At 44.4% G+C, this 288,358-nt stretch overlaps 3 protein-coding genes and 1 pseudogene across 19 annotated transcripts; 3 read left to right on the top strand and 1 right to left on the bottom strand.

The window, feature by feature from the left end:
• Nucleotides 1-62,875: 62,875 nt before the first annotated feature.
• On the bottom strand, nucleotides 62,876-225,969 carry LOC133342581 (macrophage mannose receptor 1-like). Of its 17 annotated transcripts, none has more exons than XM_061551785.1 (16): nucleotides 225,965-225,969; nucleotides 86,195-86,302; nucleotides 83,457-83,855; nucleotides 82,388-82,616; nucleotides 81,403-81,608; nucleotides 79,388-79,579; nucleotides 77,895-78,061; nucleotides 77,627-77,704; nucleotides 75,895-76,084; nucleotides 75,515-75,672; nucleotides 73,576-73,688; nucleotides 70,921-71,045; nucleotides 69,250-69,462; nucleotides 68,031-68,141; nucleotides 64,249-64,326; nucleotides 62,876-63,063 (listed from the first exon to the last, which is right to left on the bottom strand). In XM_061551785.1, exons 2-16 carry the CDS (start codon nucleotides 86,265-86,267, stop codon nucleotides 62,930-62,932), a joined length of 2,466 nt encoding a protein of 821 aa, XP_061407769.1. In that variant the 5' UTR covers nucleotides 86,268-86,302; nucleotides 225,965-225,969; the 3' UTR covers nucleotides 62,876-62,929. The 17 variants fall into 17 exon arrangements, 13 of the variants coding, with proteins under 13 accessions (XP_061407769.1, XP_061407767.1, XP_061407768.1 ...); XM_061551783.1 differs by lacking the exon at nucleotides 225,965-225,969 and adding an exon at nucleotides 86,621-86,759 and having other exon boundaries at nucleotides 86,195-86,336; XM_061551784.1 differs by lacking the exon at nucleotides 225,965-225,969 and adding an exon at nucleotides 86,671-86,739 and having other exon boundaries at nucleotides 86,195-86,336.
• LAMTOR5 (late endosomal/lysosomal adaptor, MAPK and MTOR activator 5) lies at nucleotides 87,782-93,676 on the top strand. The gene is made up of 4 exons (XM_061551780.1): nucleotides 87,782-87,946; nucleotides 88,856-88,917; nucleotides 90,144-90,261; nucleotides 91,663-93,676. The coding sequence occupies exons 1-4, from the start codon at nucleotides 87,912-87,914 to the stop codon at nucleotides 91,721-91,723; spliced, it is 276 nt and encodes a 91-aa protein (XP_061407764.1). The 5' UTR covers nucleotides 87,782-87,911; the 3' UTR covers nucleotides 91,724-93,676.
• On the top strand, nucleotides 103,640-124,913 carry LOC133342494 (monocarboxylate transporter 5-like; annotated as a pseudogene).
• On the top strand, nucleotides 155,607-224,269 carry LOC133342579 (MAP kinase-activated protein kinase 2-like). Its single transcript, XM_061551781.1, is given in 11 exon segments — nucleotides 155,607-156,851; nucleotides 207,891-208,030; nucleotides 210,801-210,826; nucleotides 210,829-210,864; nucleotides 211,775-211,854; nucleotides 212,715-212,841; nucleotides 213,916-213,991; nucleotides 214,592-214,716; nucleotides 215,040-215,125; nucleotides 216,382-216,462; nucleotides 218,409-224,269. Coding segments are annotated over 11 exon segments (1,506 nt in total). The 5' UTR covers nucleotides 155,607-156,263; the 3' UTR covers nucleotides 218,550-224,269.
• Nucleotides 225,970-288,358: the final 62,389 nt, after the last annotated feature.

The following is a 288,358-nucleotide window of genomic DNA, read 5'->3' on the forward strand; positions in this document are numbered from 1 at the left end:
AACGTTTTCATTTGTTTTTGGTGTGAAACAACATTTTGCTGCAATTGTAATAAAGCATTCTGTTGTTTTTATTTAATTTGCAAGTGAAAGCATCATAAGTATATTTTGTTGCTTAGTGCTGTGATTTTTCTATTTCCTGTCATGGTCATTGCCCTCCATCTATTAATTTGTCACAAATTGCCATTCATGGAAAATACTGTTATTTTACATTAGGTTATTGGCAGCTAATGTAACTAATTATGAATGCAACTAAAATTAATTTGTTCCGATAATTATTCCATGATATTGGGGGTGTATGCAATTCTGTGTGTGCATGTGCACGCTCATTAATTTCACATTTAGTATTTAAAAAAAAGTGGAACAGTTTGTGTTACTTGACACTGACACACGAATGCAAAAGTTGGTCCTAAAAGAGTTAACAACATAAATGAAATGGTTTTTTCTCGCAAATGCCTGGAGGTGAAATGATCTAATTTCACGGTCTGCCAAGATAGGAAATGTCCAGTGTAAAGGCCACCTCCCATTGCAAGGTCACATGCACACCTCGGGGGTTTGGCACACACGCACACACGCACACACGCACACACGCACAGCCATACACGGACTCACGCGTACACCCAAACCCACACACACGGGCGGTAGCGGCGGCGCAATGATGAGCGCACTGGGTTACGAACCCGGTGACCCGACTTTGGCTAACGTCAGTGGTGAGCGATACCTGAACCGGTTCTGCATGCCCTACAGTACGGCGAAGTATGGTGAAATAGCACGATTGGCATGGTGTGCAAGAGACCTTTTTTGAGCAGTGAATTCGCAAAGGACTATAAATTACCGTTGTTATTATGCAACACCCACACGCACGGCAAAACTGAACACAACAAACAAAGAGCCCCCGTATAGCCTTAACAGACCATTGGGGCAAGTGTTGTTAGCTAGCACCTATGAAGGCCGACACAGCACACGGGGAGTGGATGGCCAGCACCACGGCTGACCGCCCTTATCTCCCGAGCGACGATGTTTACTACACACCGCACCAGGTGCTCAATTGAGGCGGAGTCGACCTAGGGGAGGACCCAGGACCGATTCAAATAACAGTCAGTGGGTGTTGGCCAAAGCGGGAATACGAACCGGGGGTCGCCGGGTTCATAGCGCAGCACACTAACCGCTACACTACCGAGCAGATGTGTATGACTTAGCAACACAGCTATATTTCGATTTAAAGTTTCCGTGACTGCAGGGATCCATCTTCTTGGTTCTTTCGGTAAAGTCACGTAGAAGGGAAGTAATAAAATAATAAAAATTAAACATCATAAAATAATTCTCACGACGTTTCGGCCACAACGCAAGCAGCCGTCCTCAGGTGAAAACCAGGTCTGTCGAGGCGACAGCGTCTGTTATTACTTCCCTTCTACGTGACTTTACCGAAAGAACCAAGAAGATGAACACAGCTATAATCACACACACACACGCAGCACTGCACACTCCAAACCTAAGCTGTAACCGTGTTTGCAACGCGAAGCAGTAAAATATATTTTTTTTATTCATGAGTAAATGCTTCATTTGAAGGTGGACAATTCATCTCTCTTCCGAGCGAGCGGAGTGTGGCAAGGGGAGGCTGTGAGGCCGCAGAAATAAACCAGCGATTGTCACCTGGCCACGTGCCAGTCATTTACAAATAGCACGAGGTCAGTCGTAGCTCAAAATGTATAGGTGCGATGCAGCTTCATGAATTAATAAATATCGTGCTGACGCTTTCCTGAAAATGCTTTACAAATATGGAACTTCTGGCTGCTTAATGCATACATATTATCTTGGCCAGAGGACCGCACGGAGAAAGCTCACAGTTGCAAGGGTCATAAGTTCAAATCCTGGTCAGGGAGTGAGTAATTCCATCATCGTCATCATCATTGCCCTGGGATTTACAAGCCTAGCAACTAATTTGTGACCTCCGTGGTTATCATTTGGACAAACGGAGGCGTGCCTTCTGAGCGGGAGGTTTCCATGATTGGCCTCTCGGCAGATATTTGAGACGAGCACTCCTACTATAAATGCTTATTTTTGCATGACCAGCACTTAATTTTTTTCTTTATCCCAGTAAAAGGTGCACTGTGCAATGGCGCAGGAGTTAGCGCACCGTGCCTTAAACCTGGTGACCGGAATTGGATTCCTGGTGGCAGCTGATAATCAGCGGCGAGTGATATTTTAATAAGTACCGAGATCCCCATTCACCAGCTGGGGTTGACCGCCATTGTGGTGAGAGGATGGTGAATAAGAGAGGCCATCACTCACACAGCAGTGGCTTGAAAAAAAAGTGGTGAATTATTTATAATAATAATAAGTATTAATGCACGATATTGCACTATCCGGTAAGTACATAAAATGCTGATTCGTGATTTCATTTACTTATATATTTCATGAATCTGTTACAATGGGAATGATATTATGTTGGTGACTAATAACAATACAGAATGAATGTAATACAGTATATTTATGTTATGGTTGTCATAAACCTGTTAAATGCAACACAATTTTCGTACTTTTTTTTACTGCACATTTTCCTGTTTTAAATATAATATAACGGACCATTAATATAGTGCTAGATTGATTGCTTAACTGAAATGCCAATTCAGGATATGCTCTTTCATGAAAATAATAATGGATTCATTTCTATAATAAAATTAGCTCTGCATTAATTATCTAAAAATTAAAATGCTTAGCCAATGGCTGCTCATTAATTGGTTCCCAATCTGTAAAGGCGTTCATTTATACTCGTTACTGTCGAACCTTTTTAAAATATTTATGTTTTAAGAGGTATTCTTATAATATACCTCGATCAATATCCAGATGTCCCTTTACAATAGCTGTATTAATGCTCAATTAGTCGTCTCTCCAATTCGCACCCTCAATAAAAAAAAACATTAATCACGTGGCATTAGCGGTATATATTTCCTACAGATCCATTGACATTATTTATTTTAACATGGCTCTAACCATGCAGAATTCACAACTTAGTGACAGCGATGCATTATACACGAACTCGTCATGTGAACAAAACCCTAAAGCACATTAACCAAAATTGATGTTAAATTATATATGTGCTTTAATGTGATGTGTTGTGCTGGTTACAGTGGGCCACACATTACAAAATGATCGAAGTGGCCCACGTTCAATAACTGGATATATCATGTAATTGGTATCTAAATCTGCTGGTCTGGGCCCCCTTTAAGTTGGTTCAGCGTAAAATGAATGCCTGGTGCAGTGTGTGAATGTTATCGTGGAGAAGACAAAGGCAAATGTGGCACGGTACAATGCACACCACCCACTGGTGTGGTGTCGTGTTAGCCTTAATAGGCGCTCACTAATAGCACTTGTCCCTGCAGTTAATAGAGACCAGTGGGGATGCTTTTACCTGTGGTTACATGTGCAATTGTTGTGCGTGCATGTCCAAGTGTGTGTGTGTATGGCCAACACCAGTGACGATTATCTGAAGCGGTCCCGGGCCTCCCCTAGGTCGACTCAGCCTCAAATGAGTACCTGGTACGGTGTGTAAACATTGCCACTAGGGAGACAAAGGCGGTTGGGCGTGGTGCTGGCCACCCACCCCCTCGTGTGCCGTTCCGGCCTTCATAGGTGCTCGCTAACAGCACTTGCCCTAACAGTCTGCTCCAGGCTATATGGGGATCTTTGTCTTTGTTTTGTGTATGGGGGGGGGGGGGTAGCGGTTAGCGCGCTAAGCGACGAACTTGACGATCCGGTTTCGATACACGCTCAGGGCGAACACCAGTGACGATTATCTGAACCGATCCTGGGCATCCTCCAGGTCGATTCAGCCTCAAATGAGTATCTGGGACGGTGTGTAGTAAACTTCGCCACTGGGGAGACAAAGGCGGCCAGGCGTGGTGCTGGCCATCCACCCTCTCGCGTGCCGTGCCAGCCTTCAAAGGTGATCGCTAACAGTACCTGCCCCAACACTCTGTTACAGGCTATACGGAGGTGTTTGTTGTTGTTTGTGTGTGTTTGCATTCATGAGTTGCTGCACTTGTGTTGTATTACAGAGCAATAGGCACCAGACAGCTAGTGTCAACCAATGTATACGTGCCATTGAGGGTGTGCAGTGAAATGTGTTCGAGGAAACCTGCCCCATGGCGCTAGTTTAAGAATCGAGGGGACAGTGGACCCACGATGAGCCCATGTCATGCCATCTCAAAGGGCAACAAAAGCTTGTGAAATATGACAAAAATGCCAGAAAGTTTGGAAAGACTGTGTTATTAATTATAATCAGCATGCCTCCCTGTGGCCCTATTTGGCATCTTTTTGCGTCTTGATGTTCTCGTCTCAAAACTTTTATTTTGTTTATCCATCATTTTTCATTGGAAAATCACACCGCATGCCTACATACATACATACACACACGCATACGCACGTCTTCACTTTGTTGCAAAGGTGGAGGACTAGAACTTGCCTGCTAGGTTTTATCTGCTCAGCTGAAAGAAAGTGAATATAGTTATAATTGACCCACAGACTAATTATGCAAAGTTCAATCTGTCGAGCTTAGTTGATGACAATTACAACGTGTATCACTTAATCCGTGATGCATTTTGCAAAATGGATATTTTAATTAAATTCATGTTATTGTGGGTATGCCCGATGCGTAAATTTATTATAAATTTCCGTCAGTAGTAGGTTAACATTGATGATGTTAGATGACGTGATATTATGGTGGTGGTGATAATGGTAGACGTGTATTCTCTGTGACCCATGTCTCACTGATACGAATAGAGGTATACCAGGGACTTCGACGCGTTCCACAGGACCACCACGGTGGAGACGGGAGCGATGAGATCAGTTCACATGCACAAGTGAGGTGGATGGTAGCAGCACTGAACTCTGAAGGATAGCTATGGCACGGGGAGGCTTTCATCCAGCAGCGGATAGACATTGGCTGTTGATGATGTTCATAAAACAGCAGGTGCCCTCAACCAAGAATACGTGAGTTCAAATCTGGACCAAGTCACTTCAGCCCACCACCATCACCATCATGAGTCATCTTTACTGCTACCATCATCATCGTCATTATTCAGGGTCAGTAAAATGAGCACCACGTGGTGAAACTGCGCCACTTGGTGGAGGACAGGAGCGGTTGTCAATTGGCGATACTGGTCCCTGCCATAGCAATATGCAATTGCCACCACTGGTTCTGTGCCACCGGTAAAGACGAGCACTCTCATTTGAACATTGAGACACAAAGGAGCAGATTCCGGCTGAACGCGATGGAGAAGTTGCCACGCTCTTGCCAAACATCGGATGAAATATGGTCTTTACCGTATTCTTTGGTTCTTTCGGTAAAGTCACGTAGATAGGTCAAAGAAAATAACAAAAATATTTTCTTTGAACCGATCTGGGTGACTTTACCGAAAGACCCAAATAATATGAATATTCCTGCAGTCACGAAAGCTTTAAGTCAAGAGGACCTTCACCAATACAGGAATCGGACCTGTAGACTTTGAATGTAAAGCATAAGCATCTTCTTTATTTTAGCCGTATTTGTTATATTTAAGTTTAATGTCAATGTCTCTCCCGTTGCTTAAAACAAAATGGTGCGGTGCTCATTTCTGTCCGTGTGCCTGAGCGAGTGTTGTAGATTCCTCATTCCCAAGGCATGGAGCAGTCTTTGTCACGGGATGCCCACCGTGACACGATGAGCTACGGATCACACGATGAGCTCAGTTCACTCACAAGAGATGATGACCGATAGTCAATAATAATCATGGTTATAATGGGAGTGGCGGCCAAGGAATGGGACGCGTCCGAGATGGCGACCAACCGAGGTGATGGGACAAAGGGAAGAGCGTGGGCGAAGGTGCTCGCTTGATTGCCGCATTGCATCGCAGGATCTGTGCATGCGCGTTGCACTTCTTTCGCACCGTACGTAGCCAACCGTGGTAATCGGAGGTGCGGGTAAAGAACAACGAAGCAAATACACGCAAAAAAAGCAGTTCTGAAGAAATTCGTTTTCGATGTAGATTTAAGAGTGCATCGCTCCATCGGCTTCCTAATAATGCGGGCAGCTTGGGGAGGCCATCATCCAGCAACGGAATGACGATGGCTGCTGATGCGTAATAGCTATATTCGTTTCAATTGCTTAGACATTCATTTGATTCGTGGCTTCTCTTTGAAATTACATTTATTATTACAGAACCACCATTCATGTCATGGCAAGCAAATTGAAGAATAAAAAAAAACATTCAATTGTGATTTGAATCTTTGGGACTGCAGAATTTGCAGAAGCGTCTCACTCCACCATGCCCTACTGCGTTTTACCAACTCACAATTCACATTTAAATTCTGACTTCATCCAATCAATGACACATTCTCGTGGTCTGAAACTAATCCAGCTAGATGCAACTTTGACTTATAATCAGGAGAACATGAGTTTGAATCTTAGTTTTGGGTTAATTTATTCCATCACTAGAATGTCCTGTGTTGACTGTGATGTCAGATCGTGGTGTCTGCATACATCATAGCGCACGTCACGCTATGATGTCACAGAGTCCGGTACCATATATTATTAATACGTCAAAGGACAATTTATCCTTAACTCCTTTTGAATATGAAATGGCAATTGTAACGATAACCTAAGAAATAATTTAAAGACAGATTCACCCTTTTGGTTGGACAAACATGGAATGTTTTATGGATGTCAGGATTTCTTAGCATTTCAAACGAATCACGCAAAAGTTGAATCGTTGTTCATTTTCGACATTTGTATTCACATTGAGCATTGACGAGCAAAGTCGACTGAATGTTACATCTTGCTTTGGGAAAAACTAGCAGAGGAGCTGTATTCATTTCGAATAACCTACAAATGTAATGCCCTATTTTTATTTCTGGCATGTTTCATAACATTCACTCTACTTGCCCATGCAGGGGCCTCGCAGACACAGACAAGAGAAACAATTGCAGCCTGCGCTTGAAAATAAGGACCAATCATTCTGCCTCCAAATTACCATTCTGGCATGAAATTATGGATGAGAAAGTAGTTTTAGAAGCGTTAAAAATGTGTATTTCTTAACTCTAGCCTCATATCTCTGCTTACATTTTCTCTCCAGAGCCATGAATCGTCAAATCGACACTTTGAAAGCATCTCTCGTCCACAACAACAGCCTTTATTCATGCTTCCATTGCTTCTCGCCTTAAATAATGCAACTCGCTCCTCTGTAAGCTCCATACATTCCGCAACATCAATGCATGAGCGTATCGAGAATGCTTATCGATGGGATCATCACAGTGGACTAATTAGCGAATGACGACGCTTCTGAAGTCCCTTCACTGCCCTTCACGCTCAGCCCGTGCATCACCACCACCGTCTCGTTTCACGAGATTACTTCAAGGTCACCAGTGAGCAGGTGGCTCAGGAGGCTCGCCGTGCAAAGTCGGAGTGACGTATGGAAGTGCCACGTTCCTATGACAGGGACCGATATCTCTATACGGGCAGCAACGTCTCCCCCCCCCCCCAACCCCACCCCCCATCTCAGCATCTCCCCTTGCTCTCCGCACCTCCTCTTTCCCCATCTCACCCTCACCTCCTCCTCCATCTCGTCTCTCTGTCCACCCCGCCCCAACTCTACACCATCCTTCCCTACTCTCTTCCCTTCCTCCATTCTCTTGAGAATGAAGGCATCTATCACGCTCTGTTTGAAATCAAATCGAATATAACAATGATTACTTAACATGTTTCAACAATGGACAGACAAGCTGTGTGGTTAAGCTAAATATTAATCAACTCATCTGTATATTAAATGGCAACGAATGTTCAGGTCCCACAGATTCCTGCAGTCACGAAAGCTTCAAATCAAGACGGTACTTATTTTTTTTATCAACCCCAGAGCGATGATGGGCTGAGGCGACCCATGCGATTTGAACTCATCCTCGTAAGTTGAGTGTTCTATTCTGTATAGTTGTGAAAAATATAACGGGCTTAAGAGAGTTGGCTTATGTCAAACAATGGAACGTGCATAGCATTCTGATCTCTTCTAATCAAATTCAAATGTTATATTTTATGCTTTACGTGTTATATATATTAAGCAGTTGGGGTGGGGTGGAAATGCATCACTATCCACGTCACCAGCTATGTGCCAACTAAGCTATCTCCTAAAACAAATACGGCTCACCATTGGGCGAATAGTCTCACCGTTTAATGTAGTCACGTGCAATATACTATCTATTTCTTAAAACATATCTTAGCTGTGTCTAGACGCATGTTTATCGTGAACATCAACTAGCTGCTTGCACTCTGAAATAAAATGAGTCAACTGCAAATTCTTTGATATTCATATCAACAAATATAAATGAATAGCACACTCTGAAGCGTATCTATTTTGTATTCTGAGCATAATTAATAGATCCTTGTGGCCTTTAATCAAGGCCAGTGAGCCCTGCCCACGTAATTCAACGCAAGCAAAGCGAGTAACAAGCGTCCCGTCCCGAGAAATGGAATTATCCGAATGTATATATATAGAAACAAATACTAATTCACAGTACTCAGTGAGTTGAATATAAAAAGGATGTGCATGTATATTATTCAATCTGAAATTATGTATATTGGACAGCAGGTTGAATAGCGCCGTTTATATTTTGGAAACATATTCCTTCTAAACTTTATATTCATATGTAAACATGAGACATTTTTTTTTTTGCTGGCAGCCTTCCTGCCTGGATTCCTGCCTGGATGGCGTGTGGAATTTCATGCCACGGGAGTGACATCACATTGCATGATGACGTCAAGTGACGTCACCCCCCCCCCCCCACACCGAGCCTTCCACCCGTGCATATTTAGTTTAGCATGTTGTAGGCTTTCGCGATCAATATCATACATAATAGAGGTTTTTTGGGTTAGACCACACTTCTGCGCTCTTGCGCTATGGGGGGGGGGGGGGGATTACTTTACTGAGGCAACGTACATTATGCATTATGCGAGCCCTTTGAACAAGATTGTCATTAATCAGAGTAACATCCCAATCTCTGACAGCCTAAAATCGGTACTAGGTAAAGGGTTGAATTTCGCAGTCACCCCGAAACATATCCCAGTGGATGATATAATCTCCCAGGTCGACGTAGCCCTCAAAGGCTTGGGACACATCCCGACAGACGTTGCTAGAGCTGAAATTGACACCATCCTTAAAAATGCTAAAAAAAATTTTGTAACATTAGCAAAGACGAGCGCTCTTAACTCGCAAAATTGAAAAGAGGGATGACATAGTCATCCTCTTGGCCGACAAGGGCAATGCCACTGTCATCATGGATAAAACCACATACAACAACAAAATCCAGGACCTTCTTAATGATGGCAGCTACACCAAATCAACAAAGATCCTACTAACAGCCTGACTACATAAACCAACAATATCATTACCTTTTCGACTTCTCTTATCAAACCAGCCAAGCGGCTCTCCCTAAAACCTTCGGCTGCCAGACCACCCAGATTCTATGGTCTTCCTAAGATCCATAAAGAAGGCACTCCACTTCGACCCATTGTTTCCACTATCAACTCACCTACCTACAAGTTGGCCCGTTTTCTGTCTGATACCTTGCTTCCATTCACTGGCAAGACTACCTCAGCAGTATATAACTCAGCTCACTTGGTCTCTCTTATCAAGGGCATTTCACTGTCCCCAGATGATCTTCTCGTCAGCTTTGATGTGGTTTCTCTGTTCACCAAGGTTCCAGTGCCTGCCACCTTAGCAATAATTGGAGATTTAGTCCAACATGGACTGAATCCTGATGTTTCGACTCTGGTTAGGCACTACCTCACCAACACGTACTTCACCTGGAATGGTACTTTCTACAAACAAAATGAAGGTACCCCCATGGGTTCCCCTTTATCACCAGTGACAGCGAATTTTTTCATGGAGAAATGTAAAACAGATGCCATCCAGACATCCACCCTACGTCCTTCCCTGTGGAAGAGATATGTGGATGACACTTTCGTCATTTGGCCACATGGCCTGCCAGCATTGAACCAATTTCTCAACCACATTAATTCCATACACCCATCCATCAAATTCACCATGGAAGTGTAGAAGGATGGTAAGCTACCGTTCCTTGATGTTTTGTTTGAGAAGAAACCTGATGGCTCTTTGGGAAACTCTGTCTACAAGAAAGCCACCCACACAGACTTCTATCTGAAACCTGATTCCCACCACCATCCGGCACAGAAGAATTCCCTCATCAAAACACTAGTATTGCCAGTATTAGATAGTTTTGCACAGACCTTCAAAATTATCAAAATCGATTGAGTGTCATTGTTGGCACGCGTGTGCTGCCACTGCTGACAGTTGTATATGGGATAATTTAATCTTTATCTGATGTTCTTTTAGTCTCGTGCTGATCATTCGTCATGTTTGCCCAACATAACATTTATCACACGTGCAGTTGATCATGTATACACCTGTTTATTGCTTCGGTAATACATCTTTTGTACCAGATATTAATTTATGTATTTTATGTACCATGCCAAATCTGACTAGGATGTTTTTTTTTTCAAACATCTGGTTAGTTTATCAGTTACTCCCGCAATTTACGGTATTTTGATCGTTTTAATTACTTGGGCAATTTCAATGCTCGTGTTATTTGATTTGGTTTTGGCATTCAATGCCCAGTTGATTTGTGCATCATTGTAACCGTTCATTTGCAGCGCTTCTTTGACATGTTGAATTTCCCTTCTCAGACTGTCACCATCTGACACTTTCTTAGCTCGACGAATGAGCGTCTTGATAAGAGCAGATTTCTGCCTAGGGTGAGGGTGTGACTGCATTCAAATAGGCGTCATTATGCGTTTGCTTTCGGTAAAAACTGTGTTATCTTCCCATTTCGACCTCGTCCGAGCAGAATATCCAGTTAACGACACATTTATATATTTACGCGATCTAACCCAAAAAAAACCTCTATTATGCGTGCATATTTAGACAAAGTTTTGCTGTCTGTCTGGAGGGAGAGAGAGATAGGTACGGATGAATGGTTACGTCGAAAGGACGTGCATGCTGCTATATGCTTTAAAAAAAAACTGTATGCCAAACACCACGTTAGAGCAGAGCCTGAGACAATCGCACCCCACGTGGAGTGCGGCTTCGTGGAACTATGGAGAGTGGGCCACGTGTGGAGGCATTCATCCAGCAGTGGATAGAAATACGGCTGCTGATAGCGATGAGGAATGCATGCATGCCCTGCTTGGTATATATTTTTAAGAGTATATTATTTGACTGCAGTGGTGTAATGGTTGTCACACTGAACTTGCAATAAAGACGTTGCAAGGTTCTAATCTCCTAAATCGGCAGTTGAAACAATTGTAAGGTCTTACATTTCCCCAACTCTGTCCACCCAGCAGCATGCACGGTACACCACAATCAATCGGCGGGTTACATGGGGTGGGGTAAAGTGTAGGTCCTCCCACCTCTTCCAAGAGGAGACCAACATGCCCAACAAAAGGGGCTCTTCTGCTAGCAGTGGCATGCACCGCAATTGCAGGGCTGAAGCTTTAACCTTTACCATTAATAATGTGTCTTATTTGTCTATTTGCCTATCTGATAGGCACATAAATTGTGTGCAGACCTCACTGTTTAACAAGGGTCTAATGCACGTCCACGCTTTGTAAACATAACAGCGTGCTGACAGCACACAGAATGTTGTTCTATACCTACATGGCTGGCTATGTGTTTCGTGAGACAGATGCATTATGTGTGAATGGCAAATGTCTTGACAGTTGTGGAGATTCGCGAAAGGCATTAGTGGGGCTGCAAATACATTTACTCGGCAGATGCATTTACCGGTAATGACTCATGCTCTCACCATCACGTTCTTAAAGCGCTGCCAGGGTAATTTTACGCCTTTCTGGAATCCATTTGATTGTGCATTGACTGAAAATTATGTGAAAACCCAACACTTAGAATAATGCATGGCTGCGAGATTAGAATACGTTGCAGAAAATGTTCAGAGAAATTACTTATCGCTTTATTATCCACCATTCCTAACGTAGTCAAAGTGATGTGTCCGCATTTGTGTTTGGGATATATTTAATATATTTTCGTTACCAACCGTCATGAAATGCAGTTATCATTACCGTTCTTATTTCCACGTCTGTAATATTCTTCCGTAAGACAAAAATCGTTGAATGTAAATGATTTTCTTTCAAATTTTTTAACAGCTGGCATACATTACGAACACGCCTGCTAAAGCTGTATTCAATTCTGGAATTGCATGTAAGGATGTGAATGAGAGTGGAAGTAAAATTTTTACTAATTGAAATATAAAAAGTAAGTGCTTTCAAATCACTGTTTTTTATGTCCATGAGCATTACGATTGTAAAATTATTATGTTGCATTTTCAGCGAGTTAATGTTTTATTGTGCGAAATAGACAGACTGAGGTTGTCATGGTTACAACTTACCCTCATTTCATCTTGCAGATATTCTACATTTTCACGTAATCAATTGCCTTCCAGCAAGACCGTTGCATTTTTGCAGGTGACTGAGTAGCTCAGATCCTGGGTTCGAATCAACGTTTCAAACACCGGCGATAGAAATTTAATCTCCAGGTTTCGTGAGTTGATGGTCTCAGCTCAGTGTCGAATAACTGCACATAAATAAAAAAAAAACACCATCACGTTAAATCCGTGTATGCACTTAATTTCATCTAAATTTCATCTCTGAAATAAAAGTAATTATATTGATTTGAATGTCATTTGACGAGCTCTCACTGGCAAAGCGGGCGAGGACGTATTGCCTCCTTCCGTTATGAACAAGACGGGATTTCGGCACCTCCCATTCGCACGGTTGGCAACGTATGGTGTGGTAGAAGTTCAAAGTATATCAGAATTATGTATTATTTATTAATTAATTCTATACTTTGCCTGCATCATCCCTTGAGATGGAAATTTCATTTGCAAGGGTGTCCAGAAGTAGCACTGTGATATTCGCTGATGTGAGCTGTCCTCTGACACGGGAGATTCTACCGCTCTCTGAAAGTGACAAACAGATTCTCTGTCACGTGACATGGACCCTGGTCGCATAAAATTGAGGATTTTAGTTTTTTTTTTCATAGTCTATTTTTTCATAAATAATATGAAGGTTATATCGTGCAATCTAATAATATTTTTTTTAGCAATTTGCAAAGGTTGTTCGATACATTAAACTACCTTTGTAAAAATGTAATATATTCGGTAATGATTTAAACAAACAAGGAAACACACAAGTAGACACCGTCTAATTATGGTTTATGAGAATATAATATTGAAGTTTAGCATTTAGCATACAGTTTACTCGAAAAAACTAGTTTTAGTAATAATGCCACAAATGACCTTGCCGAGAATTCAACATTCTCGTCACACTTTCTTTAAAACAATGTTTCTCTGAAATGGTTGTTCAGAATATCATAAAAACTAAATCTAAGTTATATGTTAATGTCCAGGCCTCCATTGCATTAAAATGCATTGTACTCATTTTCCAGACTCTTCATTTTTCACAGCGGGGGCAATCTTATGACGTGTTAAATGGATCGTCTCATCTCCACAATGGTGCAGTAAACGTCCGTGCTTGTTAAAGTGGGTTTGTGCATTGACAATTAATTGGACAGATAGAGACGAATAATACAATTGAACGGATTTGGAGTATTGCCATGAGTAGGCTGGCAACTTATCCAGTTTACATTTGTCGAAAGTTTAAATTCCTACCTGAACTGGCTGGCAATTTTCCTGAAGACGACCGCTTGTGTTGCGATCGAAACGTCGATATTTTTCGTTATTTTTTCTGTCTACGTGGCTTTACCGAAAGACCCAAAAATATGGCTGGCAATAAGCTCATCAATGATCCTCTCGATGAATGGTCTTGAGATTCACCGAGGCTTTTCTTGGTCACGGTGACATAGTCAACGCACTGGATGGAAATGTGGAATTCCCGCTGCTGTTTCAGGGCCACCAATGGCAAGTGAGCACCGCCTCGTTGTTTGTCTTTAAACGGGGAGGCACTTTGGCTGTACCTTGACTTTCATGCTAATAGAAATTGCTGCTGTGCACATGCACAGACCGGTGTGATTAACCACGTACTAATGCAATGTGCACACCGTGTCAGAAGGTCGGGGGTTGGAATTTGACCCATGACCTCCAGTGTGCTCCATTTGTAACAAGTAATTTACCTTTACACGGAAGCTTCCCTGGGTCTTGTCACTTTAATGCGATGCATCGGGTGGGTGTGATGCCTATTCCACACGTGATGGTAAGTGCAGACGTGCAAATTAAACGTTAGGTTTCGGTTTGTTTGTGTTGTCTGGATGTTACTTTTGTTATCGAATAGACTATGTTTTCATCAAATAAACGATACACCAAACTATGTTTTATTTGACCAGCTAAGGCCCACTGAGCTCTGCAGTTATTTATTTCAGAAGCGACCAGGCCACAAATGATAGCTCAACGAAGTGGGCTAATCATGTGGAAATGTCTAGCAGCCAAATACTTTAACCGCGTGATGTTGCTTCTGAATGTGGAGGGAAAATATATACACGCAGGCCCCAAATTTACAATCGGTGTCAGGGTTATGGATCGAACCACCTGGACACCGGCACGCCACGATGGGGGTGGGGGGATGGGGGATGTTGGGGGTGGGTGGGCGTTGCTTAGAAACGGGTACTTCCTCTTGTACTCATTACGAATCACAAGCTGAAAGTAACAGGCATTTAGCTGCCCAAGGCACTGATACTTCACTCTCAGTCACCACTGACTTGAAACAATGTTTCATTGGGGCGACAAAACCCTGGACAAATAAAAGCAAAACTGCTAATGCCAGAATTCCACAAAGGCGTTCAAGCAAACTCGACATGAATCTGGCCTTTTTCACTTCGAATTTGAACAAATACCCAAAACTATCAAGAAGATATTTTAAAATACATTTTGTCAAAATTGTTAATCGAGGATACAAATATAAACTAATATATACAGTTGTAGCTTTTGAATGTGAGACAAAAAAAATCGCTGTCATCTTCAAGAGGCATCCTTGTGTGACGGCCTTCATAAGTGGCCACGAACAACGCCAAGGATACATTGGGCATCTTAATCTTGTGCAGGCTTAGCTTTTTTTCCTAAAAAAGAATTACATATTTTAAATGACTTCCACCACTTAACTTTTTTTTCAATCTATTGATAACCATAACATGTGTTTAATCATTCTCAACAGAATGCTCGTGACCATAGCTGTTGGTGGCATTTTGTGTGGGCTTCATTGCTGCTGGCAATTTATTCGAAAAAGAACGCGTATAAGGTCTGCTATGCTTGCAAAGATACAACTCAATTTGTGAAAATGCCTTTGACGCACAACAACAATTCTACATTGCATGTTGTAGTCATTGTTGTTGTTGTCGTTTTGCTTACATGGATAAGTTATGTTGTGATAAAAAAAATCACCCATAACACACCGAGTCTGTTTTCATGTTTTGTTGTTGTTGTTGAGAATCCCAGCGTTATCCAGAAATTCCACAAAAGCAATTCCGTCTGAGTTTCTATCCACCAAGATTTAAAGCAGGTTCTCAAGTGCAGAGAGCTGACGGCTTCAGCCCAGTCACCAATCATTACACAAAATCAATCAGATGAGATATATATACTTTTTTGAGGTCAGGGCTAAAGGACTAAAATACATTTTCCAGGTGCATGATGGTGCTCTCTCGCGTCCTACTGTTAAGCATGAGGTGTCTTATTCTTGGTTCTTTCGGTAAAGTCACGTAGAAGGGAAACAATAAAATAAAAAATATATAAAACAATAAAATTATCGCGACGTTTCGACTGCAACACAAGCAACCATCATCAGGTTTTTCACACCAACCAAGAATATGAATCCCTGCAGTCACGAAAGCTTTAAATCAAAATTCATGAGATGTCTGTTGAAGTTGGAGGACGCCGGTTTGATCTCCTGCCACGTCAGTTAAACAATTAGCACGTTTCGTGAATCTTCCCGCACCACCTCTGTCCACCCAGAAGTATAATTGTGTACGCCACAGTTCATCGAACGGCAGGCCGCGTGTGATGGAGCAAAGTATGGGTACTTCCAGTTCTTCGGAGAGTTCTGGCCCTCGTTGAAGAGTAGGCCAAACTACCTTATAAAGAAGGGTCTCCGAAGCACCTTCTAGTGGCATTAGCAAGGAATTGCAGGGCTGCACCTTTGCCTTCTATGGCAATACCTTCCTGAACCATTACCCAATTAAACTAAAAGGCTTCCAGGAGGACAGATCCTCGTCTCGTCGGGACATGACTGCAATGGAACAGTTCACATTTAATTGGTGAAGTTATACAACAACAAAAACAACACAATGCACAACGTTGCGATGAACACAATTTTCAAAGAGATTTTTTTTTACGTTTCTTTCCACTTCAAGGGATTCCCTGCAACTTTCTCCTCCCTCCGCCTCCACGCATCGACGCCGCCGGTGCCTGAGAGACCGCGTGGAGCGCAGAGACAGCTGTGGTCATGGCTGTTTGAGCTGCGGGATGATGAGGGACGTGGGGCAAGTGGGCCACGGCCACCAAGCAAGAGGCTCGTGAGATCGAATAAGCGTCGGAGCAGAATGACGTCCAATTCATTCCTCTCTCCATGGGTCGGATTTGAACCCACGGACCACCCAAACCTCCCCCCGAGATGGCTTAAACAATGCACTGGGAGGGGTGGGGGGAGGTTGACAACCCTGAGCCACCCGGCCATGAAGCGATCCTTTTTGTCATTTGTGAGGTCGTCTCAGGGCATTAAAGGCATTTTGGAAAGTACAAAGCCTTTGAATTAATGCGCCTACGACGTACTGTAGCGATGAAAGGGAGGCAAATTTCTGATGAAGGTGCTCCTCCCGTCTCGCCTTTCCATCAATTGCTGTGTTGTCCTTCCTTTAATAACTTTGCGAGCGCCCGTTGGGAGTTATCATCTTTTTAATAAAGGAACACCAAATGGAAATTTCACCACCGGCTAGGAAATACACAGGGCTGAAAATAATTTACCACTGTCATCATACATATTGCATTCTGACTGAGAAACGCGTATCAAGATAACGTTTCAGACAAAGGCCTTTATTCAGAGCAGAGTCACGGAGTCAGGTTGACAATTGGAATTCAACTTCTGTAGCTGCTTGCCAACTTTGCACAATTGCCAAAGCATTCCACCTGCCATTAAAGTGTGTTTTAAAGCGCATGTGGCATAATTCGCAAAAATGAAACATGTAGTGCCTGTGACACGGCTCGCATTGTAGCCTACAGTTGAACATTGGAAAATACATCTACGTAAACAGAAGCTTCGCTTGTCTGTGAGTTCGTTTCCCCCAGTCACGACATTTATTTGAGCATTTTGTTGTTGTTGTACGGAGACACGAGCTCATTATGGCTGGAAGGAACTGATGACACATGCGAGTGATGATGAGCTACATGTGATCTTTGACCGTTCGCCTATTTTTTGAGTTGATAGTATTCAACCATTTTGTGATGTAAAGACAAATCGAGGTATCACATGAGAGACGAATGGCACCTTGTGATTGGCACAATTTAAATTTCAACATGAATTGTTCATTGCACAGCACTAACCTCCATTCATCCATTATTATTTTTCACCTTAAGATATATTTTATTTCAATCTGCTTATAAATAACTAAGTTTGATCAAGTCTGATCTATGCCATCATATAAACTGTGTCCAGGGCACGAAGGGCATTTTGAAGCACAGAGACTTGACAAGTCAGACTGAAGGCATACGGTAACATTACGAGGCATAAGGGCACACGGCAGGGCATAAGAGCACTCACATCATCACGGTGTGTGTGCATTCACACCGTGCCATGAGAGTAAATGTCACGTGGTCCTCGTGTTTGAGGCCACCGGCGGTACAAATAAGACTCAGAGCATGACCTTAAGCCCACTCACCCGCTGAAGCATGTGATCCTCTTTTAATTTTGTATGTCCTTTCTCTTTTCTAAATTTGACATATAAGACCCTCGGCTGTGATGTGCTGGCTCCGATTGAACCTACACCTGTAAGACGCAACTGTTTGCAATGGCTCTTACAAAACACTCACGCACTCTGCCACTGTATTGATGCCAGTGGGAGGATGAACGGAGGTTAGTGCTGTGCAAAGGCCATTTAATGTTGAATTTGAAAGCATTCTCAGAATCACCACGCCGAATACAATTGCACGAGGATTTCATCATTGCACCATACTGCGAAATCATTGCTATTTTGTTAATCTATAGGCTGGCATATTCAGTTATGGTTATTCGCTGCAGTGCATTTGCCGAAGTAGTACTAAAGAGAGCTGTGATACCTAGTATTGCCTGGGTCTATAGATTAATATATCGTACTTTAGTCACTCAAGGACTGAATGCTGCTATGTAATGTATGGATGACATTACTTATTAGTGGGGATTGAGCAGTGTGCAAATGGTTACCGCATGTTGCTCTGAGCGCATTGGACTGAGTTAAATTCCCAGCCAAGGCCAACATCAAGGTCAGTGATCTCTGAACGTGACATTCCCCGCCTGCCTTCAGCAACCCGCATTAACCAGCGTGGTGAAGTATGGTCAAACAACCGACTCATTGTGTAGAGGCCTACATCGAAGACTGGATTGTAAAAGGTCAGTAAATATGTTGTTTTATTATGATTCACGTAAGTGATACTATAGGCAGTCTACACACGCACACGCAGTCCATGCAGCTTCCCAGGAGAACTGGGCTGCTTGGTCTATTCAATTACCAATACATCCACTGGCATGCCTCATCTGGGACTGCACAAACCCGAGGCAGCTGTTGTAGCCTCAAGAAGATGCAGCCAAAACGCCACACCGATGTATCCGTATCCCCCAAAATCGCGCGAGTGACTAATTGACCAAGTTCCCTTTTGTGCCAAGCAGGACTCAGTTGAAAGACGGCAACGGCGCAGAGCTGCTCACATGCGGTGTAGCATCGCAGTCGGTCTAGCATCATCTCCTGCCTTCTGCTGGCTCCGAGATGGCCTCCGTACTGAACACACTGTCCCTGCCCTTTGATCGGCTGTGACATAAGTTGTCACACGCGGGGTGCATCGCGTTCGCCCGACACCACATGGGGGTAGGCGACGCGGTGTATTGTCGGTCCGTTGTTGGACCGACAATCATAACAACAACAAAAAACGGGCCATAGATTGTGATTATATTGCATCACCATCAGCTGCTGTCGTTGTTGTCACTACTCTAGGCGGTCCGGACGCGGTAAATGTCAGCTTTGTATTAAATATAAAAACTCCCCTCCGGTGTTTACTTGCAAAACAATGAAGGAAGAGCCACGATGCCCTTTGGCGCAGTCCACCCAGCCTGTCTTATGCAATGGAATAGCTCTAAGAGCTGCAACGCAGGAATATAGAGCAGTCAGAGTTTTATTATTATTATAGTGGCATTGGAATAAAAAGAGTCAGAGTGCGTCTCTGGTCAAATGACTACGGAGCAGTGCCCCGTAGTCATGGGTAAAGCTGAGCCAGTGGTGGTAATTCCACATTCCTATGGAGGTAATGATTGCCTCGTTGTCATCTTCACAGTGGCTGTTGGCTAGCCATCAAACAAGGACGGTCACCGCATCACGCGCTTTCAGATGCGCTTCTGCGGCCGTCTGGAACGCTCTTCCTTCTGATACGAGGACGCCACTGGAGCTGTGCACTTTTCAATTATCTAAATTGAAAGCTCATTTCTTTCAAACAGTTTTTCGTGCTTAGTTGGCTACGTAAGGTACTAAAATACATTCCTGCAGAGGGAGCTGGTCGGAACGTTGGGTTGCTCGGTCAATGGCCAGGGTTAACGGCGGTGTGGTGTATCCCGCAAATATGGCCGACTGTGAGGGCGGGCACAAGCCGGCGTGAGTAGGTTAAACGTTGAGTTTTATAAGGGCACCACGGGGTGACCAGCCCCTCCCTGCCCAGCCCCACCCCTCCCACCCCCCACCCAGCCCCTACATTTGTAGCTACTTTTGCTTCTAGGATAATCCAGCACCGAGCAGAGCAGCACCCAGGTGGGCACCGACTACAAATCATGGCACCACAGTGAATCATTGCGTTGCCGGTAATGCCGATGCGAAATTCTATCTCCTTCAGAACCGCTGTCCTCCACGCACTGACCTCGAAAGAAAATGCTGGTGAACCGCAAAATAAACGAGATGTGTGGGAGGGGGGGGCAGCTTAGACCCGTGCCAATGTGACCGACTTGAAGCTGAGAAACGGCCACACGTGTGAGTACGGGCAGCCTAGGAAAACACTCGAACGCTGCCCGACTGCACCACCCCTCGTCAATATCCCTGTTCACGCGAGCCGCTCATCGAACTCAGGAGGCAGCAACAGGTTATTGGCTGCGGTTATGAAGCGACAAGCGATGATGACGACCATGAGATGACATTATTTGTCCACAATAATGGTTATCGCACCGTCAATTGAAACCAATGGCAAGGTTCATAAATCCCCCCCCCCCCCGTGGTGGGGTAGAGTGTGGGTGGGGTAGAGCGTGGTGGAGTAAAGTGTGGTGGGGTAAAGAGTGGCGGGGTAGAGAGTGATGGGGTAGAATGTGTTGGGGTAGAGTGTGTTGGGGTAGAGTGTGGTGGGGTAGAGTGTGTTGGGGTAGAGTGTGTTGGGGTAGAGTGTGGTGGGGTAGAGTGTGTTGGGGTAGAGTGTGTTGGGGTAGAGTGTGGTGGGGTAGAGTGTGGTGGGGTAGAGTGTGTTGGGGTAGAGTGTGGTGGGGTAGAGTGTGGGTACATCGCAAAGAGCCCCTCGAGAGGGGCCTTCTCTAGCGCTCCGCCTGGTGAAGGCCTCTTCACCAGGAGTGGTATCGGCGAACAATTGCAGGGCCGTACCGTTAACTTTCTTACCTCGAGGCAAGTTGAAAGTATTTTTTTTATTTTACACATCTGCACGTGCCACTGCTCGTTGCGTGTTTTATCGCTGCAATTCGTTTTCATATTTAAAGACGGTTTATTTATGCATGCACGTGGAACTGTGAATTATGCACACGTTTGGAAATTGCATGTTATGAACGACCCACTTTTGTGGAATTCATAATTACACATTACTGTATAGAAAAACATGATTTGTGTGCTCACGTCAATTACAACAAATCGTTTGCATTTTGCTTCCCAAAGTGAAAAGCATGTTTCTTCATTCGTTTTAATAACGCAATCGGATAATGTCAGCGTGTAGTAATAAAAACTGACATGTTGAAAAGTTGTGAAATAGATCGCATCACTTATAACCGTGTCTCTATTGTTTACTTTATTTACATATATATAATTTGGAATGTTATGCTTTTTAATGCTTTCTTGATTAATGCATCCTACAAACTTTAGTTATCATCATATAGTTGAATTAATTTCATATTGCGTAATTGCATTGCTTAGCACAGTGTTTGTGTTTCTTTTTAAAAAGTAAAACATGATGGCTCTTTGTCTATCTACTGCTGGATTAAGCCATTCCCATCCTGCGTCGCTCATGGTTGTTTTTTGACCATGCTTCACCACACTGGTCACTATAAAGCTCATTGTCACAGATGTCCAGTAGGGGCGGGTCAGAGCGTTGTAACAAAAAACAACATATACAGAAACACAACAGGAGTGCAAAGTATAGGAAATGCAATAAAATAAAATAAATAAACTATTTTTAGTTTACCAGGTAAAGCCCACTGAGTCATTAGCGTCTGATTACAGTGTGTGCTAACCACTGTGCCATTACTATACTCTTAATGTATCAATTAAGTCTGGTAAATCGTCTTAAATACAGAACGTATCTTATCCCTGCTGATGTCGGGGACCAGTATTGTGGAACCTTACATCCATCGGGTTATTCACAATTTCACTACATTTATTGGCAGGAAAGAAAGACGGGTAATCATATATATAATTGGAAGAATACCGGCCCTGATTAAAGAAGATGTCATGGAACCCATGATTCCCATGAAATATAGGAGCCGCGGGAAATAGGCTAAGTCGCGGGTAATGGATAAGAGGAGCTCCCCCGTCGTTGCATTGGCGTCGTGCCATCACCAACATGCGCTCAAATACATTGATGCAATAATGTGATTGCGAGTGTTGGTTGCATGCATCCACGCATCTTTAGTCGTCCCTAACGGTCCTGCAATGCCACAATCCGTCTCGCTCCTGCACGTGCGTTGACCTCGCGACCCCATCTCAGCAGTAGGGGATCCTCTAGAGCAGGATCCCTCCTCTGGTCGCCACTGCTCTCACTGCCTCGTCCATCAGCTACCAGCCTCGTCCATCAGCTACCAGCCTCGTGCATCAGCTACCAGCCTCGTGCATCAGCTACCAACCTCGTGCATCAGCTACCAACCTCGTGCATCAGCTACCAGCCTCGTGCATCAGCTACCAGCTTCGTGCATCAGCTACCAGCCTCGTGCATCAGCTTCCAGCCTCGTGCATCAGCTACCAGTCTCGTGCATCAGCTACCAGCCTCGTCCATCAGCTACCAGCCTCGTCCATCAGCTACCAGCCTCGTCCATCAGCTACCAGCCTCGTGCATCAGCTACCAGCCTCGTGCATCAGCTACCAGCCTCGTGCATCAGCTACCACAGCCTCGTGCATCAGCTACCAGCCTCGTCCATCAGCTACCAGCCTCGTCCATCAGCTACCAGCCTCGTCCATCAGCTACCAGCCTCGTGCATCAGCTACCAGCCTCGTCCATCAGCTACCAGCCTCGTCCATCAGCTACCAGTCTCGTGCATCAGCTACCAGCCTCGTCCATCAGCTACCAGCCTCGTCCATCAGCTACCAGCCTCGTCCATCAGCTACCACAGCCTCGTGCATCAGCTACCAGCCTCGTCCATCAGCTACCAGCCTCGTGCATCAGCTACCAGCCTCGTGCATCAGCTACCAGCCTCGTCCATCAGCTACCAGCCTCGTGCATCAGCTACCAGCCTCGTACATCAGCTACCAGCCTCGTGCATCAGCTACCAGCCTCGTGCATCAGCTACCAGCATCGTGCATCAGCTACCAGCATCGTGCATGAGCTACCAGCCTCGTGCATCAGCTACCAGTCTCGTCCATCAGCTACCAGTCTCGTCCTACAGCTACCAGCCTCGTCCATCAGCTACCATCAGCAATCACAGTCTTATCCATCAGCTATCATCAGCTATAATCCCCGCTTACCACGTATCCTTCCCAAGACCATTTCCTTTTCTTAAGCTAAAACGATGTCCACAATCGGCATTTGTGTCTCTGATCCGTCTGTTGTTCTTCTACTTATCAGTGTAATTCCCAGCATGCATCTACCATTGGTTCTTTGCATACTTTTCAGTTTGAAATGTTGGTTTTATCACGTTAAAACAAATCCAAAATCACTATATTCTGATCGTGTTTGCCTCCGTATTTAATACTTTATATCCATATCATAAGATGATAATATTATAATTTCAAACTCTTACATCCGGCAGCACACCTCCCTGTTTCAGAGAATACCCTAATAACATAATGTGATGTCACAAAACTACTTTTGAATGGACTGAGACCATTAATTAGCCAACCCTAGAATATCAGAGGTCCCACATAATTGGTTTACATGAGAATTAAGAAGATAGCTAACCACCTCTAAATATATATGTATATTTGTATTTTTTAAACCATGGGGTGACCAGCCCCTCCCCACCCAGCCCCACCCCTCCCACCCCCACCCAGCCCCACCCTCCCCACCCAGCCCCTCCCCACCCTCCCCTCCCCACCCAGCCCCTCCCCACCCAGCCCCTCCCTCCCCACCCAGCCCCTCCCTGCACGACGGATACAATAATCCCCTGTGGGCTGGTGTAATCAGGAGGTTCCTACTAGTATAATCAAGCTGGATATGCAGTCTCCACGTCACCAGTTTGTTCTTATAAGGTCCCTAAAAGCCCCCCCCCCCGTCCACACCGCAATATAAATGAGCACAACATAGTCGATCAGAACCTTGCGCGTGGTGGTGAAGACCTTGGGTACCTAGCCTGGCACTAGCACACCGTGGTGACGTCACTGCCAATCAGTTGTGGATGGCAGCGGGTGTTGTAGCCCCCCCCCCCCCCCCACCTCCTCTAAGATGTCTGGACAGCGTGGAAGAGTAGACCAAAATACCCCACGGGGGGGCTGTCTAGGGCTGCCTCTCGTGTCGTCCCTTCTGCCAGCAGTGGCACGAGCGAGGAGTTTACGGGCTGCAGCTTTATCTTTTAGCTCGAACGTGCCAGGCATGATGATCTTGCCTGTGGCGATCTGTACTGACATTTAGTTGAGCTTTAATGCACGGGTGCTTTTACATAACTGTGTTGAAAAAGCCGCGGTGCCACATGTGATGGCTTCATCGCTGGCGCGGAGCTGTTCCTGCGGTGCCAGCAATGAAGTGGTTTTGACAGCTCACTCGAGCCATTGCTTACATCTGGAGTGTGAATGCACATAGAAATGCGTGGAAACATTCTTGGCCAAGGTTACCAGGTAGATCAAGTGAATTATTCCACTTAACTAGCAATGCTGATGTCCTGAGTTTGAATCTGGGCAGCCACCCAAATTTAGACTCGGCTCTCCAGCGTAATGAGTTGATGATCTCAGCTTATTAACTGGTAATTGAACATATTTTTTTTGGTTTAATTTTAAATCTAATTTGGTATATTCCACCCCTGGCGATTGAAAGTTGAGTGTGAGTGCCACGTGAAGAGCACTGCTGGGCATTTAAAATGTGTCCAGCAAAGGGACTCCATGAAATCTGAAGTTGTGTGACTCAACGTGATGCAGTACTCACTGTGAGACCTCCAAATGGAAATGTATCAATCTCATGTCATGTTTTTTTTCATTTGCCACTCCAACATTATATGTTGGCTCAGTGGCAGAGTGACTCGTAATCAGAAGGTTGCAAGTTCAAAGCCCTCTGGGGTCAATGCAAAACATCAACAGTGGTTGTCCTATGGATAGACTCACCCCCACCATAATAATGTGGAATTTACACCACTTGCTCAGGGCAGTAAACAGAAGATGAGCACTGCCTCAGTGTGCTCGATTGTGCAGTAAGTCACTTTGATTCTACACTACCAGCACAAACTGGCGGCCTTTAAAGAAAACTGGAAAATTAAATGCCATGCCAGTGCAGCCACATAAACATTTGTAGGCATACGATGTTTTGTTGCTCTGAATGCACATGCGCATTTATGTTATGTGTGCCTCTGCATATACCAAATTAATACACATTTGCATTCTTTTATGGCTTCTACAAATTCAACCAAATGAAAACTGTTTCAAAATTAAAGTAAAGTTGTCGTTGGAACTGCAATGGAATTAAACAGAATAATCCAGTAATTGACAAATATTGTGATGCGATAGCTAATTAAGAAACCATCTGTATCACCATCAACGTTTTTTTTAATGAAACGTACAACAATGATGGGTTCCGCGTTGAGACTTGAAGCAATTATTATTATTAAACGGTGAAGGTTCAGCCCTGCAATCGCTTGCGAACACCACTGATGGTGGAAGGGGACTCCGCTGGAGAGCTCTGGAAGGGATATGTTGGCCTACTCCTCCACAATGCCCTTGAAAGGAGTCGGAGTACACACACTTTACCACACCACACGCGAGTTACTTTGGTTTGTACCATGTGTACTGAGTGGACAGAGATGGGGGGGATTAAAAAAAATTATCTTGCCAATTATGATTGCGTTACTTTTAAAAATTAATCAATGAAGCCAAAGTTAAAATTAAAATGTCTCCACATTCAAAAGCGCATTGGGGCAGCGCTCTTCTGCATCGCCTGTACTGAGTCATTGCTCGAAATTCCACATTCCCAATACGGGGGCTAGTCTGTCCGTAGGAAAAAGCCATGATGACTCCTACACAATGGTATGTATTCTATTGACCCGAATGGAAATATAGAGTTGAGACTCCCTCTGACTAGCCCGTCTGATTATTAGTCTAGCGCTCTTACCATAGCACCATCTGGCTGCATAAAACTAGACTAAACTAAATAATATATGCAGCGCCATATTTTTCAATATAGTAACATCTGTCAAAATAATGCTTACGCAGTTTGTGTGGTAAGCATGCGGATGCAATGCAGCTCATTAAAATTAATTTTAATTTAATTTACACAACGGTTTTGTTTGTTGTGATTGAGTTCGCAACAACAAAAAATGCAATTGCCTCATAAATTATGGTAATGCATCACATATATGTTTACATTACAGAATTGAATTATGGGCCAAGTGTGGGCAAAGAAAGAGAAGCGAGATTCATAACCATTCTTAAGATAGCAAACACGAATTAATGAGCTCAATAAATAAATATTTCCAGCCAACGTGCAGGCCAGAGATAATGGCATGAATGGTCCGCTAGGGTGGTGCTTGCACGCGTCCGTCTGTGGTGGTTACCTCTGAAGCCGCAATTTGTATTCCACCATGAACTGTGCAGCCAACACGAAGACAGATACATTTGCCGGGATTTTTGGCGAATAAAACTGTAATTCTTGGTCTCTCAGCGTGATTAAGATTACAATTGTAACAAAAAACATCCACTATTTGACCTGATGAGTGTTGATTCAGATTTACTGAGGGCGGGTCACGTGTTGGTGATTGATTTTATTATTATTTTCTCTCTCTCTCATGCCTGTAGCCATTAATTGTCCAATTTCTGCCACATTACCAGATGCTGCCTCAGCGCCAGTCTTGTACCCACGAGGTCTGTGGCTTGGCCTCAAGGCTGGCTCCAGGACATCCTGCTCAGGACATCGCCCTTGACCTCGACCTCGACACGAGGGTGAGTTGGTGCTTCGAGCCGGCCGCACGTCATTGCCCGATGCTGGTTTGTGCGTCGTCACGTGGTCCGCTCTGCACGCGTCAGTCAGCACCCTGGACACCGTTGCAAACGAGATGTTCCATCTGGAGGGATTTTCCGCACATGAATAATATATCAATGAAGGAAATAAATTCATATGTTCTTAGTCGTAACTGTTGATACATTTCTAATTAATGAATGGCTGAAATTTTTTATTTCCTACAGGTACACCTAATGCTAAACATGACCCTTACCGCTCAATACTTTCCTCACAGTGTGAGTGTAGCCCTAATCCCCTATAGATCCCACAGAGCCATATAGACCCCTATAGACCCACAGACTTCATACACACCCCTTATATCCTCACATACCCCAAGAGACCCCACAGACCACATACACACCCCTCAAATATACCCAGGCCCCTGTGCATCCCACAGACCCCATACACACCCCTCATATCCCTACAGGCCCCCACGGATCCTACAGACCCAATATATACCCTTATAGTCCCACAGACCCCATACACACCCCTCATATCCCTACAGGCCCCCACAGATCCTACAGACCCAATATACACCCCTTATAGTCCCACAGACCCCGTACAGACCAATGGGGAATGAAACTCGTCAGGCTCATCCAGGAAAGGGCCCTCTTGGTCCATGACGTCACTCCTCTTGATCAATTGGCACCACGACTCATGATCTGTGGAGAATGGACGATTAATTCAAAGGAAGCGTGCCGAGTTTATAGTATAGCCGACTGAAGAAGGCATCACAGGACCATTTTTGAGATCCATTGATCTCTGACCACACTCAGGGCCCTGCTGTAAAGAAATGTTTCTTCTGTGGAAAAGATGGCAAACCTTGCTTGTTGCCAATAACTAAGGCCCACTGGCCTTTGTTCCGGGATTCTGTTTCCATATCTCACAGCAATTACAGATGAAAGTACCTCATAGTTAAGTAACGCATCTTTGACATTACAATAAAGCACATTGATGTGTACAGTTAGTAATGTTTGACATTTTTGGGGCAACTTAACGAGTGACGTGAGAATACGATGACCCAGTACTTTGAACAATGTAACCGGCTCTTTAATGTCCACGTTGCAGAATTTGGGCGTGTTTTAGTAGTTGGTAGAAATTCGCACTTGGCTGTAGGAAGTATTGTTGTTGTTGTTGTTGATAATGAGTAAAGGGGGAAGTGTTCTGTAAACGCAAGAAGAGCCACCGATGTAAAAGCATCGATGACCTTCATCTTGCACCGCCCTTGGTGTGATTTAGACAGAGACCTTTGCCCTGACGTGTCATCTATCAGTGCGCCGGTCATTTGTGCTGATGTGGGTTAAATGAAAGACGGTGTGCTGTGGATGAAAGTCAACGTGTCTCGGTGCCCTTACGAACAGTGTCTCCCTGCCTCACCAAGTCTCAGGACTCGTTTTGAAGAGTGTTCTGCTACGAGTAAATTGGACATTATTTTCACACAAAAAGTTTTATTTTGATATGGAAGGAAACCAGAGTGTCGGGACAAGATCTCAAACCTAACCAAAGATAAGACTGAACTCTGGACAGATAACGTAAACAATCTACCAATGTCCATTTGCTAAAGAGCAAATACACATTTTGCTAAATAGTAATGGTGGTGCTGGCCCTTCGGGAGCCAAAAGTGGAAATCTTTGTTTGGTCACCTCTCGCAAAGAGTGGGCCCTTTCCATTGATAAACCAGCAAGATGGCACAAGAGATAGAGACGAGATGACGTGATACATAGATGTAATCATAATAATTCAAATTTATAATCAGCATTCCATCCTAGAATGCTGATCCGCAATGCATGACAATCAGGAAACACAAACAGAACCAGGGGCAACCGACCAAACGAGACAGGGAATGCCACTTTAAAGAGATGGCGAGGTCGGGGAAGAGCGATACACCATGAAGGTAGATGTCGTGAAACGAGAGAGGTGTAGACAAGAGTTAAAATGAAGTGTTATAGTGGAATAGAGCTGAGAATAAGAGAGATAGATGATAGAGATGAATCCGCCTCATATATAAATTATATCAATTGCACTTGATAATATACTCAGTTCACCCGTATTAATTTCATGAATCCAGGGACCTTTGAGTTGCTAGGACCCCTCAGCCATTGCTTACTTTGCTTATGCGCAGTGTTTACCCTGCTTGTTAAGCACTGTTGACTATTAACGCGCCGAAGCGTTGTGAAAGTACTTACACATACAAACTGTGTTGTACGTGAAAGTAGTTTCTTTTTCAATGGAGCAATGGTGCAGCGCTCACCTTTCTTGGTGGCCCTAAGCCAGTGGTAGAAAATCTACGTCATCATCGGACTCTGACTCTTCATTGAGACTGGAGGAATCCGATGAGCTATGAGGCTCTTTTTTACAGGACAAACACTAATCACAACACACAAATGGGCACTTGTTTGAATAGCCTCAGAAGAACGATGGACTGAGTCCATCCACATCAGGGATTTGAACTAGAATTATTCCCATTTCAAATCACAGGAAAACAAAAATCAAATATTTGTGAACAAAAAAAGTTGCTAAGCTATAAAAGATAGCAATCACAGAGCGCGAACCAAATACACAGACGCTAATTGCCGATTTATGAAAAAAAACATACCAGAAAATTACCCAAATTAGGAGTATCTGCAGCGATGTTGTCCCCCTACTGTGAAATTCTTAGCAGGATCCTCCTGAAAAGAATCTTGAGACTCGGACATTCCTGAGTACGTCAAAATGTCTTCCATGAATCGACGCCGGGCTTTTAATATCCAGTGAAGCTGTACGCACACTGTGTGCGCTCACTTACGCATCATCGCCTTGCTATGAATGCACATGCTTAGGTAATGCAAATGCCACTGCGTCTTGTTCGTTGATAATTGAATCAATTTTTGTACGCACTTCTATAATTAAAACCTATTGCTTGCTTGCGGTAGCCAGATCGATAAGCATGGTGGGTGTTGTCTTGCAAATTTTGATAATGCCCTCTGCTGGGCTTCAGACTTGGTTTAAGATTATTATCAGCTATATATTCGTAGTTGCGAACAATACATTCGAAGGGAACCTAGTCTGCTGTTGCCAGCTCCATCAAGACGTACAGTATGATATTATTTCCCGTATACTTTAGAGCCATTCGTTGTATTTGTAGGATTTTCTTCGCAAAAAAAATACACGTATAAGTCATAATTACTATTGTGGTGCAACAGAAATGTTTGTTTGTTTAAATGTTTTGGTAAAAAAAAAAATCGGTTCTTTGTTTGGCAAGGTGGGTTGCTTTGCCAGAACCAAGCAGGAAAGAAAATGGCCTGCACCCAAGAAAATAATTGGAATCCTCCATGTACAGTTGTCACTTTGAAACGCCTGTTGGCTACGTGACAAACCCAAGAAGGCATACAATAATAGTGTCTTATCATTTCATGTTTCGCTGGACATTTGGCAATGACGGGATGGGGGAGGGGGGTGGCACACAATTTTGTAAAGTGCAGAACAGATGGTAACCCTGGCTTGGCATGATGAGCCTAGTGATGTGAGCGCGTGGAGGAGTAAACTGTGCACAGAGCTTCTTCCATGGCGTGTGGGTCTTGTGTCAGTGGGTGCCAGGATTTGGTGGGGAGCGGTGAGGACACCGCGTACAAACCCGGTCACCAAAGTTCGATTCCCGCTCACAGCCAACACCAGTGACGATTATCTGAACCGCTCCTGGGCTTCCCGTAGTTCGACTCAGCCTCAAATTAGTACCTGGTGCGGTGCGTAAACATCGCCACTAGGGAGACAAAGGCGGTCGGGCATGGTGTTCGCCACGCACCCCCCTTGTGTGCCATGCCGGCCTTCATAGGTGCTCACTAACATCAGTTTCCCCAGTCTGTTCAGGCTATACAGAAAGGGGGGTCTTTGTGTGCTGGGGTTTGACCCACAGGCACGAACTGCTCAGCGTGGTTTTTATTCTCCCCAGTGACCCACTTTACACCCCTTACATACACCCCTTGTTGCTGTTGTCATGTGACGCTCGCTAGCAGAAGAACCTTAACACAGTGAGGTCCAACACTCTCACCTGAGCAGATGCTGTACAATCATTATAGGATGGAACTAAAAAAATCCACGGTACAGGTAAAGGTGCAGCCCTGCAATTGCTTGCAAATGCAACTGCTGGCAGAAGTGCATCCTGCACGGTTGGCTACGTACGGTGCGAAAGAAGTTCAGCTTTTAACAGCCCCCTCTGGATGGTGTTTGGCTTACTCATCTATGCGGCCAAGTTGTCTATGAAGGGGTGGGATAACCGACACCCCACCACAAAGACCTGCTGATCGACTAAGTGTGGCCTACTCGTTTGTGCTGCTGGTTGGACAGAGGTGTTGATATTTCATGAACTTGGCCAATGCTTCAGCTGCTGCACTGGTGTGGCACAGTGTCTTAATAATGATTATAGATAATAATATCCCCCTCCAACACCCCAATTTGAATTACTTTAAAATAATAATTTGGGTATAATTTATTCTCGGACATTTTTTCACCTTTAGCTGCCTATCAGCAGTTTCATTCATAGTACATTTTTTCATCTCGCAATGTATCCTCCAGAAATCCACGTACCCTTATTAAATGTCTTATTTGCGTTTGTTCCCCGACCTATGAGTTCTTCTTTATCTCTCTCGCTTAAAGTCGATGCGAGTTTAGCCAGTACCAATTTGCCTCACACTTATGGCCATGATCTTGCTGAGATCACAGTTGTGGTTATCGTTACATAAATCCATAATAAAAGTTTTTTGGTTAGATCGCATAAATATAAATGTGTCATTAACCCAGAATTGCGTGAATTGTACAATTTGTAAAATGGCCAGAATTGTTAAAGTTGAGCAAATCGCCTGATGAAGGTGGTTGTAATCACCAACGAAACATCGTGCTCAAATTATAAATGCTGTGGATTTACTCTCCATCACACCGATGTGCTGAAGTAGTAGCTAATTCGCATGTTTTGCTCACATAACAAACAATTAGACTTCTCCACAAATCTGGCTGTCGCCTGATGAAGCTAGTTGTAATTACTGGCGAAACGTCGTACTCAGATTGTAAATGTTGTGGCTTGGCTCTCCAACACACTGGTGCGCTGTACTCGTGACGAATTGGCCACGTTCCGTTAACATGACAGCCCTTACTAGTTGGCTGTGTCGGGTGGTGGCGGGTTTTAGCGACACATTTCTACTTACGCCATCATAATCAAAAAATATGTATTATTAATATTGGTCGCGAAAACCTACGTGTTAAATAAGTGAATCAAATATTCGAGTTCGGAAGTGCTCTACGTTTTCCCACGACCACACGCACAGAGAGCTCTTGGAGACAGCATTGGGCCATGGCAAAAACCGTTCATTCGTTCACCAACAGGGCTTGCAAAGTGACCACACCAGGTGAGGACTCAGCCCTCAATCTCTCGTCATGGGGGTCTTTTTTTTAAATGGCCGCCAATATTCTAGCTCGTGCAGACGACTTCTCAGCACTTTGCGCCTCGCCCGTCTCCCCCACTGATGTCCTCTTCCTCCCCCTCCCACATTGACTGATTCTACTGACTCTATTGTATGTAGAGGGGGGGGGGGTCCACTTTCTATAACTTTTTGATTCAAGCCTTCTGAAATTCTCTTATAATTTTAGTTGACGGAAAAACAGACAAACGGAGTGCACGGCTTTTATAATAAAAACAAATATTCAAAGATGCAACAAACAGCCGATGCCCAAACCCAATTAGCTAAATCATGTTGACATACCATTTAAGGCCGAGGGTTTACCGTGTGCAGGATCAACTAGGCCCAACAATGTGCCCAATGAACTAGGCTGGGGCTGAGGCTTGGCCACGTGCATGATCAACTAGGCCTGAGTTAAGGCTCAACCGTTAGCGCAGTCAACTAAGTCCCAAAGCACATTCACACATTTATATAACCGAATGACAGTACTTTTTTTTTTATTAACTAAGCCCCAAAGCACATTCACACATTTATATAACCGAATGACAGCACTTTTTTTTTACTATCGGCCACGGAACACAATTTTAAACTGAAACTATTAGTGAAGAACCAGGAATTTAGGAAAGTTATGAACCTGCAACTTGATCACACCTATATCTAACTGTCGGAACATGGGACATTTGATGGGAAGACTATAGAATTATCAGGATAGCTGCCTCGAAAACGGGACAATCCTGGGAAAAAAGACAGGTAAAAACCCAAATTCTCCACACTTTTATATATACTATTCAGCCTTTGTCAGTTTTACTTGTCAGTGTCCATGTTTCTGATTTGGATATCAAACCAGTTAATGCACCAGTTTCATTTCTTAACACTGTCTGTTGGACTTCAGGCATAAAACTTCCCGTTATGATCATTTTCAATTGCTGTTGCAAAATGTATTTTAAAAAGTTTGCTGCAATGTGGTTTGTTTTACATGTATTTAATTGCATTTCCTACTTTTTTTCAGTTTTAACTGTGCAAAAATCCCCAAAATATGTTGTGAAATGATGGTCTTACGTAATAGCCATTATCCATGAACATTACATCTCAAGGCCTTACGCTAATGGTGCAGTTTGTATACTATCATTAAATGGGCAGATGGCACTAAGCCCTTTCAAAACTATATTTTCTGAGTCCTTGGTGAATGCAGATCCATAAACACGACTGGCAAATGGAAGTATTTACACACTTTCATTTCAGAAAAAAAAACTGTGCGAATCAGCCACTTAAAGTAACCTCCGATTTTCTCCAAAAAATATCCGAAGCTGAGATGCTTCAGATATATTTACTGAATGTGGTACAGGCTTGTAATTGCTTCTTCACTTCACTGCTGGCAGGAGCACCCATTACTGAGCACTCTCAAGGGCCTCTATTCTCTTCTTGGTCTGAGGCCACGAGAGAGCTTCGGGAGAGGGTTTGTGTGGTTTTGCTATTACTCCGGCGAAGCAGCTCAGACTACAGTGGGTAACTGCACGGTGCATAGTTTGGGTTGCGTGGTCACAGTCGCACTGCGGCCACGTCTTTACTTTTCCAATTGCGAAGGAGATGTGCACAACAGCCTATTTGATGTTCTTATGCAGTTGCAGGTACACCAGTGGCTTTGAGAAGTGTCAAAGCCAGTTCCTGTGCGATGTTTGAGGCGTTGAATGAGGTGTTTATTCTGGACGTCTACGTTGTTCTACCCCGTGCAGCGGACATTGGTGGGCGAGTCGCGCGACTTTATACGTTTCAGAATAATAAATTACATTTATTTGTAAGGCGCCTTCCACTGATGTCTCAAGGCGCCTTGTAAGATTAAGGTTAAGGAAAAGCCTTTAGAGAAGGAGAGCTAAATAGAATAAACGGACTTCAGAAAAAGTGTTTTTTAGACGCGACTTAAAAGTATTCACATTACGAATTTCCAACGGTAGGGAATTCCACAACCGAAATACACACAGAAAATGCCCACTTACCGCAGGGACGCAGCTAGGATTGAATGATGATGACTTTGGCTTCCTTCCATCCTCTTTGGGTGTTCGCCTGTCCTGTGTGTGATGGTGAAGAGGTTTGCAAGCCATTGTCGTAAATAGAGTCCAAGGTCCTTTAGTAACTCAGAACAAGAGTTCATCGTATCCTAGTGCCTTGTTGGACTTTTTGGATTGCTTCCACTTCAGCGACAGTGTATGTTAAGCTTCTTTCGCACCGTACGTAGTCAACCGTGTATGGTGTTGTTAGATCTGTTGCTTGCGGTAGTTGACTCAAGCTGACGGTGCGTTGTTTGGTGAGCATGTCGCTTGGTGCCTTAGCACAAGACAGCATGTGGAAAGCCACAGAATATAGTTCTTGGCATTCCTTCAATACTTTTTGGTCCACTCGAAGACCTGATCCAATTGTTTTCTGGCCATTAAAATCGCCTTTAATTCAGTGTTTAGTATTGCCGATCATATCTGGATTCGAACGACGTCCATTTCTCATCGATGATGGTATTAGTTGCGTTTAAGGTGACACGAAAACTCGATAAAGGTGGGGCACGAGAAGACTCCGTCTCCCACCCAAGAACTCCTCTGGAGGGTGTTTGGCATATCTTTCCATCCGGACCAGAGGTGTTGGAAGAGGTGGGAGTATAAATACATCGATACCCCGTATAGCCTTGACAAACTGTTGGGGCAAGTGCTGTTAGCGAACACCTATGAAAGCTGGCAAACGAGGGGGAGGGTGGCCAGCACCACGCCCAGCCGCCTTTGTCTCCCCAGTGGCAATGTTTTTTGCACGCCGTACCAGGTACTCATTTGAGGCTGAATCAGCCTAGGGGAGGCCCAGGACCGGTTCAGATAATTGTCACTGGTGTTGGCCATGAACGGAAAGGAACTCAGGTCACCGGGTTCGTAGCGCGGCACGCTACCCGCTACACTACCCTGTACTACACCACACGTGACTTGCCGATCAGCTAGCTGTGCTCTCTCCATACTGCTGGGTGGAGAGAGGACGAAGGGGTTTAAGAAACGCACCGATTGTTTCAACTACCGCAAAGGGAGATCCAACTGGCGACCTCTGGATTCAAGTCCAGCCTGGTAACCATTACACCACGGGACCGTCCAATAATAATAATAACACGTGATGCATCTACGCCTTTTATGTGGAATATGTTCAAAATTTACACAATGCCAATATTGTATTGAATATGTATCAAAGAAATAATAATTGCACCCAACAATACAGGTGTTCCTTGGGAACGTGATAATTAATATCAATTGTTTAGACTTCCATCTAATTATAGACACTTCATGGTTTGTTGAACGAACATCCACATGCACACGATATTGAACCATTCATAACCAAGTCTCAATGTAAGCATTGGCTCGGCTATACATTGTTTTCATGCATGTGAATCCTTTCGCCAGCCCTCCATCACGTGCCCAGACAAGGTGTCAAAATGTCAAAGGCAATATAACAAGCCTGCTGTTATATCCCTTTGCTCATTGAGTTAATTACCACGATGTTCCCTGCCACCTGCTGACTTTCCAAATCCATTACACCATTTCCCTACAGCTTCCTAAGCAAAGGGTTGATGTTTCAAAATGACAAGAGGGACGTTTTATTTTTTGCTTTACCCCAAGATTGATTATTTTGTTACTTCATAAATCATCCATTATTTAGATCTATCCATGTGACACTGTGGTCTCCAGAACACTGGACTCAATAATTGGAAAGTTGTGATGAGTTCCAATTCCACTTGGGGGTTTAACTCGGCCTAGAATTCCTCTATGGACAATAAAATAAGTAAGACTATTTTAGGAAGCTGATAACGGCCCTTTTATATTGCGATGTGAATATGGAATGTCCACCTTAAGCTCAGCAACCTCAATAGATGAGCACTGTCTCATTGTTCATTTGAACATGAAGAAATTTTGAGCTTTAATTTGAAGTGCTGTAATAATTTAAAGAAGCTCAAATACGTGTTACCTTAATAATCACTTCTATTAGCACGGTTGGCTACGTACGATGTGAAATAAATTCAACATACATGTACATTTGCTTCTTAGGAAATTAACACAGGTAGATTTTGAACTCACCTGTACAAAGGTGCCTCATCCTTTATTATGTATGGAATTATCTCCCTGGACCGTGGTTTCTTACAACATAAAAAACCTAACTCATGAATGTTATCCAAGCTTCCCAAAACAGACCCTCTTGAGATTGTATTTTGAGACTCATTAAATCATTATTGAATAAATTAATAATATACAAAGTTATTGTTTGGGAAGGCTGCCACGGTATAACCGTCAACAAACTGGGCATGCAATCCAGAAGTCACCAGTTGAGTTCGATCTCCTGCCAAGTCAACAATGGTGCAAGTTTTCTCAAATCCCCCCACCTCTGTCGACCGAGCAATAGAAATTGGTACCTAGTTAGTCGATCGGTAGGTTGCATGGCGCCGTGGTGGTGAGATGTTTTCTCTCTCGTCTGGAGGTCGTGGGTTCGATCCCGACCCTGACGCATGTATATTCAGAGTCTGCATATCTCTCTGTCTCCCCGTGGTCGCGTGGATTTTCTCTGGGTCCTCCGGTTTTCCCCTCCACATTTAGAATCAACACGCGTTCAGAGTATTTGGCTCCTATACATTTCCACGCGATAAGCCATTTTCGTTGAGCTATCATTTGTAGCCAGGTCGCCACATAGCTCAGTGAGCCTTACCTGGTCAAATAAAAATAGTTAATAGTTTCAATTTAGTTAGTAGACCAAATACCCCATACAGTAGGTGAGCATTGTCGAGCTCACTGGAGTGAACGGCCTTCTTACCAACAGTGGCTGGAGTCATGCTTCGTGGAGCTGCACCTTTTTACCCTTTGACCTTTTCTAAGCTGCTGTGAATTTGCTTTCCAACACACCGGTGTGTTGTACTAGCAACGAATTGGCCTGTTCTGTTTACATGACATAACTTACTAATTGGCTGTGGCGAATGGTGGCGAGTTTAATGGCACATTTATATTTACGCGATCTAACCCAAAAAACCCTCTTATTGATAATATTGGTCGCGACAGCCTACGTGTTAAAGCAAGCATTATACAATCACCTATTCGGGCTTTCGGAACCCCTTTGTGAGAACAACGGTTCACGGGCAAGATTCAAAGCAAAGCGCTCCTGGAGGCGCAATTCACGTGTTCAGCAATTGTTTTGTGAAAACAATCAATTATCTTCGTCACCCACATTGATGCGAATAACCAAGGCAATGTGCTCTGTCCATTGTGTCATTTACACTGCTCCTTGATCAGTTCCCACATCTAGTTCTGCAAGGTGCAGCCCTGCAATTTCTTAGGGCCTTTCCTAGGGGTTGCTCTTAGAGAGGCCCTGTAACGAATATTGCCCGACTTATTTATGCTGGCCGGATGCCTTGGAATGGGTAGGGAGTAGCCACACTTCACTCCACCGCAATGCGACTGTGGTGTGACTCATTTATACTGCTGAGTGGACACAGGCGGGCGGATTGAATAATTTACAAAAACGTGCTAATTGTTTCAACCACATGCCGGGAGATCGAATCGAACCGGCGACCTGTTTATTGCAAGTCCAGCGCGCTCACCAGTACACCGTGGCAATTCTTGTAACTCGTCAATTCTTGTAACTCGTCAATTCTTGTAACTCGTCAATTCTATGCTTGCACAGGAGCGAAATGCCAGTGTCGAGGTCTGCTCGCCAAGAGAGGCCTTCAGGAGGGAATTTGCGTCGCTTTGCAATTCATCCGTTGAAGGAGTGGTTTACGATACGGTCCGAATTGTCACGAATGACAGATGTCACTTCCCTCGTGCACGCGTGGAAGAGCCCGATTCCTCATTTCTATCCTACCCCAGATTGTCCTAAGAGTTTAAATATAATCACAAACTCATCAACAATGCATCAACTAGCTTGCAGCAAGAAGCACATTTTACTGCTTGGTAAGTATTTATTTTAAATTGTTCGTAATCAAAGCGAGGCAATTAAAATTAGTTTAAGGAAGACAAACAAACGTTAGATAACATCGCCGATTATTGACTTCCATCTCGTGCACTTCTTTGTACATTGGGACCTCATCCGTAGATGATCCTTAAGTATTGGAAGAACCATTTATTATGTTGGCAGATTCCCCAGAAGCATTATTTTTAGGGTTTTACATGATGCTTGCGTTTAAAGTATTTGGTCGCGAGACATTTCCACGTGAAAAGCGACTTCATTGAACGATCAATTCTGGCCAGGTCGCTTCTGACAAAGAGCTACATTAGCTCAGTGGGCCTTACCTGGTCAAATAAAAAAAAATAGTGGAATAGAGTTACATTGCAACATTAGCCCCCTACTGAAAAAAACTTGGTAGGAACCTCCTTTATTCTCTTAGGCTCTTTACTGGGTAAACAAAAGTAATATATACAATATAAACATTCTTCCAGTGTCTGTGTATACGTACCACTTCGAACAAGCCTTCTACAAATCCACATTCCTCAAGCTCCAGGCAAAAATTTGGTATCGATCAATAATCAATTACACGACTTCCTTACCCAGTTTACAGGAGCGGAATGAAAACGCGCGCTCAATGTGGACGACAACGTTTACAACTCCGATTATCCTAAAGGTCGCACGCGCACCGCGACAAAACGAAATGTTCCCACTGCCGGTTGGCGGCAGCGGTGTGAGGTGGTGAGCGGTGAGTGTCTGGTGACGGTGTCACGTGGTTAGTATCTGGTGAAGATGTCACGTGGTGAGCGGTGAGTGTCTGGTGAAGATGTCACGTGGTGAGTGTCTGGTGAAGATGTCACGTGGTGAGCGGTGAGTGTCTGGTGAAGATGTCACGTGGTGAGTGTCTGGTGAAGATGTCACGTGGTGAGCGGTGAGTGTCTGGTGAAGATGTCACGTGGTGAGTGTCTGGTGAAGGTGTCACGTGGTGAGTGTCAGGTGACGTGTCACGTGGTGAGTGTCTGGTGACGGTGTCACGTGGTGAGCGGTGAGTGTCTGGTGAAGATGTCACGTGGTGAGTGTCTGGTGAAGATGTCACGTGGTGAGTGTCTGGTGAAGATGTCACGTGGTGAGTGTCTGGTGAAGATGTCACGTGGTGAGTGTCTGGTGACGATGTCACGTGGTGAGTGTCTGGTGACGGTGTCACGTGGTCAGTGTCTGGTGAAGATGTCACGTGGTGAGTGTCTGGTGACGTGTCACGTGGTGAGTGTCTGGTGACGGTGTCACGTGGTCAGTGTCTGGTGAAGATGTCACGTGGTGAGCATCTGGTGAAGATGTCACGTGGTGAGTGTCTGGTGACAGTGTCACGTGGTGAGTGTCTGGTGACGGTGTCACGTGGTGAGTGTCTGGTGACGATATCACGTGGTGAGTGTCTGGTGAAGATGTCACGTGGTGAGTGTCTGGTGACGTGTCACGTGGTGAGTGTCTGGTGACGATGTCACGTGGTGAGTGTCTGGTAAAGATGTCACGTGGTGAGTGTCTGGTGAAGATGTCACGTGGTGAGTGTCTGGTGAAGATGTCACGTGGTGAGTGTCTGGTGAAGATGTCACGTGGTGAGTATCTGGTGAAGATGTCACGTGGTGAGTGTCTGGTGACGGTGTCACGTGGTGAGTGTCTGGTGAAGATGTCACGTGGTGAGTGTCTGGTGAAGTTGTCACGTGGTGAGTGTCTGGTGACAGTGTCACGTGGTGAGTGTCTGGTGAAGATGTCACGTGGTGAGTGTCTGGTGAAGATGTCACGTGGTGAGTGTCTGGTGAAGATGTCACGTGGTGAGTGTCTGGTGACGGTGTCACGTGGTGAGTGTCTGGTGACGGTGTCACGTGGTGAGTGTCTGGTGAAGATGTCACGTGGTGAGTGTCTGGTGAAGTTGTCACGTGGTGAGTGTCTGGTGAAGATGTCACGTGGTGAGTGTCTGGTGACGTTGTCACGTGGTGAGTGTCTGGTGACGGTGTCACGTGGTGAGTGTCTGGTGACGGTGTCACGTGGTGAGCAGTGAGAGTTGGTGGAGGAAGCAGCAAGGGGGAGAGGAGCTGAGAGAAGGTGACTGAGCTAACGAGGAAGATAACCCCATCTGTAGGATGGGCTGCCCTCCAGTAATTGACCAAAATGAAAACTGCCACGCTGGGAGAACGAATCGAAGCATCGAATTTTTGATGTGAAGTCCGGTATGCTGGCTACGACACCAGGGCAACATCCTGAGAGGGCAGTGAGTGAGGTGAGGGAGGGCAGTGAGCAGAGCGGTGCAGCTGTGGCTCGTGGGGTGACATTAACCCTATGAACCCTGAACGCTGCACGGCCACTGTATTTGTCAGTTTACTACTTTAAAAAAAAACACTATTTGAAAGTTCTTCTTAGTTCTTTCGGTAAAGTCACGTAGAAGGGAAATAATAAAATAATATAAATAAAACATAATAAAATACAATTCTCACGACGTTTCGGCCACAACGCAAGCTGTCGGAAAGGAGATGAATCCCTGCAGTCACGAAAGCTTTAAATCGAAAAATATTTGAAAGTTATTAATCAGTTTCACGTTCCATTTCAGCCAAATAGCGAATTAATGAAGTGGTTGTGGTTGACATTCAGACAAAAAAGTAAATGCGTGCTATTCTGTGCACCCCAAGTTATATTGCATTTGCTTTGATTTGTGATATTATACCCCCCCCCCCAACTGTATAGGTTCAAAGAGAATATCCTCCCAGCATAACGGACAGGGGTAGACAATGATCAGTCTGTTAGATTTTTATTTCCAGCACTCGGCTGACCTTATGGGAAAAAAGTGTCCTTCGGGAATAGTTCAAGCAACAAGTGAATTGTGTGCATTTCCTCAATCGATAAATCACCTCCCTGGGAGTCGGATCCATATCTGTGTCACTGCCAGAATGTATTGCAATTGACACGGAGATTACTGCAAGCCCAATTACAAACCACTGTACGATCCGTTATAACATTACTTCTTATTCAATACAAGTGAATGTAAAATGTCGATTGCTTCATAAGCAGCCACCATCATTTCAAATTGTTATTGCAAAGTCATGTATTTTATAGAGCTGACGAGTGTACAACACGTAGTGGTATACACTGGACACGTGTTCTTTGTGTGTAAGGATGTATGTATGTTGAACTTCTTTTGCACCGTATGGGATAATTGGAGGTGCGGGAGAATGACAGCAAAAGTAAACACAAACATCAGTTCTAAAGAAATGAGTTTTGAATCTCGAAAACAATATGACACACAGCCCTTTGGAAATCCATTGCTTGATGAAGGCTTCAAGCATGCCGTGTTGATGATGAGAGTAGTCTGAGCGTGCTGAGCCATGCTAGTCAGCGTGGGTTGGCTTAGCACTCAGATAGAACTTATCACTGATGTTAGCCGTGGTCATGAATCAAATTCAGGTCGCCTGGATCTTTGCACAGTGAACTAACCACTGCGTCGTCGCTCTCAAAATGTACATTTGCGGTATATGGATATTTATATTCGAGCTTTGTATGAGATAGGCGGGCGGTTAGGTGGATAGACAAGTTGGCAGACATATAGGTTGTCAGGTAGGCAAATAGGTTGGTTGGATAGATATATTATTATGGAGGCAAACATTCAGGTCGGTAGGAAGGTATGGATTCTGGTAGACAGATAATTAATGTAGCTTGGTATCCTTTACGGGGACTCCTCCACTTACGAATATTCGACTTACGAAATTTCAGAGATACAAACAAACCTATCGTATGTCCAGTGGCCTGTTCGGACCGAGAGTCGTAAGTTCAACCGCCACGCAATGGATGGCGATGGTGGCATCTGCGTCTGCAGAACATGAAGAACCAGTGACATCTACATCTACAGGAGATTATACAACTTTTAAAGCCATTCTCCGTATTTAGTGTACACGCCGCACAATCGACAGGAGTAAAGTTGGACTTACGAACAAATCGACTTACGAACAGACCTATGAAACCTAATTCGTGCATAAGTAGAGGAATCCCTGTAATTGAATCAGGTAAACGTCCATGTAGACAACGCATCTGTTTTGCAAGGGAGTTATGATCTTTAGTTCTGAGGCTAAAATCGCACGATGGCCACGGCATTTAAGGGAGGTTGAGAATGGGAGTGAGTTGTTTCTGTATGCGGGTCACGCGCACAACTGAAATGCCTCCAGCGCATATCCATTATTGAGTTCTTGCTACAAGTATATGATTGTTGTACACAGCGTCACCATCCAGAGATGGCCCGTATAACGTGGGTCACAAGCCTCATTTTTAACCCCAGGTTAAAATTCGACATCGCTGCTTATTACATTTTCCAACATCTCCCCTCCACCCCCACCTCCCTCATCAATGCCTAGGTGAAGGCAATCCTTTCTAATACTGTATAATGCAATGCTTTTGACAGCTAATTATATTTTTTTCTTAAAAATTGCACCAAAGCCTTTCCATCAATTTCACTAGAATTGAAGCAGTTTCTCTTATTGACACGCTCAAGATTGTGCATGCATACGGAAAGGGGAATAACTTGACTTGTAATAACACCGGTGATTATGCATGGGGAAGTCAAATGCCAAGGTGTGGCATTTACCTTCGGACATTAGACGCACTGTACACTCTGCCATTATAATGTGAAAAGGAAATTGCCTATTATTACCCTGCTGTTTCCACAGATTAAATTGCTGCTCGAAAAAACATTTAATTTGCAGCCGTACGTTTGTGTGGCTTTACAATTCATATCCGCACGTCGTTGTTATTTTTTTCTCCCCACCAACAAAAAATATGATTGAATCAATGATTCCTTTTTTGCGCGCCGCTTAAATGCAAAAAGCAATTTCCTCCTCCCGATAGGCCATCATGGTTGCAAGAATGCTCTCCTAATGCAGGAGTGTAAAGTGCCACTACAGCAGTTGCATCTGAATTTGAGCCCCGTGCAACGGGTTGCTTGGGAACTGCCATGCTGAGTGGTTCACACAATGAGTTTGAATCTCAGATAATTTAAATGAATCATTAGCCTTGGTGTAAAAGTCCAGAAACATCCTGGGCTATCCTTAATTCTGCTCAGCATAAAATGGGACTCTAAACAGCTTCTGATTCATTTTGTTTATTCAGTATATCGAATATATATGCACAGTCATCATCATCACCATCTATAGAGTTCACTGCACATTCTGTCATGTGTTTGCACTTTCCACCGTCTTGTGCCAATATGCTCAAGATGTGCACATCTTCCTGGCACCAGATATGCACAGTACAATGTCGCATATCTGACTCTGGGAATTGAGGTATGAGCAGATACGTGTTATTATCTGTATGAAATTACAGCGATGCAGTGTGCACTGTTATGTCACTGCACGAGAACAAAGCTCAAGTGGCTTCATGCAGGGGAACATGCTTGACTGAAAAAATATATAACCTTCTTGGTTCTTTCGGTAAAATCACGTAGAATGGAAATAATAAAAAAATATATATATAAAACATAATAAAATAATTCTCACGACGTTTCGGCCACAACGCAAGCAGCCGTCCTCAGGTGGAGAACATGTCTGTCGAGAAGACAGAGTCTGAATGACACACCCCAGACTCTGTCTTCTCGACAGACCTGTTCTCGTCTTGATTAATGTGATTATTAGGACACAAAATTTACAATACACTGCTGAGAGCATTGGGGTTGTTTCGCTATACTTCACCATTCTGGTCAGTGTGTGTTGGTGGAGGGGTGGGAGCCAGTATCTCTCGTCGTTAATGGGAATCGAACTGAGGTCAGTTCATAGCACAGTGCGGACACCACTCTGTCACTGCACCGCCAAATATTATTAGCAAGCATTAAATACAACGCTGAATACAGTCACTTGATGTAAACTGCTGGATCACTGAAAGTAAATATTGTAGCTCACGCAGTGTGGACACAACTGCCGTGAAAGGCTACATACATTTTTGTCAAAAACACGGCAATTATAATTGGAACCCACTGACCACTCAAGCAACTGCTACTTCTGCATGGTGGACCCGTCCAAACGTCGGACTGGCAATAATCCATCTGCTATCACGTATCCGGACCTTCCTTCATCCATCGCCCCGGTGCCACACTGCCATGAGCTCCCCGTACCCACTCCTCCGGAGAGAGAGCAGCCGTCTTTAGAAGAGAGCAGCAAGTCAGAGAGCGAGGAAGACGTTACAGATCCAGATGACAATTTCAGAGGTGGAGCTGAGGAGAGAAACCCATACTACCCCAACAAAAAGACCTCAAAGACTTGATCAAAGATCTTGGTTTCACCAAGTCCAATGCCGAGATTTTGACGTCTAGGCTCAAGTAGTGGTTACTTGTTGAATAAAAGTGTGCAAATTGCAGATCAGAGGAAGCGTCACCAACCTTTTTGCAGCTTCTTCACCCGTCAAGATGGGCTCTGCTTCTGCAACAATGTGATCAGTCTGTTCGAGTAAATCAGAATCGCCTGTATCCAGAATGAGTGGCGCCTCTTTATTGATAGCTCATCCAGGAGTTTCAAAGCCGTGCTGCTCCATAATGGTAACAAGTACCCGTCTTTTCCCCTGGCTCACTCGGTGCACTTCAAAGAGGATTACAACAGCATCAAGACCTTGGACGCCTTGAAGTATGATGAATACGGCTGGGAGGTCATGCGAGACTTCAACATGGTGGCATTCCTGATGGGTCTCCTAGTCGGTTTTACCAAGTTTCCCTGCTATCTTTGCCTTTTGGGACAGCAGGGACACCAAGGCGCACTACCACAGGCGGGACTGGCCACAGCGGACCGAGTTCTCTGTGGGGAGGAACAACGTCAAGTAGGAGCCACTGGTGGACCCCCGGAAGGTGCTGATGCCACCACTGCATATCAAATTTGGCCTTATGAAACAATTTGTCAGAGCTGTAGATAAGGAGTCGGCAGCCTTCAAGTACCTTCAAGACTTCTTCCCTAAGCTGTCTGGGGCAGAGGTCAAAGCCGGTGTCTTCGTCGGACCACAGATAAAGAAAATCCCCGAGTGCAATGAATTCCTCAAGAAGCTCACTAGTAAGGAGAAAGCATCTTGGAACATCTTTGTCGCAGTGGTTTGTGGCTTCCTTGGCTGTTTGAGACTCTGGTGAAGAACTACGACACAATGGACTGTATGATGTCCTTGAAAGTCCAAATCCTTGATGCTCATCTTGATAAATTCAAGAAGGACATGGGAGTGTACTCGGAGGAGCAAGGCGAGCGCTTCCATCAGGATATACTGGACTTTGAACGCCGCTACCAAGGACAGTATAACGAGAGGATGATGGGAGACGACAATTGGGGGCTGATTCATGAAAATGATTTACAGTATAATTGTAAATCTCGAAAAATTTCTAAATCATGTTTGTGTCACTTTAGTATAAATACATGTTACTTTTGATTCATATGTTGTTTTTTCTGATTTTGTGTGAACGAAAAGACAAATTCGCCCGTTTTCTCATTGAAAATAGGTCAATTTCAAAATATCACTGTTCGGGTCACAAAAGTAAAGTTTGTGGGGAATAATAGCCATTTTCTTTACTTTTTAGGCATAAGCAATTACGAAATAACACTTACTACCCAGGAACAAAAATTGTGTTGCATCGTGTTAACGGAGCTGTAACAATTCACAACCCCCAAGTCCCCTCTGCTTCCCAGCGATTCCATTAATTATCGTGATGCAGTGGCACCCAATGTGCACATTTCCATTGATAGCTTGAGTGTGTGTTTTAATTTAAAAAACTTTTAGTAGTTTCGTTGCTGTGTCATGTTTATGGTTTATGTAATGCACAGCAAAAAGTAAATTAGAATTCTGTACAGAGTTTCTGTAATGGAATGCATCTGCTCCCAACAGAAGCTCACGTTTAAACAACTATTTTATACATATATGGATAACATAGACAGTCATAGTAACTACAGTGTAGGTTTTCATGGTTTTGCTGTATAACAATTAATAAGGTTAAAGCTTGACTTAAAGCTTTCGTGACTGCAGGAATTCACACTCGTTTGGTCTTTCGGTAAAGTCACGTAGATAGAAAAATAATAATAAAAATCACGACGTTTCGATCGCCACACAAGCAATCGTTTTCAGGTGAATAAATACAGCAAGAAAACTGCTGAGGTGATATTTTTCCTGCCTCGGCAGTTCTGCTGCTGTATGTTTTCACCTGAAGACGATTTCTTGTGTTGCGATCGAAACATCGTGATTTTTAAATAATTTTTCTATCTACGTGACTTTACGGAAAGACTCAAAGGGTGATTAATAAGGTTATTACACAAACCTAAGCGGCCAATCAACTAGAGACCAACTACTAAATTAGACACCAACTCCTCAATTAGGTTCACGTGCACGACTGTGCCATTGGCGTCTTGGCATCCACTCACGGACCCGGATCAGGAAGCGCTTTCACGCGAGCTCCGAGTTCCTGATAATTGGTTTTTTACCCTTCTATCTGGCAACAAAACTGACACCTTTTTACAAGGAGTCATGTTTGCATAGACCGCAATACCTGCCTTTTGGCGTCATCTGGTCCAACCCATGTGAGACTAGGCTCTAAGGAAAGCTGTCTCGGGTGTGGACCAATCAACTTCAAGGACAGTGCACATTATCAGAGTTATGTCTTTTGTTTGTATTATAACTGCAGGTATTGCAGTCTATGCAAACATGACTCCTTGTAAAAAGGTGTCAGTTTTGTTGCCAGATAGAAGGGTAAAAAACCAATTATCATATTTTTACTGGCAAATGAGGTTCCCATACTCCGAGTTCCTGCTAACAGCCTGATGGTGCTGGGTGTCATCTCCAGCGAAACCTCGTCGTGAGACCGCTCTCTAACACCAACACCTGTTGTGGTGCTGCTGAAGCAGTGATACATCTGGCTAACGTTTGAGTCAGGGGCCGTCCATAAATGACGTCACGCACCTAGGGGGAGGGCGGTCAGACATTTGTGACGATGTGTGACGAGGAGGGGGGGTTTGAGAATTGTGACGTCACATCAAAATGCGCAACTTTAAATAAATATAGACAACACGTTCTACTTAATTAAACAGACTTTTTAATAAATGTTTTCTCCTACAGCATCAGAGTGCAGCGCCACATTAAATACGCACTACAATGACAATAGTTAAAAGCGATTTGAAGCATGTTTTATTTATTTATTTGGGGGGGGGGGGGCAGAGCTTTGTGACGTCATATTTGAGGGGGGTCTGACTTTTTGTGACGCCGTGTGACGAGTGGGGGGGGGGGTAAAACAATCGTCCAAAATCGCGTGACGTCATTTATGGACGGCTCCTCACGTGATGCTTGTAATTAATTGTCTGCGTCGGTTTACAACGCATTCTTACTCGGCCTAACCCAGAAGAAACCAATTATGAATCATAATGTTGGTCGTGAAAGCCTACGTATAAAATTACGAGGCAAATATTTTAAAGCCCACGGGTTAAATTATCATAATTGTTTTCTTTTGAACAGTATCGTTTCCAGGCATTGAAATTTGTCTTAATAAAATGTATTTTTGCATCCATTATTTTTTCTAGTTCATAAAAATGGCAATGATAGCTACTGCCAATTATTCCCCGCAGTTCTTATGAAATTCATTGTTTGACTTTCGTCTGCATAATTGAGTGTTTTATGGTTTGCAATGCCACTCCACTCTACTCGTGTCTCATCTATCAGATAATAGAGGCAACATGTCAGAAGCTTTCATCCTGAAAGTGATTCATCTGTGGGACATTTAAAAAGCCACTTTTGTTGCCTCTTGCCAATCCACACGAGATGGCACATGGTGTAGAGATTTAATAATATTTCTGCACCTCTTTTGCATGTGTCATTATAGTAATTGCCAATTGCTCCTGGATTCCTGGAACAGCCTTGAAAATTCAGCAAAGTGCTGTTGCCGGATCACAAATTGAAGCACACGTCTCGGGTTAATGTACAAAGCACCCTCTTATCACGGATGCATGTTTGACATTGCCTGCCAGAGCCTGGTTTAAATAACTCCTTGCTGATGCTGAGATGGGGTAATTGTTTTGTTGTTGCTTCCTTGCTTGCTTGGTGCAGTGTTGACAGTGATCGGTGCTACTTTTCTGAACATTCTGATTTCTTATTGAGCACACCATGCTTTCCTTTTTCCGAGCAGGTCAAACTGTAGCTCAACTCAAACGAGCATGGATCTGTGATCATCTACTTCAGTGTTCTTCACAAATTATCAGAGGGGGGGGGGGGGGGGGTTGAGAGGGCACTTTCGCCGATAAAATATCATCAGTGTTAGTGCCACCACCCATTTGAAAACATTGGGTTCGTGACAGAAACACGTTGATGATGGGGGTGTTTTCATCACGTTGTGTATTTTCAGGGGCCGCACGCCAGGGTCCCACTAAAGGCCACCAACGAGGCCGCCAGTGCCCCCGAAGAGCACGGGTCTACATTGATGGCTACAATAGTGGAAATACCACCAGGGTTCTTCGAGAGGCTATGGAGGGACTGACTCCCACCATGACAATGTGGAAATCCCACCACTGGCTCAGGGCCACCAAGAGAGATGGGCAACACTCTCTTGATTGTTTAATCCACGAAACACGTTGTTGCTGATGTTGTTGTTGCTTGACTGTTACTGCCAGTATTCTACTAAAGCGGTTAATTTGAGACTATGGCACAACATTTAAACAAATGCACAGAAACGTTGATCACAGGGTGCCCAAAGTCAATCGCACAACTGGAAAAAGACGTTAAGTATCGGTTTTATTTGTCCCCTTGTTTGTAAAGATTTCTGAAGGTCGCGCGTAGTCATATTGTTTAAATTTTCACACAGTGTGCCACGATATTACACAGGAATCTGATTAGGGTTTCAATTGCACTGCAAAGAAGCATTCGGAAATGCCATGCACTGGCACACAACATCCTCTACATAACATTCATAGATAACATTTTCTAAGCGCCCATAACAGCTTAGTGGAAATTAAATGACTTGGCATGTAATTAAATGTCAGTCTACGACAATCCTTTTAATTTTGCAAAACTTCTCTTGGTGCAATGTTGATAATAAATCTCGCTAAACTAATTATATGACCTTTTTGTATTTTATACTCAATACTGCTTATAAAAATAAAATTAGCCCAGAATATCACCTTTCTTTCCAATTCTACAGCATATGGGCCCTAGCTGGCTTCAACGAGAGCTGTTATTGATTTAGATAACAATGCTATCTCAATCTTGACTTAAAGCTTTCGTGACTGCAGGTATTCATATTCTTTGGGTATTTCGGTAAAGCCATGTAGATAGAAAAATTATACAATTATCACGACGTTTCGATCGCAACACAAGCAATCGTCATCAGCTGATTAAATATAGCAGGAGAGCTGCTGAGGCAGGATGTTATAAAGGTTTGAGATGAGTGTAGCCCAAGGGTCATAAGCGAAGTGGGCGGGGCTAGAGATGAAATTTGCATTACTACGAATTCCTGCAGTCACGAAAGCTTTAAGTCAAGATTTTGTTATTTTCTTTGAACCTATCTACATGACTTTACCGAAAGACCCAAGAATATGGATTCATTTTAAGCGAGAAGACAACACCCCAGCAATAGTGGAATATGCCGTGGGAAGGCGAATAAATGGCAACTCCCTGGAGTGATTGGATTATCACGAATTGGATGTTGTTAATTTGCCTGGAAATCAAAATAGGAATCTCGATCCGTGCAGAACAGTAACAAATGTAAGAGTCACGTACTCACACATTTTTCGCACCTTACGTAGACAGCCATGTTAATCGAAAGTGGGAAAGGACAACACACTATACGCAAAAATCAGTTCTAAAGAAATACGTTTTCAGTCGAGATTTTAAGTGCATAGCTCCAGTGGCTTCCTAATATCGGAAGGAAGAGCGTTCCAGACGGCCGCAGAAGCGCATCTGAAAGTGTGCGATGGAGTGACCCTCTTTGTTCGATGGCTAGCCAGACGCCGCTGCGAGGATGCGTGATGGTTTATGCTCCTTGATGAGATCTGCAAGGTATTGTGGCTCATGTATGGCAAGCACGTTGTGTGTAATGAGTACGACCTCACAATGTATTCGATCATCAATCGGAAGCCAATGCAGCTCAGCGAGCACTGGACGGACATGTTCTGTAATTTATCTGTCCCTCTGTCTGTCTCGCCATGGTGTCGAGACTTTGACCACCTCACCTGGTATACAGGAGCCCGTGGGTTCCATCCAGACCCTGACGCCTGCTGCTGCTGTCTATTTTGGAGTTTGCATCCACACGTGTGGATTTTTCTCTGGGTCCTCCGGTTTCTCCTTCCACATTTAAAAACATGCGTTTAGAGTATTCGGTCGCTATACATTTCCGCATGATAAGCCACTTCAATGAGCGATCGATTTCGGCCAGGTCGCTTCTGAAAAAGAGCTCTGGAGCTCAGTGGGCCTTACCTGGCAAAATAAAAAAGAATCGTCTTTTTTTTGTTCAAATTGTTTATGTACTCGAGGACATATCTGCATATTTATGTAATGTACCTTTACGCTTCTAAGTTGCGTTAGTCTCTGAGCCAGTCATGGGCTTTCTCAAACCAACGCTGCACCGCACACACTCAATGCCACCCATTTGCAGCAGCAGCAACAACAGCAACAATAACAACAACAAGGCACGTGCTTCCCCCAGTGCTCAGTTGCTTCGCCGGCACAGCCAAAAGGACCGAGACCACCACACATTATCAGCAGCGATCACAGACGGCAAATGAGACTGACAAGCTCACAGGATGACCCGGGGCAGCTTGGGAAAGCTTTTTTTTGCCGTCAATAACGGAGATGAGATCGGCGTCAAGAGAAAGTTCCCCCACCCACCCACCCACCGTGTGCCTCTCGCACCGAACCCCAACGCACTTCTGATTGATGACTAGCAAGCGGTGACCACACGGGCGTACGGTGGAAGGCGAATGTCAGAAATCGTCACGGTTGCCAATACCCAAAAGCTCGGAGTGAGTGATGCAGCAAAGGAGACGGTGGAAGTGATACGCTCTTTTTAAATTGGGTCAGATGCCAATTTATTTATTAATGAATCTCTGCCCATTTGCTGTCGCTATCAATAGCGCGCAGCTGTGAAGTGTGGCATGGTAGTGCGCCGTGCCAAGATGTCAATGTATTTCTTTGGCTTTTTTATTTAATTTATTTCTTGGGTCCGCGTGGAAAATTGTTTTTGCCGTCCGGCGGGTGATTGATGGTCAGAGGGGTTAAACTTGAGCCGTGCTGCTCAACACGGAGCAGTGTTCACCGGATGGAGGGAATAAATAAGTGAACGAGGAAAAAGAATAATAAATAAAAGTGCAAGATCGGGCGCCGTCTCGGTGCCATGAGCACTTGTCAGGTGACTGCTCAGGAACCCTGGGACTGCCTTCATCTCTTCTGGGACTACTCGCCGTTCCCGTCGGCTCTTTCCCTCCTAGAGGGTGGTGCCGCGAATCGAACTCACACATTCACGGAGGAGTACATTCTTCAGGGTGCTGTGTTTTAAAAGAAGAGCGTGCTAATTCGAAATGATGAAAGAGGACATTCTGCTGCGTCGGGATGTTTGCGGTTGCGCTGTGTAGCCCTCCCGTGCGTGTTCTGGTTGTACCGCATATTGGGCAGCTCCCAGCACATGGAGCAAAACGTCGGACATCATGCTGAACAACAACCCGCGGTACAAATGTGGGCAATAACCGCCACCCAGCGATGATAAGTCTTTGGCACCTCGGATTAGCACGGCTGCGTACGGTGCGAAAGAAGTTCGATGTGCGTACATCTTAATTTGAACATGATCTATGACATCACAAACAAAATGAGTGGCTCATGTGAGGTCTGCTGGCATCTTGGGAGGGCATGGGAGTCTGTGGGTTGGGGAAAGCAGGGAGGGCGCGAGAGGAGGTGTGGAAGAGGTGGTCATGTGCAGTTTATAATATTTATAATTAGCAGGTAAGCATCATTGAGGCTTTTCTTTATTTTTTATTGTTTTTTTACGAGTGGCGCATGGCCCCATCGGTGGCCAGTGACAAGCCACCACTGGGAAGATCCTTCCATTCGGTGTCACTTGGGTTCATATTTCAATTGCTCACAAGCAGCCTGTCCTACTCAAATGAACCGTATCACCAAGTTTAAAGTCTATTTGCTTTGTTCATAAAAAAACAACATTTGGAAGCATCAATCACAGCATAAATGGGGAGAGAGGAAATAGTTCAAATACCCATGGCATCAAACTTGGCTTTGAAACAGTCACATTTATTGTTTGGGATATATAAGTAATATAAAGTCGTTCGTGTTGGTTATTGTATTGAACACATAAATATCCCTTTTGACACCAAGAGAGATTTAACCAAAATCCACGTACGTTCGACGAACGAAATGGAAAATAAAAACGCTCTCGTATCAATGTCAGGGGACAGAATACCCAAGCGCCTTTTTGAGAGTAATGTCCTAGTCCTCTGCATCAAGATCCCAAAGCAATAACATACACGGGACCCCACAGTTGGCATGAAATGGTAACACAAACACTTCCATTTGATGTTCCCTCTCTAGATGTTTCGGTAGTGAACTGTAGTTTGCCTCAATCCCAGCTGGACTTCAGTGTTCCAAAGCACGCAGGAAAAATCCAGGGAACGGAACGCATAATTATCAAGCTTGACAAAACGTATCCTCTACGTATAATATACAAGCCTCATTATACCGACACTGGCAAACATATATGCGCGCCGTAATATTTATAACAGCGATGTTAGTGTGTTGCAGTACGATTGCCTGGAAAATTTGAGAGCAGAATACAAATACATTTCCTGCACATGAATGGATTTGTTCTCTATGGACAAGAGCCATTGCTTCCAGCAAGCTATACTTTACGATATAGATAACATTCTGTTCTATTTCATGTAACAGCGTGGCACTAATTATAATTATAATCTATTTATGGGTATTCGCTTATACTTTGACCGAGCGATGATAACTTTAGAGTGGCCGACTTTCCATGCCGGCGAGGGTTTTACTCAGCTCCCCGTCCTTTGGGTGTTCATAAAATGTCAACAGTGGTTGTCCTATGGATTCATGGAATTTCACCATGGCTGCGGGCAACAAATGGACGTCGTAGTAATAATATATTAATTTATACAGAGTCGTTCATGCGAATTGCATGTCAACGCTGTAGAATTTGTACCGAGCACAGATTGTGCACAGAGACGCCGGGAGATCACTGGCAAGCAGCCAGAACTGGAACCAACAATTTCCCAAGCTACGTGGTCCTAATATTTGGGGATGTTTGGTCAACCCCCATTAATGTGTGTGTTCATACGCGTGCGTCGAAAACTTGAGAGCCCGGAGAAAACCTACACGCGCAAGGGGGCTAACACGACACTAAACTCCCCGGCCAGATGGAAATCAATCGACTTGCTGTACTGTCGTACCCTGGACAGCCAGAAGCAGTGCTGGATTACAGGCGTGCGCCACCAGCGGCCAGCGCATGCCGAGTTATTTCCCCAAGATATTCTCAATGAGTCTTGCAAAACGTAAGACTCATAATAAACTGACATTGCAAAAGGCTTGATCAACAACATTAATAACTGTTTGGCATGTGGGAGCAGCCAGAGAAAACCCACGTGTATGAGTGGGGAACTATCAGCGCTGCCACCCCCTGGCAGCCCCACTGCCGCATGCCGACTGAACCTGGCAGGCCCTGGTGGTCACTCATCCGAGCACGAACCAAGCCCGAACCTACTTAGTTTTCGAGATCGGGCATTTTGAGGGTGATTTGGATGTAGAAAAGTTCCTCCCTATTACACGGGGAGACACGTTCAGCTTGTTGGGTGATAAGGGCACTAGCAGCAATATACTGTGTGTACTTCTTATAGGGTACTGTGAACTTCATGTATTACTCGGTTAATAGTCTCAGCTTTTATTGCTCCACGCCAGCCATGCTGTATCTACAGCTCGACGAAGGGCATCCCCATGCTGTTGCATCTGTACGTACGTACGTGTGTTGTGTATGGTGTATGTACGTACGTGTGTTCAACTTCCTTTGCACCGTACGTAGCCAACCACGCTAATCGGAGGCGCGGGGGAAGGACAACAAACTAAACGCAAAAAAGAGGTTCGAAAAAAATTAGTGTTCAATGTAAATTTTAAAGTGATTTCAAAGTGCATCTCTCATGGTCACATAATGCCGCAATGTCGCTCCGGCATACGAGCTGATCTCATCGTTCCATCTCCTCGATGGTCTGCCCCTTGGACGCGTCTTCTCCTTTGGCTGCCATTCCGTCGCCCGGCTTGCCCATCGGCCTTCGAGTGATGGCACCAGCTCAAGCCAAGGTGGCGAGACCTTAACTACCTCGTCTGGTATACGGGAGGTCGTGGGTTCGATCCCGACCCTGATGCTTGTATATGTGGAGTTTGCGTGTCTCTCTCTCCCGACGGACGCGTGGGTTTTTCTCTGAGTCCTCCGGTTTTTCTCTCCACGTTTAGAAACATGCGGTTATAGTATAAATTTCCACATGATCAGGCACTTCGTTAAGCTATCATTTGTGGCCAGGTCGTTTCTGAAAAATAGCTACATAGCTCAGTGGGCCTTACCTATATAATAAAATATCTAATTCGTTTTATTTTCAAACTTCACAAACAAAACAGCCGTCGCGAGTGGAGACGGTAATATCCATGATTTAGAACACAGTGACCAACTTGGAGGTCTCATGCTGGTGGGTGTTCTTGCCTCTCGCACTCGGTGTTTAGCGACTGAACGCCTCGAGGTCTCTCAAGCGCATTCCCCGCAGTGTGCGCCTCCCTCAAGAGAGGACGCCAGTGTCGGATTGCGGGAACAATCCGCTTCATGGCAGCGTGCGGGACACGTTGCATCGCGCTCGGCAAACTCTGCTGAATCACCTACCGGGCGTTGTACGTGATGAACTCTTTAGGAGGTTCAAATATTGCGTTGTCTTTTCCGAGGCTTTGCCGATCCATTGCAGCCAAGCACATTATAAAGCCACACGATGGATTTTGACATTCAACGGTGCTGTCTGACTCACGCTGGCATTATTAAGAATGTACAGCATGTATTATACCCTGGAGCATTCAGTCATTATTTCCTGTGCGTGTGTAGTGGTGGTGGTGTTGATATATTGAGAGCCCATCAGCTAAAAATTAATATATTTTCGGGCCTCCCCCCCTTCTTTCGTGTGCGTAGAAGCGAAGGTTCAGTGGTGACGAACCTGGGCACCCACGAGTTCAATTCTCGGTCATGTGGCAGGTGGTTCCTCACACTGTCCTGGGACTCCCCTAGCTTGATTCAGCCTCGTATGAGTATCCGGTGCATTGTGTAAATATCGGCACTGGGAAGACAAAAGTTGGTCAGGCATAATACTGCCTATACAGCATCCCCTTCGTGTGCCATTCCAGCCTTAATAAATGCTTGCCAAGGGCACTTTCCCCGAACGGTCTGTATGGCTATAATGATGGGAGTTTGTGAGTGTGGAAGTCATTGGTATTGCAGTTAATGCACTGCACTATTATGCAAATCACCTGGGTTCAATTCACAGCCATGCATAGTGGTATCTAAGCATGTCTTGTGTCTCGTATTAACATTTGGCACATGTGCATGAATCAGTGCCACGCTAGTCTTAATAGATTGTTGCTAACAATCCCTACCTCTACAGCCTATAATGCCAAAGAGGGGATCTTGTGTTTTGTATGTGGAGGAGGCTCGTGAAGGACGCTACTGGGCAGATGAAAGATGCTCACAACAATGAGCAGCGCGCCGGGCAGTTAAAACATGTCCAGTTGGCAATACCACAGGTGGTGGATCTGCCAGTGACCTTGTACCAGCCGAGCATTCAGCAGTTCACGTGGCCTCAAAGGGCACATTGCCTTGTACAAGTTCTGTGGTGATGTCACTACCACTTAATGGTAATTGTGCCACTGTGGATTTAAAGCTTTCGTGACTGCAGGGATTCATCTTCTTGGTTCTTTCGGTAAAGTCACGTAGAAGGGAAGTAATAAAATAATAAAAATAAAACATAATAAAATAATTCTCACGACGTTTCGGCCACAACGCAAGCAGCCGTCCTTACCGAAAGAACCAAGAAGATGTGCCACTGTGGTTGTGTTAAAAAAAACAACTTTGTACAATCAACAGGAAAATAACTTTTTTTGTTTGGTTAATCCATCATTAAATTATGTATTGACTGTTCGCTTAAAAGTGAATTACCTGACAGATATATATTTTTTAAAGGTAATTTTTTGCAGCAATAAATGGTCTTGTGACAGATTTTAAATTGGGTTACTATAGGAAAACTAGATTTGGGGGGGAGGGCAGTTTTTGTCTACAAATACATCTCAATTTTGCTGTCGGAGACATTTTACATGAAACATTATATTCTGTAGTTGGAGGCCAACCAATGGAGCTGGTTTATAAAAAGTGTTTTCTCCCCTTGACCAAATACATATTCTCAATCATAGTCTACAAAATACTCTACGAATGAATATCAATTACATTTTTCTGCTTTTTGTAGTCTATGAAAGGCATTTTAATCAATGGACTCCATCTAATTGTCCAAGCTGTTAAAAAAAACCGAGGCCTAAACAAATATATATCAATTATCAAAACTATTTACATATATATGGGACAACTGTAGCAAGATTGTATGAAGTAAAACGATGTAAAGAAAAAGAGACGTCAGCCAGGGAGACATGTTCTCATCAATGCCGTTCACAAATGACGATACCATTCATCTTCTGGAAATTGTATTGGAGGAGTATACCGCTGAATTATTAACTATCTCGCGTGCAATGGCAATGAACTGGAGGCAATAAATGAAGAAAGAATACAAAGAGAAGTTACATTAAAATTTGAGCAAAACAAAAGACATGTGGCCGTACATCAAATTTGTTAAACAAATGAAATACGGTCATTGTTGGAGGGATACAACTGGAAAGCTCGTGAGTAATTATATCTGGGAGTGGGGTGAAATTAAAAATAACAGAGTTGATCAAGAGCAGAATGGGAGTGTTTTTTTAAGACACTGGGCGAAGACACCGGAGCTGGCCCAGGACACGCTGAGAATGCCCCAGGAAGAGCCAGAGTCTGTGTATAGTAGTGTAGTGTATAGTGTAGTAGTATATAGTAGTGTATAGTGTAGTGTAGTAGTGTATAGTGTAGCTGTGTATAGTAGTGTTGTGTATAGTGTAGTAGTGTGTAGTAGTGTATAGCGTAGTGTAGTAGTGTGTAGTGTAGTAGTACATAGTAGTTTATAGTGTAGCTGTGTATAGTCGTGTATAGTGTAGTGTATAGTAGTGCATAGTGTATAGTACTGGTAGGAACCTCCTTGTTACACCAGCCCGCAGGGGATTATTGTGTCCGTCGTGCATCCAAAAATGGGAGGGGTGGGGCTGGGTGGAGAGGGGAGGGTGGGGAGGGGCTGGGTGGGGAGGGTGGGGAGGTGCTGGGTGGGGAGGGGAGGGTGGGGAGGGTGGGGCTGGGTGGGGGGTGGGAGGGGTGGGGTTGGGTGGAGAGGGGAGGGTGGGGAGGGGCTGGGTGGGGAGGGTGGGGAGGTGCTGGGTGGGGAGGGGAGGGTGGGGAGGGTGGGGTGGGGCTGGGTGGGAAGGGGCTGGTCACCCCGTGGTGCCCTTATAAAACTCAACGTTTAACCTACTCACGCCGGCTTGTGCCCGTCCTCACAGTCGGGCATATTTGCGGAATACACCACGCCGCCGTTGACCCTGGCCATTGACCGAGCAACCCGACGTTCCTACCAGCTCCCTCCGCAGGAATGTGGTAATATAGTACTGGAGTCTGTGGCCGGGGAAAGGGAGGTGTGGACCACCACTCCTCAACACGCTGCCGCCGGGACCCTCGCCAGGACAAGCGGAATAACGAACGGATGTGATCATGCAAATCCACGCACAGTCTAACGCAGCGGATTATGCCGATGATGGTGTCACGACGCCTCGTCCATCGCCTCCAGTCCAACGGCACACGTGTTAACAGAGGTGCGACTTTTCCACTCAATTATTTTATTTTTCCGGTTTAGTCGAGTGATCTAATCCAATAGTCAAGTCATTCATTCGTTAATTGGATATCTCGGCTCTAATTTTGGCCCCCGACAGCAGAGCTTAACTGAACACCAAAGATAAATTAAGCACAAGTGTATGATGGCTTTTTTTGTGCAGTTCACGGTGATTTGGCTGAGGCCATCAACTTCACTCCATTTAAAGAAGCCGGGTTTAATCACGGGTGGCTGTCTGAACGCATTCCGGAGTCTCAGCAATGGTGGCTCAGTGGCTTGACAGAGAGATTAAGAGACCCCCCCCCCTTAGAGAAAGACCACTCAGTAATGGGGATTGAACGTGGGCTTTCAGCTGTGTTTGGCTCGGTGTTCCGACACAGCCATTCTGAGCCACCCATCCAAATCGTGTGTTGTGGTGTGTCTGACAAGTTTGACGTTTTCCCCCTTTTTTAATTAGTTCTACCTGCTTCTCTGAGAATGAAAACAAACAAAAGTACATTTCTGTGTCGGTTTGCTGCCTTTAATTGACCTCACGTTGTCTTTCACACGTCAAATTGAAGGGGCTTATCTGGCCACGGAGCACCGGGTCTCGGCGTCTCCCTCTGCATTGTTTTGAATTCACAGGTTTTTTTGGGGGGGGGCAGGGGGGGGCTGGCCACCGTTACAGTGCGTAATGAAATCTGCCTGCTGACAGGGTGCGTGGGAGACGGGATACTTGGGCGGTCGGCAAAGATGTATGCCGCGTTGAGTCAAAGCTAATTTAGACCGCGCTTGGTCGAACGTTATGCCTCTGCGCAAAACAAGGCGAGACGGAGTGGAATGGTGAAACGCTGCGGTTAGAAACATGGGGGGGGGGGGGGAAATGTTCTGCCAGTATCAGAAAGAAAGGTCCCATGTTGTAGCTGCTCACCAGCTGATCACCCCGAGCTCTCAGTGCCCTGATGCGTGCATCGTCATTGTACTTCTCGTCTTTCGGCGTTCTCTGCTCTAAGACTGTTTGAGACGAGGCCCTAAAGACAATGACATATATTGTCAGAGCATGTTTGTTTGCAAGTTCACAAGTACGGCGTGCGGTTAATGCAGATTTGGATTCCTTGCAGAATGTTTCTATTTGGCGTTTGAACATCTTAAACACCCGTTTCATTGCCAGAAAGGGTAACGCCTATTCTTATTTTGATTTCCAGCCGCCGTAAAAAATTAGGGAACGTGTGTTGTTTAAAAATTACTCGGTCTATCGGAATTGCAAAGTATTCAAGAACAGATGTCGGGTCCATTTTAACGTGCACGCGTTTCCCTACACACAAAAACGTGACCGCGAATTTGATATATACCTTGACATGTAATCCACAGTACTTTACGTTACTACATACGGTGTATCGAATTTCTATAGCCGTAGAAATTTGAACAAAACATGTTTTAGTAACGGTGCCCAATCACTGCATTGTTAAATATCGTTCGAAAAACATTGTAATCAGTAGCATACGTGCCATGCGATTGATTTATTTTACGTAAATCAAGCTTACAGGGATATAAATGCACGTTCACTATTCTAACGTATATAAACTTTATGTGACAGTATTTCATTCGATATGGAGTATGTGTTATGGAGTATCTTTAATTCCTTTCACCACGATCATACAAGGCAGGTATCCTAAACAAGCTTACGACTGCCCCCTTATGGAAAGTACTGCGCTCTGTAATAATCAATATAGAATTAAACTAACTAGCCTTTGGAGTAAATTGTAATATGTTTTTTTTGTAAATTGCACTAGGAAAATACAGTAACACGCTGGAACATTAATATCGATTAACATTAACGATGCCCACAAAAGCCAGCCAGCAAGGGGTGGAACGTGACCGACAGAACGTAAATCAGAGAGATGGAGCAGTAAAGATCGGCTCGTGTGTGCATCACGTGCGAGGCGAGAGTTTAACACGTAGACTTGGCGACCAATATTATCTATAATAAAGGGATTTTTTGTCGGGGGGGGGCGGGCGGGATAAGTCGCGTAAATAAAACAGGAAGACTTCTTCACAATTCTGGCAAATCGCCTGATGGGGCTGGTTGTAATCACCAGCGAAACGTTGCTGCACTCAAATCGTAAATGTTGTGGGTTTACTCTCCATCACACCGATGTGCTGTACTAGTAACGACTTGGCATGTTCTGTTTACGTGACAAACCTTACTAATTGGCTGTGTCGGGTGGTGGTGCATTAACGACACATTTATATCTTCTTGGTTCTTTCGGAAAAGTCACGTAGAATGGAAATAATAAAATAATAAAAATAAAACATAACATTCAGACGCTGTCTCCCCGACAGACCTGGTCTTCACCTGAGGACGGCTGCTTGCGTTGTGGCCGAAACGTCGTGAGAATGATCTTATTTTGTTTTATTTTTATTATTTTGTTATTTCCATTCTACGTGACTTTACCGAAAGAACCAAGAAGATGAATCCCTGCAGTCACGAAAGCTTTAAATCGAGACACAATCATATTTACGAGCTCTACCCAAACAAAAACCTTTAAGGTGCCAGGTGGATCTTGTGCGCGTGCCAGGCACGGTGCAGAACCGCGGCTTAAGGCTCCTTCGCCAGCAGTGGATTGATCATGGCTGATTAGGAGTTTCATCACCAGCGTCTAATATGTAAAAATTAACCAATGCTGTCATGGCATTTGCCACGTGGTTAGAATTGCCGTACATGTTTTTGTTACAATCAGATTGTAACACAAACATTTTCAGCAATTACCCTGTCACAGCCAGACTGTGACAGGGTAATCATTTGCATATAGATTCTGATTTACTAGATAAACTGGATCATCAGAATCAGAATAGTTATTTGTACTGGAGGAATCCGATGAGCTATGAACCTCTTTTTCAAAGATGTCCAGTAGGGGCAGGTAAGAACGTCACAACAAACAGTACAAAAACATGATTGCATTCTTTGGGTCTATATATATATTTAAGGTGTTTATATTTGCGAGCCCAGATTTATACCATTCTGTGTGCTTCGTGCGTCTTAATGTCATAATCATTACCATCGGAAACGCCGTTATGAGCCTCGCACTTTCTTACCTCGATTGTTATCGAGTATCACTACGTCTGTAGTCTTGCTGTGCTAATCTGTCCACTGAAAGACGTTTCCCAAAACTTGCGATCTCACCTTTCCATGGCACAAATTTGCTATACTGTATATGAATACGGAAGGATGTAATTCCAAATGTTTACGTTTCTGAGGCGACAGACATTTTTAATTTCATTATCAAATGTTCCTGCAATAATAAAACCATAATATATGATTAAAAGGAACACATGCGCGCACACACACACATCATGCATCATATGTAAACCATCACAAACCATTCTTATTTATAGAGTACGTACTCTCTGGTTTTTCGGTAAAGTCACGTAGATAGAAAAAATAATTAATAAAATAGAACACGATGTTTCGCTCGCAACACAAGCGTCCGTCGTGTTTTCTTTTATTTTATGTTTTTTTCTATCTACGTGACTTTACTGAAAGACCCAAAGAATATTAATTCCTGCAGTCACAAAAGCTTTAAGTCAAGGTTTCACATAATTGTAGTGCAAAGAACAAGAAAGGTAAAAAAAATCACCCACACACACACAAATGACATTGCTGCATCAAGAATAATGTTTATATCGTGAACTGACGATTAAATTCACGTGCACCGCCTCCATATGTAGCATTCTGGCTTAAATGTCACATTTTTTTCGGGTAAAGAAATACAACGCAAAAGCACACGTGTGACCGGTAAGGAAAATACAAAACAAGGGACGGCAACATTCTGTCTACAATATTTACACAAATAACAAAAAAAAGCCTTTCCTTACTCAAACAAGTGTGGGGTCGTGGAAATCTCCATTTGGTGGATCTAAGCCAGTTGTGTAAATACTACGATCCCATGGCAGGGGGCATTATGTCCAGAAGACAGCGCCTTTATAATTGAGTTCATACGTACAGAAACGCAACAAAATCCGTCCATTTCTCAATTAACTTCTGGATGAAGACCCCCCCCCCCCCCCCCCAAGCTGTCAGTTATGGGGGATTGTGTTGGCCCATACTTCGCCATGCTGGCCAGTGCGCATTGGTGAAGGGAGGCTGAGGATCATTCCTCGGAAATCAAAATCAGGTTTGCAACTTCGTAGCCAAGTGCGCTCACCACTATGCCACAGCTCCCCAATGAGTACTGCACTGCCGTATAAATATCACGGTAAATATGAATGTCGTGAAACAAGGGTTCAGATTTAAAAGTGACCAACCCAATGACGAACGACGCGAGCATAACGGAACTGGTGCAGGGTGGATAACATTACAGCAGGCGAGGCTGGAGCATTGTCAGAAGATTTGAAGCTTTCGTGACTGCAAGGATTCATATTCTTAGGTTTTTTCGGTAAAGTCACGTAGGTAAAAAATAAAAATTAATAAAAGTAAAATAAAAATATAATTTTTATTTTATTTTACTTTTATTAATTTTAATTAAAATTAATAAAAGTAAAATAAAAATATAAATATATAAATAAAAGTAAAATAAAAATATAAATTTAATTTTTATTTTATTTTACTTTTATTAATTTTAATTAAAATTAATATTTTATTTTACTTTTATTAATTTTAATTTTTTACCTACGTGACTTTACCGAAAAAAACCTAAGAACATTGTCAGAAGGTCAAGGTGCACGGACGTCCACAAAGATGCTGGAGTTTTCGTTGCGGTGTGATCCGTTTTTGGAGACATGGAATTTGCTGGTCACAATTCTGTGCCAAATGAGCCGCATCAGAGGTGTGCTCTTCATGCCAGCATCTGAAACGTCACGTTGCACGGCAGGTATTAGCTAGGATTACGTCAATATACCAGGCGAGGTAGTTAATATCTCGCCACTGCAGTGAGATGTGGACTACCTCTCCCAGCACAACCGACCCACCAGTCTTTCCTGCAAGTTACTCCATTTCGGCGTTGCTCCACTATACCCAAGACATATGAATTATTAATGTTATGCATTGTAACGAATCACCGTCCAGCGATTTGATGAATTGTCGGAATTTAGCTTTCCAATTATATAAATAAACAATATTTTTCTCATTTTCATGCCTGTGTTAATATTTTATCTGCCTCATTTATAGTTTTTACGATAGTTAGTCCAAACGTAATATGCTTATAATTTGCATACATTATAAATAATTCATTCGTACAATCACAATTTAATTTATTGTAATTTGAATATATAATAACTCCATTATTCCTGTGCAGGTTTCAGTGCATTTTTCGAGAGCTTAATTTATAAACTAATGTGTCAATGTATGCCTAATCATTGCGTGCCTAACATTTGTGCTCCGTGTATCCATCAAGCATCATGTAGGCGGAACGGCGCTGCAGTGATTTTCCCACTTGAGCTCTGAACCCGGCGCCCTGAGTTTGATTCCCAGCCACGACTACCGTCAGTGGCAAGTGACATCTGAACTGGTCCTGGGTGCCCCCCATTCACCCGAGTGATGGAAGTTATTGCCAAACAACTCCCACGACCGACAACCGCACGGACAGCTGTCCTCATCCGGAAGTGGATTAAACACATTCCTGCGGTGGGAGCTGGTAGGAACGTTGGGTTGCTCGGTCAATGGCCAGGGTCAACGGCGGCGTGGTGTATTCCGCAATTGCCCGACTGTGAGGGCGGGCACAAGCCGGCGTGAGTAGGTTAAACGTTGAGTTTTATAAGGGCACCACAGGGTGACCAGCCCCTCCCCACCCAGCCCCACCCAGCCCCATCCTCCCAACCCAGCCCCTCCCCACCCTCCCCACCCAGCCCCTCTCTGCACGACGGACGGACACAATAATCCCCTGTGGACTGGTGTAACCAGGAGGTTCCTACCAGTACAAAGGCACGTCAAGTATTGTAAATGTATTGAGCGTAACGTATTTAATATATTCACTCCGATTAAATCGCATTACGCTCACGCTACTATAATTGTGAATCATTCAAAGCGTGCTCACCATTGCAGACAGGTCTACAGTTGCCGCAAGTGGCTAATGTACATCCACGCGTGCATTCTTTAGCAGTCCTGCCACAAACTGCAAATAATAAAAGGTTGTAAATAAAACGACATGTTCATTCTTGTACGGGACTTCATGGTTAAGTAACACGTGCCGCATGTAGCTAGTGTTACAATAGAGAGCATCACTCTGTCAATTTTCTTGGGCTGCCGCAATATGAAAATGGTACATTAACAGTTCAACGTTCTAAACCTGAGTAGCCGTTCCTCTTTGTTATTTATGTATATTGTTCATATATATTGTTAATGTATATTGTTTATGTATTTATATTATGTAAATTGTTAATGTATATTATTTATATATATATATATTTGCTCATGCGTAGAATTCATGTGTATTATTTATGTATATTATTTATACACAGTTCACGTATATAATCTATATATATAAAATCGTTCATGTCTGTCTGTCTGTGTGTGTGTGTGTGTGGACTTTGGCCCATACGCACTTTCATTGGACGGCGGTTGCCCCTGGCAATGGCTAGCCACGCCTTCGCCGCTTTCATTGGACCTGGCAACGGCTAGCCACGCCTTCGCCAAGGGCTGCAGTTTCATTGGACGGCGGTTGCCCCTGCCAACGGCTAGCCACGCCTTCGCCACTTTCATAAGCTCCGTATTTAATTAAATAATAGCCAATACACAGTATTGTTGGAGCGCTAGGGGGGGGGGGAAGGAACGCCACCCGTACCCTGCCTCTTCCAAGCCGACAATTTTAGGCGAGGCCGCAGGCTTTGCACGCTACTAGGCCTCGACACCCACCACGCCACTCTGAGGTAAATTCATCAAAGTTTTTCCTACTCTTCACTACACCCCCACCACAATGTGTGCTATTAATATTACTTTTAAACCCAACGCGCCAACAATCGATTACTTTAATGTTCACTGTACAAATACTCATTAAGCTGGGTGAGCGTACTGCCAGTCTATCATGTACACTGTAGCCTGCTTATTAAGCTCGGTGAGCGTACTGCCACTCTATCATGTACACTCTAGCCTGCTTATGAAGCTGAGTGCGTGTACTGGCAGTCTATAATGTGGACTCTTGCCTGGTTATTATAATCGATTCTTTATATGTTCTTTGTACAAACAGTCATTAAGCTGCTTGAGCGACCCCAGTTCGATTCCAACTCACGCCCACCACCGCTGACGATTATTTGAAACGGACCTGGCCCTCCCCTAGGTCCACTCAGCCTCAAAAGCGTAACTGCTGTCGTGTGTGAACATCGTCACTGGGGAGACAAAGGCGGCGGGGCATCGTGGATCCAAGTCCCGGGCGAAGCCGGGTCATGTGTATGTGTGTTTGTGTTTATGTTTATGTCTGTGTGTCTCTATGTATGTGTGTATGTATGTGTATGTATGTGTTTGTGTGTATGTGTGTGTGTATGTATGTGGGTTTTTTTTATGTCTTTATGTGTATGTCTGCGTGTCTCTATGTATGTGTGTATGTACGTGTGTGCCTGTGTTTGTGTGTATGTATGTGTGTGTCTATGTATGTGTGTGTCTATGTATGTGTGTGTATGTGTGTGTATGTATGTGTGTTATGTGTCTGTCTGTGTCTGCATGTATGCGTGTGTGTATTGTGTATGTGTTTGTGTGCATGTATGTGTGTGTTTGTGTGTATGTGTATGTCTGTGTGTATGTGTTTGTGTGTATGTGTGTGTATGTGTTTGTATGTGTTTGTGTGTTTACGCTCGCATTACACAAATGTGTTGCTGGTCTAAGGCGTTCCTCGCACAGCATTGCCGCTTTATTATTTCAGTCGTTTACTGCCTTACGCACCCTGAAAGTCGTGTGTGTCTGCAGCAAGCGCGTGTATGTGTACCTATGGACGCGCGCGCGTGTGTTGTGTAGGGGGAACGGTAGTGTAGTGCTTAGCGTGCTGTCTGTGTGTGTGTGTGTCTGTCTGTGTCTGTCTGTGTGTGTCTGCGTGTGTCTGTGTGTGTGTCTGTGTGTGTGCGTGTGTGGTGTGTGGGGAGCGGTAGTGTAGTGCTTAGCGTGCTGTCTGTGTGTCTGTGTGTGTGTGTGTCTGTCTGTGTCTGTCTGTGTGTGTCTGCGTGTGTCTGTGTGTGTGTCTGTGCGTGTGTGGTGTGTGAGGAGCGGTGGGTGTAGTGCTTAACGCTACGCTGCGCTACCAACCCGGCGAACCCAGTTCCATTCCCGCTCACGGCCACCACCGGTGACGATTATTTGAACCTCCCCTAGGTCCACTCAGCCTCAAACGAGTAACTGGTGTGGCGTATTAACATCGACACTTGGGAGACAAAGGCGGCTGGGCGTGGTAGATCCAAGTCCCGGGCGAAGCCGGGTCATGTGTATGTGTTTATGTGTATGTCTGTGTGTCTGTATGCATGTGTGTATGTATGTGTGTGTATGTGTTTGTGTGTATGTCTGTGTGTGTATGTATGTCGGTTTTGCCGCCGTGGTGGATCCAAGTCCCGGGCGAAGCCGGGTCATGTGTATGTGTTTATGTGTATGTCTGTGTGTCTGTATGCATGTGTGTATGTTGGTGTGTGCATGTGTTTGTGTGTATGTATGTGTGTGTGTATGTATGTGGGTTTTTTTGTATGTGTTTATGTGTATGTCTGCGTGCCTGTATGTATGTGTGTATGTACGTCTGTGGATGTGTTTGTGTGTATGTATGTGTGTGTCTATGTATGTGTGTGTATGTGTTTCTGTGTTTGTATGTGTGTGTATGTATGTGTGTTATGTGTCTGTCTGTGTGTCTGCATGTATGTGTGTGTGTATTGTGTATGTGTTTGTGTGTGTTTGTGTGTTTACGCTCGCATTACACAAATGTATAATGCGGGTCTAAGGCGTTCCTTACACAGCATTGCCGCTTTATTATTTCAGTCGTTTACTGCCGTATGCACCCTGAAAGTCGTGTGTCTGCAGCAAGCGCGTGTATGTGTACCTATGGACGCGCGCGCGTGTGTTGTGTAGGGGGAACGGTAGTGTAGTGCTTAGCGTGCTGCCTGTGTCTGTGTGTGTGTGTCTGTGTGTGTGTGTCTGTGTGTGTGTCTGTGTGTGTGTCTGTGTGTGTGCGTGTGTGGTGTGTGGGGAGCGGTAGTGTAGTGGTTAGCGTGCTGTCTGTGTGTGTGTTTCTGTCTGTGTGTGTCTGCGTGTGTCTGTGTGTGTGTCTGTGTGTGTGTCTGTGCGTGTGTGGTGTGTGAGGAGCGGTGGGTGTAGTGCTTAACGCTACGCTGCGCTACCAACCCGGCAAACCCAGTTCGATTCCCGCTCACGGCCACCACCGGTGACGATTATTTGAACCTCCCCTAGGTCGACTCTGCCTCAAACGAGTAACTTAACTACTGTAGCGTATTAACATCGCCACTGGGGAGACAAAGGCGGCCGGCCGTGGTAGATACAAGTCCCGGGCGAAGCCGGGTAGTACAGCTAGTGTACGTATATTGTTGTGAATTATTTACGTATATTGTTCATGTATATTATTAATGTATATTATGTATCCGTAAAACTTTTCCGGATAAACATATGGCGCATTGTAAGATTTATAGAGCGTGTAAATATGTATAAAGTCGTATGGCGGCCTTATGTTGCGGAAACTTTAGCTGAATAACTTTTTAAGACATTTACATTCGTAGAGGACAAAATTGGGAAGTAAACAACGTGAAATACAAAGTTAAGGGAAAACGCTCAACTCGTAAAATTGTGCGTAGTATCGTAAAAAATGATTGTGGAAATGTGGCCATGTAGGGTACTTACTCTTCAGCCCAGGCGATATGAAGTAAGGCAAACACTCGCACACGATGATGGGTCTCTCTACAGGCGGCTGTCCGGAGTCACACAAAAATCCACTTAAGCCCATTTTGCAATCTGCAGAAGAGGACACGAAATCTGTTTACCTGCTCACCATCTCGCATGCGTTTGTATTGTTTGTTGTTGCAACATTCTTACTGTCCATTGTGTTGCATTTTCCTTACCGTTCCCATGTGCTTGGACTTCTTTACAATTTTTTTTTACATTTGGAGATGGTGAATTTAATTGTCAGTTCACCATATAAACATTATTCTTGATGCAGCAATTTCATTTGTATGTTGTTGGGTGATTTTGTTTTACCTTTCTTGTACTTGCACTACAAACATGTTTTTGTATTGTTTGTTTTTGTAACTTTCTTACCCGCCCGACTGGAAATCTGTGAAAAGGAGCTTTATAGCTCATCTGATTCCTCGAGTATAAATACTTATTCTGATTAATGGTGGCCAAGTAAAATTGTCACCACCCAAAAGTGAACCTCCACCGACGCTGCATAAATACTGCCCAATGGTGCTTTGAGCACGGGGACGTCTTGACAAGGCGCTTGACATTTGGCACATTCTGGGACGACGTGATGAATAGTAGACGATGCACAAAAATTATCTAAAATTACCACGTGACTTCTCAGGACTCGTTTGGGGAAATTGGGAGGGGGGAAGTAGAGTGCTGTCCCGTGATTGGTGCCGTTTGCATTCCCAACGGTCACAATGTGCCAGTCAAAGGGGGCATTTAATTGTTATCTGCCTGCAACCGATGTTTGAAAAAGGTAGCTATACACTTGTAGACAAACCTTGGATGCTGTGTTTCAGACAGTCCATGATTTCAGGTTATCAATAATTCAAAAGAACAAATTGTTTCCAGAAACTCACTGAACTGAATTGCCTCTAATGAACTCTAATTATGAAAGAGACGAGCCATTACTAAGTCACTCTCTTCATAGTTCATCTCAGTCCAATGCCTTAACAGTCCGTGTCGTACATCCCAATGAAGGGAGCCAGTGCTCCACATGATGACAACTGTGAGTTTTCTAACAAAGCGGCACCCGTTTTATTAACTCTGTTGGAGGGACAGTGGACCCGAGTCAAATCCTGACTGGATTCGAACTTGCGACCCTTCCATTCACGATCCTCCCAATGACGCATGGAAGGCAAGTCGACGCACTACTCACGCGCTTTGACGTACAGCGTCGATTTAGAGTTGGCTCCAATGACGCTGCTCGTGTCTGTCAAGCAGTATTTTCTGGGCAGTGCCACGACGCCAGTGCAATGTGCAAGTCGGAGGCAAGTTTCCATGGCGTTTAACAAGGAGTCGGCAGCAGAGCACTTGGCCGCCTCGTTTGCACTTAATCCTTTCAATTTCTTCATCTCGAACAGCGACGTTGCTTTGGTGATCAAGAATGGACACGCATCAAATTCGTTGAATAGGCGGCACATGGTACAAGTGGTCAATATGCATGTGGAGGTGCGTTTGAGTTGTGCTTTCAAGTCAATAAGATGTTTTTAAAGGACGGTCGTTACCCATTATTGATACTAGACTATGATAATATTTTACGTTGCCATTGAGTCTGTGCATTGCTTCACTAATTTTATATTTAGAGTAACTGATTGTTGGGAGAAGTAGCAGTAGTAGTTTGTTATTTATTTTGTATTTATTTTAATTAAATTTTTTACCTACGTGACTTTACCGAAAGAACTAAGAGTATGAATCATTGCAGTCACGAAAGCTTCAAATCTATAATTACTTTGTTATTCTCGTGTTTTTAAGTATTATTTTTACCAGTGCCAGTTTTGAGCCAAACATATTTTACATGTTTAGTTTGTAAAAAAAATAGTAACCTCTTTCATTTCTGATAAATGTGACTACCTCATTTCCTGAGTTCAAACAATGCAACGTATTCATCTTACAGCATTCATTCGTTTTTATATAAATAGCACACAATTGTACAATTTAGCCAACACCAATCCACTACAACCAAATTTGCAACACGATTGATTTAACAATCAAAGTGTGATATATCCACTGAGCTACATTTCATGAAGATGGATTTGCAGCCTCTGCAGGTGCAAGATGTGTTATCACCGAGGAGGGATGCATGCAAATGTGTTCAGGTTTTCTTGTACAGCAGCCATCTATCGTACTAAGATCCACTCTCTGGTGTCGCTGCACATTGCTGTAATCCGGAAAGTTAAGAGATGGAGTTGGCGATCATAATGTTTGGTGCACGCACATGGAGGCCTACAGGGAAGCAAGCTGTTGAACTATTTGAGCAGTTTCGTGAGTCTTATCCACCCACGGGTGTGGGTTTCCTCTGGGTAGTCCCGGTTTCTCAAATAATCAAAATGCTCATTAAGGAAGTGACAAAACATCTCCAGCAGGTCCCTATTGAAAATTAGCCTTGAGATTCAATTGAGACTTTCCTGTGTAATTGTTTTAAATTAATCTAATAACACTCGCTAATACTTTTAAGTGCTTTTGTGAACAAACTGGATTTGAATTTGCATGTCTTGTTAGACAAACACACACATAAGCATTTTTCGATTTAAAGCTTTCGTGACTGCCGGGGTTCATCTTCTTGGTTCTTTCGGTAAAGTCACGTAGAAGGGAAGTAACAAAATAATAAAAATAAAACATAATTAAATAATTCTCACGACAGGCGACAGTGTCGCCTTGACAGACCTGGTTTTCACCTGAGGACGGCTGCTTGCGTTGTGGCCGAAACGTCGTGAGAATTATTTTATGTTTTATTTTTATTATTTTATTACTTCCCTTCTACGTGACTTTACCGAAAGAACCAAGAAGACACACATAAGCAGTTTCATTATCTCTGCAGCCAACGTACATCGAGTGGTTTTACAAATGTAACCCTTGCTCTTTGCACACTCGTCGTCCTTCCAGAAGTCGCTTCTCGAGGAAAGGTAAACACAGTCAAGCAGTCCTCCCTTTGATCCGTCATCATTCAAGACGCTGGGGAAAACAGGGCAATGGACAAGACAAAACAGTAGGAACGCCCACACTATTTTTGTTTTACTTCATCAGGTAAGACCCGCTGAGCTATATATTGCCAGCCACCTACAGGCCCGACTCAAGTCATCACATGCTGCTGTACACACATGCATTGATGCACTGCACAGCACATCAGGACCTTCACAGAACCACACTTTACTCCCTTGCTGCACAAGGATATAATTAAAAGAGTGATCCATTCCTAATGTGCCACATATAGATATTTTTAAAGAAACGACCTGGCCACAAATTATAGGTCAACAGAAGTGGCTTATCAGGTGGACAGTTATAGGAGCCAAATATTCTAGACGCGTGTTGGTTCTAGATGCGGAGGGAAAAACCGGAGGACCCGCAGAAAAATCCACGCGACCACGGGGAGAACATGCAGCAGGCGTCACAGCGTCGGGATTGAAACCACAACCTCCTGTATAGCAGGCGAGGTAGTTAACATCTCGGACACCGCAGCACCCCAACATCTTCGATATGTCTCAACATCTTCTTTAAAGGCCTTATTAAGTGCACAATTGCTTTTAACCTAAGGTTAAAGTCCTCATAGTTCCGGAAAGAGGTCCACTGTTCGTTGTATAGTGGCACATGTCTGTAGTACAGCACTTTGGCGGAGACAGTTGGTGCATCTGTGGTGCCACAGCGACGGGGCCGCTCTGCCGAGCCAGGGAGCCGCCCGGCTTCCCCCACCGCACTGCCCCCCATCACCCCCCCCACATAAGCACACACCCGCACGCATTCCCCCCCCCCCCCCCCCCATAGAGCTGGAAGGGAAGGTTACCTGATCGACCGGTTTTTATCCGAGAGACCCTTATCGGGATTAATTCTCACGGTTTCCGGCGATCAGGGAATTGGATGACCTCCCCCGTGCTACGTTGCGCCGCGGCGCTGCGACCGGCCTTAATATGGTGTGGTCGCGGCGTGGGGCATTCGGCCACCGCGGTTGAGGCGCATTTCCCCCCACACACGCGAGTATCGACGGGGCAGGCAGAGGGAATAAGCATTGTGATGGAGGAGCTTCATTAGAAAACACGCAGGCACCATTATTAGGGGAGTTAAAGGAGAAGGCTATTAGCATGAATAACCTGGAGAGCGGGGTCACGCGGGCAGCCGTGCACAAATTCCCACGGCGCGCCTTTGTGATGGACACCGCCGCATGAACCTCGATGACGGGGGCCTGCGTGAGAAAAGGATTGATTGGAATTTGCGCCGTGCAGGTCGCTCATTGATTAGCAGAACAAAGGCACCGCGGAGCTGCCTGGCCCGGGCGAGGGGGGCGCGTGCCATTGTTTGGAGTTCACGCCGCGCGGACAAAGGATTAATTAGCATAGCGAAGGCGCACGATGCGTGGGAAGGGGGTAGGGGTCCGGGAATCAGGATAAATGGGGAGCGCAAAGGGGAAATCGCTCTCTTACTCCAGCGCCAGGCGACCAGACGCAGCTCGAGCCAGCGACCCGGACGTCCGTGCGACGCACCGAGGCACGCGGTTAACACAAGGATCAGCGGACCGCCGTGGACACTTAACAGTGAGTAAGAAGGTGAATTAGAATCATAGCCGATAAATAGGGAATAGGTGCCGGTTTAGTGGAATAGGCCAGCCTCGTCGACTCACTGATTCAACATTAGTTACCAGGTAATAAATCATTAATAGCGAAGCGTGGTCTCGCGTGATCTTGTCGTGCAGGGTGAGCGTGTGTACGCAGTGGTTCTGTAGTGCTGCGGCTCGCCTCGGGGGAGCGCTGCGCAGAGCGGTGCGAGAGTGGGTGTCGCGTGTGTTCACTCCGTGTGTGACACAGGTGCACGATCATAACGCGAGTAGTCAGTGTGGAGTTGGAGTGTACGGCGCGGTGTGTGTGTGCGTGCATACGTTCGTTACGTGTCGGATACGGATGCGCATTGGTAACGTGCCGCACAGGGCTATACTGCGAGCACGGCGTTTGATCGACGATGATGTGCGCACGTATGCTCTCAGCGTGGGAGCGCGGCGCGAGGCTGTAACCGTAAGGGCGTCGCGTTCGAATGCCGGCGAAACCGTAGCGGGTAATAGGGAGGTGGGGTAACGTAAACGGAATAGGGGATGAAGGCGGGAGGGACCCCGGGGGCCGACGGCCCCCACACATCACTCAAATTCCCAAAATCTGCGAGACTGTTTGGGGGCCAGGAGATGGCAGTAGAGCAAATTGATGAAAATAGCCCGTGCAGAGCTTTGAGTGTTATCCATCGTATGCATGGGTTTTCTCCAAATACTATGGCTTTCTCCAACACACAAAACACTAATGAATAGAATTGACAAAACATCCATTGCCGAAACATAAACCTTAGTGAGGCTTTCCAGGGTAAATACTTTCCACTGAAGCCCTTACACACGTGCAAAGCTTACTATCACTGCATGTTCAACCATCTTTCAATCTCAAAATTCCTTTAGAAAAACACAATTGATGGAATATTAATTGAAATGGCGTTTCTTGCGTAGAGTTCCAATTACCTACGCACTGCGGGGTTCAGGGCGGCTCCGTCGTGCCACACAAACACTGACTCTTTCTTTGTGTCCGTGAGGCCGATCCAGTACTCTCCATTGGCAACGAGGTCCAACCATAGCTTGGGACATCAGACAAGGCAGCAGAGAGAGGGTGAGTTGTCCACAGCAAGCAATTGCCCTTGTACATTAATGTCACATTAATGTAACATTAGTGTTACATTCGTGTTACATTAATACAACACGAATAATAATTTTGTATGCTGCATATGAGGCACGTATTGGAATGTCTAGGAAATGAGAATATTTGGCTGCTATACAATTACAAGTGATGAGCCACTTCGTTGAGCTATCGTTTGTGGCCAGGTCGCTTCTGAAAAAGAGCTATACAGCTCAGTGGGCCTTACCTGGTAAAATAAAAAGAGTTTAGTTTGATTAGGTTAAATATTCTGTACGTCTATCCGTCGAAGGACACTTAACATATTTTTGTTTGTTAACCTATGACACCCCTAAATCATCAGCAGCCATGATCTGTCCACTGCTGGCTGAAGCCATCCACCAGCCGTTGGCATCTCTCACAATCCTTCAATGCAACAATCTATCTGTTTGCAAACTGCAAATACAAGATTGATAACCGACATTTTCACGGTATTCATATTTTGTTGAATTAGGCCCATGCATTGATCTAAACAAATGTGTGTCGTTCAGACCCTCAATCTTCCGACAGAGCTATGTGATTACGAGTACATACAAGCTTTTAACGTTCAAATTATTGCTGTTTCAGCTCACCAGTGAGTTGAAGGACACCACACCACACAACTAAATGCAGCAATTTTATACGTTTCTGCATTTCGTGGAAACTTCATCAAACATCATCAGGACAGGACATCAGAATAACAATCCAGGAAGTCAGAAGTGCAGTGTTACCTTACCCGACTCATTAAATAGGTGTCACGACCTCACAGGGACAACCAATTAGATTTAAACTAGCTATTAAAGAATACAAGCGCATGTATACAAATAATCGATAACCTGAGCCAATTAAGCCACAAACTTGGAGTAACCTTAAACCCCTAGTTGGTACACTTAGCTCTGATAGCTCTGCTATGTGTACATTAGCATACGATGTAGACATTTCACATTCCCGTGGTAGATGCCAGTCACTCAAAAGGACAAGCACTCTTGACTTCCCTTCAAGTGATACCCGTTTAATTTCTGATCACCAACCATGATTTCAATCTGCACACTTGATTTCGAGTCAAGCCTTGCCATGGCACTGACCGTTCAAATCCGGGGTGTTGTCCAATTACTCATCGCGTTTGTTTTTAAAAGTGGCCGTGAAACCAAAGTAACTGGCAAAGAGGAACACAAAAGTACGACATTCAAAACCACATGGTCTATCTTACGTTCATATCTTATACCGCACTTAATACTCTCACACCAGAGGGTCGGCAACCAAAGTAACAAGCAAAGCCATTTGTTTCGAATTTGGTATAAAAGAAACTCAAGAGCCGCAATGCAGTTCTTAAAGAGCCGCGCGTGCGGCTCTGGAACCGACCCGTCTTCTTCAAGTTCAAGTTCATGTATTAGGTGCAGCCCTGTGAGCCATTCGGCTCTTGAATTGGGTGCAACCGCAACAAACAAGAAACAAAAACATGAACAAAAAACATCTTAAAGTGAATATGTGACTAAGTGCAAACAGAAAATCCAAGAAAAGACAGCAAAATATTGCAGAAAAATATCACCGTACACCAACGCTGTGTGCAATAATCACAGTGGGATGCAAGTCAAACAACCAACAACAACCACAAAACAACTTAGATTAAGGCCATCAGTCTAACTCTGTACTACAACAAACAAAAATGGCCAAACCAATACACTTTTCGAAATCACCAAAATAAAGCCATGAAAGCAATGAAACGAACCCTCGAAACACAGGTCAGCTGACCTTCTCGTCAACGCTGTGTACGGTCAGCAGAGACGCGTTTCGGAATGCCTGGCAAGCTTTGTGCGCTTCGCTCCATGACATGGGGTGGGAATGCTGCAGGAGGTACCAAGTTTCATTCCAGAACTTCCATCCTGCCATCCCGGGGTTTCTGCTCGTGTCTGGATCGTGTTAAATGACAGCAAGGCACACACACACACATGACAAAGACGGTCACTGCATCGCACGCTTTCAGATGCACTTCTGTGGCTATCTGGAACGCTCTTCCGATATTAGTAAAAAGTCCTGACATGAGGGAAATATTCGCTGGATATAGGACCATTATTAGGATTAAAGAAATCCAGTAGTTTGCAAATATGCATGTTTCCAAGAAGCTGAATTACCTTCAATCTCTTTAAAGATTTCTGCTTCTGCACAATTTATTAACTTAGCTTCTTTCGAAGGACCTTTGTAACCGACACAATTTCCACCGTCCACCGTTAGAAGCTTTCCCTTGGGACTCAGAACAAAGGATCCATAGCTCATTGGAAAACAGTCTTCGTCGAGTTGCAATCCCGTAAAGGCTGCTTCCAGCTGAGATAGAAAAAATAAAACTCGTGTTAGAGACCCAAGAGAACATGTTACATCATCAATATGCACGTAAATCTGCCATTTTATTTTTTGTTTAATAATAAACACATAGTCCCTTATCAAATACAATGAATTACCCCTGCAAAAAAACATGATTTTATGCAAAACAATATTTATAACTGTAGGAATATTTACGAGAAAAATAGTCTGTATACAAAACCGCACGCTGTAGGTATCTAACTTATTACCTATGTAGAGGTTTTTTGAGAGACGTACCTCATTATTAATTGATTGCAATTTCAAACAACACAGCCCAACGGCTTTGTCATTCAACAAATATGCACCTATAAGCCCCGATAGGCCGGCTCTGCCAAGCTGAGCAAAGCCCTCTTGCTCGTGCTAGTGGCTGATCGCCAGCGCTCATTGGTAGAGCGTAGGGCGATTCAAGCTGATTGGCTAAGGAAAAATTGTAGAACGAGAGCCCGCCAAGATGAGATAAATTCTACAACGTTATTGCGTATGGCGACGACAATAAGTTCGGAAGACACATGGCAATGTCGAGGTCTGCTAGCCATAAAGGAGAGCAGACTACAGTGGATTACGATATGGTCTACAGTTCGGGTTGCATAGTAACAGTCGCACTGTGGCTTGTCTTTAGTTTTCCATTCATGAGGGAAATGTGCGCATCGGCCAGTTGATGTTCTCATGCGGTTGACGGTTACACCGATGTCTTCGAGGAAAGTCAAAGGCAGGAGGTGCGTGCAATGTCTGGGTCTCGAATGAGGCGTTAATTCTGGACGTCAGCGTTGTTCTACTTTGTTCTCCAGCGTTCCTCCAGATCTGCGTGAGAGTCTCTGACGGTGACGGCACGGACCCAGAAGGAGGATTGGGACTCGAGTTGGCAGCCAGGTGAATGAGGAAGCTATCGAGGAGCGTTAGTCAGGGGGCAATGAAGAGGATTGGCTTCAGGGTTGGGGGCAGGTAGAAAGTTCGAGGGGGCTCTAGAAGGTTGGGGGAAAAGATAGAGGAGGGGAAGCCGAGTGGACGTCGGGGATTCGTAGACATTGCCCTACCAGTGTGCATCGTGAGTTACCTGGCTGATGTTGTGAAGTGACTCATGCACCAGCTATGGCTGCAGAGTTTGGTAGTACATGTGGTTTACGTCGTTTATTGTGAAAATTCGGTCACAGTTCCTATGACCACTGTTTCATCGCTTTTATGGCTTTATTTTGGTGATTTTCGATAAGTTTTTTGGTTTGGCCATGTTTGTTTGTTGTACTACAGAGTTAGACTGATGGCCTTGATCTAAGTTGGCTTGTGGTTGTTGTTGTTGTTTGACTTGCATCCCACTGGGATTTTTGCACATTTTTGTGTACGGTGCTTTTTCTGCAATATTTTACTGTCTTTTCTTGGATTTTCTGCTTGCACTCAGTCACATATTCACTTTAATGTTTTTTGCTTGTTGCGGTTGTACCCGATTCAAGAGCCGAATGGCTCACAGGGCTATACCTAATACATTCACTTGAACTTGAAATAAGCCCTTACCCTTAATTGATCACCGTATTGAGGGCAGACACCGTAGTTCCTACAGGCATCTTCTGTAGGAGCCTGCCACCTGTAGGCCTATGAGGCAGCCGGCAGGAACACAGAAAGTAAGTTACTCAGCCATCTGTATAAAGATCCACTCATACATGTGGAATTAATAAAATATCCAAAATTACAAATATCCTAAACAACTGTCTTGGGACATCGTAAGGCTTTCCTGAGTGAACAAAAATATTGATATAAGTGAGTGTTGTTCTGTATTGACTACCATTAGGCACTTGTTTTTTTGTATATTCCGCATTCTAAAAGAATTTGTGAATTCCCACTCTGTGGCGTTTACGTCACACCGTGATTTTTTCCAAAGTAAAACATTATCATTCGCACACAAGTATAAGTTTTTGCTGGTTGATAGAACAGTAATGTATTCATAGGAATCTGCAAAAAAAATCAGACAATTGTAACGTGAATAATTCATTCATTATCTATGTAACGCACACATTCTACCAGTTTGCATTTTTCTGCAAACTAAAATTCTATTCACACGTTTCTTTCACAATTCATGAGGGTAGGCCACTAGGTAGATGAAAATGATGTTCAAAATTCCACGTTTGAATCATGACCAGTAAATGGATTATAAAAAATGAATGTGAAATTTTACAAATGGGCCAAGGTCTTTGTTACAAAAGGGTTAATGCACGTCAGGTTTTCATATTGCTAAAAAAATATATATTTAAAACATATATACCCCCTTCACATTCATTCATGTTCTGAAATACAGTATGTGTATATTGAACTTCTTTCTTTCGCAGTGTATGTAGCCAACTATGCTAACATTCCATTTAAATGGAAATGTACATGTTACAAATACTGATGCGAGAGTTATTCCAAAGCAGTCTTAACTATCTTTACAAGGGCCCTCGGTTTCCTTGAACTTGGCAATTTATCTTTGTCGTTTGCAATATCCTACACAGCCTTGCCGTGAATCACATAACGTCTTTGAATCAATTACTGAACTTGAATCAACTATTAAACATCTCCCACTCCTGCTTCCTCCATTACAAAGATGCTGTCTTTCCCTTCCGGCCTTCCATCTCTTCTCATACCCTGGGGGCTGTGACTTCCCAACTACCTCTCCCATTGTCCGAGCTCCTGCTGTTTGTGGCTGTGCATTTAACGCCGTCCCTATCGTGTAACAACACGTGCCAAAGCCCTTCGTGTGAATTGATTTTGCCTTGGCGCTGATGACTTGATTTATAATAAAGCGTATGGGCCAAGTGTTGAACTTTTCATACTTAAATCACCATTGGGTGGTCATTTCCATTGGTAGGCTTGAGCCTATGGCAGGTCAAAGGACTACTTCCCACAGTACAATTTATTTTGTTAAGCCAGGCAGGCTCGATTAGAATTTTCGACCTTAGAAATACTGCGCATGAGACACCCACTGCCGAAAAATGTTCAGTCTTCCAAATTACCAATCGGACTTGGATGGCACTGCACATTAAGTATTCCTGATTTTGTAATCGTATATTTTTAAATCAATTCACATCTGACCTCCCTGAAAATGAGTGAATAATCCGTGTATGCACTTTTATATTGACACATGCTATAGTGCAATCATTGTAAATGCTGTAGCATATATATATATTTTTTAAGGTGTTTATATTTGCGAGCCCAGATTTATACCATTCTGTGTGCTTCGTGCGCCTTAATGTCATAATTATTACCATCGGAAACGCCGTTATGAGCCTCGCACTTTCTTACCTCGATTGTTATCGAGTAGCACTACGTCTGTAGTCTTGCTGTGCTTATCTGTCCACTGAAAGACGTTTCCCAAAACTCGCGATCTCACCTTTCCATGGCACAAATTTGCTATGTATGAATACGGAAGGATGTAATTCCAAATGTTTACGTTTCTGAGGAGACCGACATTCTTAATTTCATTATCAAATGGTCCTGCAATAATAACACCATAATATATGATTAAAAGGAACACATGCGCGCACACACACACATCATGCATTATATGTAAAACATCACAAACCATTCTTATTTATAGAGTACATACTCTCTGGTTCTTTCGGTAAAGTCACGTAGATAGAAAAAATAATCAATTAAAAGAAAACACGATGTTTCGGTCGCAACACAAGCGTCCGTCGTGTTTTCTTTCATTTTATTATTTTTTCTACCTACGACTTTACCGAAAGAACCAGAGTGTAGATTCCTGTAGTCACGAACACTTGAAATCAAGATTATAGAATACATGTTAGGACATTTGCCACTTCAGGCAGTCGTTTGAAGGGGTTTCGGTAGTATGTTTCCTGTCTCTGATCAGCAATATAGTAGCATGCTGCTGGTTGAATGGACAATAAAGAGACTCGGATATAATCTGCCAGAGTAGGTCACTGTATGCAAATGCCGTGACCAACGTTTAAGAAAAGACTGTCCTGAGAGAGTGAAAAAAACCAAGGAATCGCGAATTGCTTCCTTAAGGATACAAAGTGTCTGCACTGATAGATGAGAGAGTCGCCTTGGGTCACAGGAGAAACAATAAACGGCGGTATTACGTGCAATGAATAATGCATGGTTATAAAGTTGATTCGCTACTGATTTATGCATCAGTTTCTTTAGCACATTCAACTATTCGTTTACCCAGGGACACCCGTGTAAACAGGGTCTATTGACCCACTTTCAGGACAGTTCTGCTCGGGATGTTTGGCCAAATAAATCGTGATTATTTGTGTCTTTAAAGGGGAAACACCCTATTAGTATATTTTGGTACTGACAAAGGAGGTCCCATGATGTAGCTGCTCACCCCGAGCTCTCAGTACTCTGGTAGTGCGTTGTCTTTGAACTGTGCGCCTTTTGGCGTCATCTGGTCGAACACCATATGAGACTAGGCTCTAAAGAAAGCTGTCTCTGGTGTGGAACAATCAGTTTCAAAGACAATGCATACATTATCAGAGTTTTGTTTGCATTTGACTGCAAGTATTGTGGTTAATGTAAGCATGATTCCTTGCAAAAGGTGTCAGTTTTGTTGCCAGAAAAAAGGGGAAACCCCCTATTAGAGTCTAGATTTGAAGCTTTCGTGACTGCAAGGATTCATATTCTTAGGTTTTTTCGGTAAAGTCACATAGGTAAAACATTAAAGTTAGTAAAATTTTATTATATTATTTTATTTTACTTTTACTAATTTTAATGTTTTACCTACGTGACTTTACCGAAAAAACTTAAGAATATGACCCCTATTAGAGTATTTGTGTCTGTTGAGGGATAACGGGATATCTGGGATGGAATTAACAAAAACATTATTTTCAGCCATTTGTCACTGAACTTTTGGTTGAAGGTCTCCCCATGCCACGTCAGCCATGGAGGTTGCTTGGCCATTCTTAAATGATGAGTAGAGGTTGTAGGGAAGCTCATGAACAGTTCATAAATCACTCATTAATGATATCAGCCGATGTGAATCGAACTCAGACGATCAGGTATACAAAATCAAGTCGTCAGGGTTAAAAGCAGACTGCAACAATCACTGTGCCACTGCTCCCCTATTGCCTGGATATAAGTCCATAAATATTGAGGATATAACACTCCAGAACATATTGCACGTGACGTTTTTAATTTCCGTGGTTGTGGCACAGATCTGTAAGGCAGTCCTCTGGAGGCAAGAATTGGCCGATCACATACGATTTGTGAAACTAAAAAAAAAAACTATCAACATTCAATCTCACCCAAAAATTATTATTGGAAGCACCAGGCTACTCAACTACAGGCCTCACCGTTAAAGTTATCTGGCAGCTGCCAAATAATAACAGTTCCCTCCGGCGGGATGGTGACTGGGCCATGGACATTGGTGCTTACAGAGTCCACGAACCATCCATTGATGTATATTTCACACAAACTCGTTGTGCTACTCACAGTCAGCATCACCGAATGCCAGGTGGTTAATGGTAAATCGAGCCAGTTGTTGGAGTAGAACACTTTCCTGAGTGAAACACACACACATACGGGTTAATATTGTTGCATAGGCCGGGTTGTGCTATGATTAGGGTTTTACTCAGTTGGAAGGTAGCCAGTTCAAATCCTGCTTTAGCTCGATACAATGATTACCACGTTGCGGAGTGCCAGCAGCAACTGTACTCAGCAGTAAATTGCCCCTGCCGTGGAAATGTAGAATTTCCACCATGGGTGCAGGGTTATCAATGAAGATAAATATTTCCCTATTGTTATTCTTAGGTTTTTTCGGTAAAGTCACGTAGGTCAAAAAACATGACACGCAAATTCGTGAAGCGTTCCATATTTTTGTGATTTTTATTTTTATTTTATTTTACTTTTTAATGTTTTTTGACCTACATGACTTTACCGAAAAAACCTAAGAATATGAATCATTGCAGTCACGAAAGCTTCAAATCTAGAATTTCCCTATTGCTTGTTTGAGCAGAGAGACACTTTGAGCAGACTATACACGTTAAGACTATTTTTCACGAGGGTCCTGCATTAGGTCAGTATCCGTTAGCAAGTGTTTTGGATGTGGAAGGAAACCAGATTACCCGGAGAAACCTTCGCACATACGAGGTGATGACACTCAGCACTATCATTTCCTTGATTTAACTCAGAGGAGATGGCAGCATTTAGGTACACTTGTTTAAAAAAACAATAGTGAACTAATAACCAATCTTTTTATTTTAAATGTTTAACTTTTTCTTGTTGGCATAATACTGCTAAACCAAATGACAACTAATGAATAACAAGTTTATAACATACCCCATAACACTGAACTCAATTCCCCGTGCGAGGAGTACAACGGATAGTAGTGCATCTCCTTGTATTGTGTAGTAGCATAGAATGCACATGGCGGATGTCTTCTCAGAATAATTAATCCAAAAATTAATTGAGAAATCCTTAAGGCTTTTTGAAATGGCTTTCTCATATTTCAGGAGACTTTTCTTAGGTGGTAGGGTGGTGAGCAATATATCAAAGCCATAATTAAAACCTGATGATGAAAAAAAGAGACAGAAAACAATGATTTCTACACGACACTCTTTACAACAAAATGTAAATAAACCATCATGAGTACTGAAAAATGTATAAGGCTATGATTCAGGTTCAGCATGAACTGACAATTTCAACACTGCCCTTAATAACATTGTCTACAGAAAAAAATACCAAAAATACTTGGTAAACAGTTTCGTGCAATGCACCATTCAACAGTCATGCCAATGATTTACCAAGCAAATAATCCTCACGGAGTCTCAACACTTCTCTGGAAGATGCTACATTGGAATGCTTGGCCAATATCATGAATGAGGATTTGGCATGTGGGAGGAAACTGGGCTAGACAGAAAACCCATGGATATGAGGATGACTCAGTGTTGCCATATCACAGTCCCACACCTGAAACACCTGTCAAGCTCTGGTGATTATTATAAAAGTAGTACGACCTTTTAAATTGCCTTCATTGAATGGACGTCAGTTGAAGACCGTTAAAATCATTGTTTGCAATAATTAGCATGTTTTAAGCAGCCAGACTCTGTTTATTGTTGGAGTGTACCCTGGGTCAGGAAACATGATAAAATAAAAACGGAGCTCAGTCGTTTATCTCCAGAATTAAAACCACGAAACACACCAAGAGCCATCAACTGTACAGTATAATGGTTGGACCCATTAATATATTGAGTAGAAATGTTGTTGAATAGGGCTCATTAAGCAAATAAACCTCTACTCAGAGACAAAAACGATCATTTTAGATTAATTGTCTGCAGCCACAGACACGCATAAAGATATGTTGGAACAAGAATATAAAGAATAAAAAGTCACAGACAAATGTACTCACGAGTTTCTATGGTAAATGTGAAACCAGTTATGTCCAAGGCATTGATATCTTCTAATATTACATCACCGTTAACAATGCTAAAGAGCAAAGACACATCATCGCAATGTAGATAGATGTCGTTTTCAAATATATACCAGGTAATGATGTATGTCTCTTTAGTTGACACTGCCACCTTAATAGGTAAATTTGTCATTCTAAATGCATTGTACATTTCAAAGCGTCCCTCCATATTTGGTGGATTCAACCAAAGCGTAACTTTTAAAAAGTTTACTTCTAGTCTATAGTTTACAAACGCCATGCTGTGTTCAGTTGTCACGGATGTGATGTTCACTGAGACAATCGCAGGCACGACGAATGGCTTTTGGAAAGTTATAGTTGTGACGTATTCTTGAGCAAAACCTTGGGTAAGGGAGGATACAAATGAAGAATGTATGGAATGAGTTTTCAATGCTTTATGGGAAGCAATTTTTAAAACAGTACAACGTATTTTATCCACAACCCTGTTATCCACAACTCCTATTGTCGACAGGAGTGTTAGGGCCTGCACTCATTATTCGGGGCCCTACATTTCCTATTATCTGCAGATTTTCCTATCGTACTTTGTCCGCTGTTTCGCCGATGAGTGGAGTCCATCAGCAATTTAATCTTATTGTCTATGATTTTGCCGGCGGGTAAGTGGAGGGGAATTTGCGGGGCAACCGTTTGGCAATATAGCTTCTGTGACGTGTGTCCCCACGTCACTGCAGATTAATTAAGTTCTTCTGTCAGTTTAACACGCAGGCTTTCGTGACAAATATCATCCATAATACAGGTTTTTTTGGGTTCGATAACATAAATGTGTCGTTAAACCTGCCACCACCCGACACAGCCAATAAGAAGAGGTTTGTCACATAAATAGAACAAGCCAATTCGTTACTGATGTAGTGGCGTCGGTGGAGGCTGCTGCACGACGCATAAGCCGGCCTGTGTGAGGCACGATGCGGGCCGCTCTCACCAGCCGCATGCAGTGCCAGCCTCTGGCGGTTATGGGGCAAAAGCTCCAGGGACAGCTCAGGGGTTCGCCGGGGGCCATGGCACTCCAGGTGAACCCGGAGGCCTGGTGACCAGAGGTAACGGCAAAGGAGCCCCAAGGAGGGGGCCGGGGGGACCACGGGACCAGCTCCCTCTCGAAGGCTCGAGAAGGGAGGCGTGGCCAGGGGCAGATGAAGCCCCGGGACTGGCAATATAAGCCGGACCCCTGAACGGGTCCGGGGGCTGCTGCTGTGACAAGACTGAAGACCGAAGCCGTCACCTGGAGAAGACCTGCCCGACTACAGGACCCGGACCCGAGGCAGGGTCCGGTCCGAGATAGCCACTCCGTGTGAGCGAGCGTTAGCTAGCCCGGAGGAGATACCTCCCTAGGGTAGCTGGTGAAGGTGCAGCTATACCCCTTTGTGGTTAGGGCGTATTGTAATAAACGTGTTGCCTCTAAAAAGTATCTGCCTCCCTTGTGTGAACCACTACACTAGTACAGCACACCAGTGTGTTGGAGAGCGAAGCCACATTGAGTACAACGTTTCGCCAGTAATTACAACTGGCATCATAAAGCGACAGCTTCATCAGGCGACAGCCAAATCTGGTGGTTTTAACGACACATATATTTCGCTAAGTTGCCCCCACCTGAAGAAGGACGCTTGTGTTGCGCCCGAAACGTCGTGATTTAATTTATTTAAAATTTTTACCTACGTGACTGTGATAACACTGGTCAACACACTTTTTCTGGCATGATGTATTCCAACGGTTTTAAGGTAATTTTGGGGTGCTGATTCCAAATCTGGCATCAGTTTTTGTCTATCACATCAGGTTTTTGAGATATCAAATATTGCATTTTCAATAAAAACTGCAGAAGAAAAATATTAAATAAATTTGGATATCTACATAAAATTATATTATAAACACACTATCCTAAAAATACAGCACCATATTTTAACACTAAAGCAGTCACTGACTCGCAACAACTTGCAATCATAAGTGACAAGAGTTAATTTCGGATAAAATCAATGAAAATGGGGTATGCCGATAGCATAAAAATGAGATGTGATAGAGCAGATTTGGAATCAGACCAGATTTGGAATCAGCACCTTGAAATTAGTCTAAAACAGCTGCAAAAGTCCAGGCCAGAAAAAATATTTTTTTTGTTGACCAGTGTTATTGGATATTACGGCCCTGGTTCAGGCTGCAGGACCACATGGTTGGCAGGTAAGGGCCGAGAAGCAACATCAGAATCAGAATACTGTATGTACACTGGAGGAATCCGATGAGCTATAAGAATCTCTTTTTTTGCATAATTGGTTGTACTCCACTGTTATGTTCTCAAGTCTATGCAACCTACACTAGTCAAATGTCTATGTTCAGCGTCTCCCTGATAATACAAACATGGAAACTCTCATCGCTGTTGGTGGCACTGAGCATGTGATGACAATTCCACATGATGGGTTTTCTACAGGAAGACCACAGTTGACACACAAATTGGTGCTTATTCTAGCAACTCTGGATGGATGTGATGTGACCTGTATCAGTATTTTAACACTGTTCTATATGATAAAAGGTTCAGTGGCCAGCTACATAAACAAAGTTGAAAAACTGCCATAAATGACTCAGATTGAAATAGGTGCTAATGGAATTCTTTGCTTTGTTTGATGAGACCTACTTCATGTGTTGTGTATTTACGCATTACATTGTGTATACGTGTAACGTACCCGTGTTAACGATGCATACAATTGCGAGAATTGTAATTGCTCTGGCTTTGGCCACATTTGACAGTGGACACATTGGGAATGTTTTGAATTTGGAAATTAACTTCCAAATAATTTCAGAGTGGCCTCGTAACTTAAAAGTTAGCTGAAAAAAAAAAATCGGATTAACTTTAACGAATTGATATAAAATCACTTCAGAATTTCAAAACATTCTAACAGATCAAATTTAAAGCATAACACTACATTTGAATCCTATATTTGATTTAAAAATCCATAAATTACATTTATATACAGTACTGCATTACGATGTTACCACGAAAATATAATACTCAAACAATTAAGATTTCAAACATTAAATAACTATACAGGTATTTACAAAGACAATTCCTCATGAACACGTCTTAAAATTGACTAAAATAATCTCAAAACCTTCAAATTCAAAATGTAAACGTTAATATTATAGCTGCCAAAATACGAACTGCAGCAAATAAACGGCAGAGCCGAGGTCCGTTTGATTCTCTGCACGTGGCCGGGGCCTTGTCACGTGGCACGGGCTCTGTCACGTGGCAGGGTCCTTGTCACGTGGCCGGGCTCGTGCCACGTGGCAGGGCCCTTGTCACGTGGCACGGGCTCTGTCACGTGGCCGGGCCTTTGCCACGTGGCAGAGTCCTTGCCACGTGACAATGGCACTACCAGCTGCAGGTCAACTGAATGTGGTGGTGATCGCCGCCATGTGAAGATGACAGCACGATTTGACAAGAGCATATCTCAGAAATGTGAATCTTTATTTATACTGGAGATGTCCAGTAGGGAGCGGGTCAGAACGTTACAGCAACAAACAATACAACGCGATAGGAGTACAATTTATAGGAAAAGTAAACAAATCACCTTAAACAATCTTCTTGGTTCTTTCGGTAAAGTCACGTAGAAAAGAAATAATAAAATTAGACATAATAAAATACAATTCTCACGACGTTTCGGCCACAACGCAAGCAGCCGTCCTCAGGTGAAGAACAGGTCTGTCGGAAAGACAGCGTCTATTAAACAATATACAAGTAAAACTCACTAATTGTGTTTAATCTTATCAGGTAAGGCTCACTGAGCTATTAGCTTATTTTTCAGAAGCGACCTGGCCACAAATGATAGCTCAGTTGCTCATCGTGTAGAAATGCATCGCAGCAAAAACATCAAAATAATCTCAACGCACTTTATAAAATGTGGAGGGGGGGGGGGGGAAACTGATGAGCCAGAGAAAAAAAACTAAACTCTGTTAATTCTGACACTTCGGTTCTTTCGGTAAAGTCACGTAGGTAGAAAATAATAGATCACGACGTTTCGATCGCAACAAGCTATCATCAGGTGTGAAGTATTATCAGGTCCCATTCACACGTGTTATTTTAAAACGCGATTTCACGCGCCACGCGACCCCAATGGGCCTCCATAGCGAGCTGCCGATTACCTTTCTTCCCGAATCGATTGGTGCCGATTTAAAAATCTCGATTCGATTTTATTGCGCTTGAGCCGGCTCGATTCCCCCGGGGCCGGAAACGTCTCCTCGCTCACGATCCTAAGAATCGAGACATAAACATCGATGCAGTGGAATCGATTCCCACGTGATTGCATATCGCTGTGGGATAGCGCGCGGCAAGTCGATTGCTTCTCTTATCTTTTATCGTAATTATTTAGCCGCAACATACTCTACACTCGGCTCGTCAAGACGATGGAGTCTGTCTTGGAGAAGCACTTGGACGACACGTGAGTCTGAATACACTTGAAGGCTGTTGACATCGTCCCGAGAGCACCTATAATTAGCTTTGAAACCGGCAAAGAAATGTCCCCATGTTGTAGCTGCTCAGCCCGAGCCTATACATGCTCTGATGTGCGTGGCATTGTCTGGTGGGGAGCGGTGGTGTCGTGGTTAGCGCTACGCTCACGGCCACCAACACCAGGTGATGATTTTCTGAACAGGTCCTGGGTCACCTCTAGGTCGACTCGGCCTCAAATTAGTTCCTGGTGCGGTGCGTAAACATCGGCACTAGGGAGACAAAGGCGGTCGGGCGTGGTGCTGGCCCACCCCACCCCCTCGTGTGCCGTTCCGGCCTTCATAGGTGCTCGCTAACAGCACTTGCCCCTATAGTCTGTTACAGGCTACACGAGGGGTCTTTGTGGACTGCTCATTTTGTTCTCTGGTGGTGACACCGGTGAGATGAGGCCGTCAAGAAGGCTGTACTCTGGTGTAGGCCAGTTTCAAGGACAATGCCCATACATTTTTACCAGAGCATGTTTGTTTGCATGTTCGCCACACAAGTGCCCTGTGGTTAATGCAGAACTCGTTAGACGGAATGGATGGGCCGTGGTCGATGCTAACGAGACGAGTAGCAAGCCCGAGAGACGTCCATTTGGGGAGATGGAGCGATGAGATCAGCGTTGTGTGCTGGTGTTCGGCGGATCGTAACATTACAGAACTTGGGAGTAAGTCGTGGCAAGGTATGGCGACTGATTTTTGGGGTTGCCTTCATCCAGCATTGGGCTCACATCATGGCTGGTATTGGCATTTGAAGATGGCAGAAATATGTCTCAAACTGAATGACATTACAGCATTTTCATATGTGGGGATGTGGATATAGTCGAATGTGTGTGGTTTGTGTGTGTGTTCTTTGGCAGGATGAAGAGCCCTGGTGTGATGGGTGTGTTGTGTACAGACAGCCATGGCCTAAATCTAGGAAGTAAGTCAATCAGAAACTTGCAGCACTGGATAATGAGTTGCACAGACACTTGCACAACACAATTCATGTTTATATGATAGTTGCCACTTAACATGATAATGCTGGTGACCATGATAATCTTACACTCATTTGTACAATGTACTCGTTTTAACAATAGGTAAGGTAATTTAAGGCCAGTAAGGGCACAATAGACTAGGAGACTTACAATAATTGATAGAAATGGGTTTTGAGAAATTCTTCATTGAGTTTCACAATTGACTTTAGAGAGGGTTGTGCAATTACAAGTTTGGCCGATTGATTATTTATTATGGGTACCACTCAAATAGCCACATACGTATATGAGAAAGTTACTTTATTGAGTAGGATACCTTGGAGCTGTTAAGCTGGAAGTAGGATCACTACGATCAACCTGTTCTCCAAAGTGCTGTGTTTACATTGACGCACCACCCTGCCTAAAATGTGGTCGTTTGGTTGGCATATGGGCAGTTTCACAATTATACACATGCATTTCAGACACTTTAAGTTGGTGGATTTTCAACTTGGGCATTGTATGTCAACCAACAATGACTATTTTAGATTACACGAATGTGTATTTCCTGATACGGGATTAATACTCATAAGATACAGTGGTGTTGATGTACGCAAACGAATAATTTCACTCATGCTTGGATGGTGGTTGTGCATGCAGTTTCATAACACACACCGATAAGCCACACTCTATTAATAAAATTATATACTCGTTAATGTTCTAAATTATATCCATAAAATTATTAAAATGAATTCGAAATGGTTTGAATGTGATGCCTAATGTTGTGGAAATGCCCAAGTGTAAGCAAAAGCATTCATGACGCGAGTTTTCGAAAGCTAGTTGCGTGTCGTGGTATGTGGTGTCACTCTTGTTATCCTGTGCATTGCTGTGACGGTGCTGTGTGTGTGTGCGGCAGTGTCGTGGTTCGCGCGCTGTGCTACGAACTTGGCAACCCGGGTTCGAATCCTGCTCACGGCCAACACCAGTGATTATTATCTGAACCGGTCCCAGGCCTCCCCTGGGTCGACTCAGATTCAAATGAGTGCCTTGGTGCCTTGGGGAGACAAAGGCGGCCGAGTGTAGTGTTGGCCACCCTCGTGTGCCGTGCCGGCCCTCATTGGGTCTGGCTAACAGCACTTGCCCCAACAGTCTATTAAAGGCTACACGGGGGATCTTTGTGTTTTGTGCGTGCCTGCAGGTCGGGGCACTCTCACTGAGAAGCACGCTGGCGTGGTGTCTGTGTTGGCGGCTCAGGCCACTCAGCTGTCACCGGACCCCATGGATGTACCTGTGGTTTGTCTGGAGTCAGACAATGGGTCAGCACTGCACCTTACAGCGCATACGTGGATTACTGATAACAGCCATGTATTTTAAGAGTATTATTGCTATTTACTTATAAGAGCATTATTGCTATTTACTTAAAACGCTTAGCGCACAATTGGAAGTCCAAGTATTGTATTGACTAATCCAATTTAACATTAGATGTTATATATATTATTTGCTTTTGCACAGTTTTGTCTAATGGCCACTCATGTTTTACGTGTTATTTATGCACCTTTGTTAAACGATTTTCTGCAATTGAGACCTTTTGTCTCATTAGACTTGTACATACTCTATGATGATGGATCGGATGTAAAAAAAGTGCTGTAAAACTTGTATCGTTCATCAAAATATATTCAATAATATTGGAATAGTCTTGAGACAAGTGTTAGAATAGAGGCTAATGTATAATGTTTATACCATAAAACCCCAGATAGCTGACCTAATAGGAGGAGCCCTGCTCCGGTAAGCTGAAAATTCTGGATAACCACAAAGCCAATAAAAAGCTAGTTAACAAAAACCCTTTATACATGTGATTAAGTATTAAATGCATCAGTGTCTGCTGAGTGCATTTTCCTCTATGAACCGAAGCACAAAATACTGTAGTCTGTGTTGGTCTACTGTAGTCTAACTTGTACTGTATTATAATACAGTATTTTCCATCAGTTGGTACAGAAAATTGCGACCCCCAATCTCAACCAGGCATCTCCCATCCTCTATCATCCCTCCCGTCACTCACCACTAGCATATTGTACCGTAAAACACGTTTGACTTACACTGCATAACATATTCTAGTGCATATTATATAACTATACAATATTTTACGGCAAGTCTTAGGTATATTCCATTTACGTCGATTTATGTACGTAATTTTTTTATCAATTGAGAAAGTGGGGTGAACGAATATTATGCGCATCATGCAGTGACAATTGCTTATTTTAATGCGTGTCATATAACCAGGTTAGTAGCTTATTGAGATGTATTATATCTTTAAAATATAGCTCCGATTAATCCATAGTAAAGTAAGCGACTACATTATTGCAACAAACTTTTTTATAATATAATACTATTTTATAAAAAGTTTGGCGTTGACACTGATGATGGCGAACTGTTGCAATTGATTTCAAGGTCGTTCGTTTCCATTTCGTCATAGGCTTTAATACTAATTACTGTCCACTTTTATCTGCTGCCTTGCATACATTTCGGGCAAATATATTTTCGTCAACATTGCAAGAGTGGCTTTTTGGCTCACTGTTGCAAAAAGGTGAGTGGCACTAAAGGGGCACTGGCTCAGCAGTCGATAATTCACCCGGCGGCTTGGTTTGTATGCCCCTAGCTATGCTGTGGGAAATCACATGCTGCACTGCCGTTGAAATTCTTTTTTTTTCTTTTCGCAGGAACATCTTGATCATGAAGCACAGTGACATTACAGTGGCGATGCACAAAGTGTCCTCGTAAGAAGCCAAAAGTGACCTTTGTTTCGGAGAGCAGAACGTGGCAACGCAATTGAATTACTCGCTTCAGTTCCTCTCGTGGCTTTCAATATTCGATTGCCGCATGACATGCTGTTGTAAAATTATAATGCGCGGTGTGCGATGCTCGTAGGAAGCATTTACAACATTAAAAGTGGCAGTAGTCTCGTGTACATAAGGAACCAAGGTTGTGCTTTGTAAAAAAAATGTGTTAATTTGTTGCAATGCGCTGGTGTTATAAACAATTTTCACATGGCTGGCTGTAAAGTATTAAAAGATAGGTGTCATACGATATTAGAAAGTTTGCTGTCTGGATTCCTGTCTGGATTCCTCGCTGCGTGATAACGTCGCCCGCATCCCACAGCGTTAAGCCGGATTCGTCCGTGCTCACATCAAACTCCACCATTTGTGCCAGATATGCTACGGTCGTACTATAGTAGAAAACAAGTTTTGCTGGCTGGCTGGCTGTAGGGATAAACAGATCCCAAGAATGTGCTGGGCTGCTAGTGTATAGTAAAACAAAACGGTGAACGTTTGTTGATAATTTAATTACACTTGCTTCGAGTTAAGTGCACGTGTTTCCCATTACTCTTCAGTTTGTAACGCATTGTAAACACATTGTATTCAAAGAGGTTTCCTACAGCTTGTAGGTATCATTTTAACGATGCTTGTCCGTTTAATTAAATTACATCTTCACAAATTGACCATATCTTTTAAATTTCGATTTAAAGCTTTCGTGACTGCAGGGATTCATCTTCTTGGTTCTTTCGGTAAAGTCACGTAGAAGGGAAATAATATAATAAAAATATAACATAATAAATAACAATTCTCACGACGTTTCGGCCACAACGCAAGCAGCCGTCCTCAGGTGAAGAACAGGTCTGTCGGAAAGACATCGTCTGAATGACGCTATTATTTCCCTTCTACGTGATTTTACCGAAAGAACCAAAAAGATGACCATATCTTGTTCTCCATAGATGGATGTTTTTGTGTTATGGGATTTTGTGTATATGCTAGGCATGTAATAATGCAGCGATTCATTCATACAAATACATTATTTTGTTTCAAACATGTATTGTGTGTCAGAATAAATGTTTGAATTTGAAAATTCGAAGTAAACTAGCCTTTTGCCCATCCAAGCACGGGTGTATTTCAGTAAATCTGAAACTTGCACCTCCCATTAGCACGCTTGGCTACGTACGCCGCGCAAAAAAAGTTCAACATACATGGAGGGATTTCTAGACTGAGACATTTAAACGGATGGAGATAGGGCAGCCAGTGAGTTGGCGGAGTAGAGCAGAAGTGTGGAAATTGTGGGGGGAGGTTAAAAAAAAAATGATCAGGGACGAGGCATTTTGTATCTGTCATTGGAGAGCAGCGAGGGCGTGGGCAGGAAGGCCGAGAGGAAGAGAGTCGCAGTCGTGAACGGCGAGTGGAAACGAGAGTGAATCGCTGTGTCACATCATCCAGTGAGACTCGGTGAAGCGGTGTGTCACAGGAAACCTCGAACGCATTGACGAAACTGCGTCTCGGAAGCCGTTAAGTGGCTCACCAACCTCAATATTGAAGTTTAGTTTGTCCGCACAATCCAGACAAACGCCTAAAGAAGACGCTCGTTGAACCAAGGCTCTCAAAAGTCAGATCGTCACACGAGACACTCGTCAGCCGTGCCGAACCAGGAGCAGCGGAGTGGGGCATCGCTGTGACGATCCCTACTCCACTCCCCAAGAGGCCATGATAGATGCTCACAAATACATGGTTGTCAATCCATGCGGTGTACCCGTATTCTTGTACAGGGGAATTTCGTTTTCGGGTCCATATGGCGTACAGCCGTTTCAATACGGGCAACAAAAATTGTTTTTTCTTCTTGGTTCTTTCGGTAAAGTCACGTAGAAGGGAAATAATAAAATAAAAATAAAGCAATAAAATACAAAAACAATTGTTTTGTCTATTTGTTAGTGTTTCTCCCTTGTGATGGGGCTTTGTAGGATGAACTTGGGAGAATTATAAGGGGCACGGGGTGACCAATAAGGCCTGAATTGGTCTTTAATCAGGTAGGGCACTAATAAGGGGTTGACAGGTATGGATGATGCCTCCTCCACTCACCAATAGGTTATGATAGATGTTCACTAACAACATGTACCCCTTACAAACGAGAGCAAATTGGGGATATTTTCCACTATATGTGTTTAAGCGTGCGTGTGTGTGAAATGTATGAAACGGCATGCTTATTTTTCTCTTGAGCGTCACATTGTTGACCTTTTGCACACTGATGGAGGCCCAGCCAGTGATATTTTAAGTGTTGAGTCAAGACCGCAGCCAGAGGCATCACAGAAGACATATTTGGGTCAGGTCTCATAGGAGTCACACTTAGATAACTGAGGCTTCAGGAAGAGTTGTTGCAAGCAAGTTATGTAGTTTTCGTGACTGCAGGAATCCATACTCTGGTTCTTTCGGTAAAGTCACGTAGGTGGAAATTAAATAAATCACGACGTTTCGATCGCTGAAGCTTCAGCAGTTTTCCTGCTGTAACCGTCTCACCTGATGACGATTGTGTTGCGATCGAAATGTCGTGATTTATTTTATTTCCACCTACGTGACTTTACCGAAAGAACCAAATAGTAAGTTATGTAGCCTTGGCCAGAACGAGCTGGGAAAGTGCTTAACGAAAATAACAAAACGTTGCTGTTCTTTCTTAAAATTAAACAAGTGTCGAAACAAGTCTACTTCAACTACAATGCACTACAATAAAGCAACTGGAATTGTAGGTGAGAGGAGTACGTACATTCACAGGTGTGTAATTGTTCAAGAACGTCTTTGTGGGTGTTTGTATTTGGAATCGAGTTTGAAAACATGACATTGCAGCAAACACGATGCTTCATATGACTTTAATACGGCCAAAATTAATTACTGGAATGAGCTTTAAAAGTTTGCACTATGTCATCGGCGTTGACCTTCACGTACTAGTTAATCACTCATTTCGAGGACAAAGGAGAAATGACACGTGTGAACAAGTGATAAGCCGTAAGACTGCATATTTTTTCAGTTTACAGAAATACTGTCACAACTGTCTCCCTGCGCCAGAAACATGTCACTGGTTATTGAAAAAAGTATGGCTTGACAGAGAGTAATGACTTACTTTGATGGAATGCTGCGTGTATATTTACATTTTCGCGAATTGCTAAATTTTTGCCTTTCAATGTTTCGAAGCGTGAAAACTTTCCTAGTTGAACTCTATGCTTTGATACTCAAATCGCGTATTCACAGAGCACATCACTTCATTGTCAATTTTAGTTTTTTTTCCCACAGGCGTTTGCCCGTTGAACCAAGCTGGAAGTGTGCTCTGGCCAGCATGAGTTATCCACAGATTTGATTTCATTACCAGATCTCATTTTTTCCAGTTAAAACGGTTACCATTCGGGAAGGGTGGTCAACCACTGATATGATCCGGATCTGGGTTAAATTATGTCTCCATATTTTCAGATTTTAACATATTCCTCCATTCATTCTGACACCGAGCCGAATCACTTAGAATGTATGTATACATCCTCAAAAGCATCAACGCCTCGACTATGTCCCTTCCATTAATAACGTTTACCCCCTGTGTGGCACCCTAACCAGCTTAAGTGTTACTCCGTTATTACGCTTTACCCCTCGCGTTCCCTGAACCAATCCCGTCTGACCATACTCCCTTCCTCTGGGGTTTTTTCTTCATTAAAATACTTCTTGTAAGACTTGAAGGTAAAAAAATTATGTAACAACAAGTATGTGTAGTGAGCGTCTTCCGCGACACGTCGAGTAGAAGGCTTGTTTATTAAGAGCACACGGGGCTATACATTGTGTCACGCAGCGACACACAGGCGATCCTTACACATAGTCCATCTCCGACATACGCTCCGCTAGCTGTCCCGACTAGCACAGCGACGGAGAGGGTCTTGCAGAAGATCAGCCACGAGGTCGGAGACGAAGAGATGACGACGAGCAGCGATGCAGCCAGGACCCGCAACAGCACCCGGACCTCTGGTTCGGCCCTCCTTATATGCGCCCCGGCGCGGCCAAGCCCCACCTCTGGCCATGCCCCCTTCCAGAACCTTCGAGCAGGTTCCCGGAGCCTCTAGATTAACTCCGCCTTTCACCTTTACCCCAGATACGCCCCCTTTATAATAAGGCATTACGCAATTCCCCCAAAACCGCAATTACCCCTTCAGGCCGACAGGTGTCACCCTGTCATTACACATGTACACATGGAAGTTCATCTATTGTGAAATTTTTGAAGTAATTCACTTTTAACGGAACATTCACACTTTAGCGTGCAGCACCTCTTCGGTGTCAACCAGTGATGTCATTGTATTCTTTCCTCACATGACACAGGATGGCCAATGCCATGGAGAAACCCGGGGAAGCGATGTTCAATTCGGTCATTGTACACTAATTAAGCGCTGCAATTGTGAACTCCAAATGACGTGTTTTGCGTAGACTGCACCGCGAACATAGAGACAGAGACGCATTGTTAAGCCAGGTTTGTTTGTTGGTGTGTTGCATGCCTCTCTCGCTGTGGTACTGAGAAGGCTGTGCTGCCCAATCGCTGGTATTTTTTTTCTGCTTCAACGTTGGCTGTGGTATCAAGCGTTTTTCGGACTTAAAGTAAGACCTATTTTAAGACACTTCATACAGTAGAGTAGAATTAAATATTTAAATGAGTAGATTATTTTACAGATTTAACTTGCTGGCACTCATTGAGTACAACGTCGCATAACCGACTCACAGGGGACCGTGGTCTGAGGATGAGTAAAAAGATTGGATACGTGAGCCTTCATGTAAAATAAGAGTTACACCATCCACAAATAGATTACTGGACAGAAATAATGAGCAAACTGCTTTAAACAAGATAAATGATTGACTGTGCTTTAGAAGTCAATGTTTTCGTGAGACTGATAATACATCACTGCTTGTGAACAGGATGTATTTTTGAATGTCTGTAGAAAAATGTCATCTCCACCATTCCACGGATATTACATTGGGGCTGTGGGCGGTTCATTGGGCAGGTCCGAGTTTGTGACATGCATATCGGTGTGACCGTGGTGGCAGGCTGCCAGGGTTGGGTGGCTCAAATGCTGCCTCTCTGCCCAGCGATGCTCCGGATGATTGCTTCATCATCAACTCAAGGCAACAGCCACCGACAGCAGGGCCGATGTATGTGCAGTATATGAGTTGTTGCTTTGCTATAAGAAGTTGACCATTGCTTATTTAGACCAGATCTTTTTTTTTAAAGAATCTTAAAGTAAATTTTGATTTAAAGCTTTCGTGACTGCAGGGATTCATATTCTTGGTTCTTTCGGTAAAGTCACGTAGAAGGGAAATAACAAAATAATATAGATATAAAAAATAAAAATTCTCACGACGTTTCGACTGCAACACAAGCAATCGAAAGAACCAAGAATATGAATCTTAAAGTAGGCCAGATTTTTAGAGTGGGTCCTCGTGTGAATCGGTGCAACACAACACAAAGGTCATGTTCCCATGGGCCAACAAGGATGTCATAAAAACAAAACAACTATCGATTGGCACCAGGGACTCAGTGTCACTTTTGGTAGTCTGGTAGTCCTCGCCAACGATTCACGGTGGCTATTGGGTGGATTACAGATAGACTCCATGAAGTTCTTGCCCCACTTCATCACGGATAAGAGGAGTTATACTGAACTATGTCGTGTTATTACATCCTGGAGTCGTTACATATGGCGCAACGTGGTAGCACGTTCGATACTTGTTGCAGAGCTTCGCTATTCAAACACGGTGGGCCGTCCTGGTTAATACTGCAGGTGCGTCCCTTATCAACTAGGCGACATATGCTTCACTGTGGACGTTAACGATCCCGTGACACCGCTCAACAAGAGGAGGCCGTTGTGTTGTCGGTGTCGCGGTTCAAATTTTGCCGAATTTTAAAATGACTCAATTGTGATTACACGCAGCCGGAGCAGCATCGCCCCCCCCCCCCTCCCTCTGCCAGGACACGACTCCAGACTGTTTCTACAAAACCTGCCCCCTTAACGGAAAGTAATGACACGAATAACAAATATACTGGATAATTATTACACCTACGCAACTACTGGCTACTGACTCAGTACTGAGCCGATTGCGTGTACACTACTGGTTCCCTCAGCAGCACAATATTCTGGACAGCTGTAAGAAAAAAGGCCTTAATAGCTCGTTCCTCCAGTATAACTAAATATGCAGATTCCGACAATCAGCATGAATGTCGCGTTGTTGAAAGAAGAAAAACGTGGACTCAGAAAATGTCACGATTTTTGGGGGGATTTTTTCGTCTAAATTAAAATGCGTTGGTGTCTCTTTGGATCCATATCCAAAAATGTTGGGGGTGTCTGGACACCACCCGACAGCCACGGTGGCTGTGTCGCTGATTGGCAACCTTTGAGCCAGCAGCAAGTAGTTCATGTTTCATTGGCGGGGAGGGGGTGGGCACCAGCCTCTTCATTGGGACACCCACATATCAAATGTGCGTTTTGACTCTTCGTTACGTCACGGTAGATTTAGACTGTGTGTGGCAGGTCACCATGTCCGCAACACCCCCAACGAACACATCTTTCAAAAAACCCATCAACGTCGACAACAAATTGTATTCTGTGCGTCGACACACGCTGTAGTGTGTGGCCCTGTGTAATAATAAAATGTGGGGGGGGAATTTAAATTACAGTTAATGTTACATGTTTAAAGTTTAACACGTTTGCTTTCGCGACCAATATCATCCGTAATAATCTAACCCAAAAAAGCATGTATTATAAATTCAATATATGATCTTACTATACTTACCTATTATAAATGATTGTACTCTTAAGAAACATGCGTTCACAGTATTTGGCTGCTATAAATGTCCACGTGATAAGCCACTTCGTTGAGCGATCATTTGTGGCCAGGTCGCTTCTGAAACACAGCTGCTTAGCTCAGTGGGCCTGACCTCTGTATATGTGAAGTTGAACTTCTTTCACACCGTACGAAGCCGGCCGCGCTAATCGGAGATGCGGGGAAGGACTACTAATTCAATAAATGGATTGTATTTATTGATATTACCTGGTAAAATAAAATACAAATATATACATTTGATACGTAAACAAAATGAGCAAATCTATATGATATGATTTATGTTTTTGGCTATAGTTCATTCTGGCTCTCATCCACCGTGTATGTGAGAAACGGCGGCTGGAGCAATGTTATACATTTTTATTTGACCGTAAGAATTCCTAATCGAGGTGGGGGAGGGGGCGGCGCTAAGAATCATCTCCCCAGCTTCCGTAAATCGTGACAGTAAAATAAAGACGTTGAATGTCACATAAGGACTCATGGGCCATTCCTCTGTTTTTTTTCCCTGTCACTCGTCTCGGTCTGTCACCCGTGATGCAGCATTACTCGCGTGTGAAAATGGACGGACATTCAAGTAACATTATTTAGTTGTGTCTGTCCGTAATGCGACATTACCACTCGGGTACGAGCGACGTCGAGTGTGGAGAAACCGGCGCAGACCAGCCTGGGCTGTTTGGCGAGTGAAAGGGGGGAGCCACAGGCACCATTCATGTGCACCCCCCCTCCCTCATCCGTTTACTCATTTCGGGAACGAAGTGATGGCAGCAGTGTGCGTGCGTCTACAGCAGGCTACAGTTATACAGCACCGTTAATTGCAGCAGATATAACACTTAACTTGCTTGCAGAGGCGCTCCGACTCGAAGTGCATTGGAACTGCTGCCCTTCCACTCGGGTTATGCAAGTACTACCACGTGCGCTGCTTGTGTTCTTTAAACGAATGGCAATAGCGCAGAATGAATGGGTGAGCCTATTGTTGTTTTTTTGTATTGTAACCCCCGTACCGTGTGTCATGCGTGTCTTGCTTGCATTGTCGACGAACAAAGGAAGCGAATGTCCAGTTAGGTGCAGTGTGTGCGCGTGTGTGGGGGAAACTCTCCTCGTATGAGCCGTGTACACACTCATTGTTGTTGCTTATATAAGAGTACGTGGTGGGTGTGTGTTGTTGTTGTGTTCCGAGCGTCTTTGCGGTAAGTTTGTTTGAACGTGTGCGTCTGTGTGCACACAAGCGCACGTGGCGCGCTCACGACGGAACAATGTGCCTGTGTGCCTGACAGTTGTGAGTGAGTGCGTGGGGAGCGGTGGTGCAGCGGTGAGCGCGCGCTGCGCTACGAACCAGACGATTATCTGAACCGGCCTGGGACCTCCCCTCGGTCGAATGAGGTTCAAATGAGTACCTGGTGCGGTGTGTAAACATCGCCACCGGGGAGACAAAGGCAGCCGGGCGTGGTGCTGGCCAACCACTTCTCAATCTTGATTTGAAGCTTTCGTGACTGTAGGAATCCATACTCTTTGGTTATTTCGGTAAAGTCACGTGTGCCGTACCGGCCTTCATAGGTGCTCGCTAACAGCACTTGCCCCGACAGTCTGTTACAGGTTATAAGTGGGATCTTTTTCTTTCCATAATTCATTGTCAACTTTTATTTATATATTCCAATTTTGCATGATCAGTGTTCAATTGATGGCATGACCCCCTCGCCACGTGTGTGCCATGAAAAAGGGCCATTGCCTGAAACGTCATATTTTAAATATTTTGTTCCTATTAGGGCCACACTGTTGTTATTGACGAATGCGTTGAGTCTTTTTTGCGTGTTAAAATTGCGTGTACAATACACCACGGTCGAGGCGGCAGTACAGTATCGCCAAATAATAATTTGCCTAAATGGACATGTGCATGGAATCAATACAAAACTATGGGTTCGATCCATGTGTAGTGTAATAGCGCCGGCTGGTGGCAACTGTGGTGGACAGACAGTGGCACAGGCCGGTGAGGGCGTGCAAGGGGTGTGGGCAGAGGGGAGGAACTGGGGCAAGGGTCACAGAGGACCCCGTCTGGAGGCCCCTGGAACCTGCTAGTCGGTTGGAGAAGGAGGCGTGGTCAGGGCGGAGCCAGGCGGCGCTGGGAGCATAGAAGGAGCCGAGAGCGGGGCTCGAGGCTGCCGGTTCTGGGAGTGGACTCGTCTCATCGTCGCTGTCAACGCTAAACGTCTCCGCTAGATATTGCGCTACGAAGTCGAGTAATTGGCTATCTCAGTCAGCGCGGTCAAGTGTTAGATGGACGGTGTTGTGTACACGCTAGGCTGAGCTACTGTGGAAAGTGTGCGGACGAGACCGTGAAAGTTATTAAAGAAAGTGCCTCCTAGAAACTTTGTCTCTGAATCGTTGACCCTACACATGTGTAGTGGGTTCTAGGAAGGCACACACTTGAACTGTGAGACAACAAGTTTATTACACGGCCCCAGCAGGGCAACTACTATAACGATACAACGGGTTACTACATAATCGGGTCAGGTCAGAGACACACTGCCTGATCCCACAATGCCGAACGTGACGACCGAAAACCGATGACAGGAGACCGAAGAGACGTAGCACCGAGTGTTCCATTTCAGCAGACAGCCGCAATTGCTCTCGGGACCTCCCATTTATGCTCCGCCTTCGGCCACGCCCCCTTCTGGATCTCACCAGAAGGTTCTCGACCAAGCACCACGTGTCCCTCAAGCCACCCTTTGGGACCCCTCGCTACCCTGTCCCGGTCACGTGCCCTCTCCGGTTCACCCAGACTGTCACGTCTTACGTGCCCTTTCTATGACCGTCACCACAACCATGCCCTCTCGGGCCCGCTTGCATGCTATGCCTACTCTGGTGCCAGAGAGAGGCTCAAGACGCGCAGTTCCACTCTTGTGACAGCAGCTGGCGCTAAACGCCATAGTGACTCCATTTATGTCACTGCACATGTATAGGCGCCCACTCAAATAATGTAGGTATATTTAATATATACACAATGTACAAACAAATCCTCGTAATTCAAGAACCTAAATTTTAATCCCACCAATTTCAGCACCAGTATTAAACATGTTAACACTGTAAGTTATGAGTCATCGCTTTCACAATATGAAATCAATTGTTGAGATGTTAAAAGCGTTATCTATAAATGGATCGTCGTTTACAATACAAAGTATAACACTGATGCGTGTACTGTGATAAATAACATAATTGCAAAGGTTAATACGTAGTTCTCTGTCATTTTTATATATACAGTACTGTACATATACACAGAAATATACTTTACATTTTGTATTAGCACATGCTGTAATCATAGACTTTGTGAATGTATAGACTGTAGAGTTAACACCCTTGTGCGCATCTTGCACCGACTCTCCATCAGCCATTATCAGTCCACTGCTGGATGAACGCCTCTCCAAACTATCGCCATCGCTCACGGTTCTGCGATGTAACAATCCACCCAGCGCTCCATCTCCTCTTTGTGCACACTCTTTGGGACGCCTTCAGTTCCTTGACTGCTACTCCCGTCACTCTATCATTGACCATCTGCCAATCATTCCTTCTCGCGATGTATCCTACCTAAGCCCACTTCGTCTTTGTAACAGTTTCGTTGATGACATTAGCGTGTGTTCTTTGACATATCAACGTCTGTTCTTTGACATATCAACGTTCTCCTCTTTCTGTCGTAATGTTCAACCAATCGTATAACACAAACATCGTAGTAGGTTTTTACCCTTTAAACTGGTACAAAACTGACACCTTTATACAAGGCATCAAGTTTGCAATAACCACAACACAAGTAGTCAAACATGCAAACAAAAAAAAACAACTCTGATAATGAAATAATATGCACTGTCCTTGAAGTTGATTGGTCCACACCCGAGACAGCTTTCCTTAGAGCCTAGTCTCCATTGGTGTTGGACCAGATGACACCAAAAGGCGTACAACTCAAAAACAGCGCACTATCAGAGTATTGAGAGCTCGGGGTAAGCATTTACACTATGAGACCTCCTTTACCAGTGGCAAAATATAGTAGTAGGTTTTACCCTTTAAACTGGTACAAAACTGACACCTTTATACAAGGCATCATGTTTGCAATAACCACAACACAAGTAGTCAAAATGCAAACAAAAAGAAACAACTCTGATAATGATAATTATTATCAGTCAGTTTTGTACCAGTTTAAAGGGTAAAAACCTACTACTATATTTTGCCACTGGTAGAGGAGGTCTCATAGTGTAAACACAAACGTCGTTAGTGAAACAGTGTCACCTCTTTTCCCACGTGTGCTGCTGGACGGGAGGTGGTGGGCGGGGGTTGGTGACGTCATGTGAATAACAAGCGACATCATGCTGGGTGTGGCTTGTTGGGAGGTTTCCTGCCTTCAGGACGTGGGGACGGCCTCTGTTATTAAAGGGGCCTGAGGAACGATCACAAAAGATAGTGGAGTACAATTAAAGTCAATCCTGTGGTTAAATTGCCGAATCGCCTCAGCTCTTAAATGCAATAACCGCACTGTTCATCCGACTGAGTAATAACGTGATGTGTTCAGCCGTAAACTGGCCACATGTCACATGTGTACATCATAAGGTTAAATCTCTGTGGGGCGTGTCATCGGCAGTGCCAGTACAGAGGAAAAAATAGGATCCCTATAAATGCAGACAAAATGTATAATTGGAAGTCATAATTATTTACAGGGATAATGCCACAGCGTAAATGGTTGGCACTTGCAATCACCGGTTCTAGTTGATTGAACGTTGGGTCACGTTTTCAGTTTCAGTTTCATTTATTAGGTATAATTCTGTGAGCCATGCGGCTCTTGACTCGGGTGCAACCGCAACAAAACAAAAAACATGAACAAGTAACATCTTAAAGTTACTACACGCAACAGAAGAATCCTGGAAAAAACAGCAAAGTCTTCCAGAAAAAAACACCCTATTTCAACGCTGTGTGCAATAATCCCAGTCGGATGCAAGTCAAACAATTGTGTGGTGGGGTAAACTGTGGGTACTTCGTCTCTTCCACGATGTCTGCCCATCTTGATGGAAAAACCAAATACCCTCGAAGGAGCAGCGGTCCCAAACCTGTGGGAGTCCGTGGAAAAGAATAATAAGAAAATAAAATAATTTTCGATTTAAAGCTTTCGTGACTGCAGGGATTCATCTTCTTGGTTCTTTCGGTAAAGTCACGTAGAAGAGAAATAATAAAATAATAAAAATAAAACATTCAGACGCTGTCTCTCCGACAGACCTGTTCTTCACCTGAGGACGGCTGCTTGCGTTGTGGCCGAAACGTCGTGAGAATTATTTTATTATGTTTTATTTTTATTATTTTATTATTTCCCTTCTACGTGACTTTACCGAAAGAACCAAGAAGAAAAATAAAATATCATCCTCACCAAAGGAATGTGCAATTTCAAATAACTAGTAGCGTGTGGTGGTGGTCCGCGATATGCTGAGAGGTTGCAGAGAAGAAGTCCGCACACTCAAAAGGGTTGCGAGCTGCTGATCTAGAGGGGCGCTCAAGAGCTCCCTCTGGTGGAGGCCCTTCTGCCAGCAGTGATGAAAGCAAATCGTGTGCAGGGCTGCTGCACCTTTTTTTACCCCGTACTTTACAAGTTAAACATTTTTCGGTTGGTGGCTTGGGCATTCGTTGTGGCCAGGCACTGCGAAGTGGCATGCTTTGCGCACGATTGTACAATATTGAAGTGGCTTTTTGGATTTTGCAATGGGGAAGCAAGATTGCAAAGGCAACCCTCTTTTTTTCGTGTTATTCACAGAGTCCACATTTCACCCCCCCCCCCCCCCCCCACTTTCCGTTGGCTATCGTTCGTTGCACGCCCTCTTGGGCCGGACGCCAACTCTGTAAAACTCTGTGCCCGGCAGCCAAAAGGGAGCCAAACAGACTCCGCCAAAGACTTTATCCTCCAGTGAACAAATCAGCCGCGCATGGACGGGGGTGGCGGTAAGGCGAGCGTGAGCGACAAACAACCCGCACAAACATCGGTCGCCTTGCATTGGAGTTGGTGACCCCGCGGGCGAGCACGGCTGCCCTCTGCAGTCTCAATGCGAGCCCCGGGTTCAATCCCTGGCGCCGTGCGCGATCGTGCAGCCGGGGAAAGGTGCGGTCAGCCTTGGAGTCTCGCCTTGCTGTGAATCGACGAACAGCTTCGAATGGGCACCCGGTGCAGCGCGTGCAGTGTGTGTGTGTGCGTGTGTGTGTGCAGTGTGTGTGTGTGCGCGTGTGTGCGTGTGTGTATGTGCAGTGTGTGTGTGCGCGTGTGTGTGCAGTGTGTGAGCACAAAAGTGCTGCGACGAGAGGCGACCCCAGGTGTGTTGCCTTGCGAGCCTCAGCTCTGGCTCAGCAGTGGACGCGTGGTATTTCGGGGGGGGGAGGGGGGGGCTAAGTTTAAATGCTGAATTTTGTTTTATTGTTGTTGCATTCACACTTATTGTCCCCACTGCGTCGTTGTGTTCATTATTGCTGCCTCTTTTGTGCGTGTGTCCGTCTGAGTCGTAGGGACTTCATCCCGAGGTGGCCTCTGGAATGTCCCTCTTCCGCAAGCGGCGTCCACAGGCGCGGACGACCGAGGATCCTCCGGATGGAGGATGGGGCTGGATGATCGTGCTCAACTTTTTCGTGGTAAGAACTAAGAACTCCTCTCCCCCGTTTCACTGCCGTCTGTTGTTGATCCTGCAGGAAGCTGCACCAGCGGTGGAGTGCGAACGCGGAGACAAGGGCCGTGATGTGCATCTCCGTTAACACCGGGCCTGATAATTATCAATTTCAGCCCGGAAGGCCAGGAATGCTTTTATATGCGTTATATTTTGGCCAAAGCCACACATCCCTCGTGCCTCATGTTGCCATCACGGTGCTGAGTGCTACAGCGTGCAAAGAATGTATGCGAATGGTGCTTACCTGAAGGACATCTGGTAACTTACATTTAACTTTCCCCGAGAGAAACTGTCTACATAAATAATGCACCATTCATCAAATTGCGTGACAAGCCAGCATAGCAGCATTGCAGATAATTATATTGAGTGAGATTGTAATGCCCTGCTTATTACAGACATACGTATTGTACAGTATGTTAGAGATCTGTCCCCATGTCCCTGCGGTACGGCTGCTTGACTTGCAATCCTAATGTTGCAAGGTAAACTCCGGGATGGAGGTTGACTCAGCCAGTTATCTCACCTCTGGATAAATAAAACATGTCTATTGCTCGCCGGTATATTGACGGTGGTTTTGTGCTATGTAGGCTGACCTGTGTCACATTTCATGAGATGAGGGCCATCCAACAGAGTTGATCACTCTTAATTTTGGAGCTTTCGTGACTGCAGGAATTCTTCTTTGGTTTTTTCGGTAAAGTCACGTATAAAAATAAAATTATTTAATTTATTATTTTATTTTTATACGTGACTTTACCGAAAAAACCAAAGAAGAGTTGATCACTGCCCAATGCTCAAGGTGGGAAAAACATAAAAACTGCGATTGGAAAATAGCATTGACAAACTGCAGCTTCTCAACATTGTCAAATGCATTGCCCTCCGGTGCGTGTTCTGGTTGTACCGCGTGCGCTTCGGCATGGTGTCCGACGCTTCGCTGCAAGTGTGGGGAGCTTCTCCACGTGCGGAATCTGGAGCTTGTTGAGGCGTTGATTCCATACCTGTTCATCCTTATCAGTGCCCTACCTTATTACAGACCAATGCAGACCTTACTGGTCACCTCGTGTCCCTTATACATCTCAACGTTCATCCTACAAAGTCCCATCACAAGGGAGAAACACAAACAAATAGACAAAAAAATATTTAGATTTAAAGCTTTCGTGACTGCAGGGATTCATATTCTTGGTTCTTTCGGTAAAGTCACGTAGAAGGGAGATAATAAAATAAGAAAAATATAAAACAATAAAAATGCTCACGACGTTTCGAATGCAACACAAGCAATCGTCATCAGGTGTGAAATCCACAGCAAGAACATTTTCTTGCTGTGGATTTCTCACACTTGATGATTATTGCTTGTGTTGCAGTCGAAACGTCGTTATAATTTGTATTGTTTTATATTTATATTATTGTATTATCTCCCTTCTACGTAACTTTACCGAAAGAACCAAGAATATACATTTTTTTCTTATTTTGTTGCCCGTATTGAAACGGCTGTAACGACATATGGACCTGAAAACTCAATTCCCCTGTACAAGACTACGGGCTAAACCGTGTGGGTTGACAGCGATGCCAATATCTCGTGCACGGAGACCAAAACGTTGGATCATGCCAAGCAACACGCGCACAGTAGAGAGCCGTGCAGGGCAACCACAAACACCCGCGGGGGATTGTAAACTACCATTTTTGCCTCTTCAACGTGGCTGCCGATTTTCTCTCTTGCCCTTTACACCTTTTAGATAGATAGGCCGTTGACTCAAAAAAAATGTTTGTTGTCTTTTGCAAGGCAGTGTTAGTGAAGACCGTGGTCATGTGTTTTTTTTTGTTACAGCAGCTTGGCTTGATTTATCTCAACACATGGAAATGTTAGCCAAGATGATCATTCAATGACGTTATTTTCATAGGCAAATAATTAACTTCAAAGCTACTGCACGTAAACTGTTGGCTCACGCCACTGCTGGCATCAGGGCTTCCATTAGAGAGAGCTCCCGAGGGCCACCTCAGAGGGCATTTGGCCGATCTTACGTGCTGGCCGGATGTCTTGGAAGAGATGTGTGTAACCACGTTTTAGCCAATCTCCCATCAACTGTGGCTGTACCCATTCTTACTGCTGGAGGGATGGGTGGACAGAGGTGGGTGCTTTTTAAGAGACTTGCCCATTGTTTTAACGACTGACAACATTATGGGCCTCGGCGCTTCTTTAATACATTCCTGCGGAGGGAGCTGGTAGGAACGTTGGGGTGCTCGGTCAATGGCCAGGGTCAACGGCGGCGTGGTGTATTCCGCAAATTAGGCCGACTGTGAGGGCGGGCACAAGCCGGCGTGAGTAGGTTAAACGTTGAGTTTTATAAGCGCACCACGGGGTGACCAGCCCCTCCCCACCCAGCCCCACCCCTCCCACCCCCCACCCAGCCCCACCCTCCCAACCCAGCCCCTCCCCACCCTCCCCTCCCAGCCCCACCCTCCCCACCCAGCCCCTCCCTCTCCACCCAGCCCCTCCCTGCACGACGGACACAGTAATCCCCTGTGGGCTGGTGTAACCAGGAGGTTCCTACCAGTATTAATGTGTTAATGTGGTAGGTAATGTATGTGAATGCGGAAGTGTTTTATATGTTAAGTGTGGAATTGATCTCTGATCTCTTACGATGATGGCCGCAAATACCAGCTATTAAAGCAAATCTTGGAAGGGAAAATCGAAGGGAAAAACGACCAGGACGGCCAAAAACGCCATGGCTCAGTAACATCAAAACATGGCTACAATTAACAACAGCACAAACTCTACACGCCGTGCTAGACCGGGACCAATATCATCGTGAAGTCGCACACGCCGTTAGGCAGCACTAAAGAAGAAGAATTTGTTTAAGAATTTAACATAGGACTGACTGTACATAACATTATGCGAGTGTGCATTGCCTGCCAAGTACATATCAATACGAGAACGTGCAAGTTAAATTTAATAATTAACACTCTCGAATGAATACGTAACAATTTACTGGATGAAGGGTTCCCTATGCCGTGCTGGTCAAGATAGTTGTGTAGCCATACTTCAACATGCTGGTCAGTGCAGGTTTGTGCATGACTGGGAATTGAATTTCGGCCACCAGGCTCATCGTGCTGTGCAGTGCCTGACTAAGCTAGTGCGGGGCCTGTATAATGTTATAAAGGGACACTAAATATAAAAACATAAATATTAAAACACACATTTTTTACTTGCATAGTAAAGTAATTGTATTATTTCATTTGTTTTCTAGCCAGGCATTTATAAAAGTTGAAAGCAGTAGAGTACTATTGTAATAGAGCAAGTGCAAAATCACTGAACTGGAATTGATAGCTTGAAAGCATTTAGCGCGGGGCCCTTGAAAATGCAGAGTGCGGAGCTACTACATATGTAGGAGCTACATAAATGCTTTCAAGATATCAATTGATATCAATTGATATCTTGAAAGCCTACGCGGAGGGTGGGGGGGGGGTGACGTCAGCAGGCACACTGCGTAAAACTGCCGCATGCGGGTGACATCACAGATGTGACGTCACTGCTCACTTGCGTGCAAAATATATCGATTATTGCGCACCCCCCCGCCCCCCAAATTACAAAAGACAATTTTTATACGTTTTGCATTGTGTCCAGTCTGGAAGCTACCCACATGCCAAATTTCAAGGTTATTGCATGTCGGGAAGTATGCTAAACATTTCGAACAGACAAACATTCACAAATTTCCCTTTTATACATATAGATGTGGTCGGGTTGGATTAGCAAATAAAACAAAGAAGGCATTGCGATGTTTGACACGGAGGGCTTTTGTGACCAATATTATTCATAATAGAGGTGTTTTTGGGTTAGATCGCGTCAGTATACTGTAAATGTGTCGATTTAAAGCTTTCGTGACTGCAGGAATTCATCTCCTTGGTTTTGTCGGTAAAGTCACGTAGAAGGGAAAAAATAAAAAAAATAAAGAATATAACACAATAAAATACAATTCTCACGACGTTTCGGCCACAACGCAAGTAGCCATCCTCTTTCCGACAGACATGTTCTTCACCAGAGGACGGCTGCTTGCGTTGTGGCCGAAACGTCATGAGAATTGTATTTTATTGTGTTTTATTTTTATTATTGTATTATTTCCCTTCTACGTGACTTTACCGAAAGAACCAAGAAGGTATAAATGTGTCGTTAACCCGCCACCACCCGACACAGCCAATTAGTAATTCTGGCAAAATCGCCCGATGATGCTGGATGCAAATAGCAGCGAAACGTCGTACTAAAAAAAAATTATGTTGTGGATTTACTCTCGATGTAATACAACATTTTAGTACAGTTCAGTAAAGAAGGTAATTAATTTTAAGATTCTAAAGGTATAAAATAGAATGCAATTACTGGAGAGGAGAGTGAGTAGATTAAGGAAGTCGAGGCAATGGAGACAATTGGACAAACTGTAATGGATGTAACGTGAACAAATTCGTTGCAACATTTTAAATGGAAAGCGACGTAACCTATTACATTATAATCTAATTATCACTGATGAATATGGTGATTGTAATTTGGATGGCGAGGCAAAACATTCTGCTCTGAAACTGTGGTCTGCATCCAAACAGACGTGGTAATGCTGATGCAGATAAAAACAGTTATGTATGTGCTCTCGGCCATGAAAGTCAAAATAATTCCATTTGTAAATGTTCACGTGGAAAAATACACAATGAGGGCTGGGAAAGTATTGCCGAGCTGGATTTAACCACGCAAACATGGCCACTGTTTACAAACCACTTTACTGCAATAGGGTCCTCTCTGGCATCGTCCAAGATGTCCAACAATTACAAATCTCCGCTTTTGTAAACCTTAAATGTGTTATTTTACAGTGAGTCACGCGTGACCACAATATAATTCACGTCTATTTTTCGTTCGCTCTTACAGGTTTTTTTTCTTAATTTTTTTTTCACGGCGCTGTTGAAACGTCCTCTGACAACAACGCATGCGGGAGCGGTGTGAGATTGCGAGGGCGAACATTGTCTCGTCAGAGTGGGTAAGGAGGAGCGCATTTCGAAGTAATTTCATTGAATGAAATTAGCACACGGGGGGGGGGGGGGGGGTAGCCGCCGTGGTCATTATGTGTGCGTGTTGAACTTCCTTCGCACCATACGTATCCCAACGTGCTAATCGGAGGTGCGGGGAGGAAGGATGACAAAGCCAAGAAGTCGCCGGATCGGCGGCAAGTTTATTACATCTCCTCCACCCACACCCCAACCAGCCTCTGTCCACCCAGCAGTGAAGATGGGTTCGGCACAGTGAGTCGACTGGCAGGTCGCTGCGTGGAGTGGGGTAAATTATGGGTACTCACTCACACCTGTTGTTTTTCCAGGACAGTCTGGCAAGTGTGGAAGAATTGGTCAAATTGCACTCTAGAGGGGAGCTCTCCTCTAGTAGAGGCCCTTCCCACGGCAGTGGTGTGAGCAAGCAATTGCAGGGCTGCGCCTTCAACTGTAAAATTATTACTCTGGATGCATTGGAAGTGTACCACTCGTGTCGTTTTTGCGAATGTTCAGACCTAATAAAAACATGTCTTAACTGTGACTTAATGAGAGATAATATACAGCGCATGCTCCGGTCCACAGACTGGGAGTCTGCTCCTTTAAAGACTCGGTTTTGGCCTTGATGTCTAAAGCGTGCCATTGCCCAGACAGGACAATAATCCAAAAAAGGAGCTACTAAGCCACTTGCAGCTCATTACTACAATCACACTCCTTGTGTGGGAATGCCTTGACATATTTAATACCACATTCGGTTTTTTTCCCCTAGATTTATATATCATTTAAAAAAGTAGTTGCCTGGCCATCCTGGCTGCTGACAAACTTCAAGTTTAGGCTGTCGACTCTACTCACACCCTACGATTTACCGTTTTCTTGCTGCTGTTTTCTCACCGTTATATAATTGTCCCTACCTACCATCACTAATCCCCAATGCGTCGATAACGTTTCTCCGACTTTAAAAACGATTCCCATCATATTGTCTGTTTAAATGCTAGTTCATTGGTATTTTTAAATCCTTTATATTAAGTTCGCTTGCTTGCTTGCGTGCTTGCGTGCTTGCGTGCTTGCTTACGACCGTGCAAATCTTTCGGTCGTTTTTTAACCCACTTCCCGTGATCCAATCGAGCTGACATTTTCCACACAGACTCGTTGTGCGTGACAATTAATTTTCGTGAAAATTTTTTCCCAAAATTTGACACTGTTTAGGGAAAACATTTTAAATATTTAATTATCAATTGCTTAATGCTGGCAGACAATCATCTGACCCATAGGTGGCAGCCATCTCAAGCCAGAGGACGAGAGGACTCTAGCCGCCATGCATATAAAGGATTTAGAGTGAAAAACTTTTTTTTACGGGTTAATTTAAAAATAATAATTTTAGCATGATGTACAGTCTGGAAAGTACCCACATGGCAAATTTCAAGTTTGTTGCATGTCGGGAAGTACGCTAAACATTTTGAACAGACACACATTCACAACTTTGCCTTTAATGTATATGGAGATTATAGACTCTTCATGCTGCACAGATGTTTGTGTGCTGATTTACACTTGCTTCGTGATTTGCCTTATTTTAATTTGCACTTCTCATTTTGGTGACCCAGGTACCTCTAGCAAATTAAACTATCCTGGTCTCTTGAATTCTAACTTGGCGAAACAAAGTAAACTTTAAAATCCCTTGATTATACCTCCCTAAACCCTCATGCCTTCCTCTCCAAAGACAAACTCTTGAGATGTGTTCACATTCACATGAGTTATAAAGCCTCTGGAATTTTAACTCATGACCAATTATCATTATACCTTCGTTAGTCTACATATGTGATCACCTATGCAGTTTACACACAACCAGATGATGCAAATGCTTAATGTAATGAGGCTGTGATAGTGTTTTTTTGTTTTTGCAATTTCACTGTGGAAAAAAACATCAAAAATGTATGTTCGCCCTAGCCAGGAATTGAACTCCCACTCTGCTACCCCGCACTTCTGTTCCCGAATAAATCTCGAACAACAAAAACTTGGGTAACTAATTTCACCAAGGGGAGATAAACTATACAAACAAATTCTGGTCCGTTTTTATTGTAGCTTCATCAGGCGACAGCCAGATTTGTGGAGAAGTCCACCTGTTTAGTTTTACGCCTCTAAATAGGGAACGAATCAGGTGGAATTCGGGACAAACGTTGAAATGAAAATGCAATAATTTGCAGCAATGGATACCCATAGTCATTTATATGCATTCATTAATCCCCCCCCCCCAACTTCGCGCAAGAAGAGCACACAATTGATGGCATCACATCTACCCCTCTATTTAAGGAACGAAACAGGAGGATTTCTCCACAAATCTGGCTGTCGCCTGATGAAGCTAGTTATAATTACTGGCGAAACGTCGTACTCAGATTGTAAATGTTGTGGCTTGGCTCTCCAACACACCGGTGTGCTGTAGTAGTAACGAATTGCCACGATCTGTTTACGTGACAACCCTTACTAGTTGGCTGTGTCGGGTGGTGGCGGGTTTAACGACACATTTATATATTTACACGCGATCTAACCCAAACAAACGCTATTGTGGATGATATAGGTCGCGAAAGCCTCCTACGTGTTCAACTCTCAGCAACATTTCGCTATTAAGAATCGATTAATAAAACCGCAGTAAGTTGAAACACGATCTTAAACATTTTGCATGTTACGGAAACCTTGGCGGACGGCCCACGACGAAGCTTGCTGTTCAAAATGCACGCCTCTTGGGGTTTTTCAGCATTCCATCTGCTTGAATGCTGCAGCGCAGTGCCAGCCTCAAAACTCACGTTAGTGCCGTCTGGCGCGATGAGAGACCACTGGCAGACCTTCAAGAACTTCTTCCTGACGGGTAAGAGGTGGCTGGGCGGCTCAGGCGGGACAGGGCAGGGAGTTAATGCTGACATCAGCACTGAGCCAGCAACAACGATATTCTGGCTTCGAGATACGGGTGCATGCGAATAAAAAAAAGCCAGATTAGGTTCAGCGAGAAGGGCTGCATATAATCTGAACCACTAGCGCACACAGTGTAACGAGATGCAATACAGGGTGCTTAAATTGTTTGTAACATTTATATGGGACTATCGTTTTTAATGGAAAAAGAACGGATAATACACTGTAACATCTTCTTGGTTTTTTCGGTAAAGTCACGTAGGAGGGAAATAATAAAATAATAAAAATAACACATAATAAAATAATATAGTCAAATAATAGAATCATTTATTATTTTATTATTTCCCTTCTACCTGACTTTACCGAAAGAACCAAGAAGATGAATCCCTGCAGTCACTAAAGCTTTAAATCGACACTGTAACATGATAACAAATGTATGTTAATAGCTTCAAAAAGTCAAAGAGTCTTCACTTATTTGCAATCATTGTCAACACGTGCCTGGAATCTTCTCCAGGTGGTCTCCAGAGCCTGGAGGCACATTTCTTGTGGTGTTGTTGCAAATTCTCAGAAGTGTTAACATGTTTTTTTTAATCACCCTGTATATTGCAGTGAGAAGTGTTATATGTCACTGGACATCTGTGAATAGGAGCGTCATAGCTCGTCTGATTTCTCCAGGATAAATACTGATTCGGATGAAGATTCTGAAAAGAGGGCTTAGTTTCAAAAGATACTCTGAATGTATTTTTTATTTGCATGGGTGCTTCTGAGAAAGGTGTTAACAATTATGAATGCCTTTGCCATCGCTCGAAGGGGTTTGACAGCTGGTGGTTGCAAATGAAGGGGTGACAGCCAAAGGAAGGGACGCATAGTGGAGAGGACATCTGCGCAGGAGATTGTGTGATTACATCAGCTTGAGTGCCATCACACCACAGGATCGTGATGTTTTATTGTGCAATAATATAATCATACAACTAATCAAATTAAAATTCATTACATCACAAGGGAGTAAATTCCACGCACTGAAATATATTATCCTTCAATCTCGCCGAGCTCCCCACTACAATAGTTGACTAGTAATTATCAAAGAAATGGAACGTAATCATGGCATTGCCACGGTTGAAACATGCATCATTATCATCATCATCATCATCAAAAGTATTGCCAAATAAATTAGTGTTTAGCTCTCCGCTCCTTGCGATGGGAGCTTCTTCAAGCTTCTTCAGTTCCTGAAGCTCTGAGAAGCCGTAAGCGAAACGCCGGACATTGTGACGAACAACACGCGGTACAATCGGTAAGCGCATCAGAGGGCTGGATGGCACAACCGTGAAAACATTGGTCGTAGTAAGTCGTACGTTTGTTTTTTTTGCCCCTTGGTACCGTGTCCCTGTGTTTTCCCGCCGCCTAGGTGAACGTGCTCGTCATGGGATCACTCAAGTCGTTTGGCCTCCTCTTCCTAGCCCTACAGGATGAGTTCGGGGGCACGTCAGAGGAATTGAGCTGGATTGGCTCCATCATGTCCAGCATTCGTCTTATTGGAGGTACGGTATGCCACAAACGAATCACAATACCCCACGGATCTCGTCAAGGAGTATAAATCATCACGCGAACTCCGGTCATCCTCGCAGCAGCAGATTTTGGCTAGCTATCGAACAAAGACGATCACCGCATCGCGCCCTTTCAGATGCACTTCTGCGACCGTCTGGAACGCTCTTCCGTCCGATATTAGGAAGCCACTGGAGTTTTGTACATTTAAATAATCATCTAGATTGTCCACTAATTTCCTTAGAATTGTTTTTGCGTTTAGTTTTTTTTATTTCGCACCGCACCTCTGATTAACACGGTTGACTACGTACGGTGCGAAAGATGTTCAACATACACACGGTATATCTGCGTCTAATGCAGCTGCACGGGCATCAATATTAAAATGTAATCTTTACAGCCCCTGGTCAATCCACTGCTGGACAAAGGCCTCCCCACGCCGTGTTGGTTAAAATAGGATTGTTTGATTACACTTCACCATTCTTGTAAGCACGGGGCTCGTGAAGTGAGAAGATGGATCCATGACCAATTCAGATACCGTTCGGCACTCGCTTCAGATATCACTCGGCAAATAATAATAAACATCTGGGTTTCAAGGTCACAATGCAGCGTGCAAACAAGCATTGGTCTACCACCTCAACTTTAGATGTAAACGTTACAAAAATATAGAACATTGCAATCAAAATCTTACCAGGCTATTTTGGCAGTGGTGTTTTTTAAAGCGTTTATTGTAGCAATTAGATAGAATTTGCTGATGTTAATACGTTGAACAAGGCAGCGCATCTTGCTTGTCCACAATTATGCTGTACCGTAATCACCTAAAGCCAGATGGCAGAGGTGCTCGCGAAGTGCACTTGCCCCAACAGTCTGCTATATAGGGGACCTTTGTCTTTGTGGCGCAGGCCCAGTGGCCGTGGTTGTGTGCGGGAAAGTGGGCGACCGCGCTGGTGCCGTGCTCGGCGCGCTGGTGGTGGCGGCTGGCTTCATCGGCAGCCTCTGGGCCGGCAGTCTGCTCTTCCTCTACCTGCCACTGGGTCTGGTCGTGGTACGAGCACCGGACACCAACTCGACCGGGCATGGTGGCAATGCGCCGCCATAGAGAAGACGAATGCGTGCACGTTGAATGTCCTTCCGCACCGTACGTAGTCAACCGCGCTAATCGGAGTTGCGGGGGATGGACTACAAACGAAAGGGCAACAAACTAAACACACGCAACAACTGTTCTTAGGAGTTTTCAATTTCGACGATTTAAAAGTGCATTGCTGCAGTGGCTTCCGGATATCGTGCATGGAGACGATGCTAGCAATTGAAATGTGGAATTTCCACACGAGCCCAAGTCCACTCGCGTAGATTCTCCCCGTCGGACACTTAAACGGCGAACCTCTGCAACAAGCAGTGAATGTGCCACCGCTGTGCCACGTGACATTCTCTTTGGAGCAGGGAGACCCCTTGACTTCACTTCACTTGATGTTGAATGATAAAAACAACTTTTATCTTCCTGGCCTCCCTTAGTCGTTAAAACATAAATCAAGCTACAACTGATGTAAATCGAAAGGTCATTGAAATATCATCTCATTGGCTCTGCCCAGCGAAATGGATTTCATTTCGTGACTGAGACGCGCAGCATCAGCCACTGGCAGCCTCTCGCCCGCTGCTCTGTTTGCTCGAGCTGATGGCGTGCAGGTTATATGTCATCGAGGTTGTGCTTATGAAAGGTGGGTCTCCCTTGCAGGATGGTATTGCCATCTCATAGAGTGGTCACCTGGGTCTAAATGAAATCGATCTGGAATCAAGTGAATTGATTGTCTGAAAAATTAGAGTGGACTTCTTTTGAAATCCTTTATATTAAGTTCGCGTGCTTGCGTGCTTGCTTGCTTGCTTGCGTGCTTGCGTGCTTGCTTGCGTGCTTACGACCGTGCAAATCTTTCGGTCGTTTTTTAACCCACTTCCCGTGATCCAATCGAATATTTTCGTCAAATTTTTTTCCCAAAATGTTATACTTTTTATGAAAAAATAAATTATATTTAATTACCAATTGCTTAATGGTGGCAGCCATTCATCTGACCCATAGGTGCCAGCCATCTCAAGCCAAAGGACGAGAGGACTCTAGCCGCCACGCATATAAAGGATTTATAGTGAAAAACTTTGTTTTTACGGGTTAATTTTTTGACGGTTGACTACTCGGGCTGCTTTAAAAATAGCAGCCACCCCCACATCTTCACTTGTACATTCATAAGTTCACCTCCTGAACCGCCATTCGCTCCTCTCTTAAAGCTCACAACCTCTTCTAAATTGCCCATTCTCTTCCCTCCCCTCGCCACACTCCGCATGTGTGTGCACGTGTGTGTACATGTGTGCACGTGTGTGCACGTGTGCGGGCTTCGCGCACTGCGCCATGAACACGGTGACCCGAGTTCGATTCCCGTTCATGGCCAACACCAGTGACGAATATCTGAACCGGTCCCTGGGCATCCTCGAGCTCGGCTCAGCCTCAAATGAGTACCTCGTGCGGTGTGTAAACATCGCCACTGGGGAGACAAAGGCGGTCGGGCGTGGTGCTGGCCACCGACCCGCTCGTCTTCCGTGCCGGCCTTCATTGGTGCTCGCTAACAGCACTTGCCCCAAACAATCTGTCAAGAGGCTTTGAACACGCGGAGACTTTTGTCATTGACGTTCTCTCACTCGGTGACCATTGATGAGTAGAGCGTTAGGGGACGGTGGCGAAGCGAGCGAGCGAGTGATGCCTGGCCCCTGTGGCCCCTGTGATGCCGTGCAGGGCTGGGCTATGCGCTGCTGTACCAGTCGGGCACCGTGATGGTCGCCTGCTACTTCAAGCGGCGTCTCTCGACGGCGTACTCCGTCTCGCGATCCGGCATGGGCCTCACTTTCGTGCTGGCGCCGTTCACACAGCTGCTGCTGGAAACCTACCACTGGAGGGGTGCGTGCATGTGTGTGTGTGTGTATTTGTGTGTCTTTGTGCGTGTGTGTATTTGTGTGTGTGTGTCTTTGTGCGTGTGTGTATTTGTGCGTTTGTCTTTGTGTGTGTGTCTTTGTGTGTGTGTCTGTGTGTCTTTGTGTCTTTGTGTGTGCGTCTGTGTCTTTGTGTGTGTGTCTTTGTGTGTCTGTGTCTTTGTGTGTGTGTGTGCGGGGAGTGGTGGTGTAGTGGTTAGCGCCACGCTGCGCTATAAACCCGGCGACCCGGGTTCGATTCCCGCTCACGGCCAACACCCAGTGACGATTATCTGAACCGGTCCCCTAGGTCGACTCAGCCTCAAATGAGTACATGGTGCGGTGTGTGAACATCGCCACTGGGGAGACAAAGGCGGCCAGGCGTGGTGCTGGCCACCCACCCCCTCGTGTGCCATGCCGGCCTTTATAGGGGCTCGCTAACAGCACTTGCTCCAACAATCTGTCACAGGCTATTTGTCTTTGTATGTAGGTGCGTGCTTCTCAATTTGCCCAACTCGCAGCATCATTAGCCTGAGGCAACAGAGTGCTCGATTGATGACAAGAGATATACCAATGCTTTTTGTAACGTAGACATCTCATGGTTATCGTGTGACACGCACAGCCGGTCTTATCTATGGCCCGTGAGCAACGGTCGCACAGAATACGATGTTCAGTGGGGTTGCTCCAAGATGTGGCCCAGTGGGGAGCAGCAAACGCCCTTCCGCTGGGTCCCCATCGCACCATTTCCTTCGTTTTATTTCTTTCTCCCGATCTCCAGGTGCTCTGTTGATTCTCGGAGGGGTCATGCTCAACCTCGTCCCCACGGGGATGCTGCTGCGGCCGTTACTCCTCAAAGGCTCGCGGACGAAGACGGAGCCGGCAGTTGTCCACGACGCCAACGAAAACGCGGAGCCCCGCAGACCGCCCTCCTCGTCCGGGAGGGACGGGGAGGCCGCGGCGGTGATGATGAGCGTGGCGTCAAGGAGCCCCGAGGCGGGCGGCCACAGCGGCCGCAGCGGCCGTGACCCGGAGCACGAACCGCACGCGGCCGCGGAGGCCTCCTTTCCGACGCGGGGAAAACGCAAGATGTTTTGCGTCGACGACGACGACGCCGCCGGCTGCGTAGACCTCAAGGAGCTCAGCCACGACAGCAGAGCGGCGGCGGCGAAGGAGCGCCGGAGGCTGCTGGACTTCTCGCTGCTGTGCAACCCGCTGTTCGTCATCTACACGGGCAACGTGTTCTTCAGTCAGCTGGCGTACTTCATACCGTACTTCCACCTGGCCGCCAAGGCTCAGGACTTGGGCGTCGAGCCGATGGATGTGTCCATCATCATTGCCGTCGCAGGTGGGCTGGCGCTCCACCTCGTTGCGTCTCGTTGCTGGGTGTGTGCGATATGATGGGGTGGAACGCGTCCCAGAGGCTGACAAGTGGGGAGACGGAGCGATGAAATGAGCTCATGTGTAGGAGCTAAGGTGGATTGTCGTCGTGAGGGCTAGGGGCCACTGGGACACTGAGGAGCCCCAAGGAAATTTAATGGCCGTTTTCGTAAAACAAATGACTAAATATGACATCTTTTTTGTAATTTTAGTCCAAATTCCTGGGTCTGATCGCATCCGTTCACTCCCCTTGCCACTCCCTCCCCCCCCCCCCCATTAACTTGTTGGCAGGCGCCACAGAGACGGTGGCCCAGCTGCTGTCGGGCTGGGTGGCCGACAAGAACTGGATGCGCAAGACTCACTACTACCGTGGCTTCCTGCTGCTGTGCTGCGCCACCAACTTGCTGTCTCCACTTGCCACCACCTTCCCCGGCCTGCTCATTTACGCCATCTGCTTCGCCGCATTCTGCGGGGGATACATGGCTCTCATTCTTCCCGTGCTGGTGGGATATTCTTCCGCCGTGTCACTTGCACTCCCCCTGACTGCCCGCTTTGTTCCCCAGGTCGTTTCTGACGGCGCTAGCGACACGTGCTCGTAAACCCCAGTGCTGTGGGGGCATCTCGTATAAATTGTATAATGCGTACGTTTCGTATGGCTCTATGCATGTTGAACTCCTTCCGCACCGTACGTGGCCGACCGTGCTAATCGGAGGTTGTTTCGTGCAGGCGATGGCGGCCTAGCGGTAGCGCGTTCGTCGCTCGTTCCGGAGGCTCGCGGGTCGAATCCGGCGGCCGCCCTGGTTAATACTGCGGTGTGTTACTCCCGCGAGTATAAAGATTACGTGACGGCTGCGTCACTGCGGACGCCAAAGATCCCCGTGACGTCGTTCGCAAGTGTAGGTCCGCCGCGTGTGTCGGCGGTCATGGTCCACGTTCGCCAGATTCGGACAAGTTTCTCGCAAATTACTCAAGTGGGATTACGCGTAGCAATCATTGCCGCCCCTACTGCAAAGACATGGTGGGCACCTCCTGAAAACCGGTCATGAAACTCAGTGAGGCATTCGTGGATTCACAAGCGTAGCAATTATAATAATGTTACTATTTATTAAAACTTTTCATTTTATTTTGCCAGCTAAGGCCCACTGAGCTATGCAGTGACCTGGCCACAAATGATAGCTCAAGGAAGTGGGTTAACACGTGGACATTTATAGCAGGCAAATACTTTTGAAGGCATGATGATTCTGAGTGTGGAGGGGACAACTGGAGGACCCGGAGTAAAATCGACCCGACCACGAGGAGAACATGCAAACTCCAAATATACAGGTGTCAGGGTCGGGATCGAACCCACGACAATTTTTTTTTCTTCACTGGCCCCCTGCTCCCCATCACGTATCTCTGAAGCAGCCAATAGCGCCTGTTTAGCAGGCCTCGCTACTTTTAATTCTAGACTGAAAACGAATTTCTTTTAAAACTGCTTTTTGTGTTTAGTTTGTTTTCCTTCTCCCACACCTCCGATTAGCGAGGTTGGCTACTGTACGGCGCAAAAGAAGTTCAACATACACACATAGACCAATGGAGCTTCACGGCCTAGTCACTGGAACTTTACAGGGCTTAATTCTAGATTTGAAGCTTTCGTGACTGCAAGGATTCATACTCTTTGGTTTTTCGATAAAGTCACGTAGGTAAAAAATAAAAGAAATGAAAACAAATCAATTAAATCACGACGTTTCGGACGCAACACAAGCTGCTGATGCAGGCTGTTTTAAAACTGAGGGACGCTTGTGTTGCGCCCGAAACGTCGTGATTTTATTTATTTGTTTTTATTTATTTTATTTACAGGGCTCGTGAGCTTCGTCCATGAACTTGCAGTTGGATGTTCGTCCATTCTCGTAAACCGGCACCGCGACCGACTCCTGTCCTCCATGTTGCAGGTGGGATTCATGGGCATGGAGAGACTGCAGAGCGCCAACGGACTCGCCAACTTCTTTGTGGGCCTTTGGCTGCTTGATCGGACCTCCAGCGGCAGGTACAGCTCCATTTTAACGGACTCGGCTGGAGGCCTGTGCAACTAGGGCGGTGCAGTCAACGGGTGGTGCCATCGGATCGCGCCACATTGCTTTCCCATCAGTCGTGCCAGGCGAAGGACAGCGCAGCCGAGTGCAACGCCCTCGTGTGTGGATGCTGCCGCAAAGGGATGGTGTGAGTTGAGGAAATGAGAATAACACACGGATATAAAAAGATAAAGCTTCTCCCCTATAGCCTTAACACTCACCGCGGTGACAACGGCGGCACTTGGCGGCGAATAGCGACCGTTTATCTCTGTGGCAGCCCTCCAGCACCAACAGAGAAGCAATTAAGAAAACGAGCAGAATGTAATGCGGCTTCAATTCAGCGAGTTGGCAGAGTACGGAGTGCAGGTGGTGCTTGAACCAATCAACCCCAATCTGTAAAACCCACAACACCTGGGTTTGTCCCATGACTTCTCATCAACGAAACTTCATCACGTGTTCGGACATCAATCACAATATTAAATTAATTTCAGTGGGCTCTATCCTGCTGTAAACAAAGGACGTCACTCACAGGATAATGCAGCTTAATGGTCTCTCACCTGGTTAAATAAAGGACATCATTCACAACAGACAATTCGTCTGAATGGGATCTCACCTGGTTAAATAAAGGGCATTATTCACAAGAGATCATTCATCTTAATGGGCTCTCACCTGGTAAATAAAGGGCGAATGTAGTGACTTCAGAGTGGTGATTATCGTTTGCTGTGTTTTGTGCAGCGGTGGCACAAATTCCACTTACAAACTCTCACGGTCGGCCACAAGGGGGCACACGTGGAGCGATTCAGGGTCCCAGATTCTAGCCAATAATTAATTATCATTTATTTGATGACAAAAAAATTGGCACGACCACGTGGCCAAGACAAAAAACGAATATGAATCACTAAGTACCTCATTATCATATCAGTGTCCATGTAAACATTAATACATAAGTCCCATAGCCTATAGCATCAATAGTTAATTAAACTGAGTTTAACAATGTGTCGTTTCATTGTTCAAGAGTGACTCTTAATCCTTTCCCATTCCAGTGACGTACATGTACGTCATCATTACACGTACGTCAACGAAATGGAATCTGAATTAAAAAATTACTTGATCCGTACCGAGGCTCCTACAAGGCCATGTGCGATGGCATGTGCGGCGGTCGTGTCGCTACAGTTCTCTGCGGTGAGTGCAATGTCTTTAAAAACAGCGGCGCTATGCCTGTCTAAATTAAATTAACGCTAACCACTTGCACGTTCGGAGATTCGGCGGTGAATGGGACGTCTCGGAACGGGGAAAGGGTTAAGCTCATGATACGTTCAGAGGTTGATATCAGGCGGATCTGTCTCGGCGATCACTGAAATGTTAACCATGCACCAGCCGACACTATTATCGCGTTTAGATTTCGGTTTTGATTTTGGCAAAACCCTACCACGTAGCCGAACCCAAAAACAAATGTGGATTATTGTATTCTATGAGTCTTTCGGTAAAGCCACAAAGAAAAAAAAATCACGACGTTTCGATCGCAACACAAGCAATCGTCTTCAGGTGAGAGCCTTTGTCTTCACATGAGTGACGGTGCGTCACTAATCTCTGTTGATGGCACTCAACCAGCGATGAGAAGTCTACACATGACACGGTTATGGTTGTCGGGGGGGGGGGGGGGGGCAGTCGCTCCAAAAGACAACCGATAGTTTTGGTCGTGGAGGAAATGTGTGAGGCCGTCCAGCCAAGTTATTATTTTTCACCTGCAGGTGGCGATCTAGATCCATGATGATGAAAAATAACAATAGGCTTTGACCCTTTCCTGCAATAATACCGGTGATACGATTTTCAAACACCGAATTGACACCTATTGCTAGGCATCAGGTCACGCTTGTGGTGAAAAATGCATGCAAACAAACATGCTTTGATAGTAACGTATCCCTTGTCCATGAAACTGATTGGACTACACCAGAGGCCGGCTCCTTGATCGCCTCGTCTCACCAGTGTGAAACCAGAGGCAGCGAAAATGGGAGCAGCACAAAGGCATTGCAAATATCAAAGCCTCAGTAGCTGGGGTTGAACCTATTATTTTTCTCATTATTTTAATACTGGCAAAAAGGGTTCCAAAGATATACAGAACCCATATTAAATTTCGATTTAAATCTTTCGTGACTTTATTGACTAGTATACACTCTGCAAACCTCCACACTGATAGATATGCCATACGTGCTTTGAGATAACTTATAAAATCATCGTACGTTATAATTATCCGTAATAACTCACCTTCTTGGGTGGCATTGCCTTGACATTGTGAAGAAGCTTCAATGCTTTGGCAGATCTGAGGAGGCGTTCAGAGAGAGGCGAGAAAAACTCACAGCACGCATTGTGAATCATCTACCAATATAGTGACATACAGATATCCTCGACAGAAAACCAGCAGAGAGCCCATCGAGAACAGAAGTCTCAATAGCATTGGGCATTCGGATCAAAGTACCAAAATACAGCCAAAACGAAGTCAAAAGAAAAGCATGACTAAACAAGTCATCTATGCCACAGCATCGATACAATACATTCGATAAACATATTCCTCGAAGACACTTGTGTAATGGGCTTATGTGACACAGGAGAAGTTGATGGAGGCAACACGTATTTATTACAAATTCATACAGTAACAACAGGGTAACGACGCTAACACTTGAAGAGGTAACGGGTCTTTATCAGGAGAAGTGCTCCCCAGTTAATGCCCACATTAACTGCCTACTTCCCCACTATTCCAGACTTTCCTCCTAGGAGGTTAACTAATCTGGCCCAGCTTCGGCGCAGGTTCCGACCCTCAGTCATACGAGTCCGGCCCTCACAAGGACATCAGACCTCGCTGCTCTGAGGTCGCACCACTGGCTTGCTCTGCTCGGCCCTCGCAAGGGCAGCGAGTCAGGGGAGTTCCAGATCTCGCTAGTTGGCCTTCAGTCTTCACTGGTTCTTCATCTTGACCTGTACCCGACGACTGCCTCGAGCTCTCTGGCTCTTGCCACCGAGGGGCGATAACCGTTAGCGGACGTGGATGTAGACACCCCAGTGTAACTGCCCGTTTCCCCCCCACGTAACACCCCTACACTTGATAATTGTTTTTTTACCCTTCTATCTGGCAACAAAACTGACACCTTTTTTACAAGGAGTCATGTTTACATAGACCACAATACCTGCAGTCATAATGCAAACAAAAAACATAACTCTGATGTGCATTGTCCTTGAAGTTGATTGGTCCACACCCGAGACAGCTTTCCTTAGAGCCTAGTCTCACATGGGTTGGACCAGATTACGCCAAAAGGCGCACTTTTGTGTGTAACGAGTTGCGACCTCATAATGCCGCGTCAGCCAGCGACTTTGCCAATCGTCCTTGACCGCGTGCGTGCGCGTCGCGTCGTGTGACCCATTCCCCCAACCGAAGGTTTCCTCTACGACCAGACCAAGAACTACGACTACTCGTTCATGCTGGCTGGGACCTGCTACCTGCTCGCCTTCCTCGTGCTGCTGTGCGAGCTGCTGGTGCCGTGCTGCGGTGGCGGTGGAGACGGCACGGGCGAGACCGTGGCGGGGGCGGTGGCGGTGCCGCGCGCTGCCCGCCGGTGGGCCGGCTGGCCGAGGGCACGCGTGGTGCCGTGCGGGAACGACCCCGGCGGCGTGTGAGCCGCGGCGAGGCGAGCCGGTCTCATGTTCCGTTCTGGTTCTGCTTTCACAAGAGGGCTCACACTTCTTTGCGAGAGGAGCTTTACATTGTTCAAAAGCGGTTACAAAGCCAGGGTGGTTTGGATGGCAAGGGCAGTGCGATGGCCGAGGAATGAGTGGCCGTAACAGAGGGCACGAGGGGGGGGTCACGAGAGGGCTATGGGGGAGGCACGGGGTGGAGTGGAGGGGGCGAGAGGGAGTGTGATGGCTGATTGGGATGTGCGTGTCCTTGACCAAACGTGATGAAACGACGTCTACGTTTCTGCATTGTCCCCGTTCCGTGCACTGACGTCCGGTGGCTTTCATCATCGTCGGGGAGACCTCAGCATCTCGGTAATCCACCACTCGTTCACATTTTTGCTACAACATTGATATCCGTCGCAAGTACATTATTTTAACCTTGGAAACATGTAGAAGGCGCTGGGAGCCAGACCTGGCGAGTCTGCGTTATCTCGAGGTTGTATCAAATGTATCGTTAACACACAGTTACTCATTGCACTGGCTGGGAGCGGTGGCGTAGTGGTTAGCTCAATAAACTAGGATCTCGGTGACCTGGTTTCCATTCGTGTGTCTACACAATATCAGTGATAGATGCTAATTGACCCATTCCTGGGCATCTGGTCATTTAGCCCCATATGAAATGAGTATCCGGTGCGGTCATCAGCAGCGGGAATAAAAAGGCCGGGCGTGGGTTCTGGCAACACACCACTCCTTTGCTGGCTTTGCATTGCTGGCCTTTTCTAGTTGCTTATTAACATATTAACTTGTTCCAATCTTTGATTAAGCTAAACTATAGAAGTCCGCTTCAGTCATTTATATAAGTATCCTAAGCCCATAACATCCGAGTCTCGACCGTGACCTCCTGGTGGTGATTCGTTGCTGCTCCAAATGGCTTCAAAGTGCACCTAGCCTGGCACAAGCGCCGTGGTGATGGCACTTCCAAGGAGCGGTTAAATGTCAGCTGTTGTGCGTTATTGTCGCACTGAAGAAAATGTTGCACCTCACCGTTCAAGGTGACTCCCATCCCCTGGTTCCCAACCTGTGCCCCATGCACCACAGGTTGAAGTTGATTGCGTTTAACGAGGTGGGAACTCAACAGGACAGGAGACCTTCATTTGCAACGTGTGACCTGGGGGTCACAAAGACGACAAACGCAAAACAAATTAAATAAAGTACAGCGGTGAAGGAAAGAGAAACCCCGTGAGAAATGGAATATAATCGCACGAACCTTAATCGACGTCAAAGTGATACATTCTCCATCACGTCAGATAATGTTGACACCGATCATAGCGCAATTGCAGTTAAGTTATGGAAACGTTGAAATATGTATTGTTCTAACAGTGAGCAGGCAAGGATATACGTCAAACGTTGGTTAGCAAAACTGTGAAATTATCCGTGGATTTGTTGCTGATAGTAATTTATTTTACCAAAGCGACATTCTTGTATTTTTCTCCCCAATGCTCACATATTTAGTTTAGTCAGTAAGAGGTAAGTGAATCGTTCAAAGACGTGCTTTTATACAAATCTCAGTGTAAAGTCTACGAACATGGACACTATATAACAAAAGGGGTTTATATTCTTGGTTCTTTCGGTAAAGTCACGTCGAAGGGAAATAATATAAATATAAAACAATAACATTCTCACGACGTTTCGACTGCAACACAAGCAATCATCATCAGGTGTGAAATCCACAGCAAGAACATTTGAAAAAAGTGACGGTATTTTCTTGCTGTGGATTTCACACCTGATGATGATTGCTTGTGTTGCAGTCGAAGCTTCGTGAGAATTTTATTGTTTTATAAATTTATTATTTTATTATTTCCCTTCTACGTGACTTTACCGAAAGAACCAATAATATGAATCCCTGCAGTCACGAAAGCTTTAAATAAAGGGGTTTCATTATGACCGCGTAATGGTGACCAAATAGAATGGCTATTTCCTGTTGCCTGCTGCTTAAAGAGTAAACGTTGTGCCGTGACACCCCAGCCACCGTTGTGTTCATGTGTTCATGGCTGTTTGATAACATCTTGACAATGTTGTATGTTTACATTCACTCACAATATCGTGTATGCCCCATCTAACCTATATAAAGTTCGATATTATGTTTGGAGACCTTTTTCAAATGTCTAGCCTCTAAAAACAATTACGTATTTCCATGTAATACTTTTTGAAAAAGTTATAAAAGCATCTTAGCTTCAACGCTTGTCCCAAGGTGATGTTGTTTATGGATGTTTGCGTTTTAATAATCACATTTCACTACGATACTCATCTCCACCTGCCTCCTTATTGTAGGAAATTATCAATTACAACCTTGTTCTATCCACTGCTAAACGAAGGTCTGTCCATGCTGCTCTTGTTTACAGACTGGGTGATGTCTGGCTTGATCCCACATGACTCCCGATGTATATATTGTATTGGAACGACACTTGCATGTTTACATATAACATATGTTGCGTTACTCTAGGGCGGTACTTATTTTGCAAAACACATTGTATGATCTGGAATGTTTCCCGCTGTTGAATAATGTACAATCGTGAAACGTTATCCTAATTACAGGATGTTTAGGGGCTGATGCAGAACCGTGCTCCTTATAGAAAAAGGACCACCCTTAATCCATATAATGTATATACTCGATTGCAATTTCAGTTGACAGACCAGACAAATTAAGACGGGCATGCAGGAAGGGTGGAAAAATAAGTTTCAGGCCCGGTTCTTTGTACAAAAGCTATTAATGTGAATATGGCAAAATACACGTGTATGGGATGTTGCCGTGTGGCGTGATGGTGAGCACACCGGACCTGTAACCCCGTGTGTCGCCCGGCTCGATTCCCAGTGATTTTGAAATCATCCCACCCTCCAAGCGGCAGTAAAAAAGTGGGCACGCCAGCACAGGTCGCGAGTTGCGGCCTAAAGTTTTGTGTAACTTCCCACCATAACCAGAATGTCTCCACAGCGTGGAAGAGTCCAGGGGCAGGCCAACATACCCACCCAGAAAGCCTCTCCGAGAGCTCCCTCCACCAGATGGGCGCCCTTCTGTCAGCATTGCCATGAGCAATCAAGCTGAACAGCCCAAATCATGGGTTTGTCCCACGTGTACAATTCACCTGGCCTTGCCTGTGATGATAATCACCACGTGTTCCTGATTAGTCATGGATTAATCCCCCACCCTTGCCCGAATTAACCAATGCATTGTGAACCCCTGTGTTGTATTCGTGAAACCCGTTTGCGAGCAATGCCCCTGCCACCACCCACCACCACACGAGTCTATAAACAGGCCACAACATTGCTGTGTTCTTGCTACATTATCTTAATCCCTGCTTACAGGTTAAATCTGACCAGGTTCTCCCAGGATTGTGGATGTAAGTCTTCCCAGGGGCATTAAAAGTTGTTGACAGTTGCATAATAATGAGCAGCTTGCATATTATTCTTAGATAGGTACTAGAAGATGTCGGGCCGTATAAGCCCTCACCTCCTGGGTGCTGCAGAGGGCTTGGAGGGATTCAATTCGAACCTGTGAAGCCTAACATAAGGTATGCAATAGTAAAATGTAAACTACTCGAAGTAAGAAATGAATGGACAATAACCTAAAGGAATATTTTTTTAATTTTATTTCAAAAACAACGTATTCACCATTCTTAATGCTATAACAAGTTAGAAAACAATCCCATTGTGCCATAAACTGATAGGCAAGGGTGCTAAATGTATAGGGCAGTACTATACATGACATTTTTACGAGACATCAGTTTTTTTTTTCAAGTAATTGTTACCTTTTCTTCCTCTGCTTAATTGAAACTCCCTGACGTTCAAGCACGTTGCACAGTAGAAGCATCGCTCTTCAAAAGTGTTCTGTTGAATGATGGGCCGAAAACTAAGATGCTGTGAATCGTTGACACGGTGACCTGATATTATCGACGTCGTAATTGTGCGTCGGAAAATCTGTCTCGTAAACTGGATGTAATGTTTCCCAACCTTTAAATCAAATGTGCCTGTCGCCTGATTGAAGCTCATAATTACTGGCAAAACGTCGTACCCGAATTGTAAATGTTGTGGGTTTACTCTCCAACACACCGGTGTGCTGAACTAGTAACGAATTGGTAAGTTCTGTTGATGTGACACATTTTGTACGCCATCTAATCCAACAAAAACCTGGATTATGGACTTTTAATCAACATTTTACTGACAGAGAAAGAAAAAAATCAAGGCTCCATTGAATATTCATGTTTCACAATTTTATGCGCACGAAAAATGTTACTCAAAAAAATACGGACAGAAAAACAGTCAGACAAACACACACTTGCTCCATGATAGTATTTGTAATAATGCTTTTTCTGGTTATATGTCGTGGTGATAATGCAACTCAGAGGTGGCGTGCCAGCTCTTGCGATGTCATCTTATCTCACAGCATGCCATGCATAACTAAACCGTTTACAATCACAGGCTTGTTACATTATAAAGGAATCAATCCGTGCAAATATGTGTCCGTGCTTTTGTTTGTTACAGATACAACATAATCTATTGTTTTATCAATAACAATGGCAAAGCAATACAAACTCTACTTAGAGCAAAAAAAACCCTGAAAATCAATTTGCTCTGAATGTAATAGCCTACAGGATGTGCTACGCTGCCACGTTCGCATGTTTATATATTCCAATAAAACGAAATGCGAACATCACTGGGTGATTCAATGGAATGGCACAACGAGGCTCGCTGGACAGAATTCCTTTATTACAAGAGGTGAATTTATGGTGCGAAATAAAAAGAAATGTCAAGGATTTCGGTGAAGGCGCAGACTTCCATCTGCACTTTTATTTAGCTCGTTATTTTTCCAGGTATTGGGACACGCCGTATAGCCAAGCGTCAGTGCTGCACACAACGACATTGCAAGTTGGTGAATGCATCAGCCTTTGAAGCTATTGCGAAAGAGTGATTTATTATTATTTTTTATTATGACAAATGCAGAAGTAGCAAGTGTCACGCTGCCCCAGAGAGCACGCGAATATTGTATATCCATGTGCGTGGATGCAAGCAGTAGTGTAGTGGTTGGCCGCGCTGCGCTCAAGGCCAACACCGGTGACGATTATCTGAACAGGTCCTGGGCCTCTCCCTCGGTCCGATCTGAGCTCTCTCATCTTCACGTCATTGTGCGTGACCCGTCTTGCTTCGAGTCATCAAGCAGCGTCTTCATGTTTGTATTCGTTGGCATCTTTCCCAACATCCATCCTTCTAAGCATTCTTTCTCTCTGCATCAAGGTCTCACCTCGAAGAATGTGCCCGCAACCCCATGTCTGGGACTGTTCTGAATGAAGACTTCTCTACGGTGCAATATATACAATGATGAGTTGAATAAACGTTGAAGGTTGGTGACTGGGGCTACATATCTGCTGATGAAGGCATTTTAACAAAATATCGCTTGTTTGTCTGTATTTGCATTTGTGATGCCATGCTCAGCTTCCACAGGATTCCCATCAAGGAAGTTCGTCGACTTAATGAACTTCCAAAATGGGAAAGCGTGTTAAGTGTACTCCATTAGCTCTGCACTTAACATCAGGAGCTTTATTTTATACCCGTGCCTTGGTGTCATGATGAGTCGTTCCGTGACTGTATCGTGTAGATCCATACAAAGGGGAGCGGTGGCGCAGTGGTTAGCGCGCTGGGATACGAACACGACAATCCCTAGTTCGATCCCCGCTCACGGCCAACATCAGCGACGATTATCTGAACCGGTCCCGGGCCTCCCCTACGTCGACTCAGCCTCAAATGAGTACATGGTGCGGTGTGTGAACATCGCCACTGGGGAGACAAAGGCGGCCGGGCGTGGTGCTGGCCACACACCCCCTCGTGTGCTATGCAGGCCTTAATAGGTGCTACTCACTATGAGATCTCTTTTTACCAGTGGCAAAGTATAGTAGTAGGGTTTTACCAGTTTAAAAGGGTAAAAACCTACTACTATAGGTGCTACTCGCTAACAGTGCGTGCCCCAACAGTCTGTGAAGGCGATACGGCAGGCGGGGGGGGGGGGGATATTTGATATGCATGCAAGTTGCCAGAAAGGGTAAAACATTTTCTAATTTTGATCCTGACAAAAAGGTCGCATAGATGTGCACGCCGGTGATTTTCCCTTCGCCCCTGCGTCCGTGTGTTCGGTGTTGTTCACGCACCACCACCACCTCCTCCTCCTCTGCTGCCCCTTGCTCGCGACTCGCAAGCCTCTCCGTTGTTTTGTTTCGCCAAGCAGCCCCCCCCACTCCCCCATCCATCCACGCCATCTCCCTCCGCCCCCACCCCCAAAAAAAAAACCTCGACCCCCCCACCACCCTCCTCCTCCTCGACGTGCCGGGTCCTTTGTTAATCCCACAGCGGCGGTGACAGCTGTCGGATTAGAACGCCGCACTGGCTGCCTGGTGAGCACAATGCGTGGAAGCTGGGGGCAGTGGTTCGATCAAGCGACCTCCATCATCGGGTTCAGCGAAGCTTTGCCAAACCGCCCTTTGGCTTCTTTGCAAGGACCCTCCCACCCCCCACCCGCCCAAACAAAAAAAACCCACCTGGATGCTAACTGACCACAACAACAACAAAAGCCACGGTGCGTTTGTCTTCAACAATGAATCAATGTTAGGAGAGAGGTGGCGTGGTAGAGCGGTGACGCCAACACGAGTAGATTATCGTTGCAAGCAGTTAGAATAGCCGCATGTGTTGTGGCGTCAACGCATGCGATGGGGATAATGCAACGTGACACCCCATGTCGATCCACTGCTGGATGTTGCTGGTGTCTCACATTGCTTGCGTGCAAAGTGGCCATGGATAGAATTTGGTGCGAAATGTATGTGAAGCGCACGCACCACGCACCGCACATACTCACTGCAACTCGCAATTAACTTGTTGCTTTGCCGCTCGTTGCAGCGGTTCGAATGCGGCGGCCGTCCTGGTTATTGCCACGGGTGTATTAACTTACTGTCAGTTTCACAGTGGATGTTGAAGATTCCTTGACGTCATTTGCACGAGCAGGCCATCGTGTGCTGGTCTCATGGCCCAACTGCAAATTACTGATTTGGAATCTTCTTTAATGCTGCCTAACGGCGTGTGCGACTTCACGATGATATTGGTCCCGGTCTAGCACGGCGTGTAGAGTTTGTGCTGTTGTTAATTGTAGCAATGTTTTGATGTTACTGAGCCATGTCGTTTTTGGCCGTCCTGGTCGTTTTTTCCCTTCGATTTTTCCTTCCAGGATTTGCTTTAATAGCTGGTATTTGTGGTCGATTTGGAATATATATTGATAATAGCGTCCTGCCCCCTCCCCAACTTGGTTAGGACCCTTATGAAAACGAGTCATGAGAATGAAACGTTCTTGGGTAACCAAGCGTAATCGTGAGAATAATTCACACAATGCCCCTTCTTCATAGCAGAATCAGAATATGTATTTGTACTGGAGGAATACGATGAGCTCTAACGCTATGTCCAGTAGTTTCACAGATAGCAGTGGAACTCTGGCTACGAACTCCAAACCATGGACCATCTCATTCCGCACTGCCCAAAACATAGACGTTAAGATTGCGTACTTATCCTGCAATTCACCAACTCTCGGACAAAGCAGTTGAATGGCTAAATCACTTACATAGCCCGATGAGGCGATGAAAAGAGTGATTGCAAAGAGAGAGAGAGCGATTGGCATTTTGTGACGATTGTATTTGGAGAAATCATTTTCCTATCATCGAGCCTGCACAAAGGATATGCAATATGGGAATATTGGATATTTAATCGTTTGCTACACAGTAGACGGATAAATAAAACTGTTCTTATATCACCGATTGCAACTTTAAATGTGAACTGTCTTCAAGTTTCTCATGACGTTCAAAGCCATCCTGAAAATGCTTTGTTCAACAAAATGCATTCTGGCCATCTGCTTTGTAGTCGGCACACCTCCCAAATCACTCACCTGGCAACGTGTTTTTCTCTTTTGAGATATTATTAATAATTACGGTGCCAATGCTTGCTTAAGTCTGTGTACACCTCTGCCAAGAGTTCCATAAGTTGTGTTTACATTTGTAGTAAATGAGTTTGTTTAGCTGCTGTACAGTATTTGGGTTTGGCTTGCAATCTCCATTGTTCCACCCGATACGTATATATTTTTTACAATTTCAATGCTTTTTGAAGCTCTAATAACACAAAATATGTAATGTTAATCCACATATCCTCTAGAGGGGCTCTCTCGATCTCCCAATATTGGAGGCCCTTCTACCTACCAGTGGCACGAACAAGACATTTCAGGGTTGTACCTTTACCTTTAATCATGTAAAGGCAGGAAAGTAGGCAGCTTGTAGCCAAGTCCTCATCATATTCGTGCATTGTATGCTACGACACAAAGTGTATAATGTATATAATCGTTTGTATTTTTCCCCCCACTTTCATTCCAATTTTGCCAGGTGTCATAATAAGGGAGAACATCATAGGGGGAGTGCAGTACCACGTGCTAGAGAATGGCCTGTGGAAAGATATATCACAGTACTACTTCTAGAATACCTCTAAAGTGATCTATATCCAGAAACGAATGAGTGTACTTTTCCAGAGCGGAAATTTAACCAAAATTAAGTAAAGCAAACGAATTTAAGTTGGTGATTTTTGTGCAGTAATTTCTAACCATGCTGAGACCATCAACTCGATACACTTGGGAATCCGGCTTAGTCGCAAGGGGCTGAAACCTGAATTTTAACCTGGATTTAAACCCGAGGTTATCAGCAGTGCCGATTTGGTGGTCTGACCTCTAAACCACCCAGCCACCTAATGTTGTATTTGCATTTGCACGTCCAGTTAGGGCTTGAAGCTCACAGTGATGTGTGTTAATACATTGCAGGTGATGTTACCATCATATGACGTATCCAAGTACATTCATTTCAAAAGTAAAAAAAAAACAATTTTTTTCCCTTTGCAAATGAAGCGATTTGGGGATAGCTCATCTGCGACGGCTGAAGTGCGAGACGTGTGGACACACTGGCTGATTAGAGTCGCACGGAGCGACTGGCATTACTGGACCAGTACTCATCACAAGGTGACACCCTGAAGCTGCCACAATAAACCCAAATTGAATGAAGCTTGCGTGTACAAAACATGCCAACGTTTTCTTGTGTTCTCTTAAACCGGCAATTCAGGAATGACACGTTAAAATATATTTTCTGCTGGTAAACCCAAGTGTATACACAATACGGACAATCCGTACTATTTATAGGACATAGCCCTTTAAAAAAAATATTTACTTTCCAAAGCCAGATAAGATGGTAGGTTCTTGCATAACAGTGTGGCTCTGTTTATTGTTTTCACTGAAGGAAGGCTCCTTGCCTGAAGCCATAGTTGGCCCACTTTAGCTGCAGTTGGGTCAGTGGCTGCTGCCATCTGGAACCCTGTTGCGTGCACACTCCTTGCTAGCGTCTACCCTCTCATCACCGTCATTTTGGTTTCTCCCAATTGTATAACACGGCGCCCTGCCTATGGCGCATAATACTGGGCCAGGTGCTATACATTTAGACCGAACCATTCCACAAGAGTCGGGGACTTTGGCGAAGGGGTTTTGCAAACATAAAAAATGCTGAAGATTCCAAAAAAATATATAGTAAAGTACATACCGTACTTTGTTCATGTAGCTATTTATTTGTTACTACATAATGCCTTGGCATGAACATATAAGAATATTGGGAGTTTTGAGTGCCTATAATTTACATTACAGTCGTTTACCATCATCTACCCATGATCTGCAAAGGTCATGGAGGAGCCAGCGATGCTTCAGATGTCAACTCTCTCCACTCTTGCCTAACTTCAGAGTCTTTGGCAGGCGTTGTGCCGGCTATGCCAGTCTATGCGATCACTCCTTATACCCTCTCCTTCTTCTTCAGTTTGGACGAGTCATCGCCATGCCGGCAGCAGCCAGGATGGCATTTTTTTTTTACCCAACGAAGATATATTTTAATAATCATTGGAACAAATTATTCAATGCCTAAGATACCAGTCATCACTTTTGTTTATGTCGTAAAAGGCTGCCGTTAATGCCATGTGTAATGTTTGATAATGCAAAGAGCATTTCATATTTATTTACGTGAAAAAGTTGAGCTGCAATGATATTTTTGACGTCATAAAAACATTTATGAATACATAGCGCGTATTGATATGGCAGTATAATGCGTGTGAGTATATATACATACGAAACTTTGGGTTTATAAAAAAATCTAAAACATATACTTGTGTTATTTTACTAGCTATGTAAAAACACATGCACAGTAAGTGTATAAATGGCATCATCATACATGTACTGTACGTGTAATTACATATATCTAAGACATTTACATATATGTAACATGCCATCTGCACAGAGATGAACGCAGGGTTGTACATGTCGTGTAAGCGCAACCTATACATAGAGAGAGAGAGTCAAGAGACCCGTGCAATTTCAAGCACGCCAAATGTGCAGCTTAAAAATAGACCAAAGCATTTTTTTTTCACTGAAACGAACGAAAGCTGCACATGTCCACGGACGTTTAGACCCCAGAATAACGGGGAGAGGAGGCCGCGATGGAGGGAGGGGGGGGGGGGTCAATGCGACAGATGTACACTGGAGAAATGCCTCCCCCCCGCCCCCCAAGGGAGCCTTATAGAGACGTTGTATGAAAGCAACGGTCGGGGAGCCGAGAGATCATCATTAGTATTCCACCTGCAACCTGACACGGCATTTACAAGAATAAGGAGGGCGGGGAAGAGCCTTTTGGCTCACGAGTGGCACAGTTGCCCTCCTGTCGTAGCTAGTGCACGCGAATGGATGCCTGAATAACGTCGCCGCTAACGCATCGAGGCTGGAAACACTTTTATAAAACGCTGCCTTAAATTTCGATTTAAAGCTTTCGTGACTGCAGGGAATCATCTTCTTGGTTCTTCTTTCGGTAAAGTCACGTAGAATGGAAACAATAAAATAATAAAAAATAAAACATAATAAAATAATTCTCACGACGTTTCGGCCACAACGCAAGCAGCCGTCCTCAGGTGAAGAACAGCTCTGTCGAAAATAATGAGTTTCATTCAGACTCTGTCTTCTCGAGGACGGCTGCTTGCGTTGTGGCCGAAACGTCGTGAGAATTATTTTATTATGTTTTATTTTTATTATTTTATTATTTCCATTCTACGTGACTTTACCGAAAGAACCAAGAAGATGAAACACTGCCTTGTAAATTGCATGCTTTATTATCACCCCTATATTCAATGGCTTCTTGCCCACAGCCATGTTGCTATTCAAACTTGCGTATGAGCCAAAAACAAATGCTAAAAGTGCCTTCTAATGAGCCACAACTTCTTAAATACACTCTACACTGCAGAAGAACGAATAACGACGACGCTATAACTCATGATTTATTGTCCCTATGGTGCCTATTATCCACAGGAGCTATAGGGGTTGACAAAAAAACTCACTTTAAGCACTTTCCTATTCCTATTGGGGAGTGGAGGAGGCATCGTTACAGCGATGTAGTTTCGGTTTCATTTATTAGGATTTACCCTGTGAGCCATTTGGCTCTTGATTTGGGTTCAACCGCAAACAAACAATAACATTACAAGATACACCTACAATTCATTGTACACAGATCTAAACATCACACACGTAAACAATGAAATCCTACAGAAAAAGCACAGCCCGTCCATGCTGCGTACAAAAAGTGCAAAAAAATCAATTTCGATGTTTGATCCCAATAACAATCATGCACCACTCTGCTGCTCCTGTCGCAATCATCTCGCTCAACCGGTGGCGAGGAGATGTTAACTACCTCGCCTGGTATACAGGAGGTCGTGGGTTCGATCCTGATCCCGACCCTAACGCCTGCTGCTGTATATTTGGAGTATGCGTCTCTCTCTCTCCTCGTGGTCGCGTGGATTTTTCTCCTGATTCTCACTCCACATTTAGAAACGTGCGTTTAGAGTATTGTGGCTGCTCTAAATGTCCACGTGATAAGCCACTTCGCTGAGCAATCATTTGTGACAGCGTGGTCACTTCTGACAAAAATACAGGCCAGTGAGCCTTACCTGGTCAAATAAATAAATATATGTTTAGTTTTCATAATTTATGCCGTAGTTTAATGAAATAGTGTTGTTGTTGTACGAGTTTACATCCACATCGGCCACGATGCAGAATGAATTGCGATTGATCCACGAGTGACCCCGATGTCGGGGTCAACGGGCAGCCAATGCGAACGCGAGGCGACTGCCTCGTGTCGATGTGTGTGCAACGGGGGGGGGGAGGGTGGCCACTGAAAGGGACTTCACGCTCGATGAGTCGCGTGGGCGCCGCGCCACGGAGTGAGTGCAGCACTCATCGCGATGCGGGAATTAAGTGGACGCGTGCTCGACATGTGCCGAGGATGAGTCAGTTTTGTTGTCAGCCGTGACTCATAATTTGTTTTTTTTTTAAGAAATGCAACCTCCAGGTTTGGATGTGGCCATGAACGGTCGAGTTCGCTTGTGCGTAAACAGCGTGCGCATCTACGCAAGGCGTTTATGCAATGGCTTGTTTTCCTAATCCTCCTCGTTCAGCACACACTGCAGCGTTTAATAACCGTCTCATTCCCACACGGCTCTGTATTCGAATGCACAATCATTCACAGAAGGAAATTGCATGGCGTTGTTTTGACAAGATCTCGAATTGTGAGCTTAATCGCAGAAATTATTCTGAAAGGAATAATTATCCTTAAAGAACTACCACTACGACGGTGTCCGTGTAAAAATTAATCATTAATCTCAATGGGCACTCACCTGGTTATCTTAACCATATTAATTTACCCCCTCTGTCATTCCATCCCCCACTCCATGTAGATCGTGAAGGGTGTTTGACCATACTTCACCTGATGACGAGGCATTACATAGAACAAACAATTCAGATTGAGTTTTAGTTTTAAATCAAGTCGGTGTCTTCTTGCTCAAATGGGTGATCAGGTGGTGGTCATCCATACAGGTAGCTCTGAGTCAGTGGTGGAAATTCCACATTCCCTTGGCGAGAGCCAGTCCTGCTCTCTGTACGGTGATCGCTGTTGATGTCCCCTAAAAAAAACACATTAGTCAAATTGTTGACCTGGCCAAGCGGGATGAAAACAGGGTCAGTCGAACCCCACTGGCATTTTGAAGTTGAATCCTTCCATTGTGAGCGGAGCACTCTAAGCACAGTGCCACCGGCCAGCTGATGAACGCGAATGGAATGTGTGGGATGAGCGTACTTCGTACACGAAGATACACTTCATAGAGACCCACACAAATACAACTTATTTAATACTGGTAGGAACCTCCTGGTTACACCACCCCACAGGGGATTATTGTGTCCGTCCGTCCGTCGTAAAGGGAGAGGCTGAGTGGGGAGGGAGGGGCTGGGTGGGGAGTGGAGGGTGGGGAGGGGCTGGGTGGGGAGGGTGGGGCTGGGTGGGGAGGGGCTGGGTGGGGAGGGTGGGGCTGGGTGGGGAGGGGCTGGGTGGGGAGGGTGGGGCTGGGTGGGGGGTGGGAGGGGTGGGGCTGGTCACCCCGTGGTGCCCTTATAAAACTCAACGTTTAACCTACTCACGCCGGCTTGTGCCCGCCCTCACAGTCGGGCATATTTGCGGAATACACCACGCCGCCGTTGACCCTGGCCATTGACCGAGCGACCCAACGTTTCTACCAGCTCCCTCCACAGGAATGTGTTCGTCTCACTTGTACGTTGCCTTTGTCCATTGCCCATGATTGATGCACATGCTCGTGTTGGTGATCAGACGTACTTGGATGGTGACCGCCAGCACGTGCCAGGTGTTGTTGGTGTGTGGACTGCGCTGTTCCCCAGAGGTGGCAGCGCAGCCAGTGGGTTCAGTCTCCCCATCGTTCAATGAATCGGATCTGTGGCTGAAATCTACCTGTGTGGAGATTTGAGTCTCAAACTCACGCACGCACCTCCGATTAACACGGTTGGCCCACGTACAGTGTGAAAGAAGTTCAACATACATACGTATGGGAGGGTTTTCTCTGGATACTATGACTGTTCCTCCCGTATGCCAAACACTCGTAAATTGAAGTGATCCAACATAAGATTGCAGGATCCTCCTAAAAAACACTCCAGAATCTCGGCGAGGCCTGGGAATATGTCGTGTGGAGAAGTGGCAACATGTTACAGCACGGCGTCAAGGCTTGATATCCAGTCAAGGACTTAGAGAGATTCCTCGCGAATCACCAGACATGTTGAGTTCTCGAGCCAACTGGCCAGGATTTGGCAGGGACGTGACCCACGTTTCACCCAGACAAACATCGAGCGCAGACGTGGACGTGCATTCGCTTGTCACTCTAACTACCAACAAATGTTTCCGGGGAATGAGTAACAGTGGACGGATCTCCCATTGTTTGAATAGTTTGAAGCTCTTCACCATATTCGCCCTGCGGAGAGGGGCCTTGGGTCTCCATTTGTGCACAAGCTATTCACGCGGCTTCGTTTCTCACTCGATAGTACCCGACCGTGCTGCTAGGCTGGCGAGAAGTCGGTATATCCAGCGTAAGGCACTAACTACTACTGCTCGGGTACAAGGTACGCCTGTCCATAATCCTACACAGGATTCTAGATTTGAAGCTTTCGTGACTGCAAGGATTCACTCTCCGTCATCAGGTGGGACCGTCACAGCTAGATTTACTGATACAGATTTACTGATACAGTAAATCTGATAAATCTGATACAGTAAATCTAGCTGTGACGGTCCCACCTGATGACGGAGACTTGTGTTGCCTTCGAAACGTCGTGATTTATTATTTTATTTTATTTCCATTATTACTTTTATTAATTTTACTTTTATTTTTTACCTACGTGACTTTACCGAAAAAACCTAAGACTACACAGGATTATTAGTGAGATGGATGTGGTGTGTCAAACCACACCTATCTCAACCAAATAAGGCGAGATGATGGATGTGGCACGCCAAGCTAATTACTGAAATAGCGTTTCCAGACTGGGCGTTCGCGACAATCTGTGCGATGTCGTGGTGCTGTTCACGACCCTCGACCGATCTTGCCGAGGTCGTGTGAAGCCAGGAGAAGACACCGCTGTCGTCTCAGCGATGAGGCTCACGCTCTTTCATTTGCCACCTCCATTCTTCACACGATCTCCAATTCAAAACGCGATCTCTCGGCAAGGAGCATAAACCTCGCAGCGGCTTTTGGCTATAGCCATCGAACAAAGAGGGTCACTGTATCGCGTGGCGCTTTCAGATGCGCTTCTGCGGCCGTCTAGGACGCTCTCCCTTCTGATGTTAGGACGCCATTTGAGCCGTGCACTTTTACATCTAGATTGAAAACTCATTTCTTTAGAACTGTTTTCTGTGTCTCGATTGTTGTCATTCTCCCGCACCTCCCATTGGCACGGTTGGCTACGTACGGTGCGAAATGAGTTCAACATCCAGCAACAAAACAAACAGAAGGGTCGTCACGGGCTGATCACAATCGTTTTGGTGACGCCTCGAAGCGAAGCTGCTGTTGGGCGATGGGAGGTTCGTGCCGAGCGGCAGAGGAGGCTTGCCCCAAGAAGATTGTGCACATCCTTGGGCAGATGGCAGGAGAAGGGATGTGTGCGCTGCAAGTGCTGCGAGCAATGAACGGAGATCGCTCTAAACAACCTCGGGTTGAATACAAATGTGGACAGAGGTCAAACCGGCAAGTGAGACAATGGTGAACCACAGCTTATGGGTGTACCAGTCATGAAGTGAAACCGACCAAGCCATGACGTGTGCCTCAATTCAACGTTTCATGGATGTATTGTCACAACGCTGTGCCGATAAACGTTGAAAGAGGAGCCGTAGTTCGATTTGGAAAAGTGTGGATGGTTTTTGTTTAGTCCAATCACTTCACAAACAGCCCAGCCGCAGGATGCTGCCGGCGACATGCCGCCCATTGTTGTTCGAGACCTTGCACACATTTGATTAAAACCTAGAAACAGAGGCATTTTGTTCAGCTTTTGGTAGAAAGCCAGTAACATACTTTAGACGTATGGCGAGAAATAAGCCGCTTTAGCCTTTTTTTGCGATAGCTTACAGACAACGTGAAATACTTAGCAAAAGAGTAGAAACTTTGGCAATACCCCAATGGGGCATTCGCTCAAAAGTCATCACGGTCTGAGGCTACTCCAACAGGTAAAGGTGCAGCCCTGCAAGTGCTCGCTCACGTCACTGCTGGCAGAAGGGCCTCCACTAGCAGGAGCTCTAGAACGTCGCTCTCGACCCGACTCCTCCTCCACGGTGGCCAGGATGTATTGTAAACAGGTGGGATGACGCACGCTTCACTCCACCGTTCGCCACCATCAGATCGTCTGCGGTGGAGCTATTTATCTTACTGTGTCGACAACGTTGGAAGTGGGGGATTTCAAACACCTGCCCATTGTTTCAAATGCCACGCCAGGTGATTGAACCGGCTGCTCAGGGTGCACAATAAATGACATTGATGAGCAACGCACTCACACGAGTCGATATGAACCCTCAATCTAATTGAGAACCACTGTTTTTATCTTCTTGGTTCTTTCAACGCAAGCAGCCGTCCTCAGGTGAGGACGGCTGCTTGCTTGCGTTGTAGCCGAAACGTCGTGAGAATTATTTTATTATGTTTTATTTTTATTATTTTATTATTTCCCTTCTACGTGACTTTACCGAAAGAACCAAGAAGATGAATCCCTGCAGTCACGAAAGCTTTAAATCATTGTTTTTATTTCACGCTTTTTATTTAACTCACTTCGTCTGTTGTATCCTCAAAAAATAAATATTGTAACTCAATTTTTACACACTCCCAATGTGCTATCGACTGCAAACTTCGTATAGGTATGTCGTGCTGATGACAACACGATATTCCATCATAAAAAATCCAAAACATATATTTTCAAACTTTTAACACGCTTTTATTTAACTTACTGTATGTGTTGTCGTATCCAAAAATCTTGTAACTCAATTTCAACCGTATTCCCAATGTCGTATCGACTGCAATATTTTTTACGGCTCTAATTGTCTACGCTCAACTCACCTTGCCTGTCAATCACCACGGTCCCTTACGTCACGGCAAGCCTCGGGGAGCCACGCCCAGGGGCGGGGGATGTGGAAGGAGGGGAGGGGCGATGGGGGAAGGGGGCAGGGGGAGGGGCAGCTCGGACAGTACATTTCATTAAAGCGTCTTTTTTTTTAAGTCTTTTTTTTATATTTTATAAAGCCCCATTGTCTAAAATGTTCGCTCTGTTGGATATTTTGCCAGCCATCGGGCAGCGTTTAGTAATGAAAGTAGAGGGTTTATTTTCAGTCAGTGATTGCACAAAACCCTCAATTTATTGTTAAGTTGAACGTTTAACATAATTCAGAAAGATAATGATGGACTGGGTGAGGATTGGTGGCAGAGTGTTTCCTAGGAACCACTTTAGCTGAGTTCCACAACTCGTGTCTGCCCCAGCACCAGTCCACACCAGCATAAGGAAGTATGGTCCTCTGATTTCTGCCTGGCATGGTGAGGCCTTCATCCAGCTGTGGATTGATAAAGGATTTGAAAATAATTATTGCTCGTATATATGTGTCTTAATTCTGGACTAAATCTACACGGACTGGGTGTTTAACTTAGGTCCTTGTGATTGCAAGCCACGGTCTTCTACGTGGTCAGTAATTGTGGCAGTCTGACAGTCAACCCTTACTGAACAATGGAAATGAGATCAATGCTTGGGCTGCCATCTGTTATGCATTTCACAGTCCCATCTGGTAGGGTGGCACTTTGGCTCGAGAGCTAATTTCATTGTCGGTAAGTTGCATATTAAAATTCCTGTTGAAAAAACCCATAATCCCTTCTAGGTTTATTAAAATGAGCACCAACTTGTGGAACGATAACAATATCGGCATGATTTCGATTTAAAGCTTTCGTGACTGCAGGGATTCATCTTCTTGGTTCTTTCGGTAAAGTCACGTAGAAGGGAAGTAATAAAAAAAATTAAAGATAATAAAATAATTTTCACGACGTTTCGGCCACAACGCAAGCAGCCATCCTCAGGTGAAGACCAGGTCTATGTGACTTTACCGAAAGAACCAAGAATATATCGGCATGCTAGTTCTTGTCATAGGAATGTGGAAATTCCATCACTAACATCCTCCAACAGAGATATGTATTTCCCCTTGCTTGATTGGTTATGCATACACGATCATGTACTATACAACTTGCCTGTTAATCCACTGCTGGATAATAATTTGCAATTAATTTGCATTTATAATGGTCTCTCCACATCTGTTTACTATTTCTAACAAAAATTATGTATTTTTTTAGAGTTTGAGCGGGAACATTGCGCAGTTTGAGCGCTGCACCTGGAATACAGCAACCTGGGCAAAGCCGTGATACCTGGTGAGTGACACCTGGTGAGTGATACCTGGTGAGTGATACCTGGTGAGTGACACCTGGTGAGTGATACCTGGTGAGTTCTGGGTGCCCCATTCACGAACTCGCATTAACCAGCGCCCACAGTGAATGGACACAGGGATGTGCTTTATTATTGATCGATGAGAGCATCACTGAATTTTAAGACGTTTTCGCAAAGCCTATGCATTTGGAATACAGAATGTGGCCAATCCCTTTTTGACTGTAAGATGAACTGAAACTACTGAGATAAAGCCTACACATGCGAGGGGATGACACTGAACAGTCCCTACAGACAATCTAGATTTGAAGTTTTCGTGACTGCAGGAATCCATACTCTTTGGTTCTTTCGGTAAAGTCACGTAGGTAGAAAATAAATTAAATCACGACGTTTCGGGCGTAACACAAGTGCCCATCATCAGGTGGAAACAACCACAGCCAGAAACAATTGCTGAAGTGGGAAAAAGGAGGCTGCTTGTGACACGAGGCTATATATATACGTAAGAGGGGGGGGGAGCCAAGGAGGAGAGATAGAGAGGGTGGGGGGTGTGGGGTAGGGGGAGTGGCGAAGTGCAAACTGCAACCCGAACCCGAGTAATACAGACACTTCGACAACCTGCTCGCTGTACTGCCTTCCACCAATCACTTTCTATGCCCTGCAGGTTCAATAACAACCACTTGTCAGATCAATCCACACGCTAAGATGAAGGCGATGTCACGTGTGAACGTAACTCCATACAGCACGGCACGCATGGAACTGACAATGTGCTAATTGTGTTGTGACTTTTGGCCTTGATGCTGCTACACAATGGCTAAGCTTTCCGGACAGGCACGTTTGCGCATTATCGCTCAGCCTCCTTGTTTCGACCGCACACTCCGGCAGTGAATTATCAGAGGGTCTCGGTGGGATTTGAACTCGTGAACTCTTGGACCCAGAAGTTCAGTTGTTTTAAGACCTTTTAGAGCTCTAAACACACCCTGGGAGTGTCCGTGCTGTTTCCGAATCGACAGAAGGCAGAGCACGAGAAAAAACAAACATATACCACTGCGTAGGCTGTATCGCTATCCGATGAGTTTTAGAGTTGCACCCAAAACACATTTCTTGACAATTTGGAAACCCATCGAAACACCACTCCTTGCAGTGTTGCCTGGCACTGCGAGGACGTGCGACAAAACGTCAGACATCATGCCGAACAACACGTGGTACAGCCAGTAGACACACCGGACAGCAATAAACATACCACCTCCAAGAAAAGTGCATGTATGTGACTTGAACCAAAAGACGTGGAAACGACTTGAAATAAATCGTTGTGCCCACCAGGTGAAGCCCATTGAGCTATTAGCTATGTTCAGAGGTGACCTGGCCACACGAGATAGCGCAAAGGAGTGGCTTGTATATATCATCATATGCGGGAATTTATAGCAGTGGTCAAATAATCTAAACGCGCGTTTTCTAAATGTAAAGGGGTACGGGCGGGGGAAACCCGGAGGAACCCAGAGAACAAATCCACGCGCCCACCACGTGGAGCGGGAGACCACGCGGACTCCCCGTCTACAACAACAGGCGCCATCGCCAAGGTCCGGGATCGAATGCACGAGCTCCGTGCGTAGCGGACGAGGGGAGATGGAACATCAGGCAGAGCGCAAGGCATCGCTTTGGAGTGTTAGCGAATTGTCAGGCAATGCATTTGGGGGCGGGGGGGGGGGAGCAAAAACTCCTCTTGAGGCAAAGGCAAGTCAGGGGGGGGGGGTGTCATGGGGCGACATGTGGTGGTGGTGGCGGCGTCATTGTGGCCGGCGGGACGCGCACGCAACAATGGGGCAGTCGCCTTTCAACGGGGCAAGGCGCACACGCGGCTCCGCCTGCGCCGTCTGCCGCGTGCGCGATCCGCTGCTGCCACTGCCGCTGCTGCTGCGCAAAGGCGGCGGCGCTGGGGGTGCGTGCTCCGGACTGCCCCCGACCACCTGCACGCAGTGGCCTTAATGCAGAATGTTAATCATCTGCGTGCGCGCAGTGTGCGTTTGGTTGTACGGGGCGCGCAAGTTGCGCGTGTGTTTGTGTGCAATCTGCATGTATTGTGTGCATTTCGACCGACGTAGAGATTCATGAGAAAAAAAATATGCGTTGATAAGGTGTAAATCTGATGCGTGGATACGGCATGGTTGTATGTCTGTCTTAGCAACGATGTGATTTAAACATGCAGGCGTTAATTTAAGTGCTGTGGCTGGACACTGGAGCGTCTGGAGTGAATGGTACGCGGTTACGGATTAGCATTTTTTTGGCACTTAAATGCCCCAGAATCTCAAGTCGCCTTACATCACATTTCAACTCAATCATTCCGATGCCCAAGGAATATCGGGAGATAACATTGAAAAAGCACACTGAGGCCTATCACAACCCGGACTGACCGTACAGGCTCCTACAGGTGTCTAATTGTCGTGTTGGAGGGATTGCCGTGCAAGGCAGTGCATGGCCGCGGCGAACAGACACGAGTCTCGAAAATCGGCGATCGTCGTCGGAGGCGAGGCAAATGCACGTGGACGTTACGGCGGTGACTTTCACCGACATTCGTACGCACCGAAAATAATTCATTCTCAGTAGCGCCCCAACCCCACGCACTCCATTGCGCGGACACGCGCGCACGCCACGTTCCTAGGCGACTGTGCGTCAATGTCGTTTAAAAATATGCCGCATGTCATTGTCCCCCGGGATGGGCTCTCACAACAGCCGGGCCGGCTACGGTTGCCGGCTTCGCGAGCCCCGCCGTGGGGAACTCCTTACAGGCACACGTCATTTAAGACGTTCCCCTCTCCCGCAAGTCCAACGGAGGCAGTGAAACGGGATCGCGTGTCAAGGCCCCCCGCCGTTAGAGTTAGACCCCCACCCCCAACCCAACCGAAGGGGAATGGCTCTGCTCCGTTTTTGGCAATCGCACAGTCAAGTTGCTTCCAGGTTACGTTGGTTTTATATTTAAGCTGGTGCGATAGTAGAAATATATATATATATAATTATTGAAGATCATTCGAGCGTGTTCAGCGGTCGTCACAAACCACTGGTCCGGTGAAGATTTCAACTTTCCGTGGCTGGGACCAACCCCTTCCATTGGAGCAGCGGTGGCCAACTGGCGTCCCCCCCCCCCCCCCCCCGAGTCACCAGCAGCTCTTTAATCCACCACCAGCGGCTCTGTGGAAGGGGCGTAACGTAGAACGCACTATCACGGGGCAAAAAGATCCATGGATGTCTCTCCTATGCTATGCCAAACAACTGTATATCAAGGGACTCTTCTACTTGCGAATGAGTTCGGTTCCAGAGGTCTGTTCGTAAGTCGATTTGTTTACTCCTGTGGATTCCAAACATGTCGTAACTTCGTGTACACTGAACACGGGGAATAGCTTTAAGAATTGTATAATCTCCTGTAGATGCCATTGGTTCTTCATGTTCTGCAGATGTTGATGCCACCACCGCCATCCATTGCGGGATGGTTGAACTTACGACTCTCGGTTCGAACAGGCAGCTGGGCATATGGAGAGGTTTGTTCGTATCTCTGAAAGTTCGTAAGTCGACTGTTCGTAAGTAGAGGAGTCTATATATCCACTTATATATGTACACTTGGCTATTTTCAGAACTCATGGATACTTTTTGGATCTTGGTCTGTTACAGATTGACCACCCCTGCATTTTTATTCTTCGATTCTAAGGTTTCGTGAAAGTCACGTAGAAGGGAAATAATAAAAATAAAACAATAAAATTCTCACTACGTTTCGATTGCAACACAAGCAATCATCATCAGGTGTGAAAATCACAGCAAGAAAATGTTCTTGCTGTGTTGCAATCGAAACGTCGTGAGAATTGTATTGTTTAATTTGTATTAGTTTATATTTTCCCTTCTACGTGACTTTACCGAAAGAATCAATAATATGGACCCCTGCATTGTTGAATTCCTATTAAATGTTTCGAAGCTCACACAGTAGGTCCTCATGCATCATCATCATCTTGGTTTACATGAGGTGTAGCGATACACGTCTGTGATATAGAAATTTAGTGGCAGGGTTGGCGGTTCATACAGAGATGGGGCCATAAAGTGGTTGCGTCATCCACTCCACGGGGGCGAATGGTTGCCTGTATGTGGCAGCACAGCAAGTAGATTATTGACCAATTTGCGTGGACTTTGAGAGTCTAAATCTCAGTGTATCTGTAGGTAGTCTACAGGCACACTTTAGCTACATCTTCAAGTCTCATTTGTGCAGTTTGAAACAGCCTAAATCGAATTCCTCTTTTGCACCGTACAACCGGCCATTGCTAGCAGCCAAGCCCGGCTATGGAAACTCCAGGTTGTCTTTCCAATCCAGAACTTACGCAGCACCGCTGATTTAAGACACAACAAATAAAATAATGAACCCCGCCCCTGGCCCTGCTTGGCCCCGAGCCAGAGTGTGATGTCTTGTGAGGCCAGCTAATAACGGTTCGGTTCTGGCTCAGCTTGGTTAGTAGACAGTGGAAAACCACTCGTGCCGTGAGGACCCGATGCAAGCGCGGTTCGGATGTGGGAAAAGAATCATCCACGTAATGCACATTTTTAATCGTAAACTCCCACGCTTTGGATGTGCTCCAAAGTCACAACGCCCTAATGTATCCGATTCTACGAACAGCACTCACACGTAGCCTTCGTGTCACCGACGTTGACTTACTTCTCTTGGCGGCAGCTCTAGCGGAGTCTCAAGGAATGTTTGTTGCTGTTGAGAACGCGGACCTCTGAGGCTCGGTTGTGGCTTCCTGACCCCACTTCCTCAAAGTGCACAATGGCATGAAGCCAACCCGACATGAGGAAACTCAGCTGCAATGGAAACCACATCGTTATTGACTAATCGTTTATTTAAAACTCTCGTACAAGGGTCTTCAATGACACGTTAGATAACATCGAACTGTCCGATACCATATGTTTTATTCTTCTAGCTCTTGCGACATCCACCTAATTACTTTTGTACATTATTTTCGTTGTAGTTTTAGTTGCAAGGATAACTCATTTGTCAACATTGAGTCATTTGTGTGAGAGCAGAAACAGCACCATACGACATGGGTCTTAATAACATGACTTTACCACATCTGCATGCTGGGAATTTCATGGCAGGATCGGCTGAGCTAACGTTGACGTTCAGAGCAGAACGTGCCGAGAGAGCGTTGCAAACGTAACCGGAAATAGGAAGTTTTGCGATGGTTCGAACACGTGAGCATGATGGAGGAGGGCAGACAAAGAGGAAGAAGACTTGAAGCGGTGAGGTGGGGCACTGTGAGAGGGGACCTTGGGAGTCGCGTGTGGTGCAACATTTGCAGGATCTAACGGGAGATGTGAAGCGATGGCCAAATGTGGTGTCATTCTTGGCAATGGCTGTGATGACCTCTCAACCTTGAGAAGCCGCAATCGGTTACACATTTTATAAACATTTACCAAATGAAGGTACTGTTAGCGTGGTGTAATGGTGAGCACACTGGACTTGCAATGCGGAGGTAGTCTGGCTCTAACTATTTCTGTGGGCACAATCTCAAATCCCTCCGCTTCTCTCCATCCGGCATGCTACGTGTGGTCGGGTAATGTGTGGGTATTCCAGGACGTCTGGTCAACTTGAAAGAGTAGGACAAGTTGGAGGGTTCCTCCAGAGCTCCTTCTCGTCAAAGGCCTTCGTGCCAGCTGTGGTACGAGCAAGTAATTGCATGGCTGCACCCTATCTTCAACTTACCGTGTAAAGGCCATTCCAAAAATCTTGCAGTTATTATTCCGATTCTTCTTTTTTCGTATGGTTGATATCGATGCAGAACAAAAACTACAATTTGGCAATCAGGTGGTCAAGCCAGACGACCGCGTGAGGAGCAGCGGAGTGTATCACTGTCATGTCTCATTATTTGTGGATCGGGCATTGCGTCATTATACGTTGTAAGGTCTGTTCTGGATGACCGCAGTCGCACTCTGGAGAGTTTAAAATGTTACATTTGTGTATCAGGTATCCGCATCTGCCATGGTTTATATGGATACGGTTGGGGGAGAACCATGAGCTTCGCGGAAGATCAGAACCATGGACTTTCTGTGTTGGGTCTCTCACATTATTCCAATTAACTTTGAGAAACGATAATGCCCTTAATTTACTCTGAAAAGCCTCACTCAGGCTCAAGACTCCTTTCCGAGAGGGTCCTCCATTGAATTTCTTGGCCGATTCCATTAATAAGTACCCCAATATTGAAGGACACTAGATAACCCAGAAAAACCCCCACATATGGAAGGGTTACACGCAAAGCTCCGTACTGATATGTTAATACATCTATTGCTGTAATGCCATCTCATGACCACCTTGCAGGCTGGTACATCATGATGCAATATTGCAGTTCACTATACTGGCTTATGAGGAAGAAAATAAATTAGAGTTACATTATGATCTACATTTCGTTTTACTGTTCTCTGTTTTACTTGGAATTTGAGGACGGCAGAGACTTGTGTGACAGGTCAAAATGAACATCTATGCCTGCCAAACCCCCGAAACAAAGTGTTCGTCATTTAGAGACAAAGAAAAATAGATTTGTCCTGGCTCGTAATATGGCTTTCACAGAGCATGTCTAGACAATATGCAATAACTTTCTGAATGTCAATCATTCATTTCAACAGTTTTCGAAAACATAAATAAACCAGTGCAGTGCTTTATCCCAGGATATTTTGCGCCGATGGAATTTGGTTTTGTTTAACCTGCGGTATTGTAGCTGAATGGAACTACGGCCAGGATGTTTGACTCACAATCAGAAGGCATGGGTTAAAATAATTCCAGTTATAGTAGACTCGGCTCGTCACCTCTCTTGGGGACAATTAAACGACTGCTACTTTGTGGAAAGTTAAATTTTTTAGTTTAACGTAGAGACCGGTCTCTGCCATAAACATAAGGAATGTCCACCACTGGCTCAGTAGTAACAATGGAATTGAGTAGGACAGAATACTGATGACTTATTGGGTCATGGAGACACTGACTTTAATCGAGTTCACAAAAATACATTCAGCAGAATGGAACATTTCACTCAGAACCAATACATTCGTGTGGTCAGTGTTAGTATTCAAGTTGTCATCTGCCGTAGTCTCATTCTTTTGGACGAAAGACCATCACGGAGTGCGCTGGATTAGTGCACTGGAAAATATGATATGCAGTGAAGCAATAATGTAAATAAAACGATTTGATTATCTTTAAAGAGATGGTGCCACACGTCTGTCAGCCAACTGTGTTCAGGCGAGGGATGGTGGGTCGCACAGATGTTGCGAAACTCAATTCCCGTGGGCGTAGAGGAGGTGCCATACCCTGGATTGCCAGCAGAACGAAGTACGACAAAGTGTGGGCTCATATATTCTGTCCATTCTGTGTGGGATAGCGTGTTGCCCCTTCACATTTTCTCCAGGTGCTCGGGTGTACTCCTGCAGTGCACACTCAATAATGGGCCGAAAACATCTTAAAATGTAGAGAACTGCAGATACTTTGTGCTTTATTGTTTTCGGTTGTAAATTACTGACTCCGCCCACACTGGACATCTGTGAAAAGGAGCTTCATAGATCATCGGACTTCTCCTGCAGTCGAAATGAAGATTCCGATTCCGAATTGTTGGTGCCGGCTCACCGCCTGGCAGCCTTCCAGCTTGGTCTGTGGTTCCCATTCAGCGGTTGTGAGATGTAATTTGCATGAACGACGCTATCGAAAACTAATCATGAGATTATTATTTATTAGATTACTTGTACTCGTTGGGCGCAGATTAAATAAGCAGACAATACACGTGTCTTTTCATATGGCATAAGAATTTTAGTAGGAAGAAAAACAACCTGTATTTCATAGTTTATTTACAAATAGCTTCAGGCTTTTTTAGCAATTTGGTCCTGTACTATTTATATATACTATATATAAACCATTACAAAACGTAAACTTTTAAATGTGATTACGTATATATAGGAGGTACAGCCCTGCAATCTATCACAACACCGTTGCCGGAAGGGTCTCCACTATAGACGGCACTCTATAGAGCCCCTCTGGAGGGTATTTGGCCTACTCTTCCACACTGGTCAGACGTACATCTTTGCAGAGGTGGGGACATCCACACTTTTCCTCGTCACACACGACCCGCCTATCAAACAGCGGAGTACCTACTGGACATCTGTGAAACATTTTTACTTTTTAGCTAATCGGATTTCTCCCGTACAATTAAATATTATGAGACTGCTGGGTGGATCGAGGCAGGGGGGGTATTAATAAACGTGTTCATTGTTTCGGCTGCCACGCCGGGAGATCGAACCGGTGACCCCTGGATTACAAGCCCAGCGGTGTGCGAACCATCACACCCACGGCAGCACCCTTACGGCGTACACACACAGTCCACGCGAATATCTACTTGGGCACGGCGTGTTTAGCAATTCGTGAACGGCTCGAGTCGGGTGTGCGGCCCTCATTGTCTCGACGCCAGCAGGGGAAGACGCGAACTGTGGGAGGCGGTGGGTTTTGTGTGAGGTTCTCCTAACAAAAGAAAGGGGGTGGAGGCATACCAAGCAGATGGCTGAGGACAAAACAACATCACTCGTGCACGTTCGCACGCACGCACGTGTCTGTGTGTGTGTGTGTGTGGGTAGCGGTAGTGTAGCGGTTAGCGCGCTGCGCTATGAACCTGGCGACCCGGGTTCGATTCCCGCTCACGGCCAACACCAGTGACGGTTATCTGAACCGGTCCCTGGGCCACCCCTAGGTCGACTCAGCCTCAAATTAGTACCTGGTGCGGTGTGTAAACATTACCACTAGGGAGTGGCGCTGGCCCACCCACCCCCTCGTGTACCGTTCCGCCCTTCATAGGTGCTCGCTAACAGCACTTGCCCCTACAGTCTGTTAAGGCTATATGGGGGATCTTATTCTTTGTCCATGTCCCGTCCTTGGCCGGTGCGAGCGAATAGCGTTCGCTCCTCCAGTCTAATCGGCTGAGAGGGGTGAGTGCCTTCCTCTTTCGGTGTGCGCATGTGATCTTACAGATTGTAGGCAGACAGATCTCTTGTGGGTGCGTGTTGTTTTGGTGGTTGTACCGGGCGCGTCGTTCGGCATGATGTCTGACGTTTCTTCGCTTTCACGTGCTCGGGGACTTTGTGCTCAGTTGCTAAACACTCTTCATTTCCCGAAGAAGATCCCAAGCAAGTGGAGCGAAGCTACATACATCATGCCGAACGACAGCCCGATAACACATTGGGGCGCTGTAGAGCACAACTGTGAAAACTTAGACTGAAATGTTGCAGAAAAATGTGAAAATCACAGTGCCACATCCAACCTGCCATTGTTTATTGAGCTGTGGGTGTTCGTGCGTGCGTGGATTCAATTGAATTTATAATCTTTACCAAGGAAATCTAATTGAAATGTTCGGACGTGTATCAGGAAGACTGCTCGGGATGTGAAACCGATGTTTCAATATTCCCTATGTAAATACGCGCTTGAGTCTTGAGTATGTACATGTATGTATTGATATTTGAGAAGGGAATTATGGCACTCTGCTAAGAGGCTGGTGACCTGCCCTTAATGCCCAGCCATAGCTATCGTTAGCAAGGTGCTTATTTGTACGTAAGTATGTATATATGTTGAACTTATTTCATGAATCGTCAATCATCGTGACGTTCATGATTCCTTTATTATCTCAAACACATTCATAATTTTATGAAAGTCTGGTAAGAGCCGTCGAGACAATGTGTTTTACATCACCTGTAGAATACACAATTGGCAATAGGCAAACGCAGAAGCGGTGAAGACACGTGTGTTTATTGTGTAAGTCTCCGTGTCTATGTGCGAGAGTCTATATTTTGTGCGCGCGTGTCCGTGCAATATACGTAGGCGCATTCGTCGCGATAAAGCACAATACAAACGAAGGCCACCCCATGACATGACATGTCAGTATGTCAGTTGTGGAGGCGGGTGTTGGACCATAACTCATCACGCCGTTCGGGGTGAGCTGGTGAAGGCGACTTCGTTGCGGTAGAGGAGGCCAGCTCCAGTTCGGAAACATCCCTCGCCACTGATATTATCCGTGACCGAGAATCAGACTCGGGTTGCCGGGTTCATTGTGCAGTGCGCTAACCATTTTATTCGGTATGCATCCATGTTGCTGTCTCTGTCTGACGGTTTCATATTCCGTGTGGATGGAAATCAAAGTTTTAAAATAACGACAGGAGGACCTAGACTCTCTTAATTTTGGAGCTTTCGTGACTGCAGGAATTATTCTTTGGTTTTTTCGGTAAAGTCACGTATAAAAATAAAATAATAAATTAAATAATAGCATACGACGTTTCGATTGCAACACAAGCAATCATCATCAGGTATAATGAAATAGCGACATAGAATATAACCAGAAAACTATAGACAGACATATAAGCAGACAGATATCACCAAGATACATAGAGAGAGCAACCCAGGTACAGAGAGAGGTGATCGTCTCTGTGGGGTGGCCTTAAATAGACAGAGGGGGGCGGAGGCAGAGAGAGGGAGGGGGTAGGGAAAACATTTACATGTCAATGAGTACGAAGGGAGGGGAGTAAGGTAAGCAGGCTTAGAGGGAGACAGAACACACTAAATTAAATAACCTAGCAAAGTATCGAAATGTTCAGTAAAACGACACAGAGAGTCGGTCAACACACAATTAACGCATTGCCTGGTCGATTACGTATTTCAAAGATTGCTAAGTTAGAATTTAAGTGTGAAAATTCCAAAAAAAGACAAAACATAAAAAAAAGAGGAACGGAGACACACAGACAGAGCAGAACCTAAGAACGATACAAAACGAGTGTAGACAGAGAAAATTACACTAAATATACAGGCAGAGAGAGAGAACAAGAAACCCAGAGATAGAGAAAAAGGTAAACTTGGAACTTCCCCGTAGAAGTGGTTCAATCTTAATTTTGGAGCTTTCGTGACTGCAGGAATTATTCTTTGGACCTAGACTCTACTTTGAAGGAACACCACACTCAGTTAATTTTCCGCTGCAGCCCCGACACGCGAATTGTGATCTACAATCTTTTCGCTGCCCGTCACAGCCATTCTCATAGGCGTTTGCATCTCCTCTGAGTGGCCTGTTCACGTGAAATTGTTCTTCTGCAAGTACGTCACCATGTGAAATCTCTCCGATGCTCTCACGCACTCACCTAGCCCCCTGAATGTCCCACTCCACTGCTCTATATTTAGATGCACACGATTTTGGTGTGATATTTAGCACCCTTGACTTGCAATCCAGAGGTCACCGGTTCGATTAAACTTTCTGTCAATTTTTTTGACGGAATAAAAAAAATGTCTCTTGTTATTTTGGTTGCCAACCCCTGGCCTAGGTTACAAAAAAACAACAATGTTCCCTGGCTCTCTAACGATGGACTTTTAAGTTGCAATGCGAGGCTGGATGATGGCTGTTTGCTGCGAGGGCATATTTACTGTTGCACAGAAACATGGAGAAATGCATTCTTGAAATGAAAGAGGAAACACGTGGGTAACGAACATGCATATTGACCACGGCCAAAAGCACGTGGGCTCGAGACATGACACATTGCTAGAATAATGATGACTTAGAATGGAAATAGAATGGCAGCCGAAGGAGGTCACATAGCCTATAAGATGAATACCGCAGCTCGTTCAGTGTGCGGGGGTGGGAAAGTGGGATGAATAAGCGTGTTTTTAAATGTTATTCTTTCGTGTGATGTGATGCACGTTCCACTGCTTTGTACATCATCTCGAGACACAGTTGCATAGTATAAGCTATTGACAGCTAATCCAAACAATTTTGCAAGCCTTCATTTATCACGCAATATTTAAACTAACCTATTAAATTTCATATTTTTATTTTACCAGGTAAGGTCCACTGAGCTGTATAGCTCTTCTTAGAAACGACCTGGCCACAAATGATAGCTCAACGAAGTGGCTTATCACGTGGAAACGTATAGCAGCCGAATACTCTAAACGCATGCTGATTGCCAATGTGGAGGGAGAAAACAACGGGAGGAGCTGGAGACAAATCCACGTGATCACGAGGAGTGGGTAAACGAAGGAGGATGGGGTGTGTTGTATTTTTCGGAGCTCAGCCCCGGACAGCTCTGGCTGAAATGAATCAATCTCGGTTCATGTAATCGATGATGACCACGATAATCCAAGATGAAGATCCACCCACTGCACCGCATCGCAGGAGCCCGCCACCACCACCACCACCAGCCGCTCCATCGACCCCACACACACAAAGCCGCTCCTCTCCCGGCTGGCTCCGGCCAAATCCCCATCCCCCCCGCCAGGCAGCCTCCCAAGCACAGAGAGCCCAAAGCCACGCCTCCCCAAGCCGCATGCGTCCCCTCTTGTCTCTCCGTTAATAATAACCCGGGCAGCCAGCCGTGAGTACAGCACTCCCTCTCTCCCCCCTTCCTCCACCCACCCACCGGCCGGTCTACCCGCCCGACCGCCCGCACTCTCTCCCTGCCAGCAACAGCGAGAGGCACCGGGCAAGGCACCTCCATATACAGTCGGCGGCTCACCATCATCACCACCACCATCATCATCATCCCGCACTGCTTCGCCGCCTCCGCTTTCTCGTCGTCTTCCCGAAGCCGCGCGTCTCGGCTCGCCTGACAGAGACGTCCGCCTTTGTTAGGAGGAAGGGGAGAAGCAAGGCAGCAGCCCAAGGGAGGCGCTCGTGGCGGTGTAAGTTTGCACAGCACAAGGAGAAGAGGCTGTGGCGTGATGCTGCGAGGGGCTTGCCTTTGATTGAATAACCAAAGAGGGGTGCGTGGGGTGTAAGGAGTTTGTTCCAGCATCGAGTTTAGAGGAACCTTCTTTTTTCGGTGTGTGTGTGTATTTGTCGGTGTGTGTGTGTGTGTATTTGTCGGTGTGTGTGTGTGTTGTGTCTCCCTGTAAGTCTGGTCGCAAATAGCCGCATTGCGATTGTAAGCGGCTCCACCACCACCACCACGATTCACGTGCAAGGCGCACATTGAGTGTGAGGAGCGAGAGACCGCGAGGGATTATTAGGCGCCTCTGCTCCTTGCCCGACGATGTGGCCATTCAGTTTCATCCAGAAGGAGAAGAACTCGAACCAGAACAATAAGTCGCTGGCGTTGCAGGAGCAGCAGCAGCAGCAGCGAAACCAGCAGCAGCAGCAGCAGTGCACGGTGAGCTACAGCAGCAAGGATGTGCCGAGGAAACACAGCAGCGACGCGTCCAAGAACAGCAACGGGAATCTGCCGCAAACCCAGGCGGTGACCACATCCCAGCCCGTCCCGCAGAAGACCGCCGCCGCAACTACCAACACCGCCCATCTTCTGGTGAACCCTCAACCCCAGGCGGGCACCACCACGCAGTCGTCCGTCCAGAACCAGCAGCAGCAGCAGCAGCCGCCGCTACTCCCGCTGGGAGCTCAGCTCCTCCTGTCCAACGCCCATCCGCTGGCCGCCGTGCCGCTGTCTCTGCCCGGGCTGCCGGCTCCTGCTTCGTGCGGGGCTGCCACCCGCGCCGTGCTGCAGCCGAGGAAGAACGCCGTGACGGACGACTTCAGGATCACGGGGCAGGTGCTCGGGCTCGGCATCAACGGCAAGGTGGTGGAGTGCTACAACAAGAAGACGGCGGAGAAGTTCGCTCTCAAGGTAAACGATGGCAACACCCCTTCCCCCGCACACCCATACACACACCAAAGGTAAAGATCCCCTCTTTCCCACCCCCCTTTCCCCGTATAGCATCGACAGACTGTTGGGGCAAGTGTTGTTAGCGAGCACTTACGCAGGCCGGAACGGTACACGAGGGGGTGGGGTGGCCTTTATCTCCCTGTTGGCGATGTTTAATTACACACCGCACCAGGTACTCTCATTTGAGGCTGTGTCGACCTAGAGGACCGGTTTAAATAATCGTCACCGGTGTTGGCCATGAACGGGAATCGAACTCGATTGAGCCGAGTTAATAGTGTCGCGTGCGCTACCCCCCCACCTTCGCTCCAGTGACAGGCATCTCACTCACCCCCAACGACCCTGTCTATGATGCAATCTGGCGAGACGTTAACTGCCTCCCTAGGTATACAGGAGGTCGTGGGTTCCATCCACACCCTGACGCCTGCTGTATATTTTGAGTTTGCGTGTCCTCTCTCCCCGTGGTCGCGTGAATTTGTTTTCCTCCGGGTCCTCCGGTGCTTCCATCCACATTTAGAAACGTGTGTTTAGAGTATTTGGCTGTTGTACATTTCCACATGGAAAGCCACTTCGTTCAGTTATCATTTGTGGCCATGTCGCTTCTGAAAAAGAGCTCTATAGATCAGTGGGGCCTTACCTGGTAAAATAAAAACCCTTCAGTTTGTTCGGTCTTGAGCTGCAGTATACATACAGTACTTCACACCCTTGCAGTTTGTATTACACGGATTACTTTTTGTGTTACACAGACGCCCCCCATAGCATCTGGATCCAGCACGATTTATTTAACATAACCGACTGACTCTGATAATTATGAGACTCCAGGAGGTGGCTTGCTTTGCTTGCTTAAACAATTGCTGCCGGATAATATGTTGGTCTGGAATTCCAGTAGGCCGATTGACTATATTTTTTCTCTTTGTGTGTGGAGACACATGTATTAGCTTTTACTCTACCAGTGGTCGGGTATTCGCTTTATGTATGAATGAACATGTGAAGTGTCTTGTATACAGTCATGCAAGAGCCTACAATGTATATGGGCGTGGAGCTGCATTCTAGGATTGCATTGCATGTGTGTCAAGGATATCTGTGATGCTGAGAAATCAGTGGCCGGGATTCAAACCGAGCTCACTGACTGCATGGAATGAAAGCCAACAGCTGTGCCCACCGCTCCCCATAATGTGCTATTGAGCGTGGGGACAGTGGTAGTCTCCGTTAACAGCCCTGAGTCAGTGGCGGCAATTTCAGGTTCATATGGAGGGGGGGTGACTATTTTCCATCAGACGTCCTCACTGTTGACTTCACACACTTTGTATTAACTTCATTGGCCCTGGAGGGATGGTGGGAGGCTGATTTGACCCCTGACCAAAATTTGTCACCGTCTAATAGTGAGATAAATTGGGTCGTTGTAATTAAAGGCATTTGTTAAAGTATTTACCATGACATTGCTCATCTTTCTTGTTGGCCCTGAGCCATTGGTGAAAATTACATATCCTACAGAAATTCTATATCCTACAGAAATACCATATCCTACAGAAATACCATATCCTACCGAAGAATATTATGATAACTCACATCAGCATTTATATTTGTTTGGTGTTAGTGAACAAAAACGATTTAGCGGTATTTTTACTGCCGACGAGTGATTGCATTAATTACTATTATTCTTGAATAAAAGTAAACAAATAATGTTTTCCAAAGAAACCTATTTGGCAGCATTGGCTAAAAAAGGAATAAATGTTGACCCCAAAGACTTAACAAGGGGCACATTTGCGTGATCGAAGTGTCAGTGCGCGCACATTAGCTCGCCTTACCCTTGTACATTTGGCTTGTTGGGTCATTAAGCTACCCCCATGATACAGAATTCTCCACGAACATTGCCAAATCGGCATAATGCCTGCTAATAGTTCATGTCGATGATAAGGATTCGATTACAATGTTAGCATGGTTAGCCAATTGCAGCACTTTTTATTTGCAGATAATTCCAACAGCCTCGTTTACTTCACAAATGAAAAGGTCGGGAGTTCAAATCCTGGTCGGGGGGGGGGGGGGACTCGGGTTCAACGTCCCTGGGATCTTTTGAGAACATGACGAGGACTCTGTGAGCCACCACCAGACTCTGTGAGCCACCCAGACTCACTCTGTGAGCCACCCAGACTCACTCTGTGAGCCACCCAGACTCACTCTGTGAGCCACCCAGACTCACTCTGTGAGCCACCCAGACTCACTCTGAGAGCCACCCAGACTCACTCTGTGAGCCACCCAGACTATGTGAGCCACCACCAGACTCACTCTGTGAGCCACCCAGACTCTGCACAAAGGGTGAATGTCATAGGCAGCTCTCGAACAACCTCTGCGCATCTCACGCACTCACCACGCCGTTATCATGACGCAATGTTGTAGTGCCACAGGGCAACGCGGTGGGCAACAACATAGCTGTTGCCCTGTACTGTACTTCTATGCTCCCTGTCTTCACCCAACACGCACTGACCAGCAGAGTGAAGTATGGTCAAATAACCCCCACGAACGAGCGTGTCATTGAGAGGTCCTCATCCAGCAGTGGGTCGACAACAGGGCTGTGTGTGTTTTGTTACATTTAATTCTGCAGTGCCCTGCGTTACACGGGAACACCTCTTTTTGTTGGGAAGGTCAAAAGTTATTGTTTTGTAGAGAGAATGATCCTCGGGGAAAGGAATGTGGAGTTTTCACTCTTGGCTCGGCACCACTATTGGAGATGAGCAGCGTCCGATGTGTGGTTGCGTAGGGAGACGGACTATTTAAAATTCACCCGTCACGTGTGTATGTTGAACTTCTTTCGCACTGTACGTAGCCAACCGTGCAAATCGGAGGTGCAGGGGGAAGGATGGCAAACTAAACACAGAAATCAGTTCTAAAGAAATTCGAATTAGATTGATAATGGTGATGATGATTGATGATCGATTATTATGAAGATGATGAAGACACTGCTGTTCGTCATCACGTTGATTTAGTGACAAGTCGCTCGTAATTTTTCTACTCGTGTTCAGACAGTTAAAGTTAGCAATTATTTAACTGTCTGTAATGGTACCGATGCTTGAAGGCATAGGAAAGAATGGTCATTGAAATGTTTTCAAGTGTCTAAAACAATTAAAATCGGTGTCGACGACTTTTGCGCATCAAATACGCTTCAGAAGCGTGGTCATTGCTATGGGGCAGAAAAAAAACCCAACAAACTGAGAAGTGTACCACAAAAGCGTGAAGAGACACAGAAGAGGCGCACACGTGGATTAGAGGGCATGTGCAGGTTACAAGGCATAATTGAAGCTGTTAAAAACGCAGTGGGGGACTTGGGCGAGAGAGATGTCACTGGAGGGGTATGATGGCGCACGGTTAAGAATAGTCACCGAGTGACACCAAGGAATGTAACGCGCCAGAGGGCACGCTTATCGTGGAGATGGAGCCGTGGAATCGGCTCGTGGCGCAGGTGCTCGGCGGATGGTCATCGTGCGGAACCGTGAGGCTCGTGGAGGTCTCTCATCCAGCGGTGGATTGCCCATCGGCTGAAGACGATGTGCGGGAAGGGGCCTTGCTGGGTGTGCGTGTCAGACTGTGCCTGCGGTGAATGTGTTTAGAGTGGCAGCATGGGAGGAGGAAATCTCCACATCTCCACACCCTCGGGCTTTAAAACCACAGGGTGTATATATTTATTTAGTTGCCGATTTTTTCTCTCTCTCTTTCCTTCCCTTTAACTTGATGGTGCCTTTTCTCCACAATTCACGAATGCAAGAATCGCATTGTGCGGGAAGCTTTGGTGGAATTCTTCACATTTTTTTGCTGCCTTTGAATGGATTAGGCGATCGCAATCGAGGGTATTGGTGTCTCGGTCAAGATCAACACCGTAAATATGGCCTCATTGGATGGTGTTAGCTATATATGGTGGTGGGGACGATGATTGCAGATGCAATTATTAAAATAGAAAAAAAATAGGTCGTAATTATCAGAAGCTGCGTATGCAGTGCGGGTTCGGCAATTGGATATTCACAATGGTGTAGTACAATGTGTTAATGTAGACAGTGTGAAGAATGAGTTGGGTAATTGTGGCTAGAAATAATTAAATAATGAAAACTGATCTTAAATATTAATGACCTCTTGCCTGGTTAATTAAAGGATATCAATAACTCATTAAATCTTGGGTAGTCTACAATTTTATTTTATTTATATATTCATTTTAAGTTACCTTCCTGGGAACATGTTGACCCAACTGGTATTGGTCGACACATTTTAACGGTTATGGATTACTGCTGTAAAATTTTTTTATGACAATTGTAGAGTTTGCATATACGATGACAGGCAAAACAATATTTAAAGGGGAAGGCAACCCCACATTTTCCATTCGTGCTCATTTCAAAATCATCTGACTGGGTGATACTATGCTTGAAGGCTAGAAGTTGGCATCTCCAATTGGGTTTTGTTTGGCCCATCATTCGCCTGGGTTAAGTAACATAAATGCCGCTTTGTGGGTAGTTGATAGCCACTGTCCAATAGAGTTATTGACACTCATCATGGGAATGTTACTCTTCCACCATTGGCTCTGGGCCACCAAATGAGGTGATCGCCTGCCTCGTTGCTTTATTGTTTGGACATGAAGTGACAGTTTCACGTTGACACACAACGTCGCGTTGATTAGCGCTGTGCGCCCTCCACTATTCGACACAGCCACACAATGATTGGAGGCATTTGTTTTTCATTGATTTTTACATTAATCGATTTGTCGAGTAACCAAACCGATTCATCAGCAGAGTTATCGATTAAAAAACAAAAACAATCGGAGAACCCTGCAATGTGCTCACTGCATTCTCAGCCTCTAAGATTAAATTTTCGTATACAAATGGCACGTGACCTTATTGTCCATATGAAAGTGATAACAGATGGGTTACTATGGCTTGAGAATGGTCTACAGACAGCTGGCTGCATGCTGCGGTCTATTGGCAACTGGCCACTCACCAAAAGAAAATGATTTTCTGGGTTGTGCCAGCCGGTTCTGCTATGAATGTAAACATGAACCACATCAATGTGCCACACACAGACGTGTTGAAACAAAGACTTTTTACGATGATTTGCAGGATTCAGCTGTTACATTTGAATGATAAGCATGTAATTTGCAACGAGCGCAATACATTTTGTAATTTAAAAACAACTGCACAGAAATATGTTTTAGTCATCCAGAGAATCTCGTGCCTTGAGATTTCATTTTTCTAGATGTACATGCATGAGATGTTTGGCCCCGTGACTTATTTATTGATATGATAGCAAACCACAGCACCCAGAGAATACCCACACACATGAAGGGATAACACCCAACGACCCACACAACATGAATTGGCAACCTACCTGCTGTACTGTCAGCTTTTGGCCAATTTGCAGCCCAAAATTCATAGGCCACGATCTCTCCGTGATCCACAAGTCCCATCGCTACAGAGCCAGATGGTCACCATGGCTGGATCCCCACCTACCTTTGTGAAACATCACGTTTGTTTATTATTATTATTATAATTCCTCAGCGTTTCAGCTCTGGGCCGGGCGGTCATTGCTGTTGCCGGTGACGGATGTGCTTGGCGATGGCATCCTTAATCGACGGTCAGGCACCGAGTGCTTGAAGTTTTAAACAATGGGACTCGGATCGCCCTCTCTGCCCGATGCAGTTTCGGGATGCATCGCATGTTGTTCGGCCATCGTCTGACGTTTCGCTCCAAGTGCCACAAACAACACGCAGCACGGCTATGGAAACACACCAGAGGAGTTGCACGGCCCAACTCTCTTCTCGTAATGGGTCTCAGAAACCACAAACTCTGTGCAGCGTGCTTGTATTAGCATATCTGTGGGCTTCCCAATGGAACCCGTAGGGCCTTTGAACTGTTTGTTGCCTCGTTGGCCATCCCCACATTAAAGATTAGTAAAATAATTGCGTGTTGGCTAATCCTACCCCCTCAGGGGGTCTACACAGCCACTGCTCGCAGCGTGCGTGCGTGTGTGTGCGGGAGACAAAGGCGGTTGGGCATGGTGCTCGCCACCCACTCCCTTGTGTGCCGTGTTGGCCTTCATAACTGCAAGCTAACGGCACTTGCCCCAACGGTCAGTTGGAAGGCTATACGGCAGATCTTTGTTTTTGTGAGTGTGTGACCGCATGCTTTCCTGATGGGGCCGCCCACAGAGGCGTGTGTTTGAGTTAAACTTTGGGAACTCGATAATGAGAAGCTGTTCAGGATGAGGAAATGTAGTGGGGTGCGGTTTTGAGTGCAAAAAAAGGAAGAACACATTTTCAACATCATTCTGTCCGACATTGATACAAATGGAAGAACATGTACCAGACATGTCCTTGTTTCACATTTGCAAGCAAGTGACGATGGGCTGTCGTGGTGAAACGGTGAAGGCAGCTGGCTGAGTCCAAGAGAATTGGAAGGGAAAGTTACTGGAGGAGGTTCACGGTGGCCTGACGAGACCAATTCTGGCTGCACAGCCATTTCCGTACTGTGCTCAATCTCGTAATTGTCATCTATGCCGCAAGAGTTACACGTGTACAACATAAGAGGGACGTGTGACACAACGCACTGACATTCCTTGCTGGCATTAACATTTATGAAATCGCACGCAAATGCTATGTTTTTAAACCTGTTTCCTTATCAGATTCGACTCGTACAAGTCGTATCTGTTACGTTTGTCGGGGTTCCTGAATTTACCGCCAAAAGTCGATTTATTGTAACTTTTCCAGCGCGTATAATTTGATATCTTTGCTATTTATGCACCGAAATAGATTCCAAGAACACAGGATGAGATGTTACTATCCTTTGTGCAAGCACTTCCAAGAGTTCATGAACAGTGAGCCTGGTGAAGTTTGGGGAGCGCATCGTCAGTAGTGTACCTTTGGTTCCTAGGGTGTTTCGGCCTTTCACACTATACACCCTCCCCAAAGGCGGCCAGCGACAGGGTGATCAATCCTACGCTTGCGTCCCATTCCCAAATAGTCATAGGAGTTGCCTTGTTGTTGATAGACAAATGAAATTAGGCGTCGTAGAGAAAAAATGCCCCACAAAAATGCAAAAATGTTCCCTCCATGAGCACCGAAGCCACAGGTTCAGCCCTGCAATTGCTTGCTCATCCCACTGCTGGCGGTAGACAGGCCTCCACTGTAGCTGGAGCTCTAAGATGGTTCTTTGGGCCCTACTCTTTTAACGCCGGACAGACATTTGAATAGATGGGAGTACCCCACGTGTCAACCACGCCACACACACACACGTGGCCTGGCGTAGCCGTTTACGCTGCTGGGCGGACAGAGGCAGGGGCGGATTTAAGAAACTCGTCGATTGAACAAACTGGCGACCACTGCATTGCAAGCGTGATGCGTGTCTTTGTCTCGGGTGGGCAGCGATTCCGGTGTGCGCACGTTCTTGACGGTAAATTATGATGATAATTATTTTATATTGCGTTATTCATGCTAATTGCATCCCATTCATGTGGGTTGATGTTACACACCCCGTTACAGTGTGTGGTACTGTAGGGAAACAGCGTCTTCTTACCTGACGTCAATCCATGGAAATGGTGCACTGGCTAAGTGACTGGAAGAATCAGACCCTCGGTTGTTAGAGGCATCATAACTAACTTAAGTTGCTACCCATGTGGTGCAGAAGATGTTCAATATACTTGCATACGTTAACAGGAATTTCAATATTTGCAAAACGGAAATATTATTCTGCTAGGTGACTTCATAAAATTGTGAATATATACTGCACGAATAGAAGCAAAAAAAAAATGAAAATTTTATTGTAAGTATAATAAAAAAACGAACATCCCTTTGTCATATCAGTGCTGGGTGATGAATACCTCCCCACTCCAGGTGAGTGAAGGGGGCTACTTGACCATATTTCACCACGCTGGTCAGTGTGTGTCGGTGAAGGGATTTGAGATGCATTTCGCCACTGATGTTTGCAGTGGCTGGGAATTTAACTCGGGTTGATGGGGTCATGGCACTATTGCTTCCACCGATGTGCCACTGCTTCTTAAGTGTACGCACTTTCGTGCTGTACTGTGTATAAAAAAGAGTGATAAAAATAGAACCGTTTCCAACAACAATTGTATGGATTATAATCACGAGGAATGTTTCATTTGTTGAGCTTACGTTTCCACACGAGTGTGTGTGTGTGTGCGTTTACAGTTTCTCAGAATAAAAAGGGCAGTGAATATATTAAACAACCTTGGGAAAACAATTAGCTAAATGTACACTGTTACGTCGAACTCCTTTCGCGCCGTACGTAGCCAGCCGTGCTAATCGGAGTGTGCCGCGTGACAATAAAATGTCGATTCATGGAGGTGGCCATGGTGTAATGGTTTGCACACTGGACTTCCACAATCATCCAGCAGTTGCCTGTTACTGGTAGGAACCTCTTGGTTGCACCAACCCACAGGGGATTATTGTGTCCGTCCGTCGTGCATGGAGTGGCTGGGTGGGGAGGGAGTGGCTGGGTTGGGAGGAGAGGGTGGGGAGGGGCTGGGTGAGGAGGGTGAGGCTGGGTGGGGAGGGTGGGGAGGGGCTGGGTGGGGAGGGTGGGGCTGGGTGAGGGGTGGGAGGGGTGGGGCTGGGTGGGGAGGGGCTGGTCACCCCGTGGTGCCCTTATAAAACTCAACGTTTAACCTACTCACGCCGGCTTGTGCCCGCCCTCACAGTCGGGAATATTTGCGGAATACACCACGCCGCCGTTGACCCTGGCCATTGACAGAGCAACCCAACGTTCCTACCAGCTCCCTCCGCAGGAATGTGTTTAAACTCTCGGTGCAGCCGTGAAAACTTCGGGATAGTTTCTTAAAGCCCGGCCCCCAACTTTGACCACCCAGCAGCATAAGTGTGGGCATGAGGGAGGGGGGGGGGGGGTACAGCACCAGGTCGCGTATGGTGGGATAAAGTGTGGGTACTCGCCCCTCTTCCAAGATGTGCGATCAGCGTGGAAGAGTAGGCCAACATACCCTCGAGAGGGGGCTCGAGAGCTGCCTGTCCACCAGCAAGTGCCATGCGAGTAGCAATGACAGGGGCTGCTTGCTTTTACCATTTGCAAATGTGTGGAGCAGTTTCTCCAAATGTGATTCCGGATTTGTTGCTACCCGTTGCTCATTGTACCAGGGCAGAATCGTCGAATACAAATAGCTTTTAGATTACATCATTGTACGTCATAACAATGCAATAAAAACTAATAAAATATATCCCTTCTCACAGCCATTTTTAGAAAACAAATGCCTTTTTTAAAATTATCGTACAATTGGCCAGAAGAAAATTTAGTGCGCGTAATAAAACAAAACACAAACGTGCTTAGTCGTGGGAAGTGGTCGGGCACAAACGAAGGAAGGAAGATGGGTCCCGTCTGGGCAAGTCTGCACGATCCACGCGAGCCCTGGGTTCGCCCCGATTCATTTCACGTGCAAAACCCCAACGGCGAACCCCAACTCTGACCGCCCCTATAAACACAGCGCGGCCTGCAGCCACCGCCCATATAGACGCAAGCAGGAAGCGCAGATTCGCAAAGCCCTCCACTTTCTCCCCTCGCATACCTCCCTCACCTACCTACCTCCCTCACCTACCTCCCCTCCCCTCACCTCACCTACCTACCTCCCTCACCTACCTCCCCTCACCTACCTACCTCCCTCACCTCTCCTACCTCCCCTCAGCAACCTCCCTCACCTCACCTCCCTCCACTCACCTACCTCCACTCACCTACCTCCCCTCACCTCACCTACCTCCCCTCACCTACCTCCCCTCCCCTCACCTACCTACCTCCCCTCCCCTCACCTACCTACCTCCCTCACCTCTCCTACCTACCTCCCTCACCTCTCCTACCTCCCCTCAGCAACCTCCCTCACCTACCTACCTCCCTCACCTACCTCCCCTCCCCTCACCTACCTACCTCCCCTCCCCTCACCTACCTACCTCCCTCACTTCTCCTACCTCCCCTCAGCAACCTCCCTCACCTCACCTCCCTCCACTCACCTACCTCCACTCACCTACCTCCCCTCCCCTCACCTCACCTACCTCCCCTCACCTACCTCCCCTCACCTCACCTTGCTCCCTCCCCTCTTCTTGCTCCCCTCACCTACCTCCCTCCCCTCACCAACTTACCTCCCTCCTACCCCTCCCTCCCTCCAGTTCTCACCCCCTCCCACATCCCATCCCTGTAACGGGAAGAGTTCTGATCACACGTGGTTATTTTGGTTATTTGGCTGCTGTACATTTTGTGTAGTTTTTTTTAAAGTTGTAAACCATTTGGTTTGTGCTTAATTACAGGTTGCGGTCTGTGATGATGATGATGTGTTGTCAGTGGTTTCACTAATTAAAGCTAAAGCGGTAAAGTTACGGGTGTTAATTGTACACACTGTAAATTATAGAGATTCACTCCATTGTTGCAAAGATATGGCATGGTTGGCTACGTACGGTGCGAAAGAAGTTCAGTGTACGCACATGTATAGGTTATCATACAATTTAAGATACTGTGGCCATAGGTGTAAAGACAAAAACTACATTATACACGGTCCAAACACACCAATCCACCATCATTATTAACACTGTATTAAATCAGGAAATTTCTTGTGGGTTAATGTGTCGTGCAATGGCGCTGTTTCGTGAGCTCTATCAAGAAGGGTAGTTTACTGAATAGTAAATATATGAATATATCGTGATATTAATTCGGTTGGTAATAAGATGCCCTTTACTTCATTAAGGTATCTGCAAAGTGGATCGTTATTATTATTATAGTTATTGATGTTGTTTTGGTCATGAAAATGATGCAATTGCATAGCACAGCAAAGCACGGTCGCCGTGTCTTCAACAACTGTTTAAAGCGCACGCGGCAATCTTAGATAATTGCGGGCACAAATGGCCGGGCGGAGGCGGGATTTGACCTCTTGACCTTCCACACGCGCTGGCTGGCTTATCGTGGCAGCCTGCTCTAACCTCTTGTCAATCGGAGGCGTCCCACGTCATTGGGAGCGTTCGCCGATGTTATTTCTGTGTGTGTGTGCGAGTGGCAAGGCTACAATGCCGCGGTGATTGCGGGCTCTTGGGGTCAAGTGCTGCCTCCGCCAGCGTTTTCGTGCGAATGGTTGACGAGCACCGTCGTTTCGGAACCGATATAAAAAAAAAGTGCATTTTCAACTGTAGATTTCAAGAGGCAGCGATAACAATGCGCAATAATGATGACCTGGATTTAGTTGAGGGGTGCGCAATCTATTGAGGGCTAATGACAATTTTTGTTGTTTTGTTAGCTCGTATTCATGAACGATGATCACACCGAGCAGTTTTCAGCTTGTGTATAATTTAATTATTTACCAGTCGGTTATCGAGTCACAGGTGGAGCAGTGGTGGTACAGTGCTTCGTGAGGTGTTCCTTGACACAAGAGAGCAGCAGGCAGTCGGCACAATAAGCAGTTTATTTTGTGCTGTGGTCCAAGTCTAATAATAACACGCGTACACAATAAGCTGTTTGGAAAAAAAAAGTGCTGTTAGCGGAAACTCATTAAAGCTGGCCTGACGCAAAGAGTGGCCGAAATCACGCCTGGCTGATTTTTAGCTCAAGTGCTGATGTATGTACACCACACCACGTGCCCATTTAAGGCCGAGTCCATCGAGAGGAGGCCCATGGCTCGTTCAGAACCTGCTCTTCCAGACACGTGTGTGTGTGTCGAGAAAATGGATCATCAGTTTAATGACGCAAATTATTTTGTGCACAAGTAACGAACAAAACTCGACACGGTCAACAAATAGCATTGCCTTAGAGAAAGAAACATGTACAATAGGCAACGTTTCAGGCAATGATCCTCCTTCTTAGTACATTAATAGAGAGGTCGCGTGGATGTGATTTGGAAACTGCATTTTACACCGTGGGGCCTGATAAGATTTACATTTGACGAGTTTTCTGACGACAGTTTATACATTGGCATATCAATAATTACCGAGTAATGGCGATTGAGTCACAGACAACCCCATCCATAGATTGTGCACACACACACACTTCCACTGGACTTTCCAAAGTATAGCGGTGGACTTGTGAAGAGTTAAGTAGTACTAATCACATACCTGCATTTCCCATAAATATGCTAAATTCCTCTTCATATGCAAGGCGCCCTTCCCCCCTTCCAACCCAGCTTAAATATACGCACCAAGCGTGGTGGTGTTTCATTCAGATGCTGTCTCCCCGACAGACCTGGTCTTCACCTGAGGACGGCTGCTTGCGTTGTGGCCGAAACGTCGTGAGAATTATTTTATTATGTTTTATTTTTATTATTTTATTACTTCCCTTCTACGTGACTTTACCGAAAGAACCAAGAAGCGTTAATGTTTTATTTTCATGTTTTTGTCACTTCCCCCCCCCCCCCAATTAATTCCAATTGGGCAATTGGCGTTATGTAATTAGAGACAAAGAATAAATTCATAAATCTCACAGCTTTATGTAACCACGTGTGTAATACAACAGCCTGGGACAAAATGGACTTTTTACACTTTCCACGGTGGCCCAAGAGTGAGGACACACAGGGTTATTTCATTTATTTTTACACTAACACGAACACATTTGAATTGCTTATTTTTAAGTTACTATTGTATATATTATCATGATAAATATCTATTTTTATTTTTTGGGGTCACCTCAAATCTGTCGTTTACCAAACTCGCCCAAGAATCATTAATTGAGACGAAACGTAATTGATCAATAAGATTACACTTGTAATCTTAAAAACAAATCCTATATTCATTTTAAAAGATAATGAATGGATGCATTCATGATAATGGGAGTCAGTGTGAAAATTTGTAAAAAATTAATACCCTTTGTGATTTGTTAAAATAAATGTAATAACCCTATGTGTCCTGACTTTTCGGCCACCCTGTCTATCGTAGGTGGCACGCTTTCTATCAAGCTCAGCTGTGATAATGGTGACAAATCGGTGTTTTGACTTGAAACAAAATGTCACTTTGCTATACGAGTTCGTGTGACAATGTCAGAGCCTAGAGCACTTAATGAATGGAGCTGATGTTAAGTTACATTGTTTTTGTGCATTATCTACGCGGAAATATTACGTGGGCTTTAAATAAATGTAGCATAATTTCCTCAAACATTTAATCAAGTCATCTGTGCGTCAGTATTGAGTAATCGGGAAAGTTTCCTTTCAACTGGCAGCTGTTGATGACTATTCAATTCAGTTGCACACACAGGCGCACCGACCCACAAATACACGCATGCACACGCAGATGCAGATCTGGTTTGACCGACTTAGATTTGTCATATTATTTACCAACACTGACTATATTATGGAGAACAACAATATTGCGTTTAATCCATTGGCAATTCTACATACTGAGTTATTTGACCCAAGTGGTGTTTATTCCAACGAGGCGAATGCTGGTCTGGTTTTGACTTCACAGAGTCTCATGTTAAGTTAAATGCAAGTGCGTTATGGGTGGGAGCCGTTGACACATATATATGCCGTATACTGTATAAAATGCATGTTTGAGGTACGATTCAACCGTATGTCTCATAAAACTTGAACTCGGGTATCTTGAGAGTTGTGCCCTTAGCATTTTCGAGATGAATACAAACGAACACCACTTGTGTGGGATGTCCAAAGTGGGTCATTCCCCCGCCAATAGGCTGGCCTCCACTGTGAGAATATGGAACATCTTTCCATCCTCTCGGGGGCTATCCATAGAGACGGCCACGAGACACTTTGGCGTGAATGAGACTTGAATCTGGGCTAAGGGGCCGTCCATAAATGACGTAATGCACCTGGGGGGGGGTCAGACATTTGTGACGAGGGGGGGGGGGGGGATTTGAGAAATGTGACGTCACATCAAAATGCGCAACTTTAAATAAATATAGACGACACGTTCTACTTAATTAAATTGACTTTTTATTAAACGTTTTCTCCTACAATATCAGAGTGCAGCGCCACATTAAATACGCACTACAATGAAACATGTTTTATTTTTTGGGGGGAGGGGGTTTGGGCAGAGCTTTGTGACGTCATTTGAGGGGTGGTCTGATTTTTTTGTGACGCCATGCGACGACGGGGGTGGGTCAAAAATCGTCCAAAATTGCGTGACGTCATTTATGGACGGTCCTAAGGCGCCGTCGCACAACGAGACCCCCCCCCCCCCCCCCCACCTTGCGATTGACCCTCGCCAACTCTTCGGCAGGGTTGCCGTGATCCAACGACGCGGCCTCCGGGCAAACCGAGCCATCGGACGACCGACAAAGTTGTCGAATTTTCCGTCACTTGGAGCGTCGGTGGGAAGCTGCGGAGCGAGGGAGCCGTCCTGCGACGAGCCCCCGGGTTTGACGTCACAGAGGGTGCTTGCGATTAGCCCCCCCCCCCCCCTTGACGCGCGGTCTCTTGGCTTGGGTCGCGTCCACTGCCTTGGGCGTGAGGGCCCCTCGGATAGGGATTTTATACCGCAACTGCCCGTGGGTGTAGCGGTTAGCGCGCTGCACTACGAACCTGGCGTCCCCGGGTTCGATTCCCGCTCACGGCCAACACCAGTGACGATTATCTGAACCGGGCCTGGGTTTCCCCTAGGTCGACTCGGCCTCAAAATTAGTACCTCGTGCGATTTGTAAACATTGCCACTGGGGAGACAAAGGCGGCCGGGCGTGGTGTTGGCCATCCACCCCATCGTGTGCCGTGCCGGACTTCATAGGTGCTCGCTAACAGCATTTGCTCCAACAGTCTGTTACAGGCTATACGGGGGACCATTTTATTTGTCTTTTTTTGCACGCACACAAAGACAAAAATCCCCCGTATAGCTTCACCAGACTGTTGGGGCAAGTGCTGTTAGCGAGTAGCACCTATGAAGGCCGACGCGGCACACGAGGTGGTGGATTTGCCAGCACCACGCCCGGCCACCGCACCATGTAACCATTTGAGGTCAAGTCGACCTAGGGGAGGCCCAGGAAAGGTTCAGAGACTCGTCGCTGGCGTTGTGCGGGAATCGACCTCACGGTCGTCGGGTTCACTTGGCAGTGCGCTGACCTTTACACTGCCGCTCCCCCACGACCGCTCGCACGCACAACAATCGTCATTCGCCACTAAGTGGCGGAGACGTCACCACGACGCTTGTGCCAGGCCATGTGCACCTTGAGGCTACGTGAAGTGTCGAACGCCCGCTGGCAGGAGGTCACGGGGCAGAGCCAGTTGCCATGGGTCGACTAAGATGACTGGCTGATGCACCACCTGTGCCCCCTACTGTGCCAACACACACACACACAATACCACAAGCACACCGCACACACCACGCACACACACGCAACACACACGCGACACACACACAGCACACACACAGCACACACACAGCACACACACAGCACACACACAGCACACACACACAGCACACACATACGTCTGCGCAGGCTAATCAAATCATTGGCAAGACAGATGTTGGTAATGGGCTCATTTGGCCTCATTGCGATCCGTTTACAACCACTCATTCACATTCATTTATCCACTCTCACACGGACTCTTCATTCATTGTCCCAGAGATAGAAGATTAAGTTTAGCTTCATCGCAGTACATAACTGCTTCACTCCTACTCCTTTACCTAATGGAATCCTTGCCGACAATGGCAATATTATTCATTATGTCGATTTAATTTTAGTTGACAATCTTATTTCCACGAGACCTAAACCTGCTTACACACAGTGATGTGTAGAGCTATGGTTGGTGGATCACACAGAGATTGAACCATCATTTCAATTTCCCATTTATCTGCAGTGTGGTGCATAGTGAAGGCAGTACAGAAGTAGGTTTCAAACTTATCCATCCAGGTGTTGTGTTATATCCACATTTAAAATTCACATTTGGTTGCTATACATTTTCACGTGATTAAGCCACTTCAGTGGGCTACCATTTGTGACCAGGCCGCTTCTGAAAACGAGCTGTGTGGCTCAGTGGGCCTTACCTGGTCAAATAAAAATAGCTGAATAGCTAAATAGAACCACGCTCGTCGGTGAAGTGGCATGGAGGCTGGGCTGGTTTTTAGACATCGTGATCGCTGATGGGTCAAGTCGATTGGTTCGTAATAAAAATTGTAAACCATTGTGCCATCACTGACCTGCTCGGGCATGAGATATACGCTACTCTCACGATGGGGTGGTGTGGCGGGTGCAGCACTTATCCGTAACTGCGTGCAAAATTTTTGGATGCCTTTCAAGTGACGTTTCTCTATGCACCCCATTGTTTCTCATTTACAGGAGTAATGGGGGGGGGGGGGTGCCCCCCTTCGCTCTGGCAGTTGTTGGCTAGGAGACGGGGAATGAATACCATGTATCTGTGACGCCAGCACAGCGATCGGCGCATTTCCACACCGCTGGCTTCAGTGGCCATCGGTGCAAATCCAATCTCGGCCTCGTGATAGCAAGGCGATGCTCCCGTTTGACCGCTATCGATCTTCTGCACCATCTGACGTTGGTTTGCTTGGTCACGAGATCCCAAGGTGCCGTGCGCTGCGAGTGGTCCCAAAGTGTGCCGATGTTGCGGTCAAAATTGCAAAGTCGCCAAGAGTTGCTATTGAAGTTGTTCCTTGGTGTCTTGTGGCGAGCATTACCACCATGACGCAACGCCAGAACAGCGGTGCGTTGTTTACTAATCGCTGAAGTGTGACTTTTAGTAATAATAACCGTCATCGTCATCATCATTTTAACTTTCATCTATCACTTAAACTGGATTAATTCCAACTGTGATGCCATTGAGGCAATTAATGTATTTACAAGGACCACTTGAGTGTGTCACATGGGAATATACACATCGGCATTGAATTGCGTGATTCTATAGCATATACGTGTGTGTCTGTCAGTCACCGTGTGTGGAGTGGTAGCGTCGTGATTGTTGCGCTGTGCTACAAACCCAGTGGCCCGAATTCGATTTTCAGCCATGGCTAATAATGTCAGTGGCGACAATCTGAACCGGGTTTAAGATTCCCCCTAGAGGGGCGTCCATAAATGACGTCACGCACCTGGGGGGGGGGGTCAGACATTTGTGACGATGTGTAACGAGGGGGGGGTTTGAGAAATGTGACGTCACATCAAAATGCGCAACTTTAAATAAATATAGACAACACGTTCTGCTTAATTAAATATACTTTTTCATAAATGTTTGCTCCTACAACATCAGAGTGCAGCGCCACATTAAATACGCACTACAATGACAATAGTTTAAAGCGATTTGAATCATGTTTTATATGTTTTTGGTGGAGGGGGGGGGGGGCAGAGCTTTGTGACGTCATTTGAGGGGGGGTCTGACTTTGTGGCGTCGTGTGACGATGGGAGGGGGGGGGGGGGTCAAAAATCGTCCAAAATCGCGTGACGTCATTTATGGACGGCCCCTAGGTTGATTCGGCATGAAACGAGTACCTGGTCTTGTGTATAAGCATCAGCACCACTCTAGCTTCTATAAGTGCTCTCAAACAGCACTCAACTATTACAGGCATCTTTGTCTATAATTATAGTCACTCGTGTTATATATTTATATATCTGAGGGAGAGAAAGGGACATTGTTGGAATAAGGCACCTGATGAAATAGAATTGTGATGACGTCATCACACATGCATGATGGAGGACATGATGTCATTGTGAGTTACCTGCTCGAATGTCGTCACGTAGAAATTGTGTTAAGCTCTGCGGTGCTAAATGTGCAGACGGGTTTTATTTTCTTCTTGTTAAAACAGCAAATCCAGCCCTTGGGGTGAAAGAATAAAAAAACTATCTAAATCTTGCAACCAAATACGAATCTTGTATTTGTTGCAAACAGTTATTTGATGAAAGGGCGAAATTCGGCATCGGCATTTACAATGTGTACGAATCGTGACACACTTTTTGAAAATGCAAAATGTGTCAAGGCTGTCTCGTGAGTCATTCGTTCGGCACAAAGAAAATCTCTCTCTTTTAAAAATACTGCCCCATGCACATCTGCCTGCTCTCTGTGCGTCAGTGGCAAGGAACCGCCTGTTGGCAAACGATAAGCAAATGCATCATTTAAATGGGATGCATTGTTTTGACTTGAAGCTTTCGTGACTGCAAATATTCATATTCTTTGGGTCTTTCGGCATTTCGATCGCAACACAAGCGGTCGAAACGTCGTAGTTTTTTGTTATTTTCTTTGAACATATATTCGTAACTTTACCGAAAGACCCAAAGAATATACGTTGTTTTACTTGCCGTTGAGGTGAAGGATCAATTAATTGTTGCATGGGATTTATACTTTATGAGAACATTTGAATGAGCGCCTTTGTAATACTGTGGGAATTGTATTGCTATTGTAGATGTAACAGAGAGAAAAAAAATCTATGAAAGGTCCTATTGTCATTTTTTTATTTGTGCACGGGAAAATATGATGTGGATAGAATTTGTAATGTCTGTGCTTTTGCAATGGTATGGAAAGAACATTAACTGTTGTGTTGGTTTTAGGCTCTATATAAATGTCAAATTACATTTATTATTCATGTTAATGTGTGCTTCAGTCTGACATTGCATAGCGCATACATCAAGCAAACAAGTACACAGATCTCCTACTTGGCTTTTAATAGACCACAGAGCCACAAGCAGACTGCAGGCGCCTATAAAGACCAGCATAGCACATAAATGGTGGTGTCATCTGCAGCATGGCCTCGCCACCTTTGTCTCCCCAGTGCTGATGTTCACACACGACATTTAAGGCTGAGTTTACCTTGGGAAGGCCCAGGACAGGTATGTTCTATACCGCTCTATGTTGTTCAGCAGTGGATTGCCTGAAGGCTCTACATTATTATTTTTACAGCTCATGAATAATGGATGCATGGACGATTCATGTCAGGAGTAATGGCACAGTGGTGGATAAGAGATGCATAAGAGATGTATAAGAGATGCATAAGAGATGGATTAGAGATGGATTAGAGATGGATTAGAGGATCAGAGATGGATCAGAGATGGATCAGAGATGGATAAGAGATGGATAAGTAAGTGATTAAATGGCACGGCATTTTTTTTCTCTGTCTCAAAGGAATCAATCTTTATGGACATTTTGAACTGGGTCCTAGTTTTACTTTTTGCATGCCTCTCGCATCTCCGCAAGTTACATGTGCAGGCAGGGGCAGAGTTGCTATTATTAATGCCCGGTGGATTACGTAACGAATGTAATAAAACACGCGCTTCCCGACAGGCGCGCTGTAACGGGATATAATGATTCCGCGGCGGAATGATCAAGCACGGATCGAGCCGTGGTATTTTGAACACCTGTTTCTGTGTGCTCCAGCATGGGTCAAGCAGTGTTGGAGATTTTGTTTGGTAAAAAAAAAAATCGGTCGATTCCCCGTTTATTTGAAGATTGTTGGGTCGTTAAAATACGTCGATTGCCGTCGCGGTATTCCTCACGTGGGTAAAGCCACGCGCCTGGATTATTCCATACGTGGGCCTAAAACGTTGACCGTAATTTATCATTCATTCTGTCGCGGATTCATTTTGTCCTGTTCGAGCACTTTTTCCGAGGCAGTGGCGTTGGCCGTGCTTGCTAATGTGTTCTCCTCGGGGGCATTGGAGGCGTGAGCATTCATGCGACAGCAAGCTCAAGGAGTGCTGTGGCACCGGAACACGAGATTGATTTTCTGTTAGCGGCATGTGCACTAATGCACGGTCCTCTGTTCCATTTATCAATGAGGGATTTCCGGTATAAAAAAAATATTAATACAGTGTGTGCCTGGTAGGAAGGCCACATTAATAGACGTGCATGTTGTCGTTGCACATTGGCTCACTTGTATCTTTGCGTATAAATGTGCAACCTTCCGCTCTACTTTCCATTCACGTTTTGTTTTCTATCCAGTTGAGTGCGCGCCGTGGCAAGAGCGTTTGACTCGCAGTGGCGAGAGCCGCGGTGGACTCGGGGGGCACGCTTCCAGGGTAGACGAAGTTGGGTACGGTACCAATGTTGTGCGAAGTCAGAGCGGGTGGACATTTTTGCAAGGAAGGAGTGGGGACCGCAGTCAGAAAGTGGAGTTTCCACCACTGGAAAATTCCCCACGTCCAAGTTGCTGAGCACCAGCCTCTTGCTCGTTTGAGCATAGGACGAGGTTTTACTTGTGTTGGGATGTTGTCTTGCTTTGGGTGTCTCCACTCCCATGCATGCTCCAAGGCATTTTACTTTAAATCTCTTGAAGCCCAAGGTTGGCACAATTGTGCCGAAACGACTCTACTTTTGCGACACATCCAATCTGTGGCTCTTGATGAATCGTACGAATCAAAACCTACTAAACTCGCTCCCTGCGTTGTTTCCGCCTCATAAGCTTAACGCTTGCATTTGACGAAACGAGTGTGAACCAGTGGGACATCTACTTGAGATTAACAGGGTACTACCGGTAGCCGCTGAGGTCTTTTGGACAATAATAGCCTGGGGCTGAGTTGGTGGATCAGTGCAGGAGAATAAAGGTTTGCGAGTACATTTCCTGACTACTGTATGTGGGTGGGCCTTGAGTGGTATACCACATTGTGCGTGATTTGTTTTGATCCCACATGCAAAAAATATTTTAGAAAATGTTGAGCATCCTTGGCACGGGTTTTTTTTCACGTACGTCCATTCAGTACCGTTATTGTATCATTAGTCCAGTTAATACGTCAAGAGGTGAACTTTATACCGGGATTATTTGTTTCCCCCCACCTTATTCACCTCGAATAACGTACGTTGTTGTCTACATTACATTTTAATTCAGTTAGGTTAAGAGTATCGGGACCTACAGATCTGTATCTAACTAATCCTGGGATTTTCAGTTGAGCCACCTGCCAGTAAGATTATACAGATGGTTTGGAAGGACTGAGATTTTGAGCAAGGCTTAAAACTTTACCTAATTTACAATGTAAGACGATTATATCCACAACTCGAGGCCTGTGCATAGTGTTCTCGTAAACCTCGACTGTGTACCGGATTAGAATAGCAATGTAACAATGGTTAATGCATAGAGTATAGAACACGTTATTCACCAATTGAGAGGTACAGTAGTAATAATATTGATGATTAGTTAAAAACTAAATAGTTAATCCACTGCTGGAATAAGACCCACTTCGTACTGTGTCAGTCAAAGTGAAGTTGTTTTTTGGTATCATACTTCACCCTGCCGGTTAGGGCAGGGTTGGTAGTGGGGGGGGGGGGATTGAAAGCAGGAGTCTGTTCAGGAATCGCGAGCTGCCACTTGATTCATGCGAGCCAGATCCAGGATCCAAACTCGTTGTGGTTTGGCTCGGTGCACGGACAACTAAAGTGCATGAGAACCAAGTGTCAAATTCTGCAAATTCTTGTTTGAATTTAGACACAAGTGGGTTGTTATTGTTCCCCGGCCTGACCCGAGCTTATGCAAATCGCATTAACATACTTGCAAGTGCGAATATAAACGCACACAGACGATTCCTTTGTTACGACCTGCTGCTTGTTATGTATTTCAAAAGAATTACACCAATACCTCGTGTCGCTGCTTCGCCCACCCCGCACCAGAGTCCAGGCAACACAACAGCATTGCTGTTATAAGTTTCACACCCAGTGTGGACATGCGCCATTTGATTTGGAATTCATTCCGTGGTTGCTTTTAGAAGTTATCCCAAAAACGTGCAAAACACACGTTGATATTTGCATACACTGTATATATATATAAACTACATATTTAGAATCGGGGCAAGCGCGCCACAGGAGATACGTATCTGGCAAAGGAAACATGTGGTGCTGAAATGCAAATAATTTCTGACGGTAAAGGTGCTGCCCTGCAACGACCTGCTCATGCCCCTGCTGGCGGAAGGGTCCCCAATAGGGGGGGGGTTCTTGAGACCCCTTCTCGCGGGTATTTTGGCCTACTCTTTCACTAACTGCGGTTGTACTGATTTAAGACACACGTGCAGTTCCGTCGTTTCAACTGCCGCATCGGGAAAACGAACCAGTTTACCCCTCGATACGAGCGGTGTGCCAAAAATGACCCATAGCATCGAATGCAAAGTAGGAGCGACGTTAAGCAAAACGACAATTGTGCACCACGTCGAGCTGATTTGTGTGTGTTTAGTCCGTCGTCCTGCCCCGCACCTCCGAGGAGCGAGCAGGGCTGGCTCCGCACGGTGCGAAAGACGCTGAACGTGCGCGGTGGGGAGGCGGTGGTTCGCATGAACTGCATCTGTCCTCAAAGCAGCTTTTTAATGAATGAAGCGCTTGCTGCCAGCCCTGTGCAGCAGCATCTCTCTCCCCCCCTCCTCTCCAGCTAAGCCGCTCTTAATCCCTTTATCTATGCCAGACAGCTGGCCACTGACTTCCCAAAGAGATAAATAAATAAGTACATAAATAAACGAAGTTTAAATCGGTAGAAAACTTACGTTTGTGTAATTTCAGCGGTGTGTGTGTATAAATATACGTATCTGGCTGAATAGCATGGTAGATAGAGGAGTCAACGTACAATCAACAAACACGCTCAACACGTGACTCAATAACACTGCCCTGAAGATAACATATATACATCATAAGCTTCGTGTCAGGCCATGGCCCGTGCTCATGTCATTGGTGTGTGCCGTTCCCCAACCATTCGGACTTGAAGATGGTTGGGGAGAAAAAGTCTCACCTCAGTTCTGTCATGAACCTGCTGGGTCTCTCACGATCGCGATGCACCATTAGGGGGTTTGCCACCATAATCTAAGGGGCCAGAGGCTTTTCTCCTTCATACTCTTAGTTCTTTCGGTAAAGTCACGTAGGTAAAAAATGAAATTAAAATTAATAAAAATAAAATAATAAAATCACGACGTTTCGGAGGCAACACAAGTCTCCGTCATCAGGTGGGACCGTGACAGCCAGATTTACTGCATCAACTGGCTGTGACGGCCCCACCTGATGACGGAGACTTGTGTTGCCTCCGAAACGTCGTGATTTTATTATTTTATTAATTTCATTTTTTTACCTACGTGACTTTACCGAAAGAACTAAGAGTATGAATCCTTGCAGTCACGAAAGCTTCAAATCTAGAATTCTTCTCCTTCGTAGGGCCGACGTTGGTGTAGATCAACAAACTTTCATTTTATACCGAGGTGGTCGAGCTGGGTAATTGGGTCAGGAGCAGCGGAGTGGTGAATCATCGCTGTGATGACGACGATGCCTCCTCCTCCTCCGTGTTTGTGAATCGGGGCACTCAGTTCCACGTTCCGTGGTTATTCTGTTCTGGGTGGTGACCACAGTCACCGCACACTGCCGGAAAGTTAACTTGGGGCCCGAGTAATCGACTTAAAAAATATTTAGTCGATTGCAATTTTTCAGCGATTAATCACCTTCATGGACTTATCGTCCCCAGCTTTTAATTGTAATATGCAATCCACTGCTGGATGACGGCCTCCCCTAAGCCGCCGTCATTTCTCGTGATCCTCCTTTGGCGTAACAATGAACATCTTTGCATCTCCACAGTATTTTACTTTGAGCTGCAACTCGGCAGAATCCTGTGTTCCCGGGGGTGGGGGGGGGAGCCAAAAACACATCACGCGTGGAAATCTGTGCATTCCCAACCCTGGAAGAAAACAAAATCTGATGAGCAGATAGGAAGGACCATCAGTCCCCTGCACCTGTGAATGCGTTTAGAGAAACGTGCGTTCATAGTATTTAGAGAAACGTGTGTTCAGAGTATTTGGCTGCTATAAAACTCCACGTGATGAGCCACTTCGTTGAGCTATCATTTGTGGCCAGGTCGCTTCTGAAATAGAACGATACAGCTCAGTGGGCCTTACCTGGGAAAATAAAAAATTGTAGTAAAATGTCATACTAAAGTATATGGGATCCTGCCATGGTGTCATGGTTCGCACACTGGACTTGCAATCTAGAGGTCACCGGTGGCCCAGTGTTGGGTTCCAAGTGGGATTACCGCTTTGCGACCATACCACGATAGATCGCGCGATATAAGATCCGCGATCGTCATGGCGGATACAATTAAAATGGTTTCGTTTTCGTTTGGATTTAAAACTTCATGGCAGGGTTGAGAAAAGGCTGTATTTGCCATACACTCTTACTTGTGAGCTTATGTCGATGTGGCGAACGTTCTAAAGCGGCGTTTGCGTATGAATTTAGTTCACCCATGTCAACATGAAAGGGGTTCAAATCCGCGAGACCCCGAATGGAAAAACAAAAACCTTTGGGGAAAGCCCAAGAACTTTAGAGAGAGAGAGAGTCCCTATGAACTGAGAGAAACTCGAGAAACCGAGGCACAGAGATAATTAACTATCATGTGGGCAAGGGCTCGTCTCATTGAATTTGCAATAGGTGAATGTAACTGAACCACTTAGTGCATGCGCCCAGAGTTACATGATAATCGCCTTGGATAGGTGTGATTTAGTCTTGATTTGAAGCTTTCGTGACTGCAGGAATCCATCCTCTTTGGTTCTTTCACTTAGGTATGAAATAAAATAAATGACGACGTTTCGGGCGCAACACAAGCTTTCTCACCTGATGACGGACGCTTGTGTTGCGCCCGAAACGTCGTGATTTATTTTATTTTATACCTACGTGACTTTACCGAAAGAACCAAAGAGCATAGGTGTGATTTAGTTTTTCAGGGTTTATTCTCTGAGAGAGGCTGTGAGTTAAGACACGACTTTTGGAGCAAACCCTTATTACAGGACCTGAACCATCGCCATCAGCTGCTGGTGAGACCAGTTCACTAAACAGGGCTGCACAAATTATTATCAGGTGAACGATATAAAAAACACGAGAATCCATTGCGCGGCCGTGAGACACCCGACCCGGAAAAATCGTGAGTCTCAAGGGTGATGAAAGATTAGTTTATAATTTTTGCATACCTTGTACATATTTGTGGGAAACGCACTGTGCTCTTAACCGGGCGATCTGAATGTGAGTTGCGTCCATGCCTCTAGCGTCTGTGGCGAGCGATGATTGAGCTGGTTCCCCCCCTTTGCCAACCCGCACTGGCCAACGCGGTGAAGTATGGTCAACTTCTTGACCGACGTAAGGGGGGAGGCCCTTGTCCAGCAGACGATTATAACCAGGATTAAAGGAATTGCACCAAAAGGAAAAAAATAGCTATTGCGATGTTATTTTGCGAAAGAACGCGTACAACCTTTTTTCTCTAAACATAAGCGCTCGCAAAACCGGTTGGTTTAACTTTGGCAAAATTTGAAACGTTCACGAATAAAAGAGAACCCTTATCACATCTTATGTTCTTTATTCTGCCTTTAAACCCCAGAGGTTGTGAGAATTTCTTTAAGACAGGAAATTAATTCTTAAAAAAATGTATACCATGTTTCACACTAAAGAAGTCACAGGCTTCTGCTTCTTTTGTGTTGGAAAGCGATCGTACAAACACACAATGTTATAACAAACTGGGATATTTAGTAGTTGTATCGTTATGGTGCAAAGCTATATTTTTATTTTAAAATGTAAGCATGGATTATCCTAATGAGGTGAATAGGCAGAACATATTTTTTTAAGTTATCAAGGCCTTCTTTGAACAAGAAACTCGTTGTCCAATTGGGATAATACCTGGTCGAATTAGTCTATCGGTCATTTGAACAACGAATAAAAATGGGCACTACTGTGTGGTTAGTCTTTTGGAGTGGCTTGGTCCCACCATGGCAATGTGCAATTTCCACCGCTGGCTCTGTACCACCAGTGGAGTTGAGCATTGTCTGAAGCTTATCGGTACAGGAAGTTAGTTTCATGGGTTGACTTGGATTACTTGCAGTAAAACTTTTTAGGTTGGAAATTATAATTGAAGATCGCACATCATTACAGTCCAATCAGATGCTTGCGGTGCCACTTATGTTTATATTCAGTTGATGTCACTTTCATTCATTTGGCATTCGGTGCATGCATTTTGCAAGTAAGGTCAGTCGACTGAAGTAAAACATTTTTGTACTATTTGGAAATTGTAGTATAGAAAAATATGTGCGTTGTGATGTCGCATATTGAGAAATATTCTTTGGTTTATAAATAATGAAGCAGTGCAAGCCTCTGTATAATTTTAATGACATTCTCAAAGCTTTTTGAACTTTAACCCTGCAGAGAGTGATGCTTCGACATATCATCTACCATTTTAACAACCCATCCGAATGCACCTCAGAGCCAAGCAAAGCCAAAACAACCACGAGTTGTAACAACAATTTCTCACCTTTTCACGATACCACCAGAAAACATCGATGCCAGTTCACTGCGTATAAATGTTCCACTGGCTGCATTAGTATATTTTGGAGCTCAGTCCACCACCCCTACTCCTAACCCCCCTTTTCCTCATTCTATTTCTTGGTCGGAGCGTGTTACGTGTTCAATGCACACCACCATTGCCCCATTTAACCGCCTCCATCTGCCGTTCTTTACAAATTCAGCTTCTCTGAATAAGGCTTCTTGATGAGAGTGGCAGGCCCGGCAGCTGCCGTTAAACACACATTGTGCAGGGCCTTCCAATCTGTGAGTTATTACGGTGAAGATAAATGCTGGATGCTGGTGACCTCTTTCTCTCTGTTTTATCTGTGTTTATTCTATTTGCACTCCCTAACGTTTGCAGCTTGCAGAGTGTGCAAGCGCATCTGTTTTAGAGCTGCCTTTATTAGTTTACATCCTTCAATAAAAGTTAAATCAGCACATAAACAGGTTGGAGTAAAGTTAAAGCAAAGTTTATAGCGGTGTGATGGTTTAAACTAGATATAACTGTTCCTTAGAAAATAATTAAAGTTGAGCAACTCGTTATTTTAAAATTATAAATTGCTGTAATGTATGTTAAGTTTGTCTATTGAGATCTATGAATTGTATTCCTAGCCACGTGAAATCCAAACAACACACACGATGATCATTTTTATTAACATTGAAATGGAACATTTTAGTAATTTGGGTCTCATTTGGCACTTTAAATGGCATTTTGCCAGCACATTTTTCCAAAATGTTTAGTAGTTTTCATTCAAAAGCATTTTACAATAATATCCAAACATGCAATTATTATTTAATTGTGTATAAATGATACATTACCTAGATCAGGACTCATTTTCAAAATCAGTGCATGGAATAAAAATTGCACACCACAAAACTAATATTTTGAATGTCGTTTAAGAAAGATGCCATTAATGTTTAGCATTGCAATGCAATTCTGGCCTTCCCCAATCTTTTCTTAAACCTACATTAGGATTTCTAGACAATTCTTTAACGGCTGTTTAATTTTTCACTTACATTCTCTACACATTAAATATACGTTCACAATTATTTTGTAACGAAATCGATGTATTCTTTTTTTCAAATGTATCAATTAAAGACGGAAAGTAAAATCGAGCCAAAGTACACGCAAAAGTCATGGACAGACTGTGATTGTTTGCCTACAGCATACATTGCCGCAATCCGTAATACGCAAGGGATTGTCAATTTATCTATTCTTTCCGCTGGGTATGAGACTGTGCGTCACTGGATGATGCAGACGATGAAGGGCATGTACAGTTATTGACATTGAGAATGCCAGCCTCCTGCGTTGCCCACTCGCTCGTGTGACGGACAACGGTGAGCCATCGCCGTCTAAATCCTCGCAACCTTTCCCGATGTATTAATTTCCGGACAATGGGGGGGACCTCGCCTGTTGTGATTTGCACGGGGTAATCTCTACCCACGGATGACCCGAGAGTGATGGGATCTGTGGCACGTGACCGCTCGACGTGGTAGAATGTGGAAGATGAGAAAGCCTTGTGTGTGAGATTGTGTGCGGTGTGGTGGGTGGCCTGCATAATGTGTGTTCACGTGGGTACATGCGCGTGTGTGTGTTGTGTGCCTGCGTGTACAACAGGTGTGTGGAACGGTCGTGTTAGCACGTTGCGCTGCGAATCCGGCGAACCGAGTTCGATTCCCACACACGGTCATCACCAGTAACGATTATCTGAACCAGTCTGCCCCCCCCCAGGTCGACTCGGCCTCAAATGAGTACCTAGTGCAGTGTGTAAACATCGCTAACACTGGAGGAGACAAAGGCGGCTGGGCGTGGTGCTGGCCACCCACCCCCACGTGTGCCATGCCGGCCTTCATAGGTGCTCGCTAACAGCACTTGCCCCAACAATATGCTAAGGCTATAAAGGGGAGGGGGGGGGTGATCTTTGTCTTTGTCCAAGAGGTGGTCTCGTTTGCTCCTACAATTGCTTTTGATGTGTCAGACGTCTGCGCATTCGCAGGCAGGCAACCGTGCCGCCCCTTGTCCACGTCTTTAGGTCTTGTATTTGCCTCCATGTATGCACGCAAAAAGCTGAATTAATTGTAGTCCATCAGATCAGGGTGCTGTCCTATGCACTGGAGCATCTGCTGTAGATTTACACGGAAAGAGGTGGTCAACGGGTCTACGTTGTAGATATCCGGCTGAAGTTATCGTGTTCAAGCAGGGGCGGCCCATCCATGAAGACAAACCAGGTGGTCGCCTAGAGTGCCAAGTTAAGTGGGGTCGCAAATTAGAGAAAAAAAATACAAATAATATAACGATGATGTAATTATTTCAATTCCCGTGTGCGTAGAGAGGGAATATGAATTATAATTCATTTCTCAACATTTCTAAGAATGTATTAGTTGGACGGACGGACAAACTGAACGATTATGTCTTTGTTTAAAAAACATGCACTTAAGAACATTGAACGGAAAATAGGGGCAAAGCGTTCTCCAGTTTACCAAAAACCTCAGCCGAGATCTACCCTTGGGGTTTGAGGGTTGGGGGGGGGGCAGTTGCTGGCAGCTAGTGAAGGGTCATTCACATCTTCAATCATTTCGATATTAATTATGTATTGCATTACAGATGACTGCACTCATTTCAATGGCTGGCACACGCGGAAGTGATGGTGTACATAAATTATTCCTGGTCTTAAACCTATTGTAATATTTTATACTATAATATATTCATATTACATAGACTTAAGAAAATAGATAAAAAATAAACCTTAGTGCTGTGTGTCAATCCTCTGCTGGACATAGGCCTTTCAACGACATGTTGGGCATGGGGGTTGTTTGACCATACTTCACCACATTGGTCAGTGCGGATAGGTGCAGAGGGTGGCCCAGGACTGGATAACATGTCACTTGCTACTGATGTTAGCCGTGGTTGGGAATGCAGCTCTGGTTGCCTGCTCCATCACGCATTGTGCTGACCACTGCGGTAGCTTTTCCCCTGCTGCTACACACACACACATGTATATAGTATCAAGACATACAACACAATGTTGTTTTACACCTAGTTTTCATAAATTCAGTCGTAACTGTATTGCATCTAGAGATTTGGGAGGGAATGATTGTCTTTTGGGCCTGAAATTAAATACAAACTGAACACGACTTTGGTCATGCCATTTACGGATGAAACCAGATTGTATTGTGCTGCCAAATATACGGCGTTCGGTTTAAAAAAATCCCTATGCCACTGATTATTTTTTGCGCATCGAGAAATTTTCATAGTGACACTGAATGACTCGAGTTTTCTTTTCGCACGAGATTATGAAAGCGCTCTCTGTTGCGGTGAGAAAACGGAGCAGATGCGTGGAACAAGGGAAGGTAATTCAGCCCATGTGAGAGCAAGGCACGTGGCGTATTCTTATTTGACTACACGTGAAGTGTGTGATACCGGCGTGATCAGAGAAGAGAGTTATCAATCATTGCATCATATAATTTTCTATGACCATAAGGGTAAAAAAAAAATGGACACTGAAAAACTTAAATTAAAGTTGAAAAGTACCCAAAGCAGCATTGACAGCCACATTCTGGGAAATACGCTGAGAAGTAGAAATAGACAAACATAAATCAGGGAACATGCACATCATAGATGTCATATCATCGCCCGTTAAAGGAAGTAATTGGGCTTGAGCAGGACACAATGCAATCGAGGCGATGGCCTTTGGATGAGACTGGTGACAGTGGCAGCAAAAGGAGAGAGAGAACTACTGCAGACACGGAGCGATGAGGTCTGCTCGACGTGTTGGAGTGAACTGAAGGTTTGCGTCGCTACGATTGCAACAAGGCGAGACAACACTTCGATACGAGGAGCATGATAATTGTATCAAAATGTCACGAAATTGCAATTATCCTTGCCCGTTTTATTTTTCATTACTTCTTATATTCCTGAGTAATTAGGTCGTACTCAATAAATGAGCACTTTGCAAAACGTTACCAGAGTAATTGATGGCATGACTGTAGTATGAAATCATAATTTTCCGAGTCCACCTAATTATTTAATGGTTTCTTGTGTAAGTGATAACTGGTGCATTATGGGAAACTGATATCGCGATGCTCTTCTTATCATGCACAAGGACGGTGGCAACCATAGCCATTGCCGGAAACATGGGATATTTTAAAAAAGTATGGGGGAAACCTTCATCCAGCAGCAGATAGTAAATGGTTGATAATGATAGTGCAATTTTAAAATCGGAAGAAGAAGACTCCATAGACAGAGATGACAGTGGATGACGGACGACACATGCTCAAGGTTTCGGCCACTTTTATTGGGAATTGAAAACAGACATTCTGGATAGAGGTCATTGTGCTGGTAAGTACGGATCCTCTTCATGTGATGTTGAAAAATCTGAGTGAAACCACTGGGATATAGGAATCCACTGGAGCTATGCACTGTTAAATCTAGATGGGAAGATAATTCCTTTAGAACTGCTTTGTGTGTTTAGTTTGTCCTCCCCACACCTCCGATTCGCACGGTTGGCTTCGTTCAGTACGAAAGAAGTTCAACTTGCATCCAGCAATGGACCTCTTTACTAATATGATGATCCATTAGCTACTGACTGCGACGGCTCCGTTTCGGGCAAAGCTTGCAGACCCCATGATGCCAGGGTCCATTGACGGGGCAGGCACTTCGACACACTTGCACATTTCTTTCCCATTTCTGTTTATCCTTTTCAGTGACAGAATCCAGGATATGTTTGAGCAGTGGCTGATATTATGGGTTAAAAGTCTCGGGTGAAGGTTAACTATGTGACCTTTGTCAAAGATGTTTAATGCTGCTGGTGCCCTGCTGGAATGCTTGAGATGCCATTGCCAAGTTGTCTCCTTGATTTAAAAAGTGCAGTGCTGTAAGTAATAAGTAGGTGAACTCGCACAGAGCACATTAGAATAGAACGACGAACAGCAAGAATTCCTGTCCATCGATCCTGCAGCGCCCTCCAAACATGCGTTTGTCCTTGCAGGTATTTATCACATTGCATTTCAAGCCGTACAGCGAGATGATATCACCGCGGCGCATGATGGCGTGACATTGGAAGTAGACGTGGCATGCCATAACGTCTCGCTGAAGAGGGTGGCGGTGGGGGGGGGGGGTTTATCGAGGTTTTGCAACCCTCCGTTCGGTTCAATTCGGCTAGTTTTAAAAAGGGGCAAGTTCCCTATAGCGACGCAACAGAGCGACGGAAGGAAAGCATTAAATGTGGCCTTCATGCGCTGAAGGGGCAATTGGGCACTTTTCGATCCCCATTCGGTGACCCTGAGCCAGCGGTGGATTTTCCACGTTCACGTGCAGAGGGCCAGTCTCCCCGCACGCAGGACACGCAGCGTTCACTCGTCACGGGGTGGTATTTCTCTTTTTCATTTCATCAAGCCCAGACCGATTTCGACTCGTGACCTTCCGACGGTGAGTCAAGTGGTCTAGCCACAGAACCACCCAGATGGATTCACTCCCCCCCCCCCCCCCCCCCCCGACAACAATACGACCTCTGTCCGGCTTTGACTCACTCTGACCAATGATGCTCAATGTTTCAGCCGACCATGGCTTCAGGAAAGGGCATTGGGCAACACTAAAGAATTGGAGAACAGTAGCAATATGTTAGCAAGTAAATATTACCGGTTATACACTGAACGATCGTATACCAATGCCACAACACGAACAACAATGTATACGATAATTGTTTTTTTACCCTTCTACTATCTGGCAACAAAACTGACACCTTTTTTACAAGGAGTCATGTTTGCATAGACCAGAATACCTGCAGCCATAATGCAAACAAAAAACATAACTCTGATAATATATACATATATTATGCAAACATGACTCCTTGTAAAATATGTTTTAGTTTTGTCGCCAGATAGAAGAGTAAAAAACCAATTATCATATTTTTTACTGGCAAATGAGGTTCCAATGGTGTAAACAAAGTATACCCGTATTGCTATATAATGCACGGCACCTACTTGTGCCTGCTTTGATAGAACACATCAACAGGCTAAACAAAGAAACTGAAAGCAGGACTGCATGCCACAAAATTACAAATTCATATTTGCAGGTCGTGCGAAAAATAATCGTGTAAGAAAAGGGGGGGGGGGGGGGGTCAAAAACGTTTTTCATTTGTTGAATTGACAAAAAAAAAGTACTGTCGAATTGACTGGGATAGGAGCCAACTGCTGTGAGAGTCCTTGTTTTAAAAGTCGCTGAATTCCGTTTACTGACCGCTGCTGGACAATCAATTTCACATTAATACTGAGAACCTGCAGCTTATTGACGTTCATTCGACATGCTTCTGTAACAGCCGCAGGACCCAGCGGAGTATGAAATCAGTTTGTATTCGATCACCTGTTACTGACTTTTCGGTAGGTAGGGAGATGATTAAATTGTATAGTGCACCCCTCTCGTGTCCACTGATACTATCAAAGCGAGTGTTCATGAGCTTTGGAGGTATATCTCATTTACAATTTGCTCACGTACACACTCAATTTAATACGGTGTAATTTTTTATCTTGATATTTCAAATACCAAAACAATTCACGCTTGCAGACACCAGTTGCATAGGAAACGTACTAATGCAAAGACTAACGTAATGCTTGTAAATAAGGCAAATTTATTTTAGGACTCTTCAGTAATAATAATCTGTATGCTGTTTAATGAAAGTGAAAGGAATTGCTCATCATTGGAGTGGCAAGGGGGTGGCGCAGTGGTGACGCTTGTGCCTCACGCCAACGAGTTCCTCGGTTCGACTTCTGACTGGTGCCTTTCTGAGTGGAGTTTGCCGGTTCTCACTCTGTGTCGCTTCCTCTGTGTATCCGGCTTCCTCCCATAGCTCAAAAAAAGAAATAAAAACGACAATGTAATTGGTAATTGGGCAAAACATCTCAATGCTGAAAAATGTTCTGCAAATTACTCAATTTGGATTACACACAGCAATGTCGCCCCACCCCCCCAGCCCCATAGTGAAAATCATTTAGTCTCCAAGTGCATTAATTCTTGCTTCCTGTTCGGTCCTCTTCGTTAGCGTCCGATACTTGAGGTTTTCCTCCCCTTGGCCAATGGTCCATTTGTTTTATTTACGTGTTGCGCAGCGCGTTGAGTACCTTGTAGAAAGGCGCCTCATCAATGCAATGTATTATCATCGTCTCTCGCCCAGCACAAACAAAAGACAAAGATCCCCCGTGAAACCTGTAAACAGACTGTGGGGCAAGTGCTGTCAGCGAGCACCTATGAAGGCCGGCACGGTACACGAGGGCGTGGGTGACCAGTACCACTCCCGACCGCCTTTGTCTCCCCAGCAGCGATGTTTACACGCCACACCAGGTACTCAGTGGAGGCAGAGTCGACCCAGGGGGGGTCCAGGACCGATTTCAGATAATGATCACTGGTGATGGCAATGAGCGAGAATCGAACTTGGGTCACTGGGTTCACAACGCAGCACGCTAACCGCTACACCACCACTCTCCACAGCACACACACACACACGCGCGCGCAGCGTTGCTGTATTCTGCATTGAGTATGAGGATAGGCGAACAGGGCAGCACATGACGTCAGCATTTGTGCAGATGGCCCTGGGATGAGAAGAGGCTTGGCTGGCTGAAACCACTCCAGCTCCACATTTCCGGAGTGGCGCTATCAAAGGGTTCACGGGGCCGTTTTATGCGGCTGAGTTTCGCTCCCATCGCGCACAGCTCTCTCGCCTTGTTTACTGAATGGCCGGAAGGTGACTCACAGCAGAGGCTGCTTGCTGCATTTGGCCAAATCCTGGACTTCAAACGTGTAAAAAAAATAAAACCCCGCTTCTTTTACACGCAGGGCTATGCGGTTGACGTATGCTTCTTCCCGTGTAAGTTACAAAAAAAATTCCCGCTGTTTGTTATGCGAGGAGCTTAAATAAAGCTGCGCTTCCCTTCTCGATGTTGGGTCATGAAAGCATTACGCCATTGCTCAGAGTTGTGTTGGGAACGGTGTTGAAAGACAACGGCGCAAAGTTCATATTTGTAACCACAGCCCCGGCCGCTGGGCTTGTTGCCAGTGGGTGATTTATTCAACCACGAGAAACATTTAGCGTCAGTGTCGGTGTGAGTGAGATTCTTAAAATGCATTCGTTCGACTAAAACAGAAGCTGCTAATGGTTACATATTGTAGAGACCGTCACGCTTTCTAGATTTGAAGTTTTCGTGACTGCAAGGATTCATACTCTTAGTTTTTTTCGGTAAAGTCACGTAGGTAATAAATTAAAATAAATTAAATCACGACGTTTCGGAGGCAACACGCTTGCACTGCAGGTCGAATGCGAATGGTACATCGCTGCAATAAAGTGATTGTGTGTGGCACTCCCACTACGCCTGGATCTAAGCTACACTGGACACCTGGCCAATGGAATTATCACAATCCACTTTCCGCCCCCCCCCCCCTTCATATTTACATTATAGAGCACGCGTGTTTATGTTGGCCGATGCATTGTCGCGATTCAGCGTTTCAAATCAATAATCCATTCTTTTTGACACCGTGATGAATCTTAGCACTTCTAGTGGCTGCAGAGGGTCACGTGAACTCTGCACAAAAACAAAACGTTGTTTGGAAAACGTGAAGTCTTGCGCGTACGTGCCGTTGTGACGTTAAGCCTCGAAACGAATCAACGGATCGATGTATCGTTCCACTCGTCGTGCTCCCCTTACGTCTCACGTGACCGTTTCATTTTGTCTGATTTCTTATTTGCTTCGTTGCTCGACTTTCTATTATCTGTATCTTTTTTGGTGACCAAGTTTTTAAGTCGTGCAAAATGAGAGGATCAAAATAAAAGTTTCATTTGAATCCTTTTTAAGGAGGCTGATGACCGCCATAGGCATGTGGAATTTCTGCCAGTGGGTCAGGACTGACTAATTGGTATGCGTGCCACCCTTGTCCTCCAATGAGCATGGAGACACTTAGGACTAACTGGATGCATCCAACAGCATCACCCGCAGTATAAGGTTGCATTTTGTTGGATGTTTGTGTTCTTCTTAACATACTCAATGTGATAGCTCTTTTGTCTTTGCCAAGACGTCGTCTTTTCTCTTGAAAACAATTCCTTTCAACTGAAACACTGAAACTTAAAATGTTCTTAGTCCTCCAATCATTAACGTTTTGAAAGGCACAGAAGCTAAAAAAAGCATTCCTGAAAGAATCTGAGCTTGATGCAGAGAGCTACAACCGAGGGCTGGCAGCCGATGTGGTTTTTGGGTCTCTGAATACAAACAGGCTGTGAGGCTGCCACTGGGTTAATTCACTTGCCATCTGCTCTCCAAAACAAAGGGGGTTCATGGCTTGAAAAAGGCATCTGGGAAAATGGTGCGTGTCAAGAACAATTAACAAAAGTAATTCGTTTACAGATCGTACGCATTTTTTGCTTTGTAAATGATCACCAGAGGCTGCTTGGGGAAAACCTTTTTGGTTTCATTTACGATCGAGCCTTGGAACAAACACGTAAAATCCAATGAATCCAATCGCTGTTATTGCGTAGATGGTGTTCCTACAACGCGTCTCAGGTTTGTGTGACGTGAGCTGGATGTTCTGACGATGAGGAAATGAAGTTTAAAAACCCACCCTCAAGATTGCTCTCGTGATATCACTGCAGTGTCTGTCTTGTGCTCTCAATGTAGAGGACAACGTCACGTATCTGACTCGCTGGGGATGTGAGTGTAGGCAGATGTGTGACAAGATCGGATATGTGAACCTGTATGGGAAATCACTTTTACACCGTGCACAAATGAATACTACACTGGATAAGAGTGCTTAATTGTTCAGGGTTAATTTATGACGGTCGGATATGCGATTTTGTAGTACATCAGTTAGTGGATCGGTCCTAAAATGCAATTCTTGTGAGTTGAAATCCTAGTTATGGTGAACGTGATGCTTTATCAAGCTGGGATGCATGAATTGAGCATCGTCCGTTCAGCACCGTTTATATTTTTACTTGGTATAAACTGATCACTGCCATAGCCATGTGGAATTGCCAACACTTGCCTGGGACAAATATAGTAAACTAGCCTTTTGCCCGTCCAAGGACGGGTGTATTTCAGTAAATCTGAAACTTGCAAGCGAAGAGCAGACCGCGACGTGATATGCATTGCATCCATTCGTGTGCAATTTGTAAGGCCGCGGTGACACAGACTTATTTCATTTAAAGGTTATAATCCCTTGTTCATCACGACGTTTTTTTACTTCTATGTCTCAACAGCGTTACGGAGATCGCGTGACGTGAGGGTTCTGCCTTTGTAGTGAGGGTTGTGAGTTGACGCCGAGGAGGGGGGAGGAGGCGCCTCGCCCCCCCATGTGGAGTGACGTCACCCGTTCATGAGTATTAATGAGGGGGGGGGTGCTACATGTGGAGTGACGTCACCTGCTCATGATTATTAATGAGGGGGGATTAATGTGGAGGACGTCACCTGTTCATGAGTATTAATGGGGGGGGGGGGGGCTGGCCGACTTGGAGCGACGTCACGCGTGGGACACACTGACATTCTTGGCTCATTATCGTAGTAAATAACTTGGGCACAATTGAGAATTGGTACACTTAGGTCTAAGGCCGTATATAACTCCGTTGCTCAAGTGAGCAAGAGGAGATTGCCCAAGTTGATTGGCAGCCCTCAGCCAGCGGTGGAAGTTCTACATTTGCGTATCCACAAAACTACCGAGTACCCTCCCTGCAGACGGCACCTATTTTACCGAGCGAAAAAAGTGATAGTTTTAAATCTCTTCAACTGCAGTTTCATTGAAATACCTCAATTTGTATCAACTATGAGAGCTCACCCGCACGACACATTGACGGATGAGTGATGAGAGCAAAAGTTATTGAAGTCTCTGCCGTTTGTAAACGTGACAGACCACTCCAGATGCCACAGACGAACGGAAATGTCACCCCCGCCACCCCTCCCCCAATAGCACCCCGGGCCAGAGGGCAGCGGTGATGCGAATACCAGACAATCCAGACCTTAACCGCTCAGTCACGGAGGCCCCTGGCTCCCTTAATGCATTAATAGGCGCTTACCTCACCCTGGGGCTGCATTCAGCTCGGCCATCCGTGGGGGTGATGCTCGCGCGCTCATCGCCCGCTGGGTAAGGGGCAATGCGATTTGAACGCCGTTGCGATTGGTTAGTTGGCACCGTTTTTTGTTAATGTTGGGATGCACATGAGGTTTTTGTGGGTTGTATCGCAGGAAAATATAAATGTGTCGTTAAAACCCGCCACCACCCGACACAGCCAACTAGTAAGGGTTGTCACGTAAACAGAAGTGGTCAATTCGTCACTAGTACAGCACTAACCGGTGTGTTGGAGAGCCAAGCCGCAACATTTACCATCTGAGTACTCGGATTGTAATCTGTTTACGTGACAAACCTTACTAGTTGGCTGTGTCAGGTGGTGGCGGGTTTAACTACACATTTATATATTTACGCGATCTAACCCACAGACAACCTCTTATGGATGATATTGGTCGCAAAAGCCTCCTACTTGGTATTAAACAGAATATTGGGATGCATAGGGGTTGGCATCTACTGCCTGAGGGTAACACAAAAAAAAACCAAACGGGACATGTCGTGAGAAGAAACATATCTCGCAACGCTGGAATTGGGGGAAGAAAATTGCGCGTACATGGGAGGATTGTCCCGAGCGGTGAGTTATCGCGCAAACTGACAAAAGCCCACCCGGCTGTTAACGTCCCTGGGAGACGGGGCCTTAGCCAGGACAGCTGCCTCAACAAGAGGGGCAGTGCTGTGAAAGCAAGGACAGGTGGCAACCCTGTGGACGCGCAGTTACGGAGCCAGGAAACTCACCGGGGTGGCACGCCCGCAAACGTGATGCGGTGGTAACTATCGATCGTTTATAGCTGTATATTTTTGTTGTTTACAAATAACATGCAAAAATGCATTCTTTGACTAATCGAAGGAATAATCGATAGAAACATTGGTCACAGCTCTGATTAGCTCAGGAACTTCCAGTTAGTGGAGATACCCCTCCCCCCCATTATAAACAATAGCGACACGCCCCCTCCCCCCCATTATAAACAATGGGGACATGCCCCTCCCCCCATATAACAGCAGTGTCTGCCCCCTCCACTGTGACCCCCCCCCCCGCCATTCAGAGGCGGTTGAAGCTAATGAGGTTCATCGTGGTCATTTCCTTGGATGCTACCAAACCTCGAAATCGCTTCGTAACATTTTGGCCAACTCTCACATCAGTGGCATGGTTCACAGCGGACCTCCTACGTTTTGTTCTGGCAGTCTTATCGGACTTGAGGAGTATTTGGGAATTTACGTTGTGCCTGGGGATATGGGCACTAGACCCACCACCGCTCACTCTTCCCAATTTACAAGGTCCTAAAATCGTCACTGTGTCCATCTTGCTCACAATTGCTTGCAAAATTGCGCAAAAGTTAAACTCGAATCAAAACCGCAATAAGGCAATAGTTGACTCCTTGAGAAATTGTGGTGGAAATTCCAGATTCTGTGGCATGGAGAGGCCAGTTTCTCCATGCCATCGCAAATGTTGACTTTCCACAGAGCGGTCATAATTTTTTTTATCGACCTGGCAAGAACGATGGACTGAGTCGAACCCCCAGCTGGGATTGGAACGTTGGTCACGGAGTCGCTTTGACATTGATCGTAATGAACCCACTCGACGCTGGCCCCCGTGCTCACAAATTGTTTCTTTGTGACCGAGTGAAATGACTTCAGCCCAGGTGTTGGCAAGAAAAAAACTGATGCCGCAGGGCACTGTGGGATGGTGACCCCTCTGCCCCCACCGTGACCCTCAAGTGCCGCCGTTATTTATTCTGGCAGAAAATGTCCCCCCCCCCTGCCCGCCACCTCCGGGCGTGACTCTCGTAGGCCAAGTGGGAGCGGTGTTTTGTTGGCACGCTGTTTGCGGGTCACACAGAGGCTGCGTGTATAATCTTGGCCTTCACCTGGTGCTTGCTTGGAGAGTGGCGTCATGGTCACCGCAGGTGGTGCGCTGTGAACGCCTTGATCACTGTAACCGCGCGCGTCTCAAGAGCTGGTATCGGTTTGCGTGCACGGGGGGGGGGGGGGGGGGGCGTGAGAACAACAACATTTGTAAATGAGCAGTAAGTAGTCTTTTGCAGGTCGGTGCATTTTCAATGAGTGGCTAAATAGTTGTGGGCTGCGTTCATTGGCATTACTGCCTCTAGGTGACACAATTCACAACATTGCACATTTGTAATAAGAGCGTACCATTGCTTGGGTGCTAGCATACGTAGTTACAAATTCCGATTTAGTTTAATCGCTGCACTTGAATACGTTTTTTTCTGCGAGGGTTCTGCTCGTGAAGTTTAGAAAATCACGCAATGGAGTTATTTTCTTTTTAAAGATGTCGATGAGACACCAAGTTCCTGGAGAAAACCTAAATGCAAGAAGGGTGAGGGTAGCACTTTCAACATTTCGTACACTTAATTCAGCAACCTACTTGCTGTGATGCCATCACCCTAACCTAACGATAGATGTCAAGATGAAATATGCATGAGCCACAAACCCACCGACCACCACATGTTTATATTTTTCACCCACGGTGGCTAGATATTACCTCCCTCGCCTGTTATACAGGAGGTCGTGGGTTCCATTCTGACACTGATGGCTGTATATGTGGAGTTTGCGTGTCTCTCTCCTCTTGGTCACATGGATTTTTCTTCGGGTCCTCCACATTTAGAATCAACGTGCGTTTAGAGTAGCGGGCTGCTATAAATGTCCACTTGGTAAGCCACTTCTTTGAGCTAGCATTTAACAACCATAAACTATTTGATCATCGTTTATAGTTGTTAAAGATGTGCTCTTACCACGCCAGACAAGATGCAATTTTTATTAAGCCTGCCGGAACTTTTCTGGCTCAATGTTTATACTATGAGGGCATGTGGGAAAGATTTTCATTTAATAACAATTATAATTTTACAGCCCTTTATTGTCAATCACCGACTGCCTGAAGACCTCCCCCATGTCATGTCAGACGGAGGAGGTATGTTTGACCATACTTCACCACGCTGATGTACCCAAGACCTGTTCAGAAACCGCTTGCCACTGATATTAACCGAGGCCTGGAACTGATCTTAGATCGCACGGATAGCAGCTTGCATCAAAGTGCCCGTCACTCCCCCAAAGGGGTCTCATTGGCCCTCCGGCCGTGTCTTAGTGTTGTTCTCTCTCCTCTCCCTCACGCGTGCCCCTAACTCACTTGCCATCCCGTTACCGTCTCCCAGAACGGGAGTAATCTTTTGAGATGCAGTCGCATTGAGATGCAATGTTTAATTGAAATTGGTGACTTGCTGTAATGTCCAATGATTGTACATAATGGCCTAACGTTTTGGGCAATGGCCCTTCTTAAGAGGAGCAGTCCAATAGAATGAACCCACAGGCATGGGGAGTGCTTCCTGCTTCTCGAGAAAGCTGTGAATTTCATCCCTTTATCTCTCTTGGCCTGATTTGTTTCAATACTTCAAAGCATTTTTTCTGATGGTTCTCGGTCTGTACATGGTAGTTTTTTTAGAAATTAGGTTTTGAAAAGGAGTAGCAGGAAAATAGACATTTGATGGAAGAAGAGATGGTCAAAAAACACATTTCATTTTACAGTTACCTTTGGGGGAGGGGGGGGGGGTCCATGTTCACCTTCAGAAGGAAGAAAAAAGTTCCACAATTTTTCTATTGAAATTGAAATGGAACATTGAGGATTGCATTTCCATCGGTGAATACGCTCACAAGTATAATTGCGTACGTTGCGAACAATTCCTTTCAACGGAATATCTACAAAAGGAAGACATTCAAGCCATGTGCCATGTGATCTGCTCAAGCCGCCGCTGCTCGACACTCTGTGTGCTAATTTCCAAGGAGAAAATGTAGGTCATTGAACATTTGGTCAAATTGAGGGAGAAAGGATTGGAAGTTACAGATGGGGAAGGGAGCGGTATCGGAGCGGTTAGCGCCCTGTGCTACACGCCCAGTGACTCGAGTTCAATTCTCGCTCACGGCACACACCAGTGATAATTATCGGAGCTAGTCCTGGGCCTCCCCTAGGTCGACTCCGCCTCAAATGAGTACCTGGTGCGGTGTGTAAAATACATCGGCGCTCGGGAGACGGAAGGCGGTCGGGCGTGGTGCTGGCCACACCACGCCCTCGTGTGCCGTGCCGTGCCGGTCTTCATAGATGCTCGCTAACAGCACTTGCCCCAAGAGTATGTTAAGGCTATATGGGGATATTTGTCTTGTGTATGTACACATGATGTAATTTTCTGCTTTAACTATGTAGTAATCTCTGACACATACTTTTTGGATTTTTCCCACGTAATCGAGATGGGGAATTCTTCCAATTCTTTCCCTATGAAGGCACTTGGACATTATCGTTAGCCATTGGAGCCACTCCAAATTCTCAGTTAACGCAACTGCAAACTGCATACACACATTTGTTCTCACTGGTTATTAAGCTACATGTGCGCATGTACAAACCGCATTACAGACTGGAGGGGCAAGGTCTGTTAGTGAGCAACCTCTGATTCACCACCGTGTGTACCGCGGTGGCAAATGTTACCTACCTCGCCAGGTTTGCAGGAGGTCTTCTGGCCTGAAGACGTACCGGTCAAGTTATTTTATTTTAGTTTTTTTTCCGATCCCGTTCCAATGACGTAAACGTACGTTGCCTTCCCATGACGTGCGCGTGTACATCGTCGGAATGGGTTAATGGGCCTTACCTGCTGAAATATAGACCGAGTCTGAACACAGACATCCATAGGTATGCACGCAGCCACACTCACTCGCACACATCTCGCACTAGTGCGGACACAACCGCATCGTCGCACATGCAGCACACGGGGGGGGGGGGGGGGGTAGGAACGGCAATCGTAACGTTTGACAAACAAAATCCCAGCGCTTGTGAAAAGTCACGGGGTTCCCGATGGCGAGGACTTCTTATGAAATCCCAATCTTTATTAAACAATTGTAGGACAGGGTGAGCACATTGACGTTTGGAGTTTCCTCTGTTGACAAAACTGACCAAGTGTGCATCCTCGTACATTCGCTGTGCCATTCCCAAAGCACCCACTCGCATAAAGCATGCGTCGCACCGATTGGAAACGTCATGGTCCGCATTCTCCATCACCGGGCCATTCGGCGATAGAGACTGTGGGTCACTGATGCTTATCCAAGTGAAAATATTTTTTTTAAATGTTTGTTAAAACGTAATCATTAATCACTGTCTACCAGCCCTTAATGTAATTGAGCGCTGCAGGTTTCCATTGCCTTGGTTCTTGAATCAAGATATGATTCGGTGACACTTTGACTTCCTTCCCTGCATGCTTTCAATCCTCTTTGGCCTCCAGCCCAGATGATGCACTATTTAACACAACCCAAGGTGAAACGTAGTTGTTGGGACTTTGTGAGAGCTGAACTTGTAAGTTTGGCACTGACGCCGCGACACATCCTCGATCGAGTGGGAAAGGCACAAGCGATGGCAAGGTGCGGCGGCAATGATAGCATTGGTCGTGATGAGCTGTTGACCTTCAACGCATGCACTGATAGAAAGTGATACTATTAATATGACGTGAGGTAATCGGACCCTCAAAATATATTCGGGTCAGTGGTAGAGACCCCGTGGCCTACGCAGACCAACACCGACCGGGGACTTAATTTCGTACGGCGCACTGCTTCATTTCGAGGGCCTGCCAATTCGAAACGGCTGGCAAACAAACGAGAGACATTACTACTATAATGAGCCAAGAATGTCTGTTTGTGTGTAACGCGTGTGACGTCACTACACGTGACCCCCCCCCCCGTCATTAATATTCATGAGCGGGTGGATTTTAACACTCACGCAGAAGAAGGTCGAGCGGAATTATTTTTTCTTCGCAAATTCGCTTTAAGTTTGAAGATTCTTTATTGAAAGTGAATCTAATAAATAATTATACGCAGCAACAAAGTGGATTTGGTGTCTTTGTTTAAGTCTAATTTATGCTTCTACATTATGGTAAAATAGACATTTCTGGGTGATTTTCCAGATACTGTGTGATTTTCCAGATATTGTATCGATTCCCAATTTATTTCAACCCCAGCGACTGAAAGCAGAAGAGAATTAAAGTATCAGAGCAGTGCATTTGAACAAATTTAAGGTGATATACAGTGCTACAGTGAACTGCAGTGAAGTGTTTGATGACTTCGTTTTGTGGCAGATTCACTGCCATTAAATTTACACAAGATACAATTATACGCTGCTCAATTTTTTCGTAAATATTACAGCTTCCGACGGGCAAACAAGCTAGTCCCCTAATAATTGACCGTGTCGGCGTGGTGGCGGGTTTAACGACACATTTATATTCACGCGATCAAACACAAAACAGATATAACCTGTAAAAACAAAGTTTTTCACTATAAATCCTTTATATGCGTGGTGGCTAGAGTCCTCTCGTCCTCTGGCTTGAGATGGCTGCCACCTATGGGTCAGATGATTGCATGGCAGCATTAAGCAATTGGTAATTAAATATAATATTTTTGTCCTAAAAAGTGTAACATTTTGGGAAAATTTTTTCACGAACATTAATTGTCACTGCACAACGAGTCTGTGTGGAAAATGTCAGCTCGATTGGATCACGGGAAGTGGGTTAAAAAACGACCGAAAGATTTGCATGGTCCTAAGCAAGCAAGCAAGTGAACTTAATATAAAGGTTTAAAAAAAACCTGTACGTGTTTAACTGAGAGATATCCCTCACTGCAAGCGTCTTGGCCACGCCGATTGACCTGGCAACGCTGGTTTCTAGTTTGGTCGTTCTCAGTCACTCCTGCCACTGCAAGGGCCTCTTGGAGTGACGGTCTTGGCCGAGGTTGCGTTAATCTGTTCAAAGACATCTTCGGCTCCAGGCAACAACACTCGCAAATGAGACTCATCCTGGGCCTCTTGAGTTCTCAGCCGGTTAAACAAATATACTTGAACTTGGCTGTCGGTAATGAACATATTCCCAGCCCCCCAAATTTGTATTGTTTGATCTATTTGCTCTTTTCCAATCACAAGACCAGCACTCCCCTGGACACGGTAATTTGTGAATGGGCTTGCCCCGCAACGCAGCAAATAATAATTAACAAGCGCCAAAACGCAGCGCTTGCGTAACTGCTGTTACCCATGATGTCATTCGGAACTCATCACGATCGCTGTTGACCCAGCGACTGGGGCTGTTTTCCTGGGGGGGTGGAGAGATGTCCCTCATTGTGTGCGGACATCAGCTCGTGTCAACATGGGGAAAGGGTGGCTTGACAAATACAAGGAGTTGGGGGGGGGGGGATGAGTTTTTTAATGGAATCATTATTCGTATCTCTCTCCACGTGTTGTGATGCCTCATTAGTGTTTGTGCGCACGCCCTTTAGGGCGTTCCACTCATTGCTAACAATTCCTTACAACAGAATATCTACAAAAGTAAGACATTCCGGGCATGTTGCCATGTGTTCTGCTCAAGCCGCCGTTGCTCTGAACTCGGTGTGCGAATTTGCAGTCGACATGTTAGGTCATTTGTTTGTTTGTCCAAACTGTGGTGGGGAAAGCGTTAGAGCTATAGATAGCGAAGGGAGCATTAGTGAAGCGGTTAGGGCATTACGCTACGAACCCAGCGACCCAAGTTCTATTCTCGCTCATGGCCATCACCAGTGATCATTATTTGAACCGGTCCTGTACCTGCCCTGGGGCGACTCTGCCTCAAATGAGTATCTGGTGCAATGTGTACATGTCACTACTAGGGAGACAAAGGCGGCCGGGCGTGGTGCTGACCAGCCCACCCCCTCGTGTGCTGTGTCGGTCTTCATAGGTGTTCGCTGACAGTACTTGCTGACGTAGGAAGCAGTTCTCCTGCTGTGTTTGTTTCACCTGATGACGGCTGCTTGTGTTGCGACCGAAACGTCGTGATCTATTAATTTATATCTACGTGACTTTACCGAAAGAACCAAAGAATATACTACGTATACTTGTTAAACATACACTTTGTCCATCCAGTGTTGGATTGAAGGGCTCTCGTCATTGTGTGTTGGTCATGGGGATTGTCTGACCATACTTCACCACTCTGGTCCGTGCACATCGTGGAAGGTGGAGGTACTGGATCTGTTCACGTATCACTCGCCTCTGACGTTTGGCTGTGGCCAGGAATTACTTCTCAGTGCAATGTTGGGCAGATATTCACTTTGAATGTTTTCACATTCTGAACATTGAAATTTACGGCGAGTAATTTGCAGTAATTGATACACGCCTACCATTTCCACACGAGGTTTAATTAAAAAATTCCCGTTGAGTTGCCACTGTGAAAATTTAATATTTATTATGAAATATAAAAATTGACGGTGTACTATTCCATAATGGCATGCAGTAAATTGGAAATGCTTTCAAGTGGAATTGTCTAAAATTATATGAATCATAGCAATATTGGATGCGCTTTTTTTGTTTTGAATGTCTAATGCTATTGCAGTGATTCACATGGGGAGATAATGGAAGGGGGTGGAGTACTTTGACGAAACACACATGTACATATTCAAGTACACCATGAATGAGAATTCCTTTTTTTCATCTCGGGCAATTCACAACTTAGCCATACACTGCCATAAAGCAGTGAAAAGCACACGTGAAATTATTGAATGCTGTTTAACACGTAGGCTTTCGTGACCAATATCATTCATAGTACAGTTTTTTTGGGATAGCTCGTGAAAATGTGTCGTTAAACCCGCCACCACCCGACACAGCCAATTAGTAAGGTTTGTCACTTAAACAGAAACGTGCCAATTCGTTACTAGTACAGCACACCCGGTTGTGTGTTGGAGAGCCAAGCCACAACATTTACAATCTGAGTACGACGTTTTGCCTATAATTACAACTAGCTTCATCAGGCGACAGCCATATTTGTGGAGAAATAGAGGGGTAGATGTGATGACATCAATTGTGTGCTCTTCTTGCGCGAATTGGGGGGGGGGGGGGGATTAATGAATGCATATAAATGACTATGGGTATCCATTGCTGGAAATGATTGCATTTTCATTTCACCGTTTATCCCGGATTCCACATTCTCATGGCAGGGACCAGCCTCTCCATGAAACAGCTGCTCTTGACTTGCCATAAGATGGGTGCAGCATCTGCAGGTTGTGCTCATTTCACTGACCCTTGGAGGCGATTGATGATCATTTGCATGAATGACGCTATATACAATTATATTTGTATTATTTTTATTAGACCTTGAATGGGATTTTCTTTAAAGTACAATACTAACATGACCGCATCATTACAACGCATGTCATAATTAGTTTTGTTGAGCAACACTGTCCCCCGTTAGCCAGGCCCAACAGGAAGCCTGTAGCTGCACCAGCTAACTGTGTTGTTTTATACTCTTCGGTTCTTTCGGTAATGTCACGTAGATGAAAATAATAATAATAAAATGAAAATAACTAAATGAAATCACGACGTTTCGGAGGCAACACAAGCTTCCGTCATCAGGTGGAACAGCCACAGCAAAATTACTACAGTAATTTATTTTCTTATTTTTCATCTACGTGACTTTACCGAAAGAACCAAAGAGTATGGATCCTTGCAGTCACGAAAACATAAAATCTATGTTGTTTTACTTAACTTACAAGGGAAGTCACTGAGTGGTGGAGTTCCATTGCTTCGGTGCCAGTACATTTTGACGAAAATTCCCTTCCCATTTCCCTCCCGTGTAACCGTAATGGTGCCTCGGCATGCATTGCTTGGTGGTTTCATGATAACGGCCTTATCGATCAGCACTGCAAAAGCTGATATTGAAAATTTGGTCGGAGGCTAAAGATCCGAGTGTTATTAAGGGAGATAGTGATCTTCAGTTGCTATTCGAGGCGCACAATTTATATTTACACAATATCAGCTGCCCTTATATGTGTGCATAAATACAGATGTGAACATACATGCTAAGGTACGTTTGTTTTGAATATGAAAAGCTAGTTCTATAAACTGTTGTGTTTATCGGGAATAAAAAAAACTAACATTTCTAGGTGATGGTATCTTATTAGGCATCAGCTTGGCTATGGATATATCCCACACTCTAAACATTTAATACATTTGTTAAATTTTAAGTCACGTTAAAGCATCATTCTGCTCTAAGGAGAACGAGACGGTGATTATCTCTCTTGGTGGTCCTGAACCAGTCATTCAAATTCCACATTTGCATGACAGGGACTAGTCTCTCCATAGTACAACCAGTACAGTTTGACTCCCCACTAAGTAGTGCTCATTTTATTATTCTCAAGAGGGATGACTGGCTCAGTTGCCCCCAACTAGGATTGTGAACTATGAGTTTCTAATTGTGAGTCGAGAGATTTGATCGCTGTGATACCAAATTATATCTCCTCCCATTCACATTCATGTCCATTTATTACGTATAACCTGTTTTGCATGTTTGTTCATTGGCTCATTTAAGTCTGAATAATTGCGCGTGTGTTGTCTTCCCTGTTTACGTCCTGGGTTTATTTTCCATTCGTCTATTGCGAGATATAGGTCACCTCTTTATGTAAGTAATCGAAATTCAGAGTGCATGCGCACACACGAAAAAAAGAGACCTCCGGTGTGATTTTTTTTTATGTGTTAGGTAACCCTGTCAAGGTCCCCCCCCCACCCCGCGATTCATTCCAGCTGTCTTTGTTTGGCAATGGCGTAGGCACAGAGTGCTGTGTCCTCGCGGCATTGCAGAATCTCGAACATCTCGAACATCTGCAGATGGACGAGTGACGGCGTGATGATTTGGCACCATCGCTGGTCGGCAGGGGCAGAGGCACGAATACAAAAAAACTAAAATAATTGGTATTCATATTCTTAGGTCTTTTCGGTAAAGTCACGTAGGTAAAAACATTAAAAAGTAAAATAAAATAGAAATCACGACGTTTCGGAGGCAACACAAGCTTCCGTCTTCAGGTGGTACCGTCACAGCCACGACAGCTGTATCAAGTAAATGAGAGATTGCAGAAGCTACCACTCCGTTTATATAATGGTTGGAGAATAATTGGTCCCGGATTGGAGCCGAGGTGCGTCACGTCCTTAAGTGCGCTTACGCACAATGATCGCTTTCACTCGTTACTCGGTCCCTCCTGTGGCGAGCGGCACGACCGGGCAAACACGAGCTTTGCCACAACTTGCGAATCGTCTGCCAGCTGAGCGCGCTTCTTCATCCCGTGTTGTTTCGATACATTTAAAATTGCTTCCGATGGTGCCTTTCCAATTCTGTCTTGGTCTCTCCGTTTTCATTGCTCTCCGAAATCCCAATGCATTCCTCATTTTTGCAATCCGGTTCCTGTTGGTACGAAGGAGATGCCCCGACCATCTTTGCCATCTTTTCCTGATATTTCCCAACACACACAACTTGGACTCGGAGACAATGGGTTGGGCAGGATTTGGGGTGAGGAAGTCAAAGGTGGTATACAGGAGGTCATGCGCTTCAGTTCCCAGCCCTGAACCCAATATATTTGGAGTTTGTATGTGTCTCTCTCTCTACCCTGTGGTCACGTGGATTTTTATCCCGGGTCCTCTGGTTTTTCCAATCCACATTTAGAATCCGACATCATGCGTTTAGATTATTTGACTGATATAGATCTCCACGTGATGATAGCCAGGTCGTTTCCGAAAAAAAACTATATAGCTCAGTGGGCCTTACCTGGTAATATAAAAAAAGTTATTTTTTTTAGTCTTAGCTTATACCCTGTGTAAACCATGAATATGCCTGCCTGTCTCGGGCAGGTTACTGAGATGGGTTGTGCAGTGCAGCCAGAAATTGGCGACCAAAGAGAAGGCCTGAAGAGTGATGGTGGAAAACTGTGAGAGCTTGAATGACAGCAGGTCACGTATTGGGGCTGGTTGCAGCAGCCGCGGGAGGAATTCTCGGCGAGTTGTGGAGGCATCGGCGGCACAAGCGGCGGCTCCACCTCGACTTGAGAGGCGTGAAGACCGAGTCCGGTGGTGCTCCGGCTCTTCTTCTTCTTATTTCAGACGGCTGACATAGATGCAGAGATACAACTACAATTTCACTTTTAAGGCAGTCAAGCCGGAGTGGAAGGTGGCAGCCTTCACGCGACCTGACATCTGTTAAGTGAGAGATCACTGTGAATGCCATTATTCGTCGTGATTTCGGAACGCGCGCAGTTTCTGAGCGGTCAGCGACGAACTACTTTCTTGAGCTCGCGGCTGAGCGGTATGGAGATTCTGAGTGCACGCGCGGAGTGATACGGTACGCGGCGGCGTACCCTCATCTCAGTTCTTTGTCCTGCCATGGGAGGGCTGCAGGCTCATTTTATAGTGCAAATGTGATTTCAATTAGCATCTATTTATTTATTTATTCCCTGTAATGCATAGACAAGAAATGAATCGCTTTACGCGGGACAAGGAATTGCTTGCACCGTTTTTGGGGAAATCGATAGAGGTCCCTTGGAATAGACTGGACCCTGCCATAGAAATGTGGAATTTTAACCACTAGTTCAAGACGGCTAATGCAGATGCCACTGCACTATGCGCTTATGAGCAGCAGGTTGTAGCCTTGATTGTATGGTTTTAAGCGCAAGTGTTCAAAGTTGCTGTAATCTGTTTTTAGTGGTCGCACTGAGACGCTCGGTAGCTCCAAGGCTCTTGTACAGATCACAGGAACACGTGACAGAAAGGTATTTTCCACATCAAAGAGGAACATTGCGTGTCTTCAAAGTAACCCCCGTTGTAAAGTTACCCTATAGATGCGATGCTAGGATAAATACATCCTTTTCCACTGTTCACACAAGGGGCCACACGTGTCGAAGAAAAACACACGCATTTGATAGCGGTGTTAATATCCATAAAGCATTTCTTTATTGAGACAATTTGCAGAGCTTTTGGAAATTGTACATTGTGTGCATAATTATGGATTTTAAACATGCACGCCTACAACTTTAAAAGTAAATTCCCATGCATTTCTATGCGGCATTTGAGGACGCAAAGTAATGATTTTGGTTTTAAAGTAATGCATGTTTGAGATCTTACTGAGATAGTAAAACTAATACATTCTTCGCTTGGAAATCGGACAAGCGATAATGTGGTGGCCCATGGGAATGAGAAAAGCCACTGCACTGAACCCAGCCCACCCGAGTTTGATTCCAGGCCATGGCCAGGATGAGTACCGAGTTAACTGGTCCTGCCTCTCACCTCCTGCTCCCCACCCAGCCCCCATGCATGGCGAAGTATGGTAGAACAAAGCCCATGATCGACAGTGCGGGGAGGCCTTCATCTAGTGGTGGATTGTCTAAGTGTTACTTATTGGAATAAGGTGTGTGTCTTTGTGCGGCGTGCGCATGCCTGCCGATGCAGTGCACCCACGTGCACACGGGCAGTACCCAAACACGAATGTCGTCAAGAAGTATTTGTGTGACTTAGAGTTGTAATTGAATATCAAAAACATAAGGAAATCCATTTAGTGTCAGCATTTCTAAATATTTTATTGCAAAGCAATAAATATTTGATGTGGCGGAAAAACAAACAATAACAACACCAGGCAAAACGCACCAACTTCCCTCAAATACTCACACCCCGTGTGATTGTTTAGAGGCGAGCGCTTTGGCCCACGTGACTTGTTTACAACGTAACGGTGCAGCCCTGCAATTGCTTGCTTGCGCCATTGCTGGTGGCAATGACCTTCACTTTATTTATTTGGCCATCCAAAAGCCGCTGCTGTGAGGATGACGGAGTCCTGCGTAAGTGTTCTGAGCTCACACGTCGTGTCCGTCCTGCTACGTCTTGCGTAACCGCGGTAACCACGGCTCTGTTTCCCGTGCAGCTGCTCCAGGACTGCCCGAAGGCTCGGAGGGAGGTGGACCTGCACTGGCGCGCGTCCACCTGCCCGCACGTGGTGCGCATCGTGGACGTGTATGAAAACCTGCACCAGGGGAAGCGCTGCCTGCTCATAGTCATGGAGATGTGAGTTATCCTTGCTCACCCAACCACCGACTCAATCACATGACCACTCACTCACTTAATCACACGATCAACTACGAGCCCGCCGAACCACTCGCATGACCACTGACTCATCCTCTTGCCTACTCACTCGCCATGGATGGAGATTTTTAAAAGGGGAATTGCCGTTAGAAGAAGCATGATTGTCATGCATTAATCATCTCAGGTTTCATGATAGGAATCTCATGCAATTCCTAAAGGGATTTTCCATTTCTAATTCAGACCTAGGCTTATTCCCAGAAGATCACCATTATCATCATCATTCACTTAGATTTAAACTCTCCCTTTCACTTATCCGTGTTCCCCAAAACTTGTACAAATGTGATTATACAATCTGCCAATATCTATTTGAGGAAGAGCCAAATTAAAGCACGCAGTGGCACATTATTCACAGCTCTGCAAACTGCAGCAATAACCAACTCGCCGCCGCATCAAAGTCGGGCTGCAGCGCGTCTCTCGATGAGTTTTAAACTTTTACGCAAACCATAACCGGCGGGGATGCACTGACATCCCTGCCGCGCGTGGACCGGCATGAAAACTCAATATTGCTGCGGCCGCAAGCACGTATCACTTTACGGGGCCCAGTGTTTACGATGGATCGTGTCGGCGGAAGGCAACCAGGATGTCTTCGTGTCGCAATGCTCTCCTTTGGTGGGATGTGGAGGGCAATTCCGCACAACGTGTTCCTTGCGTTTGTGTTGGCGCATTGTTTTGACATGCAGGGGGGGAGGGGGCATGGTCGAAATGGGCAATTGGACACATGACGTTGAACTACTGTTGTTATAATGTTCCAAGACTCCTCTTGACAGCGTGTGCTCCGATAGGGTAAATAGCTGAATAAGTGAGAGATGACACGACGCGTGTGGATTATATTTACTCTTGAAGGTGCCCGGTAGAAGCTGTGGGGAATTACTAGGGCGGCCGTGATGTACCCGTTCACAATATGATATAAAATTTCGCGATACGACGATTATCGCGAAATCACTTTCACACAAATCTGTAGATGCGTTTGACGTTTTTATTGTCTTGTTTTGGTGCTTTGACGCACTTCCAGTATGACCAAATGTTGTTGCTCAATGCATGACGAATCGATTTGAGCACAACAGAAGTGTGCAATGTCAATATAAGGCTGTGCTTGGGGGCGCCGTGGCGAGATGTTAACTCCCTCGCCTGGTGTGCAGGAGGTCGTGGGTTCTATCCCGACCCTGACGCCTGCTGCTGTGTATTTCAAATTTGTGTGTTCTAGCAGTGGTCTCGCGGATTTTTCTCCAGATCCTACGGGTTTTTCCCTCCACATTTATAACCAACGCGCTATAAATTTCCGCATGAGCCGCTTCGTTAAGCTATCAATTGTGGCCTGGTCGCTTATGAAAAAGTGGGCCTTGCCTGGTAACATAAAAGTTTAAATTTAATAGTTCATGCGGTAGTTTAATAGCCTTGAGTTGTACAGTTAGTTGTGTGTTCCTGCCACCTTGTGGCTGGACAGCAGCACTATCATGCACTACCGGTTAGGACATTAATCTCGGTGCATGAAGTTCATCGAGTTCCATACACACATGGTCACATGAATGACAGTGCACAGTAAACCTGTTTGTACCATCAGCAAAGTGTTTCTCACAGAACCCTTGCACAATGTCCTCACTCCGCGTTGAAATGTGTGCATGTACCGCCATCGCATACACGCTATATCTAAGTGGTAAGTGATGTTGGGACAGGCAATGAATGTTCGTGACAAGTACTGGCACATCGTATTCATCCAATTCTGGCCCGGCGTGTCAATCGAGTTGTCACGGTAATGACGACGTGTCAATCAGAATCTCATTTATCCTGGAGGCAATTATCCAATGAGCTATATAAATCTTTTTTTCCACAGATGTTCAGTGAAAATTATAGGGAAGGTAGGCAAATCGCTAAAATAAAAATGCAAGAAAATGTTACTATTTTACCAGGGCAAGCTCACTGATCTATTGGTTCTTTTTCAGAAGTGACCTGGCCACAAATGGTAGCTCAACTCAGTGGCTTATCATCACGTGGACATTTCTAGTACCAGCCCAATAATCAAAACGCACGTTTCTAAATGTGGAGTCAAACACTGGAGGACCCGGAGAAAAAAAATCCCCGCGACCATGAAGAGAACATGCAAACTCCAAATATACAGCTGCTGTCGGGTTGGGATCGAACTCACGACCTCCTGTATACCAGGCGAGGGAGTTAACATCTCCTAGCCACCGTGAAAACCCAATGACGTTATGGCCACTGCTACCACGGCCACTGCAGACTATGGTAGCTTTGTGTGTTGAGAACGACGTCGCCGTCAAAATTGCGCTTGCTATTTATTTTTTTCTTCTTTCCTTGTTTTTTTTATTGTTTTCTGGACATGTCTCAGTACAGCATGTTTGAATATTTTTTTTGCATTTCGACACGACATATGGGGGGGGGGGGGGGAGGGTGTAAACGGCTTGCCTCGCTCTTGCTCAGCAGCAAATTGAATTGTCACGATGCAGAGACACTTTTCATTTCAAGGATAATTTCTGGTTTGTTCCAGCGCTCTATTGGCCTATGTTACATTTTGCAGGCGCATATAACATTTTTATTAAAAGACGCAACTAAATGCCATGTATTACAAACATAAAAATGATTGAAGCAAATGCATGCATCATTACATGCCTGGTACAAATTATATTATTCTTATTGTTATATTTGATCATAATTGTTCCATGCCCGCTGTGTGCAGAATGCAGGGTGGGGAGCTCTTCAGTCGGATCAGGACCGGGGAGACCAGGCATTCACCGAGCGAGGCGAGTGGTGGTGGTTGGGTGACAGAGTCTGACAGAGATAACAAAGATCCCCCAGTGTAGCCTTAACAGACTAGGAGCAAGTGCTGTGAGCGAGCACCTGTGAAAGCTGGCACGGCACACGAGGGGGTGGGTGGCCAGCACCATGACCGACCGCCTTCGTCTCCCCAGTGGCAATGTCTACTACACACCGCACCAGGTACCCATTTGAGGCCGAGTCGACTTAGGGGAGGCCCAAGACTGCTTCAGATAATTATCACTGGTGGTTGGAGGTGAGGGTTAGTTGATCATACACAGATCTTAATTTGTTCGACTCTGATCTTTGCAGGTATTGGATGTTTTACATGAGGCAGGACAACAAGTGGGTTGATGATGATCTATATGTGTAGCGTTCTAATTTTTTTTCTTCACGAGTTTACTTTAGGTTTTCCCCCAGATAAAAAAAATACAAAAAAACACATTCAAGCAGGACCCTCCTGAAAATGATCTTGAGACTGATTTAGGATTGTTGGTAAAACATATGTATTATCACCTATATAATAATCTCAGACGGATAGGTGAGTGGTTATTCTGCTTATGCGTGTGGACTAAATAGTTAAGTATATGCGACCACTTTGTAATTTTGATGGTAAAAAGCATGAGCTGTCATTCAAATAAGCAGGCCACTGTGGCTTAAACCAATACTCCAAATGCCATGTTTTAGAATAACCTATAAAACAGCTCAATTAAATGTGTATTCAATTGTTCAATGAAATAACTACTTATATTTGACCTAATTCTGCCTTGAAATTACGGCAATGATTTTCAGTACGCTCTTTTCTTGGTTAGACGTGACTATTTTGTGAACGCATCTGTTTGTTCCAGCTGTTCTACGTGAATTAAGTGTCACTTACGGCGGTGTGTTTGTGCACAGAGGCCTCTGGGATCATGCGGGACATTGGCCAGGCTGTGCAGTCGCTGCACGCAATGAATATCGCACACAGGGATGTCAAGGTGAGGGGTGTACACCCTTTAAAATGTTACACAAGACATACAGTCGCCAGCTTTTTACACTTCCTCGTGTACAGATGTGGCTATAGCTATGTATGTTAAACTTATTTAGCCACTGTGGAGCCAACCACGCAGTTTTAAAGGAGTTTTAAATCTAGATTTAAACGTGCTTAGCCCCGGCGGCTTCCGAATATGGGAAGAAAGAGCGTTCCAGACGGCCGCAGATACGCATCTGAAAGCACGCGATGCTGGTGACCATCTTTGTTCGATAGGCTAGCGAAAAGCCGCTGCGAATATGATTGGAGTTCGCAAGTTAGTTTATGCTCCGTGACGAGCTCAGAAAGGTATCGTGCTTCATTTGTGGCAAGCACTTTGCGTGTGATGAGTGCGACCTTCTAATGCATTCGTTCGGCAACCAGAAGCCAATGCAGCGACCACTGGGCAGACATGGTCCAGTGCTCGCCGATATGCCACGTGTGACCTCAATGCAGTACATGCACCCAAGTCTTCTGTGTGTGAAGAAATTACTAATTCTTATTGTGCTCCCACATGATTTAAATGAAGGCCTTTCAACCCACATATCAACTCCCTTTACTCGACGAACCTAAACACATATCCACTTAGTCAGCCACTCACCCACATGGATACCAGTCAACACACCTGCCTACGTGTCACCGGGACTCTGAATTCTAAGCGAAGAGTTTGCTTAGCGAGTAACTCGGAGCCGGTGATCCTGGTGTGCACCTATCCACACCCGCCCAACTACCCCACGTCGACACTTCGACCTGCCCGCCTGCATCTCTTGCCCTGCGCTAAATTCTAAAGTTTGTTTATTTTAATGACCCCTCCCCCCCCGACCCCAGCCAGAGAACCTGCTTTACACGTCAAAGAAGCCCAATGCCTTGCTCAAGCTCACCGACTTTGGATTCGCAAAAGAGACCACCAGATGCAACTCATTGGCCACCCCATGTTACACACCGTACTATGTCGGTAAGAATGCTACACACACACACACACGTGGCGACTATTATTGATGTGTTTTGACTTTTGGGGGGAAATGCTGCACGCGCGTGTCCGACGTAAAGTCCGCGTGTTGCACCCATGCCGCTTTGATTCGCTGGGACGTTAAACACGGGGAAGGCGTGCTAAGGTTCCCCACTTTTAATGTCACGTGCATTCCCAGCAGCTGAGTGTTCATTTAGGCTTGTGTGCGTCACTTCGATGGTTTAATATACGGCTCCACTTCATCATCTTGATGTTAAACAACCTGCGCTAACTTTCAAATAAGCAGGGTACCGTATGCTATTCTATGACACCAAGTTACAACTTTGTTCTATGATAACCCCGAAAGTTTCACTAAATGTCCACAGTCTATTTAATCGTCTAAAGGAATAACGACAGAATGCAGATCAAAGTCTGCCGCCTTCAGAAGGCGGCAATGATTTCCAATGGACGTTTGCCTGGATACATGGATGGCAAATGGGACGGATGGAAAAGCAATCTCATGGTGTAGATGGGGGGTGGACAACCAGGAGGTTCTCGAGTTAAACGTGGCAGGAGGGCACTGCGGATTCAGAGGAGAACGACTGCTGCCACAGGTGGGGGGGGGGGGGGGGGGGAGACGCTTGCGGGACGGAGGAGGACGGGTTACAGAGACCGCCACTGGAGTGGCGGCTTACAGTTCAATTTCGATTTAAAGCTTTCGTGACTGCAGGGATTCATCTTCTTGGTTCTTTCGGTAAAATCACGTAGAAGGGAAATAATATAATAATACAAATAAAACATAATAAAATAAAATTCACGACTTTACGGCCACAACGCAAGCAGCCGTCTTCAGGTGAAGAACAGGGGTGTCGGAAAGACAGCGTCCAAGCTTAGTGGTGTTCATTGGGACAGTTTTTTTTAAATATTACTTATTTCTCATCATTTTGTAACTAAGTTTGACGCCACAGGGTGGCGCTGCTTCCCCACTACGCATTCTGGTGGCAGGCAGCAGTGCCCGAGTGCGAGGCAATTGAAAGCGCGCGTCCTGTTTTTTAAATTTGTGATGTTTTTGTTTTGCAGCGCCGGAGGTCTTGGGCTCTGTGAAATACGACAAGTCCTGCGACATGTGGTCACTGGGAGTCATCATGTACATCCTGTAAGTGATGCAATTCCTGGGCTCAGCGTCTCTCTCCCTTGACCACAATGGCTACTTGGGGGGCCTCACTAATTACGGTGTGAAAGAAGTTCAACCTGCAGACATGCCTCGGGCATCTGCTCTCTCCACATTTGACTTGAGCGTCGCTGCCTTTGCCACGTGTTGCGCCTAAATAGAATTGCAGCATTCAATCTGAGCTCGCAGCATTCATCCTAAGCAATAGACGACACATTGTGGTGAACGTACACAAGGGGCTTGTCCGTCTAAGGTCTGTTTGTGTGCGTGGAGCGGTAATGTAGCGGTTAGTGTGCTGCGCTACGAACACCGCAACCTGTGGAGTTAAATTCCTGCTCACGGCCAACACCAGTGACATTTATCTGAACCGGTTCTGGGTCTCCCAGATGTCTATTCAGTATCAAATGAGTACCTGGTGCGGTGAGTAAACATCGCCACTCGGGAGACAAAGGCGGCGGGGGCATGGTGTTGGCTACTTGCTCCCTAATGTGCCGTGCCGGCCTTCATAGGTGCTCGCTAACAGCGCTTGCCCCAACAGTCTGTGAAGGCTATACGGGGGGATTCTGTTTTTGTGTGCGCATGCAGTTTGTGTGGCTTTCCTCCCTTCTACTCGAATCACGGGTTGGCCATTTCGCCAGGGATGAAGAAACGCATCCGCATGGGCCAGTACGAGTTCCCCAACCCCGAGTGGGCTGACGTTTCCGAAGAAGGTAACGGACCGACCGTGGGGGCTTGGGTGTCTTCATCGGTCATGCACAGTGCACCGAGCATAACGGCATCCCCATGTAGGGCGGCTTTCCCCTACTTCCCCCAGTCCCAAAGATATTTCATTGCTCCATCTCCTCGGTGTGCGCCCTTGAATAATATTCTTGACCGTCGAGTCATCCTTTCTAGCGGATACATCCTGCCCAAGCGATGCTTGATTTTTTTAAGTTGTGTTGTACCACTGATGTTGTATAGGCAGTTAACGATTGGTTCTGTTATTTTGGAATCTGAGCGAAGGAAATGCTGTGCGTTTTATGCCCGACCCCAGCAAAGCAGCTGATCCGTCATCTTCTGAAGACGGACCCAACTGCACGGATGACAATCACCGAATTCATGAATCATCCGTGGATAAATGTAAGTTAAAAGCCAACTACCGTATATGCCTTACACCCAATGCCTTCACCACAAGTCTGATTTATAGCGCGTACCAAGTTTGCAAAGTGAGTAGCTAAAGGCTCAGAGGAGCTGATGTAAGTACCCAAAATAGTCGCTTTTCAAAAGGAATGTGGAGCATTCTGATAATGTGCATGCCCACAGAGGGGGTGACAGTATTGAATGGGAGTCGTGATTGATTTGCAAGTCTCGCTTGGTAAAAATAACTTTGCTATTCATAATATGCCATGAATTTGGGAGTTGCCCTCTAGAAATGCTGATGACAACTAATATTGTTTCTTCATCTATGCCGCCGTCCATGGGACTCCTCTTGACATCTTTAATATCAGTGATTCCTGGCACTGTGTATGAATGTAGAACTTCTTTTGCACCCTACGGAGCTAACCATGCCAATCTGAGATCACGAATGTGTGCGGCGGCTTCCTGGCGGTCCCTACGTGACCTATCCCACTCTCTACCCATGAACACCCCACTTTTATCTCTGCACCGTGGACTTGTGCAAGATTGGCTATCGCCAACTTAATTTAAACTACATTAATAGGGTAAATTTGGCGTACATTAGATAGCCAAATTTGTCCGTCTCGTGTAAATCAAGTACGCTGGAAAATAATTTGATGAAGCTTCCTTTCTCACTCCGATTGTGGATTTGTCTCCAGGTCGCTTTTGAAAAAGAGCTATATATAGCTCAAGTGGGCCTTACGTGGTAACACTAAAAATAGTTTATAGCCGGCGTGGCCATAAGCCCCGGCGAGTAGTGACAGACGCTGATCTTGCGTGACGCCACGCCAGGATCCCCGGCGGCCTCTGCTTCCGAAAAAGGAAAGAAATAAAACACATTGGACGATTCCTCTCCATCGGGGTTTTTCGTCTGTTCCAATGGGTTAGCATTCTGGACGTCCAACCTAGCGGGTGCCAGTTCTCGGTCTCGGCCTGGCAATGTCAACAATAGGAAAGCTTCTTCAATCTCTCCGCCTCTGTCCGCTCGGCGCTATCAATGGGTCACGCGCAGCTCGTTGATTGCGTGCGATTTGGGGGGGGGGGGGGGGTCAAGTGCGAATACTCCCACCTCTTCCAAGACGTCTGGCCAGCAAAGCAAGGAAGAGTAGGCCAAATATACCCTCCAGGGAGGGCTACTGTAGCGGAGGCCCTTCTGCCGGCAGTGACGTGAGCAAGCAATTGGTGGGGCTGCTTCTTCACCGCCTTGTTTCTTATTGCAGCAATCCATGGAGGTGCCCCAGACACCTCTCCACACCAGCCGTGTCCTCATGGAGGACAAAGACCTGTGGGAAGAGGTGAAGGTAAGCGATGGGGAGTGATCAATGCGTATGTGACCTGGTCAAGAAAGCGATGACTGATTGTGATGGTGCTGTTATTGTTCAGCGTCATTATCATCATCACGATCCATGAGCAGATAGCCCAGTTGGTGTCCACTGAAACATCTCGTCATTTCCCCTGTCTCGTGCCAACATGCTTCAAGTAGTGCCACATCTTTCAGGCACCAATCTCTTATGTCGTCGTTGTGGAGTCATTCTCTTTTAGGTCTTTACTCTCCTTCCCGTTCATTTCATTTTTCCAAACACACTTTAAATGTTCCTGTTGTTCTCCACCTTACATGTGTGTCCAAACAGTGCCAGTTTCCTTATACTCGGCATATTTTCCTTGAATTGCAATTGTCTTGGTTATGAGGCATTAACCCCTGCTCCCTCAAAGCACCCATTAACCAGCAAACTACATTGTCGCCTATATATTGTTTTCTCAAGTGTTTTTTTTTTACTTTGGAAACCTGTGGGAAGGCACTGGGAGCCAGGTTTTGACCACTGTGGATATTCTGACATTGTCTGCGTCCTTTGATTTCCCTTCGAGAGACGGGACAAATATAAGCAGGCTTTCATACACCTGTAAAATGTAGTGATCCTGAAAATAATGTGCCTCTTACTGACCATTCACCTTGTGATGTAGCAACCACTCCTTCTGTAGAATAACATGGAACTTGAGAACACTTGTCATATCAGTGCGATTATACAAGCACTTATAGCAGGTGCCCGCGGGAAAGGATGGTGAATATACACACACTCACTGGCTCTCCTTTACCTGGCCAACTTCCCATGACATCACCCCCCCTCTCCTCACAACATCACGCCAATCTTGCATAACGCGGGGATAACTCCCTTTCAACAGCCCAGCGTCTCCCCTCCACGTAAGCCCATTCGTCCCCTTCCCTCCATATCACCAGCGTGGCACATGACACCCCACTCCCCACCCGGCCAAAATGGTTATTTTCCCATGCCCCAATGCCTTAGACAGACGAATAAGCGTAATAGCATTACATAGGGAAGAGTAACCAGGAGCAAGAGTAACAGGATTGCGGATGTATATATAACAGAGCCAGCGCAATATTAACATTTTATTTTTTCATGGTGTTTTAGTATTTGATGAACACGCATTATGTTTGAAACTTGTTATTAAATCCGTTGTTTTAAATCACAATATGAAAGTGGACTTTTTATCTTGCAACCACCGTCTCTATGCTATGAAGAAGAGCCATTTCCTGAATTGTCGCCAATTATTTACTTTTAAGGCAGTGTTGTTGACGGACTTGAAGTTTTTATTTTATCTACAACTAGGCCTTCTATACAAGCATTTTCACACGGAAATAATCAGGTGTCATCAGCAGGATGGCCCCTTCTCAACCAATGTTATTGTAAAGTGCTCTTTCATATTTGCACTGATATGATTTATACTCACCCACAATCCACCAAGGCATGGCATTCTCTTACTATTGATAACATCCTTACCTTGGTCAGTCCACTGCTGGATGAAGGCCTCCCCCACACCATGGCAGACGTCAGTGCTTGGGTGGTTTAGGTTGTTTGTTCACCGTGGCAGAGAACACCACAATTAAACGGTCGAGAAAAATAGGTTTGACAGGCAATTGAATAATGAGGGGAACAGGACTGTGTGGTAGAGTGTAGTGGTTTGGTGGGGCGCGCTACGAACCTGCCGATCCAGATTCAATTCCTGCTCAGTCAACACCAGTGATGATCATATTAATCGGTCCTACCCTCCTCTAGGTCGACTCGGACTCAAATTACTACCTGGTGCAGTGTGTAAAGATGCCCGGGCGTGGTGCTGGCCACCCACCCCATCACGTACCTGTTGACCTTCACTAGGTGCTCGTGAATATAACCACTTGCCCCGCAAGTTTAAGGCTGTGCTCGGTGGATCTTTGTCTGTGTCCACGCAGGATGAAATGACAAGTGCGCTGGCGTCTCTGCGGGTCGACTACGAACAAGTGAGGATAAAGAACGTGGCGGAGTCGAGCAATCCCCTGCTCAACAAACGCCGCAAGAAACAGGAACAGCCAAAGAATGCCAACAAAAGCTGAACTCGCTAGGGGAAGCGCAACGCCCCTGGCATGTCGTGGCCACAGCGTGGCACACTCACTCACACGTACGTGCCAAGTCCAGACCGTCAACATCGTGCTCTCGTGCGCAAGGCTGTCCCCCTCCCAAGATATTTCAGGTTCAAGAGTGCGAAACCGTACTGAAGTCTCGAACTTTTTTGGGAGGTTGCTAAAAACACCTCTCGGACTTGTGGAAAATTATTGGGATGCTTCAAACTGACGGGAGAGCCTTAAAACGTCTTTCATCGTGTTGCGAGACCCTCAGAAGTCTCACTCCTGTGTGAGGGGAGGTCTCGTAAAGTGCACAAGAGCAGCACCGTTACAGAAATGTTTGCAACAGCGGTTACTTTATTTTGTATTCTGTCTGCACGGGTGGTATGGTTGGCAGGGACATTGACTCGAAGTACAAATGTAGGCTTGGTTATTTTTTTTAGGCTTGCGTAAATGTTGACGACATCCGCTGTCAGAAAATTACACCTATGAGGGCACGTTCGTGCCAGTCTCAGAAAAAAACCCACGTTTTATCTGACGATAGTTCCTTGCCTTTTCGTTGCGCCCTTCACAAGGGGTAATGTAGCCCAGTGTTTTGGCCCAGTGCTGGTCTTAATGTGGTGGCAATGGCAAATGTTGCAGCCTTACAAATGGTGAGCTAATCTAACACAACTGCCTCCCTCAAATCCGCAAGTGAAAAGTGAAGAGATGCCCAACTGCATCTCAGAAACTTATATACCTTAGTGGTGAAGCCAGACTTTGAATCGTGCCCACTTCCCCCATGGATACATCCTGGTCGTTTGATCGTTATTCATGTTCTGTCGTTGAGGATGGCAAAACGCAGGCAAGCCTGTTCATTGCCACGTGTGCTTTAAAAGAGCGTTCAATTTCCTCCTGCATCTGAATGCAGTGCTAACTTGCAGGCACGGTCGTGGACCGTGTCCCACTGTCCGCGGCGGTACCGCGCATTATAATTTTACAGATGAGAAAAAAGAATCCCATAATTATTTAACACGTCTTTAGCACAACAGGTATTGTCCAGATTGTGCCAAAGTGCAAGCGAACGTGCAAATGCAAGATGGCTTGCAAATCGTTGTGGGGTTTTTTTTTTACAATATAATGCTTACAAGGGAATTTGCCTGTTCTAAACCCAGATGGTTGGCTACGTATGGTGCAAAAGAAGTTCACGCAAGTGTATGTGGCTTTAAGCATCGCATAATATGCCCGAAAGGCTGTGTTTTGTTACACTAAAAAGTGAAAAAATAAGGTTACACTGAATGGCTGTGAAATAACACCGACCATTATTTGTGTTTTGCATTCATTGGCATATGACCGCAGCAAATTCAAAATTATCCACAGTAATTGTGTTTATCCATACCCATTGCCTAATAAATTAACGTAATTTGCTACATTTGGATACATTGTACATATTTTAATAAGCTGAGAATTATTTTTAGAAATGTTAAACCTATAAAGTGTTTTATGACTGCAAACTTAAAGTATGTCGTCTCTTGAATATAATATTTAAACATTTCATGCTTGTGTAAAATTCTTGTTAGTCGTGCACAAACATTACAATAGTACTGCGAGAAATGTAGATAAACAATCGTAGAGTATAATATAGTTTAAAGTTACTGTATTTTGCGATAGTTGTTTTATTTCAAAGACAAACGCCCTACATAGTTTGCATTGTAGACTGCGAAGTATGAATGTAATGTTTCTCCAAACAGCTTGAAAAACCAGCAAGCCTACTGCAGTTTTTCAATGCAAGTCACACTTAAGAGCATTCACGTAATTTCATTCACGGAAAAAAATGGCCCGATTCATTAAGATATTTTAGCCGTAATTCAACCACTCTGGAAAGATGATTATGGGTTCGTTTGTTTTTTTCCCCACTTAAAATTGGACCCATTCCAAACATTGCAAGTCACGTGGGGTCGATTCTGCTCAAACGACACCCGTTCTGCAGAGTGCAAAGGGGGGTTATAGGGCAGGGTTGAGGAGGCGCGAAATCACACTCGGGGGGGGGGGGGGGGTGACCCCATTGTGCAAAATTCCACGTGCAGACTTCTACGCGAACCGTCAACGTAAACATTCGTAGCCGCCTTGCGTTGCTCTCAAACTGTGTGGAACGTGGCGGAATGGGGGTCGTGCACACGCGTGTAGAAGATCGGTGCGGCGATGAAGATCGGGATGACGTGGATGATGGTTCCTATGCATTAGAATCGGCCAAATTGAGTTCGATTCCTGGCCACGGCGAACATCAGTGGCACCTGTTCTGAGCCTCCGAGGCCATAAAAAGCTTTAAACTGTTACAGTGCGAACATGGGCGCTCATTTGTAATCCAGCTCATTGGATGCAACGGTTTGTGGATTGCTAAAGGATCCGGTGGTTGCTGTGGGTTTATAGATTGGGATTTGATCACAATCGGTGGCCACAGTAGCAGCATCATTGTCCGATTACAATCTCAATACATTCTGATCACCATTATAGTTTATTTTTTTAAGGATTTATAAATCATTTGGGGCTTCGTGTTACACTTCTCCACGTCGGTGGTGGGCAGAGCGCACATGGACCCAATTCCCCTTGGCACTCTCTCCTAATTGGTGGCAGCAGTTATGGGGGCCGCAGCAGCGAGATGTTAACTACCTCGCCTGGTTTACAGGTCGTGGGTTCGATCGCGATCCTGACTGACGCCTGTATATTTGGAGCTTGCATGTTCTCCCCGTGGTTGTGTGGATTTTTCTCCGGGTCCTCTGGTTTTCCTCTCCACATTTAGAATCAACATGTGTTTAGATTGTGGCTGTTATAAATTTCAATGTGATAAGCCACTTCGTTGAGCTATCATTGGTGGCCAGGTCGCTTCTGAAAAAGAGAGCCCTAGCTCAGTGGGTCTTACCTGGTATAATAAAAAAAAGTTTAGTTTGTCACCATTAATGTCTCATCCTTGGAATTTGGCTACTAATCAGCTGGCTGAGAGTGGTTAAAGAAATCGATTCACAAATCAGAAGCACGCAAGTTCAAATCACTGGAAGGGATTGACTTAACGCATCGTTCTGAGTTTGTAAAGTGAATGCCACTTTAATGGAGGTCAATGGTAGGCACCCTATGGACAGTCTGTGCCCTGCCATGGAAATATCGTGACGAGTTCCACCACCACTCATTTGAGGACAAATCGCTGATTATGCAACGGTAGAAGCATAGAGAGATATGGAATGGATGCGTTTTTCCTGGTATTGAGCAGAATATGCAGTTGGGAAGTTGAGATGTCGCGGTTCATAACTGGGGGGTCTGCAGTTCGATTTGCAATGCAGTCTTGTGGGCATTACCAACATGCTGTGGTGTCTGCATTGGCTTGGCATTCATTAAAAAAATCAATACAACAGGACTTGAAATGTTGAGGCTCCCTGTGTTAAAAACAATCTCGGTTATAAATTGTTAAAAATGGGCCAGTGCTTTAAAAGGGTCCCTTTAAAGCTATCATGACTGCAGTTAAGAATGCACTCTTATTTGGAAAGTGTTCAACGTTTACAAATGAGTACCAAATGCGGTTTATCGTGAACTGTTGGAAAATACAACTAACCCACTTCAAGATTATCTTGAAAAGTTGTAAAAATGTGCACCCTTTTTTACTCATGCAAATGCCAGATATTTGTATTCTACATTCAGAATAGCAAAAATGTGAGCAGGTTACATAAATGGCAGTGTACATTTTAAAAACTGTCAAAGTGTCTTTGCATCTATGAACATACTTAAATTTCAACAACATTGTTACTTTATTGCTTCTATTGTTGTTTGAGGAAGACTTATGCAGTTATTCATATCACAGGTAAAAGTTTATTTTACAAAGTACTTGATATTAATTCACCAGCCTCGTTGACATTGAAGTGAGCTGAATGTTAACAAAATAGTTCCCTTACAAAGTCGATGCCAAAGCAAATTACGCAACAACAATTAAATGATGAAAATGTGATTAGGTTTAATGTGCGGGTCCGTAGCTTGTTGCTTATTTTCACAATGATTGGGTGGTTGCTCCCTGCCTTTATGGAATTAGCACAGTTCAGTTAATAGCATTGTTCAACTTTAAGCACGGACTCTATGCAATGAATTAACTTGGGATTGATGCACTGAAAAAAAACTATTTGCTATCTTTGTAAGAGCACTCGTGTCAACCAAAGTACCACAATCTTGGGCAGTGCCGTTACAATGTTGCTCACGGAGCCGATGCCCTCTGATCATCCCTGACCCAGTGGACATTCCCGTTCTGGGGATCTACCTGTAATTCCATTTCACCGAGGAAAGTTTCTTCACTCAAGGTATTGCTGCGAGTAAGTTGAATGTTCACACGTGACTGGGCCAACACCGATAAGACCATGGGCTTCGAGATCTCCAATCCCATCCACATTTATTTGGGATTCTGTCCAGACGGCAATGACTAAATGAATCCATTTTTAAAAGTAATTGCACGGGGTATAAAAAACAATGGTGCAATTTTCTTTAAGTCCCCCCCCCCCCACCCCTGCCCACCAGCAGTGCCCCACAGTTAGTCTATGGGGGCGGGTCGTGTCTGGTGGACTCGAGGCTGGGTGCTCCCACCACTTCCAAGATGTGTGTCCAATATGGAAGAGTAGGCCAAAATATCCTCGAGTGGTAGCCCTTCTGCCAGCAGTCGTGTAAGCAAGTATTTGTTCGTTACCTTTTGGAGTAATCGCAGCTTACCCAGAGTCTGAAATTTCGTTAAATCATTGCCAAGTACCATTATTTATGAATAACTGGTAAGAAAGAGATAAATACTGAACATTATTTACGAAAATGTACAAGAATGCCTCACTGAGGCTCCAGACTGGTGCTCCATTGGTGTTTGGGACAATTCATTTGCAAGGAGTTTGGAGGTGCACGGATATTCTTTCCCTCTAAACCTTAAACTCGACCTGGTGCAGTGGGGGGGGGAAGGTGGTTGCTTTTGCCATTCAACTCATTCAGTGAACAAGCACAAAACACCAGGGTCTGTCCTGTCACCTGCCAGCGAGCCTTCAAAACGTCATGTGGCCTCAAAATGTACCTAACCTGGCACAAGCACCGTGCAGACATCGGGTGACGAATGGTGGTTGTTGCTGTGCATTTGTTTGTATGCGATGGAGTTGCATTTAGCGCAATGCACTCGTCTCAGTTGCCTGGGTTAGATTCGCTTTTTAGTACATGTCCTTGGCAACCCTTAGGTGGACTCCACTTGAACAGGAGTACCTGGTGCAGGGTGCACGACACTCGACAGATGGATGGACGTCGTGTTGGTCACACCACGTTACGTGCCATGTTCGCCTTAATTTGGTGCTCGTGACCAGCATTCATTCTGACAACCGATGACGTTAAACAGGGGATCTTTGTTCGTGTGTTCATTGCGGTTGCGTGCGCGTGTGTGTGGCAGAATACATTTAAGTGCAAACAATCCTGGATTTACATGCCAGACTTTGTAAACAAGGGGTTGTTATACTAAATGTGTGTTCCCATTTAGTGCGGGAGAAGACCCTAAGATGTGAATACTCTTGCGTGCTTTCGGAGACCACACACGTTGGCGAATTTTGATTCATGTGTGACATTGTCCGTACAACTGCAAGTGAGTTTCAACAGTGTGTGTGTATATCTAGACTCGTATTTTGTTACTGGCCTTGAAAAAAACACTTAGTCAATAAAAACAAGGTTTTTGTTTTCAACTAATGTGTGAGAACTTATTGCGTACATGCTGCTCAGAGACAAAACACGTACACGGGTTGTATATCTGGACACATGCTATGCAATTCAGAAGCTGCAATCCATTCATTATTTTTCCTTTTTTAAATGTCTAATTTTACAGCTTTGTTCGTTATTAAACAGCGCAATGTGCATGAAAAACACCAATTCCTACCACTGGAATTTTAGAGCATTGAGTTATAACAAATCGATTATAATCCACACGTCGGGGGTTCGATCTCCCGGCACGGCAACTAAAATAAATCAAGAGGGCACGTTCCTTATTGGCCCACCCCTCCCCCCCGCCCTGCCTCTGCTCTTGATGTTGGATCCGTGTCTGTGTCCCGGTGACGAACTCGCACACAAAACACTTTGCTGTGAAAGAGCCAACGCAGGCGATCCCTAGGGTTGTAATATTCCACGGAGCGCATGGTCTCCAGCCCCTAAATCGTATGCGCTGCACACACCATGGCAGTCGATACGGATACCCGATGCACAAATGGACAATTAAAACGTCCCAGATTTGAAGCTTTCGTGAATGCAAGGATTCACACTCTTAGGTTTTTTCGGTGAAGTCACGTAGGTAAAAATAAATAATAAAAATGATAATAGAAATAAAATAAATCACGACGTTTCGGAGGCAACACAAGTCTCCGTCATCAGGTGGGACCGTCACAGCTAAATTCACTGTATCAAGTGAGGAAAAAATCCAAGAGGCAAGCTCTTAAATACAAGTTAAGTGGGAGGGGGGGGGCCTTATGTGAATGGAACAGTGGGGGGCGGAGCTTGGAGTTGCGGCCGATTGTTGGCTGACAACTAAAAAATACCGCGGTGATCCAGAACAGACCGGAACGACGCAATGCCCCTGATCCACAAATACGAATGAGGAGACATCGCAGCGATGATGCAGCTCCTGACGCGATTGTCTGGGCATGACCACCTGAATGTGACATTGTAGCGGTTAAATTTCGATTTAAAGCTTTCGTGACTGCAGGGATTCATCTTCTTGGTTCTTTCGGTAAAGTAACGTAGAATGGAAATAATAAAATAAAAATAAAACAATAAAATAATTCTCACGACGTTTCGGCCACAACACAAGCAGCCGTCCTCAGGTGAAGAACAACCAAGAAGATATGCAAATTATTTTGTCAAGGCGCTCTTCCCCCTCCAACCCAGCTTAAATATACGCTCCAAGCCTGGGGTGTTTTATTCAGACGCTGTCTTACCGACAGACCTGTTCTTCACCTGAGGACGGCTGCTTGCGTTGTGGCCGAAACGTCATGAGAATTATTTTATTAGGTTTCATTTTTATTATTTTATTATTTCCATTCTACGTGACTTTACCGAAAGAACCAAGAAGATTGTAGCGGTTGCTCTGCATCTACGCCATCAGCAGCCGTGCGTCGAGAAGACGGCGAACCCTGAGGGAGGGTTGTCTTGAGCCACTCAGCTGTTGCAATTAAAGTTGACGTCCACCAGGTGGCGCCACGGCACCGAGCTTGCGACCCGAGCGATTTGGGGAAAATATCCAACTGCGATTTTTTTTGACAGATGTAGCGATTAAAATGTTTTTAAGTCAAGAATCAGTTCAATATTCACTGTGTAATAGATTTAAAACACGATGGAGCAATACCACGTAACAAAATATGAACTGCTCTATATATTATAATGCAAATATGATAACTTAAAATATAGGACTTGCTTCCAACATGTATTTATTAAAAATGTTTGAATTGAAATATAACAATCAAACACGCAACAATTGTTAAGTTAAATAAAGTAAAAATAATATAAAATAAAACAATTCCAATAAGTAATAGGACTTTGGAAATCGCAGCCTTTGCGACTTGCTAATAGCATTGTTTCAAATTGCGATTTCGATTTGAAATCGATTAATCGTTCAGCCCGAGTTGGCACGCCGCTTTGTCGCCTTTAAAATACTGTTTAGCCAAACACCACGCCCGGCCGCCTTTGTCTCCTGAGTGGCGATGTTTACACATCGCACCAGGCACTTGTTTGAGGCTGCGTCGACCTTGGCGAGGGCACAGGACCCGGTTCAAATAATTGCCACGAGTCCGAATCCCAGAACGGGGTTCGTAGCGCAGAGCGCTAATCGCTGCTCTAATAATTATAATTCAATTTCGATTTAAAGCTTTTGTGACTGCAGGGATTCATCTTCTTGGTTATTTCGGTAAAGTCACGTAGAATGGAAACAATTAAAATAATAAAATAAAATATAATAAAATAATTCTCACGACGTTTCGGCCACAACGCAAGCAGCCGTCATCAGGTGAAGACGCTGTCTCCCCGACAGACCTGGTCTTCACCTAATGACGGCTGCTTGCGTTGTGGCCGAAACCGTCGTGAGAATTATTTTATTATATTTTATTTTATTATTTCCATTCTACGTGACTTTACCGAAAGAACCAAGAAGAATTATAATTCACTCACACACACCAAAACAAGGACAGCCTTGCCCCAATAGGGAGTGGGGAAAGTACCGTTAGCGAGCACGGAATAAAGCCGGCACTGCACACGACGTCTTGGAGTGGCGCTAACCACGCCCGACCGCCTTTGTCTCCCCTCTCCAGCACGCGTTGGAAGCGCAAGCGGGAATCCGCAAACGGCCCCGCTGCGGATCGTCGCGGATAAGAGTCACCGCCCCCTGATAAATGTCCTCCTCATTATAGATTTGAAGCTTTCGTGACTGCAAGTGTTCATATTCTTAGGTTCTTTCGGTAAAGTCACGTAGGTAAAAAAGATATTAAAATTAATAAAAGTAAAATAACACGTAGGCTTTCGCGACCAATGTTATTCATAATCAACGATTTTTGGGTTTAGATCGCGTTATTTATAAATGTGTCGTAACCCTCCACCACCCGACACGGCCAATCAGTAAAAAAGTGTCACGTTGACAAAAGACAAATAGTTCACTGCTTTAGCCCACCGGTGTGTTGTACTCAAATTGTAAATGTTGTGGCTTCAACACACCGGTAGGCTAAAGTAGTGAACTATTTGTCTTTTGTCAACGTGACACTTTTTTACTGATTGGCCGTGTCGGGTGGTGGAGGGTTACGACACATTTATAAATAACGCGATCTAAACCTAAAAATCGTTGATTATAAAAGTAAAATAAAATAAAAAATCACGACGTTTCGGAGGCAACACAAGCTTCCGTCTTCAGATGGAACCGTCACAGCACGATAGCTTGTGTTGCCTCCGAAACGTCGTGCTTTTTTATTTAATTTTTATTAATTTTAAAAAAATTTTACCTACGTGACTTTACCGAAAGAACCTAAGAATGTCCCCTCCTCATTATCCGCGCGTCGTGTTGGCCGGTCCCCTTTTCCCGCGACCCACTTTGCGTCGTTACTCCGGGTAAGGTAAAAAAAAGACTGATTAAAATTAGAGGAAGGTTTTCTGATTAAAATCACAAGCTTTTCTTCTCTTTCCTGCCACAGATTGGATGATCCGCTCGGCAAATACATTCGCTTATCCGCATTTTTCAAAACTTAGTTTTATCTGCAGTTAAGGGTAACTAAAAACACTTTTCTTTTATTTTACCAGGTAAAGCCCATTGACCTGTGTGTAGCTCTTTATTTTCAGAAGCGACTTGGCTATCACAAATGAATAGCTCTACGAAGTGGCTTATTACACTGTGCAACAATTAGTTTTTGTCCCTGGGTAGTGAGTGTTATTTACTAATTGCTTATGCCTCAAAAGTGCAGAAAAATGGCTATTATTCCCCACAAACTTTGCTTTTGTGACCAGGACAGTGATATTTTGAAATGTACCCATTTTCAATGAGAAAACGGGCGAATTTGTGTCTTTTCGTTCACATAAAGTCAGAAAAAACCCAAATGAATAAAAATTAGCATGTATTTATACTGAATTAATAAAAAATTACTACAAAAGATTTAGACATCAAGGCGCACTACCACAGGCGGGACTGGCCACAGCGGACCGAGTTCTCTGTGGTGCGGAACAACGTCAAGTGGGAGCCACTGGTGGACCCCCGGAAGGTGCTGATGCCACGACTGCACATGAAATTGGGCCTTATGAAACAATTTGTCAGAGCTGTAGGTAAGGAGTCGGCAGCCTTCAAGTACCTTCAAGACTTCTTCCCTAAGCTGTCTGAGGCAAAGGTCAAAGCCAGTGTCTTTATTGGACCACAGATTAAGAGGATCCTGGAGTGCAATGGATTTCCCAAAAAAGCTCACGAGTATGGAATGACAGACATTAACAAAAATTACAATTCATTATAACACTGAGTGCAAATTTATTCAGTACACAGGAATACAGCCCACATTTGTTAATTATTGTTTAATGATTGTATGAAGTGGGAACTAAGTATTAGGAATATTCTAATTTAAGAAGTCTACACATGCTTCTCTCTCCCATATCTCCTCAGGCATCAACTAGACCACGCACGCTTATCCAACAGAAATTGTGATTACATATGGTAACGTTGGGTGGTTTTCCAAGCCCATGCCACCAAAGAACACGTAATGACGCATGCGATGTAGCCTCTATGACAATATGCATCAGAAGTGGGCAAATTACTCAACAAATTATGGAATGTGAAATATACTTTCATTTTATGGAAGATTGTAATGTTACGTCACAAGCAGCGTTATCAAGTGGGATTTCCCAAACACGACTGCAGACCGCGCTTTTAGGATCAGAAAATGAAACCTCAATCCAAGCACAACCCACTAATAACCAATTTCACAACCCCAAAGTGTGTAGGCGAGAACACGCATATAATGAGCAGATCAGCCTCAGAAAATCATGAACAAAGCTCCAAAGGTTCTGCAGGTGAGAGGCATCCCTGGCTCATGTAGCCATTGCTGTAATACGAGTGTGTCAGGGTGATGATAATTGTCAGAATAATGTTTTTTGGTTTAAAATGTCAGGTCTTGTGCTGATATGGGCATGTTAATTGCTGTAATTTTTGGTGCCAGATTAAACTTTTTATTCGTTCGACCGATTTGTCCTGAATGGATGTTTAGAGAATATAGTTTTAAAGTTATGTTTGGTACATTTTTACACCATTTTTTATTCTTTATTAGAAATCAGTCTTCAACATGTTGTGTAAAATTGTAGTTACATTTCTATATCAAAGCATTTCTATTTTCACGAGTCTCAGAGTTATACATAGCTATACTACCAAAAAAAGTATTTTTAAGCTGATTTGACCTTTTCATTAATATGATACTATGCTAGATTTAACGTATTATATATGTTCATAAAAGTGTGTGTTTTGGGTTGGATCGCGTAAATATGCGTCGTTAAATCTGCCACCATCCGACAGCCAATTTCTCCACAAATCTGGCTGTTGCCTGATGATGCTAGTTGTAATAACTGGCGAAATGTCATACTTAGATGATAAATGTTGTAGAGTTACTCTCCAACACATCGGTGTGCTGTACTAGTAACGAATTGGAATGTTCTGTTAACGTGACAAACCTTACTAATTGTCTGTGTCGCGTGGTGGCGGGTTTAACCACACACTTATATTTATGCGATCTAACGCAAAAAATACCTGAATTATGAATATTTGTCGCGAAAGCCTATTACGTGTTAAACGTACGATACATCGATCGGGATGAAACTACTATAAAATATGCAAAATGGTTTCGAAAATAAATGTAAGGTTTTTTAATAGATGATTTTTGGTCGCAAAAGTTTAGCATTCAATTGTACAGAAATAGTCTTTACAAGTAAAGTGTTAATAATGGTAAGGTGCACACGCAATAATGTGGTTAATAATACAAGTAATAATGTCCTTGTAGAAAGTATACGAATTGACCAATGTAGATACCAACAGTATACCTTCATTAAATTTAAAAACACATTTACCGAAAGAACCAAAGAGTAATTCTTGCCGTCACGAAAGCTCCAAATCAAGTTTTTATAGCCCTAAATCTACCACAAAATAACATCATAAATAACGCTTACATTTGCGTGGAATTTCTGTGTCAATAATAGGCAATAAATCGTTGGCCTAAGAAGTTCCCCAAAGACTACGCGACAACAATTACGCTTTAAAACATTTTTCTTTTGCTTACTGTTAAATGACAGTCATAATTAACGCTTACACTGTCTGTGTCCATGTACTTTATGCTTCGTAGGTTTCAGAGGAAAGATGGCCAACCTCGTGCAGATGCTCCAGAGAGTGCTGTTGCTGTGTGTCGCGATCATGACATCAGGGGTATTGGACAGCTTGGCCCAAGGCAATGCGTGTCCAAAGCATGCTGGCCTCAACATGGAAAAGGCCAAGTATTTGCACGCTCAACTCCAGCCTCTACAGCTGTCTTGTGACCAGGTTTGCCTATTTATTGAATATTTTCATCTTCAAATCAGGCACGCGCCAGGCAACTTGGCACACTGTCCCACGATGCATATGTCACAATTAATTTTCTGACACGATTATGACAACCAGGATGAAATACCTAGATTAAATATTGTATTTTGACACCGACTAAATAATAATTTAAAGCGGCAGTATGGTTGGCTACACCATAGTCGATCGACAGGTCGACTGTGTGTGGTGGGGTAAATTGTGGGTACCTGGACTTCAAACGTGGTCTGGCCAGGGTCAAAGATACGGCCGAAATACCCTCATCAGCGGCTCGAGAGAGAGAGAGAGAGACTCCGCTGTTGGAAGCCCTTCCTCCAGCAGTGGCATGAGCAAGACATTGCAGGGCTGCAGCTTTAAATTATTATTTGGTCGGTGTCAAAAAAACTATATTTAATAGAGGTATTTCATCCTGGTTATCATAACCTTCTCACTTCAAGATGACAAAAGTATGTTGTGAAATGGCTATTTTCACAGTCTGTCATTCTTTGAAAAAAGTAATTAATTATGTTCTCTAAAGTGTTGTATGGGCGCCATTGTGTGTACTGACATTTTTTTTATTGTTTTTTTTTTTTAAAGAATAACGCCCCCAACATCGTGCTGGCGAATAAAGACTTTAAGAAGATGAAGGTACTATCACACAATGACAAAATCACAGAACTGCAAATCATTGGCTTGTCGAGGTGTTAGCGCCGAATACGACTTCGCAACCACTCAATTAAACCGACTGTTAAAACCGCATGGCTCAGCGCGTCGCGAGGGACATGTTTAACACTTATCAGGGCGCGTGCAGCGTGAAACGAGTTAATTTGTATTTGAAGGGGGAGAGTAGATTGGTAAACCGTGGAAAGATATAGCGTGGCGGGGGGTCGTGATGTCTGGAGTTTTGGAATCCCTCCCACGACAACCAAGAGCTGCTCGACCCTGAGATACTCAGGAACACATCGGGAATTGCCGGTGGGAGACAACCGGGCGAAGCGGGGTCAACCCAAGGGCATTCTGGCGAACGCTTTGAGTTCTGCCGAGGTTCCGAATAGTAGCCTTGTCGAGGGCCCCACCACCACCGCTATACACGCAAAGACAAAGATCCCCCCCGTGTAGCCTGTAACAGATTGTCGATGGCGAGTGCCGTTAGCGAGCACCGATGAAGGCTGGAACGGCACACGAGGGGGTGGGTGGCCAGCACCACGCCCGGACGCCTTTGTCTCCCCAGTGGCGATGTTTACACACGGCACCAGGGTACTCATTCGAGGCCGAAGTCGACCTGGGGAACGCCCAGGGATAGTTCAAGTGATCGTCACTGGTCTTGGCCGTAAGCGGGAATTGAACTCGGGTCGCCGGGTTCGAATCGCAGCGCGCTAACCGCTGCTCCACCGCCCCCCATGCTCCACCAACAACAACCACCCACACTAACACACACACACCACACATAATCCATACGAACAAATCATACGCATCTCCGATTAGCACGGTAGTCTACGTACGGTGCAAAAGAAGTTCAACGTAAATGCGTACGACTGCTCGCTGCCTCGCACGCCTCTTCAAACGAGTGGGATATTAAAGATGATCCCAAAGTTGGGCGATTGTAGTCACCGGAACAACGCAATGGGCCCTCATCTCGAACGAAACTGCATTCTGTGCGCGCCTCCGGTGGCCAGAGCAGCACGAGTCGCGCTCCTACCGAAAGCGATCACACGGCTCACAAACTTAAGCGTGGACGTAGATACTTAGGTTTTTTCGGTAAAAGTCAAGTAGCTAAAAAATAAAATAAAAATTTAAAGTAAAATAAAAAAATCACGACGTTTCGGATTTTTTATTATTTTATTTTTATTAATTTTAATTTTATTTTTTACCTACGTGACTTTACCGAAAAAACCTAAGAGTATGCATCCTTGCAGTCACGAAAGCTTCAAATCTAGAACGTGGACGTATAATTTAGATGTACACTTGCCATACGCCAGAAGACAGCTGGGTAATCAATAAATAACTTGATAATCTGCTCTTGTATTCTTGTGAAATCCAGAATTTTTTTTTCTGTGGATGTCACACCTGATGAGGATTGCTTGTGTTGCAGTCGAAACGTCGTGAGCATTTTTATTGTTTAATGTTAATATTATTGTATTATTTCCCTTCTACGTGACTTTACCGAAAGAACCAAGAATATGAATCCCTGCAGTCACGAAAGCTTTAAATCAAAATCTGCTCTTGGTTAATACCGTCACGCGCGCCCGGATATGTTTCACAAACTTAAAATCACGTGTAATTTATTATGTTAATTGTACGTGTCTTGGCAGGGCAAGAGTCTCTGTACTCTGTTGAAGACTTATTTTACTTTATACATTGGGATTCCACGAGGAAAATTCTCCACGCACAACTTGGCAGCCAGGAGTCAGCTCATGAACACGATGAACCACACCATCAGCACGTTTGAATCTTGCGTAAGTATTCACAGCAAAACATATTATTAAATGCATATTGGACTGGCACCTGCACACATGTCTGACATGCTTTTAAAAAGGTATGGAACCCGGTAATATCCTTCAGCTCCTCTGGTACTGGTCTCCTGGGTGTGCCAAAGGCCAGGACCAAGATTGAAGGGCAGGCAGCCTCCACCTAATGTGGTCCTCGCCTTTAACAACAGCCTGCCTGAGGATCTGAGTGCATCAGAATTGGTTGAATGTTTTTAAATGAAATCTTAAAACGTACCTTTTTAGACTGGCTTAGGATGCTTTGTGTGTTTAGTATGCATTCTGTTCAATACCTTTCGTGGATCATGTGTCGCCATTTTCGTTACGTATCATTCTTATTGTTGTTTATAGAGCGTCAGTCGCAACATGTAGTCATGTAAAGAACTTGGTATTGCATTGATAATTGATTTTTTTACTCTTTTATCTGGCAACAAAACTGACACTTTTTACAAGGAGTCATGTTTGCATTAACCACAATACCTGCGGTCGGAATGCAAAAAAACAACAACTCTGATAATGTATGCACTGTCCTTGTAAAAAAAAGTGTCAGTTTTGTTGCCAGATAAAAGGGTAAAAAACCAATGATCATATTTTGCTCCTGGCAAAGGAGTTTCCAATGGTGGTGGTATTGCATTGTTTGCACGAATTGTGGTACGACGTAAAGTTTGATTGATTGACATTAATCTCCCACATCTCTATTTTAGAAGTTGAGTCAATTATATAAATTACAATAATGTTGAAAATGCATTTCTTTGTTCGTGGCTAATGGGATGTACATATCCGTATATTATTTATTGAAATATTGTTATTAGAGCTGTACAAAAAGGAAATTGTATTTTTTTTTAGAATAACATCATTTTTAAAATGTAAACCCATACTTTAGTTTATGGCCACCATTTAATTTTCTGGGTGTTTTTTATCATTAGCTAGAGAAAAGTGCTTCAATTTGGACATGTATTTGTTTGAAAGTCGGAGACCACAATTTTTGCATTGAAGTCTACAGTCAGTTTAATCGCAAGGTCTTTAATTTTAGGCCATAGCATTAAAACAGATTCAATACGGAAGTAGCAACATCACATCACAGAGCAGTATGACTCTTGTTGAAGAATCAGCAATTAGCGAATTAGATACGGAGACGTCATATTTTAAGAAAAACCTAATATATTTATAATTCGTTGTCTTTACTCTAGGAGGTAAGCTGTGGAAGTAAAAAAATACAATCATCGGCAAAGAAGCAAATTGAGAAGATCGAGAGAATAAAGCAACAGGTGAGTTTTTTCGTCATGTGCAATGCTTACGTAAATTCGTGTTTTATAAAAGTAGCTTATATATCGATCAAACATTCATACAAGTTAAGTAGTATTACCATCATATGCATTATAAGGAAAATATTAAAGACACTAATATGAATGCAAGAGCTGAAATCATAACCCAAACCTAACTTTTTTAAGATGCATGCAACGCAAAATAATAACTGCTCATCTTGAGCTGGTGGCGATCATAAGGCTGTGTGAATATTCACAAGAATAGTGATTTCATCTTGACATTCAAGCTTAAATGGGATCCCTGTTATGTTTTGCTGTCCAGTGCTTTTTGAACTGATCCTAACGCTGCATCTCTGCAATGGTAGTGCCCTCTCAGACCGTCACTAGTCCTCGTCCCTTGCCCATCATCGCATCTAAAATGACGCATTCTGCCCAAACCCCATGTACTTTTCAAAATTATCAATAAGATATTTGATTTGGGTGTTTAGTGATCAATGTGTAGATTTTCCCCATCTCCTAGTGTCGTGTACATTTCTCTCTGTGCCTGTTATTTGTCAGTACAGTATTCATGTTTCTAATTCATATCAAAGCTGGGAGCATGTGATGGTTTAAAAACTTTTCTTCTTGAGACACATTGGTATCCTACTTTTAATGATCACTTTCATTGTTGGGGTTTATCCTTGACAAAGGCAATTTCATTTTTAATTTCTCACTTTGGACTCCTCCAGGTCCACTATCTAGTCTAAATTTAAATAAACCCTCGTAAGCAGTCGCTCATTTGACTTTCAAAGAGATTCTTAACTGTTCTTCACCTCTTCTTGGTTCTTTCGGTAAAGTCACGTAGAAGGGAAGTAATAAAATAATAAAAATAAAACACAATAAAATAATTCTCACGTTATTATATTTTATTTTATTATTTTAATTGTTTCCATTCTACGTGACTTTACCGAAAGAACCAAGAAGATGAATCCCTGCAGTCACAAAAGCTTTAAATCGAAATGTTCTTCACCTGAGAACCGGCTGCTTGCGTTGTGGCCGAAACGTCGTGAGAATTATTTTATTATGTTTTATTTTTATTATTTTATTATTTCCCTTCTACGTGACTTTACCGAAAGAACCAAGAAGATGAATCTCTGCAGTCACGAAAGCTTTAGATCGAAAAAAGAGACTTAATACACAACCGCTTTGATGTTTGTTGTGGCTAACGTACATTCAAAAATATTTTAAGAATCGTGATTTCACGTGCATAAATGTACACGTTTAAACGTTTAAGTCGCAACATTGTTCTTGACTTGCATGCATTGCTTTTTTTCTAACCTTTTGGAAAATCGAACTAAAGAATGATCTTGTCAATTTGCTTAATTGTATTTACAGGAAATGGATGAAAATGCTCTATGTGGACTGAAAGATCTATTTAATCACATTTCATTGATGTTTAAAAAGAAAACATCACCGACAACCCAATCTCGAAAGAAAACTGCATAAAACACATGCGACTCGTTGGTCCTCAAGAACATCTACATTTCCCTATTCCTGGCGGTGGAGATATCTGCATGTCCGTCCCCCCCATCAATCTATATTTTCAAGAATATGCAGGTTAAAATTAACTCTGCATGGGAAGGTTACTTTTAGACGGCAAGGTTAATTTAAAATCGAGCACTTACAAGCCATTTGATAGAAATGAAAAGCAGACTACAAATGAAATTGAGACGTATTTTTGTTAAATTATTTAAGCTTTTTTACTATTAATGCAGAACATGTAACGTTAATTATGCTAATACAGTAATTTATTTCGGGAATACTATAATATACGCATTATTATAATTTAACTTATAAGTAAGCAGATAAATTATTTTTTATACAAAATGTATGTTTGAGAAACAATAATATAACTATTAAAATCGGTACTTGAAATTGTTAAGCATTAGACTGCAGATGAAGGAAGGTGTTGTGCGTGTTCGGTATGAAATTCGCAATTAAAATGTTCTCTTGATAAAAATGTGGTTTATGTAAATACATTTTATTTTACTGGCAGATACATTTGGTGAAGTACATTCGCAAAGCCATGAATCATCCCAAGCAATGCATTCGTATATAGATGCCAGCAAGGGAAGAGAATCATCATCATAGAAATGCCTCCCTTTATTTGCATATCGTCTTGAGATTAACTTCACCCATACTAAATACGATACATTTAAGTGTCAAAAAAAGGAAATTGCATTATGGATGACGATGATGATTGATAAAACTACACAATCGATCCCGAGTTCATGCTCTCTCATGGAAATATTTCCATGAAAGTCATCACCCGGACATTGTAGGAGTGGTGGTGCAGTGATTTGTGCATTATGTTCTGAATTGGGCAACCCGAGTTTTATTCCTAGCAATTTAATCCAGCAGCCTGACTGGCAAAGGCTGTAAACATTTAAAGTATTTACTCGTCTCAACATTCATTGCAATGTTTTAAACAAGGATAACACAATGGAGTGAGTGAGAGTTAGGCTCCGACATCCAGTATAAATATGCTCAACTGCACATTGCAAAAGGTCACATTAGACTGTAAATAAAATGTAATGTGCATATCCCTCTAATAGACACCTTTACAATAATTGTTGTAATATCATCGGCCATGATCTATCCACTGTCCATAGACTCGGCACTGCCCACAGACGCAACACTGCATGCCCACAGACGCAACACTGCCTATAGGCTTAACACTGCCCCTATATATAAAGCAGCCCCCCCTTTTAACCTATTTTCATTCTTCTATTAAAGCCTCACCTCTTCTCTATTTCCCATTCTCGTCTTCGCCCCCCCCTCCACTCCTTCCATTCCCCCTAAGTGCCCTCTATCGCTGACATTCATTAATCAATCCTCACACGCCCCGGCCATCTAAATCATTCCATTCTGTCACCGTGTATCAAACTGTGTCAAGCACTTTGAGCGAAGTCGCTGTCAATATGAAAGATGCGATTAAAAAGAGATAAAACGAGGCGTTCATTATTTTGCTGGCTGTAAACATTCATAGACGCTCACCGTTCACCACCCACACTCCAACGCGAAACCTACCAATCATGTTCATGTTTGCACACCCTTCGCCGAGTTTTGCAGTCCTGTACTGAAATGAAGTCTCATAGTTTGCCCTCAACTCAACCACACTTTTTGGTTTCGTCTTGCTAAGAGCAACTATTTATGTTCTGCCAATCGACAAATTCCTTTGCTACCGTTTCCACATTCGCTTCGTTGTTATGATTAGTTCATTTCACTTTTATTTCAGGTCACTTCAATGCAAACATGTTAAAGATGGGGTGAAGCCGAGTGTGTATTTATACTGGGAAGAATCCGATGCGCTAAAGCGCCTTTCACGGATGTCCAGTAGGAGCAGTTCAGAACGTTACAATACAAAAACACGATAGCGGTGTCGACAGTTGTACACGCTCAATTGATTGTGATAATGTTGAAGTTCTGTGCAAAACTAGTTACTACTGGCAAAGACTAATTACATCTATAGAAATTGAGAGGAATAAAACAAACATGATTTTAACCCGTTCTGATAGCTACAGGCTTCGTGCTGCTTGGAAGCGAATTCATCAAGCACCTCTAGTCAGGTCACCACACGTCAGTGGTAATTAACTGTGAGCAGACAATCATCGGTACTGCGATTTCTTGCACCGACAAAACGGCAGGATGTACATGCATGGTGTGCATGCATAGCGTGTGTTGATTACCCTATGAACAACCCAAACGATAGTGGATGGCCCATTGTAATGTATTTGCAGAGTAAACACCCCCCCGCGGCCTTCACATCCCATTGGCTCACATTTACCGCTCTACAATATTTAAGACCGAAACAAGAGGATTTCGCCACAACTCTGGCCGTCGCCAAATGATGATGCTGGTTGTAATTACTCGCGAAACGTCGTACGCGAATTGTACATGTTGTGGGTTTACTCTCCAACACACCGGTGTGCTGAACTCGTAACGAATTGGCACGTTTTGTTTACGTGACAAAACGTACTAATTGGCTGTGTCGGGTGGTGGCGGGTTTAACGGCACATTTATATTTACGCGATCTAATCCAAACCTCTATTATGGATAACATTGATTCGGCACATTTTAAAGCCTCCAGATACAAAACTCCTTAAGGCTAAGTTAAAAACGAAAACCTATTGGTTTAATTACGGGTTTAGTTTCAGGTATAGGCTGAAATTAACCAAACTTTAGTTTTATGGCTATTCCAGACTATTAGATCTAGATTTGAAGCTTTCGTGACTGCAGGAATCCATACTCTTTGGTTCTTTCGGTAAAGTCACGTAGTTAGAAATATTAATTCGAATCAACATCATGTACTACTTGTTATATATTTATTATACATTAAATTACACCTTGATCGAAATAATGTTTGGTGTTTTTTTTCTTTATGAAGCAGACCGACTATACAAATACAATTATTAGTGATATGTACCAGTATTACACGGGAGCTGTTGTCCTTCAAGGGTTCACATAACGCACTTAGATTTCCGTACGTCACCGGTGTAATTCCATCTCCTGGCGTGGCATTGCAATCTCTCCCGGCCCAGTCCACCCAGCGGCAAGAATGGGTAACACCACAGTTATAGACCAATCGGAAGTTGGCGTGTCTTTGGGGTAAAGGGGCCGTCCATAAATGACGTCACGCGATTTGACGATTTTTGCCCCCCCCCCCCCTCGTCACATGGAGTCACAAAAAGTCAGACCCCCCTCTCAAATGACGTCACAAAACTCTGCTCTGCCCCCCCCCCCCCCCCCAAAAAAACATGCTTCAAATCGCTTTAAACTATTGTCATTGTAGTGCGTATTTAATGTGGCACTGTAGGAGAAAACATGTATAAAAAAATGGAAATAAAATAATAAAAATAAAACATAATAAATTATGTTTTATTTTTATTATTATGTTTTATTTTTATTATTTTATTATTTCCCTTCTACGTGACTTTACCGTAAGAACCAAGAAGATGAATCCCTGCAGTCACGCAAGCTTTGAATCGAAATGTATTAAAAAGTCTATTAAATTAAGTAGAACGTGTTGTCTATATTTATTTAAAGTTGCGCATTTTGATGCGACGTCACATTTCTCAAACCCCCCCCCCCTCGTCACACATCGTCACAAATGTCTGACCCCCCCCCCCCCCCCCCCCCCGGTGCTTGACGTCTTTTATGAACGGCCCCTAAAGTGTGAGTTATGCTCGCCTCTTCTTCCAACATGTTTAATCAATGTGGAAAGCCAAGTCGAACAGCCTCTAGAGTTTGCCCTTTGAAGGCCCTACCCCAAGCAGCAGTGGTTACGAGAAAGCCATTTCATGAGAACGCCACGACATCTTTACCCTTTACTTGTGCATATTTACGTTTAAACTTCTTTCGCACCGTGCGTAACCAACCGTGCTCATCTTGAAGTGACACCAGCATGCAACACTGTTGACCAAACATTGGCATTTAAAACTGTTCTATGGAGATGCAAAGTAAAAAAAACCACGCATATCTTTAAAGGTATATAAATGTAAACGTAGAATGTCACAATACCATTTTTTTCTGCTGCCCACTATATTTTTACCTGTGTAAGATGCAAAACAATATTGCAAAATATTTAAAAATACACTAAGGCTTTCCATTTGTAAAAAATATCCCAGACCGTTTAGCGTGCATCTTCCATCATTTGCCTTAAATATAAACATGAATGTTTTATTATTACTTCAGTAAAAAAAAAATCATTATGCTCTCCATCTATTTCTACAAGCACATTTATTTTCGGATTGGCTAACGGTTTCAAATATTTATTCCATATCAAGAAGCATTGTTTTTTGTTTACTTCATATTGGAATAATGTTATGATGACCTCATGTAACAGGACATGATGTTACTGGCATACAGAACTAATAAATTAGTGTTCAACCAGAGTTGGAATCATTATCAAGACAGTCTGCAGCTATCCAGATCAGGGCTCCCAGCCTAATACGAATGTCACGATGTTATACATTAGATGACACTGGATGTCTGTAAGTGGTTAACATTTTTTAGGAGCCACTGTTTTTTTTAAACCGAACAGTAAAAGTTACCTTGACTTCAAAGAACAAATGAAAAAATTACATTTATATAAAACGCATCCTCTTCATTCCTTTAAATAAATTATTCCGAGCTGAATAAAATGAGAACGACCATTTCGATTTAGACTACTACCCCCCATTCTTAGGAGCATACTATGTATAGTGGTTTAATGGATGTCAAATCAGGTTGCAATAATATAAACATCTTAAGGTCACACTGCATATTATTCCAACTGATAGTTGGGGTTTCCCAAAGCATTACAAAAAGCGACAACCCATCAAAAGGTCACAGACCACGGTTCACTTCCAGGTAAAATTGCTCAACCCCAACGCGTGTAGGCGAGAACACGCATATAATGAGCAGATCAGCCTCAGAAAGTCATGAACAAAGCTCCAAAGAAGGTTCAGCAGCTCAGTCAAACAGGTGAGGCATCCCTGGCTCATGCAGCCATTGCTGGCACAAGTGTGTCAGGGTTGGTGATAATTCTGTCAGAATGTTTTATTTGTAAAAAAAATGGTCAAGTGTTGTGCTGACATACGTTAATTGTTGTACTTTTTGGTGCGAGATTAAACCTTTGAATTGTACTTTGTCGATTTGTACAGAATGGATGTATTCAATTTTAGTTTGGTAAATGTTGGGTTATTTGCACATATTTTTGTTCGCCAGAAATCAGTCTTAAAATTGTTGCATACACTTATACTTACAATTACATGTCAAAGAATTGAAACATAAAAAGTTACAAGATTGTTTTAATGGATAATATCAATGCAATGTTCTTAAAGAAAGTTTATAAATCGATACATCGCTACTCGAGTAGTACATCCAACATGTTTCCCGCACCTCCAATTCGCACGGTTGGCTACGTACTTTGGTAAAAAAGTCCAACATACAAACACACATGTATTATAATGTGTGCGTCGAATGCACCGTAAATTTACTGTTTAATAAAATAACAGTAATTATTCATGCTTATAGTTACGTGTGCAATGTTCTATGTTTGTGGACTACGCTTCGTAGGATTCAGAGGGAAGATGGCCAACTTCGTGCAGATGCTGCAGAGAGTGCTGCTGCCGTTTGTGGTGATCCTGACATCAGGGATAGCAGACAGCGTGGCCGAGGCAAAAAAGTGTCCAATGCATGCTGGCCTCACGGAGGCCAAAGCCAGGTCCTTGCAAAAAGAAGCAAACCATCTAAGGGAATCTTGTGAACAGGTTTGCCGATATTTTTCATTTGACGTTTTCATCTTTAAATGCAAAACTCTACGCAATGTCGACAAGGCAAATGGTCACATATGGCATGTAAAAGTTCCACAATTAAACAGTTATTTTAGCACGAGGAGTACATAGCCGTCGTTCAGCAGACGGTGGGGTCAAATGTGGCTATACCGACCTCTTTCAGGATGTCTGGCCTGTATGGAAAAGTAGACCAAATACCCTCTCGAACATCATCTAATTGAGGTCCTTCAGCTTAACAAGTGGCCCGAGCATTGCATTTTAGGGCTGCACTCTAACATGGACAACTGTATTCTCGTGAAATGTAAAAAAAACCACTCCGCGTTCAGCCATCTAATGTGCTAAATTGGTCTCTACGCATGCTACAGTAACCGTTGTTGCAACGGGCATGGCAGTGCATGGCCCAGGTGCCGCCTTGCCGTGTGCCGACAGCGTTTCAAAGAGGAAATGCGCCACGGGTGTCGGGGGCCAATCACACGCCACTTATGGGTGCACCCAAGAAGTGCGTCACAAGGCCCCGCGCGTGTGAATTCGGCACGGTATTTGTCGATCTGGAAATTGTTGGCGCCCGTGTGTGAAACGGGGGCTATTTTTGTCCTTTTAAAAATAAGTGTCGAAAGTATGCGTTTGCGTTTTCTCCGATAAGGATGCGTGGGTGTGTGTTTATCTTTGGTAGTGGGGGAGTTAGTGTAGTGGTTAGCGCTCCCGCTCACGGCCAACACCAGGGACGATTATTTGAATACCCTCGTTTACCGTTCTGGCCTTCATAGGTGCTCGCTAAAAGCACTTGCCCCAACAGTCTGCTAGAGGCTATAAGGGGGATCTTCGTCTTTTTAATATTTCTTTGATAATAAAAATTGTGCTTCATGTATCATTGACAAGCGAACTCAGAGTTTTAACAGGGATTTACATTTTACGAAGTGTTTATGGAAAGACTGAATACTTGTTTTCAATGTATACAAGACAGTTTAGTTAGAATTGAAATTTGTAAAATTAAACAAAAGTGTTGTACTTCTGTTGTTATATACAGGTTAACATGAACAATATGCTGACAAGCAAAGACTTCAAGATAATTAAGGTAATCTTACATTTACGGTATATATTAAAGGGCCAAATTCACAACTTGATAAAATCTGACATGCAATTTCGTTTGGCTATTCGTCCCATTGTCAGACAATATAAGTGTAAGGAGAAACAAAGTTTGGCTGGCTGGCGGGACAGACAGACACCTCCAACGGTCTGCTCGGTACGACACGTGCACACACGTTTCCTGAAGACATCCGATTGCAAAAAACCTACATGAAGTTGACACCGTTTCGGTTACAACTAAAACATATATACGGTACTTTTAAAGTAAACAAAATAAAGCCCTTCGTGTGCTTAAATTAAATGTCTTGAATGATGTTATCCTAATGTAATTATTAAATCGCTTGATCTCATACTGTGATTGATCTTAACAATAATATTGGCAACACGCTACAAGTGAAAATGCAGCCGACTGTGCTGTAATGCAAAACATTATAAAAGCAAATGCATGGGCATTTATACATTGGCATTACAACGCAATTTTGAATTGGCAAATGCGTTTGTATTCGTTCAGTATGCTCATTATCATCACCAGTAGCAGTACTAAAATTAACAAGCCAAACCATCTTATAAAGATCTAAACATATATATATATAAATGATGATGTAAACGAGATTTAGTTATTGCCATCACTACAAACCAATGAAGACCCAATACATGCAGGGAACGTTTCTCAAATGTAACCATGCGCGTTTTGTTCATTCATGTGTTGGCAGAACAAAGATCTCTGTACACTGTTGAAGACCTATTTTCAATTTTACATGTCTCTTCCACGAAGTCATTACTCAAAGCAAAGAGCCTGGAGTAGGCTCATGAACACAATGAACTCTAGCATACACATGTTTAAAACTTGCGTAAGTATGCACAGCAAGTACATATCATTAAAACACTGATATTAATCGATGTATTTCCATTTGTGTTTGGAAAGAGTTCATGAAATAATTGTGCAATGCCTTGATGTTGTGCACCAGACGAGTAGCCCTTGGAAAAAAACCTAAGCTCACAAAGGGTGGGCTTTACGCTTCTGATTCTGAATTTCGAATGTTTAAAATTCAGTGTTTTGTGGTCAAGTTGCATGCATTTCCACAAATTAATGAGTGAAATAATGATGTCGTAACTGAAATACAGTATTATATTGTCTCTCGACTTGAAGTTTTCGTGACTGCAAGGATCCATACTCTTTGTTTTTTTCGGTAAAGTCAGTCACGTAGGTTAAAAAAGAAAACAAATAAATAAAATTTGTCATTTTATTTATCTGATTATTACCGAAAAAACTCGTCTGGTGCACAACATCAAGGCATTGTCATTTGTGAAATATATATTTGTTCTGCCCAGCATGCATTTACTCATTCGCTCGAGAAAGCTGTCGAGTTCTGCACGTTTTATTGTTCGTTGAAAGTCCGAGGCCAATTGTATTGAAGTCTACAGTCTGTTTGATTCTTTAAAGGCCACAGCATTAAGACAAATTCAATACGATAGCAACAACATCATAATCGAGCAATGTGGCTGTTGTTGAAGCATCAGTCAAGGGACATTATATATACTTAGGTGCAGTAATATTTTAAAAATATATATCACATTATAAGTTGTTGTCTTTATTCCAGGAGGAAAACTGCAATCATGGCAATGGAAGGTCGCAGCAATTATTGAAGAAGCAGATTGGGAAGATTGAAAAATTAAAACACGAGGCAAGTTTTTGTCATTGTAACATTAACAATAAGAGGTACACATATATTACACGTGTTTATTAATGGGTACCTTATTCTTAAAAAACATAACAAATATAATTTAGGATTATTACCACCATTGCATTTTAAGTAATGTTATGACAATAATCACAAGAGCTGAATAATCAACCCAAACGCGTCTCTTTTTAAAAGATACATTCAACAAAAAACTATTAAATCATCTCTTTGATACCTATCATTTGAATCTTACATAAGTATTTACAGTGTATATTTTTTATGAAGTGCACATTCAAATTCAGTGTTATTGCTCTTGCTTGGAAAATGAGTTAAGAAATAAGTATTTAATGTTGGTGGTTAAGTAGGACACATTGCCTCACGTTCTTTATTTAAATGCAATTTTGCACGTTGATTGTTGAAAGTCAAAGGCCACTCTTGCATTGAAATCTGCGTTCGCGGTTAGATCACCATGTTCTTCTTGATTTGAAGCTTTCGTGACTGCAGGAATTCACTCTTTGGTTCCTTCGGTAAAGTGGTTGTTGCGATCGAAACGTCAGGATCTATTATTATTTTATATCTACTTGACTTTACCGAAAGAACCAAGGAGCATGTTCTTCTTGTTTAAAGGCCACAGCATTAACCAGATTCAAGTCGCAGCAATATCATACATAGCAAAGGGGCTGCCGTCCGAAACGTCGGCCATTCGCGAATTATATACTTAAAGTGTGGACACTGTTTTACTTACGTAAAAAAAAGTGATATATTTTAATTCCTTGTTACCTTTTGAAGGCAATAAGCGGCAACGGCAGGAGGTCGACACTATTGGCAAGGAAGAATAACGGGAATGTGGGGACAAAACACAACTCGGTGAGTGTCGCGTTCACGTGCGTCACACACATGCATGCACCGTGTTGCTATTGTGGTACCGACACCTTATTAAGGACCGATGATAGCATGTCATACAAGTCGAGGATAGTTAACATTGCAACGTAGATTTTTAAAACACCGACATGAAATGCAAGTCTTTGAATTTTAACCAAATTCCAGCATTTTAAAGGAAAATTAAACCAATTATAATATTACACATTGGCTCCCATGCACAATTTTTGAAGCTTGCATGAGTATTTTTTATTATTTTATTTCCATTCTACGTGACTTTACCGAAAGAACCAAGAAGATGAATCCCTGCAGTCACGAAAGCTTTAAATCGAAAAGTAATAACAACTTGTAATGTAAAGGATTCATCGTTCCTTGAAAACTGAAATTACCATTTAAATGTTTAATATGCAGTGGCGTGTTTTTGCCCGAGTTAGATGTATTTCATGAAATGTCGTATTATTACGGACCTTGCAAATCCACTGCCCGCTCTGATACGACTTTAAAAAGTTGTGCTTATTAAAAAAAAAATCAACATTTTTGTAGACGTTATTGTACTGTAATATTTTGAGATTAAAAAAAGTTAATGTATTTTAATTCGGCGTTTGACTTCACTTTCAGCAGAGAAACGATAGACGTGGGCACAAAAAGGCTAAGCGATTGGTCAGAGACACATTGAAAAATAAGGTGAATTTCTGTCACTCACATCAATAATTACAACATACCTATTGCTGTAGTTTATGATAAATGATACCTTTTTCAGAATTAGTAAAAAAACATGGATAAACGTTCAGGATTGTTGCTGTCATCACCACAATAATCTAGATTCCATGAATTAGTAGATTTTATGCAAAATCATCAAGCACTATCCAATTGCTTGTTGGCTTTATAGACTACATTTTGACAAATGCGTTTGTCTTCATGCGTCTACCGGCTGGGAACTCCAACAGGGGTCTCGCTTCCTCCTGTGTTGTTTTTTTAAATGCTTGCCAAATGTAGCAACCATTTTCTAATGTGTATATATATGACATATATGTAGAATAACTACATGCAATGTAAATGATTAATTGCTTCGCACGCATTCCCTTTGGAAACACGATGATGCATCTAACTTAAAAGACATTTCTATCGGAGTGTCACTCCTAGGTGACACACGCATGCAATTTTGTTTTCAAACACTGCTATTTATACTTCCAAATGCAATGTACTGCATACTAAAAACCTCCACCGTTTGTTTGAAGTAGTACAAGGCAATGTCAAAATACTGTCGTGAGAACACATCTAAACGTCATGCTGACATTGTGCCATGTAAAACCATCGCAGATTGTTTATAGCGTGCATCACCAGCCTTGCATCGAAAATTGTTAAATATTTTGGCACAACAGTTTTAAAACGAAAGCGACTCTAAGAAGTAATAAATATGTATAAAAGCACGTTCATGTTTGGAGTTAGTTTCAAATATTGTAATAATTGTTATTTAGCAAAAATGTACAGATTTTAATGTTTAATTCTCAACAGTTCTGACCGGGCATTGTTTATCTTCATTGTGTTAATTGCTTTTTGTTTGTATCTTAAGAAAGGCATTTGATGAATCTCACAAGCGATTACCTTGTATGTTTCGTTTCCTTTTCTAGGCATTCGTTGAAAATGCTCTGTGCGAACTGAAACTACTCTTGAATCACATTTCAATGATGTTTAAGAGTGAAAAATAAATCAAGACCCTCGCATACGAATAACCAGTCCTGGGTCTACTGTCATGAAACACTCCGTCTTGTCGTCCAAATGACTCTCACCGCGGGAATATTTACACAATAAAATGCGAATCGGTCTAAATTTGAAAATAAAAATAAATCATTAGGTTGGTTAAATACAAGTTGATCAGTTATGGGTGATAGGCTCAGCCTTTCTGTATATACAAATAACAAGCAGACACACCAACACACCGTTGCGTTATACAAGAAACAATTTTTGCACATCTACAGAATGTTTTACGTGGAATAATGCAATAAGAATATTGAATGTCGAGGGAGGGGGGGGGGGGAGTGGTGGGACACTGCTTGGCTCATTACACAATGAACTACCAGAGTTAGATTGCTGGTGACATTAGTTGTGAGATACATTTTAACCAGATCTGGACCACCCGCCTCACCAACTTTACAAAACACATACTGAACAGTCTGTATATTTTGGTCAAACCTCAGTTGTTAATGGACACATTTAGATTGTTGTTGAAATATTGCATAATATATTTTGAGAAGAAAGAAAATGTTAAGTCAATAAATATGATTATTTTTATTATTTAATAAATGTTTACGTTGCAGCCCAACACAGAAAACGCACTTGGGAATACAAGTGGCTGTGATAATGTACACGTTGAATTATATTATTGCGTAATTTACAAGTGTAAATATTTGTTGAAATATTGCAGATTTATATTTTTGGAGAAAAAATGGTATATAATGTAAGCATGTAAAGCAGTACCAGAAAATGTATGCCTCAGATTGTTGTGAATGAAGTTGTTATGCCTCTTCTTAAATGAAATAAGCAAGTAAAATGTTCTTTTGAAAAACGATGGTCTTTGAAAATAAAATGTTTCTTTACTCAGACATTTGGTCGAGGATTACATTCGGAAGCAATGCGTGGTTATGCAGTGTATAGGTGAGGGAATACTATCAGCAGCACCGTTTCAGGTCATCGAGCAAAGGAAAATTTATACAATTAATTGGACAGCATCTTGAGATTAACTTCCATTGACACACTATACATAAATACAGGTTTGTACGACAGATGGTGCATGGATGATGATGATCGATGGAACCACACTGATTCAGAATAAAGTTTATCTCATGGAAACTTGACTGAATAGCACCTGGATATTGTATGAGTGGTAGCGCAGTGGTTTATATACTCCAGGCTGTGAATCTGGCAACTATAGTTTTGATTCCTAGCTATGGATAGCTTCAGTGGTGATATCCAAACGGGTACTGAGCATTCTCTTATACTCATCAGCACGGATGAAGTACGCATCCCATCAAACAACTCCCATAACGAACACAGCAGGGGCTGGCTCTTATCAAGTTGTGGAATGACAAAGGCTGAAGATGTTTTAATATAAACAGACTAGGCCCATGATTGGCCATCACAGCCAGCAGATAGACATTTAATTTTGTAATGCACAAAGATGTTGGCCTTGAAATGTTTAGAACTTTGTAGTTTAGAGTTTTTTTTCCCACTCCAATAAATTGACAGGCAAAGATTGTGTGGGGGGGGGGGGGAGGAGTTTTTTGCACATCTAGAGATGGCGCTTTCCATCGATACCAAATTTGTAGATGCATCTTCGTGCATGTGTACAACGTTTGTTCAAAGTGGCACATACCCACAAACACAGAAAACGGGAAGATTTATAGATAATGTAACTTGTTTTATACAGCTGTTTTTTTTGCAAAATGTAAAAAAATATGACATGAACGTATGTGTTTGAGCTTTTTTGGTTTAAATTAGTGAAAAATTGAAGCATTCAAGTCAGGTATTTGGACTGTTGCATGACATTTCATTTCCCAATTAATAAAATGCTCTTGAAAAAACACATTTATATTCAAATGACTGGTTTCTTTCATGATAGATATGTGATTTAGAGATAATTTGGGCCTATTTTTCTTTGCCGACCAGACATCTTTACCCCACCACACGTGAATCACGACCGGCGATCGTGTACCCATTTCTACTGCTGGGTAAACAGACGAGGGATAATTTAAAAAATAGCATTTTTTAAATGATATGTAAATGTAAAATCGTATTTTTCCCCAACTACCACACTAGAGGATTGAAATCGTGACATCTGGGTCGCAAGTTCACTGTGCGAACCATTCCACCCGAGCAGCAGCAGCAAATAATCTCCACGTGTAAAAAATAATAAAGTATTGTGTGAGGCTCGCAAATTAAGCATGATGTCCTTCAAATACATTCAAGTGCAAAATGCGCATTCCATCATAGGATCCTAATGCTCAATGCATGAAAAGCAGGAAACAAAAACAGAACAAGGTGACCAACCGACCAAATTGAAGAGGGAAGGCCGCTTTAAAGATGGGTTTTAGAATGCAGACTTAAATATATCGACCAACTCCGATTGCCCTGCTTCCAAGAGTTTGGGTGCCGCGCTGAAAAACCCACCGGTCACCCAAAGAGTGCAACCCTAGACCTAGAAGTGCTGCACAGTTGGAGATCAGAATATCTTAACGACCTCGATTGCAAATATAAATGTATTAGTTCCTGCAAGTAAATGTGGCGCGAGCCCTTTTAAAGCCTTATTAGGTTAATAGCAGTGTCTTGTTTGTAATAATAGCTATACTAATAAATCAACTTGAAAGCAAAGGCTCCTACCGAAAGGGATAGCACCAACTTTGTTTTGTATATTCAAGATCATGTTATTGGTTGGTTACAGTAACAATTTGAAATGCAGATGCATCGGCATGAAAGGCAATAAAATGACGATACTACCTCAAATAGCTATAAACTAATTTGTCCCATACGTTTACGCCATTGGGGATGAAATACCATTACATTGTGCGATTAATAAAACAGGACTAAGTTGTCCGTTAGTTTTATCGGTGGTTCTTCGATAAGGCTGGTGGATAGAGATATGTTGCTGTGACATCGAGTGTTACAAGTAATTGAACCACAAACATCAAAATCCTTCGAGATGTAGTTCTCAGAACTAGTCACTGATTTGGTGCACATGTGAAAAGGGCACAATATAACCAGCAGAAGGAAATCATTCTGATAACATGGGCTGACTCATAATTACAAGCCACCCTACTTTTGTTTATACTGTGGAACGTACTTAAATGTTATCCTGCAAAATTGTGCTTGGCCTCTAAATCGTTGAATGTATTTTAACAAAATAATTTACAGCCCAGGGGCAATCCACTTCCGTATCATCCATGGAGTTTTCTTTTGACCATACTTGGACAAGCTAGTCCAGTTCAGACGTTTACGGCATCAAGGAGTGTTCATCGGTATTCTTAAATGACAAAACTTGCTCTACTGAGTGATTTCTGAGCCACTGAACACAATGTCACAGTGAAATGGTAGGAGTCAGTCTGTCCATAGCAAAATCACTGCGGATTATCAACTATTGCTAATTTCCATGGACTCCAATTCAGGGAAATAAGTATTCAGAAGACATTAATTATGACCACATTTTTATATAACTACTGTGTGTCTATCTTGTACATGATGGTAGTTTTGTTCATATTTATCTTATACCACTCTCGTATCAGCTCTCATTATGTTTTTATGTCATTTCATGCATTTCATTGTCATGTAAATGTAATCAGAAAATAAGATTGTTATTTTCTGATTACATATACTATGAATGGCTCTGACAAAGTGTCCGTCTCACTTCAATATATATTTTGTTACCCATGAAATCGAAGGGAGCGATTGCACTGTAGTAGATGCATTTTTTCATTCGTTTCCATCTCAACTTTTAGTTCATTCGTACTTGTAATACTGCATATCCACCGGGTCAAATAGATTTTCATCGTGGACATCGGCTATGCAAAATAGGCTTTCATTAGTCTCTGCAGATTATAAATGATTGTGTTGTGATCCACGGTAGAAAATCCACTTAAAAAAACGATTTGAGCGTGACATTTGGTTGGCCTCTACATTTTTTCTTCATTTTATTCATAATGATCGCCAGCAACTACGTTTTGCGTGCATTAAACAGCGGCTAATTTGGTCTGTCATTTTTAGAAGTCAGTTTTAATCACGATAATTTTAGTTTTATGTAACAATTACCAGTGGTGGTGGACCCACACTGTAGTGGTGGTGGACCCACTGCTTGTTGGATCCCCTTTGGAGAGTGGTGGCATGGACAAGGCATTGCAGAGCTGGACCTCTAGAAGCGACACACTAACCCCACATAGTAATATTTAAACACACGTAGGCTTGCGTGGACATTGGTATTCATAGCTTTAACCTTCGAAATTGCTTGCGAAATGTTGGCGAGGGAAATACCATATACAACATGTACGTTTGACAGCCCAAGCATTATTTGAAGAGAACATTTATATTCAGGTATTGTTTTATTGTATTCGTAGAAACAATGTGCAAAAGCGGTGCCAGCTTGATGTAAACATGTTTTACGAGTTGTTAAATGCCTTTAATACATAAATGTTTTACATTACCATGTAGGATCACGTTGTTTTGGTTAGGTCACTAAAGTAAATGTCATAAACCCACCACATGTGAGGATTGTCAGTAAGATTTACACCATTGGAACCTCATTTGCCAGTAGCAAAAAAAAGGGTAAAAAACCAATTATTATATTTATATGATAATTGTAAAAACCCAATTATCATATTTTGCTTACCCCGAGCTCTCACCTCTGATGGTGCATTGTCTTTGAGTTGTGCGCCTTTTGGCGTATTCTGGTCCAACACCATGTGAGACTAGGCTCTAAGGAAAGACATCTCGGGTGTGGACCAATCAATTTCAAGGACAGTGCATACAGAGTTGTGTTTTTTGTTTGCAGTCCGACTCCAGGTATTGTGGTCAATGCAAACATGACTCCTTGTAAAAAAGGTGTCAGCTTTATTACCAGATAAAAGGGTAAAAAACTAATTAACAGTGAGATTTGACACAACAAGAGGTCCGTCAGATCCCACTGTGGGTCGACCCCCGGTAAAGGTTTGCCAAACTTGCAATCACCGCAGTACGGTTCGTCACACCGTGGGTGAGAGAAATACGTTTGGTCAAACCTTACTGCGCGGCGAATTGCAAGCAGCAACATTAGGCAGTGACCATAATTATGTAGGTGGGCTTGCGATACATTTATGCGATCAAAGCCAACTAAATCTTGATCTTACATGGAATTGTAAAACTAGTAACTACGCAAGACATATAGATGACACCGATTTGGCACAGTTTCCATGAATGCAACAAACAATACATGTCAATTTTACGTTTCATAGTACGCTTAAGCTGGAAAACGTAAATGAATACGGTATTTCCTCCACCGACATTTGGAAAACGTCTCAAAAGGTTAAGCTAAGCACGGTGAATTACATAAGCACGCACATGATGCAACAGCAAACCAAAAAAGCGAACACGGTATTCACGTGAAACTTAAAAGGGGGCAAGCAGTGGAGGGTAATTTGGGGGAGAAAAAGCGTTCTTGGGTTTTCCAACGTCAGATTTTCTGGTGACAGGCGTTTCATTTGGTATTATGAAGAGGCAATGTGTTGTAGTGATTACACAATTCGTGCAGTCTGAACCAATTGTCAGAATTTACGATTCACAATTTGATCATTTGTAGAAAATAGAATGCAGTTATGTCGTACGTAGGATATATTGTAAATGGCACGGTAATGGGAACTTTGTTTAATACAGCCTAGAACCTGGGTGATCCAATTCTTTTATATATATTAAAACAAGAGGACTTGCTGCTCCTGCATTTGCAGTAGTCCATAAATAACAAAAATAACTGGAGGCAATAATGGATTTCTTAAGTCAACTTGAAGTCCTCCAACATTTGTTTAAAATTGCTTAAGCATCAGAATTGAAAACCTCATACATTTGCTCCTAACTGGGCTGTTTATTTTATCCAGTCGTGCTTAAGGCAACCACGGAACCGTGAAGCACCTACATTTGCATGACGGTGCAGAATCTAAATATCACTAGTGTACACTTTGGCACACATTCTAAAAATGGTGTAATGTATATAGCCTATCGCAATGATTATCCAGGCTTCACATTCGTTATATTTTGTTGTTGTTTATGTATGAACCTATGAAAAAGACACTTCAGTTTTGTACCCACACATTTACCGAAGCATCACAAAGTATTGTTCTCGGACCCCACTAAATACAGGAACTTTACAGGAGTTTGTGGTACTGTGGTAACTTGGTGATCCTTAGTAGGATCACACTTTACACGTACAGAAATTACGGATTCAAGTAAATCAAATATATGGATGATATTTTGTGCTACCTGCTGAAATTTTACACATGTTCACCCCTCCATATTATAATATAAAGCATCTAGTGGGCATTTGTTACCCACTCGTGATAATAGTTTGTGAATGGAAGCCTTTTCCCATTATTTCAATAATCTTTGGCCTGAATAAACAGAGCATCTACAATGATTGGAGAATATTGGTCACAATTGGAAATTTGACATCAATTTCTGAAATGATGCGAGGCCAAATGCGAATCGAGTTTGTGTAAACTGCATATCCGTTTTGGCGGATTCCATAGAATGGTCTCTGATTGTATTGTGCTGAACATATTTTGGAGGTAAACTCTGGGTCGAGCGGCGTTGTAAAGAGATCGGATTACCATGATGGTCACGCTTGTGAACCCGAGCACGCCGTAGTATAACCGGTTTGCGGGGCACCATGATATTTCCATGATGCTTATAATTTATACAATCTCTCTTGGAAACATACGTCAACACGTCTAATGCAGATGCAGAGATATAACCCCGCGTTTTGACATTCAGGTGGGGTCAAGCCGGACAACCGAGTCAGGAGCAGCGGAGTGTATCGCTACATCTAAAATGTATTTTAAATTCGAAAAAAAATATTTACACACTGTATACTTTGGAATGTGACGTAATATTAAAAAACACACAATTGCATGCACTCAAACGTGAACACAAATGCGACGAATGGGGAAGGTCAACCCAGACTCGAAATGCGTTTTAACAACTTCCGTTTTACACACGATAGAATGTAAAAACGGCTCAAAACAAATATCCATCAGAGTAATGTGAAGAAACACCAGGTCACAGACGTATTTTCCAGATATTCACCTCGAACATTTGACAAGTTGGGGCATTTATTAAGAATTGTAAAAGTAGAAAACAGTGAGATAGGCACGTTATGGAGAAAAAAAAAACAGCAATGTGTCAATACTATAACTTATTTAGCATGACGTACATTTCTTTTGTACATTTGGTGTACTTGGTTTGTTGTTGGACTCTATACTTGAATGACGCTTAACAAGTCGTCTTTCTAGATCCAGTGTGTAAGCTGGTAAACTCTCCAATGAAATATGTAACCATTAAACTGTGCGCGATTCCCAGAGAGGCCAAGAATCCTACTCCACATTAACTGTTAACGCTCCACAATCTATCGGTGGGTTGATCATGCCCGGTGATGATGAAACGACCGGATGATTTTGGGTTTGTATCAGCATATACTTTCAATGTGTTTAATAATTAGTGTGCATGGTATAACTCGATTATATATCTTTACAAGGCAAGTTCCTCCACCGATATTCCCAGAAATGATTCACTGCCTATTACACAATAGTTCATGTCTGTTTATTTATAAGGGCATGTTAATTCGCTTGGGTGCCACGGTGGCGAGATGGTAACTCCCTCGCCTGGTATGCAGGATGTCGCGGGTTCGATCCCGACCCCGACGCAGACGCCTGTTCCTGTATATTTAGAGTTTGCGTGTCTCTTTCCTTGCTCGTGTGGATTTTTCTCCGGGTACTCAGAGTTTCTCCCCCCCCCCCCCCCCCCCCCCCACATTTAGATACATGCACCGACTATTCAGCTGCTCTACATTTCCACCCGATAAGCCCCTTCGTCGAGTGATCATTTGTGGCCAGATCGCTTCGAAAAAAGAGTTATATAGTTGTGGGCCTTACAAGGTAAAATAAAAAATAAATGTTTAATAGTTTTCACCACACTCGTATTATAGTTCCACCTCATCAACACAGATGATCACCACATAGTGCTCAAGAATAATGGATTAACCGGTGGTAAAATTGGCGTTTAGTGCAATGCACTATGAACCTTGGTCACCCGAGTGCAATTCCCGACCATTTAGAAGATCTGGCCGAAATGTTTAAGTATCAAACAATCTGTCAGGTCCGTCACGGTGTGTAAAGGCCAGCATTTGATAGACAAAGGTTAGACAGATACTGGCGAAACGTCGTAATCAGATTGTAAGTGTTGTGGCTTTGCTCTCCAACAGAGTGCTGTACGATAAACGAGTTGGCACGGTCGGTTTACGTGATGGATTTAACGACACATATGTATATTTGCGATCTAACCCAAAACACCTCTATTATTATGGTCATACAATTTTTTTCATTAAGTAAATTAAAGCCTTTCCTCTATATATTATTATACTTCCTCTCTAGAAACACACACACACACGCACGCACAGGATTTCTCTGACGCCACTCTTTGCACATCAATTTACAGCAACACCACGGGGCCGTACATCTCTCTCGCGAACTTGCAAGCCGGTGGAAAAGCCCACGCTGGTGGAATGCTGCACGCAAACGTCACAATGCAGCGCTTTTACTTTCTCTTTGAGGCTCACCCACCCACCCACCCATCCCCCGCCCGGCAGCAGAGGGCATTACGCCGCGTCACACGGAGTGTCCACGCCTCGTGCAACGAGAACCCACTTGGGGCGGCGTTGGCCAAAGAGGCGCGTGCACTTGTATACATACTGTAGTCACTGCACTGGGAGGAGTGGTGGAGGAAGCTTTGACACGGAGAACAACCCCCCCCCCCCCATGCGGTTTTACGAAGCAGGAAACACCCAACCCCCACACACCCCCTTGCCCGGTGGCATTATTGCATTATTACACGTGACGAACGCGAAGGAAAGCTTAACACGGGTGACACCTGAAAGTGGGATTTTACTCGAGGGCCAGGGCCATAGGAAGGAATGCCAAATATGAAGCGCTTCTGCCGATTGGCACGGTTGGTTACGTACGTTGCGGGAGAAGTTCAGCATACACACATCATTGGAAATAAAGTTTTTCGGGTTAGATAACATACGTACAGATATGTCGTAACCCTCCAACACCCGATACAGGCAAGCAGAAAGGTTTGGTCACGTAAACAAAACCACTTCAGCCCACCCGGTTTGTTGGCGAGTACATCCACAACATTGACAATTTGAGTACGACGTTTCGCTAGTAATTAACATCCAGCTTCACCAGGCGATTTGCCATAATTCTGGCGACACATGGATACTTACGCAATCAAACCGAAACTTTTATTACATCATCACCACGATCCATGGGCAAACAGCCCAGGAGGTGTTCACTGCACACTTCGTAATTTGTTGTTTCCACTTTCGACTTGTGTGCCAACATGCTCAATTAGTGGCCAACATTTCTGGCAACAATCTCGTGTCGTCATCAAGCCATTCTCTTTCCCGTTCCTAACGCTGGGGAGCCGGAAAAGCCCTCTGTACCAGCGTGGACGGCACCCTCGTGTTCACCTTCTGAAGCGCTCGCTCGTCACCGTGGCGTGCGCGATGACCACCACCACCACGTGACTTTTCTTTCGTGTTGTGCGCGGTGCTTTTAGCGCCACACAGCGCGTGGAATTGTAGCGTTTATTTTCATTTGTTTGCTGGTGACTTTCATATCGAAATTGCCTCCAGTGCTTTTTGCTGCTGGTGGCAATAAAAGTTGTTCAAAAGTCAAAACGTCTTTCCCGTTTCTTCCATTTTTCCCGAACACCACACCTACTTTTCGTGTTCGTCCATATATCCCAAGTGACAGTTTCCTTATCACTGCCTGCATCAGATTCTTCTTCGATGTGCAAACGTTTATCTTTACTCCTACGTTCTTACTCCTACGCCATTTGCCTTCCGCTGTCGGCCCACGTGTCGCTTGCCGAGGCGCGCTCTTGGAGACGAAACAACAATTACTCGACTTGAGTTCATTTTTGAGGCGTGCGGGGGGAGGAGGTAGACATTCCTGAATCCGTGGTTTAAATGTGAACAGTTTTTTTTAAAGACACCCCACTGTTGGGGCTTGCCATGAAGTCAGAATTATTTTATTGAACACGAAGCAATTGGATGGGCAAAAATCAAGCCAGACCAGAAAAAAATAAAACAAAAAACATATAACAATACCACATTTACATGATGGATTGGCAAGATTAAAGTGTAAAAACTAATATACATGAATGAAACGCAAAAGTCAATGCAAACGGATGGCCAAAAACAGACGGAAAAAACGCACCTAAACTAGAACTGCATTTTTTTTTACAAAGAACAAGTATAACCCGTAAAACTAAGTTTTTCACTATAAATCCTTTATATGCGTGGCATCGGGGCGGCTAGAGTCCTCTCGTCCTCTGGCTTGATGGCTGCCACCTATGGGTCAGATGATTGCATGGCAGCATTAAGCAATTGGTAATTAAATATATTATTTTTGTCCTAAAAAGTGTAAAATTTTGGAAAAAAATTTCACGAACATTAATTGTCACGCACAACGAGTCTGTGTGGAAAATGTCAGCTCGATTGGATCACGGGAAGTGGGTTAAAAAACGACCGAAAGATTTGCACGGTCCTAAGCAAGCAAGCAAGCGAAATTAATATAAAGGATTTAACAAGTATAACCCGTAAAAACAAAGTTTCTTACTCTAAATCCTTTATATGCATGGCAGCTAGAGTCCTCTCGTCCTCTGGCTTGAGATGGCTGCCACCTATGGGTCAGATGATTGTCTGCAGTATTAAACAATTGGTAATTACATATTTAATTTGTTTTCTCTAAACAGTGTAAAATTTTGGAAACATTTTTTCACCAACATGCATTGTCTCGCACAACGAGTCTGTGTGCAAAATGTCAGCTCGATTGGATCACGGGAAGTGGGTTAAAAAACGACCGAAAGGTTTGCACGGTCGTAAGCAAGCATGCAAGCACGCAAGCGAACTTAATATAAAGGATTTAAAAAGGGTCACTGCCGAGGACAGCACTGTGCTACGTGCACGCGTGTTCATGCCCCGAATTCTGGGAGCCAACTATGCGCCAATTGCTTGCGCCGGCAGTGGCGTGCGGTCCCCGTGGTACAACCAGCCATCTTCCCTCACTTTACACGCTTTCGGTTTGTGCAATTTCGCATATATATGCGGCCAACCCTATTTCTACTCAAAATGCCTGTACGTTACACCGTTTGTCTACACGCAGTCGGAGGTGGGCAACATTGTCTGGACGCTGCGTGTACCGTGTGCGCTATTTGGCAGGCAGCCGTCGCGCGCGGTTCCGCTTTGTGAGCCCTTTTTTTGGACACATCGATTACCGCATAAAGCTAAGGAAACCTGTACGTGTCAGCACTAATTACAAAATTTTACACCCAAAAATAAACGAATGCATGAATTCTTTCGCACCGTACACAGCCAACCGTAGGCGCTAATAAAACCCAACTATTATTTACGGGAATCAAGAACAAAATGCCATGCAGATGACACTCAGCATTGCATAACAGGAAGGTGTGTGGGCTCATCATCGTCAGCCATGGCCCATGCACTGCTGGATTAAGTCCTTGCCAAGTCAGGGCCACGTCGAACTCTCCCGATGCAACAATACATCTAAGCTCCTGCATTTGAGCCGATTTCGTTTCTCCATCAGAAAACAGTGAACACCCTCTGTTGTGTTTTCGCCCTTGTCCGTCACTCCATTATTAGTCTCGACCGCCAGTCGTCACCCTATCAGCGAGTCCTGCCCCAAGCCCACCTTACATTGATTAACACTCAAGATGAAGCCTCCAAGCGGCGGTTACTTAATAATAATATTGGTGAAGCATGCCCATAATCAAGCACTGCGGGCATGAAGGTTGGTGGAGAGCTCCGGGGTTGAGAAACTCCCTTGTCGCGTCGGTGCCACGTAGGTGCTTATTCTTGGTCCCATCACGAAGGTGGTTGGTGGTGGTGGCACACAGCAAGTGAACTCAGAACATCTGGGCGCCATGGTGGCGAGATGTCAACTCCCTCGCCTGGTATACATAAAGTCTTGATAGGTTTTTTTTCTATCTATGTGCTACACTACCGGATCATGCGTTCAGATTCCGTACAAAACCTGGGACATACAAAACGGTGGTTTCAGTTTTGCTACTTTATTATTACCCAGGGATATTGGCTGTTAAGAGCACTGGGATGTGGTTAAACATGCCCGAAACACAACTCTCAGACTACAAAAGTTACACGTGTGCTTTCATTTCCCACTTGGCGAAAGTGAATCCTGCATATACATCTAAAAAAAAAACCGCTCTTGATAGCGAAAGCGTGATTTGACCCTTGTCCAAGGAAACCAATGAATAACTTTCCATATTTAACCATTTACAGTCAAAAGTTAACTTGTGGGAGTTTGTTGTTGCAAGCACAAGGCACACTCCACCTGGCAACGCATTACACGGCCCAAGTACAATTTCAATGTTAGTCGAAATTACCGACATGTTATGCTGATAGTTTGCATGTAATACAGTTTGCAATCCTACACTCAGTCGTAGCTCTTGCCCGTAATAATTGATACAGGCTGGTGCATTCAGAGTCTGTATGAAAACCCAGCTCTTCATAATGAAAGCGTGAATTGACCCTTGCCAAAGGAAAACAAGGAATAACTTTCCACAATACAGGTTTGGTTAGATCGCGTAAATGTGTCGTTAAACCCGCCACCAATCGACACAGCCAATTGGTAAGGTTTGTTACGTAAACAGAACGTGCCAATTCGTTACTAGTACAGCACACGGGTGTGTTGGAGAGAACATCTACAACATTTGCAAGCGGAGTACCGCACCAGGTACTAATTTGAGGCCGAGTCGACCTAGGCATCATCAGGCGGCAGTCAGGAATAATTTTCCTGCCAATGCTCCTGAAAATGGAAAGCAATTTACCTGCAGAAGTGAACAAGGGCACAATGTTTAGTCTGTTAGAGGGCAGAAATATTCCGGCTTCACCAATTGCACTTCACACTCGACATTTCTTCACAGATGTTGGTTTCATCGATGTAATGAGAAATGTCGCAATACGGCACCGATTTCTTACGGTAGGCAATAAACGAAGACCAGTGCTGCTGAAATTTGTTACGTTGTTTCCCGAGTTTTTACTTGTAAACACGTACAAGTTTACGGTTCTTTTGTCTTCGAATGAATGATTCAGTTCAACTAATCTTCATCCTTTGATCAAACCGCTGCTGATACAAGGCTTTCCACCCTATACCGCGTCTGTCAGGGGGGCCCCGTCTGTCCATACTTGACCAGACTGATCAGTCTTCTTCGTTCGTACAGCTGATGTAGATGCAGAGCTACATCTACGAATTCACACTCGGGTGTGGTCAAGATAGTATTGCTGCGATGTCGCCTGCGTGGATCGGGCAGTGTCGTTTCCGTTGCACGGTCTGTTCTGGATGACTACAGGTCGCACACTATTACTGGCGAGTTTTTTTGTTTTCATTTGTGCATCGGGTGTCCGCATCTGCCATGGTTTTTGCGGATGCGGTTTAGGGTCGAACACGAGCTTCGTGGAAGATACAATCCAGGGATCTTCGAGGAATTTGTTGCGAGTTCTTTTGAACTCCATTCAGCTCTCAAAGCCTTAAAATCGGGGTTGAACTCGCGTTGTTGAAAGTACTAATCGATGTGGGTTCGTGAAGGCTGGAATTCAAACTCCGCTTCCAATTTCCAGGTTAAGTGTAATTCGCAAACCACTGGGTCATTCCTCCACCCCTTGGTGCAACTACTGGAAAGTAATGTTTTTCTAATTTGTCATTAGGTTTCCATTAATCAATTTGAACCGAGAGGAAATGTGGTGTCATACATTTTTACATAAACTATTATCACTGTTCCCGAGTATCATATAGCTGCTTGGTAATATAAAAAAAACAACCCATGCATATTACAAACGTACACAGCGACACGCCGGGTGAAAATGAAAAGATCGAGGAATGGAATTCTGCGGTTTTCAGTTCAAGTTACCGCTGTATCTATGTGACTAATGCTACATTTCATAGAACAGAAGAGGTCCGTGCGTCGTGTTTCTCTACTGATACGTGCACATTCACACCCCACTTTTTGGAATTTAAGATATACACGTGGCAGTAGAATTCTAAGAAAACTGTGTCACAGTGCTCAGGATATATCATGACCACTTGAAGCGTTTATGCCAACACACCCCACGCACACTACCTGCCAGCAGTAAAAGAGATTTACTTTCAAAAAACAGTATTGTGCAATGGTTTGGAATCAGAATCGTTATTTAGACTTGAGGAATCCGATGCGCTATGAAGCTTTTTTTTACACAGATGTGCAATAGGGTGGTTGGTTCCGCTTATAAAACGCTATCAGATGGTTTCCAAATGCGAAGCGGAACATGCCGTTTTCACACTTAAAATATTAATAATGCACAAAACAGAAAAAAATCGAAGCACTTAGTAACCATCATACACGGAGATGCATAAAAAACACCCACCGATTTCAAATGACCCTCTTACTTTATTCTCAAAACAGACGATTTAATAGATGTCGTGAGTGCATGAAAAGTGTTACAATGTTGAATAAGTGTCATTGAGATTAGTGGGGGGACAAGAGGATTTGAATGACACGTTTTATTTTCTCCGTCCTTTTAATGTCTCCATAATCAAGTAGTATGGCATCGATAATGTATGCGTGTACATCTAATTGTAGGTGTAAAGGTCAGCTGCTCCATGCCATGACATACGTATCGTGGTGCTAATATCCATATTAAACATTATTCAATATCCTGCGTCAATAGACAGCCTCTGCACACCTTTCTTCAAGATATTGTAACACAACGCAAAATGTAATTGAATCTACATTATTTTTTCAATCCTTGACTGGATAAAGGCGTCACCACAGTGTCTATAATGAGGGTTCGTGGCCATACTTCCCCAGTATGGGTTGTTGAAGGCAGGCAGGTGGGAGGCCTGGAATCAAACGCAACTCACTGGGTTCACATAACACAATTTGCTACCAACTGTGCCACTGATCTGTATGTATACAACTGACTAAATTGCGATATATGCATAATTGTATTATTGTTTGTAGTTCTGTTTATATAATTAAATGTAGGGAGAAGAGGCGAAGTGATGGGTCAGTGGTTTGCTTCCTGCTCATGGCTAAATGGAGTAATATCAAAATTGGTCTTTGACCCTCTACACCAATTCACAATGAACAGCGTTTAGTAGTATAGTCAAACAACCCTCCTTGACCAAAAGACCTGGGGAGGGAAGGGGCTGTGATATGTTGAAACTACAGGAGGTACAAGCTCATGTTTCAAAATGAGATACGATAAAGTCACATGGACTTTCAGATTGGACCTACTTGCGATAAATGCGGTGAGAAAATAAGAATAGGTCTTTGCCTTTTTTATATCAATGTTATCCTCATTGTGTTCTCGGCCTTATGTCACGAGATGACAGATCCTTTCACAATTCTCACAGAGAAGTGCGTCCCCACCCATGCTTGCGAAGAGTCCGAGGAAGTAGCTATCACTGAACTATGCTTGAGATCCCCTTTTAAAGTCACCCGTTATCCACAACAGGGTGCAGTACTTTTTTCCACCCACCTTGCTACAGTTTTTAATGCCACCGTTTTTCATTCTCAGGGCTAGAATTTGGTGAAAAAAAATGCAATGGTGTCCTTGTGCAGTCAAAGGCGATTGCACTTGGACCATAAACTCATGGGGCCGAATTCAAACCCAGGATTTCAGATCGTTTTGGCCCCTAAGCAATCACGTCTGTCCCACCCCCGCCCTCCCCATGAAACTTCATTATCACTACCTTTTGGATATTTTCCCAAACTAAAACTGGCCATTGGTGTGCCACAAGTTATGGATTCTGTTGCTTGTCATGCAGATCATGAATGCACCCATTTGAAGCGTAATAAAAACGTTTAGAAACTCACACTGGTAACTGAATGCTACAGTGAACTTTGGAAGAACAATGGCAGTTGTCGCATGCACTTTGTGCCCTGGCAGTGAAACAAAAACAGGATGTGAAATTCAGAGGGTATCTGTATATTTTCGACTGCTGGGGCTACACGTGTTCAGGTTTCCCCTTGTCAAAACGCAATCGGTCAAATTCCATGGGCTTCCCCAATGATTATAGTCGGGGGTGGGGTGGGGGGACACGAGTAGCGCTTCCCCAGGTCAGACCACAGCCAGGAGTAGCCCACACAAGGCTCAACATGCACACACACATTGTCAAAGTCAGACTTTAAAATGTGTGCATGTTGAACTTGGTTTGCACTGTACATAGCCAACCGTGCTACTAATCGGCAATGGAATAAAACAAGTGGCAAACTTTGACACGAATAACCATTTCACATTTACATGCACAATGAGCTTTCAAATTTAAATACGACACCATTAATAAACGTCTCAAGTCTACGAATTTAGTCCACGATTCAAAAGGCAATGTTTCTTCTTCTATGCACAGTGGGCCACTCACCGATATTTGTTCACAATGTGCATTGCAAGTTCATTTGCTCACCATTGCACCACGCTGACTCTGAGTGTACACATACACGCAGTCCGCATGATGAGCCATGTCGACATTTGAGAGAATTACGAATTTCTGAAAGCAATTGAACAATTGAGGGAAAAGAAAAAGCCGTTCCACATTTTTTTGTTTGGTTAACAGATCATGACATACCGCAGCTTGAGAGTGGCACCTCAAAATGGTGCCACCCCCCCCCCCCCCCCAGAGAAACAACCACAAAGCCAAATGAATAAGGCATAACAATCAGAACTTCACGCCAATGGCGCTATGTAATCCTGACACACAGACACACACAGTCCACCGACTCCATGTCTGCACAGAGGTCGCAAACGGGTTTTGATTCCTTACCCGTACCGCAAACGGGTACCTGATTGCGACCTCTGGGATGAAGCCATGTTGCAGGCGCGGGTGGGTTGATTCTAAGAACTTGAATTGTGAGAAGAAACGGTTACTCACCAGTGACTCACGGCCTACCCGTACCCGGCCGCACCAGGGTCGCAAACGGGTAGCCGGGTATCCGGTTGCGACCTCTGCTCCACTGAACTTCAGCTGGGAGGCCATCACTCAAGCTTCAGCCGACAGTCTTGGCGAGGGTATAGGCCTGGGCTGGATCTTCACTCCAGTCCACTCCCTTGAGTAACCACAAGACGCCACTGTATGCATTGCCTCTGGATTCTGCGGCTGCCACGTCTTAAAAAAAAAATATTTATTTTGGCAGGTAAGGCCCACAGAGCTGTACAACTTTTTTTCAGAAGCGACCTGGCCACAAATGATAGGTCAACGAAGTTGCATATCATGTGGAAATGTAAAGCAGCCAAATACTCGAGAAAGCATGTTTTTAAATGTGGAGGGGGAAAACCGGAGGACCCTGGAGAAAAAGACCCACACAACCACGGGGAGAGAGACACGCAAACTCGGGATATACAGGCATCAGGCACCCGACCATATCAAAATTTATAGTTTACAATGTATTTTGTTAGAGTGCTGTCCAAAAATGCCATTTTCTGACATGTCGAGAGACATGTCTAGGAGTCATCTTTCAGCTATGGAATTGTAGACTGGTGAAAAATTACGCAACACACGGAAGGTGCAATTGCTTGGGAAAATTATAGGAGGAGAGGGGGGGGGGGGTGTTGCGTGTGATTATGAGTTGACAGTTTAATGATTTTGGTGACAGAGCACAGACGAGAGCTACTGGTCTGTAGTGACGAGGGGCAGCGCTCGGATCCGTGTGCAGCTCATCCCACCGCCCACCTCCAGTGCCGCGTGACAGCCTCGTGTATCCGCAGGGTGGGTGCAGCACCGGGGTTGCCACTCACCTTGCTTGACAGTCCGTGAGGGGAGCTGCCGACGCCGAAGGGCGATTCGGTGCCCGGCTCCGTCAACTTACCAATATCGTGAAGGGCAACAGCCCCCCCCCCCCCCCCCGCGTGCTTCGTCAAAAAGCCCCCTGGGCCATTCGTGGTGGCCGTGAGCAGAGGCCACCACGTGTGTAGCGGTGCATTGACCGGCGTGGTGAAGGATGGATAACACTGGTCACACTTTTTCTGGCATGAGGTATTCCAACGCTTGTAAGGTAATTTTGGGGTGCCGATTCCAAATCTGGCATCAGTTTTTGTCCATCACATCAGGTTTTTGAGATATCAAATATTGAATTTGCAATAAAAACTGCAGAAGAAAAATATTAAATAAATGTGGATATTTACATGAAATGATATTATAAAACACACCATCCAAAAAATACAGCACCATATTTTAACACTAAAGTAGTCACTGACTCGCAACAACTTGCAATCATAAGTGAGAGAGTTAATTTTGGGTAAAATCATTGAAAATGGGGTATGCTGATAGCATAAAAATGAGATGTGATAGAGCAAATCTGAAATCAGATTTGGAATCAGTACCCTATGCCATTGTGGATAGTCTGGCTGATGATTATCATAGTGAATTAGAGGGGGGTGTAGGGGGGAGAAGACTAGGGGAGGGAGGTATTCATTCAGCAGTGGTTCGACCCCGACTGATGATACTGATGGTGAATTCGAGAGGGGGAGGATTAGAATATGTATTTATACTGGAGGAATCCGATGAGCCAGACAGCTCTTTCTCAATGTCAGTAGGGGCAGGTCAGAACGTGACAAGAAACAATACAAAACCACGATAGAAGTGCAACGTATAGGAAACAAATCACTTACATGTACGAATACAACTATTTCCGAAGCGACCTGGCCACAAATGATAGCGCATTGAAGTGGCTTATCATGTGGATATTTATAGCAGGCAGATCCTCAAAGCGCATGTCGATTCTAAAAGGTGGAGGTTAAACTCGGAGAAGCCAGAGAAAAAAAATCCACGCGACCACGGGGGGAAGAGACGCAAACTCAAAATCTACAGAAGGCAACCTTCTTCACACCAGGCGAGGAAGATAACGTCACGCACCATGGTGTCTCTCTCGAATAAATAACAATTAAGTATATATATGTTCAAATTGCATGAGTACATCAATTTCCAAGCTTGACAAATGCACAGAAAAATAATAGTTCCAGACGACACCAAGACAGTCCCTCAATAAAATAGAACTATCAGATACATTAAGAATCAAATGTACAAATCACGTGAGAGAATGTGGCTGTATCCAGCACGAATATTCTGCTTCAGAAATTTTTTTTTTATATAAAGGACAAGTTACGATGTTATGGGAGGAAAACCAGGTCGTTGCAAAACGTTGGTGTTGCAACGATACGTTTATCCAGCAGTAGATGGACAAGAGTTCTGGTTTTTAATATGCATATACAGAAGTAAATATATTCTTGGGCCTTTCGGTAAAGTCACGTAGATAGGTTGAAAGAAAATAACAAAAACTACGACGTTTCGATCAAAAACACAAGCGATCGTCATCAGGAAAAAAAAAAACCTAGATTTATAAATTAATTTACAGAATCAATTTCAATATACAATCAGACGTAGGAGTACAATTGATGTGTGTGCACCAGAGGTGTGGACTCGAGTCATGTGACTTGGACTCGAGTCAGACTCGAGTCATGAATTTGATGACTTCAGACTCGACTTGGACTTGCATAACAATGACTTTGTCCCACCTCTGGTGTGCACTCGCTTAATAAAGCGCAATGTGAAATGGGACACTGGGAATCAAGTTCAAGCTAACAACGGACATCTCAACGGAATGGTATTCGGTTTAAGCATAAAACTGGCATAACAACATCAACATTCGAGTCGTTGCCAATCGATTATAGGGGTGGAGTGAATCCCATTGAGCGGGGAAAATCTCCGCACGATCGGTCGAGTTTAGTCGCGGTCGGTTTTTTGTTGCACCACAGCGCCACCCCTCGGTGGCCACAGAGAGCGTGACGCCTCCACGGGAACTCTGCGAGAATCCCGGAGATCTCGCCAATAGGATTGAATGTTGCTTTTATTCGTGGTTAAAGGTAGCGTCTCGTGGTTGGAGGAGGGGGTCAAGCTGTCACGTAGAGGATGGGCTTGTATAGCATGGCGATTGAGTTAACTTTTATGTAGTGTCTTGCCCACGATTCAATATGCCCAACTTGTGTTTTGTCGTCGAATGTATGTGTTGTTCGTATGCAAGTGCTGTTCATGTCTATACAGATCCTTGGGCATGTTATCATCAGCCATGCGATACCCACCTGCCGAGTGAAAGCCTTATATCCACATTTTTCAACGTTCCCGTGAGGTTCTGATCAAGGGCTAACACCTCCGAAAGGCCAAACATTGGGAGTGTTTCTTAAAAGCCCAAAACCCAAACACGAGTACAAACCAAACAGCCACGGATAGACAAGAAAGATGAAGACCAACTGCCGAATTATCTCCATTCCAAAACATAAACCACAAAAGAGGCTCGGTTGGTTTACTCTCGAGCCTGCCAAAATAAACCGATTTCAGGGATAAAGGTCCCAGAGCCAAATAGAAAAGTGACCTGGGGCTCGCACGGAACATCGCAAAAGGAATCGTGCAATCTTCTTGGTTCTTTCGGCAAAGTCACGTAGAAGGGAAGTAATAAAATAATACAAATAAAACATAATAAAATAATATAGGGAAGTAATAAAATAATTAAAAATAAAACATAATAAAATAACATAATAATATATATATAATATATTATGTTTTATTTTTATGATTTTATTACTTCCCTTCTACGTGACTTTACCGAAAGAACCAAGAAGATGAATCCCTGCAGTCACGAAAGCTTTAAATCGAAATCGTGCAATCGTTTACACTGTACACTGTTACGTGGCACAATCAACACACAGGCGAAACTCTGATACAAACTCACGTCTTTCTATAGGTAAGATGTAAACGTACTTACACAGTTGAGAGTGGAGTGCTGCAGAAGATGCCGACGCAATGTAGTAGGGAGCGTCGGGCGGGGCTCGGAGCCCAGGAAGCGCAGCTTTTGTGAGCAATTAAACCGAGCTTCGTGTAGACGGGAAATTAATTATTGGCACGGCATTACACTTCGAGTTGATTAATCAACAGTGAACCCACGTGCAGCGGTGTATTAATTCGAAACGTGTGCAGTGCTATATTAATACAGACTTAATTATATGAATAAATTAATCAATTTAAGCAAAGCCAACCCAGCCCAGAGTTCGTATACAGAATAAAGAACCCACTCAAACACAGAAGTGAGATGGCTAGGAGAGACTACAGCAGAATGATATCAGCCATGAGCAGCTCCACTGGCGCAAACATTGCAGCTGAGGTCACAGACGCCATGAATTTGCTGTTGTTGGCTGACCCATGTCTCAAATATTGTGACATTGTACTGCCGAGTGTGATTATTGCGGTAGCTGTGGCCGAGAAGTTGATCATCTGCGATTTGGGCGTTTTTGCATCGCAAGAAAACTAATTCGTGGCGAGGTAGCATAAGGCCACACGCTCGAATACGCCAGAGAATCAAATGGTGATGAGGTGGTGTACATCGCCATCTCGTGGAGACTGCTGGGACGGCAAACCGTGCCTGTTAAATGACCGTTTTTGATTAAAATTGGTTTGGTGATGTCGAGGAGGTCCATCCATCTGTTAGAGGGCAGGGGTGACGAAGTCACTGAACGCTGAGTGTGAGGACTGTGGTGTAAGGGGTGTCGGACTAACAAGATGTGACTTGTCGACCCACCCAAACTGGACGTCTGTGAAAAAGGTCGTCGCGGCTCGGCGGATTCCTCCTCCTGAAGTCTAAATAAAGATTCTGATTCTAATTCTAAGTCGTCACAACAACAATCCCCTGAATCCCGAGGAAGAACCGAGATTGGAGTAAAAGTGTGACATCTCGTGTTACTCGTCATACTTTTGTGGATAATGAGATGCAGCTAATCCGGCTGTGACGGTCCCACCTGATGACGGAGACTTGTGTTGCCTCCGAAACGTGGTGATTTTTGTTTTATTTTATTACATTTTTTATTAATTTTGATGTTTTACCTACGTGACTTTACCGAAAAAACCTAAGAATATGAGAATATCCCCATATGTAGAAGGATAGGCAAAGTAGCTTGAATGCCCAGCAGTGGCTCGGCTTGACTTCGCTAAGTGTGTGTGTTTGGGAACGCACTAGAACATAGGTGTGAGTGAGTGTGTATTCGAGTTTGTGCATTGTATGCTTTGAGTGCAACTCGCTGTCCACAAGTTGGACTACCGTGTGGACACTTTGTAGGGTGTCTTGCCTCACATTAAAGACGGACAATCCCTGTTGGCAAGACGCCTCAGCTGAAAGGTTGCCCCACACTTAAACTATGAAACTAAACGATTTATTTCTTCTAAATTTGAAGTTTTCGTGACTGCAGGGATCCATACTCTTTGGTTCTTTCGGTAAAGTAACGTAGGTATAAAATAAAATACATTAATTATAAAATAAATTAAAAAGAAATTAAATCATGATGTCATTGGTTGTCCCACCTGATGACGGATGCTTGTGTTGTGCCCGAAACGTCGTGATTTAATTTATTTTATTTTATACCTACGTGACTTTACCGAAATAACCAAATAGTTTTTTTTTTATTTGACCAGGTAAGGCCTACTGAGCTATATCGCTCCTTTTCAGAAGCTACATGGCCACAAATGATAGCTCAACGAAGTGGCTCATGGCGTGGACATTTATATTAGCCAAATAATCTAAACGTACGTTGATTCTAAATGTGGAGGGAAAAACCGGAGGACCCGAAGAAAAATCCACGTGACCACAGGGAGAACATGAGAACTCCAAATGGTCATAATAAAGGTTTTTGGGTCAGATCGCGTTATTTATAAATGTGTCGTAACCCTCCAACACCCGACATGGCCAAATAGTAAAAAAATGTGTCACGTTTTTCAAAGGACAAAATAATTCACTTCTTTAGCCCACCGGTGTGCTGAAGAGAGAATCAACAGCATTTTTAATTTGAGTAGTGCGACGTTTCGCTGATAGTTACAATCAGCCTCATCGGGCAAGAATGGCGAAGCTCTCCTGTTGCTTCCGGTCTTAAATAGAGCAGCATCAGGGTGACGTCATCATTTAATTCAATTCAATCTGGTGCAGTGATTCGAGGCAAAGAGGGGGAGGGTATTGTAATTATATAGATTGGTAATCATCCAAATGTTATTCATTGGTGTTTGTTTCCCTTATAAAGAATTGTAATTGTATTTATTTGTTGTATGCAGCAGGCATCAGGTTCTGGATAGAACCCACGACCGCCTGTATACCAGGCGAGGTCGTTAACATCTCCAGGCCACCGACTTGACCCACAAAACACACACAGGTGACCTGGCTAACCACAAACATCATAGTGACGCCGGTAGAGGTTTATACTGCATGAAAGGCACGTCACGTACACAAATCAATGAGACAACACAAGTCAAATAAATAAGAACAATGTTAACGGCTGTAGAAAGTACTTCATTATACTTTGATAATAAATCTGACCAATTGCTAACCTAAGGCAATTGTACGACACATCAAAGGCAAGTTTGACCCTCCCACAACATTGTTTCCTTGAATTATTTCCTCACTAATTGATCATCCAACAAATTCCAAGGCTCAAGATGAGAACACGCATTTCTTGATATTGATTCTGCCAGTCACGAGCCTCCCAGTGAGAGTGGTCATAATTTAGACTGGTTACGTTATTGAGGCGTTTTCTCTCTCTCTCTCTCTCCCCCTTTTCCTTCACTTCACAGCCAATCGATGGCACCCTGAGCCATTCCTCATTCACAGCTGCGACTACTGACATGAACTCCAGCGCTGGTCACCAGTGACCTTTCCCCCAGGCCAGCGCCATTGCGTTTGCGTTGAGCAACGCGACGCATGCGCCGCAAGGGGTAATGGGAAATGATGATTAATTCGATGGGAATGCGGCGGTATTGCTGTGTTATGCATGCTGAACTTCTTTCGCGCCGTACGTCACCAGCCGTGTTAAGCAGAGGATTTGTCACCTCCGCACTTAGGGCTGCACTTGTCTCCTGGAACCAAGGCCGTAGCCTGGGGGGGACCAACTCTTCCAGGGTGTCTGGGGGGTCCCAACCCAGAAAAATATCTAAATTAGAAAAGAAATTTTCTGCCTAAAATATACAAAAAAAAATCACGAACACATGGGATGGACTTTTTATTTTTTTACAATAATGTCTAATAGTGTATTGTATTACACTGCTCTGTTTTTACTTTTTTACCCTTTCTTGTTTCATTGTATGTAATGGCAGAGATTATAAACATAAATCTACGCGTTGACTTATATGAAGACAAGTCCAGATATTGTGGCCAAGGTTTAGCAAATTGTTGTTTTTATTTACATAGCATAGCAATTATTATTTTTATAGCAATATATTGGGGGGGACATTTTGAGCATATTTGAATATTGGGGGGGATGTGTCCCCCCCAATATAATATATATATAATATATATATTATAATTACGGCCTTGTCTGGCACTCTCTGGTCGAGAATAACGAGATGGGTACATACAAGTCGGCATGAGGAGATTAATAAAAATTACGCTAACACTATTTGTACGTCTCTATTAGGCACCGAGTTGGTTGATGTGCTGAACGCCTTAGTTTTATTTATTTATTTTCAATCAATTTTGGACATGCACATTTAATGTAATTTATATTTCTTCATGTCTACTGTGGGGGGCAGGACGGGGAGTAGTGGTGAAATTGTTAGCACACTGCACTATGAACCTGGCCACCTGCGTTTGACCAATGTGAAGACGCCTTCATCCCATATCAGAATTGACAAAAGGATTTAAACTATTACAAGGTATTTTGTTTTTAGTAAATTACATATTCTACATGTAAAATTACAATAACAATGATTCTATTGTAATCGTTATGCCAACGGTCTCCCTGCTGAAATGCAATATTTTGCTGTCTTTTCTTGGATTTTCTGTTTGCACATAGTCACATTTAAGATGTTTTCTTGTTCATGTTTTTTTTGTTTGTTGTGGTTGCACCCGATTCAAGAGCCGAATGGCTCACAGGGCTATACCTAATAAATGAACTTGAACCATGGCGCGATGTTTTCACCTCCGACGAGAACCTCGCTCTCTGGAGAACCGCCACTCTTGCCTTGCCCCCGCCCAGATAGTGCAGCAACCTGCTTGCTGCACTGCCTCCCGCGTGGAAAGGATTGTACTGCTACTGCAGGTGTGCCTTCAATTCACGTTATCTCGGCACGGTTCACAAGCCCTGTCTCCAAGTCTATTGAGTTAAGTGGCGAGCCATGCAGTCACCATCACGTCAACATCACGTTGCGAAGAGAAATCGTCACATTGATAACTAAATGACACCAGTAATGCAATTGTGATGGTTTATCAATATAATCAGAATTGCTTGTGATAGGTACATGGTTCGTACATGCTACAGAATACAAAATTATTTCCTACATGCCATCAAATCTCACAAGTAAAACAAAGTAAATGCTTGTAATCCCAAAGTGTTTCAGCAGGTGTCAGCATTGCGCTGTGAAAATCAGTTATCGTATTAACCCAAGATATGTTCTAGATTTGAAGTTTTGGTGACTGCAAGGATCCATACTTTTTTTTCGGTAAAGTCACGTAGGTAAAAAACTAAATAAATTAAAATGAAAACAACTAAATTAAATCACGACGTTTCGGGCGCAACACGAGCGTCCGTCTTCAGGTGGGGACAGACAGCGAAAGAACAAGCGGTTGTTCTCAAGCGGTTGTTCTTTCGCTGTGTTTGTCGTGATTTAATTTAGATGTTTCATTTTAATTTATTTTGTTTTTTACCTACGTGACTTTACCGAAAAAAAACAAAAAGCCAAGATATGTTCTTGGGATAATACGAATTCTGTGCTGTATATACTGGCAGTATTATCTGCAAAGGCTTAAACGGCACAAAAATGCATTTCTCCGTTCATCACTGTGGCGAGATGTTAACTACCTCGCCTGGTGTACAGGAGGTCGTGGGTTCGATCCCGACCACGGACGCCTGTATAATTGGAGTTTGCATGCCTCTCTCTCTCCCTGTGGTCGCGTGGATTTTTCTCGGGGTCCTCCAGTTTTTCCTCCACATTTAGAGCATTCGTTTAGAGTATCTGGCTGCTGTGAATTTCCACTTGATCAGCCACTTCGTTGAGCTATCATTTGTGGCCAGGTCGCTTCTGAAAAAGAGCTACATAGCTCAGTGAGCCTTACCTGGTAAAAAAAAAAAACAATTCAGAAATCCAGCTATTCTCATTTTGTTCCATTTCACTCTGGAATAGAGTATAACACGCTACATGTTGCAGTGTTACGCCTCTGGAATGTCTAGACGTTCCCTGCTCAATTGTGTGTATGGGTGATGGTGCTGCTCATCCGCATGCAGATCCCTGAGCCCGTGGTAAAAATACCACACAACCATGCATATCCCACGGTGGAGTGCGTTCAAATTCGGCATCTCAGAATCTGAGCCGGGATCACGCGTGGTCCGCAACTTTGTGCCGGGAATGACTGGGTGGGACTGCAACGATGCGACCAGCAGATGGTTGTGCTGAATGTCATCTCTCTCGTCGTGCTCGGCGTTCTTTTCTTCTTTCCAATTTGATCAAACGTTCGTGACATTTGGGAAACATCCCATTGCTGGAACCTCTGACAATAAGCAATTAAACTTAAATTTAGATTTAAAGCTTTCGTGACTGCAGGGATTCATATTCTTGGTTCTATCGGTAAAGTCACGTAGAAGGGAAATAATAACATTATAAAAATATAAAACAATAAAATTCTCACGACGTTTCGACTGCAACACAAGCAATCATTATCAGGTGTGAAAACCACAGCAAGAAAAGAAAGAACCAATAATATAATTAAACTTAGTGAGGATTGCTATGTGTAACTGTCAAATTGATTTAATTGTGCTCATGATGGTATATGAAGGCTCAAAAATGTATAATAAGATAAGACATCCCATGAGAATGTATTTACAGGATTGGTTTACCAAGGAAAGCCAGTGAGTATCATGAGTCTCGAGTGAAAAACTTCGTTTGAGAAAACAAGCACAAGGATAAAAGCCCCAAATGTGCAAAGAACATGCAAACATCTGCATAACATGGGTCGGCAACTCATTTGCCATGCTTTCCTCTTAAACATCCTTGTACATGCACATATAATTATCTCAGTAGAATCCACTTAACCCCGTTCTACTCATCTATTGAAACCTATGGACGTTAAACTAAATTAAAACGGTAATTGTAAAGCCTTTTCCTAAATTGGATGCATTTTTTTTTTCTGTTGGGTTTTCATTTCGGAGCAATCGACAAAAATCAATGCCAGGCAGGCTTTGGTTATTGTTGTGCTATGAGCATCGTTAGAGGTTCAGCTGAGGCCGTGAGTGGCTGGTGAACCCGTTTCCTTTATGAACAACAAACAAGAGAGACTGAATGCGTGGCAAAACAGTGCGTACGTATATCCGTCAGAGCTCATGGGGTTACGCGGGTTGTTACTCGGCATACATGTGGGGGTCAAACAATTACTGAACCAAATAAGTTTCAGCCAAGCAGTACAAATGAAAGCTACGACCTCTCAAAGCCTCTGAGCGCTCTAACAAGCTTCCAGAATATCAAATCTATAAACATAAACAGATGGCCACACATTGGGAGGAAAGGAGTATTGATCCCGTGGATTTGCTTGCAATGGTGAGACTAATGAGGCTTGTTTAATAGTGCTAGGCCAGAACCATCATGGAAGGTTCCAGATAATGATTTAGATGAGTTTGACCGAAGGATGAACCATTCCACTGCTTATCTCTGCTAATGCGATTGCTGGCAGCAACTTGATCGAAATCGATGCCGATGAAATATTCACAATTTTCATATTTGCACAAGTTTGTCCACAGCGGCTCTAAACGTGCAGAATTAACATTTTAAAATAATGTACAGCCCTTAGTCAATCTACTCTTGGGTAATGCCCTCCTGAAGCTGGGTACAGTCGTGGTGTTTTAACCATAATTGTGAAGGGGGGGGGGGGGTATCTATTCAATAATTGCTCGTTTCTAAGATTAGCCATAGCCAGGAGTCAAACTCATATCGCCTGGATTCGTAGCAGTCCGTTAATCATTGCTCCTACTGCTCCACCCGAATTAACAATCAATCGATAATTAATGTATATATATGCAAGCATGTCTGTGCACATATATAGTTCATTTAAAAATAGGAGAATGATATGCAAATGTGTATCCAGTTGCATAATGGAATTAATAGTCTTATTAGTTACAGTTAGGTAAGTGGATCAGTAAATAACAGGGTATGCCTTCAACTTTATATGCATAATCTACCTTAATTTTCGTTTTTATCCACGTGTACTATTTAAATGTATATATGAGTTATGCCACAACACCAAATGGCTTTTTTTGTAAAGAATTACACAGTGCCTCAGTGTATTTTAATTTCCACTAAACATTAGCTTTCGTACATTCCTATTGCCCTTGGGGAGAACGCCAGGAGTGGTGGCATCGTGGTTAGCACACTACGCTTCCAAACTCAGAACCTTCGAACGTTAGTTCCTTGCCACAGTTGACATCGGTGGTGATTGATATCTGAACCAGTCCTGAGCGCTCCCTCCAATCCAGCATTACTGATCAGTGTGGAGAAGTATTGGCTAGTATGGTCAAGCAACCCAAGCTAACTTAATTCCAACGAAAACTTGTATGCCAAGTTTTGAAGCCACGATGTTATTGCACGAAACGTTGTGTGAAATACACAATTACGGGTGCCATTTCATGGACACGTTATCATACTCTTTGGTTCTTTCGGTAAAGTCACGTAGGTAGAAAAATAATAGATCACGATGTTTTGATTGCAACACAGGGCAATCGTCATCAGGTTATATAAGCCTATATAACATCGTGCCACGTCAGATATCTCGCCTACTTCAGCAGTTTTTTCTTGCTGTGGTTGTCCCACCTGATGACGATTGCTTGTGTTGCGATCAAAACGTCGTGATCTATTAATTTTCTATCCTACGTGACTTTACCAAAAGAACCAAAGAGTATGGATTCCTGCAGTCACGAAAGCTTCAAATCAAGATTGTATACGTTATGGTTAACCTCATGGCACAATGATTATTACTATTCCCACTTAGAGCAAAAGCAACCGTCTTTTGAAATCCATTTCAGGGAAAACCTCAATCCAGTGATCATGGGCGATTGTCTTGGAGTGAAAAACAAAAAAATAGGTTTACAATATGTTTATATTTATTGGGGGAATACTGTGTTCAGTATTCCTCACTCACACACAAATAATTCAATAACATTGATTTGCATCTCATATCTTGATTTCTCTTGGAACGGTGAATAGAGGAGGCAAAGATGAGATGCATAACTCACAATATCCACATGGCTTGGTATCGACAGCCAGCATTGGCACCTGAATTGATTGTTTTAAAATAATAAGGCCAATTTTCCTGTGTTCTTAATGGACCGATGTTCGAACGACAATGAGCATGCTGATGTGTGGGGCTGTACTTTGGCGGCAAATCAGAATGCCAATGTAGGCTGGGACGCGTTGTCAAAGCTGCTTCAGTCGTAATGACGTTGCACGAAATGCAGAAATGCCGTACATGCGATGCATTGCAAATTCACACAGGCGTGCACGCTCGCCATTGATCCACTTAAAAAGACGTAACAATGCCAATAATTTTGTACATTTTGTACTTGTGCCATTCTCAAAGCTGTCACCGCGAAGGGGGTAATACGTTCCATCGACGTCGGCTGGAGGAGTTTCACAGTTGCGGGTTGACGTTGCTGTGGTGCAATTCCCAAATCAGTAATTTGCAGTATCATTTAAAAATTTGGCAAATTTTGGACCATGACGCCAGCACAAAATGGTCTAGAATAAGGGTGGATGTTTAACGTCAAATGTGATACGGTATTATGGTTAATGTATGTACAGGGTCTTGTCTACTCATGAAAATTAGATTTACGAACTTTCAGAGATACGAACAAATCTGTCCGTATGTCCAGTCGCCTGTTCGAATCGAGAGTCGTAAGTTCAACCGCCGCACAATAGATGGCGGTGGTGGCATCTGCATCTGCATAACGCGAAGAACCAGTGGCATCTGCATCTGCATAATGCGAGGAACCAATGGCATCTAAATCTGCAGAACACGAAGAACCAGTGGCATCTGCATCTGCATAACGCGAGGAACCAATGGCATCTAAATCTGCAGAACACGAAGAACCAGTGGCATCTGCATCTGCATAACGCGAAGAACCAGTGGCATCTAAATCTGCAGAACACGAAGAACCAGTGGCATCTGCATCTGCATAACACGAAGAACCAATTGCATCTAAATCTGCAGAACACGAAGAACCAGTGGCATCTGCATCTGCATAACGCGAAGAACCAGTGGCATCTAAATCTGCAGAACACGAAGAACCAGTGGCATCTGCATCTGCATAACACGAAGAACCAATTGCATCTAAATCTGCAGAACACGAAGAACCAGTGGCATCTGCATCTGCATAACGCGAAGAACCAGTGGCATCTAAATCTGCAGAACACGAAGAACCAGTGGGATCTACAGGAGATTATGCAACTTTTAAAGCCATTCCCTGTGTTTAGTGTACACGTCGTACAACATGTTGGGAATCGAAAGGAGTAAATTTGCACTTAAGAACAAATAGACTTCCGAACAGACCTCTGGAAACTAACTCGTTCATAAGTAGAGGAGTCCCTGTATAGTGAACTTCTTTCGCACCGTACATAGCAAATCGTGTTATTCAGAGGTGCGGTTAATACACCCACTGTATTATTACTTTCTCAAAAATCAGTCCTAGGTTGTCTCTATATGGAGCGTGGTCCCTGCCATAAAGTTATTTATTCCAGAGGAATGTGGAATTTCCACAACTAACTGACATTTGCAGACGTGTATTGCCCCATGCTCATTTGAAACGCTGATAAAATGTTTTGACATTTCCTAGAACATGCACAGGGTATCTAATGCTGAGAAATGCTTAGTAGTCAGAAGCAAAGTCAAGGCTCCAGCTGTTGGTGCCAATGGGATAGTTGTGTGAGGAATTGGTGCTAATGGGTTTTGTAACTTTCAGGGCTGTGGATAATGGTTGGTGGGTAAGGCATTGTAATTCAGCACTTTTTATTTTTTACCAGAGTCGCATTTATCCACCGCCAGTATTTCTGCTTCCCAACATGTGATCTTAAGTGGGTTTCATTATTCACATGACATTCAGAGTAAGGTTCTTGAAGTTGAAACTTAGTTAATAAAAGGCGATGCATTCTTAAGTGCACTTTAAAAGAGTTTCAGTAACTTATCATTCATTTAACTGTATACACACCAGATTAGGTATTTTTTTTCTGTGCTGCTACACAAATTATCCTGATGGCGGTACCCCGGGGTACCATAAAATACAAAATAGCCGAGGCAAATAAATATGTTATTTCTGAGACACTATTTTTCCCAGGGGTGTACTTAACTCCGCGACTGGGGTACCAATGAATCGGAAATCAGCGCCACTCCGCGATGTCGAAACGCAGCGAGGACGATTGCGCCGAAACCTTGAACGCTCGCGGTACGCACCGTTGTGGTGCATCGTGTACAGCTCGTCGAGATGAGTCGATTGCCGCATCGCCGACCATCAACAGACTGAAAATGACTGCATCACGGACATTGTGCTAGAGCCTTGCTACTATGGAACCCCGGGGTACCGCCATAATGTTCATATGAAGGTCGTTACATTTCATATATTGAGATCGTTTTTTTTGCCTTTCGGTGACTCAAATATTTCAGGTTTAAATTGTTACGAGCACATATTCACTCTTTACAGCTGTGCTATCATAGCATCGTGGGTGGAGCAGTCGTAAGCACGCTGTGCATTGCATGCCTATTTATTATTGTATGAGCATAGTCCCCTCATGCCGAATGCATAACTATTCGCATTTGCATTGCTGAATTGCCAAAAGCTAAACGTAATTATTCTAATTAATATACAAAGATTAGCTCATCGTATTTAATTAATTAAACACGGGTTATTTAAAGGCTCCGGTGGATTTTTGTGCCCCCTGAAGATAACCCTTAACCCAACAATTTTACTTCATTTGTAATCCAACACAATATTTAACAGCTTTTGAAAGTAATAATTGAGATGTAATTACATGTAATTGCTACCCAACACAATAATGGCTTATAGCCGTGTTTGTAATGAGTACTTACCGTGAACATAGTTACATCGCTTTTACAATGGTTTTGCATTCTGTAGCACACAAAAAAACACGTCATGTTTTTGAAATTGTTTGACCTTGTGGCTTTGTCCAATTAAAGCACAAAATGAGACTAACAATGCATCAATACTGCATTATAACTTTGAATGCATGCATTGAATGAGGTCATGAATGGTTTCAAGGCTGTATTGACTTCACCTGCATGGAAATGTGTGTGTTTTTGAAATGCTTTGTCCCGAAATACCTCCCTTTCCAGACTCGAATATGAACGCAGGATTGGTGAAGATGAAGAGAGAGCATCGCTAGCGAAGCCCTTGCACCACTGGCGCCTCTGTAGAGATTTGTATCACACCCGACGATACCTGGCACGGTAGGCACGGTGTGACAGGAGCAGTCGGGAAGTAATAAGTATAACCCGTAAAAACAAAGTTTTTCACTCTAAATCCTTTATATGCGTGGCGGCGAGAGTCCTCTCGTCCTCTGGCTTGAGATGGCTGCCACCTATGGGTCAGATGATTGTCTGCAGTATTAAACATTTGGTAATTAAATATTTAATTTGTTTTCCCTAAACAGTGTAAAATTTTGGAAAAAAAATTTCACGAACATTAATTGTCTCGCACAACGAGTCTGTGTGCAAAATGTCAGCTCGATTGGATCACGGGAAGTGGGTTTAAAAACGACCGAAAGGTTTGCACGGTCGTAAGCAAGCAAGCAAGCACGCAAGCAAGCAAGCGAACTTAATATAAAGGATTTAAAAACAAGCCCTCTCGTCGGTGCGTGACGGGGCCTGAAAGGGCATTGATCAAAGGCAGGGACATTGAAGGGAATTTAAGGAGAAATACAAAATGGAAAGAGCGTGAAACGGAGGATGATTGACGGGGAGATCGGTTGGAATCGGTGCGGGGGAAAGTGGGAAGGTGATTGGCTGGCGGGAAAAGGGGGTCAAGGAACCTTCGAGAAATGGGGCTTGAGGGATATATAAGTGTGGGAGACGCGAGAGATCTGGACGCTTGCAAGACCGTGTCTCGTGCCTGAAGAATAAAAGACTTGGGCTGTTGAAGACTGCTTTGTCGGGTGTCGCTCCACCGTTATGCCTTGCCATCGCTGTTTGCCTTCTGCCAGATCCTGCAGGAATCTATCTATCCGTCACTTTACCGAAAGACCCAAGAATATTAATTCCTGCAGTCACGAAAGCTTTAAGTCAAGATAATAAAACCGTGGTTTTGTGCAGCAGGGCAACGCTTGACTTTGTTTTTTTTATCATTGTACATACATTTGTTATGCCACCGTGTGTGCGCGTGTGTGTACCTCATTTGTATGTGTGTGCGTAGCACGAGTGTTTGTTCAATGTTGCAGTTCGTCAACAATTGGCCAGGTGGCACTCTCAGTGTTGTATCCCTGCTTGGCTTAACGTGTCCCCATAATTGCTCCTTAACTGATACAATGCGTAGGCCTCGGCTGTGGAGGAAAATAAACTGGTTCATTGCCATGGGGATATGGACTTCCCATCATTGGTTCATGGTTGCCAACCAGCCTCATGGCTTCTTTTGAGCTGTGAAATGCTTATATACGACGTTTTAATCATCATTAACAGCCATGGTTTATGTAGTTTTTATTCTATTAGATTATAATAGAGCGTGAACATCAGTTGGTGGCACATGTATACACCAATTTTGATGTTCACTTTTCTTAAAATACACACCAAATGTAACGGTATGTTTCCATAAGTATTTATTTAACCAAGTTTTATGCTACATCAATATTACGCAGAAAATTTTGAGCACAGTTTTCACTATACATAACGTACATTGTATAGACCATACAATTTTTTGAACTACAATCCTCTCGGTTTGCTTGGTTACCCTTAAGATCAGCTGAGGACTTTTTTCATTTTTCTTTGTCAGTCAGCCTTTTCCAATTACATCACTCACTCACGTTTAAAGTTTCCAAATCCATTACATTTCTCGGATCGTATATGTAAATATCATGTCCAATGCAATTTCCCATTTTTACTAAATAAGAGGTGCCAGGTGCTTAAAATTGCTTTCAAGTGGAATGCAGATGGCACAGGACTTGAAATCTATAATTGATGCTCCGTATTTATGAAATCGAAAGGCATTTCAGGTGTTATTGACTTTGATGTCCAATGATGATGAGACAGGTCACTGACATTTTCTGTAAAGCAACATTTCAACTTAATGGAAAATTGATATGGTAATGTGTGTGTGTATATACGCAATTATGATGTGGTATGTGGTATTATTTTTAGAGACACCCACACACAATCGAACATGCTATGTATCTCATTAATAACTGTGTATCTAAGGTTTATATATATATAGAATGTGATTACATTTTTCATGCAAGTGCATTGGATTTATTTTCCAATATTTTTACATTAGTGTCTCCGGGTTGAACAAGCGTCTCAGTCAAGGCTAATTTGAAAACGTTGCAAAATAAATGCCTTCAAGTGACGCTTTAATATAGTTTTATTTTGGCTGATGTTATCGTGGTTATCTTTAACACAGTAAGTCATGACCTTCATTTTATCCCATAATTGGCTCCAGATACCATGAACCTTGCCAGTTTTCACAGCTGCCTGTGCTAAGTCCAAGATTACCCCCCCCCCCGTGTAAATATTGCAATACTTTGGTGTCTGTGACAAACAATTCTGATGCGTGGTTTCCTCGCGCTAATGGTAATCCCATTATTACTAATCGGAGTGTAACTGTAAACACTTGCCTAAGTTTGCATTCGCCAGGGATAACCAAGCAAAGCCCAGTCGGGTCGTGGCTTGCCTTGGCTAAATCCATTGCGGCGAGTCTATGAACGCGCATTCTATTTGGCTGCGTGGTGCACAGTGGTGGGCAGAGCACTGGAACCACGCATGGAAGATTGCGAGTTTCGTTTGCCGATCAAGGGAATGGTCCTTCTTCCTCGTGGAATTGAAAAACAGAACGAATACGTTCTACGGAGAAGATTGACCAACTGCCACGGGAAGGTTCTCAATGTCCACCGCTGGCTCGGGGGCCACGGATAAAGCCGAGTACACTTTTGAGCGGGGAGATAGTTTGAGCTTTGTATTCTTCACGTCTCATTTAATACGGCTGAAAATGGCTTAAGCACCATTCAATTGAATGCGTAGGGTACGTGCGGATTACAGCACGTATCTGGGAACCTGGACTGCCGTTTGGTAACGTTAGGGCTGCCACTTGTGGGAGCTTGTTCCACCCTCCGCCAGTAATGACGGCCCCATTGTCTCACCACAGTTTAGCATCGTCCTGGGCTACTACCCTCACGTGTAGCCAGTGCCTCTCTGTCGCCCTCTGTTTAATGGTCACTGCATTGCCCCCCCCCCCCTCTCTCCAGTGAGGTTCTTAAACAGAATGCTGCTCTCTCAGTTGCCCTGCACACCGTATTAATATTGGCCTAGATTAAGTCACGGCTGACTGACAAATGAGGTGGTTAACCCTCATGTGTGCCTTTCTAGTCCCTCGGTGCTTGTCTGTGCAGTCACAAACATATGGTGCTGGTTTGTGTGCAATTATACTCTTATTTCTGCATTATGTGTGTGTATGTGTAACTTTGAGCGTGTCATTCTTATACATTGTATGGCAACTAGCATTGTCACCTCCTTCAGGTACAAGAAACTAAACTATTAAAACAATAACCTATTTTTTCGTTACCAGGTAAAGTCCACTGAGCTATGTAGCTCTCATTCATCAGCGACCTGGCACACATATGAAAGCTCAAAGAAGTGGCTTAGCATGTGCACATTTATAGCAGCCGATATAATCTAAATGCATGTTTCTAAATGTGGAGGGAAACGCTGGAGGACCCGTGGGTATGCATCATTGCAAGATTACTGGCATTTTAACATAATCACACTCGCGCTAACCAGGCTCAAATTTGTTGAGCTTCCGAAATTTGTCAACTTTGGGTGCATCCAACCTGATGTGATTGCTCGTGGAACTTTCACGAGTGGCTAAAAAACCTCATTTCAGACCCAAACAACGCACCATCTGCCTTTGATATTCCTTGAATACAATGGTGGAACCATCAACCGCATCGAACCATCAACAGGCCTGATGCGCACATCTCATCCATGAATAGCAAATGAAAGATAAGCCACAGACTGACCATGCAACCAAAAGTGCCCCTTCAATTGATGAATTGATGAATTTCAAAACGACACGAACTCTCTCCTGAATCCCTCCCGTCGTGGCTAGGCGGCAATGGGCATCTCACTTCTGAAGGCATTGCCATAATACGCAAGGACAGAAACGAACAATTGGCGAGTGGCTCTGAATGGATATGAGCACCACCACACACTTGATTGAGCAGGACACATTTTGACTTTAAAATGTATAACCTAGGCGACACGGGTGTAACGATACGTTGATTTATCTTCTACTGGCTCTGGCTGCATCCGTCTTTCGCAGCAGCGACAATGGGTCTGAACGCGGTCCCTTCCCTTGTCGTCTGCTGTCTACCGATCTCACGGCCTCGTTCGTCGTGTTTCCCCTCTGCTCTGCGTCTTCCTTTCACCGTCGTCGGCCCGACTCTGTCTCTGTCCTGCCGCTACTTTCTCATTCGTGTTCCCACCACTTGCACTCTGCTTACTTGCGTAGCAGGTTCGGTGGTGGTGGGGGCGGCGGGGGTTGAATCAGCGTCCGCGTATCGATAGACACCGTGGCGTCGGCGACCACTATCTATCTCCCTGTGTGTGTTTAACGTGCTCCCACAGAAAGTTCGCTCACTACGGCCTGTGCCGTCATGTTGTAGCGAACGGAGGGGAGTGTGGGCAGTCTGGGGCAGGTGGGGGCGGAAATTCAAGTAGGGGAGAAGATCAATCAAGAGCTGTCTCCCTCGTGGATTTCATTACATTTGGATCTGTCGCGACGGCGTTTTGTCTCGTCCGAGTTCTCTTCTGACATCTTCATTCCTCGATTTCTAAAGCCTCGAAAAACTCCCAATGATGAATGCATGTGTGTTGAACTTCTTTCGCACCGTACGTAGCCAATCATGCGAATCGGAGGTGCAAACATTTCTTAAGCTGCCCATAACAATTATTAGTAAAATTAACTTTTTTTTTTTAAAACGAATATTATGTATGCAGTGGGTTAACATGACTCCTGCAGCCACACGAGGCTGGTATATTCACGTTAAAAGATATTCATTTATTGAATCAAAGCACGATTTTTGAATGACAGAAATTACATAATCGAGCAGGGTGATTTGTTCCACTGCTACTCGGCAACCATCGAACAAAGACGGCCACTGCATCGCGCGCTTTCAGATGCACTTCTGTGGCCGTCTGGAAAGCTCTTCCCTTCCGATATCAGGAAGCCCTCAACTCGCTTTTAAGGGGTAAGGGGTTACATCTTGAATCATTGCCTCACTTGATGCAGCTAATCTGGCTGTGACGGTCCCACCTGATGACGGAGACTTGTGTTGCCTCCGAAACGTCGTGATCTTTATTTTATTTTATTTTTATTAATTTTGATGTTATACCTACGTGACTTTACCGAAAAGACCTAAGAATATGAATCCTTGCAGTCACGAAAGCTTCAAATCTAGAATCAGGAAGCCATTGGAGCACTTTTAAATCTCGATTTAAAACTAATTTCTTCAAAACTGATTGTGTTTAGTTTGTGTTCCTCCCTCCGCACCTCCGGTTAGCACGGTTGGCTACGTACGGTGTGAAAGAAGTTCAACATAGTCAAAACATTGAAAGTACAGTCCTGTCAAACGGTGACATGGATACCGTACAAGAACATCTTTGCCTTCAAATGTGTTAATTGCAGCAGCCTTTCAATATATAAGCTGGATGTTTGTAAAGCATTAATTTACCTACATCCTTAGCTGACTGTAATCCCTTTTTTTTCTTTAAGGAGTGGAGTGCTGTGACATCAGATTCCCTGCTGCGATTACGCCCCATTGCATCAACACTGATGTCAATGGCATCTCGGTGACTTTAAGTGCGTGGCAGTGGAAGGAAAATAAATAAGCTCTATTCACTCTGCTGTGGTCTGGTTTGTTGGCAAAACAAATAATGTGGTTAAGCGGTCCCTTTATGGGCTGACAGTTAAGACGCAAAAGTTACGAAGTTTGCAGAATGCATTAAAGGGTTGTGTGGGCCTGCTTACGTAGGCCCACTGATTATATTATCTATCTGTGTGTGCGGTGGATCAATTCGATTGTTAACATTTCAAAACGCAGTGAACAGCTGTATGCACGGAGATGTTTTATGTAATTTCATTGCAACTGCGTTAGACCTTTGTCTAAATACAGTACCTGGAGTAAAAATGTAACATACATTTTTTTTGCAAAACAATTAAAAATGACTATCCTGCAGTTACTATTTTTTTTCTACGTATTGCTCGATACATTATTTAAATTCCTTGACATGTTTTGCGTTGTTTAACGTATTAATAATGAATAGTAATTTACCCATGAAAGTCACCCAGAGTTTTTAAAGGATCCTACTTGGATTGTACGGCAAACCCCCTGTCTTGCAACAACACCACGAGAAATGTGCCTCCGGGCTCTGGAGACCACCTGGAGAAGATTCCAGGCACGTGTTGACAATGATGGCGAACACGTGGAGACTCTTTGACTTTTTGAAGCTATTAACATACATTTGTTATCGTGTTACAGTGCATTATCCGTTCTTTTCCATTAAAAACGATAGTTCCATGTAAGTGTTACTATTTTTGTGAAGCAACCTATACTGTATTTGTAGAGATCGGAGTGCCTGTAGAAAGCCCAGACAAATTGTGGGAATAACACTGGAACGTCACACAGCTTATCAACCTTCTTGCTATATCGAGTCATGAAGCCACCTATAAAATGCAGCTTGTAATGGAGGAGGGGGGGCTGTATGAGCACAGACCTGGCCTCCTGCTCGCGACCCGCCTATATAATGCGCCACCCAGGCTACACGCGACATCGTGGTGTGTGTGCTTGTGTGAATGTGAATAGGGTGAGTGGTAGGGGCGCGGTAGTGTAGTAGCGGTTAGCGTGTTGCACTATTAACCCGGCGACCCGAGTTCGATTTCCGCTGGCCCAAAGTGACAATTATTTGAACCGGTCCTGGGCCTCCCATAGGTCGACTCAGCCTCAAATTAGTGCCTGGTGTAGTGTGTAACTATCACCACTAGGGAGACAAAGGCGGTCGGGCGTAGTGCTGGCCACCGACCCCCTCGTGTACCGTGCCGAACTTCATAGGTGCTCGCTAACTGCACTTGCCCCAACAGTCTGCTGAGGCTATACGGGGGATCTTTGTATTTGTTTATGGGGAGCGGTATTCGTGCAGTGGTTAGCACGCCACGCTATGAACCCAATGACCAGAATTCGATTCCCGCTTACGTGCAACACCAGTAATCGTTATTTCTACTGGTTCCGAGCCTCCCTTAGGTGGACTCAGCCTCAAATGAGTACCTGGCTTGATGCGCCACCCTTTCTAGGTGCTCGCTAATAGCACTTGCTCCAAAAGTCTGTGAAGCTATATGCGGGATCTTTGTATATGTGTGCACGTGTCCAAGTATATAAGTGAATATGCACGTGATCATCTGTGTGGGTCCATAATACAGGTTTGTTTGGTGAGATCGCGTAAATATATACATGTGTCATTAAACCCGCCACCACCTGACAAAGCCAATAAGGCAACAGCCAGATTTGTCTGATGAAGCTGGTTGTAATTACTGACGAAACGTCGTACTCAGATTGTAAATGTTGTGGCTTGGCTCTCCAACACATCGGTTAGTGCTGTACTAGTGACGAATTGGCCACGTTCTGTTTACGTGACAACCCTTACTAGTTGGCTGTGTCGGGTGGTGGCGGGTTTAACGATACATACATATATTTACGCGATCTAACCCAAAAAAAACCTCTATTATGGATGATATTGGTCGCAGAAGCCTCGTAGGTGTTAAACTGATCCGTGTGGGTGTTTGTTCCGAGGCACGCTCAGTGGAGAGTCGTTTCGGAACCTGTCCCTGAATCTCCCCCAGGTTGACTCGGACTTAAAATGATTGCTTGGTGCGCACGTGACACTTTCAAATCCATCACTGAAGGCACGGGTTTCGGTGGCTCCGTGGGAAGACCACGCATGGTGTGGGCACTTCGGTGTTACATCCTCTAAGCACGGGTGTTTTCTGGGTACTTGAGCGTCCTATGCGTAAGCCACTCAGCGTCGCTTTCCCAGGAACATGACCTTATGTTGCTGCTGCTGCCATTATACTGCTGCAGCAGAAAGAATAGCAGCAGCAGCAGTAGCAGCCGCAACAAAGGTAACAAGCATCATAGTCAAAGATATTTAATCTACTTTAGGATTACTACAATCATCATTCACCGTTATCTTCATAGACTTCATCAACGTTGGTATAATTACAACTATTAACGTTATTCAATCATCGGCTACATCAGCATTAATGTAATCGTAACAAACATTTATTGTTCTTCATCAATGGCATCACGTAAACGTTATCCTCCAATCTGCCACTTTCCAAAGAGGAGAGGGCTTCAATGTACGTATGTATATTGAAATTATTTCGCACACAAAAAGCAGTTCTAAAGAAATTAATTTTCAACCTCGATTTAAAACTGCATAGCTCCAGCGGCTTCCTAATGTGAGAAGGAAGAGCGTTCCAGACGGCCGCAGAAGCGCATCTGAAAGCGCGCGATGTGGTGACCGTCCTTGTTTGGTGGTGAGCCAAAAGCCGCCGCGAGGAGTTCGCGTGATGGTTTATGCTCCTTGACGAAATCAATGATCTACTTGTCTAAAATATACATACGAACGTTAGGGAACAAAGTTGCACATTTGAGGCACCAATATGCACGTACATTTTTGTAACATCGGCTATCATACGCCACTCAGTGATGCCTGCACAAGGAGCCTCCCCTTAATGGCGATTGACACACTGCACCGTGATGGCAAGTTGTCACACAATTGAGAAAACCTCCCGCACCATTGCATCCACTGTGACCCGGCCCACTTCAAACCATTCTGCAATTTCGGCACGAGAAGTGGCAGAATTGTCGGTGCATTTTGGAGTATGA

The sequence above is a fragment of the Lethenteron reissneri genome, chromosome 15, assembly GCF_015708825.2.
Source record: "Lethenteron reissneri isolate LAM-NWPU_2019-01 chromosome 15, ASM1570882v1, whole genome shotgun sequence".
Taxonomy (NCBI): Eukaryota; Metazoa; Chordata; class Hyperoartia; order Petromyzontiformes; family Petromyzontidae; genus Lethenteron; species Lethenteron reissneri.

Excerpts from the sequence above, each read along its gene's own strand:
- LOC133342581 (XM_061551785.1), bottom strand. The coding sequence starts at position 86,267 with ATGTGTCCACTGTCAAATGTGGCCAAAGCCAGAGCAATTACAATTCTC. Across the intron at positions 76,085-77,626 it reads AATACGGTGATCAATTAAGG|CTGGAAGCAGCCTTTACGGG; the intron begins GTAAGGGCTTAT and ends TTTCTATCTCAG. Across the intron at positions 75,673-75,894 it reads AATCTTTAAAGAGATTGAAG|ACACGAGCAGAAACCCCGGG; the intron begins GTAATTCAGCTT and ends AACACGATCCAG.
- LAMTOR5 (XM_061551780.1), top strand. The coding sequence starts at position 87,912 with ATGGAGTCTGTCTTGGAGAAGCACTTGGACGACAC. Across the intron at positions 87,947-88,855 it reads GAGAAGCACTTGGACGACAC|GATGAAGAGCCCTGGTGTGA; the intron begins GTGAGTCTGAAT and ends GTTCTTTGGCAG. Across the intron at positions 88,918-90,143 it reads CCATGGCCTAAATCTAGGAA|GTCGGGGCACTCTCACTGAG; the intron begins GTAAGTCAATCA and ends GCGTGCCTGCAG.